Source organism: Nothobranchius furzeri, chromosome 1 (assembly GCF_043380555.1).
Source record: "Nothobranchius furzeri strain GRZ-AD chromosome 1, NfurGRZ-RIMD1, whole genome shotgun sequence".
NCBI lineage: Eukaryota > Metazoa > Chordata > Actinopteri > Cyprinodontiformes > Nothobranchiidae > Nothobranchius > Nothobranchius furzeri.
The window spans coordinates 55,035,677-55,324,034 of NC_091741.1; the positions used below are offsets into that span (position 1 = coordinate 55,035,677).

The following is a 288,358-nucleotide window of genomic DNA, read 5'->3' on the forward strand; positions in this document are numbered from 1 at the left end:
ATAAAAGTCCTGTCTGTGAGAAAAGAAATAAACCACTTATTGACAGCACCAGAGAGGTCAATGTGTTTAATCAGTTTAAAAGAATGTTGTGTTCCACTGTATCAAAGGCAGCCCTTAGACCCAGTAGAACCAGAACTGTCTCTCTGTGCATCAAAATTTATTCTTAAATATTTTAAAACCTATGGTCATGAGCTTTGGGTAGTGACCGAAAGAATGAGATCGCAGATACAAGTGGTCGAGATGAGTTTTTTCCGTAGGGTGTCTGAGCTCTCCCTTAGAGAGCTCGGTCATCCAGGAGGGACTTAGAGTAGATCTACTGCTCCTCCAAGTCAAGAAGAGCCAGTTGAGGTGACTCAGGCATCTGATAAGGATGCCTCCTGGATGCCTCTCTGGTGAGGTTTTCTGGGCACGTCCAACCGGGAGGATACCTAAAGGGAGACCTAGGACATGTTGAAGGGACTATGTCTCACCTGGCCAGAACTGGCCCAAGTGGCTGGGGAGAGGGAAGTCTGGACCTCTCGACTTAGACTGTTGCCCCTGCGACCTGACTCCGGATAAGCAGGAGAAAATGGATGGATGGATCATTTAAAATTCTTTAAAAGGACTGTCTTGGTGCTGTTGTTTACCCTAAAACCCAACTGAAATTTCTCAAGAACATTATGTGCATTATTAATTTCATTGAGCTGGATTAAAACAAGCTTTTATAAAATTTTACCCTAAAAATGGTAAGTTAGATATCGATCTGAAGTTATTAAAATCACTAAAATCTAAGTTTCTCTTCTTCAACGGGCCTCACCACTGCCATAGGAAAGACTCCGTCTAAAGGGAGAAGCTCATCATGGTTAAACTCTTATCTCTAAAATATCCATTAAATGGCTTAAAAAACGAAGTGGTAACTGGATCTAAAAGGCATGTGGTGGGCCTCACTGAGGAGAAAACTTTATCAAGAGTCTCAGCTTCCACAAGGACAAAACTGTCCAGGGATTTCTTTGGTACACACTCAGATTTCACTGAAACCATCTCACTGTGAGAGGATAAAGTGTTGCATCTGATTGTGTGTACCGTCCCTCTGAAGTGGTCAACAACTTGACTTGCAAAACAATGACTTGGTTCCAGCTCTGCAGTTTAGTTGTGACTGGGGTCCAGCCAGGTGCATACTCCCATGAAGAACACCTTTTCTCCAGGAGCATCCAGCATCTACAGTTGGATAAAACAAGCACAACAACTAATGAATATTTCTCACTGGGTCTATAAGTGGATAAAAGATAGATTGAGGTGGAAAATTTTTAAATTCTAGTTTTCTCAAAAATGAATCCATGAAAACAGATTCTTAAATTTTTTAAATATCGTTTTAGCTGGCGTACCCGCACTGACACCACATTAAGTCATTGTAACAGGCAGTCTGAATTATGAACACCATTTAAAAAATAAAAATAAAAACTTTACTGTACGCTTCTTTATAAAAACGAATCCCACATACGAGGAGCTTCAAGTGAGACGGCGTGTGGGTGAAGCCACAGTTACAAACACAGTGGACATAAATTGGCTGAACCCTTGAGCGAACTCGGCGGATACCTGAACAAATCGAACTTTGAAGTGTGGAAATCCAAAGTACAAATGAACGGTGTTAATCTGGTGGGCTGAGTGATGCACACTAGCGGAGAGAACGCACTGTGAAATCTTGTTTGCTACCCTCTGCTCCCTCTTCATCCAGCACTCCTTCCTCCGTCCACCCTCCTTTAATAACATTCTCCCCCTCCTTTCTCTTCCCTCAGCCTCTCAGTGTGCTGCTTTTCTTTTCCACTCCTCTCACATTTCTCCGACTCCTGCCTTCAGAGCTTAAAACGACTCAGGCAGCCTCTCAGCAGGCGACCTCCTGAAAGTTAGGGAAATCTCCTCGGCTTCCTCCTGAAGTCTCCTCCCCGCCTTCATCCAGAATTTACAGACAGAACAGAAATGGGGTTTTTATTTATGCAGCTCCAGATGAAACTTTAATAGGACCCCCCGTTTAGAACAGAGGAGATTAGAGAACACTTCCACATGACATGGTATTATGAAGTCAGCTCTTTCTAGTGTCAACTCATGTCAGCCTGTTTATTCTCCTGCCTTCATTTACAATTCTTTATCATGCATAATGTCTGCTTTACTGTAACAACCGTCTGCTCTCTCATTAACACTTCTAGTGTTTGTTAACTAGATACCAACCTTTGTGGGAGGTTAGTTCACCAAGGACACAAAGCATGCATGCTTCAACCCAAACCCTCATCTTTAAGAATTGTCAGAATTATTGTTAAAGGAGGATTAAATGATTTCCCCACAAATCAGCCCAGCATCAACCTTTGGTTGATGTGAGTCTTCATTAAAGAAAGATTGTTGGTAACAATAAAATTTAACAACATTTCAAGGTTCTTGACCCTTTGCCAAAATGTTATTTGAGCACCTTTCAAGCACTTTAAATGGGAGATTAGGATTTTCCAGCGTTTCACTCTGGTGATGACAAAACACACATCAACATTAACACACACAAAGAGAGAAGGTCAAAAGCACCAAAAAGAAGATCGACCACCACCATCTGTAACAGAGATGATTAAATGTATAGAAAGGATTTGTGGGAATTTTGTATTGTGACTTTTCACGGCTATTTTGCCCATCCTCCACTTATCCAGGGATGGGGCAGCAGCCTAAGCAAGGAGGCACAGACTTCCCTCTCCCTAGCTGCTTGGGCCAGCTCCTCAGGGGCAATCCCAAGGCGTTCCCTGGCCAGACACGAGATAGTTCCTCCAGCGTTTCCCGGGTCTTCCTTTAGGTCTCCACCCGGTTGGACTTTCCCAGAAATCATCACCAGAGAGGTGTCCAGGAGGCATCCAACCAGATGCCCAAACCACCTCAACTGGCTCCTTTTGATGTGGAGGAAAACCGGGTCTACTCTTAGCCCTTCACAGATGACCTAGCTTCTCAACCCATCTCTAAGGGAGAGCCCAGCCTTCCTGTGGAGACTTGTGTCTGCGATCTTATTTTTTCGGCCACTACCCAAAGCTCGTGACCATACTGTAGGTGAGGGTAGGAATGTAGATCGACCGGTACAACGCCTGCATCACTGCAGACGCCACATTGATCCACCTGTCGATCTCAGGCTCCAGCTTTCCCTCACTAATGAGATATCTAAACTCTTCCACTTGAGGCAGGACCTCATCCCTGACCCGAAGAAGACATTCTACCTGTCCAAGGATTAGAGCTGGTCCAGTGGTCCACATCCAGAAAATTGCACTGTTTAACCAGTTTTTTTATGTTTTCATTCCGATTAGCATTAGACAAATAGAAAGGCCTGTAGACAATTCTCAGTTGTACATCACAATGACATCAGTATGTATGCTGGTGGCAGAAAAACACCAAGAAGCAAGCGTCACTGAAGCAGCAGGAAGCCAAATGTGCAGCTGGCTGTCTGAACAGAAATGAGAGAAAAGTGGCCTTCACTTTTACTAATACTATTTGTTGGGAGGAGACTCGGGGCAGACTCGCTGATAAAAGGATTCGAGCCTGAGCTGAGCTCTTCTCTGTGTGGTAACCTCTGACCTCCAGCCCTAGTGACCCCCCTCTCCTGCACTCAGTTCTGTGGAAATGAGCAAGCTGACTGGGTTTATCGGAACCAAGAAGAAAACAACCTGGAAGAATGAGAAAAAATTATGATGCATGAAGGTGGGAGGGGTGGAATAAAAAGCGTTGTTGGTTCTGATCGGGTTGGGTGTTGCTGCTGGGTCTGAAAGTGTGTGTGTGTGTGTGTGTGTGTGTGTGTGTGTGTGTGTGTGTGTGTGTGTGTGTGTGTGTGTGTGTGTGTGTGTGTGTGTGTGTACACAGAGAGAGCTTGTTCTCCTCGGATCTGCTAGAATCTCAGTTTTTTGATAGGAACTTTTCCTATTTAGCTTAAGCTGTTCTTCCCTGCGTTGGATTACCATGTTTCCTTTTTGTCTGTGGAATAAACGTTTCCCTCCTTCCGGAAGGAATTAAAATTAATTCGCGGGGGCCTCCTTTCCTTCTCTGGCACAGCAAAAGGTGAGTTTGCTGGTTGCTTCATTCCATCCCAGGTTGTTACATCAGCGTTCACCTGATCAGAGGAGAAGCTGACGAGGGTCTGTTCTGAGCGTGATGAGCTCATACAGTGTGTTCTGATTAAGCAAGAGTCTTCCTACAGCAAAATAAAGGTGATTTTACCAGTAATTAAAGCCTAGGTGGCACAAAGTAAAATCTCTCTCCACAGAGTAAGGGTGTTCCATCAGGAGGGTCTGAGGTCAAGCCCACCGTATTGTACCGTGAGCCAAGGCCTTGAGATTTAACACCTAGTCTTAGCCCGGTGGCTTGGCTTAAGACACTATTGTCAATAAACATCAACAATACAGCATCAAACTTCAGGAAGAGATTCAACAATACACACAGCCAATTCCTGCAGCTCCATATTTTAAATCAGACAGATAGTTTACTGTGGCAATCCCATGAAGGGAAGAACATTGTTTTAATCGGTTTGTTTATTAATTTAATGAACAAAATCTAAAATGCTTTTAACAAAATCACAAACTCATACACATCCCCAAAGGATTCATTGTGGTAAATCTATAACATGGCTGATTGTAAGTTTATTCTCCTTTGGCAAGACACTTAGCCCACCTTGCCAGCTGGTGGTGGCCACATTGTGGCTCATCACCAGGGTGTGAATGTGTGCATTAGTAAATGACTTATGGTGTTGTAAAGCACCTTGGGGGGTTCTAGGACTCTAGAAAGGGCAATATCATTGCAGACAAAACACAAACTACAGACTTGATGGATTTGGAAAAACATCACTCTCTTGTGGAGACTTGTGGGAAAATTTCAAACAGAAAGCACAGAGCTCCATTGCAGATCTCTAAATTAAAAGCTGGATTTCTTTTATTTGTGAAATGATTTTGGTTCTGATAGAAAGTTTATTATCTGAGGAAGATTCTCTAAATGAATGAATCCTAGCCAGGATAATTATAGAGCTTCCCTCCATCTCAATAAATCTAATCAGATCCTCATTACTGTAGATGTCAGAGGATCTAATAAATAACTAAATGACTTGTTATTAGTAAAAGCTCCTTTTTTAGGGCTGCGCATCATTTCATTTTTAAATTAAAGTGTAAAAATCTATCTCACCACACTCAAGGTGTATTTGTTGTAAAGATCTAGCAGTTGAAAAAGCTTTAGTTTTAGTTTTGTATCTGCATACATTTGGTTTAATATATTTGGATGTTTTGCAGAAGCCCTCCTGCTTTTTTACTTTATTTGCTCCATTACCAAAAACCTTTGAGTCTGGTGATGTAAAGCTGATATTCCACTTGGAAACATCCAAAAATCCAGCAAAAGCAATAAGCAGCAGCAAGTTTTTCAATCAACATGTTCAGCTAAGAGCAACAAGCTGGTTTGTTTTCTGGGTTTTTTTTTCCTTTGGTAGCAGAAAGCAAAATCAACTTAACACATTTGAAAACAATTATATTAGAAAGTAACTTGATTCTGACTGATTACAGCAGGGATTCTATAAAGTGAAACCAAGTAAAATAAAGGCTGCTGTTCAGGTAGCAAAAAGGCTTTTAGATCTTTCTTTGACTTTTTCAATAAAGCAACAAGTGGCAAATCTTAGAACTTTTTCTGGTGTCAGAGAGTTTTGAATTTGCACTCATAAGACACACCATGGCGGCAGTAGTCTTCGAGAAAGGGCTACACATAAATCACTGCATCAACAGATTACTGAAAGAGTAAAATGAAAAACCTCACATGATGCCACCAGGGTCTGTCTTTTGCATTACCTTCACCAGTCAAGATCTCAGATGAAGAAGGCTTAAACTGTGACACGAATGGTAAAATAGGTAAGAATTTTAAAGTGAAATGATCACAAAACAGTCTAATGTCTCAATCAAGGAAGATTGTATTGAAAACAGATTTCTTTCTCAGTCGGCTGAGGGGTTGTCAGTTTTTCTCCTTTCAAAATTGCTAAAAATGGACATAGTCTTCGTTTACAATGTGTAAGCCCGCAGGGTTGCTGACTTTTGTAATTCGACACAAGCTGGCTAAACATAGCAGTGATTTGTAAAGATCATAAGTCAGAAAACAGGATCAACCCAGAAGTTATTTCTTGTACCCCCTAAGAAGCCACGGCATCCTTCTGTTTTACTTAATATTAGGTAGCGCAGGCTAGAGGCTAACATTGAGCTAATATTGAGCTAACAATGCTAATGGTGAATTAGAAGCAGTTAATCAGCTCTAAAAATATCTCAAGCTATGTTTTCATGTACCAACACCTCTTTATTACAAATATTACAGTTAAACATATTTACATACCTGTACACTTACTGTGTATGACTCGTCTTTGTCATCTAGATTCTTCTGGTGCTGATCCGTAACTGGCAACAGCCATGAAACTCATGGAACGAGGGTGAGAAAGTGTTTAGAGAAATGGGCTGCACTATCAAAACCTGACCACAGTGTGGTGCATTTCTTACATAATGAACCTTTAAATAAAAAATAATAATTTGTGGTTCTAAACATATTTTGGATGTTTTTTTTATCCATTTTCTCTACCTTGATGTTAGTTCTATCTCCTATAACATACCCATGAGGGCAAATACACAAATTAGATAATTAGGCCCGGATTTGGTGATTCCAATAACTTTTAGAACAACAAACAGCTATGCTCCTAACTAAGGAGTTAGCAACACTTTTTATTTCACTTCCAGATAAATGGAAAGCTTTCCTGTAGGTAGCCTCCTAGCTAAAGGAATGCATCCCTCGGGGAACGTGCACTTGGTTCAGAACAGAACCACGTCTGACCCTCCGTGGGTCAGGCACCCGAACCGGAGACGGCTCGCTTTGCTGGAATGAACGCTTCAGCAGAATAAAACACGGGTAAATAGTCCCGGTTGGGAATGTAGCTTTGTGGTAACATTAGATTATAGAGCTTTCTCTGTTTTCAAGTTACACAAGCATTAACACACGAACAAATAAAATATGAACATGAACACACATTCACTTCCTTTTGGAGTTAAATGAGGATGAAAGCAGACGCTTAGAGCTTACACCGACTTGTGTGTGTGTGTGTGTGTGTGTGTGTGTGTGTGTGTGTGTGTGTGTGTGTGTGTGTGTGTGTGTGTGTGTGTGTGTGTGTGTGTGTGTGTGTGTGTGTGTGTGTGTGTGTGTGTGTGTGTGTGTGTGTGGAGTCACTGATAAGGGAGAGGAACCGAGTTGCTATGACCCAACTCAGACAGGCAGAAAGTTCGTTTTAACTCTAGAACGAATTATAACGAAGTGTGGTGATTTTAAAAAGGACAGGTTTAGCTCACCATAATATGTAGCAATTAATACATATTAGTAACAACCAATAAGATGTGATTCTCCATATAAATATGAAATATCAATCTGATTGATCTTTGAATGTTTAATCAGAAGATTCTATGGTTCTTTGCTTCTTTAGGGACCATAACACACTTCATATTAATTCAGGCAGAGTCAAATATATAGTTTATAAAATAAATTTAAATATTTTCCCTAAACTAATAATTTATACATGACAAGATATGAATAATGAGATGTGGTGTGGTGGGTGTGAGGTGTTGTGAAGGAGGAGGAGGAGTTGTGAGAAATTGTGAAATCGGGGTGTAAAAGAATTTGTTGTTTGGTTCTAAGCCAGAGAGTTGTTTATTAAAAACAACATCCGACGCAATCTGTCGTGCCAAGTCTACACACCCTTGGTGTGGAGGTTCTCTTTTGATCGGGGGGTGTGTGTGTGTGGGGGGGGGGGGGGGGGGGGGTGTCACTGCCAGTGGAGTGAACCTCTGATATCAGGAACCCGTAGATAGTTCTGATAGGACCAGTCTGGTCTGAGATCCCTCGAGGCGAGGGCAGGAAGCTGGGATGCTTATTTGCGTCTAAGGCTGATGTTTGCTTGGCTCTTAGAGAAGTTGGTTGTCTGGTATCAGCCGCAGCAGCGTTGCAGAGGCTTTGACAGGAGGTCAAAGGAGAAGATGGTTTCAAAAATGCTTCTTTCCCGAATTGGCCAGTTCAAGGGCAGTGAGAAAATGAATTAATCGGGAAGTAATTTATGCTTTATTAAAATACTTTGTTATGATTTCTACCCAAGTTTGGCAAATCAGAATGTGACATGTTTGAGTATACCAACATCCTTCAGAAAGCCATGCCTTCTTCAGATACCAAGATGTTTTAACACTGTGAATGAGAATGTTCAAACTCTTACGTAATGTGTAACATCACGAAATGGACTGATTTTAAAGATCCCACAGATCATGCGCAACCAGAGCAAATAACCCTGGCTGCTACATGTTCTGCTGTATCTTCCCTTGTCAGGAGTCTGAGTCTGCACAACTCAGCATTTTAATCAGATGACTTCATCAGCTGAGCGCAGCTTCATCAGATGATAAAGATGAATAGTAGCATTCCTTTCCCCAAGGCCCTTCACAAGAGAACTGTTTTAGATAAATCTTTATTCCCAGAGAAAAGATTTCATAATTAAAGTAATCATTTTATAATTCAAAATAACCATTGAAGAAAGAAGATTTTATGATTAAAATCATTACATATTGTCATGTATAATTAAGCAATGAAATGTTCAGGAATCTGTATTCAGTGATGGTTTAGTATGTTTACAGGATGCATCCATCTGGTAATTCCCTCATTCCACCTCGGCACCATGGGTAGGAGGGCTTTCAGCTGCTCTGCTCCCCGTCTCTGGAACTCTCTCCCTCCTGACATTAGAAACACCGATGGCTTCAACCTCTTCAAAACCAAACTCAAAACCCATTTGTTCCGAACCGCTTACTGTTTGTGATTTAATCTATTTTATTCTGTTTACTTGTCCTTTAGTTGTTTTGTCTGTATTTTTATTATGTACTGTGTTCCTTCTCCTGTAACGTGACCTTGGGTGACCTGAAAGGCGCTTTTAAATAAAATGCATTTTTATTATTATTATTACTACTACTCTATTAATTATAGAATATCACCTTGCTTGGTCTTAGATGGGTGTTTGAAAACTATGTGTGAATATGAGATGATGAATCAGAATCTCCATAGTTTCAGACACCCATCTTTTAGTTCCATCCGCTCACAAGATAATAGTTTAAACCATTTGTCAAAGTCTTAATAGTTAGTAAAATAAATTCTTATTTGTTTGCAAACACTGTCTGGTTTTTGAATCATAAACGAAGTGTGAACGATCCCTTAATAATTAAAATAATCCTAGAACCTTCTAATTAATCATCCTAAAACCAAGCAAGGTGATATTCTATAATTAATAGAGTAATCGGTGTTTCTAATGTCAGGAGGGAGAGAGTTCCAGAGACGGGGAGCAGAGCAGCTGAAAGCCCTACTACCCATGGTGCTGAGGTGGAATGAGGGAATTACCAGATGGATGGAGGAGGAAGATCCGAGAGAACGGCAGGGTGTAGCAATGGTAATGAGGCTGGCAATACAGCTATTACAGCTATCGGTCACAAGTAATGAGAATAGAAATAAATAACTTAAAGCAATTTATGTAGCCCACATTACTCTAATATTTTACATTACAAATGTGTATGAGTGTAAACAATGATTAACTTGTTAAAACAGTGATTTGTGATATAAATGGATCATTGTAAGAACAATATTCATTTCAAATTCATTGATTTAAGCACAGGTTATTCAAACATTTGATTTAAACATCTTGTTCATTCATCACATATGATTATTTAACTTGTAACTGTAAAATCATGGAGTCTTTGACGTCTGGCGTTCACACAGTGAGTGCAAGAACATTGGATTAGAATATATGAATGTTTTGTCTTCATGGAATGTCAACACGTGCCGAGCAGAACCTTCTGGGTTTGGAAGGCCAAATAGAAAGTGGATTTACTTCTGTAGATGAAAGGATGTTGGTCAATGTAGATGGTGAAAATTGACCCTTTTGGGTGTTACACCTTAAAGATTCAGACTGTAATGCGAGAGCAGATTTTATTTGCTTCTTATCTGATGTTCTTTTGCTCCTTAACAAGCTGCTGCCCAAAACCCCAGCTGACACCAGTTACAGAAGCAAGATGCAACCTTAAAAGGAGGTGATTAAAAGTGTTGCACATATAGAAGCTTATGGAAAAAATATGAAAAACACATTAGTCCTCTTCAATTAGCCAGGCGTGACGGTATTCCAACACAAAGATTTTACACTTGAATGGTGAATCAATTTAGTCTATAAAACTCTCACTCCATTTGCTTCACAACACATTTACATCATTACTGAAACATTAAAGTACATTTGAATTAGTGATCCTTTGTCACAGCTAACTAAGCTATTTTCTAAAAAACAATGCATGCACCGTTAGCTTCCAGCTTTAACAGGTGCCTGATAATGTTCAGTGGGAGTCCTACATTTTAAACAGCACACACGTACTTGGGGGGGGTTCAGGCTCGCTATACTCACTGCTGATGGGCACCGATTTTACATTAGGCAGGAAATGAAGGAGAGGTTTGGTAAAAAGCAGCAGAGAGTCTGACAAAGAACAAGAGAGTGGGTCAGAAATAGCATAACAACTGGTGGGGGTTACTTTTACTTAAAAGCTAAATGTGAAAGAGGCATAATACTGAAATCGTCTTCATGTTGTTGGGCAGAAATTGTACCTTTTTGGTGACACAACAATACATTTTAAAACACGGTACGTTTGTAAAAGGGTAGGGGTGAATTATGAACCAGATTTTTTAAGATCTTTTCATGTTTTTTTTTGCAAAGTATCAAATGATCAAAGAAAGAACAGTTAGGTGCCAATCCCATAATCTGAGGGTTGTGGGATCGAGCCCCGGTTGTTGTGTCTTTGGGCAAAACACTTAACCAGCCTTGCCCGCTGGTGGTGGTCGGAGGAACCGGAGGCACCAGTGCTCAGCAGCCTGGCTTCCATCATTGCACTCCAGAGCAGCTGTGTCTACGATCTATCACCACCTGTGTGTAAATGACTTGGGAGTTGTACAAGGTGCTACACAAATACATTTAGGGCCAAGCTGTGACATGGGGTTTGGGGTGAAGCTGCCCCAGGCTTGCCTGTGTTGGGAGCAGCAACAGTGTGCTGGGTCTGGGGCACCTAGTTTGGCATTCCCCAGGGGATCCCCTCTGGTTTGAGGGTGGTGTCCCTTCATTCTCTGACTGGTTCTCCATTTCCCCTGTCCATCATTTCTGGGTGTGCGGGCTTCGGTCGGGCCTGGGCATGCATGAGCCCTGTGTTCTGGCATCGGAGGGCCTGGCCTGTATGGCAGGGTGGCCAATTCCTCTTGGCATGCACCATATACAAAAACCATATCTACTGACAAAGCCAAAATCAAAACATACAACATAAAAACATTAGCCAAGAGATTATTTGACTGAACCAAGGAATTATGTGCAGCTGAGGTTATGCCTAAACAAAACCCAAAGTTTTATTGAAATTCAAGTTCACGTTGCACCTGAGAAGATGGAAACCAACAAATTCCATGTCAACAATCGTTTGATAATATTACCAAAACAAAGTAACTTAAATTCAACTCATAGGAGTGCAAGACAAAGAGTCTCCATGCAAAGTGGGCAACTGTCACTAAGAATGAATCAAAAAGCCTTACATTAAGTGTCAGAAGAACAGATCAACAGGAAATGACTGAGTGCATCTGTTCAGCTACCACATCTGCAGCAAAACAATGGAGACGTACTGAGCCAACATTTGTTTTCACACCTCAGCCTCCCTCTAAAACCTAAATAAGTTTGGCTGTACTGTTAAATATATGCACCGTCTCCCTGTCTCTATAAACACCTCGGAAGGCAGATTCCTGTTTTCTTCCATGTTTAAATCAGGCAGCATCAATCCACTGGTGCAAATTTAAAAACTACACACAGCACACATTTTTATAAATATATTTCCTTTCTTGGTTGACTTGCTCAAGTAATATGTTTTTGAAATGAGAAATGTAATTTTGGCAGTTTCAATTCAAGTGATCCAGTGCTGCAGAGCATTCCTATTTACCCAAATGAATAAGCGAAGTGAAACAAATTAAATATATATCACTTGGACGATGTTCATGCTGAAGGCAATCGCAGGCTGGTTTCTTTGACTTTTTTGTCAAACCAGCATTCAGAACTATAAATTTTTATCTTCAGTTTTTATTTTATTTGTCAGTAAATAAAAAAGCCTGTGCAGTGATAGTGCTTAGTGTTAAAGTGACAATGTCTATTTTTCCTGGCGATAGCGGGCAGTACAAACCCAAGTCATTGCAAATATGCTGTATTTTTGTGTATTTTGAGTTGGACCTTACCAACGGATGGCCATTAGGGTCAAAAGTCCCTAGGAGTGCAACCTCCAGGAAAACAACAAGCAGAAAGACTCCCTTTCATCACTGGCAATTAATGAAGACGTAAATGTGTAAAACAACATTTACGCTCCTGAACAGACATTCCCCATCACGCGCTCCTCTGACCAAGGCCTGCTCGCTGTGCCTCGTTCTAGGTGTCGTACTCGTGGGGACCAGGCTTTCTCAGTCCTAGCCTCATCACTCTGGAACCAGCTGCCACCCTCAGTCAGGCTGTCCCCATCTCTGCCAGTCTTTAAGAGTCACCTAAAAACTCATCTCCTCCGCTTGGCGTTCCCTGAACGTGTTTGAGTTAGGTCTTCATTTGTGTTGATTTTAATTCCCTGCTTTCATTGGTCTCTTTATCCCTTGTTTTTACCCATTTGTTTTCTACTTTATTGTTTTACCTTTTTTTTGCACAATTTTAATTGCTTTTATCATCGATTTATTCATCGTGTTTCACATTTCTCATGTACCGTGTTCAGCTCCTTGGGCTTCCTGACAGGGTCACGTAAGGCGCTTTATAAATAAAGCTTTGATAGATGGATTTATGAACAACAAAAGTTTTGGAACCGTTTGTTACAAATCAGTAAATGAGTTTTATCCTCACGAGCTCCCATAGAATGAAACATGGCGATGAATATGTCGTCACCCAGAGACCCGCTCCCGTGTATCTTAGACCTTTTTATAGACATGTTACAAGCCTGGAGGAGTTTATGTGTGGAGGTGTTGCTGATGCTAATGGTTAGCATTTACAGGGTGTGCTCTGCTGTTTCCTGGATGCTAAGCTGAAAACAGCCTTCCCCGTTGCCAGTCAAGATGGGTGACCCCTTCTTTCCACAGGAGCCGTCAGCAGCACGTTACTGCAGCAGCACGTCTTGCTCGCGTAAGCTGCTGCTTGGCCCTTCCCACGAGACGCGAGGGGAGCAGCTGTCACCGACAAAGCACAAAGTCACACTAGAGACTTCGTCAGTAAACACAACAACAAGCAGGAGAAAACTACAACATGGCTCCAAAAGGTTTGTGTTTTATGTTTTATGTATGTGTTCTGTCCATTTTATAATCGCCAATACGGACCTGAAAAACAAAGGAGACCGCTAGCTAGGTGATAACTTCTCACGGGGCTGCACAGTTAGTAACGTTTTTTTAATAGTAAAGCAACCGGAAGGCAGTACGTTCTTTATTCGGAAAATCTCGGGAGCTTTTTTCCGTTTCCGCATCAGATTTCCTGTCTTTCCTTCCCCAAAAATGTCGAACTTGACCCGTTTCAGAGGCGTAGAAAATAGAACCGGCGCGTAAGGGCCGCGACATGCTGCTCCTGAGACGCGGCCGACTCGCGCTGCTGACGGCTCCGGTGGAAAAGGTTCTGTTGACCACAGTGGTTCCTATCAGCAGCTATGACGTGCTGCTGATGGCTCCGGTGGAAAGAAGGGGTGAGTCCATGAATGTTTAGCAACAGTGTGACGTAGATCTGTCAGGGTTTTCAAATCCTAGAGTTTCACTGTCTATTTTCTATCAGAAGCTAATGTAGGAGATAGGTGTAGGAGACAATTTTCATGTTCAGCCTGTATGAAAAACTCAAGAGTGACTGATTATAGTCAGAAAAAAATAATAATTATACAAATGACAGTAGTTTGATTTGTTTTCCAATGCACTCAAACATATTTCAGATTTTTCTAACTGGAGAAGCCTTAGAGAAAGTCTGTTAAGAGTCTTGATTCAAGTGTTTCTGATATGAATATATGAAGCTGTTCTCAGCTGTGTACAAGTACAGACTTAAAGATGTTCTGAGTTCCATTCAAACTAAGTTTAAATTCATCAAAACAAATGAAAGAATGTGACTATCAATAAAAATCTTCATAAATGAAAATACTTTAAAGCCATACTATGCAATAGGGCTGCAACAACGAATCGATAAATTCGATGAAAATCGATTACTAAAAGCGTTGGCAACGAATTGCGTCATCGATTCGTTGTGTTTCACAACTCTTCCAAAAGCGCCCCCCTTCCCGCCCGCCATTGCGCGCAGACAGATCAGCGCGAGGGAGAGCCGGCAGATCAGCGCGAGGGAGAGCCGGCAGTTGTTTGGAAGAGGAACATGGCAGAAGCAGCGAGAGTCAAAAAAGTAAAAGCTTTTTAAGTTTGGGAGCATTTTCAGTTAAATCAGGCGAAGACATGCGTTACCTGCAACGTTTAGGTCAGACTTAGCATGGCACGGGATGATGCAGCGTCTTAAACGCAAGCATGTCGGGATCATCAGCGAGGAAGGAGAGAACTCTGTGTCCGGGTAAATTAAAAACTTTTCAAAAGTGATTCATCCAAGTCCCGGATTATTACACAGGCTAGACATGCCCTAAGCTCGTAAAAAAAAAAAAGAGTCTAAAGTCGTGAGCGCGACGCTTATTAGATGAGCGGGGGGACTCGCGCTGCTTCGAACCGGTGCCGCCCAAGGCCGGATTAACTGGGCAATTGCCCAGGGCCCACGAACTCTAAAGGGCCCAGGGCACGAGCACAATACTGTATCTATAATTTCCCGCTTTATGAGGACTATGGTGACCGTACGTTCCGTTTTCCCCAGACGTGTCCACTTTTCACTCTCTGTCCGGCGCGTCCGGACTGCGGGTTCTTGTATTGATGAAAATGTCCGGCTTTTCATCCAGGAGCAGGGATCGAATTATGGGGGAGCTGTATATCCTACACATCCAGGGGAACCGGAAAAAAGTTTTCTATATTATATCATTTTTGGACTCTTTTGAGCAGAGAGCACAGGGAGCGGCACAGCGCTTTGTTGCGCAGCGATCCAGGCAGCTGCTTCCAGCGCACGGTCCATTCTCAAAGTGGCACAACCAAAAAACTATAATTAGCACTGTTGAGGGTCTGACCTCATGAGGAAATTACTATGCAGTGATTTTCTCCAAAATGACTGTGCTTAAATTGCTCTGAAAAGCAAATAATCACATCAGCGCCAAGAAACTTCATTTCCCATGATGCTTTGCACACGGAAGCATTGGGATGATGTCACCGCCTAATACCAGAAACACGTTCTGCGCATGTGCGGGAGGCGGGAGCTTGAAGCTTTCCCGCGACTTCAAAGACTATAAATCATGAATGAGACAAAGAAACCTCGTTCTTTTGCCCAGGATACCTGGCGGTAAGGACACGCTTGTCGAACGCTCCGACAACTTGAGCACGCGGAAGCTCTAAGTGCCCAAGTTGAGCCACGCAACCGCTGGAAACCACTCCACCATCATCGGGACCTGACTGGGAACGAGCGGAGCTCCATCCAGCTCTCAGAGACGCTGTAAGTTGTCAAACTCAGCACAAAAGAAACTTCGTTCTCTTTGTGTCCAGCCCGTGGAGAAACACTCGTGGAGCCAAACAACGGAGAAAGCATTAAACCGACGGATGACGCTGAAAACTGCGGAGAAACACGGAGAACCGTCAAATCAAAAGGGGGAGGGACGCCTCGCTCCTCTGGTGATCAAAAACTCATCTCTTTCTCTCATTCTTTCCTTCTCCCGTTTCCTCTATAGTCCAGAATAAGCAATAAACCGCGTCTATTGCTTAAAAGTAACTTCGTGTTTTCCTCTTTCGCTCCCAATTCGTCCTTCGGGTCATTTTGAAAGAATAAACTGCTTATTAATCATTGTTTGGTATCTTTAAATGTTTCGGCCATGGCCAGGCTGATAAACTAAGGATATTAACTTGTGATTAATCTTTTGTGTTGTTTCATGATCCTTTGAAATGTTTTGAGTGATTTAAGGTTAAGTTACTACTGATTCTAAGTGCTTTGGAAGTTAAAGTGCAAGTTGCCACTCACACTTTAGCCAGACAAAGGGGTCAGCCATCTTGCATACAGACTCCATTTTAGAAACACACACACACATACATACACACAAAACACCTTGAACATTATTTTGAATATACATCCTTTTATTATATCACATGGTTATTATTCATTTATGCCACTGTTTATTCATTTGACAAATTGTTAATTAAACGTTATAAAATTCAGATTTTCGTCTCCAGTAGCTTTGTTGTGTCGAAGAGAAGTCTCTGCTCCAAAGATTCTACGAACTTCAAGAAAGACTGATAAGAGTTTTGGATTCAATTTTTCCCCGGTTGAAGGGGAATGGTGCCCCGTATATCTAAGAATATCTTAATTAATTAATAAATCAGTAAATATTCCCATATTTACAGAATTTATTGAAGAATCCAAAAGTAAGTTGAAGCTTACTAATTTTTTGCTCCTAATAACCCCAACATTAATTGGTGCGGCCGTGTGAGGCTTGGATACACAGAGATTTCTATCCGGCACAAACAAACAAATAAATCCAAAGAGCTGAATTAAAAATAATCAGTTGTTCAGCCTTGAACCAGCAACAGAGTGGTGCTGATTTCGCTGAGCAGGAAGCTGCATCGAACTCTCACCAGTAACTCAGTGTTTCTTTAAAGGTGCAACGTGTAAATTAATTCTGGTTGACTTTTAGGTTAAAATTCAGTTTTTCCTTAAAGGTGCAACGTGTAATTAATTCTGGTTAACCTTTTAGGTTAAAATTCAGTTCTTCATTAAAGGTGCAGTGTGTAAGTAATTCTGACTAACCCTTTTAGGCTAAAATTAACTGCTAATTTAGCGACTTTAACTCACAGTGGCTATTGTAACTAACTGAAACCTTCACTCAAAGACTGATAACACCTTGTTTGCTAATATTCTGAAGGAATAACTAGCATATTTAACACTTCAAGTGTTGTAAGACGTTGCTACGGCAACGCACCAGCTTTTGCTAAAATACTGAAAGGAATAGTATTTTAGGCGTTAGTCACGGCATTCCGTGCAATCTTAAAACGCTAAAACCTGTGCGCACAAAGGTTAATTTAGTGTTTTTCTGCTACAAAGCTAGCAGTTGCTGCCCAAAAGGTGCAGCTTGAGCTATCTGCAGAAGCTCTACTAGGCTATTTTTGGTTCGGTTGTTAAAATGGAGGGACAGAGTAGTGAACTGACCAACTCCCAGCAACCAGGTGGCGCTGCGGCCCACGACTATGAACCTGGCCTACTTTCTGGACAAATATTGTCCAAACTGGTCGCGGTTGCTCGAGAACCCGACTACCCTTCTAGGGATTTCACTGAAGAACAGCGTAGCGACGAGCTAGAAGCTGTAATTGATCAAATAGAAAACCCGGATGGTACAAAACCAATCCAGGTTCACTTAGCTAAGTTAGCCTTGATCCTCTATCAGAGAGAACTCCAACATGATCGAGAGATCATGAACCTCCAGAGTATGCTAGCTGAAAAACAGCGAAATGGAAGGCTGATCGAGGAAGACGACACCCGCCCGATTCTGGGGAAGATGGGGAGGAGACCCCGCCCCCCTCTGCTGATGACAACAGACAGTGGGAAGGGGGGAAACACCATGACTCTCTGGACGGACGCACGCCGCAGGGGAGAGATGAAGCTTATCTGTCCCAACCTTCGGCCCCGTTCCCTACACACACTATAGGGCATTCAGGACCACCTAGGGGCCGAGGGCAATTCGCCCTCGAACCCCAGGTTGGACCACCACCCTCATCTTCACGGCCTTCTCAATCAGTGAGAAGTCGACCAGCTGAGCGGCACCTCTATTTAGACCGCTCCCCCAGTCCACGAAGGGTGCAAGGTGCCGGCTGGGGTTATGCACAAGCCCAACCTGCACCTCCACCATCCACCCATCCTAGCTACTCCGGTATTCGGCATGCCGATAACCAGCTGCAGGACAAAGCATCATACGCCAGTCCGTACCCGGACAAAGCGTATTACGCAGATGCCCCAGTTGAAAGACGCAGGCTGCACTACGCAGACGTGCCCCGGGAGGAGGATCTCCCAGGACACCCACGTGACGTGCCAGCAGCCCGCCACAACATGCCGGACCCCGATTTGGGCCCCAGGAGTCAACATTGGGAGCCCAGAGCACACCAGCGATATCCAGCGCCCTCTGAGACAGACCGTGGGTCAGAGTCAGAGGATGACGCGCCGTACCGTGAGTCAGGGCTCCGTGTACGTCAAATTGAATCGCTAGCTAAAGACATAGAACGCTTTGATCCTAACACCAATGAATCCAATGTTGACGATTATCTCAGGGAGATAGAACGTTGTCTGCTTGATCTTCCAGCACCCTCTTCAAGGGAAAAGCTCAAGCTAATTTGGAAAACTACATCTAGAACGGTGCATGGTTTCATGGAAACTCTACCATCTGACATTCGAGATCGGTACTCCTCGCTCTGCCGAGCGTTGAGGGATGAATACGCCACGTATGCAGACTCCGCGTCAGCTACAATGGGGGCCTTCTCCATCAAACACGGGAGGAACGAACCCCCCAGAGAGTATTATCGCAGACTCAAAAGTGCTTATTTCCAAGGTCGAAACGGCCCTGGGCTCGAGGAAGACCCTGCCTTCAGATCCCTTTTCATTCACAACCTGCACGAGTGTGTTCGCTCCGAAGTCTCAATGTATTGTCGGATGAAAAAACTGACAACTCAGGAGATTAGGAGATACGCTCAACAGGCTTGGGAAGCCGGCGGAAAGCCCCAAAAGCCTGACGCACATCACCGCGTCATGCACCTAGCTCCCGACGCCGAGCCGCGTTTGGAGCTTGAAGGCACAGAAGCTCCACCCACTAAGCCAAAATCTGCTAAACCTAGACCTGCTAAACCGCGAGAGCAGTCCCAATCTCCTCAACAGGGGAAGGGGGGTGCTGATTGGCCACCTAGGTCTGGACAATCAGACAGGAAGTGGCCCAACCAAAACCAACGGCAGGCAGGTCGGAACAATGGAAGGTTTAAGGAGCGCCGCCCACAGGTAGGTCCCGGACGCGAGTCCGCAGATGAGTTTCTGACCAAAGCCGACGTCCAGGAGATGTTTCAGCAGTTCCTAGCTAAACAGAAGGAACAGCTGAGATCTGCAGAAGAAACCCTTACACCAAAGTCGTCTTCTAAGAAGCCAGACCCAGAGCCAACGTCAGCATGACTAGGCGTGGCTCAACCCCCCAGCGTGGCCAGGACCTACCTGATCAGCTGGGGGAACACTACGGGTAGATCACAGGAGTCTCCTGAAATCTACCCCCCAGAGAAACCTGATACTAAATTTCTGAAGTTCCTTGGTGACTTAACAAACCATGATCATGCTCGCCGTTTGTACTGTAGCACCAACGTAGGTGGATGCATACAGGTTGATGCTCTGCTGGATACCGGCTCAGAAATCACCCTGATGTGCTCCACACTGTTCCATCGCGTGTCTGACACCATGCGGTCGCTCGGGAAACCAGTCCAGGTTGAACCTTGTGACCTGAAAATCACCAGCTACACCCAGACCCGGGAGTGTATCACTCACCGGGCGTGGCTGGACATCACCTTCCAAGACATGACTCTGGTTCACCCGTTTTATGTCTGCCAGCTAGACACTGAACCACTTCTCATTGGTCAGGACCTGCTTGAACGTCTAGCTCCCCTCATCGACTGCCAGAAGGGTCAACTGTGGGCTCAGGTGGACACACCTAAGCCCTGGAACCCAGATAGCAGCCGACCATCCTCCATTCTTGAAGTCAGCATAAGTGAGCAGCAAAACCCTTGTTCCAAGGTCATGCCCCTCCCTACGGCTCCCACAGACGATGACCGCCTGCAAAGGCATGAAACCGCTCCTGGAACTCCGCTCCGCACACATTCATCTTTTCTCTGCTCGCTGAAGAATGTCAGCCTGCAGCCATATGCACCACACATAGTTGGTGGTCTTACCATCAACTGCACCCACATCTCAGATGCTCGCCTTGCTCTTTGGTCGGAAAAGTCAGCCATCAGCCAGCAGACGTTTGAACACCTGCGTCAGAAGGACCCCCTTCTTTTCAGTGTGACATGTAGCCACCGGCTCTTGTCAGCTACTTGGCCGCAGAGGCTCCTGAAAGCGCCAGAGGTCTGCTCTCTGACTATCCAACTTGGAGTAAGACAGCTCACACATACATTCAGCATCATACCACAGCTTGATCCACCTGCACTCATCGGAGCAGATCTGCTGGTTCGACTCGGTGCCCAGCTGGACACTTGCAATCAAGTCCTTTGGGCCCGGGCCACACCATCCTCTGAGCCTTGCTCAGAAGGCCCTGAACACTTGCTGTCCGGTCAGACCATTCCACAGGCCTGCCGTGCAGTGGTTGAGGCCAGCACGGTTCTGCCCCCACTGGTCAAAGGAGTGCCTGTTCGTCTGACTCTGATGAAGCATCAGAAGCTGCCAGGCACACAGGCCTTCTTCCAGCCATCACCACACTTCTTGGAGCTCAACTTAGCCGTCTGTGGCACGCCACTCTTGGAGCTGAACAATCGTTCTGCGTACTTGTTGGTCGAAAATCCGACCCAGAGTCCTATCCACATGCCGGCAGGAAAGCCCTTGGGCATGCTGATAGATAGCTCATTCCATGACTTCGAACTTTCAGTCCCCGTGATCGGACAACTTCCGTTGTTCTTGAACGACAGACAGGTTGGTGCAGACACATTCAGTACTTTCCCCTCACAAATGATTACCATCAAGCGGCATGAAGCCCTTCCTGAGGAACCCATTTGCAGTGCAACCTTAGATACTGACGGCGGTCAGTGTCTAGCGGTTTTTGCGATAAATACTCAACCCTCTGAGTCACCGGTTGAAAGCCCGGAACACCAGAGACCCTCCTCCTCTGAACCTTATGACGGCTTCGAGGCCGAAGTCAGCCAGCAGCTTGACAAAGCGGATGCGCTGGAGTCAGAGGAGCAGAGAGCAGCGCTTAGAAGCCTGTTCTATGAGTTTCAGTCCGTCTTATCCAGGGACTCCCTGGACTGTGGACTCACAAACCTGCACACGGTTCGCATTCTGACGAACCCGAATGCCCCTCCTACTTATGTACGTCAGTACAAGATTCCCCTCGCTGCTTATGAGTCGATCCAGGAGATCCTCAATCAGCTGAAGGAGAAAAACATCATCAGAGAGTGTAACTCCACTTACAACTCTCCCATCTGGCCGGTTCTGAAACCGACTGGGAAATGGCGTCTCACCATAGACTATCGTGCACTGAACAAACAGGTACCTCTCTCCAGGTGGCCTATGATCCATTTAGATCAAGAGCTAGCCAGAGTCAGAGATGCTCGTTTCTTCTCTACGGTTGACGTAGCCAACGGCTTCTGGACCATGAAGGTTGAGCCGGCGGACCAGTATAAACTGGCTTTCTCCTTTGGAAATCGCCAATATACTTGGAACCGCTGCCCCTTTGGCTACTCTAACTCACCTGCAGAGTTCAACATCTTCCTCCACAAAGCCATGTCAGATGCTGCTTCCAGAGGGAACCTCATATATGTCGATGACATCTTGATGAGGAGTCGAACCTTCGAGGAGCACCTGGCCGAACTCCGTCACGTGCTGCAACAGCTCGCTGACGCCGGAGCTAAATTGGCGATTCTCAAGGGACAGTGGTGTCGAACCAAAGTGGAGTATGTTGGACTGCTGGTGGGCCCTAATGGAGTCGAGCCCCAAGCGGGACGCATTAGGGCCATTCAGGACATCAAAGCCCCAGCTAATCTGACTGAACTCAGGAGCTTCCTCGGAGTCTGCAACTACTCCAGACAGTTCATTGAGGAGTACGCTGAAACAGCGAGGCCCCTCACTGAGCTGCTTCGGAACGACACACCTTTCGTGTGGGACAGACCCCAAGAACTCTCCTTCCAGTTCCTAAAACAGAAGTTGGCGTCCGCACCCTGTCTGGCTTACCCAGACAAGGATAAAGAGTTCTACATAGAGGCTACTTTCTCCTCTCACTGCCTGAGCGCTGCTTTGAAGCAGAAACACGATCAGGACATGAGAGTTGTGGCATACGCCAGCAAGCCTCTGAGCAAGGTGGAACTCCAGTTCTCAGACTGCGAGAGAGCTCTCCTCTCTACAGTCTGGGCCGTCGAACACTTTCGTAGTTACATCGGTGGACAGAAAGTGATCATTGAAACGTGTCATCAGCCTGTCACCTTCCTAAACAGCCAGCGTCTGCGCGAAGGAAGAGTGTCAAACAGCCGCATTGCGACGTGGATGATGGTGCTCCAAGGATACAACATTGAGGTCAAGTATGGTCAGAACACCAAGCTAGCGCTAGGACAAGGGCTAGCAGGCTGCCAGCACTGTGACTCTGACTCCGTCATGGGCCCCCTGGACACACCTGCCGCAGTCTACCCAACCGCATCCAATCATCGCTACTTTGATGAGAATGTTTGCCAAGGGCTTCCGAAAGTTTACACTGATGGATGCGCCTACCTTCACGAAGGCCAGCTCCGTGCTGGGGTTGGAGTCGTTTGGGTGGACTGTGACACTAAGCAACCAAATCACTACCGGTTGGGCCAAAAGTCTAGTCAGTACGCCGAAATTGCTGAAGTGTTGATAACCCTCCAGCAGGCGGCAGCCTTGGACATCACTCAAGTCGTCCTTTGCTCTGATTCAAACTACGCTAGACACGGCTTCATTTCTCACTTCCCCATGTGGAAGGAGAACAACATGAAAAATGCCAGGAACAGAGACGTGAAACACTCAAAGTTATTCCTAGCGTGTGATCTGCTCACCACCGAGAAAGGCATAATGGTCTACTGGAAAAAGGTCAAAGGTCACTCCAGGACCCTAGGTCCGGAGAAAGATGGTAATGACGAAGCGGACCGCCTTGCTAAGCTCGGTGCTGACCAGGGAACCTGTTGGGAATTCAAAGACGAGTGGCTTCCACCCAAGGCCATTCACGAGGTCTGCGCGATTACTCGTCGCCATGCTAAACAGGCAGACGAACCTCGGACCGTTGGGGTACCCGTGTTTCTAGGCAGAAAACCACATGACGCGGACCTAGTCACCATGCAGGAACAAGATCCTGACCTGAAGCTCATCCGCGAGCTTCTCCAAAAGGGCCCGATGCCTGAACAACCGTCACCACCTACTGGCGCAAGCCGAGATTTGGTAACCCTGCATCGTCAACTCGCGCACCTGAAACTACAAAACGATTTGTTAGTTTACATGCGTGACGATCACAGTCCGCCGCACTGGGTTGTTCCACTCGACCACAGAGGAGTGATGCTTGCCTACGCCCACGACACTCTGGTTGGAGGTCACCGCGGAGCAAAAGCTACCCTCGCGTCACTGACAGAAGTAGCATATTGGCCATCGATGTCCAAGGACGTACACAGCTATGTCCAAGGCTGCCTTGTCTGTGCCCGGTTTCAACCCTCCCAGCCGCTTGCTAGAGCACCACTGCAACGCAGGGGAATAACCTTCCCTTGGTCCCACCTGCAGATCGACTGGGTTGGACCGGTTCCCAAATCAGCAAGAGGAAACAAATATATGCTAACTGTAACTTGCAGTTTCACAAAGTGGGTGGAATGCCTTCCAGCGCCAAACGATACAGCCGTCACAACCGCTGTACTGCTGATTAACCACGTTTTCAGTCGATGGGGACTTCCACTCTGCATTGACTCTGACCGAGGAACTCATTTCACATCCAGTGTAATGACGTCCCTGTTTGAACTTCTGGGAGTGGAAGTGAGATTCCACCTTCCCTATCACCCACAGTCATCCGGACAGGTCGAACGGATGAACCGCACGGTCGTCTCCATGCTCAAAAAGTACGTCTGCTCCACTGGGAAGGACTGGGACGTCAAGCTCCCTCTGGTCCTGATGGCCATACGGTCTACTCCCCAGCGATCCACGGGAGTTACGCCCTTTGAGATGATGACCGGCAGACTGATGACTCTACCACTGCACCTCCTGTATCACCCAGAGGATGTCAGTGTTGCCACTGCCTATACCGCTCATCAGTATGTGGCAGACTTGAAAACACACCTCAGAGCTACGTTCGCGCATGCTCAGAAGAAACTGGAGACAAACGTAGAAGGCGCTAAAGCCTACTACGACCAAAAGACAACCAGCCGCGAATACGAGGTGGGTGACAAAGTATTCTACTTTCGGTTCGCCCAACTGGCACGCAAAGCTAAGAAGTTCCTGCCCTGCTGGTCAGGACCATTTGAGATCGTGGCAAAACTCTCTCCAGTTGCATACAGGTTACGCATCACCAAAGCAAGACAGGAGCCTGTCTACAAATGGGTGCATGCGAACCAAATCAAACCCTACGTCAAACCATCCCCGCGGGTACAGAGACCAGACTCCCCGCAGGAGGTAGACGTAGCCTCTACATACAGGTGCTGGCCAGTAAATTAGAATATCATCAAAAGGTTGAAAATATTTCAGTAATTCCATTCAAAACGTGAAACTTGTACATTATATTCATGCAATGCACACAGACCAATGTATTTCCGATGTTTATTACATTTAAATTTGATATTTATAGGTGACAACCAATGAAAACATCAAATCTGGTATCTCAGAAAATTAGAATATTCTAAAGGCCAATGAAAAAATGTTTGTTTCTCTAATGTTGGCCAACTGAAAAGAATGAACATGAAAAGAATGTGCATGTATAGCACTCAATACTTAGTCGGGGCTCCTTTTGCCTCAATAACTGCAGTAATGCGGCGTGGCATGGACTCGATCAGTCTGTGGCACTGCTCAGGTGTTATGAGAGCCCAGGCTGCTCTGATAGTCGTCTTCAGCTCCTCTGCATTGTTGGGTCTAGCGTATTGCATCCTCCGCTTCACAATACCCCATAGATTTTCTATGGGGTTAAGGTCAGGCGAGTTTGCTGGCCAATCAAGGACAGGGATACCATGGTCCTTGAACCAGGTGCTGGTGGTTTTGGCACTGTGTGCAGGTGCCAAGTCCTGTTGAAAGGTGAAGTCTGCATCCCCATAAAGTTGGTCAGCAGCAGGAAGCATGAAGTGCTCTAAAACTTCCTGGTAGACGGCTGCATTGACCCTGGACCTCAGGAAACAGAGTGGGCCAACACCGGCAGATGACATGGCACCCCACACCATCACTGACGGTGGAAACTTTACACTGGACCTCATGCAACGTGGATTCTGTGCTTCTCCGCTCTTCCTCCAGACTCTGGGTCCTTGATTTCCAAAGGAAATGCAGAACTTGCTTTCATCAGAAAACATAACTTTGGACCACTCAGCATCAGTCCAGTCCTTTTTGTCCTTTGCCCAGGCGAGACGCTTCTTGCGCTGTTTCTTGTTCAAGAGTGGCTTGACACACGGAATGCGACACCTGAATCCCATGTCTTTCATGAGTCTCCTCGTGGTGGTTCTTGAAGCGCTGACTCCAGCTGCAGTCCACTCTTTGTGGATCTCCCCCACATTTTTGAATGGGTTTGCCGTCACAATTCTCTGCAGGGTGCGGTTATCCCTAGAGCTTGTACACTTTTTTTCTACCACATTTTTTCCGTCCCTTCGCCTGTCTGTTAATGTGCTTGGACACAGAGCTCTGCGAACAGCCAGCTTCTTTAGCAATCACCTTTTGTGTCTTGCCCTCCTTGTGCAAGGTGTCAATGATTGTCTTTTGGACAGCTGTTAAGTCAGAAGTCTTCCCCATGATTGTGGTGCCTTCAAAACAAGACTGAGGGACCTTTTAAAGGCCTTTGCAGGTGTTTTGAGTAAATCAGCTGATTAGAGTGGCAGCAGGTGTCTTCTATATTCAGCCTTTTCAGAATATTCTAATTTTTTGAGATACCAAATTTGGAGTTTTCATTAGTTGTCACTTATGAATATCAAATTTAAATGTAATGAACATTGGAAATACATTGGTCTGTGTGCATTGCATGAATATAATGTACATGTTTCACGTTTTGAATGGAATTACTGAAATATTTTCAACCTTTTGATGATATTCTAATTTACTGGCCAGCACCTGTAGTTCTATGTATGGAAATGGAAAAGGGGGGAAGTGCACGTTTAACCCACTAACATGTACTAACCGACAAAGAACCAGCCCCCCCCCCCCCCCCCCGCCGTCACTTTCACTAGCCAAGAGAAACTCCTCCTAGACCTCTAACAGGATGTACCTACTAAAACCTTACAGGGTACTCATGTTACTGTCAACCTACATTCTGCTCTGATTAATGAATCTCTACGTGCAATCAAGACTTTGTCTGACACCATACATCAGGATATTGTGTACACACGAGTGGTGAGAGATTTGATGCGGGACCTGCTCAGGGAAGTAAGTTCCACGCTAGACAGCTTGGTTGGAAGTCGTATTTCCCCGTACTTACCCCTCTACTGTGCACCTTTCACAAATCCACCTAGCGTACAGCCTAGGTAGTGCAATTCCCATTCACGTTGATGCAGAAAATTAGAACTCGGTTTCCTGTTACATGTTCCCATAATTGTGACACCTCACATCTATAGGTTTAAGTCGATGCTGAACTTTGGTATTTGAAAGGACGGTAGGCATTTCCACTTTGAACTAGAAACCTGGCACTCCATCACCTCAACCTCGAACAGCATGATTCGGAGATTGAGATCATGGACGCTTTCCAGGGTTATAACTTTGCCTTCGATTTAGAAATTGACCAACAATTACTGATTGAAGGAACCAAACTCGTTAAGTTCACACAAACCCCGCGTGAACTTACTTTGACGCTACATTGACACAGATTATACCACCTTAATCTGCACATTGGTCGCCCTGGGGATGGGATGGCTCATCACGGCCGTGATTGCTTATTCCGCCTACAGGCGTGTTAAGAAACTCCAAGATAAGATGCACTTGCTCACCTACGGTGTGCCTCGTAACCGCGTTCGGGGAGACTCCAAGCGTGAATGTACCACACCTGTCTAAAGGGGGTGAGCAACATTTTCTTTGTTATTCTGTAAACCTAAGAGTAGTTCTCATTTTAGTCTACCTCACATATTTATCTGAGTGTTGCAGTATGTCACATTCTTTATAAGCTACACACTGAATGTATGACCTAAGAATGCATTTTATGAGACCTCAAGGTTGCTATGAATTTTCTTAAATGTTATATGTTTTTTTTTTTTGGGTTTTCTGTATTTTTGTTTCGTACTTGGTCACATATTAACTAGTGGTTATGTGCCGGCCCAGCTCAGTCTGTCAATGACTCTGTCTGACGCACCAGCACATTGTAGTACCTCTTAGTTTTATGGTCCTTGTTTTAGCCCAAAGACTGTCCTGATCCACCCTTTGGACCAAAAAGGGGGGAATCTTGGGACCACATAGGTCAATGCGCGTTTGCGAACTATGGACCTCGTACATCACCGCGTGCTCCATAAACTGAACTGTATGGCTGGCGGTGAGATGCCTTTGTGTCCCCTCGTGGAGTTAACCGCCCACTGACCTTCCTCCTTCTACACTACTACCTCTCGCATGGACGACATCATCATTGCGTACCACCTGCGTGAGTGGCTTCTTCTCGTTATGCGCGTTGGGGACTATCCCATTTCCTATCCTCTTTTGTTTTGTGCCTGACCAGGATCCAAGACAAAGACCAAAGGCGCCAGGATCCAAGACAAAGACCAAAGGCGCCAGGATCCAAGACAAAGACCAAAGACAAAGGCGTCCAAGGAGACCAACGTCCTAAGGGACAAACCCACCTGTGCTTCCGACAATCAAGTCGACTTACGTTCATGAGGAACAAACCCATCTGTGCTTCCGACGATCGAGCTTTGGGCGCGATCCCCGAAACCAAAAGGGGGAATGTTGAGGGTCTGACCTCATGAGGAAATTACTATGCAGTGATTTTCTCCAAAATGACTGTGCTTAAATTGCTCTGAAAAGCAAATAATCACATCAGCGCCAAGAAACTTCATTTCCCATGATGCTTTGCACACGGAAGCATTGGGATGATGTCACCGCCTAATACCAGAAACACGTTCTGCGCATGTGCGGGAGGCGGGAGCTTGAAGCTTTCCCGCGACTTCAAAGACTATAAATCATGAATGAGACAAAGAAACCTCGTTCTTTTGCCCAGGATACCTGGCGGTAAGGACACGCTTGTCGAACGCTCCGACAACTTGAGCACGCGGAAGCTCTAAGTGCCCAAGTTGAGCCACGCAACCGCTGGAAACCACTCCACCATCATCGGGACCTGACTGGGAATGAGCGGAGCTCCATCCAGCTCTCAGAGACGCTGTAAGTTGTCAAACTCAGCACAAAAGAAACTTCGTTCTCTTTGTGTCCAGCCCGTGGAGAAACACTCGTGGAGCCAAACAACGGAGAAAGCATTAAACAGACGGATGACGCTGAAAACTGCGGAGAAACACGGAGAACCGTCAAATCAAAAGGGGGAGGGACGCCTCGCTCCTCTGGTGATCAAAAACTCATCTCTTTCTCTCATTCTTTCCTTCTCCCGTTTCCTCTATAGACCAGAATAAGCAATAAACCGCGTCTATTGCTTAAAAGTAACTTCGTGTTTTCCTCTTTCGCTCCCAATTCGTCCTTCGGGTCATTTTGAAAGAATAAACTGCTTATTAATCATTGTTTGGTATCTTTAAATGTTTCGGCCATGGCCAGGCTGATAAACTAAGGATATTAACTTGTGATTAATCTTTTGTGTTGTTTCATGATCCTTTGAAATGTTTTGAGTGATTTAAGGTTAAGTTACTACTGATTCTAAGTGCTTTGGAAGTTAAAGTGCAAGTTGCCACTCACACTTTAGCCAGACAAAGGGGTCAGCCATCTTGCATACAGACTCCATTTTAGAAACACACACACACATACATACACACAAAACACCTTGAACATTATTTTGAATATACATCCTTTTATTATATCACATGGTTATTATTCATTTATGCCACTGTTTATTCATTTGACAAATTGTTAATTAAACGTTATAAAATTCAGATTTTCGTCTCCAGTAGCTTTGTTGTGTCGAAGAGAAGTCTCTGCTCCAAGGATTCTACGAACTTCAAGAAAGACTGATAAGAGTTTTGGATTCAATTTTTCCCCGGTTGAAGGGGAATGGTGCCCCGTATATCTAAGAATATCTTAATTAATTAATAAATCAGTAAATATTCCCATATTTACAGAATTTATTGAAGAATCCAAAAGTAAGTTGAAGCTTACTAATTGTTTGCTCCTAATAACCCCAACAGCACAAAATCGTTCATGTCTGCACATGTTCTCTATTTTCTGTCTTATTTGTGCCTGCAGTGCTCTGCTACTGCGGAGCTCATCACCTGTGCTGCAGTGATTTCACCTCACGCAGCATCGAAAACGCGCTCTGCGCTTTGCGGTCAGGAGATCCCTTTGATCTGCTCAGAAGTAACTGATGAGGTGAAAAAGTAAGAATCCAGGCAGCAGTTTTTCTGGAGAATTAAGAGGAGTTGCAGGAAGATGAGAGACGGACAGGACAGGAAAATAGTTCAATAAAAACAACAAAACAAAACAAAGTGTTGAAAAGTAAAATATAGATAGATTTATCTCCACTACACGTTTTTACCTATAAAACAATAAGTTACACACCTGTGATATTTATAAATTTGATACTATTCAGGTCACCTTCACTCAGTCACACACCCAGGGCCGTTCCAAGACATTTTGGGGACCAATGCAAAATGCCACCCCCCCACCCCCACCCCCACCCCCGCCCCCCCATAACTGGGCTCCCCAGAAGCCTCTGTGTAATTCATACCCTCTCCAGTAGTGTTAGTTATACAGTGTTTATAAAAGCCCCTCAGGCATTACTGACATGTTCTAATATTATCAAATGAAAAACTAAATTATCAGACATGCTGTCTCATCTGCTTCTTTTCTAAACTTGCAGAAAGTAACAAAACCATTTGAAAGCCACTATTTGTGGATTCTCTGAAAGTTTCCATGGAGTGTGTGACAACTTATTTTTTCAGTCATTTTTGGAAATAGTGATCAATTTTGATTAATTCACAGCCTCTGTTTAATTACATTTAAAAATTAGTTGTTTGACATCCCCAGTTATAATAAATGTCTACAGATGAGATCAAACAACACAGATGAGAATTGCCCTTAAGCTGTTTAATTGGACCAAGCATTTTAGGTCACAGATAGATGTAGCTTAGGGTCTCTTGTCTATACACCTTATAAGACAATTTAGGTGATGGCATGTTGTTTTTCTGCTATTGAACTGTTTTCTAATAATGTTGTGTTAAATAAAGTGAAGGAAGGAGAGAAATAACGTTTCCCTAGCAGTTTTTAAAAATTTCCCCATGTAATCCGATTAATCGATTAATCGTGTCGAGACCCCATCCGATTCATCGAAACAAATAATCGTTTGTTGCAGCCCTACTATGCAACGTTTTCATATTTTTAAATCATCATCTTGAGCCAGTATGTGCTAAAATGACACTTAACAGGGTTAATGAAATTTCACTCAGACCCCACCACCCTCTGTGGCCAGAAGACTGCATTTGCAAATTGAGGGTGCTGGCCTTTTCCTCTTCCAGCACACTTCCTGCAAGTTTTAAATCACGCACACAGCTGATTTGTTTATTTTAGTGATGGATCACTCATGTAGACACTAATGAAGGCTGGGGAGACATTTCAGTTGTTAGATTAATGTCATCATCACACACTGGTGAAATGACATCTTCGCATTTGACCCGTCCCCTGTCACGTTGCGGGTGTGGATGAAGGCGGACCATGTGTGGAGGAGCTGACAGGAGGCAAAAATGCTGGCTTGGATAAAGTAAAAGTGGTTTTAATGGCAGAGCGGGAACAATAGAACAAAACAACGCTGACAACAAACAATGATCAGACAAAGACTCAAACAAGACGGGAGGTTTAAATACTCAGGGAAACAATCAGGAACACGTGGGCGGATTAACACGGGGCAGGGGAGAGACACAGTCAGGGAGGCAGGAGCAGATTGTGACAGTCTACTTTTAAGACTAGGCTTAAAACATTTTTATTTGATAGGGCCTATGGTTAAAATCTGATGTTAGCCTAGATCTGGACAAGTAGGGGAGTAGAGGGAGGTGGAGTGTACAGTCGGTAAAGACGGCTCTCCTTTGCCCTGCCTCCAACATGCCTCCATCTAAAAGACTAGGTTATCCAGAGTTATCTCTGTAGTTATGCTGCTATAGGCTTAGACTGCTGGAGGATACACTGACCACTTTTCACACTAATACTTTCTTCTACAATCTGCTCTTTAACTGTATTATTTCCTGCTATTTCAGCTGTTACCTATTTACTAAGACATCACAATGTGACCACAGACACATTGCTTGGTGTGTGTGTGTGTGTGTGTGTGTGTGTGTGTGTGTGTGTGTGTGTGTGTGTGTGTGTGTGTGTGTGTGTGTGTGTGTGTGTGTGCTCTGTCTTCTCGATCCCCAGTGAGTCGTGGAGGATGGCTACTTATACTGAGCGATACTGAGCCAGGATCCTCTGGAGGTTTCTTCCTGTTAAAAGGGAGTTTTCTTCTCCACTGTCGCTTTATGCTTGCTTAGTATGAGGATTGCTGTAAAGTCACTGACACTAGTCAGTGACTTGATGCAATTTGCTGGGTTCCTTATATAGGAAACATTTTTTCTGATTGGCTTAATGAACTGACCTGGATTGGAATGTTTATTATGTGAAGTGCCTTGAGACGAATCATGTTGTGATTTGGCGCTATATAAATAAAATTGAATTGAAAAAAAAAACTATATTTTTCAGCTGTTTTCATTGTGCTTTTGGAAGGATAACAACTCCAAGTAAATGTCCTACAAAACAAAATCATGACTGAAAACTTAAAGAGTGTTTCAACCGGGTAGAACGTTCTGGATGAAATTCTATGGAAACCCCTTAGAAATCTTAAGTCTGCCATCACAAACACGCCTGCTGCACGTGTAAACAAGCCCGAATGGAAGAGCGACAGAAAGGACCGCCAAACAGGTGCACAAATATTCAGATTATAACAAATGTGTAGTCACTGTTGCCAAGGCTGCTGGACCCGGATACTGCTGCGTGGAGTCCATGATTACGTATGTAGCTACATTTGTCTTCATGGTTATGGAAGTTGTGTCGTTTTCTTCTTTGGTTTCAAATTTTGGACATCTCATAAAAAACGCCTGATCAAATTAAAATGGTTATTAATGTAGATTTTTTCTTAAGCCATGCTTCCAAAGACATAATAGAGTTTTTAAAATTCCCCAGCAGGCCTGTGCGCTTCTCTACATTTTAAATGGATGATTACAGTTTGTACGGGTCCCATCATTGTACCGAGAGCAAGCTTCTTTCAGGGTCTGACTTGGACTTCCAGCTCTCTTTGGGCTGCGTTTTAATCTAAAGCTGTCCGTTTCAGAGGAAAAGGTGAGGAAATGTAGATGAAGGTGGTGTGCTAATTTGACAAAAGTGTTTCCTAAAGCGTTTCGCTGTTCTCTTATGGCCTCACTAGTCTGACAGGGAAGCAAACATATCCAGACTCCAACACAAACACACAGATACACTGGCAAACAGCATTTGCTGCATGTTGGCTTTCAACAGTTGTTGGGTTAGTCCTTCTTGTCGCTGTGCACACAATCCTGAAAAGCAGGAGCCATGCAAATCCTCGGTGATGCTATGCCCACGGAGGAAATAAGGCCCCTAAGCATGTAACAGTGTCTAAATCCAATGCACACAGCTCTGACCCGATGATGGTTTTGCGTTTTGTCCTGCAGCATCCACCCTGGCAGGAAGATGTGCATCAATCTGAACAATTTCATTAAGTAAGCGAGCTGAGATGGTCCCTTGGGGGTGGTCAGCGCTCTCCAACCCACACTCGCCAGATGCTGGATGGCCTACAACAATGGCAAGCAACACGTAAGTGTTTTTTCTTTTTGACATTAATCTCAGCAGAAGCATCAGGCTGTTTATTCCTCAATTCCTCTGACCGGCTGCCTCTTTTCTCTCTGAATTTTTTTACAAGCTGCATTAGGAGGCAATGATGTATTACCTCCAATGATTTGTACCAATCTGCAGAAAAATTATTGAGGATTTTAGAACAAGACTATGCTCAAAATCAGACCTTTGAGTCCACACACACACACACACACACACACACACACACACACACACACACACACACACACACACACACACACACACACACACACACACACACACACACACACACACACACACACACACACACACACACACACACACACACACACACACACACACACACACACACACACACACACACACACACACACACACACACACGTTGATTATATATCCTGCGAGTGTCATTGCTAGCTGCTCTGTTGTTATCTCTGCGGAGTCATTTCGGTCAGGAGGGTTAGTGTGGGCTGCCGTTTCCTCAAAGGTTAGTTGCCTAACTGGATCAGGAGCTGGAATATTTGATCCAGTAAATTTCTTGTTGGTTTTTATCAACATTCAACATTTGTAGTGATTTCTAACTAAAACAAGCGTTTAGGAACACATTAAACCCCCTTTAAAGGCCATTTAATCCTATGAGTGATTAATGAGCTTTAATAAAAGGTGTTTGTGTTTATTTAGCAAACATCCTCTCCATGCTGTGATTTTGTTTTTCACTGTGCTGATTGAAATCACCTGGTTTAGTTTCTGAATTGAAGAAAAACACGGCACGGAGATTTGTTGATGCCACAATATCCATCTCTGCACAAAACCAACATGTGCAGAGGATTTTGTGCAAGCTCGACAGAGGGAAGCCGCTGTCAGGATTCTGTGACCTTTTCACTGTGAAGCAACAGTTCTACCAACTGTGTCATCATGCATCAAACCAAACACAAGTACCACAAAGAACCAATAATGTATAACTGCTTAGAGGTGGGACCAGGTCATTGTAATGCAGGTCACCGATAAAGCCTAAAGATATGCAAGTCTCAGATCGAGTTCAAGTTCTAATCAGGGTGTTTAGTGGTCTAATCAGATTCTTTTTGTCATGCTAGCTCAGGTTGCTGAGTTAGTGTGTTATCAGTTATCCTGAGTGTTGCTTAGTCGTGCTGACCGCTTTTAAAGACCCAATCTTTGAGCAACTTGTTGTGAAACAAGGACCTCCTCAGGTTCCTGGCTGCTCTGCCCCCACATTCTTAAAATGTGTTCATTTGAGAGCAGAAGCAACAAATGCAACTAGGATGAATAGAACTGGAAATGGCCGGTTTTATTTGATCCAAATTCTCTATGGGTGCTTGAATGCCAGAAGTGGTTTGATCCAAAAATGTTTGGGATAGTCAAGAAAAGGTTAATCAGAAACAAAAATAAATGAACTTTATGTGAGAGAGGCGTGCTCAAAGTCTGGCCCTGGGGCCATTTGTGGTTTTTGGAGTGATTTTCTGTGGCTCCCAGAAGGCTGCTGATGTAAAACACCACTTTCTTTGATCATATCTTCACTAATATCCTTTTTCTAGGCATATTTCTGAGCCATTTTAATAAAATTCACCAAAGCTGTCTCCAGTCTGTCTTGAGAGTCAAAATTAAATTAGCATTCATGAATATTTTTAGTGATTTTAAAATGTTTAAAAATATTTTTAGAGTCTCAACATTAAACACATATTAAGTCAGGTTTTCACAATGCCTCAGTCATGTTGGAAGGAAGGTCACATTAAAACAGATATCGGCTGAGAGGGGCTTGTCAATTTTTCTGACAACATAGTCATGGTTTACATTCTGTGGTTGCAGATTCTGTGTGAGCTAGCGCTGCAGCGCCAGCATTTCTAATTCGGCACAGGCTGGTAGAAAGCTCCAGCGCAGTGGACAGTATGTTCACCAGTAGAAGGAGAAGCCCAGTTATTTCTTGTGCCCCTAAGATGCCACAAAATCTTTTGTTTTACTCTAATGTTGGGAAAAGAATGCCAGAGCCTAACGTTAAGATAACAATGCGAACGGCGAACTGGCCACAAATAGTCTGCTCTAAAAATATCTCAAGCTACTCTTTCAATTACCAACAACTCAACATTACAGTGAAACGTATTCCTACCTTACAATGTGAGACTTGTTTTCTCCTGGCAAATATCTTCTGGCGCTGATATTTTGGAGCTCCAGCTACATCAGTGGTGCCCACTCCTGGTCCTGGAGAGCCGGTATCCAGCATTAGTTTTAACTCTTCTTCAACACACCTGATTTCAATCAGCAAGTGATTAACAGGCTTCAGCAGAGCTTGAAGACCTGCTGCACAGAGGATTCAGCCACTGAATGAGGTGTGTTGGAGCAGACAAACAAGGAAAACATGCTGGATACCACTGAGCTATTTATATTTATATTTGTTTTTTTAACGCAGGGTTAGTTATTTCCCTGGTATAGATAAGACAAATGTGCAATCTAGTGGAAAACATAAAAAACTCAAAATTGAGTCTGCAACTGCCCTGGGAACCCAGACAGAATAATAAAAATTATATATATATATATATATATATATATATATATATATATACTAATATTTAGACTTACAAAAAAAAAGCTTAGATTTTAAAACTGCTAGAGAAGCAACACATTCTCACACCCAAAGCATTGAAAAATGACGAAGGGTGACCTAGCATTTGTTTCCGACGCGTTGGGCTCCCAAGCGACCCCCATCCTGACCTTAACCCAGTTTGTCATTCTAAATTTGCACTTAAGCATGTTTGAGAGGCACAATACAAGAAACAACATTTTTCATGCACATGTGGGTTAAGGTTAGGATGGGGGTAAGGGGAAAGTTAAACTGCAAGAGGGTAAAGGTCACAGTTTGCTTAAATCTCCATTTTACTGTGGGCGTCGGAAAGAGAAGCTGCGGCACAGCACGTCGCTTGGGAGCCCAACGCATCGAGGAGCCCAACACATCGGAAACAAATGAGTGAGATTGTTGGGTGTGAGAATGTGTTGACAGAGGAGGACTGCTGAATATGTAGTTAAAGTTGATTCCAGAGTTTTGGAGCTGCCACTGAAAATGCTTTGTCACCATGCATCTTCAGCCGTGACCTGGGGTCCCTGAGCAAGGAACAAAATGAGGCCTGGAGGACAGCAGAACCCCTGGACTGCTGCCTCCCAGACTGCTGAAGGCACAGCCTTTTTATTCCAGGTGTCGGTCGTCAGAGGGATTCGTCTCAGCTGTGTTCCTCAGCAGCCTGGAAGAGGGGAGGAGGAGGGGCGGTGTCGGGCTGATCACGGGGCTGGGTGATCCTGGCTCCTGCCCCTGAAGAGGCCAGGCTGGTGCCTATAACAATAATCAATCATGAAGCGAAGTGAACATGGAGTGGACAGTAGAGTGAGGGAAGGGTGCTGGGAGGGTGATAGTTTAGAAGATGCTGGGTTTTCAGGAGTTTTTTGAAAATCGACAAAGAAGCCCATGTTCTAGTAGTGCTTGGTAGGTCATTCCACCTCTGTGAAATGACCCATGAGGAGAGTCTGGATTGTCCTGAGTGTGGCACTGCTAGCTGACTATCCTTTGAATAAGAAGAAGAAAATATCATTTCTATAGCATCTCTCATGATAAAAATCACGAGGTGCTTAAGCTGCAGCTCTTTGTTGATCGTAGCGGCCGAGCGGTGACGTAAGCCTTTGCAAGAGGATTCAAGTAGATGGGAGCCATACCATCCAGGATTCTGTATGCTAGTGCTAGCAAACTGAATTTGATGCGTGCAGCTAGCGGTAGCCAATGGCCAATCAATAGGGCAACATAACCTAACAGGTGCAACAAGTTTATCAACATTTTTGTGCAGAGTGAGATCAAATAATTCCGGCTTGTGATTGGAAAACACATGCACGGAATGCTGTTGAATTTTGTAGACTGGAGCAGATTTAAGCAATTAAAACTGAAACGACTGAATAACTAAATTAGAAAAAATAAGGTAACAATTATTATTATTATTTTACTTTTTTTACTCTGAGATAAGCCTTCAGACTAGTGATGTGTCGGTCGCGAACGAACTGGCTTTAAGAGCCGGCTCTTTGAAGTGAACGACGGGAACCGGCTCGTCATTGGGAGTCGTCCCCTCCCCTCCTCCGTCCCCTCTTGCTTTGGTGAAAGCTGCAGGCGATTGGTCAACATGTGTGACTGTGTGTCCAGACGGTCCACACACAGAGCAGTAGGGGCGGGGAAGAGGGAGGATCATACTCAGACACACAGCAGAGCACATGTGGGAGGAGGGAGACGAGAGGGAATGAGGAGGAGGAAAAAGGAGAGCGAGAGGGAGGAGAGCGCGACGAAGACGGTGAGAAAATGAGCGCCAGCAGTCGGAAAGTGGAGATTTCTTAAAGTGTTCAGTTATTAAATCCATATAAATGATAAATATTTGATATATTGCATAATTTTTATATTAGTAAATTATTTTACATATAGTTTTGCATTATTTTGGTTATAAATGTACTCTATGCATCAGAAAATCTGAGGAGCCACTTGGGAGCCGAAAGAGCCGTCTCTTTCTGGTGAACTGAGCCAAAAGAACCGGCTCTCAAAAAAGAGCCGGAATTCCCATCACTACTTCAGACTGAGTCTAGCCTGGCAAGCCAGACTAAATAAATGTATTATTTCATTCTTTGCAAAGCAAGAATTTGGTCTAGTTCACTAGGCTAGACTGAGTCAGCATCTAAGAAATATTTCACCAAAATCAGACAAATATGGTTTTGGATTACCAAAGAACAAAATGCTTTACTCACAGAAAGCTAATGGAGTTTTCAAGTAATTCTCTCCCTTGTCTGTGTGCAGCTGTGGAGACTTTTATCACCTTTAAAACAAAACACAATCAAAAGTCTAGCTGCTGGAACAAGCCTGGAACCCTGAGCTATTTTAATAAAGACTGAAAAGCATGTTAAAGAGATTTCAGGGCAGAGAGGTTAGCTTTAAATAGATGAAGCAACAGCTGGTGTTGCACATTTATATCGTTTGTATGATAAAATAAGATTCTTCATTCTTAGAAAATCTGATGGCAGCAGCTCTGGAAACAACCTCCCTTCATCTTGGTACCTCTCACGCTTGCTGGTAGCTCATCATTGCTTATGAATGTAAATGCTATTTCTCCAAACACAAGCAGTTTACAATACTTGCAACAATGGGTGTGATGATTAAAACCTTTACACTAGAACAAATTGTCAAAAAGGCCAAAAATCCCTTTAATAATTCATATTTCCAGACTTTCCAGCACACCTAATTCTTCCTTGTAATGTTATTTTTACACAGAAGTGCTACAGAGTTATTATTATTGTTGTTGTTAAAGGATATATTATCAGACTAGTTGCTAAATGACAGGCAGAAACAGTCTAATTGAAGATCATGTAAATATGTTGAAGCAGAATGAACTCTATGGTTTTAATTATGTCTCATGTTTTATCTGAACTTCTGAAGTCCTTCATCTTGTTCCTCTTGTTGGTTAAAAACCAGAAGTGTCACATCCTTGCTGTAAATCCAACACACCAAGCTGTCTGTGCAGACTCTTATTCACGTTTATCCCCCTTTTATTTTTGTGTTTTTATTGAAACAAAAAAGAAACGTGAAATAAAACAATCTGTGTCTTTCAGTGAAATGTTTTTCTTTTTTCATTAACAAAAAAACCCAAAAGAGAAAAAGAATGAATGAACAAACAAATAAATAAATTGGGGGGGGCAGCTGCATCAGTCGACCGGTGTCTCGTCCAGCGATTTGCAATAGACTAAAAAAGGAAGTCCATTGAAAAATCGATTTTACTGATTGTTTGTTTTGTATAAAACTTACAAATCATGTGTTCAATTATTCACCACAAATTAGAGATTTAAAAACCAATCAATAAATAAAAACTTGCCGGGTCCTGGTGGACAGTTTCTCTTTCAGCTTATTTCCTTCCATATAAATGATAAATGACCCGCACTAGTATAGCGCCTCTCAGAGTAAGGACTCCAAAGCGCTTTACACTTCAGTGTATCATTCATCCATTCACACTCTGATGGTGATGAGCTACGATGTAGCCACAGCTGCTCTGGGGCGCACTGGCAGAGGCGAGGCTGCCGAGCACTGGTGCCACCGGTCCCTCCAACCACCACCAGCAGGCAAGTTGGGTTAAGTGTCTTGCCCAAGGACACAACAACAGAATTCTCTGTCCGGAGACGGGATCAAACCTGCAACCTTCCGATTACTGGACAACCCGCTCAACCTGTTGAGCTACTGCCGCCCCCATATAACTCTCGTCTATCCTCCAACTTTATCCTCTTTTAAAAATTTCTTCACTTTCTTTTGCAACTTTCTCCTCTGAACTGTTTAGTTTATTTTGGCTCATTTACCATTCTGAAATTATTTATTCATTTCCTTAAGCTGTTCAAACTGCTAGTAAATTACTTTTTGGACAAAATACTTCCGGTCTCACCAAACTCCAGTGTATCCGAATTTCCCTTGGCTGTAATCATTGATTCACGGGGTCATCACTACCGCTGCTGCTGACGGGGAAGCTGACCAGCAAATATATCGATGAAACCAAAACTACAGAAATGAACCTGCATACCCTCATTAGAAAAACAGCGTTGTGGGCCGGCGGTGATCCTTGTTGGACAAGGAGAGGGGAATGTCAATATTCAACAAATGTGGCAGATGGTGTTTAGTTTAATCACATTTAATGTGTGAAGCCTGTCAGAGTCCGTCACCGTCACTCAGCTCTGAGACGAATCTGCAGCCTGTTGAAGGAACATGATCGCTGCATGGCACTGAGCCGCTTACACCTATTTCCTATCAACTTTCCAAGCATTAAGATGTGATGCATCTACTTAATAAGTTTAGCACTTGCTGATTTAAAAGGGGGAGAAAAAAAAACATGATTCATTGGCATACACCTGCTCAGAAAACAGCTATATCAGCACCGTACCAGACCCATAATCCTTCCCAGTGGATTCTGCAGTTATTAAAGAGGATAAAACTGTCAAGACTGAGGTAAAAAGGTCTGAGTCAACCTTTTCCCAAACAAGAAAGTTTTGTGTGCACTGTGCCCGGTCTTGGTGATTATGGGTCCATTTCAACCTCATTCAGAGGAAGCGAATGCAACACCTGCAGTCAGGGCAAAGCCAGAAAAATCGGTGCTCTGAAAACAAAAAATATAACTATTTCCTCTGTTCCGGTTATAAAATAACCCAAATGAAATGAGTCAGAGGGCTGTGATTTTTCATGCAGAGATAATATTTGTCTTAACAGAGCCATATTCAGAGCGACGTACGTCTAAAGGCTTGTCGATTCGATCGCTGAGATGCCGTCAGCGTTGACGAGGAGACACATAGTAGACCTGATGGGAGCTCGACTTTAGCTTTGCGAGATGAGCAAGAAGTCAGGGAAAATAAAAATATATAAAAATTATACTGACAGAAAGACGCGCTAACCTGCTAAAGGTTAAACGGGTGCTGCATCAAAGTCGCTGCAGAACGCCTGAAAAAGTCTCCATTCCAGTCAGACAGATTTGCAAAACTGACTGAAGGAATTAAAAGGACAGAGCAGCCGCGTGTGGAAGGAGTTCAGGTAAAGTGGATTCTTTAAAGGCACTTTGATCTGAATCGGTAGGAACAAAAAGCTGTGAGAAGCTTTCACAGCTGTGTCAGCAGCTGATACATCCCAATTACCCCAGCTAACTAAAATAAGCCCGTGTACTTATTCCGCACACTGTAATGGCCAGCAGTGGGTGCGTTCGCTAAATGTCCGTTTACCGTGAATGTTCAGTCCTCATTAGTGCCCAGGCTGATGTATTGACTTCCACACAATCCCTTTGTGCCTTAAAGAGTAACCTTCAACTTCGACATCAACCTCACCACCAATCAGCAGCAGGTGTACAAAAACCACAGTACCTTCACGGTGACAGTGGTCATCGTTTCAGCTGAGATTAGCCCCTGCTGGGTTTCAGCACAGGAAATGTGGAGGTGATTTACCTTCTCAGCTCTTTGAAACATCTAAATAATCCAACTATGCTCAGGATAACGGCACCACCACAAGCAGATGTTCTTGAAGTTCTGTATCTTGTGCCAGGTTAGTTGAATGACTCAAAGCATTTCTGAGATGACAAAACTGTCATTAATACACCTGCAAAAGATCTGATCAATTTAATCAACAATTAGTATTAAAGTATTGTACCACTCTCACTAAACATTAATTGGTTGATGTTACATCTCTGAGTCACAAAGGGAGGTAGTCACAGGGCGTAGTTGGTGAGTAGGTGGTAACCATAATGACAACTTGATGCGACAGGATATGAATATTAGATTGTGGTGACCTTGGTACAATCTGAGAATAGAAAAACACCTGTGGGCAGCGTATCCATAGCAACAGGTTTGGGGCTAATTCAGGTTGGTATAACTGCTACTGTCTTATCTTCCAGAAGGTGTTTTTTAAAAGAACCAGTAGGTGAACTTCAACGGGTTTCCTCAGTACCACCCAATGAAAATTCAGACTAAAACTAAATATTCTCTTGCATCAGAGTCTTCTTGGCTCTACTGGCAAAGACCTGGACAGTTTACACTGGAAAAGGAAGAAGCCAACCAGCAGGGCTGCGGTCATCCTCGTAGACTCGTGTGAGTACACCGTTATATTTTGGGGCCCTCAAAGATTTTTACCATTTTAATATTTCTTGTTTGTTTTCATCAAGGCTGTATTTTTAGCTCCTACTAAAGAGGCAGTGCTTTCTGGTCTCAGTGGAGTCTCTTGAGGGCTGTGATTGGTTCAAATGAGTGAACACTAATCAACAGGGGAAAGTAAATGGTCTTCCAACAGCTGTGAAGTTAGAACTTCGCATAATGGCGGTTTGTGGTCTGTGACTTGGCCGCTAAGAAACGTTTTAGCTGTTGCCATCGTCTGCAGTGGTTGCATTGGTGCCAATAATTCCTCCTATTGTCTTTTTTGCTCCTCCAAATATTACTTTAAAATTTAAACCAAATACCCATGAATCACAGCTAGAATCACGCCATCTTTTGTTGTTCTCGTGAGTGTTGTGATGCTTAAGCAACGTGGCCTTTTAGAATGCTGCGCAATGCAAAAGTTAACAGATTTATCCTCATAACCAGCTCCACATAACCCAAGAAAAACATCCAAGACGTCTAATGGCACAGGACTTGGACAACCCAACTAGTCTGTGCAGACCTTGTACAGCAACAATTTGAAAAAAAAAAAAGCCTTATTTTTCGTTCGTTATTAAAGCTCGGGTCCTTCTTGTGCTGCTGTTCACTCTACTCCGGTTGAAACTTAACACGATCTAATGCTTTACCTCCATATCACAACATGTGAACCTTTCAAAACCAACATGAATATAAATGAAATAACTGGTTTAGATCAAACACAATGAAAACAAAACACAACCATCATTTATCTAATATTCCTATGGTGTTACGGGGGTTGCCAGTCTGGCCAGTGAAGAGCAGCAGCCAGGATCATCCAGCCCTGGTGAGCAGCCTGTCACTGCCCCTCCTCCTCCTCTCTCCCGAGCTGCTGAGGAGCACAGCTGAGCTGAATCTGGTTGATTACCAACACCTGTATAAAAAGGCTGTGCCTTCAGCAGTCTGGGAGGCAGCAGTGCAGGAGTTCTGCTGTCCTCCTGTCTTTGGGTTGCGTTCGTTGTTTTTACTTAAAAGTTTAAACTCTTGGATGATCCAGAGGGATCTTTTGTGTGCAGTTTGTTTTTGGGGTTAACTTGGTTTGGTGCAATTTAGCTGACTTCTGTTTAAAACACCTTTGTTGCGGTAAAGCTTTTAATATAAGTTTTTACCAGGTGTTTTAGTCAGCAGATTATTTTAGACTTATATCAACTTCGTTGTGCTTTAAGAACACCTTCGTACGGTTAAGCTTTTAACAAAGTTTTAACCAGGTGTTTTTATAGTTGATAATTTGTCGTTGTGATCATAACCTTTTAGAGAGTTCTGTTTGCTTGTTTTTTAGAACCTTTTTCAACAATAAAATCATTTTAATATCCACTGTCCAGTTCTTATGTTATCCCCATCCTTCACATTTTACCATCTCATGTCGGGGACGTAACATACTGTATGGTCTGTCACAACAAAGTCAGGAGGGAATACTTGTAAATTAAAGACTGTAACGGGCTAATCTACTGCTTAATCTGATTCATATTTCACTGAAACATCCTGGTATTATGACAGGCTGCATGTCAGGAGCATCAGCCTTTGATGTGTTATATATAGCTTAAGTAAAATGGATGGAGTCACATGTAGGTGTGATTGTACGTCTGTATGATAACAGCGGTCTTGTGGTTTCTGTCGTTCCAAGATCACTCGTTGGCATTTATGTATTTTAAATCAAATACTAAACCATTAAATATTGTAACATTTGTTTTCAAACACATTTTCTTTCTAAAAAAGAATTATGGCTCAGATTGGGAACATATATTACAAGGGATGACACACACCAGCGCCGTGCAGAGACCTTTGACGGGGCGGGTGCTCAAAGTAGAAAAGAAAGGACACTTATAGAGCAATCCAACAAGTTAGAACATTCAGATAAGGAGACCCTTGGGCTCAAACAACATAATAAAAATATATCAGTGGTATTAGTGGTAATGTTAGTTCATAAATAATAGTTTTAGTTTTTAAAGCTGACTTATATCTAGAGATGTTACAACCACATTTTTGCCCCTGATCCGAGTCCAAGTTGTTTGATTTTTGATTATCTTCCAACACTGAGTCCTGTTCTGATACCAGGTGGTGATGCAATGCAGTATAAAAGAAGAAAGAAGTTGTCCTTCAGTCTGTATTTGTCATTTTAGCCTGAAAAGGTCACTCATTCAGGAAGTACATTTAACAGGAATCAAGATTCAAGATAATTTATTGCTATTGCACAGGTGTACAACCAAAGATATTTTGCACCTACTAAAGACAGCTTTAGTAAGAGGTAGTAAAATAAATGTAAAATAAATGCAACCACAGAGACTTATCCAGTGTGATCTACTGCTATGTTAGCTGAGATCTTTTTCCTGTCAGTAGAAAATTCTTGATCCCGTTCCATGATCTCACTGAACTTAACACTAAACATGAGAGCTCTGCTACCAACCTAACAACAACACCCTTTACACAAAGGCACCATCATCACATACGTGGCAGGAGTCTCAGAGAAACTTAGAAGAATCTTCTCCAAACACAACATCCCGGTAAACTTTAACCCAACAGCACCCTCAGACAGAACCTGGTCCATCCAGAAGACAAAACACCCAAACAGAAGCTCAGTGGGGTCGTTTATGCAGTCCAGTGTAGTGAAGACTGTCCAGATGTTTACATTAGAGAAACTAAACACCAATTACACAAGAACATAACACAACACAGGAGAGCCATCTCTTCAGGTCAAAACTCTGCAGTCCACCTACACCTGAAGCACAAGGGACACATCTTTGAAGATGACAAAGTCCACATTCTGGACAGAGAAGATAGATGATTTGAGAGAGGAGTAAAAGAAGCTATCTATGTCAAAACGTGAAAACCCCACTTTAAATAGGGGCGGGGCTTAGATTTCACCTTTCCATTACAAATAATGCAGCTTTGGATCTCATTCAGTTTCAGTCTAGGTCACACCTTCCTGCATCTAATCAACACGATGACTCACCATCAATAGAGGCTAACCACTCATCAGGAGATGGAGAGGTGGGGTACTCTGAGTAGTTTCTGCTCTTTAACTAACAACAGACAGCTACAGCTTATAAACTTGGCTCTCCCATATTCCAGTTTGAACTGACAAAGCTCCTCAGAGGAGAAGTGAAATGTTTTAAAGAAACCAAAGAAGTACAGTTGCCTTCATTTGAACCCTTTGGAGTAATAATCAATAATAAAAAATACATAATAAAGTCATAAAACGTATATAAGTATGCTCACATTCACTTTTACCATCTCTTTGTGGGAGGCAGACGGTGCCTTATCACGGTTAACCGTTAACCCTCAACCCGCATGGTCCTAGTGCCTGATATGTATCACAGTATAACAGTTTTGTACGGTAAAATCTGACGAACGACCGGAAAAAGGGCACTTTGAGCATTTCGGACAAAAGGGGCAGATGCTCAAGCACCCCCCCCCCCCTCCCGCCAGACACACACACACACACACACTAGGGCTGCACGATATTAGGAAAACCTGTGATGCTTGATAACAGTGATTAATATTGTGATGACGATATGACTTGCAATAAATAAATACTTCACTCAAGAACAAACACAAAAAAATCGGAAACAAATTAATTAAAATAGGACTATATACATATAAAACATGGGAAAAACAATAATTGTGACCAAAAGATGTGAGGAAAGGAAAACATAAAATGAAAAGGATCCCAGGATAAGCAGAATTGCCAGAAAGAGTGGAATGAAGCTAACTCAGGTGTTTGCTAACCATCCAAATTAAGTTCTGTCCGCAAAGGGGCAGGTATCTAACCTATAAGAATCCACCTGATTGGCCAAATGGGTGAAGAGCTCTATTTGATTTGTCAAAAACGTCTTGCTTTTGTTTGACTGACAAAATGCATTATGCGTAGCAAAAATCTTAGCAGACCAGTCATTGTTTTTTTCTGTTCTTTGCAATAAGCATATTGTGTATGCTGACATCGCAATGACGATACATTTGCACTATATAGTGCAGTTTTAACACACACACACACAGAGAGAGAGAAAGCACCACTGGTGTGAGAGGTTGCCTGCGCAATCTGAGCAGGAATAGGAGAAACAGCTGGCTGCAACCACTTCAACTTCAGGATAAACCAGAATCCCAAAAAGAAAATCACCATTTGATGTCACGGACAACTAAAGACGTTTAGACTGGAAAAAAGACCGGTGTTTAGCGTCGTCTCGTTTCCCCTGGAAATATGGGTCTCCGGTTCCAGCAAAAGTGTTCTGTGACCACACTTGTGTTCAAGACCTAGCTTGTTCTGTAGATTTGCTATAATAGCTACAATCTTTGAATGAGACTGCACACATTTTGTTAAGGGCACACAAACAGAAAATATGTACTCATTTAAGCCTAAAATAACTAGAAAAATATCATCTTCCAATTTAATAAACCTCAAACATTCTATAAAGGCCATTAGCACAATAGTGTTTTGAACCTAAATCAAATTTATTATTTCAGGGTTAATAGAGGTTTACTTTGTAAGATAAACACATAAAAAGCGGGAGGGGTACGTGTCATTTCTAAACAAACTGTTTTTCCACATGAGCAGTCAGAAATCATTTCTGCACAAAAGCCTGGCACATTAGGTTCCCTCAGCAGAAACTTGAAAATAAAATTATTTATATCACTGCTGCATACTTAGTTTCCTGGAATCCACAATAACACATCCGTTGATTTGCTCTTCATCCTTTGTTGCATCCAAAACTGTTCTGGTGGAAAACTGAATCAGGACTTGAAAGGAACACAGTCTCACAATTCCATAAAAAACACATGGAAGTCATTGTTTAGGGCTCCGTCTTAGGGGTGGGCTAGCGTGTTGCAGATGAAAAAGGCTAGTAAAGGTTGCTTTTCAGGCTGCCACAATAACTTAGAAATACAAGGTTTAGATAAAAATTAAAAGACCAGAAAATAATGAAAAAAAAAGTAAAAATCCTTCAATTTTCTGCGCTTTCTTTAGCCTTACTCCCCTAAATGTATTTGTAAGTGAACAAATAGGCACCTTCCTGCGACCATTGTTGGTTTTAATGTATTTTTAATTTCCCATGAAGTGACTGGAGCCATTGGTGGAAGCCGCTCCACCATAATTGGCTGCTTGTCTGAACATCAGTCAGGCTAAGGAGAGCTGGAGGGAGCTTGGGCTGAGCTCACACACATCAACAGGTTTCACATTTCCAAGTGAGTCCAAACTTCCTCTCGGTTTTCCTCCCTCCCTGTCCTTATGAACCCAAAACAGATACACAGAGATGAACGAGGACAGAGACGATGGCATGAACAACTCCTCATCCTCAGGAAAGACCAGTTAGGACTCTTGTGTTTCTACACCATAACCCGTCGTCGCCTCGCACATGCACACAGAGAACTTCACACGATCCCTTCATTATTTCTGCGTTTTAATGGCCGTGCTGAACCACCAAGGCCTCACTGGGGCCGATCTCAGAGGCCCTGGAGCTCTGAAACTCAGACTCTTCATGGATCTGCAAGTGGACATGGAATATTTGGAGAAGCTGTGAATTTCCAAGCACAAAAACACAAAACCACATTCAAATTACTTTTTTTTCATATAGAGGATTTATTTACACTTTCTATTTACAGATATTTGTTTCTGTACACGGTTTATTTTTTTAAATTCAAGATCCACGACTCCTGTCACCCACACAATCTAGTATTATTAGACTGCTCTCTGAGGCAAAATACATCAAGGGGGAGGGTTTGTTTTTCCATGAATATGCTTTACCAAACAGAGAGAAAGACCCAGAAGTGTAATATTTGAAAACCTAAGACTGTGTGTGTGTGTGTGTGTGTGTGTGAGAGAGAGTGGGTTATAAACAGAGAAGCTCCAGACAGACGTCAGCTATCGCCATGGAGATGTGTGAGTGTGTGCATGCAGAGAGGCTAATTTGAGATCACAATCACATCAGTTTGTTTAATAAATGATCACCTTTTTGTACATAGGAGCCCGATGAAGGGAAATGACTGTTTATATAATTATTGCAAAAATAAAGATTTGTTAAATGATCAGATGAGGAGTTTGAGAGCCTCTTTACATAAGCATGCATGTGTGCGTGCGTACACGTACACACGCACGCACGCACACACGCACACGCACACGCACACGCACACACACACACACACACACACACACACACACACACACCACTCTGCTTTAAGGCAACATAACTGCCAGAAACAGGAAATATGTCCCCCGTTTCCCCCTCAGTTACTGTTTTTGTCAAGCTTTGTATTTATTGCACATGCTTACAATGATACAGACCTCAATAAATAGGTAAACCAAAACAGAAAAAGCATGATGATGGCATCAGCGTAGGCCCCGCCCACACTACTCAGGACCCATCAGTTCCCATCTCATGTCTGAGGAGCAAAAGAAACAAAAAAATGCAGGAAATGTTCTGATTAGAGTCGGGTTCCTGAGAAACAGGATCTAACGCATCAACAGCCGGAGGGAGTGAATCCTGTGGTGCTTCTTGTTTTGCGGCTATGATCGTACCAGAAGGTTAGAAGATCCTCCTTTGATCCTTCACAATAAAAGTCTCCAATATACAAATACATCTTAAGATTAGAAACCAGTTCAACTGTTTTATAGGCTTCAGATGCTTAGGTATGTGTGTCTGTTTTAGACTCTTATTGTGAAGGACTGTAGCAAATCATTTGAATCCGGCTGTAAACATTGCTGCAAGCTTAGCTAACAGGTGCATGGCACTGAATAAAATGCAGTTCAGAAGCACAACGGGTTCACTTCCTCCTGCTGACGATGACATAGCCTCAGCCTTTATTCTGGACATTTCAATCTTAATCTTGACATTTCTTCCTTGTTTTTTTCTTCTTCACATTGAACTAATATCCAGTCCACATTAGCTTAGATGGCTTCATGGACTAGCGACCAAAACGTTCAACCTGATGAGTAAAACATCCTGACTAATGGACCTGTCAGAGCGGATGAGGACTGTTTACACCGTTTAGCACTTCTACCTTCGTAAACGCTGAGCAATAAGTCACACCCCATTCACGGAGGCAGGCTCAGCATCAAAGCTCGACAGATCTGTTCGTGAGGGGAACACGGGGTAAGAGAGTAAGTTTTATTACGATGCAGCTGCTCAGAAAAATATTAATCTGCTTCAAAAAATAAAAAATAAAACACCTTTCAAATAGTCAAAAACAAAACCATGATGGCGTCTCTAGGGTCAGGCACAACTTGAAAACGTAAACAAATGCCGGCATAAAAAAATAAAATCTAAACGATTTATCTTTAAAATGCTGATTGACAGAATATCGATATTTCATACAACTAATGGAGAAGGAAAAAGGCTGTAGACTTTTAAATGAAGTGCAGTTTTTCTTGTCAGAGAGCAGGAGATGAGGGGTTTGTGAAACTGGTTCAGATTGTAAAAAAAAAAAAAAAAAAAAAATCCCAGCGTGTGATCAAAGACAGACAGCTCTCAGAGAGGGGGGAAAAAACTGCACCGAAACATCCAAAGAAGCACAACACCCCCACTCTGTCTCCCCCTTCACACACCTACGCACCCGTCTCCGCCGGCTCGGGTGACAGTAATGGTTCCTGGCAGAGGCGCTGCAGGACGCTACGGATGTTAACTGCTTTCAATTAAGTTGTGAACCTCTGATTATCTGACCACCATCGCGTTCTGCAGTGCTGATGTCATCGATGATCAGAGCTAGATGCCCGACTGAAGGAAAGAGGCTGCTGTTGTTAGAAAAACACTTCACTGATTTATCGGCTCCATCTCAGAGCGTAGGTAAAGGCAGGAAGGCTGGTCTGGATCTCAGAAGGTCCCAGTGTGAGTGGTGACAGGTCTGCTCATGTTTAGATTTTGGTTTTACTTTCATGCGACACATTAAACGCTAACCACAAAGGCATTTTTATGGGTAAAACGTCACAAATCCAAACAGAAAACCAGTTTTTAAAGAAAATTTTATGACGTATCTAATAAGATGTTCTGTGTAGATTTAGCTCAAACAGCCTCATATACCAAGACCAAAGGAAAAAAAAACAACTGAGCTACTAATATAAATCGCCTTTTGTCTTTAATGAGAAGAGCATAATTTGGATTTTTAGAATCAGTTTTTTTTTCTTTTTCACTTCATTTTGCTTTTTGGCGGCATGCAAATATGTTCCTGTGGGATCTGAGGTAGTCCTGTAGTTTGTGTATGACGAGTTATTAAGGCGCAGACCGTTCAGATGAAAGGTAACGTGTTTAATGTAGACTCTTCTGACCTTCAGCCTCCTGCCACTGGGGTGTAGCAGCACACGGAGGGAGGACGACATGAGAAGGAGATGGATTTGTTCAGCTTTCAGGAAGCAGGAGAACATTTTCTGATTTAAAATCTGAATCCCTCCCCTCATGAAGCAAAACCAGGAGAGGCAGCGTTCCATCAGAGCGTGTGGCCAAAAGGAGAATGTACAAGGAAAAATGCCCTTAAACTTTCTTTATCAGTACAAACGGAGAAAAAGGGTCACCTATATTGCTGTGGTAGTGTAAAATAAGCAGAAGCCCGACAGTCCTGCGTCGGGGCTCCAAAGCATCCGTCTCTGTGTCGGACTGCAGGAGTGTTCATTTCAGAGCTGATCAGAAAAAAAAAAAGGTTCCACATCATCGTCATCATTCTGTCACAACGCTACACCACTTGTCCTAAATCACTGCTTGATTTGAATCTCTTAGTAGCAGAAAGGCCCACAGAAGTCTGGGCGGAGAGGAGAGGAAGAGGAGGAGCAGAGAGCCACACTCATCATCTCTTGTAGTGGTTGGGCGCGTCAGCAAAGGCAAACTTCAACCTGTAGGCTTCAGCCAGCAACACGCTCACTTCCTCGTTGCCCCAGTGCATTGTGGGGAGGTTCTGTAGGAGGATCATCAGGCCCTGGTGTGTGAGAGGCAGAGAGCAAATAGTTATAAAATGAGACCGAACTAATAAAACATCTGCAGCTGATTGGTACTAATATGTTTAAACGGGGTAAAAAAGGACAGAATGAAAGAAATGGAACAACATCTGGACAGGGCCACATTTAGACTCGACTAGACGTTATAACACTAACACCTTTGGGATTTACCTTGTAGTCTGGATGTGAGTTACTGTGAGGAAGAAAACTGGATGTCAAAAATCCCTAATGTTAGAGATAGACTGACCTGTGGAGTATAAATAAATATAAACGCACTCCTGAATGACTGGTGATCTCATTTGTTTCGAGCCCTGGTTGATTGGAAGCTCATGGAGGAGCTTTTCCTCCTGTTTTAATTGAGAATCTGAAGTCATTTTAAATGCAACAGAAATATGAAGAAAACAGAACAAATAATTGTTGTCTGAAAAATAACCGAAAAGAATACGTCAACAGGCAGAGCTTTTTACACACAGTCAAACCCAAACACATCATCCGACCACGAGCAGTTTAAAGCTCTGTTACCATGGTGAGTTAAGTCTCCAACTCTTAGACTTTCAGCTCAGTAAGATGGGTTAAGCAGGGAATCTCTTCCTGTTACAGCCTCCAGGGTCATGTTAGCATGGCTGAACTGAGACCATAATGGGCCTGGAGGCTGAGCCAATGGGGCAAATGTCAAGAACCGCCATGTTTTATTCATTCTTTTACTTTTGTCTTGTTTTTATTCCACAGGTGAAGTTTCTGTACAGAAATGACCTGATTTATGATCAGTTTGTGCTTTGCTAAACTGGAATGGTTTAATTACAAACGTGAGTAAAACAAAACAAACAAATCTGGAGAGAAGGAATGAAATGTAAACTACAATTCAGAGGAGCCTTTCCTAAGATACATGTTTGCTAGGAGATAGAGACCACACACACACACACGCGCGCACGCACAAGTTCAATCTCGCCAACTAATGCTTCTCTCTCGAAGGGGAATGAGACTGGTTAGCAGTAAGACAGAGTGAACGTGTGTGTTGTGTATTGGTGTCCCAGAAGCTCCCATCATCAAGGCTGGAATCATCGCCATGACAACAGGGTTTACAACCAATCACAGTGTTGATAATCACACCAAAAGTCAAATCCCGCTGGGACTGAGGTGTCTGCCCTCTGCTGGTTTGAAGCTGTCTGAAACGACGCCGTCTTCTCACCAAACACTTTCCACCGGTTCAGATTATTCAAATTCAGACTCTTATTTTACAACCAAGTCAAAGAGCTTCTATATTTTCGTGCACTCTCCTTCAACAAACACCAAAAAAGGTCAAACCATCCAAATATTGAAACCGATATTTATATATTTTATTACAGCAAGGCGCTTTGCATTAGTTTACCCTCCTATCTATTAAACTAAAGGTGTTTGTCTCCTATTAATTTTTTTCTTCCACGCTCGGTTTTAATGAGCCGGTGAGATGACCCCGGTGACACTTCAACAAAAAGAATTTGTATTCCGCTTTGGGGTGGAAAAGTACACGTTATATTCGACTAATTAAACTCCAAACTGCTACGGAAGCCAGATTTCACACGTCAGACTTCACCTCGCTCCCGTCTTCCGAATAAATTATAAGCAAACCCAACTAAATCAGATCCTCTGACACAGACTTTATTCTAAGATTTGTTATTTTTCAGAGCTAAGCAAAGAGAGTGGTCGGTAAGTACCTTATTGACAGATTTTTTTGTGAGCTTTGGCGTTTAAAATGTGTAAAAACCCTGCTGGATTAGTTAAAAAATCCAGGTTGTGAGAGCACACTGATAAAAATGCTAACCAATTCAGCCTCCAGTGTCTTCGGACATAAAATGGGATTTTTCATTTTCACTATTAGAATATCCAATGCCTTAATAATTCTACAAGTGGAAAAAAATCTATACTGGTTGCTCTTTTGAGAAAAAGCCATGCACCTCGAGTTGGAGCGACGTACCACATGACGTCCCTCTTGAGTTCAGAAAGCCGAAGGCCTCTAAAGTGCTCTCCCTCTGGGGAGCGAGAGCGCAGCCTGATCAGAATTCAGCTCGGCCTTCTCTCATCTGTATTCAAGCGAGCAGCACCATCAGCTTTACCCTCTCATCACTCGCCCTCTCGCGTATGCATTTGTGTGAGCAAAGAGCGGCTTTGTGTGTATTTTATTGTTTTTGAGAGAGTGAAAACAGCCACGTGCCTTAAAGAAACTAATTAAACACCATTATAACATTCGAACAGTCGACGCTTGGCTGGATACGTTGGAGGCTTTTTAAACTGAGCAGAATTCATCAGTTAGTCGCTAATTTCACTGAATAATAAGGTTAAAGAGGAAATTGTTTTCAGAAGAAAGGAAAACCGGTCTTCGGAGAATTACTACAGTAACTAATTGAACAAAGTTGTGTGAACATGTGTAAAGCGAGTAGTCTGTGCATCTCTCTGTGTGGTCCTGTATGCCTGAGGCTAGACACTACGCTGCTCCCCTACCTTACTTGACTGCCCCAGGCTTTTCACGTAATACCTCCTATGGAACAGCGTTAGTGTTTCCTGGCTACATTAGGCTGAAATGTTTGGAGAATCCCAACCTGATCATTGAGCTAACTTTGTTCCATTCACAGGGTATATACAGCAATCCTTAAGTAAAATTTAATACTTTTTAATACTTTTTTTTACTACCTTCAGAATTTTTTTAAAACCATCACAACACTAAATTGCAAGTGTTAATCAGCGACCTATTTACACATATTTTAACATATATAACATACAAAAAGAATAGACTTAGAGACTCACTGATGTTGACAACGTATTGCACATATTTATTTTACTTAGAAGATAAGCCAGGCACTTCTGTTCAGCGGTTCAGACAGTTGACCACGAGGCCTGAAATGATGCACAACGACCACTGAATATGACGTCATCATTATGTGACCGGATATACTAAAGTAGGGCTGCTCGATTATGGCAAAAACAATAATCACGATTATTGTGACTGAAATTGAGATCTCGATTATTTAAGACGATTTTTCAATTTATGTAGATTTTTATTTTTTTATTTTTATTCAGTCATAAAACTGCTCAGGGCACAATCAGGGCAAAAATAAACAAGAAACAAGATGATCACTAAAATAACTCCTGATTCCCAGTATAAAAAGACCAATATACTTATAGCTCATAGTTTATGACCCAAGGGCTGTAGACCTTGGTTTAACTCATTTAAGTCTAACCAGTACAGACTCAAATACCAATATCTTGCAAATACTGACAGCAAGAATTATACAGTGGCATTTATAAATACATGCAAATTGCTGTTCACTAAATGTTGCATAACATTTATTTAGTCATGTCAAGGTGCTGTAGGAGAGTGCACTAGCACCGTGTCCTCAGAGAGATTAGTTATTATTTATCAGCGTGAGGAACTTATTTCTACCTTATTTATAAACTATTTATTTACAAGTCCATCAGTTAATGTAATAAATGTCCCAACCACAGCTGCACCCCCCACCCCCAACCCGGTCTCACAGCAATCAGGGGCAAGCTGCACGTGTGTTTAGCACGCCGCACGCGCACATTTAGCCGTTTTTATCGGCTCAGGAGTCCGCAGGTGCGGGTGTGTGTCACTCACTCTGGTTAATCCAACAGGGAGCTGGCTCCGAGAGCTGTTTCATTAGCGACCGACGCATCACTACATCATTCCCTTTCCTAATGTCCTGAAGAATGGTCCGGAGTGCAGGCGGAGTGTTTAGCTAACCTGCAGGAAATGTCGACGACAGCTATCCAGAAAGTAGCTAAGGGTTACCAGAGATGTTTCTGAGGTGTTCACTAGGTACTTTTAAGATTTAAAAAGTCAAGAAGGGGGTCTGAGAAGCTGCTAGAAATAGTGTCAAAGTCGCTAAGTTAACTTGGCAACACTGGGAGGAGCGCTTCATTTGCAACTCAAGGCAGCGCAAGTGGGAGGAGCAAATAATCGGCTTGCTTTGTTTTTATAATCGTTCAACACATTTCATTCGGAATATATTTCTATGACGATGTTCAGAATATGACATCTGATAGTCTGAAAAAATAATACCTAATTTGGAAAAAATAATACCTCTGAGACCAAATTTAACACTTTTAATGGCCTTAAATTTGACTATTTTTATTTATCACTTTTTAATACTTTTTAAAACCCCGCGGACACCCTGATTAAAAGTCAGTTTTATACACGAGTGAGACACAATGATGTCCTGTCCAATGACTGAAATATCCAGCAGAAGGTCAGGAATGGTAGCATGTAGCCCTAAAGCAACAGCTCTGTTTGCGTGTGAGTTTCCATGTAAACCACGCTTTCAGCGAACTCAGCTGGAGGATAATATTGGTTAAGACCAGATTGATGAGCTAACGGCTAGTGGCCAATACTAATAGGGGTTACAGCCATCTCAGATGTTCATAAACATTTACAGTACAGGTCAAAAGTTTATAGACATCTTCACATTTGTGTTTTCTTTATTTTAATGAACGTTTACTTTGGTAGATTCTCACTGAAGGCACCAAAACTATGAATGAACACGTGGAGTCACCAAAAAAGGTGAAATAACTGAAAACATCTTTTATGTTCTTATTTTCTTCAAAATAGCCACCCTTTGCACTGATTACTTCTGTGCACACTCACATTTTAGATGACTTTTTCTGAGACCTATATGCACCCGTTTAGAGTTGGGGAAATAAATGAAGCAAAGCCTGAAAGTATTTCAAAGCCTGGGAACCTGATTGGACTCTAAATGGGAATTTAAGGTAATGAACTTGAGTGGACGTCCTTGTAAATAACCAGGATTACGGAGAGGTTTTTAAGAGCTAAGGCGGAACGGTGTTTATTTTTCTATTTTTACATTCCGTGCTGTTCCATCTAATGACAGCCAACTTAAATGACGTAGGGTGGATCAGTAACTCTGCTCATAACTTTATGTGGAAAAAACTCTGATTTATCCAAAACGACTCAGATCAAAACGACATCTACAGCAGGTGAGATATTAAAGAAAGTTCCACAGAAGCTCACTTCAAGAAATTTAAACTACTGTTTGAATGTTGCAGGAGGGTCAGCTGGCATGTTTAATCCAAAAGACGTGTTTCATTACCACAGAGAACAGCCATTTCTGACAGCAAACAATGAGTCACCGTTTCACCATATCTTCCCAGCAGAAATAAACTAGAGAGTAAATCTGTCAAATACCCAGGAATTGTAGCTGTCACAAATGATGGATCGAAAAAAGCAAAAGCAAAACCTGTTATATGCTGTCAAAAAAGTATATATTTCCACGAATCAATCTCACCTGATGGTGAATTATAGACAATGACAGGAATGCAAAAGCAAAACTTTATTTAAAGCCTTGTGAAACTTAAAAATGTGTTTTGAGCCTTTTCATTTTACTCAGACGCCTGACTACCGCTGTGTGAAATGATATTGTTTGATGACGGAAGGAATTTCAATTGAAAGCCACTGAAGTCTGGATTAAATGAACACATGAATGGATAATATAAATATTTTTATATGTCAACATTAAAATCAAAACAAAACGATGACAGAGATATAGATGTGCTGAAATATTAATATGGAAATAAATATCTGAAAATTCCTTTGAATTTTATAATACAGTTATTTTGAATAAAGACTCTCTTTCCACCAAAAGAGCTGCTCTTGCATTTGAGGCCTTTTATTTAATGATGCTACTTTTTTTTATGAATTAGGAAGAAATTGTGGGCATGAACGCCAGTTCAAGAAAAAATAAAAACTAGGTAAGGTTGAAAATCTAAACCTTTTAAATAAACCTTGTACTGGAAGATTTACACACTAAGAAACAGCTTTGAATACAACTTACATTTTATAAAGACAATGTGGAAAGCTAATGATATTAAGAAACCACATAGACATGAACTAACGTTAGTAAAAATGTAATATATCCCAGATTATCTAGCTTGAAGGTGCCTGCAGCAGCAGAAAACAGTTCAATCATAGAAACTAAAAATAAACTTTGTGACATCGTTTTTAACATTTCCCTTTTGTATAAAGGAGTAGCAAGCCTAAATTTGTCCCTTATAAAAAAGATTTGAACCGCAGGTGGAGGAGTTTTAAATGGCCTGCAAACCAAACTGTTGACAGTACGTTCTCCACAGAAACGACTAAATGAGAATGAAACCTGCCATGTGTTTCTGGCTCTTTGTGAATCAACCAAAATGACTAATTACTGTGCTACATTAGGACCAACTCCTGTGCAATCAAGTGCTGCTTAGAGTGTTGCAGCCAAAAGAGCATACATGAGACAAACACCCCTGCATGAGAGCATGTGTGCATCCTTCAGATGAGTACACATCCATAGTGACTGAGGAGCTTCATTAGGAGGACATTTCTGCATCGTAACCATCTGCTGGCTCTGGCGACTGTTGGGCTAACAACTTTAATACGATTTAATCGCATACATTTCGCTGTCAGGGGGAATGCCTCAGCCTCTCTACTCCACACAGGTGGTAGTCATCTACACACAGAAGCTGAGGATGTTCCTGTGATTGGATGAGGGCAAAAAACAGGAAGGGAAATATGGGAAAGGTGAAGATCAAAGTTGGGGAAGTGAAAGGCTGTGCTATCAAACTTGCGTTTCAATTCAGATATCAGCACCAAAAGATCACAAAACAATGTTATGAACCAAAATATATTATTAAAATCACTGTCATATTCTGCTTGTTAGTATGCATTTGTTTAGTCATGCCTTCCTCTTTAGGAAACTTTTTGTTTCAGTCACCTGACCCTGTGCTGTGTTTGCACCTGAACTGACCTGCTCTGACCAGAACCCACACTGACTTATAAATAGTAGCTGCTTCTCCAATTAATGCTTCTTTATATTATTTTGTCATTGGTTTTATTTTTTAATTTCAAATTTTTGCTTATTTTTTTTTCTTGCACCAAGAACCTCAGCAATTTCCCAATGTTGTGACTCTCACACATATCAAATTAAAATCCTCATGGAGGGGGCCATCGTCTAGCACGCTGCTGCTAACCACTTAAACATTCTCTCTCTCTCCTGATAATAACTTTTTGCTTTCCTTGACGTTGGATGTGCTACAGCTAGTTTATCCGTTTAAATATAGATCCACTAGGATAAATACAATAAAGTTTATCTGTCGCCAAATAGAATATTTACTAAGAAATCACAATGTAACCATAAACACATTGCCTGGTGTGTGTGTGTAGAGTAAATCAGTGCTTTCATTCGCAATTAAATGTGAACTCTGAATATTTAAGGTTTAGTATAACCAGAACACTTCTGTGATTGTGCTTTCAAGACAAAACCTGTTGCCAATCAAAATACATATTTCTAAATTCAATTATTTAAACAAGTATTTAAATCTCAGGAATGGAACTTTTATTTTGACAAGGAGGAATAAATGTCTCCCATCTAAGGGAGTAATCATGTTAAATAATCTTTATTCCTCTCCATAGTCAAGCAGCTAACAGTGTTGTCTGTATGCAAACAACAATGAAAAAATAATTTAAAAAATGAAACATATTTGCATGTTTATTATAATAAAGACCAACTTTTAGTGAAGGAATTGGCGAATGAACTGATTTGGCTAATTGGATGAGCTGAGAAGACACAAAATGAATGGATTTGTGGTCGTTACTAGTGTGGCTCAGGTAATAATATCCATGCACCCGACAACGCCAAAAAAAAAAACCCAGTGATTCATCATCGCTGTATACGCCAGGCTACAAGGGAGAAAAAAAGAACAATTAGCTCTCTTTCTTACATGCTTGGCCAGTCTTAAAAGATGTTAATGGCTATTGATATGGAGGAGAAAGCAGATTGTCAATAGAGAGGGTGCTGGGGTTCTTTCTTTGAAATAAAATGGGATAACATAATGGCTGCATAGACAGCAAGGCTGCTGTCAAGTTAGATTTACTCAGAGTGTTAATGGTTATTGTTTTAACCTGGAACTGACAGGGGGCCAGCTGATTTAAAGCTGCAACGGCACGGAACAAGTAGAAAAATATGTGACAGCAAAATGATTGTTGAATAGTGTGATGATCATAAAAACTGTGAAAAACCAACGACTTAGGAATCTATGATTTACACAAGACAAAGAACAAATCACAGAATTGGACTGAAAATAATGGAATTTAAGGTGAAATGCAAAACTGAGGAATTTGTTCAGATACTGATTTTATCAAACAAATCAGTTTTTTTTAAATACAAGCATATTCCACATTTTACAATGATTACAAAAAAGGAGAGAATGTGTTTAAGCTGCTGCCCCTGCTGCCTGTGTGTGTGTGCGTGCGTGTGCGTGTGTGTGTGTGTGTGTGTGAGTGAGTGAGTGAGTGAGTGAGTGAGTGAGAGAGAGAGAGAGAGAGAGAGAGAGAGAGAGAGAGCGAGTGTGTAACAAAGAAGTAAAAGTAAGTATGTGTATGTATTTGAAGAAATGCCTGTGTTTAATAGTGAATTTGTGAATAAAATTAGTCCAATAAGGGAAATGTCACACTGCCAAGATTCAAATTTGCTGAAACCAGATAGCAGGAGCCTAAGATTAGCATTAGTCCTACTAGAGGCATCAAATTTACTCAGAAAGAAATATTTGTCAGATAGGATCAAAGGCCTGAATGGATTCAACAGGTGTAATAGGCAAAGATAAAATAAGCCCCTTTTAAAAATCCACAAAATTATTTATTTGCTGCTAGAATGAGACGTGGTTCACTTCAGTGCTTACAATGTTAGCCCAAAGTTGTGCGAGGTGCCCTGCTGTCTTTTCTGCTGTGTCAACTACAGCTCCCAGCTGAGAGCAGCAAAAGCCCCTGGAGAAATTAATGGCTGAGAGATGACAGGTGTAATGCCCATATCAACAGGACATGCATTTGTGGCTAAAAATGGCAATTGTCTGGAGTATCTGTTGAATTTATGTGACATGTCTCACTTCATGGCCAACTTCCTACAACTGACATCTACATGGACTCACACAAGAGGAAAGGATGCACACAAACTGGCACCCATACACTGCACAAACACTCCAGGCCGCTGTTGGTGGTGGTAATGGTGTTCCACAGCACCCTGGGGTGTAATGGGCCTAGACACTGCTCTGTCAGGACCATTAGCTTGCTGTAGTTTATATAATTACACAAAATGGGCACTCTGGCAAACAGTGGGGGCTAATGTAGGAGTGTAGCACATGGAGGTAAGAGCTGACATGCTATGGCACAGGCAAAGTTGTAGAAAGGTTGGTGAAGAGAAAGCTCTGATTAGCTGGAGTTCCTCCAACACTGTCTCAACAGATAAGGTTGTTTTGCTGAGAGGTGATGAAACTGAATATGGCAATGTTTTGTTTTGGCTCACGAGCAAATTTATGAAATATGTATCATTTTACCAATTCTTCTAAAATAACGCATGAGTAATATTAAGCTATTTCCACTGAACAAAAACATAAACGCAACACTTTTGTTTTTGCTCCCATTTTCCATGAACTGAACTCAAACATCTGAAACATTTTCTTCATGCATAAAACACCCTAGATGATCCATCCCACCTCACAGGTGTGGCATATCAAGGGACTGATTAGACAGCATGCATAATGTGGTGTGCCTTAGACTGCCCACAATAAAAGGCCACCCTGAAATGTGCAGTTTGATCAAACAGCACAATGCCACAGATGCCACAACCTTTGACGGAGCGTGTAATTGGCATGCTGACTGCAGGAATGTGTACCAGAGATGTTGCCCGTGACATTAATGTTCATTTCTCTACCATAAGCCATCTCAAAAGATGCATCACAGAATTTGGCGGTACCGGCCTCACAACCGCAGACCACGTGTGACCACACTAGTCCAGAACCTTCACATCCAGCATGTTCACCTCCAGGATCACCTGAGACCAGCCACCCTGACAGCTGTAGCAACAATCTGTTTGCACAGCCAGAGAATTTCTGCAAAACCTGTCAGAAACCGTCTCAGGGATGCTCATCTGCATGCATGTTGTCCTCATCGAGGTCTGGTCCTGACTGCAGTTTGTTGTCTTAACCGACTTGAGTGGGCAAACACTCACATTTGATGGCATTTGGCTCGCAGGAGAGCGTCCTGTTCACAGATGAGTCCCGGTTTTCACTGTTTAGGGCAGATGGCAGACTGCATGAGTGGCGTCGTGTGGGTGACTGGTTTGCTGATGTCAATGTTGTGGAACAAGTGGCCTATGGTGGTGGTGGGATACTGGCATGGGTAGGCATGTGTTATAGACAACAAACACAGGTGCATTTAATTGTTGAATGCACAGAGGTTCCGTGACGAGATCCTGAGGCCCATTGTTGTGCTATTCATCAACAACCATCACCTCATGTTGCAGCATGATAACGCACGGTCCCATAATGCAAGGATCTGTACACAATTCCTGGAAGCTGAAAACATCCCAGTTCTTGCATGGCCAGCATACTCACCAGACACGTCACCCATTGAGCATGTTTGGGGTGCTCTGGATCGGCGTATACGGCAGCGTGTTCCACTTCCTGCCAATATTCAGCAACTTCGCACAGCTATTGAAGAGGAGTGGACCAACATTCCACAGACCGCTATCAACAACCTGACCTACTTTATGCGACGGAAATGTGTTGCAATGAGTAAGGCAAATGGTGGCCACACCAGATACTGACTGGTTTTCTGCCCCACCACCCCAATGAAGCAAAACTGAGCCCATGTCAGGGTGGCCTTTTATTGTGGGCATTTCCCTAAACTATAAAAAAATACGCTTAAATTTGACCCAATTTGGTGGTTTTGTATGCAGAATCACATTTGTAAACTATTTAATATCCAAATAACTAAGGAATATTTACATCCGTCTACTTCAAGGTTAGCCACTCACTTCCCCGAGGGCTGATATCCAGCATGTTTTAGTGGTTTCCTCAAAGAGCAAGTAACTCCCTAGAAGAATCCAACTTCACTCCCATTTTCTATTTGAAAAATGCGCCACAAGGAGGCATTGCCTGGCAGACCGAGAGGGGGCACTGCTAACAAAACGACACACACACACACACACAGGGTCACAATGGCATTGTGCCATCATATGGTTCCAGCTAACATCATAGGGTACCTCTTAGCCAATAGCGATGGCAGATTTACATTCAAATGTAGTGCAGAGCTTTTTCCTGAAGAGGGCGCAACACTGACAGTTTTAAGCAGAAAATAAAAAATGTAATTAGGATGCACTAAAGTGCCAAATTATTGACTGCACATGTCTACAGCATGATTAGACACTCATTTAGATAGTTTATCAGCAAAAAAAAAGTTGATTTGGGGGTGACTTGCTCTTTAACAGGAAGCCTAAGTCACGCCCATCTATTTCCGTGCCATGCATCCCAGAAAGAACAAAAAAAACAAATGCAAGTCAATGAGGCTAAAAATGCTATTTTTTCATTCTGCTTGTTATGCGCCATGGATTTCACATATGTCCGCGAATTTTAAATATGCATTTTGATACCCAGAAAGCTCTTATTTTCAAACAGGGAGAAACACTATTTTTAAGTTTTGTGTGAAAATAAGTCCAGGACTACAAATGTGCTTCACGTAAGTGACGTCATTGAACCAGACACGGAGAAAAACAGAGGGAAAATGGCTGTACGTTCATCAAACTTGAAATCCTTCCTTCAGGAGGAAAGAACCATTATAAATCTGGCCATTTGGTAAGTAGCAGCTGTGCTAGGGAAGAGGAGATTCTGTGGGACGTCATAAATGCGACGTGCCAATGTCTGGACTGTAGTCATGCTAATTACAAACTTTTACAACCTGATAAACCTCAAGTACGTGACTGGCGTGGTCAAAACACCCATCATTAGTTTTCATTTAAATTGAAGTATAAATTTGAGATCCAGGGTCCAAGGCAAAGTGGGTTACAAAATAGCTCATTTAGGCCAGTTTACTTGCTTTTTTTTTTTTGTCCTTACGGGAACCCATGAGCCGACCCAAAGCAACACGTTAAAGGGGCAGCAGTAGCTTAGGAGGTAAAGCAGGTTGTTCAGTAAGTGGAAGGTTGCATGTTTGATCCTGGCTGTTGTGTCCTTGGGCAAGACACTTAACCCACTTTACCTGCTGGTGGTGGTCGGAGGCACCAGAGCACCTGTGATCGGCAGCCTTGCCTCTGTCAGTCCCCAGGGCCGCTGTGGCTGCATCGTAGCTCATCACCATCAGTGTGTGAATGATGCACTGTAGTGCAAAGAGCTTTAGGCCTAATCCACATGTAGCCGTGTTTTTAAAAAACGAATATCCGCCCCTCCAAAAACTTGCATCCACACCACCTCGTTTAAAAAATAAACTCTGTCCACACGTACCTGGATAAATACGTTGTTAAGGACATGCCAGACCTGTAGGCGGCAGTACTTCCCTTGTTCTTAACCTCGTCCTTCGTCTGTGGTCTTCCGCAAGGAGCACTAATTCCGCTTGCACAAACAAGCAAAAAGCGCTTGGACAATTGATAAAGCGAGCGCAGCTCTGAGGGCTTCCATGCTGTTGGCTAGTGTAAACACAGGTCGCACACGTGATGTCAGCATTTTTTGTCGCGGAAAGTGACGTTGCGGACCTTAAAACTCCGGTTTTGTCTGTCCACACGCAGACACCCAAAACGGAGAAAACGCAGATCTTCACTTTGGCCGGAGTTTTTAAAAAGATCCGTTTTCGTGTGAAAAAACTCCGTTTTCTTGTGGATGACAGGCCAAAATGTAGAAAAATATCTACGTTTTGGCAGATCCCCGGCTATGTGTGGACAGGTCCTTAGTGTTCTCTGACTCTAAAAGACGCTATACAAGCATGGGCCATTTATCATTCATTATTTGATTCACCTGTTAATCACCTGCTGATTAAAATCAGGTGTGTTGTGTTGAAGCAGGGAAACCAGTAAAGGATCCTGGATACCAGCCCTTGGGGAAGGGAGTTGGGGCTCCCTGGTCTACATAATCAACTATTTAATTCATAAAGATAGGCTAAAAAAGAAACAAAGACCAAACGTGGATAGAAGCCTTGGTGATATAAATGCTGTGGGAGTCTGAATAAAATAAAAGCACAAAGTTGTCAAAATTAGCTGGAAGCTTTTAACAAATGTGGGTGTATGTTGCAGGTTTACCATTCAGAATCCTCAGTTTTGGGAGAAAAGCATAGTCTTTGGAGGTTTTAACTGATTAGCAAACAGATTAAATGAATTATTTGGCAGATTTTGTGCTTTCTGCAGGTTGTGCAGCTATTCTGTATCAGCAATTCCCAAACTCCTGGTTCACAACCTTCAGGAAAGTAAGCTTTAGAAAGGCTGAAGTTGTTGGTGCTTTTTTGTACTGAAGCATTTACAGCATTTTTACACTCTACTTGACTAGTTTTACTTTATAATTTGGGCTAGATCCCAAACAGCCAATATCTGACCATCTGCCCCTACTGTCAACCACTATCAGCCTAAACTCAGGCTGGTGTTACTTCCCTCACACTCATTAAAGCATTCGAGAGTTTATAAACTCACTGCAGAACATCTTCACTGCATATCTGGTGCACTGAAGTCCTGGAAAGACAAAAGCACTCTAAACCTTAACCCTCTGAATTCTACAAAAGAACCATAAAGACATGGCAGTTTAACTTTATCCATCACTAAGTTCAAGAAAGCTTAATGCCCCCTTTAATCACCAGTTCAAGATTACGGAAATATCCCGAAGCACAAATGGCTCAGCTCTGGCTTTGACTGTTTGTATTTGGAATTCAAAATTCAATATTTATGTCTCGGCTCATGACCCTGCACGCATTCCTCAAAGCTACTTTCTTCTTTTATTCCTAAAAATCCATCTCTGCTTCTCCAGAAACTCCTGCAGTCTGTTTATTTCAAAAATACGAGTCGATATTGGTGTTTATTTGGCATTTTTGTGTCTTAACGCTGTAAAGAAAAAGGGGGGAGCCTATAGTTGACTTATGGACTGTCAGAGCAGCTTTTTTAGGTTACGTTTTATTTGAAAAACCAATAAAACATACTGTTGTTTTGTTCAATTTCTCTCCTCTTGTGAATAATTAAGAGTTGTAAACATTTTTTTTTACAAATAGCACTGGATCTCATCTCACCAAAGTTTGTTTTGTATGGACTGAAAAGCAGCGATCAAGTTTTAAAGCGAATATGCAACTTATTCTAAGTGCATGCTTAAGCATGAACATTCTCATTTTATCCCTACCCTACACTACAACATGATTGATCACTTCTGATTTTCCAAGCAGCTTTGGTCATCAAAACTGATGTTATAACTCAGTGAGCTAGCCCACGCACGTTAGCCTGAAAGTGAACTTTAGTTGTCAGTGATAGAGAGCATGTAGGCGGTGAAAAAAGAGCAATGAGAGAACGGTAAAAGACAATAAAAGAAACAATGGGTGGAGATAATGACTTCCACAATATTAAGTCTTCTGTTATCCTCTCATTTTTTACCCCTGTTGTTTAGTAACAAATAAATTCATACAACACACTGGGCGCAGTACTCAATCAACAGGGTGATTATTAAGAGCTGTATACTGAGGGTGGCCTTGTCATGCTTTCAACACTTCTGACTACAGTTTCATCCATCAGGGAGAGCTGAAAACCCCAGAGAGGGGCTTGATGCAATCGGTTTAGGGGAAAATGAAGAAGTCTACTGATAAATGGATGGTAAGAATGGAATTAATCTAAGATGAAAACAGCTTCTTTAGGCCTCTATGTAAGATGGTGATGACATTGGTGACTTGTTACTCAGGCTTATACATGCAAGTACAAAGGGAATAAAAGAAAGACATGCAAAAAGTAGTAAGAAATGCACCGATTCAGCGGAACAAGAACATATATGTATTTGGATAGATGAAAATAATATATATATATATATATATATATATATATATATATATATATATATATATATATATATATATATATATCAGCTACAAAAGAACAGGGATGAGGTCCTGCCTCAAGAGGAGGAGTTTAAACATCTCAGGGTCTTATTAACGAGTGAGGGAAAGATGGTTCGTGAGATCGACAGCTGGATTAGTGCTGCGTCTGCAGTGGTGCAGGCGTTGTGCCGGTCTGTCATGGTGAAGAGAGAGCTGTGCCGGAAGGCGAAGCTCTAGATTTACCAGTCGATCTACGTTCCTACCCTCACCTTTGGTCACAAGTTTTGGTTAGTGACCGAAAGAACGAGATCACGGATACAAGCTGCCAAAATGAGTTTTCTATGCAGGTAGGCTGGGCTCTCCCTTTGAGACAGGGTGAGATGTTCAGTCATCCGGGTGGGGCTGGGAGTAGACTAGTTGCTCCTCCATATTGAGAGGAGCCAATTGAGGTGGCTCTGGCATCTAGTTAGGATGCCTCCTGGACACCTCCCTGGTGAGGTTTTTCAGGCACGTCCAACTGGGAGGAGACCTAAAGTAAGAGCCAGGACACGCTGGAAGTACTGCGTTTCTCAGCTGGCCAGGGAACGCTCTGGGATTCCCCCGGAGGAGCTGGCCTAAGTGGCTGGGGAGAGGGCAGTCTGGGCCTTTTGCTTAGGCAGCTGTTCCTGCGATTCGACTCCGGATGAGCGGCTGAAAATAGATGGATGGAAGAATACAAGATAATAATACTAGTCTTTGAAAATGGTCAAGGCCACAACTGAGTTACTCTGAAGAGAGAATATATTTTACATAGTGGGGTTAATTAAATACAGAAAATAGATCTTTTTGAGGAGCGTTGGAACTAGAACCACATTGAACATGTTGAGATGAATATTTTGATGAATGTTCTAGATCGCCGGTGTACTTTGCCGTTGTTCTGCCATTTTTACTTGCATCGACTTAGAGAGAGATTATTTTAAAGCTCACATCGACAAACCAAAAGCACATTCGCAAAGCAGAATATGACGCAACTTTATTAGCAAGTTTGTTGTTGTTTGAAGCTGAAATTGGTTTACTGGACAGCTCTCTCCTGGTGTTAACTTGTTAAATCCATCAATGATGGATCACGCAACCCGAGTTACAGACTCACACAATCTAAAACACGAAGTCTGACCGAGAATCAATTTGTTGACTAAATGGGAAGTCAAGCGTGTTTGCAGCAGAGGGTCTTTGGGACAACAATGTTCACAATGCTCAGCAGCATGTGTGCTGGCAGAGCGAAATATCTGGAGTGACCAGATGTCCATATTAAATCGTGAGAGTTCCAATTTTATGAGAGTTTGTCCTGGCATCTCGACAGAGAAGCACTTTGTTCTGATAATTAGCTCAAATGAATTGTGAGTACTGTTCCCCCAGAAATAAACTTCTAAAGAGATCTTTGTGCATGCATCACCAACCCAAATAACGTCCAAGTGGATTAATACAAGTATGAGCCTGCAGACGAGTGACAGGAAAATGTTCTATTAACATGGTGAACCCATTTCCCATCAGCACCATGAGACGATGCAGCTACAGGCTTCAATAACAGAGCTATCTGCAGGTAAACGGGATCATCTTACTGCCCACAACGTTATCTAAAACAAAGTTGTATTTCTGATCACATAAATGAAGATGAGCTTAAATTGCCTGAACACTTTAGTTGCTTCTGAGCACCTTCTTTCCTCACTGCTGAAGCCTCCTAACCAAAGACATTCTGCACACACAACTGATCTGAGGACACCCGCTGACATTTACAAATGTCCACAGTATTTCACACACCATTAACTGAAGTGAGAACAAATCTTTTTCTCCCTCTTTCACTCCACTTCCGACTTTTCTTGTGTCACTACAGCTCCATGGTTCTGTAGTAGCTGTAGTCACTTACATAGGACTAATAGCCGTGTAGTCACGTAAGTGGTTGGCCTCACACTGAGGATAAAATAAGCACCTTTAAAAGCAGTTCCACGAACCCTGAAGCTGTATAATGGGCTGTAGTTACACAAGTCTAAACTGTGTTTTTATCCTCTCAAAAGTCTACAGGCTGATAGAAGTCCACTGCACTGTTGGTAATTTACTGTGTTTTGTTTTTACACTAGTCACGTGGACATGAGGCTGTTTTAAGATGTTTAGAGAAAAGTACATTCAGGCCATCTTCATTTATATTTTAAAACATTTGTTCAAGATGATTTTGAGTTTGGATAAAAACAATGAAACAATCTGTTTTAGCTAATGACTTGCTTGACCACTATGCTTAAAAAAAAAAATAAAAAATACAAATAAAATAAAAAATACATTTGTTAGCTTCTTTTCTGCTTACAACAATAAAGAGAAAAACACGAATGATATGTACAGCATGTTATCAATGCTTTCTCCTGGTAATGGCTAATGTAGGAGTCAAACTTTTAAGGTAGGAGACTCATTATCAGTTAGTGAGTCAGTAGTACTTAATAGGCGACCCCCGAACACCCCGGAATGGCGCTGGTGTGCATGCATTGTGCTATCTATACTGTAGACTGGAGTAATGAACCACCAGCCCCCCACCCCCGGACCAGACCTCCCTCTTCCAGGTCGCTTGTTGAGTGGCCCTCGGACCATTACATCTGAGTAACCCTGGTTTAGATGGTTTTGGATAGGCATGTCCGCCTTCATAACTGAAATCATCATTTGGAAAGTGCCTTTTGAAATTTACTCATGTTATCTTTGTCTGAAATACAAAATGTGTTTGCTAACATGAAGCATTAAGAATAACCAATAAGAGGGACAAATACTTTTGTTACAGCATTCTACAAAATGTATTAATATTTTTATATTAAGAAGCCAATTGTAAAATTATAAATTAAGTCACAGCATGTATGATTGAAATTATACTACTTAAGCCAGATAACATCATTCAAAAGTCAAGAGGAATCATTATTTACCTCAATTTCTGTTTGGTGATTGCTTTTAAATGTTCACGAACATGGTTCTTTCCTTCTTTCATTGTTATTTACATGAAGTTCCTTAATGGCGTGTTGAGTGTCTGCAGGCTGTGCAGACTAATTGGGTTGGTTCTGACTGTGCTGCTTTGTCTTAAAAGCCCAGGAACCGCAGAGCAAACCCATAATTGCATAATAACTCCTTGCAAGCCAGTTGCTGTGTGGGGATGAAAGCGTGTGTTGAGGACAGGCACAGTGTGTGAACGTGTACATCCATGTTTAAGGTGTAGTGTCTATACGAGTGTGGCTTTGAGTGACAGTGAAAATGCATGAAAATGTGTCTGCGTGTGTGCTCACTTATCCGTGCCGTGCAGTCCAGAAAGTTACCAATAGCGTGCTAGCTGAGGTGGAACGGAGAAATGCAGATTGCTCGGGGAGCGCTACACTCCTGCTTTTCATTTTGCAGCTTAACCAATCCAATCCCACAAACCAGGAGGGGAGATTCACAGCACCTCTCCTCACTGTGTTTGATAACAAAGCATGAATTATCCTTTTTAAATTACTTTCTGCATGCGTTTTTTAATTAAAACCTATTAAAATGAATCAATCATTCGTGTTCTCTCTCAGGACCCAAAGAATGTAACTCACCAGCAGTTTGTCACACACTGCTGCCTCTTGCATTCTGCACTTTTTATTAAAGCCAATTAACTCTTTTTTCCCTTGCTGTGAGTGACAACACGGCAGTGACTTGGCTGGTTCAAAATGCTCCGTTAACAAAAAAACAAATCTCTAAAGGACAACCTGTTTGGATCGCTCGCGTTTTAAGTTTGAAAACTTCTCAAATCTCACATTCTCACGGCTTATAAAAATACACTTAAAATCCAAGACGTATTATTAATGAGTGTCAGGGCAAGCAGTTATTGCTGACTCACCAAGGTTTGAATCAATCTATACAATTATTTTCATCACTGAAAATTAACAACGAGGTACTAACTAGAAACTACAAGCTCCACTCAAGGCTTTAGCAAGCTGGAGCTCGGTGTAATGAGCAGATTGGTGGAGAGGAAACATTTATTATATAGCCAGAAGCACGTGTTTGTATTCATGTATGTTCTTAAATCAGTCAAATAGGGAATTCACGATAAAAAGTATTAAAGTTTGAGGAAAAAAAGAAAGAAAAGATAACAAAAAAAAGTGATCTTAGCAGCAGACACAAAAAAGTACCAAAAACAAAACTGCTAACAGAACAGAGAAGACATGAGGGAATATGGAAATAAAACAAGAAGGCATACTTGAGAGGAGAGGGCTGCTGTGTGGGTTTATGGATACAGCGTGGAGAGATAAGGTCTGTTCAACAGGCCCTTAAGAAACCTGGCGGGCCCACGTTTAAACTTGGAGGCTCAGCGGATCAGAGGGAAAACTCCCAGAATCAAAGCACTAAAGCCGACAAAAGAAGGAATCTGTACTTTCCTCCTACAACACCGGCATTTATCTGAGTCAGAAAGGAACTTAGTAAATTAATTCCTGTTTGGAAAATTATTTTGTGATTGTAAACCCATTTATTTAAAAGATGGACATCTGACAAAGATGTTTCTGTACATACGTGTAAAGCTGGGATAAACAACTACCTTCCCCAAGGGCTGATGAGTTTTAGTTGTTTCCTTGCTCCAACACATTTGACTCAGTGGTTGATTCACTAGTTCAGCAGCTCTTCAAACTCTGCAAAAGTTTGTTAATCACCTACTGATTAAAATCGGGTGTGCTGCAGCATGGAAACAACTAAAACATGCTGGATAGCAACCCTCAGGGAAAGGACTCATCTAAAGTAAAAGTAAAGTAAGTAAAGTAAAACTTTATTTATATAGCACTTTTCACAGATAAAATCACAAAGTGCTTCACGACATACATAAAAAGGCATAACAGGACAGGAGCACAGGGTCAACTTACATAAAAGCTTGTCTAAATAAAAGTGTCTTCAGCTGCTTTTTAAAAGAATCAACAGAGTTGGCCACACGAAGAAACAAGGGCAGGGCGTTCCAAAGTCTGGGAGTTACAGCTTGAAAGGACAGGACATCTACCGCTGATGTAGAGACTGCAGACACCTGAGCTAGAGGACATGACTTAAAACTAATACTGCAAGATTTGGGGTTATTAGTGGTTATTTCTATATTTTCTTCTCCACTAGTAAATGGTTGCTTATTGGGAGCATGAAAGTATGAATGTATAATTAAAAGTACATGGCTGACTGCTTCTCTAAATGTTAATGTTGTACTTAGAATGTTCACACCGTAGAGCGATACATATCGTGGTAAAGTCCCCAAATATTCTATTAAAATGACGACGTGTATTTTCCCTGGCGATAGGGGGCAGTACATACCAAGCAAGCTGTATTTTTGTGTTCAATAAAGACCTTACTAACGGATGGCCATTAGGGTAAAAACATCGCTGGGAGTGCAATTTTTGAACAAGTATTTCGTCAGATTGTTCAACCTCCAGCAAATTCAATTCAATTCAAAAATACTTTATTAATCCCAGAGGGAAATTCTATTGTTTCAGTACACACAATTCCAAGATCAGACATACATACATACATAGTCACATGACAAGAATTGGTGACTGTGGTTATTCGCAACACGAGTCGTGCTACCGTCATAGATCAAGAGGTTTTATATAAGGATAGTCGGGGGAGGGGAAAAAAGGCACTTCAGAGTTACCCCTGATAGAAAGGGTAGCTTTGCTATGCAAAAAACACCTCAGACAGATATGCACACAGACTTCAGACGATACACAACATAAGTGTCCACTAGGTGGGGAGGTAGGGTCGGGACTCTCCTCACTTCAGAGCGTGCACGTCCTGTTATCGCGATGACGATAATTTTTCGATATATTGTGCAGCCCCAGATTTGATAAACTGGTCATTCAATGCGATCAATAAGATTTTTTCAACAATGGGAATGGAGCAGGGGGGCTCCAACACCCAGTGGGATATATGTTGGATTCCTGGAAGGAGTGGAAGATCATATGCCTCTGCCAGCGAGGACATTGAAGACGTGCGGATATTCGGCCTGATGATCACTGGATTTCTCCTGATTGGAGTGGGAGGATATCTGGTTTTCTGGAAATTTGGGAAGACGGGAGTGATTGGAGGGCGACTCGCACCCACGGAAAGCACCGTCCATGTGGAAACTTCTCAGAGTGGGACATTACTCGAGGTGAATCGTAAGCTGGACAATGTTCTAGCTGTGATACCGGTATTAGTGCGCAAAATGGATGTCATCTCGAAGAGAGTCACCAGACGGTATGGACAGGTTTAAAACCCCAAAATTGGCTTCACTGAAGGACTGGAAATGATCAGTTTAAAGACTGAAGGCTGAGAGGAAAATTATCTCAGCCTGACCCAAACAAATTCTTGTTATCTGAATCTGACGCCCTGGTAGCCTTGAGCTGCAAGCAACTAAAACCCCCACGAAGGCATGCAGACAGATGCTGTGAAAACCCAACCTAACCCCCCCCCCCCCCACACACACACACACCTTCGGATTGGTGGACTTCAGCCTGGCGAGGTCATCAACTGTAGGAGTCAATGTACTCTTTGCTGCTCCCAAGATCTCCCTCCCACCTGTGACTGTACAGTAAAAGAGCGTCAGATGGCTGCTCTCGCTGGGGGAAACAGGACCCCCCCCCCCCCCCCCCCCCCCCCCGCCTTCCTATTGGAGTCTCATGTTATGTTGTGTTGTCTGAAGTCTGTTGCATATCTGTTTGAGGTGTTTTTTTGCGGAGCAATGCTGCCCTCCCGGTGGAGGGTAACTCTGAAGTGCCTTTTTTTCCCTCCACCTGAACCAATCCTCATGTAACCCTCTTATCTCTATTAAGGTAGCGCGACTCGGGTTGCAAATGACCACAGTCACCAATTCTTGTCATGTGTCTTGCCCATGTATGTCTGATCTCTGAATTGTGTGTACTGAAACTCTAATTTCCCTCTGGGATTAATAAAGTATTGATTGATTGATTGATTGATTGAACTCTCTACTTGATCAAATCAACCTTCTGTGCCAGAGCCCGAATCTCAGCCAAAGTTCCAAGCTTACGACTCATCTCAACAATTATCTAAGTCTGTGAGTTTACAGCATGATGCATTCCATTCCTGAGCTCCGGGATTAAGCCAATATTCCTCGGAAGCTCATTAATTTTCCGGTATGCCAGGTAACCGCTCAGGCCAAACAGCAGGAATCCCGACACCAAAACAAAAAATATCCAAACATCTTCAGAATCCTCTACTGACATTTGAGACAGGCAGATCAAGTTCCACTGTTTCCAGGAGTCCATGCTGGCTCTGTCCCAGAGGGACATCCAGGAGCCCCTTCTCCCGTTCTCATCGTTGAAAAGATTTTGTCACTCGCGTTGAGAGACCGACTGCCCAGATCCATGTTGAATAATTTCCAGTTTCCAGAAAAAATGCAGAGATGTGCAGTGCACAGGCAGACAGAGAGCCTTGGGAGGAGCGGGGAGGGAGAGGAGAAGAAAGTGTCTGTACTCTCCAATGGGCCATTCCCATCTGTACCGGGTCGGCCCGGGCCGGGTAGCCCCAGTCGGCCCCAGCCTGGCCCGGTTGATTCCACACATCCTTGTCTTAAGCCCATGTGGGCTGATTCTACCCACCAATCAGAGGCTTGCTCTAATGGAAGGTGTGAATTTGCTGTCAGCAGTGGGTGTGTTGGCCCTGGTCGGCCTGAAGCAGACCCCCTCGAGAAGAGGACTGAGAAAGAGACTTGGTTGGCCCAGAAAAATACCAGGCCACCCAGATATGTAAACAACCGACTCTACCCGGCCCGGGCTGACCCGGTACAGATGGGAATGGCCCACAAGAGCCGGTAGAAGAAATGACAAACATATCAGACTCCCTTTCATCACAGCCAATGAGTGGAGGGGTAAATGTATAAAACAACAACGTTTAAGAATGGGAAAAGTTTTTTTAACCTTTGTTAGAAATCGATAAATGCATTTTGTCCTCACAGGCTCCTGTAAAAGGAATCATAGCATCTAATATGGCATCGTGCAAAGACCCACTCCTAATTTTTATGGTTTTATGTTACAAAGCCGACAATGTTTTTTAACAACTGGGCATCATTTAATTCATTTTCAACAACATTTTGATGGATATTTCCAGAGATTAACAGGAAATACTACACATGGTGAGTTTAAGTTGAGCTCCAATCCTTCAATTCTAATAGAAAGACATGAACCTGGAACTTGAACAGAACCAGAAAACACACACATACACAAACACATAGAACAAGTGTGGTCCATTAAGTACAGTCAACAGACTTCCCATGAAGACAGAAACAAACAGACAATGAAAGCTCATTTGCTGTTTACTCGGCAAGGGAAAATGCCAGGATGACATTTTGCTGTGTCTATTTCTGGGCGTGTGTGTGTGTGTGTGTGTGTGCGCCAAATAGAGTATTCAAATTGAGATGGAAAAACATCTTTTTGTTTAGGTCTGCAGATGTCTTATGTGACGGGTACGAGGACTCACTTACATTCATGTATGCTGATTTTAGATCAGCTGGAAGGAAGAAGTCAAAATTCCTCCATGCAGTCATCTCAACAACAACTAAAGGTGAATTGCATAAAAACTGGTCAAATTTTAAATAAAGAGTAGGCTGAGTGTATTGGCAAAATTACATTTTTCACTCTGCCAAATATTTGTCAGTGCCTTTTGAGTTTGGACTTGGTAGAAGGAGAGGCGAGGAAACAAAATTGAGTAGAGTAATGTCACATCTGAAACTCAGGTAGCCTCCAGTGTTTCAATCAGTGGGCAAATTGTGTTTAATCAACTAAAACATGGAGTCCATTTTTATCCCGCTTAGATGGATCGTATTTGTGTCCCTCCTGTCTTAAATGAAAGGAGTGTGCAGTAAATCTCAAGATTTGTTGGCCCTCAGCAGCAAGTCATTTATTAATCAGGCAAGAAATACAGGATTTCTGCTGTGACTTTAATAAATAAAAACCAGCAGGAAACAGTGTGATCCATTTTTCCTTCTAAAGTATTTATTTAAAGCCACTGTTTTCAGATTCTTCTTGACATGTTTTAACAAATTCCTCTTTTTTGTTCTAAACAGAGCTTTGAAGTAAAGCTGTAGACAGTAATTTATTCATTAAATCATTTACGTGACTTAAACCAGCTTTTAATCAAAGCAAATAAATGGAGCACACCTATATGAGGACATACTTCTAACACACGGTCTCTGAAGATTTTTATAGAAAGAAAAAAAAACTATTACATCATGGAGGCAGCTCCGTGCTGTTAGTTGTGTCCGTTCTGAAAGGTGTTTATTGCCTTCAAACCCAAGAGTGTGAAAACTGCAGTTGGCTTCAATTAGTCGTCTGAAGCATGATTCTGGATGTAATTGTGTCTTTAGAATAATGGCATCGGCAAATGCTAAAATAGCATGTTGCCAATACACCGATGCGCAGCACACATAAATGAACTACTTCTTTTTCATTCCACTGCTGTGAAGTTTAATCTGCTCTCACTTTCATTGCCAACCTGATCCTCTCCTTCCTGCACGCCTCATCTTTTCCGTCTCATTTTTATGAGGATGGATTGTTTGCCCCTGGCACACCACTTGGTATTCTGTAAGGCAAACCAGCCAATAAGCAGAACTATAGGGAGCAGAGAGAAAAAGTCATCCTAAATTTGTTTCTGCGTGGGTATTTGTGTGCTTGTAAAGCAGTGAAGTTGATAAAGACCCGGTAGGTACCGTAAATAAGAGAAATCAAAGAATAAATACATACCGACACAGAGAGAGAGAGGCATGGAGAGGCAAAGTGGAGGGAAAACAAGGGGCAATCGCGGAGTGAACAGTGTCTGAGGAACCTCAAAGGAGCATTTTTGTTGGAGGGAAAACAGCATTTATGCTTCAGTAAGAGAATGGAACTACTGAAATTTCATTTCTGCATAAACTTCCTACCTGTCTGCATTGTTTTGGTTATTGAAGCAGGGCGAGCGTCCTTTTCTTGTATTTTTCTTTTTGTTTTGTATTACTTCTGTCATTTGCAAGAGCACTCAACACAAAACAGGAAGGTAAGAAATAAAAATGTGGACCTAAACAGGAAGCAGAGTGGAACACTAAAATAAGAAATGAACAGTGAAGAATTAAAGTTTAAGAAAGGAAAGAGAACAGGGGGGATAATATTGGTTTTGTTAATATTAGATTATGTTGCTACAGTTAAGAAGACAGGTTCCCTTTAGCGAACCGGCAACCAAAGTCACCTTCTGGCAGCTGTCTACTGTCATCTGCTAATGCTCCTGGACTACACAGCTAATGACCAGGGAGCTGCTAGAGCGGGATGCTGGTTCATCAACATCTACAGTCTGCCGTGATGGTATTTTACATCACTGTATCCATTTTACACCTGGCTAATCTACTTAAACTACATATATTCACTATTGTTTTTCAAATCCACCAACAAGCTGCAAATGTTGCGTGAGAAAACTTACCTGAAAATCCCGCTCCTCTAGAATCTCTTTCCTCCACTTCACCAAGAAGGCAGCACAGACATAGAGGTGGAAATGGGAAAAGCCTTCGGGTTCAGCCTAATGAGAGAGAAAAGTTTAACTTATCACAAATGTCTTACAAATTCCGCTCTCGTAAGAAAATGTTATTTCATGACATAACAGATTTCTTTGTCTTGACGGATCATATCAGAAACAGACACAGGGATGTAAAACAAAGGTTGAACGAGCACCCCCTAGTGGCTAGCTGCAGGATACATTTTGCATCCAGCTCCATCCATGTAAAAAACTGAACTACAGACACAATACACACACACACACACACACGCACGCACGCACGCACACACGTCCATCAAGCGAGCCCCCTTTCTAAAGCTTATACCTTTAGTTTTAATCTTGCATTTGATATTTAAAAACACCATGACTGCATGCCGAAGAGTTTCAGTCCCACATCCGGAGTGATACAGAATTACAACATCATGCCAAACGAGACTTTGCCTTCAGTTTTGAACAATGCAAACAGAGACAGAGATTAGGACATTGGGCTAAAATTCTAACTCAAGCCATGTCAATAATAAACCTTTAACATTTCACTCTCTCTGCCTAAAGAGGGCACTTGTTGCTGCAATAGAAAGTAGAACATTTCAGTGTTTAGTCATCAATCAATCTCTTTGCAAACTTCTTGGAACTGTTCATGTATGTCGGTGGACTTGACTTGGACTTGTGGTTCGTGATTCAAAATGTATGAATCATTTTTTATCTTTTGTGATTAGAAGTGAAAACAAGAAGTTCTCAACTGTGGAGAAGCTGTGTGTGGCAACTACACTTCCTGGGGTCCTTTACCAAACTAATTCACACAAGACAAAAAAAGACAATACATTTATTTGGGCTGCATCATAAAATAAAATAAAAATCTTTTGTGGTTTATGTTTTGTGCTTCAGTTCTCTCTGAAAGTTTTATTTAATTTTTTTTTTCCCTAAAAAGGCTTCAGGTTCTGGATGCAAATCAAGACTCAAAGCCCACTGAAGTGATAACACATGGTCACTAGTACTAGTGTGAAGAATTAACCCAGTAATGCACCAATAAAATAGTGAGGAACCAAGTCAATAATTAGCAAACAATGAAACCAAACCCCTCTTCAAATATGGAAAAACTACACTAAGTGTAGCCAAAGATAAATGAGGTACTTGTCATGTTTCATTATCTGAGAGATTTAGAGGCCTTTTCCAGCCTTCCAGTTTAGCTCAAACACGAGTTTTCATCACATTTCAGGCATGCTAACACAATGTGTTTAGCAATAAATACATAAAAGGGAAAAAATAAAGAAAAATGGAACACGTTTTTTTTTCTCTGCAACCCAGAAATGTACATTTCCAGGGCAACAGACAAAAAGATGCAAATCCCCCTTTTTTCTTCACACAACCTTTTATTTCAGGCCCTTGTTACATTTTCCTCACTTTTTTATGACTCTGAAATGAGCAGGGGGAATTAAAGCAGAAGAAAGACAACAGATGAGATGTTCCCTTGTTCTTTTCATTTCACTCCAGAGCCTCAGCAAAATGAGAATAATTACAGCCCTGATGAATGCTAGTCATTTAGAAGTGAATGCCCATCTAAAGGCAGGATTAATCTCAGAATGGCAGTGGGTCTGAAGGCAACCTGACATGCTCAGAAGCATTTTAGTAACACAGACGTTTTCATTTGGGGTTAGAACGAGACATCCAGCTTTCTGGTTGGCTGGATTCAGCAGGTGAATCAGGTGTAAACAGGACCCTCATCCCCCCCAAAACACACAAGTTAATAAATGTAAAAAATAAGAAACATATAGAGACTGGAGGAGGTCACATATATGACAGGCATGGCGTTCTGTTTATGATTGAGACTATGCAACCTTATCTCTTCCGGACAGACAGTTTTAATAATCCTTCGTAGCAAAACCGACTACTTTCTTCTGCTCTCAAGACTGACAGCAATCTGTGAAATTCTTCTCTCCGTGTTTTAAAAATTGTCAGGATTTCTTTTCTTTTTAAACTGCAGCCTTTCAAACCCTTTCATGTAGATCCTGCCTTCCAACGCAAACAACCTGAGTGTTTCAGCCCGGGGAACAACATTTACGGAGGGCTACATCTCAAACCAAAGTAGCTAAATAATAAACAATAAGGACTTGAGAATGTAATTCGCTGGCCAAATTACACACAGAAAATAAGCAGGCAAGTTAAGATTAACTCATGAAATGATAACCAATTGACTAATTGCACCAATGGGTTGAACTCTGTGTGCAGATGTGTGAGTGGAGGATAGGTTAAAGGCAAATTGGCAGAAGGCATTTGGTTTTTTCCACTAAATTAGCTATTTTTAGTAGAATATATCATCACTTTATAGAATTTCAATATAATAGGGAATTTGTAATTACGTTTTCTACTTACTCAGCGTATAAAAATCGGTTAAGAGAGCAGCTCTTTGGGGAAAATAGCTGCTTCTGTATAGCACCGACGGAGTTCTAACTCTGGAAGCATTAACAGCATTTCTACTGAGATAATTCAATTTCCAAGCAGGAAGGAAGGAACAAACAGATTTATCTCAGATGCATGAATATGAGCCGAGACGTGTTGTTATAAAAACAAACACTCTGTTTTTATTAGGTTATTGTTCTTTTTTTCATTCCTTCCTACGCTTTTTGTGTACATCTCCTGTTATTTGAGCATCGCGTCCCACTAGGCTGGAAACCAATTTTTTAAATTAGCCAACTAAGAGAGTGGTTTGTGAGGTGGAGAGAATATAAATAAAAGAGGCTGTGAACAGCAGAGCATGACGTGATGTCGTTTGTGAGGTGGCAGGTCACTGGCCACTACTGAATCATACAAACACACGTGTAGGTGAGTTTAGGAGTGGAACAGGAAGATGGTGTTTATCAGCCCCAAAGATGTGCAAAGTTTTGTTATCCTTTCTTTTTGTGCTGTTCTTGAATAAATGCATGTTTGAGGGTACTTGCCTCTCCATTTCTACGTCTGCTCTTCTTCCGTCTCCATCCATCCTCTGTTCTCTCAAGTTTTATTCAACAAACGTCACCACCTCCTCATTCTTATCCACATGAATCATCCGTCTGTGATTGCTTACAAATGAACCATCCTTAATCAAAAAATTGTTGGTGACTAATCTTGGAAATTTGATTTGTGATATCATAATTTGCCTCCACTCAGTGCAGCAGACATGACTTAAGGATGACTCAGTCACTTGGATGACAGGCCATTCAAAATCCAGGTAAAACTGCATCTAAAGAAAACTTCACAACAATAAAATAAGTGTGACTGCTGAGGCTCTTGAGCTCAGGAAATAAACACATTAAAGCCAGTGTCTTTATGTGTGTAGAGATACTTTTGATTGGCAGCCAACTAATTGGTAGAACACGTATTTTGCTTACTTTTCCTTGAAACATGCATTGAACTTAACTTAAAGAGTAAGCCACCCCCCTACAAGAGTCTTACTTCACCCACATTTCCTGTTTGAAAAATGTGCCAAAAGAGGGGTCGCTATTACCAGTAAACATAATTCTATTAGACTAAAATGTGAACTTAGTTGTTTGGACACTTTGAGATCAGAATATTCCATTCTATTCCAATTTATTTCTAAAGTCTTGTTTAAAAGCATAGGCTGACCAAAAGGATGCACATGCCAATGATAATAAGAACAAGTAAAAGTAAAAATAAAAACTTTGTAAATGTAAAAATGTTTAACTAAGATTCAAAAGGAGACTCAAAAGCAGCGAATGAAGGAGCCTGCCTACCAAAAACATTAGAATATTAATATGACCCGAACATTGCTCTCCTATCCCACCATTCTCCTCCTTGTTGACACTTACGCTGCTGCTTCAGCTCCAGGCTTTCTCATCATTATGATTCACAAAATAAAGTTTGTCATGTGAGCCAAGGTGACTCTGTCAAACTTGTGTCTACCTCGCTGCCTCCTCCTCTTCCTCCTCCTCCATTGTTATGCTCGGTCCTCCTCCCGTCTCGCGTCAGGATGGCCGTATTGGCTGAGACATGCAAGACTAACTGACAACCGCCGCTGATCAAAGAGCGGAGAATGTGGAGGGGAGCAAGGGAGCAGAATGGGGGTACAGTGAGTGGAGTTGATAAGGAGAACTGAGTAGTGAGCAGATGGATGGGGGTGTGTGGGAGGCTAAGGGTGAGCGGAGGAGAAAAGGGAATGTGGAATGCGGAGTGAGGAGGAGTATTGCAATGTCACAGCATCTTTAAAGTGCTGCGTCGGCTGTCTGACTGGTCTGATCCTTCCGAAACAAAGCAGCCTCATGTGGGACCGACGCGATACTCTGACGAATCGACTGTAGACAAGGTGAAAAGGTGATTGCGCTATAGGGAGATGGAAGATGATAAATGAACAGATTCATAGTGATGTAACAATCACACTGAGAATATGATGAGCTGCTGGTTTTGGCCCGATCACTTCAAGCTCTGTTGTCAATACTTTTTGTACTTAAAAGCCACATGCTGTACATTTATCGTGAAGTTCAGGTTCACACCTTAAACCTGCACAGAGAGAGTGTTTATAATAGTAAAATTTGACATAAGGACTGACAAGAGTTGATTCATGGTGCAATGGGCTTTTAAAGAGCAAGAGGAGACTTGTAGGGTTGTAGTTTTTGAAAGAACACATTTGCTACAGGTTCTACCCCTGTGCATATGTGGTCTCTAGCTTTAGGCCATTTTTGAAACTACAAAGCCCCACGGTTAATCAGACGAGGAAAAGAGGCTAGATAGATTCACACTACTATAGATGGGCAGACCCTAGTAAACCTTTTAGGCTGGAATTAAATTCACAAGCCTCGTTAGTCTGTCCATTACAGAAACTTAGATATTGTAAAAAATGTGTTTGAGGAAATTATCTGAAAAAAAAAAAAAAAAAAATCTGAACAAATAATAGTTGTGTCAATGACGGCATAAGATAGGGACACCTGAGCTGATCCAGTCAATCAGCTTGGCTAGTTTTATTCTAGCCGAGCCAACTTTATTGGTATAGCGCCTTATAACAGAATAAAACTGACCAAAGTGCCTCAAAAAATTTAAATTGATTTAAAAAACACAACAATACACAACATAAAAATGCATACAACTAAAAGACTTGTATGCCATGTTAAAAGCTAAAGCATAAAAATAGGTTTTCAAGAGATATTGAAAACAGGACAGAGAAGATGCTAACCTAATCTGCAGAGACAGCAGATTACTGAAAAAGCCCCGTCACCTCTGAGCTCATGTCCTGTTCTAGGAGACTTCCAGGATCAGCTGACCTCAGAGACCATGAAGGGGTGTGGAGAATAGCTCAGAGAGGTAACTTGGAGCAAGACCATGCAGAGATTTAAACACCCATTAAGGTAACTTGTACTGGATTTTAAAATGAACATGCAAGCGGTGAAGTGAATTCAATTAAATTAAATTCAATTTTATTTATATAGCACCAAATCACGACAAGAGTCGTCTCAAGGCACTTCACATAGTAAACATTCCAATCCAGGTCAGTTCATTAAGCCAATCAGAAAAAAAGTGTCCTATATAAGGAACCCAGCAAATTGCATCAAGACTTTACAGCAATCCTCATACTAAGCAAGCATTTAGCGACAGTGGAGAGGAAAACTCGCTTTTAACAGGAAGAAACCTCCAGAGAATCCTGGCTCAGTATAAGCAGCCATCCACCACGATTCACTGGGGATCGAGAAGAGCCAGTGAGTGCAAAAAACATTTGGTCTGGTGCATCATTCTGTCAAATTTAAATGGTAATAATGGTAATGTGCAAATAAACTAAACATTTTGCATGCCTACTTATATAACTGCACTCTGTTACCTTCTGGAACTTCTGAAGCAAGCATCATAGCACAACACGTTAAATTCATTCAGCCTCTGCTTTTAATCTTAATCCAACAGAAACTTCTGGAGATATGTTGCAGCAAGTTAACCCATTATTCCACCAGCAATCCATACATTTAATCACATTTAACCCCCTGATTTCCAACATGCCCACTGACAACACTTTACAGCTTCCTGCTTGGTAAATCTGACTGTCCACATGAAAGGAAACCATGTTTGAGAACCCGAAAATGTCATGGTTTGCCTTTAACAGCCACACTAATGCTGTCACACTGAGCTACTTGCTAATTTCATGCTCCACGCAACAGGGATAATTTAGTCCCAGTCTGTCTGTCGCTCTGTCTTTCTGCTGAGGAGCGGCCCGTGTGTTTGTTTCGCTCTGTATCCTGCCGCCATGTGTCTTCTTCTCTGCTTTAAGAAAAAAAAAAATCAATAGACCAGTGGACAGCAGTGCATGCAAAAAAAGGAACAGTAAAAAAAGAAAGAGATAATGTGCAGTGTCTGCAGGTAGAAAGAGAGATAACTGAAAGGAGGACTGTCTGAAGGGCTGTCTTGTGTTGGATCGCGCTACTGAACAGATGGCCACACTAGAGAGAAATCCACAGTGGAGACATTACAGCACTCAGGTTAAAATTTCCCCTGAAACACACAATCACACACAAACACACAAGTTCAGCAGGAAAGGGTAAGGTTTTTCTATTTATCATTGGAGTTTTAGGCCCCAAAACAAAATTATTTGTGTGCTTGCAGCCAAAAGAACGTGGAGCTGTAAGACAAATCTAATCAAAGAGCACAAGGGCAGAGCTGAACACATCCGAACAGCTTTGTGCTTCGCTGCCAGCTCTGCTGAAAGAGTGGAAATGACCAAATTCCCCCAGCAGCTTCTGACTGCAGGTAAAGGTGGAGAGGAGTGTGAGGAAGTGTGTGTGTGTGTTGGAGCTGCAATGCAAACAAGGTTGTAAAACATCAAATATTTAACATATGGATTACAAGTACAAAGTGCACTCGCACTGTCGTCGAGTCACGACAAAGAAACCCTGTTCAATGATTCATTCCTGGTTTCTGTTTTCAGACGCGAGTCTGCCTCAGACTTGGATTTTCACAGAAACCATTAAAACAATGAACACAGTTACTTATAAAAGCTTTCATTTTTTCCATTTGAATTTCTTCATAAAAGTTATTTCCTCCTCTGACTAAAATCTAAGAGTTTCCATGTACTGGAGTGGTTGGTGAAAGACCGAAATCTCATTAGGATGAATTCAGATCCTAAATCATATCACTCGAAGCATGTGGATGTTTCTGAATCAAATACAAAGCAGCTAACCCTAGGACACGATCTTTCTAACTAGACAAAATATCTCCATAAAGTTCCCTTGTTTAAAACTGAAGCCCAAACATCCTGTTAACAGAAGCTTTCAACATCCAGTGGGAGAACTGCAGAGAATGAATGGATCAAAATTAGTGGAATACAAAAGCATTTACTTCGTCAATTTCACTAGGAGAAGGATATGTACCCACTAACTCTGAAAACTAAGACTAAGCTGTCTACAATGGTTTTAAATAAACATATTATGACTAGAAAATAATTAAATTGTGTGTTCCAACATAGTTTAAGTAAAAAATACAACTAAAACCTTAAGATCAAAAGCTTAAAACAAGACAGCAGGCACAATAAATAAAATCAAATGTTTGTTCAAAAATGGACAGATAACAGAAAGCTAGATAAGAAGACCTCCATACAATCCTTATTGATAAAAAGCCTGTCAGAAAAGATAAGGTTTGCTTTTTAAAAGGGACAGGTAGGAGGGGGCAAAGCCATGAATACACTTGAATGTATAGTGGGTACAGAAAGTAATCAGACCCACGTCCATTTTTCACTCTTTGTCATATTGCAGCAACTCTTTGACTGTTCTTGAACGGCCCAGCCAGAGCCATGACCTAAACCGCATTGAGCATCTCTGGAGAAACCTAAAAATGGCTGTCTACCAACCTACACCATCCAACCTAACAGAACTGGAGAGGACTTGCAAGGAGGAATGGTAGAGAATCTCCAAATCCAGGTGTAAGAAACTTGTTGAATCTTTACCAAGACTCACTGCTGTATTAGCTCAAAAGGCCGCTTCTACTAAATACTGAGCAAAGGTTCTGAATTAATTAAGCCTCTTTTATAAGACAGACCATCGCGTCATTACAGAGTGATAAATCCGAGTTTGTGGGTCTTGTAAATGCGGCAAGGAGCAAAGGGGAAAGGTGAAAAAACTCGATTCTGATGCGCTTAGCCTCGTAGTAATATTGCCGCATGAGCTCCTCGCCTCTGATGGCTAAACGCGTGTCAGCCCCGCTAATCCCTTTGGAGCGACTGTGGGAGGCCCCCCCCCCCGCAAAAGAGGGTGGTCGCGTTAGTGACGTACAGTATATTGCGCGCCGAGTGCTGGCCGGAAAGAATATAAACACAGATAAACATGGCCTCTCACTAGTATCTTTCAACCACCTACAACATGGCAAACTGGACGGACGCGGAGACCATGGAGCTTTTGGCCGTGCCAGCGGACGAACAGATTAGTCGCCTTTTTACGGGGACGGTGAGAGACAGCCAGCTGTTTGACAGAGTGGTGAAAACACTGGCTGAGCGGGGGGTCAAGCGGGACAAAAAGCAGGTAACATCAAAGCTAAAGGTCCTGAAAAAAATGTCATCAGTCTGACGTGTCTTCCGTCTGACGCTGAATGCGCGACCCTGTACATCACAATACCCGCACCACACTCTGTTCCCATTCTTGATGTGGATTGGGTCAGTGTGATTTTATTTCATATTTAGATGGAAGTTCTAAATTTCACACACAATCCTTTCTGAATCCACTTGTGGCCTCTTCTTTACATGAATACCTTGATGAATACTGTACCTGAGTAAAGGTTACGGTTATAGCAGGATAGATTTGCTCTCTACTTAGCTCAAAACCTGTCTAAAAAAATCCGATATGCCCCCATAAAACTCCAATTAGTCAACTCAGACTGCCGTGTGGCTTTTAACTGTCAGGCACCGTCTTTGTGCCAAGAGTTCAATCAGAGTTCATAAAGATTTAGACATGATTAGTTTGATGGTTGTAAACTTAGCACTTCAGCTATAAACTGCAACATCTTGACATTTAGGTTCTCTAGTTTTAATTGTCTTTTTGTATTTCTGTCCATGTTCGTGTCTATTTTTACTTACCATTGTCTCTCTTTTGTACCAGTACCATTCTTTTCAACAACACTGTTTCATCTATATTTCAATCATTTGTAATTAGCACTCATTTTCTTTGTGCTTTCTGTTTTAATCACACCCCGTGTCTTTTTGGAGTTAATAGGAAGCAGTTTTAGTAAACTTCACATTTTTTGCCACTACATTTCATATTTGACATTGTGACTTCAGAGCTATGCCTTAAAAATGTCAGACACAAGCAAAAACGAGTGTATGAAAACAAATGTCGTTATTCTAAAGATGAGAGGGATCCATTTGTGAAATGCGTAGCGGAAAAGTTTGAGGTTTCTAAAGATGCTGAGAATTGAGACTGTGGGGATGACAGCATGCAGAAAAGATCCACATATGAGGCACAGCTAGAAGGATCACAGGGGGAGACGTCCACTTCAAACTCAACACCAAGTTTCCCATTGAGGAATCTCACCTGATCGAACACTCAGATGTGGTCATATGACTTACATGCTGAACCACTGCATGAACTAGAAAATCCATCAATGTACTTAGTTCAAACCTCAGCACACACACACTGAATCAATAGCAAACACTAGGTGTTATTGACATTATCAACTGAGGTCAACACCATGGCTTAACCGTCTACACCACCTATTATGATCTGAGTAAATGTCAAAGGGCAGCAAAGTCAAAAGGCCCTGATGTGTTTGGATAATAGTCAGATGCCTCTCTCTCTCTCCATGATATCTTTACATCCAATATAAAAACCTACTATCACCATTATTCACCATTTAAGAGGATCATTACTCACATATTTAATACATTTTCAGTGGTCTCTAGTAGGAAATAATGCCTTGTAAGTCGGGTTATTTCCTGATATTCAGACATCTAATCTCCATTGGATAACAGCAACGCAACGCTACCACTGACTCTGTTTGCTCTGCAACGCAGATTTTTTTCCCCCATGAAAAACACAAGGCTGAAGGAATTCTGCTGTGTGTTGCTATGCTAATGGTTTGCATCTACTAGTCCAGACGTTCTCTGCTGTTTCCTGGATGCTAACCAACAACAACCTTCCCATCACTAGTCTAGATGGGTGAGACCATGCATGGTAAGTGACAGTGTGACGAAGCTCTGACAGACTTTTCAAATCCTAGCGTTTCACCGTTTTCTATCAGAAACTATGGAGGAAATAAATGTAGAACACAATTTCAAATTCTGCCTGCATGAAAAAGTTTGAGTAATGGATCACTTAAAAATAATTAAGTAATTGTTTCTCAGTGAAGCTTATTTTTCTATGGGATAAATGGTACAAACCAAATACAAATACCTCAAGAGTCCAGTCGATTTCATTTTCTAATCACAGAAGTTATTTTGATATTTTCCCTCATTTTAACACTAAAATCTCATTTCATTACAAGTCAGTAAAGGTTTTTTTATGTGACTTCTATATGGTGATCTCAGATATTTGCAAAGGATATTTTTGTGCAGAGTAGGGCTGCACGATATTAGGAAAACCTGCGATATGCGATAACAGTGATAATGTTTACGTTTATGTATTTAGCAGACGCTTTTGTCCAAAGCGACTTACAAGTGATAATCGGCATATTGCCCTTGAGGCTAACAACAACAATAACAACAACAACATTGACATCAGTCATGGAGAGGAGGGAACAAGGAGTGGACAGTAGAGAGGGTGGACGGGTGCAGGGAGGGTGCTAGTTAAGAAGATGCTCTCTGAAGAGCAGGGTCTTCAGGAGTTTCTTGAAAATTGAAAAGGGAGCCCCTGTTCTGGTAGTGCTTGGAAGGTCATTCCACATTTGTGGAACGACGCATGAGAAGAGTCTGGATTGTCCTGAGTGTGGTGTAGGCACTGCTAGCCGACGATCCTGTGATGACCTGAACGGCCGGGCCGAGACGTAAGCCTTTGCAAGAGGATTCAGGTAGATGGGAGCCGTACCATCTAGGACTTTGTATGCTAGTGTTAGCAATTTGAATTAGATGCGTGCTGCTAGCGGTAGCCAGTGGAGCTCAATGAACAGAGGGGTGACGTGTGCTCTTTTTGGCTGATTGAAGACCAGATGCGCCGCTGCATTCTGGACCATTTGAAGAGGTCTCACAGTACAGCCTGGAAGACCAGTTAGAAGGGCATTGCAGTAATCGAGGCGGGAGATGACAGTAGATTGCACCAGGAGCTGGGTGGCATGTTGTGTTAGGTGTGGTCTGATCTTTCGTATGTTATACAGCGCAAAGCGGCATGAACGAGCAACAGAGGCAACATGATCTTTAAAGGTCAGGTGTTCATCAATCACAACACCCAGATTTCGAACTGTCTTTGAAGGAGCCAGAGATAGGAAGTCATTTTGGATTGAGATATTGTGCTGTATGGATGGATGGATGATAATATTGTGATGATGATATTACGTGCGACAAACACAAACTTAACTCAGGAACATAATCAAAAACAAAGAAAGAAAGAAAATGACAAAAAAATCATACAAATGAGAAAAGCAAAAATGTCAGGAAATGGAAAAGGAAAATGAACAAGAAAAGGCAATCAGTGGATCCCAAGAAAAGCAGAATCAGCAGAAAGAGCAGACCAATGCTAACTCAGGTGTTTGCTAACCATCAAAATTAAGTGCCGTCCACCTCAGGGGCGGACATCTAACCTATGAGAACCCACCCAATTGGCCAAATGGGTGAAGAGCTCTATTTGATTTGTTAAAAGAATATCATGCTTCCGTTTGACTGACAGAATGCATTATCTGTAGCAAACATCTGAGCTGACCATTCATTACGATATTTATCTGTTCTTTGTGATATGCATGTTGTGCATGCTGATATCGCAATAACGATATATTTGCTATATATTATGCAGCCCTAGTGCAGAGGATTTAAAATCAGATTTGTCCAACATAGCCTCAGATACTTACATTTTCTGTAAGTATCTGACACATTTAACTGTTGAGTCTGATTAAGCACTGTAAACATAAAATATGCATATTTCTTGGAGAAAGTTGGCTTTTAAAAATCTAGGCTGTTTCACCTGACATCTATAAAATAACTGGAGACAATCTGCTAATCCTTAAACATTAAAGCCAGTTTTTTTAACATCAAATAGTGAATATAACCAACAGTTTTCCTTTTTGATAAACCATCCTAACTTCCTTTCATCACATTATAGACCAGGATACTTCCTCCAAAATCGAAACAATCACATTACACTATATTATCAACTACAATTGAAAGTTGGTGACTTATCAGATATTGACCCACATCTCACAAGAAACACTACATGGAGCCCACCATCACTGACTCCCAGCTGCTGACAAGTTTGCCCAACTTGGAAGCTTCCTTGTGTCATGCTGTGCACACTGATGATGAAATTAACATCCAGATCGTCAAGACCAGTACAGCCTTTGGACGTCTACATGACTCATGTAGGTGAGGAATTGCATCAAGCAGAAGATGAAGTTGAAGGTGTACAATCTTGTCACATTACCAATTCTGGTGTGAAACGTGACAAAATACCAGTGCCATGTAAAAATATTTAATCATCTCCAATTGAGATGCCTGAGAAAACTGCTGAGGGTCAAATAACAGGACAGAATTCCTGACAAGTTCTGACATGTCCAGAATCCCCACCTTTTGAGCAAAGATTCAGGGGGAGAAAGTCCCAGAGTCTGGGGGCCACAGCAGCAAATGACCCATCACCTTTGGTCTTTAGCCTGGTGCTGCACAACCAATAGGCTTTGATCACTGGACCTCAGGAACCTGCTGGGGGTGTAGGGACTGAGAAGATCACCAATGTAAGATGGTGCTTGTCCATGTAAGGCCCTATAGACCAGAACCAGGATCTTGTAATGAACCCTGAAGTTGACTGGCAGCCAATGAAGCTGGAGGAGAAGCGGGGTGATGTGGGTGTATTTGGAGGACTTGGTCAGAAGCCGAGCACAGGCATTCTGAACCACCTGTAGACGGTTCAGGGAGGTTTTGCTCAGACACGTGAAAATAGAGTTACAGTAGTCTAAGCGCAAGGAGATGAAGGTGTGGATAACTGTCTCAAGTTCAGAGCGAGACAGAATGGGACTCAGCTTAGCAATGTTACTGAGACGGAAGAAGGAAGAGCGAACAAGAGAACTGACATGAGAATCCAGGGTGAGAACTGGGTCAAAGGTCACACCAAGATTCCTGACAGAGGGTTTGACATGAGAAGAAAGCAAACCTAGAGAGTCTCTGACTTTGGGAACCAGCTTGTCCAAAGAACAGATGAGGATCTCAGTCTTATCTTCATTCAGCTGTAGAAAGTTCCCAGACATCCAGGTCTAGCAGATGTGTAACAGCTGCAGCTTAGAAATCTCATGGGGCTTAAAGAAGATGTACAGTTGGATGTTGCCTGCATAAAGATGGTAGAAGATTCATTTAAAAGAGCTAAAGATGTGCTGAAGAGGAAGCAGATAGAGAAGGAAAAGTAGAGGCCCCAGCACAGAACCTTGCGGGACACCATGGGTGAGGGACCGAAACTTGGAGACAGCCACAGAGAAAGAACGCTCAGACAGATAAGAGCACTGATATATTTTAGGGCTTTCTTTCATATATTTTGTCTTTTCCAAATTATCACTCACCAAATGCAAGTACATAGTTGTGGAAAATCAGTCCAGCAGCATCACACAGTGAGCAGCAATATCTGAGTCACGTCTTTTAAAACAATACCTGTCGTAAGTAGAATTAGACTGCTGAGTTAGCTAGGATTTACTGGGTGTAAAGACTAAAGCAGAATCACTCTGGAGGCAATCACAAATGTGATTATCAGGAATATTTGTTTGCCTGAAATTTCACAGTGAGAGTGAGAGAAAAGAAAATGCAATAAAAAGCTTAGTGGCAGTAACCTTGTGCATTTGTGTGATTGTACCTGATAGGTGTCCCACAGTCTGATGGTGCACCGTAGCGGCAGCTCCCTCATCAGGAGGTTGTTCATCCAGCGGAAGGCAAACTGCAGGTACTCTACTTCATAATGCTGCATGTGGCGATGCACAGACTCTGCAAAAATATTAGAAAAATGTAATATTTACACAAAACAAGGACAGAGACAGGCTTGATGCTTTTATTTTTTCTACTGTGTTGAATGAAAAGAAAATAGGAATATCGATGCCTACAAAAGGAAAACAAGCTTGTTATTGCAACAGTGACAGTAACAAGAGCACAGATGGATTTTTTCTGAACTCCTTTCTCTATTAGTAGCTGCTGTCATCAGTGTCACACACACACAGCCGTTGCTTTATAATTGAAATGTAATTACAGAGCTATCCAAATTGTCTAAGAAAAGCCTCATATCCAGCCGGGATGAGAAATGGAAGTGGAATTGTCCCAACACTCGAGAGAAATTGGCTGTCTCTCCGCTGAAGACTGGCGTGCATATAAAGTAGGTCAATGGCATCCAGAGGTGAGGACAGTCATGTTTATATGTAATGTTATGGAGAGAATGTTAATTACTTCTTTTACATCGGTGCCCTCGGTAGCAGCTGATAAAAATGATGTTGTTGTGACCTTTAACCTGTGAAACAACGCCAGCCTGTCAGGGAACCCATGATTTTGAGAAAAAAAAAATCCTGCATCATTTGTGCTTTTCATCAAGTGCTTATAATTTGAGCACTTTGTGACATTTGGGATGGTTTCACAAGCATACGGAGGCAACAAAAACCTCATAAAACAGGCCACTTATGGGTGGTGTCGAGCTGCCTTCACTTTTCAGCATCAAGATTGCAATGTAGGTGTACGTGATAGTCGCATCGCAGGTTCAGCTGCACTGCTGGAGCCAAATTAACTCTACCTGTTCGCGCACCTTACACGTCGTGATTCACCAATCACAATTGTCCGTAATTGGGATGCAGAAGCAGACCGTGAGGGGTTTGACGTATCAATCAACAATAAAGTGTGCTGAAATTGGTATCGGTGAATCAAAAGCTTACACATCAGGATTTGTGCTGTTAACTGTGTTGACTGTTATGATTGTATCACGTCGCAAAGGAGACGTTGCATTAACCCAGAAGGGCGTAATTTACAGCTTCAAGTACATAGAGTGCCACTTGGTTTCAACCAGATAATTGTGTAGCATTAGTTAAAGTGCTACTCAATTCAGCTTTTAAAGTTCATGTAATTTTTTTAATGTTGTAATATTTATCACAGGGTTAAGGGAAGAAATCACAATATTACCTTTGCATACGTTACGTACATGCTGGGTTCAAGTTTGAGAACCTAGACTGTTGCATTGCTGTCTCATTGTGTTTTTTTTTACATACTTAGTATTGTTGCAGACCACAAGGGTATGAAGGGGAGGTCCACTCTGACTTTAATGTGTGAGCAATTTTTATAAGAATAAGATATTGAAACTTTTGAGGGCTGTGTGTTTGTTGAAGACTTATTTTGTGAAGGCGTGGAGAAAGTTGTGCAAGTCCTGCTACTGTTTTGATACCGACAATGTTTATTTGTAGTTTCCCCAACATTAAAATGGCTAGAGTTGTGATGACTTAAACCTACAGAAAGTAATTGCTGGATGTACAACTGATAAGCCTGAATGAATAGATCATGTAGCACAAGAAGTTTAAATAAGCACCTAATTCAAAACAAAGAATACCGCCAGGCTCTCGATTTACCGGTCGATCTATGTCCCAATCCTCACCTATGGTCATGAGCTTTGGGTAATGACCGAAAGAGCAAGATCGCGGATACAAGCGGCCAAAATGAGTTTCCGAGTGGCCGAGCTCAGCCTTAGAGATAGGGTGAGGAGCTCGGACATTCGAGAGGGACTCGGAGTAGAACCGCTGCTCCTCCGGATCGAAAGGAGTCAGTTGAGGTGGTTTGGGCATTTGGTCAGGATGCCTCCTGGATGCCTCGCTGGGGAGGTGTTTCGGGCATTTCCTGCCGGCAGGAGTCCCCCGGGTCGACCCAGGACACGCTGGAGAGGTTACATCTCCAATCTGGTCCGGGAACACCTTGGGGTCCTGTCGGAGGAGCTGGTGGAGGTGGCTGGGGAGAGGACGATCTGGAGCTCCCTATTTGGGATGCTGCCCCCGCGACCCGGACCCGGATAAGTGGAGGAAGACGGCGACAATGAGAATACCGCTGGGTTAAACGCCCAGATGGCAGAAATAAAGCAATACGCTGTTTAACATGACACGCCCCCATTTCACCCACAACATAACCTTGGTTTTATGTCTTTGTGACTATTGTTGGGAAGTCTTGCTCTTCAACAAACCACACAGCGATGACCACATGTTGCATCACACAGTCTCAATGTGGTCTCAGTGTGGGGTTCAAACATCAGTGTCATGGCATGCTGGCAGAGTGCTTGACGGGAACACTGGATGAAAGACAAAATATGTCAGCTGAAAACCAGCGGCGTGCCAGGCTGTGACACTGAGAGGGGCTGCCATTGTTCCAGTCTGATCTTGATAAATGTTTGCTTTATCCTTCTTTACATAAAAGATTAAAAACACCACTCAGTATTCAGCGACTCCTCATTTCATTGTCATCCACGTCGTGACACTGGATCTCATTCTCACATGAACACACGCACACAAACACACACACTTAGAAATACACACATCTCATAATAGAGCTATAATTACTGAGGTGTCAGGGAATCTGAGAAAACTCAGTTAAGGAGGAGCTATCACATCATCCTCTTAATCAGGACACACACACACGCACACACACACACACGCACGCACACGCACACACACACACACGCACGCACACACACACACACACACACACACACACACACACACACACACACACACACACACACACACACACACACACACACACACACAGCTAAATACAGCTTTAATAACTCCTTTGTTGGTAAAACAGTAAGCAAGCTAATTCTAACATATACATTTTAAATTGAAGAGGAAATATCTGAGTGGCACCTATCTGCCTCTGTCTGTGTTCAACCATTACACGCACACTCCAGCAGCATTTAAGCAGGGTGCAAAGTAAACACAAAGCTATTATTTCACACTCTTCTCTGCAGTTTAATTATCACATGCTGCTGTAAAAGCATAAACAAGGAAAGCTCATTACCGGCGCATGCATCACGGTGACAGATCTCAGCTAGCTGCCAAACGGAGAGGGAAGGGAGCAGAACAACTTTAGACAATGTTAAATTACACTAATGAACTTCCTAATATCAGCAACTTCACTAAACCCACGGAGATAGAAAAGCAGATTTTGAAGGGTGTGGTTGTTTGTCTTGAGGCATTATCCCAGGAAAAGGGAAAAGAAATGGCAAATTATTACATTTAAAAAAGAGCTGAACAGAGGTTCTCAAAGTTGAACCTTATTAGTCATGAGTTGGTGTTTGCTAGGGCAGTTGCTGAGCATGCTGAATGGGGTTGTTATTAGGGCTGAGGATGACACATCTAATAGATGATGATTGACTGATGAGTGTTGTCCTCCTGCCCAGTGCTGGTTAAAGCTTCCAACAGAGGCTGGTGATGGTGGACAGGAGGTGGTTACGGAATTCCGGCAAGCAGCTTTCAGGATTGTGCTGACGAGGCCTATTCCACCTGACTGCACCGTCTTCCTGCTTTAACGAGTAATTACAGCTGGATATTTTCCCATTTTGTTTTTTTTTCTTTCCAGAACTTCAAATCTGTAGAAGATCTTCATTTACCACACTAACCTTTATCCGTTAAAGGCTCTTTTAACTCATTTTTTCTTTTAATCATGGTTTTGACACAGTCTATTGGTAATCAAAGTACTGTACTAACTGATCAGTCCTTTTAAGGAGCTATTACTCCATCAGGATAGTCACTGTACCTGTTTAGAGCAAGTCTGTTCGAATGAGACGAGGGACAAAATTGTTAAGTTGATATTCGTCGTGGGCCACAAAAATATAATTTTTAAAATTTCTTTCTAAGATGATTTCTTTTCCACACATACACTCCTCAAAATAGGTCCAAACAAGGCAAATTAGAAAATATCCAATTATGAAAATGTTAGAAAGTGTCAACATTCTGCTGGAGAGACAAAACTCATCACTCTAGAAATGCAATGGGGGGCACACAAAAATCACTCTGAGGGCCACTGTGTGAATTTGTTGGAGAAGACATTAATCAAGCAAAACTGTAATCAATATAAATCTATTTGGCAAGCTAATTCCATGATTTTCATTAAACAGAAGTGTTGCAGTTTCCGTTAGTCCACAAATTCCATGCGTGAGTTACTCTTTCTTAAGTACAGCCTTCTGATTTTATCTTTTTGAATGGCACAGATCTGTTTTTTAGTAAAAAAAGTCAATGATGTTTTGTGGTTCTAATAGAAAACCAGTTTGATCAATTATGGTCCTGTCAAAGCAGAGGGGGGAGGGGGGGTTGGGGCTAGCATTAGCCTCACCTTCACAGACCAACTCCACATGAAAACATGTCAGCAGAAGAGACACACAGGCTTATTAAACTGCTTGTCAGGAACAAGCTATGTTATAAAAATAGTACAGCGTTCGTGTGAATTCTTGCCACTAAATATGAAACCTGTTAACTCTGTGTTGCTGCTGAGAGCTACACAGTGGGACTTCCTGTTGAAAAAGGCTGTTGTCAACAACATAAGAGAGGCTGGAGCCCTCTAAATGTCATAATGACCAGTGAGTCAAACAACACATGAATATAATATAAAACAATAGTTAAGTGCTTTATTTTATGTAATTAAAGGATTAGTACAGAACAATTTAATAAAAAATTACATTTTGAAAAAGAATACCTCCATGGGGTGTTTAGAGGTGTGCAGATTTCCTTTAAAAGCTATATCTTTATTTAGAATTATTCAAATATTTCTTTTGACGGGCATGACACTGGGTTTATGTTTTCATCTACCAGCCAGTAGAGGGCACCACTGCGGGTTGTCAAACAGTCCACTCGGTACAGCAACTCTGGCCCTGTGGAAAATGGCAGACTCAAGTCAAGCAGCTGCTTCTGAGCCCAGAAGATGTTGTTATCCTCAGAAGAGGAGCGTCCACATGACATTATGTCTCTATGGTATTGTTACTGTAACGTACTAAAAGGGTCAATTTTCACCTATATATTGATCAACATAGTGACCTTTCATCTACAGCATAAATCCACTTTCTATTTGGCCTTCTAAATCCAGAAGGTTCTGCTCAGCGCGTGTTGACATTCCATGAAGACAAAACATTCAAACATTCTCACCCAAGGTTCTTGCACTCACTGTGTGAACGCCAGACGTCAACATTCTTCACTCTGAATAAGTGAAGACTCCACGATGTTATAGTTATAAGTTAAATAATCATATGTGGTGCATGAACAACATGTTTAAACCAAATGTTTGAATAATCTGTGCTTAAATCAATTAATTTGCAATGAATATTGTTCTTACAGTGATCCATTTATATCACAAATCACTGTGTGTTTGATTTAACAAGTTAATCATTGTTTACACTCATACACATTACAATAAGATACATTTTAAGGTTAAAAACGTTTTTGTATCTGAAGGAAGGCATGGCTTTCTGAGGGATGTTGGTAAATACTCAGAAACGTGTCAAATTCTGATTTGCCAAACTTGGTCAGAAATCATAACAAAGTAGTTTAATAAAACAAGAATTACTTCTCGAGTAATTCAGTTTCCAGCTGACCCCGATTTGGCCAAATCAGGAACGAAGCCTCTTTTGAAACAAACTCCTTTGACCTTAAGTCAAAACCTGCAAGTGATTACAGACACAACAGCTCTTTTCAGAGCTACTTCACACCTGAGACACCTAATCTGCAGACTCTGTGTTGCATCTCATGGCCGGGGAAGCTGAACTCAGAGGAAGCTACTAATGTCTGAGTATTGTGGTGTCGTCGTCCGGTGACCTCACCACTCTGACTGCACCCCCATAAGGCGCACCTAAAAGTCTTAAATTTTCTCCAAAATGTACGCCGCGCCCTATGGTGCGGTGCGCCTATTGTGTTGTTGTGAGACGCAAACGTAGTAGAAGACAAGGGGCGTGGCATGAACGTGCAGATGTGAGCGAACAGACCTGTGGATCTGCCACATCGTCATCAACATCCTCGCTATTTGCCTCAGACTCCGGCTGTGAGTCTCCGCCCACTTCCTCTGCTTCCCGTTCAAAAAACAGCCGTACTATCTTAACTGCCTGGTGGACATTTATCCTTATCATCCTTTATATAAGCCTAATAAAAGCCTACTAAACTGCAGCAACAATACATCTGTCCGGATCGCTCCAAAATATGAAGTTTACCGTCAATATCTGTCTAATTGTTTGTTGTTACTCCGTTCGTGCCACTCCTTTCCCCGCGAAGAGGCTCCTTTTTGCGCACATCTCGTTACTCGTGCAGCCTTCCTCTCTCTCAGCTGCATAATGATACTTTTTATCAATTGAACATGTGAGACTTCCACCAACAGCAAAAGGATCTCATGTTTTTGTGAGGTTATTTTACGTTCACAATTCCCTCTCATGGATTACTAAACTGCTGTTTTGAAAAGTTATCAGATTGTTTAAAAATAGGTCGTTTCTTAGTTTAGTATAACTCCGCTTTTACGTTGCCTATTAACACAATTTAAAAAATGGGGTGTAGTTTATAATCTCCTTTTTAAAGCTAAATTGAAACCGAAACTCAGGGAGGCGGAGTCTTGCTGCTACAGTGTCCCAAATCAGACCTGATCTAAAGACGCGGATACGCGTCCATGGACCCCAGAGGGTTAATAAAACAAAATTCAAATCACACTATTTTCTTAGGCCTATTAATAACACACGTATGATTTTGTTCATGTGGAAAGTTTATGTGGTTAAATCCAACAACTACCGGTAAACACAATCTGAACTTCAACACAGCGCGTCAGCGAGTCGAGCAGCTGAGACCCAAAAAGTACCAGAACCGCTCACGGCGCATGCGAAATCATGCATCAACACTGCTCGCCCGCTATTTCCCTAATAACACACGCTGTTCGTTTTTATTTCTACCCGTTTTTTTACTCACAAAGATTGTCAAGAAAGCGTGCTTGTCGTGTTCATGTCAAATTAAACGATCACAAAACACAGATTTACTTTCTTTATTTCGTTTTCCTCATCCAACCCCCATAAATCCCTGTGTGTCCTCCTGCAGCACTCCCGGTGTACGCCCGGCTTTAGTAGGAGGGAGACCCGTGATTATCGCTTTGTCGCACATGTCTCATTGAAAATGAATGGAGGAGAGGCGAAGTTGCCTCCCGTGCGTTGAGCCCATTAGAAGAGCACGAGCCGTCGGCGCACGCAATGAGGAAGTGCACGTGCGCTCTAAACCAGGTCTGAACCAGGACTAGACCAGTAAAGTGAAGCATGCTTTTAGCTGTTTATAATTTTCACAATGTCTGGTTTGCACTGATATGTTCCGAGTCCTGAGCCCGCACAGATATTTTACCGGTACGTTTTACCGTGCCCGCGCCCTATAACCCAGTGCGCCTTTTGTATGTGTTAATTACCAAAAAGACACCCGTAACTGAAGCTGCGCCCTATAACACGGTGCGCCCTATGGTCGTGAAAATACGGTATTATCAATCCTGATTAGAATTGTCTTTCCGTAATCTAGCAGCTCTACTAGATTTGGGAGTTAAGTTGGAAACAACTAGGCTTTTCTTTTTTCCTTGATAACGTTTCGCTTCTCATTCAGGAAGTTTCTTCAGTTGTGAACCTGATGCCTTCTACTCCCTACCGAAGTTTCAGAAGTGAAGAAGCTTCTTGGCTGAGAGGTGAAATGTCTTCATGGAAAAAAGGAAAAGCTTAGCCATCTCCAAATAAGCATTCACAATTGCCATGCCCTGGACAACTGAATCAACACAAACATCTACAGTACAAGCCCATGGAACAGCCCTGGGGCTGCTTCTGTTGATCAGAGTCAAGGTTTAGCCAAAAATGACTCTCTGACAACCTGATTACATTAATCTGACTCAAGCTCTCAGGATGCCAGAATCTCCTATTTAAAACTGATCTTTGTTTTTCAAAATCAGAAGGGCTTTATTGCCATTTGTGTGAGATATCACAACATTTGGAAATCGCTGTGGTACTTGGTGCAAAAAGAAAGATAAAAATAAGAGATGAGCAAATATAGGATGTAAGAATATAATTATCATAAAATAATAATATAAAGTGGCAATACTTAGAGAAACGGTTGGTGAAGTAACAGTTCAGGTGCAAACATAACACAGGGTCATGTGACTGAAACCTAGTGACTAGAGTGGGTAGTCCTAGTTCTAATCTTTCCAGCTTACCTTTCCGTTAATACCCAAAAGAAACCTGTGGCTGACACTGGTGTTACACAACTCTGGTTTTCAAAGAGGTTTGGATAAAAGATTGAAAAGACTGCAGCTTGGACTTCTGCAAATCTCTTGAAATACATAAGAGCACGCACAGCTCAGTGTGTTGGGCAAAGGGTGATCTCTGAAGGCTGTGGAGGACTGTGTGGGAAGACGGGGAAAAAAATGTGACCTCAGGTCAGGTTAAAGGCACCAGAGCAGACCTCAGTGTGAGGCTTGAAAATAAATTGCCTTATGTGTGAAAAAAAGATGATGAAAAAATCACATCGAAGTAACAAATAGAATATACTCAGAGTAAATGTCACGGACGTGAAGTCCAGGCCAATACAATCATCTGCTACTGAGAGGTTAATCATCTAAAGGCTTCCTCAAACGTATTATAACGCAATAATTACAAACATTTTGTTCTGATCCAGACTCAGGAAGCATGCTGCACCCTCTCATTAGCATAGATAAATTCACCTTGGAGCAATTTGCATGTTGATGATCTTGTACTAATGCACTTGCATGCAACAAATACAGAGACAGAGATAAAAGAGAGAGATAAAGAGATCAGAGAAACATTTCATGCCGACAAAGTGTCTGTTGTCTTTTGAGGGGGAACATTTCCAAGCGTCAAGCAAGGCTAATGGGTGTTAGTGTTATTAGTACAATTACAGAGGAGTGGGGGTGGGGGAGCGACAGGCGAGGAGACACAAAGAAGTTTTGCAGTAAAGGACTTCAAATGTGAAAAAAAATGGAAGAAAAGTGGAACAATGATTTGGGGCATAGCGTCAGTGTTTGATACTGAATTTAAAAAGCAAAGGCTTCGATTATGTTTGCTTTATTTTATTGTATTTATTTTTTGAAGTTAGAAATTTGAATGGATACCTTTAATCACACGCTTCAAGAGAAACAAGGTAAGAGATGAGGGAATGAGTTGGTTAAAATACTAGATGTTTTCAAATCAAAACGTTTTCGGAAATGTTCTGACAGCAAAAAACAAAACAAAAAAAAAAAACTCACCGAGAGGAAAAGTGGGTCTTGTTGAAAGTTTGAAACTCTTTCAAATATACAAATTTGATGAATTGATGCAATTATTGTTTGGATAAGCAGTAATTTCTTTATATTCCCATTTAGCTACAAGTAGTAGCATAAGCCCTGTGCAATATGCTCAGTGTGACTCGTATCAAGAGAACCGGGAGTGACGTAAACAGAATGCACTTTTTTTCCAAACAAAACAAAGCTTACAGCTCAAGTCCAAAGAAGCAAAGATCATTAGCAGAGAAAATTGGAATATAAGTCTTCTGGAGAGACTTGGAGCAGTGAGGAGGAGAAGAAGGGTTGCTCGTTGCTACCTAAAGAAACTATTACGTTTTTATGTTGTTTAGATGGAAGATGGTGGTACGTGGATTGGACCAGTCAATGGAATAACATTTTAAAACATTCAAACAAAGAATGATGTTTGTGACAAAAATGTAGCTTAGGGGGTAGAGAAAGTGTTTGGCTAAATGATGATGGGCTTTATTTTTCTTCATGTCTTGTTTTCCTTCATCGGCACTCGTTTGCAGCAACAGCGTCCCAGACAGGCAGCTACCAGAACTGAATGCCGTTGATCAGGCAAGTCTGGTCTAATTCCAAAAATTCTGTACTAAAGCAAACCAAAGTCAGCAAAGGTGTGAGAATGTTTCTGCATTACTCGTCCAACTTTGATTGCCTAATTCTACAGTTGTGTATTTTATGGTTTTAACTGCCTGTTTGGTTTCATTTTTAGTTCTTTTTAGCTGTACTGTCTGTGATTGTTTTGCTTTTTACTGCACTTAAAGTCAGCTTTAACGCTGCGTGATGAGTCTATTTTTAATACATTCAGAATGTCAAAACTTTTCTGTGTTTCTCCTGAAAAACCTTTTGTTTTTGACTAGAAATATAATGAAATAATGATTTAACATTTACATTTTTAACAAGTTTTATTTAAACACGTTGGAGACTACTGTTTATTGAAGGTTTTTATATATTTTTTTCTGCCTGCTTGAATTTTCATGTTGGTTTAAAAATCCGGGAATGTGACTCGAAATAACAAATGTATAAAGACAAATGTTCCTCCAATAAACAGTCAGTTTTTTTATTTATCTGCCCATAAACCATTATTTTTTAAGGAAGCTAATGGATAAGAAACATGTTAATAGTACAAATTTATTAAAAAACCTTGTTAGGCTATTTGTATGCACCTTCTCATAGGTCATGCAAATCTCGGCTGGTACGCTCTTTTTGGCACAACACCTGTTAAGTTGCACCCTACCCAAAAATAAATAAACACACCAGCCGTCACTGGTCACAAGATCTCAAAATCCCTCAAGACTTCAAAGGTCACACTTTGCTAATGCCACCCACCATTAAACCAAAAAATGAAGGAAATCACATTTGATATCACTGTTTGAAGTCATACATCACCGCTGCCAGGATTAAAGCCACGAAAAACACACCGCTGCATTTCTCTAAAAAATCTGTAGTAAATAAAGCCATGAGATAGAATAGAATAGACTTTACTGATACCACAGTGGGGAAAACTCACTTGTTACAGCAGTACCAGCACTTAAGTGTGTAGACGTAGTCTACATAGATATAAAATTTCATCGCTGCAATAGTTTTACATTGAAAATTGCCAGATGTTTTACACTGAAACAGTATATGAATTGACGTTTCCCAGGAGTGGCTCACAGCAAAAAAATAAAAAATAAATAAACAAATCCTATCTTTAGCGGCACGGCACAACAAGCTGTTTTTGGGACGCGCCAAAGATTTTACATGTCGCGGCCGGTTTGAATCAACCCACAGACTATATCCAACCTTCCATTGTCTGTACCTACTTGTCCATGCAGGGTCGTGGGGGGCTGGTGTCTATCTCCAGTAGTCTATGGGCATAAAGGTGGGGTTCACCCTGGACAGATTGCCAGTCCATCGCAGTCCATAGTCTATAATGGATTCAATTTGAAGCAGCAACGTTCCGCTGCCGTTCCACGCTGCTGATGCTTCCAGTGTGAAGTTGGGGTAATTCTCCAGAGTAGGAGCTGCTGTTTACAGCACAGATGCTGATGGAATTAACTTTAGCTTGTCTGATGTTTTTGGACCAATGAGGCCCTCCTTTGACGTTCGTGACTTCCTACCGAGCTACAAAAACTGCTTCTCTTAAACAGGAGCTACAAATGAGCTGATAGAAGCAGACATAAGAACTTTAAATGGCCACAGTACCTGCAACGTGAAAACAAAAGTGAATAGAAAATAGATTGTGGCTCATGAGCAACTCTTTCTTTTCTGTAGATTTATTTACACGTTTATATTATTTTGAGAAGGTCATTTTTATATTTAATGGGCCACAATTATTTGTCTTACAAGCAGTTAAGAGTGCTAAACAGATTCACAAATGAATGAGATAACCATTAAATATAAACTCTGTAAATGTAATTGACAGGATAACTCAAAAAAGTTATAAATATAAAAAGTAAATGCAAATAATTATATACCCTAATTTAAGAATCATACCAAAGAGCTACAGTCAAATATTGGCCCAGCAGCTATTAGAAGAGGCATCCTCAGTTTTTATCACAACACACAACGCTCTGGATAACCCCACATCTGATAAGTGCTGATGGGTAATTTTGGGAGATATGAGAGGCTATTGTTCTCAGAACAGATGCTGTGTCGACAGCAAAGCGAAAAACAATCCTGTAACACAAGATAAGAGGTATCTGTGATCTCATTAGAGCTGGTAATGTCAAGCTAGCGAGGTATAAAATGTCTGCCCCAGTCATGATGACAGGGCACTTATGGAAGAAGATACAGTAAAAACGTTGGATCATTTTTTATGTCGATGCGGGTGTGTCGTGGAGTGCAGATGAGGTGGACCAACTTGGAGTCTGTTGTTGCCTTTGCCTTGAAATCAGTGCTTTATGGATTTGAACTTGGTACCGGGTTTAATGGACTTGTTTTTGTGAATAAACTGAGCAAGATGTGAAAAGTATTTAGAAGAATGTGACATTGCCTTTTATCTTCTGGTGTTTTGAATCAAGTTTTCTGCAATTCTGTCCTTTTTGTTAGATCCTAAAGTACATTCAATTATTCACTTTTGAAATGTTGATGCTGACTCACTCTTTTGGGACAAAAATAAAAATTAGATAGAAAAGTGACAACAAAATCAATGAAGACCAAGCTTCAAATTTGGGCTGCATGATATTAGGAAAACCTGCAAAGTGCGATAACTGTGATTAATATTGTGATGACGATATGACTTATTATATTACAATACTTAACTCACTAACAAAAAATTTAAACAAAGACATTTTTTTTAATTATAAATGACTAAAACATATCATAAACAATGGGAAAAGCAAAAGTTGTGATCAAAAGATGCGAGGAAAGGAAAAAAGAAAATGAACAAGAAAAGGCAATCAGTGGATGCTGGGAAAAGCAGAATCGGAACTAAGCTAAAAAAAGGTCTTTGCTACCCTATGGGGGTGGCATCTAACTCATAAGAAACCACCCGGTTGGCCAAATGGGTGAAGAGTTTCATTTGATTTGTCGAAAACTTCATGCAAAGATTTGAGCTGAACATTCATTGCATTTTTTCTGTTCTTTGCAATATACGTGTTGTGCATGTTATCATTCCATCACAGACAATACCTGCTTTTTGAGAGACCTGGCAGTCTAAAGTCCACATGTGTCGTCTCCGACTGATTTGGACACACAGCCCCTGCGGGTATTGTCTAAAAAATGTCAGGGCAGCGGTGCATATGTGTCAGACAGGCTTGCATATAGTCACTAACTTTCATCGACATTTACTCTTGTGCACGCACAAACACACACTTACATCCCCTCCCGTCCATTTAAATGCAGCGGGTGAATCCTGCTCACCCTCTGGCTGACAGAGCAGGTGACAGGAGAGTGGGACGGCATCAAGGTTAGCCGAGAACACGACCGCTCAACAAAAGCCTGCTGTGATAAGAGCTTGTTTTGCACATTGCATCCTGTATGAACGCATATGGAGGCTCCTTAGAGCAGGATTAATAAAAACACAACACTGTGTCAATGAGACACTAGAGCAAAAGCACATTTGGGAATTAAAAACATTTAAGTGTGTTACTGAGTTGGAAAATAATCCAGTGTGACCTGTCACAATAGAGTTGATATTTTAAGTTGCTCATTCAAATGTTAAAACTGAAGTCAAGACTTGCAATGGCTGAGGATAGAAATAAAATCAGAGATACAGGATAATTTATTTAAAGTTGTTGTTTTTGTTGGTGTGTGTGTGTGTGTGTGTGTGTGTGTGTGTGTGTGTGTGTGTGTGTGTGTGTGTGTGTACATATATAAGCAAATTAAGGCTGACAAGAGTTGATTTAAAGTGCATTTTCAATCTTATGTTCTGTAATAAATGCAATAAAACTGTGAATACAAGATTGGCAGTCCTGGGGCATTGTGGGAAGTGGATTTAAGCTTTCATCTCCAGACAAAAGTGTCAGTTCAGTTCCTCTATGTGCCTATCATCATTCTCTGAAATAAACTCATATGCTGACAAATGTAAAAACAAGTGAAGTATTTTCTTTTATGTCCCAGATGCCACACATTCTGGATCAGGGACTTCCACATCACCCTCGTTTAGATCCAAAGCCTCTGGTCACTTTCTGTGGGGTACTTGATTGAAGCCAACTAAACCATTAAAAACTAAATATTTTGCTTGCCTTCTTGACCAGTGGGTTGTTTCAATTAGGCGGAGGGATGCTGCCTCAACTACCTCTGGGCACCCCTCTCAGTGTTTTGTTTTGGTTTGATTTTACTTGCTTGGATTTGTTTGTATAATTAATCCCTGTACAGATTGTGGAAAACATTCATTTTAGTATCTGCCAAGTAAATATTCATGGAGAATTGATTTAAAAAAAAGACAACCAAATTTTGAGACGAAAAAGGAACTACTGTAAATGGATGGACAGATGAATGGATGGCTTGGTGGGTGGGTGGGTGGATGGATGGACGATGACAGAAGCGATAACTCACCATCAATCCTGCTGACCAGCTCCTCCAGGGCCTTGACTTTCCTCTGAATGCCAGGCTGAGCAAATGTATAGTTGTCCTGAGGAGAGGAGAAAAATCCAAGTGAGTCAATGTGGACTAAAGCTCTATCTAAAACAGTGGAACAACTGTAAATACTGCGTTTCTTTAGGGACTTTTATTTTGTTTGTTTAAACCTTTCAAATAATTAATTAGGCACATTTTTTACTTAGCTGGAATATCATACTCAGTTTATGCCACATTCACCCGGTAAAATTGTAAGGCTTTAAAGGTTTATTTCACCCCTTAATTAAATGCAGTCATATTTCCCAGAGTTAGTGGTAAAGTGGTAAAGAGCATTTTGTAATCAGTGCAATCTTTCTCCTAATCTGGCAAATATTCTGTTACTTGTAGCTTAGCATAGACAATGTAAGTGAATGGTAACAGCTAGCAATTAAGTTGCAAATAGTCATGAAAACTACTCAATAATCATCCAAATTTTTCTTGGTGATCTCCATAATCAGTTCGATTGCAAATGAAAATAATAACGCAAAGGAACTCCAGGAGCTGATTTGGACTTGGAGCTACATTGTGCCAAAGAATCGCTGTAAGCCACTGCTGCAAAGCTCAAGGACATGATGCAGATAACTGCTTCGCCTTTCATGTACTACGCCAATTTTATTGCAACTTACTAAACTGTTACTTCAAAATCCAGCACTGGGTATAAGGCTAGTAGCCACATATTTGTGTTTACAAAAGTAGTTGTCTTTTTGAATTTTAATGATGCTAGCTGTTACCATGCAAAGCTAAATCTATCCGAATACTGCCAGATTAGGAGAAGGACTGGGTAGGTTACAAAACGCTCTTTCCCTTTTATGCAATTGTTGGGAATATGACAATGGATGCAATTTCACTTAAGGTTGGGATATACTTTTAAATGTGCACAACTAAAATATAACAATATAATAAATTCTATATGTGACTGATTCAAGTAAATCAAACAAATTTTATGCCAAAGATGCATAATTGACAGTGAGATGGGCCCAAACTCATCTAAATGTCCATAACCAGATTTGGTCTTTTGCATCATAAATTAAATAGTTAACTATGTACATGGATGAGTAACTCAGACTCTTTCTGTTGTAGAATAAACATGCTCTTACATAATATGGCCCTCAGACCCACCAACCAGCCATGGAGAGTGTTGTTAGTTTATAATTATGGGTAAATAACTTGTTCAACAAGCCGTGAAACTGGTCTTTTTTGATAAAGCTCATATTTGTTTCAGAGGGATGCTTTGCAGCCACTTGGCCCTGAGGGTCAGTGTTTCACAGTGCCCATTGTAAAGGTTGAAAATTTCCAATTTTCAGTTTGTGAATGAATTTTCATGAAGCTTCAGCTGCCACAACAGATGTCAGGTTGTTTACTGAGGGGCAATTTCACACCTTTTGTGAAGTCTGGTCCATCTTTAAAAGCCATAAATAAAGAAAAAGGCCACCTGACTGGAACTGGCATGAAAAAAACATGACTTTTTGACTTCAAATAACAAAAAGGTGATTAAAAAGCTACCAGTGGAAGAAAAAAGAAATTTTTGTCTAAAACATTGAGTGAATAAAAAAAGATAAAACTCAGACTGAAATTGCCCCGTTTAAATAAGTATAATTAGAATCAGAATAATTGTAATTGGCCCAAAAATGCCTGTAGTGCAGTTGTGGTGGTTGGTTATATCAGTGGCAGTTTATTAGTTATCAGAGAAGGGGAAATGTGGTGGTTGCATATTTATGAATATGGAACCATGATCACCAGCATTGACTATTTAATGAGAATGTGGTACAGGAATGGACACACTGAAGTCATGTCTAGGCTATGACCCATTACACCATATCATCTGCCAGCATGGCATGACCTTCAATGGCTTAAATGAACTGTGATATTCAAGGCAGGAACCTGGGCATTGTTAAAATTGCAGGTGGTTGGATCTTCTGAAGAATATACATGTGTTTGATTGATTGGAAAGTAGGGCTGTTGATATGGCTTCAAATCAGTATCATTATACTGTATAATGAGCATTTCACCTCGATAACAATAAATGGATAAGTACATGTACAGCTACAGGTAGAAGGAGTGGTGGCAGATTTTGTTGATGAGAAGCCTAAAATCCTTAAATAACCATTAGGAAAAATTCTGTATTTGGTGCTGCTGCAACCAAACCACCAGCCGCTACCCATTGCCCCGCCCACATCTTCTACATGCCACGTGACTCTACCCACTTCCATCCAGTTCATACCAAAACATGTTACAGGGATATGAATATCAGCAACGTACACACATCTTTTTATTTTTTCTTAAAATACCAACATCTTTTGGCATGGGCTAAATGACGTTGGTAATAGACATGCATTCTGTGAAAAGTACATTTTTGGAACATCGTCCACCTCTGCTAAAAACAGACGTAAAATGTACCCATTATGCGTTAATCTGGCTTCTATTAACCCAATACTCCTTTTGTACTTTCTTTTAACTTTAATTTACAAGATGGCCTACACGCTCCAAAAGCACTGATCCAATAGAGCATCTGAAATCTTCAACTCACTATTTCCAATTCAAAGAGGGTCCAAAGAGAACTTTTGCAACAACACTGGTTTCGGGCTAACGCCTCGGGCTAACGCCAAATTAAGACAAACATATTGTATATGCTTAAGCCATATTTATTTTCTGGAGAATATAGCGATAATAACAGAAGCTGATCAAAATCAAAGGAGCTAGCAGTATTCGTTGGTTGAGCTTGCAGAATACAATCTGTGCAAGATCAGCGTGTTGGCGTTTTGTGTGCACCCAAACACATGAACGCGTGTAGGATTATGTTTCCTTGTGGGGTCATTTTAGTGTGGACGGAGAACAGCTGATGTGGCAAACTACCCTGCAGATGATAGAATGAGGGAGGAAGATGGAGAAGATGAGGAGGAAAAAGGGATGTGGAGGAAATTGTTTAGCAAAGGAAAAATAAAAGGTTTGGTTGTTTTTCAGACTGAGCAGATCAGTACCACGTTGTGCCCTAGCATTATCTCTTAGTATCATATTTTTTTATTCCCATCATCCTTACAGCATCTGAATGAATAAACCCACTTCTACTATTGACATCTTCACTAAATCAAGCTAATTAAAGTTTTTCTCTACTGTGTTTGCAGGTTTATGTTGCTGATGAACATCTTGTCTGTGTACATAATCATCTCTTCATCTTAAAACACAGCTGTTGCTTCAACATAAGAAAGCAGAGTAGCCATGACAACTTCAGCTCTACTTTTCACAAGTAACCCAAAATTACTAATCCTAACCTTTCCTTCCATCATCCTGCAATAATCCTCCTCTAAGTGATTACACATTCCAGTCCTGTTTCTTTTTTCACTATCTAAAACACCTTGTGACTTCACTTTGGTTTTTGAACATTTAAATGCATCCCCTACCTCCGTTTTCCGCAATGAGCCTCTCTGGTTTGTCCAGTCCTTTTTTCTTTCCTTACCACTCCAGAGTTAATGCAGTTAGGAGCTAAGCAAGTGTGAGCACCACTGAAAGTAATTACATTTACATTATTGAAGTTGCTGCCTTTAATCAACTGCCCTTCGTTCCCTATTGCTAGCTTCCTCTTCCTGCAGGCAGTTTCACACATCACCTCTTAAGCAAAGACTGGGTTGCAGGTCTGTAGCCAGTTGCACAACAAAAAACTGCTTTCAAAATCACTTGATGGTGTCAATCTTGAAATCATAGCCTTCTTTTAAAAATTTCCCTTTTTGTTACTGTATATTCTCTTCTATACAGCACACATTTTTACTGGTAAAACCATCTGCATGACCTCTGGATTGGATTGAATGAGGAAGCCTATATAGCTGCAAACATATCAAATTTCCTGCATCAACACTACAGCATTGTGTGGTAGAACATGCAATGCTGAGTAAGGCAAATGAACTCAGATGTTTACGCCATGACAGGACAACCTGCATAAGTCACATTTTCCATGACTGAGACGTGTGTATGATAGAAGATAATGAACCAATGAAAATACAGAAAGAGGAAATGTTTAAAGATGATTTACACCTTTTAAAATGATGAAGATGGTTAAAAAAGATCACAAATATAGCTACAAGCACAAAATAAAGAAAAAAATCCTGTCTAGGTTTTTGTTGATTTGTTTAAAGCTTTTGGAGGAAATATCAGTCTGCGAGTTTTACCATTATCAACTCTTTGTCCCTTTGACACTTATATTCAAATTGACTAAACATCCTAATAAAACCCAGGGGTTTAAATCAAAATCAATGGAGCACCCATCAGTGGCTTTTTGAGTTTATGTTTCAAATCCCACCCCCTCCGTGTAAACAAACAGAGTCTTCAATAGAAATGCACCCTGTGGGTCAGCCGCATCTTGAGTGATTTTTATTTGACCCTCAATTGGAGAGATAGAGATAGAAAGAGAGATAGAGAGATAGCTAGAGAGAAAGAAAGAAAGAGAGAAAGAGAGAAAGAAAGAAAGAGAGAAAGAGAGAGAGAAAGAAAGAGAGAAAGAAAGAAAGAAAGAAAGAAAGAAAGAGAGAAAGAAAGAAAGAAAGAAAGAAAGAAAGAAAGAAAGAAAGAAAGAAAGAAAGAAAGAAAGAAAGAAAGAAAGAAAGAAAGAAAGAAAGAAAGAAAGAAAATGTAAGTTGGGATAGGTAGAAAAGAGCAGAACAAGGAGAGGGTGGTGAAAAAGCCAGACTGAACGGGTGAGTTTCAGCTGCTTTTTAAAGGAGACCACTGAATCCACTGATCTCAGGCTGAGGGGGAGAGAGTTCCAGAGTCTGGGAGCCACAGCAGCACACAACACCATGGCTGCATGCGGGTGAAGAGACTGTTTGCAGCCTAACTAGTGTGTTAATTTCCTTTTTGCTTTTTAATTTCTTTCTAACAGATTTTTGAGGAACCAGGGCAACATCACCACCTACTGGATTAAATACGTTGAACACAGACCCATGAGTTGATAGATGTGACACAATTTACCAAATTAATATGTAAGTGTGCATAACAGTTTTGTACATGGAGACATAGCAATGTGTTTAAAGTCCTAATCCACATGAAGTGGTACATTTTTTTTGTTATATTTACTTTACTTTAGTTCTCAATTTCCTTTTTATATCTCAGTTGTACAAAATTAGGCCATCATTGTTTTTATGTAATATTTCCTTTTTTCACCCATTTCATTACAGAAAACACTATTGTTCACCTTTATTCACTTCCTTTTCACAGTTAGTTCTTTATTTAGTCCAATTTTCCATGTTTTCTCATCGCCACTCTTCCTCTACTCAATCCCTCGCTCTGTCAAACCCAACATGTCTACTCTTTGATCAGCTGAAGAAACAGAATGAAATCAGCTCCAACTACTTTATTGTCCAAACATTCTCCTCTCCTCCTCCATTCTGTCCATCCACTGACTGAAGACATAAGTTAAAACTGCTTCGTAGACAAACATCACAGAACCACAACATTTGCATTTCCTTTTCTGAACAAGGTGTCAACAGCCTTCCGTTTCCTTTACTCTGTTCATCCTCTTCTTCCTCCTCTCCTCTCTCCCAGTCAGCTGAATCAATAGCTCCTCTTCACCTCTAAGTCCATTCTATTAGAGACAACAATGGCTCCATGTTGAACTGAGATTGGCTCCTTTTGTGGTACCGGATGTCTATCAGCAAGTTGGACAGAACCAACACAACAGAGCCCCAATGGGGAAGTGGTATGTGTGTGACAGAAGGAAACACGAGGGCAGAAGAGAAGGAAAAAAGAGAGATGACAGGTCAAGATAAAGACTAGACAATATAACGGACACGGTGATGTAGAGAAGGCAGAGGGACAAGGCGATTATCTGTGATTCCCTGCTACCGTAGGTGTTGAAGAAGACGGCCAACACAGAGCGATTGCCTTAGCAGACCAACAGTTTTCAAACATGTGGGGACAAAGATGTGCTTAAATAGACTTCTAGAAAGACATGATTAGGTCGCTTCCTTTGTTCTGTCTTGAGTTTCGTCATCACCTTTAACTTTCAATGAAGGCCACATTTTCAGACACACAAACGCAATAAATTACAGAAATATGCATCTAATCTTAAATGAGGACCATGAGTCATTTAAAAGAAATGATCTTTTCAAGAAAAAAGTCAGATTGTTTATGCTTCAAAGAGGCAGAGAATGATAAAGCTTGTTTAAAGCTTATTAATGTTTTTATTTATTTATTTTTTTTAAACTAAACCCATCCAGGATCTGAATGCCTACTTCAGGTCAGGGACGAGGTCCTGCCCTAAGTACCTCGGGATCTTGTTCACAGGTGAGGGAAAGATGGAGCATGAGATCAAGAGGCGGATTGGTGCTGCGTCTGAAGTGATGCAGGCGTTGTGCTGGTTTGTCGTGGTAAAGAAAGATCTAAGCCGGAATGCGACACTCTCCATTTACTTGTCAATCTACGTTCCTAACCTCACCTATGGTCACAAACTTTAGGTAGTAACCGAAAGAACAAGACCGCTGAAACGGTGTCTGGCTTTCCTTTAAAGATAGTGTGAGAAGCTCAGTGATCTGGGAGGGGTCCGGAGTAGATCCGATGCTCCTCCACATCGAGGAGCCAGTTGAGGTGGCTTAGGCTAGGTGGCCTAGTTAGGATGCCTCCTGGGCCTCTCTGCTTAAACCTGAGTCATGCTTCTCCGTCAGCTCCAAAAGGAAGAGACGCACGCACGGACGGAGATGTTTTGCCCTCATACTTCTCCATCCCATGGAGAGTGTTGCAAAGCAATTCCCCGCCAGGACAACAGACGGTGTAGCGCTGTTCTGTGGTATCCTGTCATGTATCCGGTCTAAGATGGTGTGTTCATATTGTGGTTTTGTTGTATATAAGAGACATTTTAACACGGACAAATTTGTCTCTCATTCTCCTCCACCTCTTCATGTGCTCGCCACCTCTAAACCCATGTTTCCCGTCATTTCCGTCCACAAATAAAACACTTGCTGCGCATCTTTTCACTCCTCCAGTCACGGGGGAATTAAACATTCATATTTTTAGAGTTTTTTTGCGAGGTATTCTTCAAGCTTCTCCGTGTCTGCTGCTAGTTATTCTCGGCTCTTTCTATGTTTTTGAAGGCGCAATGGTGGCGGTGTAGACGACAGCAGTGTCCTGACCAATCACAAGCTTGTGTTCTCCATCGACGGACGGATGTTTAGAAAGGAGAGCTCGACTCCGTCCGTCCTTGCGGGGGCTCTCCAGCAGGCCTGCAAGGACGGATAATAGAGGTGCGTGTCTCCGCACTGACGCAGAAGCATGGCTCAGGCATTAGGCTGCATCCCCCGTGACCCAATCCCGCATAAGCGCATAATAATGTATGGATGAGCCCAGAGTTAGATGAAAGAAAAGAAATAATGCCAATAAGATTCACAAGTAGAAGTAGAAGAAGAAGCAGGCACCAAGGGAGTAGCACTCCAATTTCATTGTACTCTGTACAATGACAATAAAGGCTATTCAATTCAATTCAAGTAAAGGAAATGTGAACATTTTAGTAAATGTAAATACATGTTTGGGGGGAGATACAAGTGGTCTTGTCCAAGCAAAGATTTAACTCAAAGTTTTAGTACGACCTTAAACAGAAGGGAAAAACTCCCATGTGGTTGAATTCAAACAATTCTGCCAAAGACAAGTGGGTCAAAACGTGTCCACAGAGACGCGAGAGACCCATTACCAGTTCTCACTTGACTGCAGTTGTTGCTGCCAAAAGTGTCTCCAACCATTTCTTTTGTTTAGGGGCCAATTACCTGTTCACAAACAGCCAGGTTGATTGGGATAGCTTTGAACCTTATTAAATGAAATCATCAATTGAAGCCTTTTTGTTATTCAGGTTATCTTTGTCTGATAGTGGCATTTGTTTGTTGTGTGGAAAAAAGAAAAAGCAGAAGAGCTCTGTACCTTTTCTGCTGCAAATGCACCTAACTGCATTTGTCTGCCTAAACTATTACCGCTACAGTTTATTAGGTTTAGGAAACCAGGTCATTGCTGAAAGCAGACAGTAACTTAAGTGAATCTAAATGCATGAACCGTCACCCAAGTCTACATCTCCTGCATAATTAAACCAAGGGAACAGTGAGCCAGACACTTTAAATAAAAGATGGAATCCGACACATCCTTCGCAACTTTAAACTGGCAAAAATAAAAAAATAAAAAGCCTTTACGCTACATCACATAACATTTTTCAATGGAATTAGGAATAAAGTGTAAATTAGTCACTGCTGTAAAAGCTGAAACCTGCCCTACATGATCCCTGATGTAATTAACTCAACATCCCTCGCTGTAAACAAGATTCTAATCCAGTTAACGTGTCTTACTGTTGTTCTTTCTTCATCCATCCTTCCTGGGCCTTCATCTCATCCCCCAAGCAACTGCAGCCACCACCATCTCCACTGACCTGTGTATTAGCCATCGAGGCAAACAACATGCTACCTAATCTGTTACACTGAGCCATGAGCAAGGATAAGTAAGGAAAGTTAAGAACTGTGATTTAAAAAAGCTCACGCTTAGAAAATAAAGCAACGTCTAAAAAAAGGCGTTACAAATAAACAATACAAACAATACCAGGTGGGCAAACACAGCAGATGGCTGATCATGTGTGTGTGTGTGTGTGCGTGCGTGTGTGTGTGTGTGTGTGTTTTTGAGTGACAGTCCAAGGTAATGTTGTGGGACCCTTGGGAATACATGAACAGGACATGGCGTCTGGTTTGGTCTGGGTACCGTCTGCTAGATGTTGTCCCTCAGACCCCTGTTCTCACTCCAGGGAAACCCCATAGCCACTGCAGTGGGAACAGATGGTTGCCTTGACAATGAGCAGGCATGTTCTGATTGGCTTGAGCTCCAAAGAAGAAAGGAGGTAGATCAGACATTGAGCAGTAGAAGATTAAGCTTCTGACCATTTTATTTTGGTTGATTTTTCACTTATTAAATCCACATCACTGAACGTCTGTGAAAACAGGAACAATGCATTTTTTTATTCTACTTTTAAGATAAATTCATAATGGTGACCAAAATAAAGGAAGTTGGATGCCCCCAAATTAAAATATGTACCAAAAAAATGTGTATTAGCAAAAGGTCTGGAAAATAATTCTCTACCCTTTTACCCATCAAGGTTCATTTAAAATAATGGTTGGCCGTCAGAATTTGTAGCAGGTGCAGCATAAACAGTGATGTGCCAAAAAACAAATCAAGTGAAAATGTGGGCAACAATCAGGACAAAGGAACCAGAGACTATCTAGTATGCATTTTCTTGGGTTTAATTGGCTGTAACACATCTTGGTTTGCAAAAACTTTAGAAAAACAAGAACAATACAAACTAATCAGTAATAGAAGAACAAAATTCCACATGTGTGAGATTTAAATGTGGATATAACAGATATTTTTACCCATAAAAACATTACCTAGGCTGTTAAAAAAATCCCCTAATAATCCCCTCATACTAATAACAGAGAACTAAGGACAGAGTAGATTTGAAGTTGAAGTAACAAATCTATATAATTACTCCATTATTGCCTGACAAATAAAATCAATGTCTCCTACCAGGTCTGCACCATCTAGAGGAGTAATATGTCAAAGTGCTGGACTTCAACCAAAAGACTAGCGTTGGAAAAAAAAAAGTTCAGATCCCAGGGCAAAAAATTACATTTCTCAAAGTTGGATCCGGGGCAGGAAAAATACATTCAACAGCTCCTGTTGTAAAAGACATATCAGCTAAATTAGCATAAAAGGCAGGTTTTCATCTGTTGGCTTTAAAAACTTAGAGCCCTCAGGGGTGAGCTGGCAGCATAATGGACTTTTTGAAAATTTTTGACTTCATTTCCCAGGCTGAGGATGGCAGGTTAAAAGGAAACTCGTGCTGGACGTGTGTGGAAGACACATAAACCTATACAGCAAAGTTTGGCAAACTGCAAATCCTTTTGTATTAATGACTTTTTTTGGAAGAATGATGATTTCTTGTATGAGATTAACAAAAAAAAATGACAAATGCTTGTTCAAGAGTGAGGGAAAACTGGAGCGTGAGATCAATAGGCGGATTGGTCCTGCATCTGTCGTGATGTGGGCATTGTGCCGGTCGGTCATGGTGAAGAGAGTGCTGACTTAGAAGGCGAAGCTCTCGATTTACCGGTCGATCTACGTTCCTACCCTCACCTATGGTCATGAGCTTTGGGTAGTGACCGAAAGAACGATTGCGGATACAAGCGGCCAAAATGAGTTTTCTCCGAAGAGTGGCTAGGCTCTCCCTTAGAGATAGGGTGAGAAGCTCAGTCATCCGGGAGGGACTTGGAGCAGATTTGCTGCTCCTCCACATCGCGAGGAGCCAGTTGAGGTGGCTCGGACATCTGGTCAGGATGCCTCTTGGATGCTTCCCTGGTGAGGTTTTCCAAGCACGTCCAACCGGGAGGAGGCTTAAAGGTAGACCCAGGACACGTTGGAGGGACTATGTCTCTCACCTGGCCAGGGAACGCCTTGGGATTTCCCTGGAGGAGCTGGCCCAAGGGGCTGGGGAGAGGGAAGTCTGGGCCTCTCGACTTAGGCTACTGCCCCCGCGACCCGAATCCAGATAAGCAGATGAAAATGGATGGATGGATGGATGAATGGATGGATGGATGGAGGGAGGGAGGGAGGGATGGATGGAAGTAATTTTTTGTTCTATGTTGCACAAAATTGTGTCACTGTAAGGTACTTAAACTTCAATATTTCTGGTGGGAAAGGTTCTATGTCCAAGAATGATGAACTAATACTAGCAACTCTCACAGATGAGGAGTTATCCAAAAGGCAGTGAACGATGTGAACAAAGGGGCCAACCAAACGTAGATACAAAATGCTTTTGACCAGAGGTAAGTGGAATTTTAAAAAGCATCAACACAAATAATTACCTGAAAGTAAAAATAAATGTATTTTGAGAAAATGTTACTTGAGTATTAAGTACCTGTTTGAACATAAATGTTTGAATTTTGTTTGTTCATTTGTTATCAACATACAAGCGCTCTGTGCGTGTTTCAATTGGCAAGTGCAATTTTTTTTTTGTCTAGGACCTGGCAGCACTTGCAAGGTGATGACAACCTTGAAGTACACTACTGATGTACTTGTAAAGGCTTGTATCTTATATAGTAACTTTTAAAATCGGATCTCTAGCCTGTTCAAAATGTGAGAACAGTATTGTCAAGCATAATACTTAATTTTTTGTTTAACAATTTACATTTATTTAGACCACAATATTTTCAATTTCCACAAAGTCAGTGTGTCTGAGGATACCTTGAAAATCTTTATTTTGGAATACATAAACCTCACATAAAAATATTCTTTGACCTTGCAGTGGCCACAAGAAAAAGCAATGAAAAACTTTTTTTTAAATTAAAGCAACAACATTTTTAAACGTTCAAGAAAATAATTTCAAAAGAAGAATTTTATTATTTAGCTAATGATAATGTACATTTTAATTTATGTATCTATACATTTTTTTCCTAGATTTTGTTTGTTGAGTTGCTTTTATGTGACTTTCAGTGCATGCATTTATCAGACACAGGAACTGAAATGTTCTCTAACAAAGGGTTAACTGGGAATCAACATATAAACTCTGTACAGAGTGTAAACTCCCACATCCACTAACAAGAAGGTCACATTTATTACAGAAAATACTGTCCAATTTGTCAACACAGAAAATAAAATTGCATGAAACTTTTAGTCCAGAAGGCCTTAGGTTGTTCCTCCTTTTTTTCTTAAGGGGATGGAAGCTGCCAATTAAAGCAGCAGCTCATTAAAGAGGCAGCTTAAGTGAACAGACAGCCAAAATGTTCCCTTTTAGGTAAAAAAATTTTTAAAAAAGAAGCTTAGCTGTGAAACACTAAAACCAGAGCTAATGAACAATTTCCTGTAATGAAGAAATAAGAAAATCTGAGAGCTAGAAGGAGTGTGCGTCCACAATCTACCAGGTGATTATGCGAACCAAGAAGAACGGCCCGCGAACCGTGGCTCATCTACAAAAGGGCAGGAAAAAGTGCATCACAGTTTGAGAAATTTCCAGACAACTGAGTGGCTTTCAAACATCCCGTTTACAGCTTTGTTCTTCATTTTTATGCAAATGAAATCATTTCTGTGTTACATCAGTTGATCCAAAACAAAAGGACACCATTATGACACCACTTAGATGGGCCATAATGGACATATGAGAAGCTCGAAGGTTAGCGATCACATGCTACTGGTCAGCCAGAGTCAGTTTAGTGTTACTGTGGATAGTGGATGTGGGAGTGTTGGAGACCAGGTCAGCTCAAAGGTCTGCAGCTAATTACAGAGCTGAAACACTCAGCTTCTGTTAAGATTGTTTAGGAAGTATTAGGAGGGGGACACACGGGTCTCTCTGGTGCATTGAACATAATTAGTTTGGAGCCAAGGTCATAAACAAACAACCATGGGGTGAACAACAGTGTGCGCGCGCACACACACACACTCACACTCACACTCACACTCACACTCACACTCACACTCACACACACACACACACACACACACACACACACACACACACACACACACTATTCCTCCTCTGTCTTACTTCCTCTGCTCTCAAGCACTCGCTTCCCTCTTCCTTCCTCTCTCAGGGGCAACAAGGTGCAGCCACTATTAATTTCCTGAATGAAATGCCTACCAACTGGTTAACAGTTATTTAAGGATGCTCACATTTTATGCACAGCACAAGCTCTGAAGTATTAATTACCTTTGGTGCACAGCTATATGGTATTCTTAGAGCACAGATATAATGCAACCATTAGAGCAACATAAACAGGACCCTCTAAGTCTGCCCTACCATAATTCAGGGTGCTTTTAACCTCTTATTTGTACTTAGGTAAATACAGAATTCCTAATTAATTAAAATCCTACCCCACCTGCTTATTATTTTAAGTACTACATGCAGGCCCTTTAATTGACACCTCAAAGGATACCACCACTTTTTGTAAATCTGATGTTTGATGACACATTTTATAAATAGAGGCAAAACTGAGGGAGCTTAGTAACAGTAGTGCTGCTGGATCTACCATCAGCGCAGGCAAGCATATTTGGAATTGACAGATGGCTCGACCATGACCGCTGAGAGCCAGGTCGATTAGCAGAGCTGGTGGCCAAAAGGCTTTGGGATGAAGCGATGAAACAAAAGGAAGTTTAGTGCTGCGCTCACTATGTATTTTTCTGCGCTGTAGACACGCAGGCTTGCTTTAGAGCATGTAAGATTATGAAATTCATGCCGAAGGCGGTGGAGTACACAAAAGATCCATCTGTTTTTTCCAAGTTACGACAGTTGATACTGCGCACTTGTTTCCTATCTTTAATTAGTACATTTGGTTATTTAATGTGATGCTGAATGAAATGGGCTGCTAAGGACATGATCAGCCTCAAATAGCAGATCCATGGAGAATCCCAAGGCCAAAACCTCTGAAGGCTAAAAATAAGAACAATAAAGCACAGAATTGATTACCCCCAAGATTTTCAGTGAAATATTCTGTGGATTGATGGAATAAAAGTAGAAAACTTTTGGGAAGGTGTCGCATTATAAACCTGGATCAACTGTCAAACATGGTGGAGGTAGTGGGATGGTCTGAAGCTGTTGTCCTGCTTTAGGATGTGGATGAATTACTATAATTGATGAAACCATAAATACTGCTCTCTGGTAGAAAATCCTGAAGAAAATCTGACCTTTGACCTCAAAGGGAAACAATGCAACGTGTTCATATTTTAAAATCATTTTCTTGAGCTAGTATGTGCTAAAGTGACCAACCACTGTCCTCTGTGGCCAGAATAACACACTTGTAACTTTAGAATGCCGGTCCGGTCCCTGCTGGACTTAATAAAAGTGGATCTGACATACCTGGTGCTAGAGACTGATTCCAGCACATTTCTTGCATGTTTTAGATCATGAACACAGCTGATTTGTTTGATTTAGTCATCAATCACACCTGTAGACACTAATGAAGGCTGAGGAGACATTTCTGCAGTTGGATTAGGGTATTAAAAAGACGAACGCACTGCGAGGAGATACGATTCAGTTTTAGAACGGAACACTGGTGGGCCCTAAAAGCAAGCCAAAACTGTCTGGTATCCCTTTAAACTGCTGGAAAGCCTTCCAATGGGGCTGAATTACAACAATGAAGAAAGAGTGGGCCAAATTTCCTACACAGTGATGTAAAAGACTCATTACCAGGTATCACATAATTATGATTGTAGTTGCTACCATAAAAGGATATTACAACCCTCATTATGTTTAAGGGGAATATGATGTTCACATAGAGCTAGGTTGGTTTGGATTTCATAACTGCATTTTCTATTGGTTCAGGTTTTCTTTCCCTAACATTGATTTATTTGCTGCTCTGAAACAAATTTGATGTGACAAAAGAGCAAAAACAGAGAAAACCGTAACCCTTTCACAGCTCTGTATTTTAGAATTTAAAGTTGTTGAATTAAACCTAATAGTTGATTTGACTTCATTCATCTTCCTAACATGCACTCAAGCTTACCTGGATGCCGTCCAACAACTTGCTCATGCACCAGAAGCTGTCAGCCTCGATGTTTCTGAGAGCCTCTTCCTCAAGGCTGGACACGTCAAAGTTCTCCACTTCCTCCTCTAGAGAACAGAGAACGAGAGCAATGAAAGGGTAAGAAATTTGCTTTGCAGAAAAGAAGAGATGGACAGGAAATGAGCCAGGGAGACGGGTGAAAGGAAAGTGGAGTGAAAGTTCAAGAAATGCTGTGTGAGAAAGTAAGAATAAAGAAGGATTGAGTGCAAATCAAGGCATCCGGCACAGCAAGAGCTCTGTCATAAGACCGCCATTCAGACGAGCGGGTTACAGGTGTTTGAAGAGGCCGAATTCAAGAGGGAGAGTGGGAGCAAGTGGGGAGGTAATGGGGTTTGATACAAAAGAGCTGGAGAGAAAGGAACAAAGATGCTGCACAGAACGGACATAAGGAGGGTGGTAAATAGGAGACTAATAGAGCAGCTGAATGATAATCATCTATTTAAAACAACGGCTCAACCTTACTTATGGCTGTTTTGAACATTTAGAAAATGTCAAGGCGTTTGAATGAAAAGAAAATTGAGCACCGTTTCTGTATCCAAGACTGAATGTATTTAACATTTTCCAGTGACAAAAAATAACTTTAAAGAAAAAAAACTAAGCTATGCTCGACATTTGATGCTAAATTACCAGCTGGAAACACAGCAAGCCGTTTACAAGAAGCTTCGTTTACAGTTTTGAACATAGCCCGGTTTTTCATTTAGCACCTTCCCACTGAATAAGTGGTCTAAAAGTTGGGCTTCCAGGGTGGAATATCGACTGTCTGCAAGTAAATAAAAGCAAAGCTGGGTTTAAACGTATCCCGAGGCACGCGGCGGACTGAACTAAAGAAATCATTTCAAAGCAGACAGAGTCCCCAGTCATCTCCAGTGGGTGACTTCAGCGATGGGTGTCATCAGATGTCATTAACGGCAGCAGTGTGTGACGGACTGCAGGGGCTCTGACGGGCTTCTGACAAGCCACTGACAGGCAGCGGAGAGAAGATGGGACGAGACTGATTAACAATGATCTGGAGAGAAGAGGGAAGGAAAAAAAGGAAGAGAGCAGGCGAAAGAGACAAGAGCAAAGCATGTGCCTTTGTGTGTGTGTGTGTGGTCGTGAAACAAACACTTTTCATGTATTTATGTGAGTTGCTGCATTTTTAATAGATATCTGACCACAAATTCAAAACTTGGCATCGCTGCTTGGTATCTTTGGCAACCCCTGTGGAATGCTGTCAAGGTTCTAATGAGCATGCTCAGTCAGATGGACAGGAAAAGACGGACAGGGAGCTGGCAGTGAGCCACGACTACAAAGCTTGTAGCAGCTAGACTGAATGCTTTTGTGTGTGTGTGTGTGTGTGTGTGTGTGTGTGTGCACTTTCATCATTATCTTGTCTGCTCCAAGTCAGGTAAAGATGGACAGAATCTTGAGCAAAGGCTACTGTTCCCTCATTTCAGTCCGACTGTTCATTCCGTCAGAAAGGCCAGATGCAAAGAGAAAAAAAATCTCATTTTGCCGACATATCTGCCCGATCTTTAATAAGGCATGCGGTGGTGGTCAGGGGGGGCCGTGCTGTGATTAGATGTCAGTGTAGTTATAAAACGCATTGCTTGTGCAAACATGCAGAGATTCAATCTTATAAATCGTATTTGAAATGAGATCTAAACATAAAAAGAGCACGGAGAAGGAGAGGTCATCCAAAAGACGAGAACAATGGCAGCCAGCTGATGAATGGGAATTTAGTTGAATTGTTGCCAAAGATAACATCAAAGACAATCAACGAGATCTAAACGCTGTGTTGAAAACAAAATGGCACAGAAGCAAAAGCAGCCACCATCTGATCAATTTAGGCTCAATTTTTGATTTTATATCTCCTCCAAAGCGATGTGGAAGACAATATTACATGAATACGAGTCCACCTCTACGGTACGCAGCAACCCTGAGTCGCTGACGCCATTAAATCTGCAGTTGAAAAGATTAATTGCAAACAGACTGACTGGCAATTCACGTGGTGTCATTGCTGATTAACAGGGCAGCGAGAGTGCCACCGCTCCAGCGTTTCGGGAGACCCTGAGGATCCCAAAGTCTCAAATCAGTCTTCGCCGTGCTCACGGCCTTGCTGTCGGGCAGAGTCCCAAACCCGGCCTTGACTCAGGAACAGATTAGAAGGGACGGCTTCCAAGTGTCCAGTGGTTGCAATGGAATTAGGCAGAGCTCATCACAATAACAAGGGCACACTAGAGAAAGGGCTGAGAGGAGGAGGAGAAGCTGCGGAAGAGGAGAGACAGCTCTGGCCAGTCTGGATGGATGGTGGGCTAACACTGCCCCCTGTGGTCATCAAGGGAAAAATCCAGCTTCATGTGGATCAGTGCTCCATACTTTTTATGGTCATGTTTTTTTAGCCAGGTACTTCTATGAATCTCTAACTACCTTTACAAGTAGAACATCTATTTTAAACACATTAGGACACGATCATTAAAACCTCTGACTCCAAAAAACTGTAAAAGCTGACCTCTGAACCCCTTAAAAGGAATAAAGTGAACTCCTTTTGAAGGAGAATTTCTTAGGTTATATTTAGAGCGAAGCTTGAACACCTTTTTTGGTGGGTGGGGGTGTTTCAGCTTGAATGTCAAATAATTCGCCAAAGATCCTCTGAGGGAGCAGATACGGACATCCGCCTCGGCAGGAGACGAGAACATGTTTGACATGGACGAACAAAGAGACCAAAATAGCATTTTGTGATCAAACTGACCAAAAAGCTTGAGCAAACAGACCGCAGCCTTGCAGACCAGAAGTGACAAACAGGAAAATGAGCCTCTTTGACAAGAAATTTGATTTGAGAATGTAATTGTTTGAAAGTAACCTAATCAGTCATTTCATACAATAATTCAAACTGATATCCAAAGTTTCTACACTGAGTCGCACGATCCCCCAACTTTTCCCTGGTGATCTTTTGATTTCTCCTGTGCATTCATTCTTTCCCCTTTTCTGTGCCTCCTCCCTTGCACTCGCCACATCTCTGCCCTCTCTTCTGTTGCTACCCTGCTTCTCCCAAGCTGTTATCCTGATTCGCTCCCCTCCCTGCTTCCTCGCCTCCCTTTCTATTGGCCTGAGAGTCGTTTCCTGCCAAGCCCCGGGGCGCATTTCCTGTTTGTCCTGGCGCAGGGGGCAACTTGTCCGAAGGGACCAACTGCTTGGTCGCTGCCAGCTGTGAGAGCTCAGCACAGCTTGGCATGTGGCGCTGTGTTACATCTCTGGGGACAGAGTGCGAGCGCCTACATACTCAGACACGTGCACGGATGTGGCTGTGCACGGAACACACACTCACTATTGCCACCATCTGCCCTCGTACAAATACGGGCCACAAGGTAATGTGATGTAAGATGATGAACGAGCTAGTTTAGCCTGATGTACAGTAATCATAAAGCGTGTGGCGACGCATAAAAAAAAAGAAAAGAAAAGAAAAGCCACGCCAGTCTGAAAAACGTCTGTTGCTTCTGATTAATCACAAACAAACCAGAGTTGTTGACCATTATGGAGCGACAGCTCTGGCTAGTTTTAACAAGATTTCATATGCTCTAATTTAGTCATTATTTAGAATTTATGGCAGCAGTTCTGCTGAAATCTAATGACTGTAATGACTTCAGCTTCAGGTGCTAAATCCTAACGACACAATATCCTTCTCACCCTCAGAATGACACAGGTGACACAGCTGAAGACGTGACACTTTGGAAAAAAAATTATGACAAGCATTACCACCTGGTGAAATTTTTTAATAATTCTAACCTTTCTAAGCTTCGGCTACAACAAGAAAAAAAAACGTGATTTCCTCTCAGTGGCACAATTAGCTTGATAACGCTGTTACCTTGTTAATGAGAAGAGAACGTTTTTCCAGAGAGGTGGTACTTATTCTGTTGGATAATTAAGAGGAGAGGCAACACGGCAAACCTGATGTCGCAGGTGCAGTGAGGAAACACACACACACACACACACGCGCACACACACACACACACACACACACACACACACACACACACACACACACACACACACACACACACACACACACACACACACACACACACACACACACACACACACACACTTCTATTCAAAATCACATGAGATGAGGGCCCAATGAGAACCAATTTATGATGGTGTGTGACATGAAGTGTGAAGGTATGAAAACAGACAGCTGGAGGTGAAAGAGGGCAGAAGGAAGAAGACTTAATTGTTTTCCTTTCCCCATGTTGATAACTTGATCAGGTAATATTTCTAATAGGCAAAAGCTCTTTGATTGAATGGATTTTGGGTGAATTGTCGAACTAAACCACATCAGTAGGTTTGGGACCAGATTAGTCAACTGGTCGTACAGTAGTGGACCTTTAAATGACTTTTATCGTTTTTTTTATGTATTGTTATTTTTAACTCATTCACTGCCAGCCGTTTCCTGATCATTAACAGCCTTCGCTGCCAGCGTTTCTCACCGTTTTTACTGTTTTTTTAAGAGTCACAGAACGTTGCGCGCTAGCATGATTTCGATGCCAAAACAACCAAAACAAAGAGGAGACTCACCTCTTACATCAGGAAGAAGTCGTGTGTTTCGAGCGTTATCCGTTCTTTCATAATCCGTTGTCGAATTGTGATCGGCAGACGCTTTTCCGGTTCGCACCTCACTTTTTTTACAGGAACGGCTCAAAACGATCTCCTAACACATGGATGTTCTGCTTCCTGATCATGTGACGTATGCGGATGAAGATCGGCTTCAGGGCTGAGATGTTTGTTCTCTCAGCGCGGGGGCTCGTTCCAATGCTCAAACAGTAAAAAAAATGCAAATGACGACTTTAGTCGTCATTGGCAGTGAACGGCTGGATCTAAAATGACGACTTTAGTCGTCAATGGCAGTGAATGAGTTAATCAGTGTCTCCTACGTGCAGTTTTTTTTTTTCATGACGGGATTGGAACTGTCACTGTTGCTACTTTTTTTCAACACCGGGTGTATACGGTATTACCGTAATATTGCCCATGCGTAGTGTCAACTGCTGCTATAGGCAGCTTTGACTGACTATACTGGGTAACTGGTTACAAAGACATTAGGGACAAGCATCCATTCACTCAGGCAGTCGGTGTTTAACTTTACTCAGCAGGGAAGACCTCTGTATTTGTCCATGTCAGTAAAATCCTTGTTTGGCAGTCAGTCAGAAACCTTTTCTCTCTAAAAGTCTAATTAACCGTAGACTCAGTGTGGTCATAATTCACAAGGTTTTTGACAAGTTTCATTAGATATTGATCGAATAAATATTAAAATTGTTTGAAGTATTTGTGCAGAAAACATATAAAAATAAAAATTAAATAAAAACATGGAAATGTAAGGTCTTTGCCTGAATATTGTTAGCTATAGCATGACAGTGAAGGAGAAGAGTAATACATAAACCAATAAAATAAAAGCAGCCAAAACTAAATGTATTGATACATTACAAAAATAAGCACAGAATCAAGACGGACTAAGCATCTCTGCCTTCTCATGTTGTTGATAAGTCACCGTACAAAAAAGTCCTACTAATTGACCGCTACTTTTCCAGCTTTTCCACAATGAACAGAGCTGAACCTCTGCACCTGAATCAGCAGCTCTCTCTTGCATGTGAGAGGTGGCTCTATTGGGATCTTCTGAAATGACCAACTTTAAGTGCAAAAATCCTAAAAACCAAACGCTGACAAAAAAGGATGGGTATTTTTTTCATGTTTGAGCGATTACAGAGGCAATAGAAACCAAAGTGGTAGCACAAAAGGATGCAAAATATGACTTTTGCATAATATGTCCCATTTTTAAAATTATATTTTTATACTAAAATTAAGGTTATCCTCACTGCACTGATCGTGCAGTGTGCCTGCAAACACTGGTCTCTGGCAATGTGGTGCTCTACAAAGATTTGGATCACACCAGAGGATGCTTTGGAAGACAGGAGAAACATTTAATGTGACACAGAGAGCTGGCTCTACAGTGGCTTTCTGGCTGTGGGGGAAATCAAAGCTCTTAAAATGTTGTAAAGCTAAACCAACTCTGAGCAGGATCAAAAAGGAGGTTTAAGAAACTCATCCAAGGGCTGCTGTCTAGAGAAATAAACTACACACGTGTGTTCATGTGATAGTACTCATAAGAGCACTGCTTCTTTTTAGTGCTTAAGGAAAATGCTACCCTTCTGCCTCATCAATGATAAGAAGCACTTCAGGCAGTGAAAAAATAAAAATCACTTACAATGATCCAAGGTATGAACTTTACAGTGTGTCCATACATTCAGCATCTCCAAAAGCAGCTGGCTAGATAATGCAACACCTTGACATCAAATGGAATACAGCTATAATACCGAATCAGCCCATGAGCAGACACTAAACAACCAACTTGCCTTGAGGTGAGATGACAAGGCTTAAAATGTTCAACTTTCAACCAAGTCGGCTGCATGTTATTAAGTCTTTCTGCACATAATAAACTATCCCGAGCCTGTGGCACTTACAGCACAGATGTGCGTGAAATCGAGTCAACATGTGCACAGCTGGTGACCTGATCTACGATTGTGTAACCATAGCAATGGAACTGAGAGAAGCAACCATAAGCGCCATTCTTTTTTCTTTCCTTATCTTTTTTTTTCACTTTTTGGTGTGCGTTTTTTCCCACAGCATCCTAATTCCGCAGCGCTAACAAAAAGGTGGAGGAAAGCAATCGATACGACAAATTGGAGCTGCTGTAACAGAATGGTTCCCGGTAGGTCTGGTAATTGATAACCAAGAAGAGGATCACACTTATGACAGCGAGTTTAAAGCTATTTGTCACCAAGAGAGACCAGTTAGCTGAAATGTTGTGTTGCTGTATTTAGGAAGCAGAGATAAAAGGAGAACATGTTTGTGATTAATTGAATGAACTTCTGACTGTATTTCCAATTTTAGATTACAAACAAGAACGAGGCTTTACAGCGAATACATTCATATCACTAAACCTTTTGATTTATGTTAAAAGTGTGATTCACTGAAAAACCATTTTTAATGATAATTTCCGATTATAATTGATCACTGAGCTTTTCATCCAGGCTGAACATGAAAATAGTCTCCTACACCCGTCTCCTGCATTAGCTTTTGATAGAAGATAGACGATGAAATGCTAGGATTTGAAAAGCCTGACAGATTTCCGTCATGCTGACACTAAACGTTCATGGACTCACCCCTCTTGGCTCACAACGGGGAAGGCTGTCATTAGTTTAGCGTCCAGGTATCAGCAGCTGACGTCTCAGCTAGTAGAAGCCAACTGTTAGCATTAGCAACTTCACCACACAGCAGAAGCTCCTCCAGGCTTGTATTATTTGTGGAGATGAAACATCCACGTTGCAAGTAATTAGTAGAGTTGTGTTCCTGTTATTCAATCTGGGGTGAGATGTTCAAATACCAAGAAATAATACTCCAAAACCTGCTGTCTGAAGCTCAGCTGTGTTGTTGGCAATTTTTTATTCCAAGAAATTGTGCACGAGTACCCCCACCCCCGGAGTGAACAATTCCTTTAAAGCTTCCCTGTTAAAAATTACATGACAATAACACAAAACCAAGATGTTTCTTGTGTCAGAATGTTTAGTTTTTTTAGGATAAAGTTATTGTTTCTGCTTAATGTACAAGACAAAATTGGAAACTGAGAACATTTCCTGAGATCTAAGAGGGGGATTGGCTTATTAAGTCAGTGTGTGTAATCTGCATCCTTAGCTAAGGTGATGAAACTTTCGGGGAACAGTTTTTGAGAAACATTATTAACAAAACCAGACACATTTAAACACAGGTGGTAGGAATGAAGAGGAAACATTACACCGTGGTAGCGTGTTTTCATATGTATGTCTGAGCTTGTGGTCGTGATGCAACAGAACACACCGACAGCTAAGCAGCACAGTAAAATGAGCACTTCAATTGCTTCCAATTGCATCAGGTCAAGCAGAATGCATCCTGCTGGTGACAGAATGATAAAACCATTTTTTTTCTCTCTCGATCAAGCAGCTAACACGAGAAACGGAGACCTGCGGAGATCAGATGCTTCTCGCAAAGGAGATGCTTCAATTTATGGCTTTTTATAGTCAAGTAATTAAGTTAATCTAAAAATATTCTATAACCTCTGCGATTATTCACAGAAGATAAATCACTTTTTGACAGAACAATTTCTCTGGATCATTTAGAAGCTCTATTCCTTTTTATCTTGTGAGATGAGAGAATCTCTGGTAACACTGAGATATTCAGATGCAGATGAAAGCACCACTATCGATTTTAGGCATTACATGTCCTACTGTTCACCAATAAAAACAGTCTGTCTTGTTACATTACATCATTACCACCCTGTCAAACTAAACATGTTACTGTTGCAAAATGTCATTTTAGACAAATGTGTGCTGTGTTTAATTATGGGAACAACACGACTCGATTGAAGGATTTTTTTTCCTTTTATACCATAAAACATTGTTGTATTGCTGCAAAAACCTTCTTGTAAGGCAGAAACCAATTTTCAGACCTCTGTCCACTTCCTGATTACTGAAAAGAACTTCACAAAAGACCATAAAGCATTTTGTTTAAAATAGAACTAAAATAAATAAATAAATGCTCTTGCTGCTGTAGCCTCAAGGCCAAATCATTATCCTAGTTCAGTGGTGTATTTTATATATAAGGAAAAGAAGGTCAAACCACCGTTAAACTGAATTACTGAGGCTGGATAAACAAAGAGAAAAAAGAAGTGAAACTTAAAGTGAGTGTGTATTTTGTCTGGCAACGGGGGTGGGTGGGTGGGGGGGTTTAGATACCTAAATCATTGCAAGCGAGCAGTATTTTTGTGTTGGAATATGACCTTACCAGTGGTTGCCCATTAGGGTCAAAAAGCCCTGGGGAGTGCAAACTTAAGCTGAATGACAAGCACATCATTTAAGAATGGCGCAAGTTTTGTAACGTTTTGCTACAAATCAGTAAATGCATTTCGTCCTCATGGGCTCCTATACAGGTGCTGGCCAGTAAATTAGAATATCATCAAAAGGTTGAAAATATTTCAGTAATTCCATTCAAAACGTGAAACTTGTACATTATATTCATGCAATGCACACAGACCAATGTATTTCCAATGTTCATTACATTTAAATTTGATATTCATAAGTGACAACTAATGAAAACTCCAAATTTGGTATCTCAAAAAATTAGAATATTCTGAAAAGGCTGAATATAGAAGACACCTGCTGCCACTCTAATCAGCTGATTTACTCAAAACACCTGCAAAGGCCTTTAAAAGGTCCCTCAGTCTTGTTTTGAAGGCACCACAATCATGGGGAAGACTTCTGACTTAACAGCTGTCCAAAAGACAATCATTGACACCTTGCACAAGGAGGGCAAGACACAAAAGGTGATTGCTAAAGAAGCTGGCTGTTCGCAGAGCTCTGTGTCCAAGCACATTAACAGACAGGCGAAGGGACGGAAAAAATGTGGTAGAAAAAAGTGTACAAGCTCTAGGGATAACCGCACCCTGCAGAGAATTGTGACGACAAACCCATTCAAAAATGTGGGGGAGATCCACAAAGAGTGGACTGCAGCTGGAGTCAGCGCTTCAAGAACCACCACGAGGAGACTCATGAAAGACATGGGATTCAGGTGTCGCATTCCGTGTGTCAAGCCACTCTTGAACAAGAAACAGCGCAAGAAGCGTCTCGCCTGGGCCAAGGACAAAAAGGACTGGACTGATGCTGAGTGGTCCAAAGTTATGTTTTCTGATGAAAGCAAGTTCTGCATTTCCTTTGGAAATCAAGGACCCAGAGTCTGGAGGAAGAGCGGAGAAGCACAGAATCCACGTTGCATGAGGTCCAGTGTAAAGTTTCCACCGTCAGTGATGGTGTGGGGTGCCATGTCATCTGCCGGTGTTGGCCCACTCTGTTTCCTGAGGTCCAGGGTCAATGCAGCCGTCTACCAGGAAGTTTTAGAGCACTTCATGCTTCCTGCTGCTGACCAACTTTATGGGGATGCAGACTTCACCTTTCAACAGGACTTGGCACCTGCACACAGTGCCAAAACCACCAGCACCTGGTTCAAGGACCATGGTATCCCTGTCCTTGATTGGCCAGCAAACTCGCCTGACCTTAACCCCATAGAAAATCTATGGGGTATTGTGAAGCGGAGGATGCAATACGCTAGACCCAACAATGCAGAGGAGCTGAAGACGACTATCAGAGCAACCTGGGCTCTCATAACACCTGAGCAGTGCCACAGACTGATCGAGTCCATGCCACGCCGCATTACTGCAGTTATTGAGGCAAAAGGAGCCCCGACTAAGTATTGAGTGCTATACATGCACATTCTTTTCATGTTCATTCTTTTCAGTTGGCCAACATTAGAGAAACAAACATTTTTTCATTGGCCTTTAGAATATTCTAATTTTCTGAGATACCAGATTTGATGTTTTCATTGGTTGTCACCTATAAATATCAAAATTAAACGTAATAAACATCGGAAATACATTGGTCTGTGTGCATTGCATGAATATAATGTACAAGTTTCACGTTTTGAATGGAATTACTGAAATATTTTCAACCTTTTGATGATATTCTAATTTACTGGCCAGCACCTGTAGAAGGAAACATGGCATCTAATATGTCATCGGCCAGAGACTCAGACCTGCTCCCATGTATTTTAGACCTGATTTTTATGGTTGTATAATACAAAGACACCAATATTTTTAAACAACTGGTCATCATTTCATTCATTTTCAACAACATTATGATGGATATTTCCAGAAATTAATGGTTAAAACTACACACTGTCTCTGTAATTTAATCCAGTGCAAAAATGAGGGAATTATATAGTTAACGTACCTTTAAAACAGCAACTCAACAGACTCTAGATAGAAGAAAATCATCCATTGATAACAAACCTAAAACTGCTTTATAACCATAAAACCCTATTTTTTCTGGGAAGTGAATTTTAAATGTCTCGTTGTTCAGATGGGTCAAAGCCTTGAAGCAAAACCATTCCTTTCAGTTTAGCGGGGAAATGTATCTTTATTCACTTCTCTGCTTGTGTTTTTGGAGCAAGTGACCATATTAAATTGGCAATGGTCTTGCATTACATGTGACAGGTCTGAGATTTTGAAGATACACAAGACTTCCATAGCAAGTTTTGGGTGGTTTTTCATGAATGCGGCCAATTTGTGTCCTGGGTGGCGTAACGTGGATGTATACCGTGCACTGTGTTGGTTTGAGTTTAAAACAGCACTACATTGGAATCATGTATAGGCTATTATTCCATCAAGCTAGCAGCATTGAAATAGTGTGGAGCAATCTTCTAGCATGAACCAGTATGAGGCTTGGGGTGTGCAGCGATCATAAATTACATCACTGTGTTGACAGAGTCACTACCTGAATGGTATTCTGAGGCTACTGCTAGGCATACTATGGCTGCCTAATGCCCACTATTTACAATTTCTTATTGGTGTACAGATCAGTGCTCCATGTTTCCTTAATTGATGTTGACATCTTTCTCATTTTTATTTTTGACATTTCACCTTTATTTCATTTTCAATTTTATTTGCTGTTTCTTCCATCAATCTCCTTGCTGTTGCCAATGGCAAAATTTCACCGATGTGGGACAATAAAGGATTTTTATGCTCTTCTAGTAGGTTGTGGGGGGAAAAAAATCAACAAAGAAACAGAAGCAGATACCCCCCAAAAAGATTGTATTTCACTCAATGTGATGTGTGATGAAGAGTACAAAGATCCTTAAGGTATACAAACAAAAACAAACATTAAAACCTTGTTTCAGACTCACTGGTTCCCGATGAGAGTTAGACTCCGCCGAGGATGCCCTTTGTCACGGATTCTGTTAAAGACACATTTTTATGAGCTGACTTTCAATTAGTAACAAATGAGATATTTTGTTTTGCGTCATTTTGGATTGTCTGTGATGACCAATTCTTGGGAACTGGCTTTTATCAAGAATTGTCCTGAACATTTTGTCTCACCTATTTAACTTTGTTTTTATATTTGAATCTGGTTGCTTTCTTTTTTTTGATTTTTATTTTTCTATTACGATCTGTTTTCTCATGTTGTGGAGCACTTTGGTCAGCAACAGCTGTTTTAAATGTACTATACAAATAAAATTGAGAGGAGTTTAAGTATCTCAAGGTCTTGTTCACGAGTGAGGGAAAGATGGAGCGTGAGATCAATGGGCGTCTGCAGTGATGTGGGCATTGTACCAATCTGCCGTGGTGAAGAGATAGCTAAAGATCTCGATTTGCTGTTTAATCTACGTTCGTAATCTCATTTGGTAACAAGCTTTGGGTAGTAACAAAAAGAATGAGATCACGGATCCAAGCGGCTGAAATTACTTTTCTCCGCAGGGTGTCTAATCTCTCTCCCTTGGAGATAGGGTGAGAAGATCGGTCGGAGTAGACCCGCTGCTCCTCCACATCGAGAGGAACCAGTTGAGGTGGCTCGGGCATCTGATTAGGATGCCTCCTGGACACCTCCGTGGTGAGGTTTCCCAGGCACATACAACTGGGAGGAGACCTAAAGGAAGACCTGGGATTCGCTGGAGGGACTATGTCTCTCGGCTGAGCAGGGAACGAACGAACGAACAGGCGGGCGGGCGGATGGATGTTTCAGATTGCCTTTGTGTTTCTGATATGATCGTAATGTGATACTGTGAGGTACTTCTTTAAGGTTACAGATGGAGATAGTACATTTAAAGAGGCAACCATCAAATGTCAAAGAACAAATTTCAGGGGAATGAAAGATTTATATGGAGAAAGTTGGAGATAGACAGAGTAAGAGGGTCGCAACCACAATGCTGATTTAATTTTCGCCAGTCCAATGCTATTACTTACTCCATAAGCATCGTGATTGAGTTCGAGCAGTGGATATGGGAGCATTTCTCAAGCCAATGGAGACAAAAGAGGCACAAGTCAAAGAAAATTGAAGAACAAAACTCACTGTCTGAGGGAAAATATTGCCCACCACACTAAGTCGATAATCTCACCCGATGATTGAAGCAGCAGGAATTAGAGAACGAAAAAGGAGATAAGGAACAAAGCGGAAAAGACAGTGTTCCTGCTGGACGTCGACTGCTGTGCTCGGGCAATCACTAAGCAGCTCATTAAAGCTAATAACAGACGTTAATCAGGGAAAGTCAGAACACAGAGCTCGACCAGTGGTGGCCGGACCATGGGTAGAAAAAGGGCTAATGCTTACTGGCTAAGATCTGTTAATCTATACACAAACACACAGATGGAAACCAATTAGAGAAGAGTGAAGAAATGAAGTGGTAAGGAAGTGGCAACTGAAGATGTAAGAAAGACAAGGTGATTCATCCTCAGTGACCAGAACTTCTAAAATTAAGCATACATTTCTCTGTTCACTTGTATCTACATGAAAATGTTGAGACAAAACTTTGCAAGCTGTATGTTGTGATTACTAAGGCAGATATGTAGAACAAATGCCAGCTATGCAATCTGTGTCAATAATTAACAAGGATAACAAATGCAAAAAAAAAAAAGTGACATAATTTACCAAAGCCTGAAATTATTCTGGCATGTTCCTTGTTTTGAATGACAAAATAACTGGTTTGAAACAAGAGTCTGCATGATGCCAACTAGAACACATCTGAAGACACAGCAGGAGAACCTCCAGTGAGTTCAGCGCTTCTAGCTGAGAGGAATTCAGAAGCAGAATTAAACTGTCAGTCATCTGTGATTGAGAGAAACCGAGGGGCTACAGAAACAATCAGGCAACTTCTAAAAGTATGTTACAAATATATATTTAAAAACACCAAAAGAGGTAAGTGAGGAATGTAGCCTCTTGTAAAATCTGGTTTCAATAAAGGTTTTAAGTGTAAGAGACTAGAATGATGATTAACAAAAAAAAAATTACAACCAAGACTATTAGGTGTGGCTTTCAAACCCACATTTTCAATGCCTGGGAAAAAATAATGTGCCAGCCCCTGTAAACATGTTCCCCATTTTCCGTTTTCTGACTTAATTTTTCTGATTTCTGTGTTTTTAAAATCTCCAAAAGTCTTTCAAATATTTAAAGTTTTGCAAAAGAAGAGCAAATAAAATATTTCAGTTCAACAGAATGTTCAATTCTTCAATCAATAGCTTTTTCACATTCAGGGAGGTTTCTTCTCATTGTACTTGTAACGTGAGGAAATATGGGTTTTCTGTGCCAAAGGTTGTATTTGCCCGGCTGGGTCAGCATCAACATTTGATAAACCATCCTACATACTTAACCATTTTAGATTGGCCTCACATAAATAAATAAATAATCTTGACACAAAACTTTTAAAAAGTGCCTTTCTGCTTGAAAAGCCTGTTCTGGTTGGCCAGTATTGTCTCAATCTTAAATGGGTGTCAAGGGCAACAGTTCCAGATTCCACTGTTCTATGGTCTATGGAAACAAGGATAACTAATAGAGCAGTGGTACTCAATAGGACTGAGTACGGAACCGGCCGCCTCTTTAGGTTTACAGTATGTTAATGTTTTTTTATTTGGCAGACGCTTTTATCCAAAGCGACTTACAATTTATAACCTATAGGGCATGTTGTGATCTGTGGGGGAAACCGGAGTACCCGGAGGAAACCCACGCATGCATGGGGAGAACACACAACTCCACGCAGAAAGGCCACGGCCGAGTTTTGAACCTGCAACCTTCGTGCTGCGAGGCAACAGTGCTAACAACTGCGCCACCATGCAGCCTCTTTAGGTGGTTTTCCAGGAAAACTACTCAGAGTAACTTGGACCGATGCAGCTCAATCTGACCACAGTTCAGTTTTTTCCCTCTACTTTCTCCCCAATTTTTAGTCCCTGCCCCATTAAGGTACCTGGCAAGGCTGAATTAGTGGCTTTTTGTGAATTTGGAGAGTACTCCAGGAGTATGGGGTGCCAAGCCTTCTGAAATGGGCTGTTAGGTCCCTGTATGACTGGTGTCAGAGCTTGGTCTGTATTGCCAGCAGTAAGTCGGGCTCATTCCCAGTGAGAGTCGGACTCCGCCAAGGCTGCCCTTTGTCATGGATTCTGCTCAAAATCTTTATGGACATGATTTCTAGGTGCAGCCAAGGTGTTTAGGGCATCTGTTTTGGTGGCCTGAGGATCAGCTCTCTGCTTCTTGCAGATGATGTGATCCTGTTGGCTTCATCAGAACGTGATCTTCAGCTTTTGCTGGAGCAGTTTAGAGCGGAGTGTGAAGCAGCTAGGATGAATCAGCTCTTCTAAATCTGACACCATAGTCTTGATTTGGAAAAGGGTAGAATGCCCACTCCTGGGTAGGGATGAAGTCCTGCCCCAAGTGGAGGAGTTTAAGTACCTGGGTCTTGTTCACAAGAGAGGGAAACTGGAACGCGAGATCGATAGGTCGATTGGTGCTGTATCTGCAGTGATGCGGGCGTTGTACCGGTCTGTCGTGGTGAAGAGAGGGCTGAGTCAGAAGGCGAAGCTCTCAATTTACCGGTCGATCTACGTTCCTACCCTCACCTATGGTCATGAGCTTTGGGTAGTGACCGAAAGAACGAGATGGCGGATACAAGCGGCCGAAATTAGTTTTCTCCGCAGAGTGGCTGGGCTCTCCCTTAGAGATAGGGTGAGAAGCTCGGTCATCCGGGAGGGGCTCGGAGTAGACCCGCTGCTCCTCCACATTGAGAGGAGCCAGTTGAGGTGGCTTGCGCATCTGGTCAGGATGTTTCACGTCTCCTGGACGCCTCCCTGGTGAGGTTTCTCGGGCACGTCCAACCGGGAGGAGGCCTTAAGGTAGACCCAGAACACGTTGCAGGGACTATATCTCTCACCTGGCCAGGGAACGCCTTCAGATTCCCCTGGAAGAGCTAGCCCAAGTGGCTGGGGAGAGGTTAGTCTGGGCCTCTCAACTCAGGCTATTGCCCCCGCGACCCGACTCCGGATAAGCGGATGAAAATGGATAGATGGATGGATACAAGTTACCCAACACTGTTAACTGATCACCTCGTGCAATTTTTTAGGAGCAAAAATCACAATACATGATAAAACAATCACTTTTATGGATTTCTAAAAAAAAAAATAAACAAAAAAAATTCACACATAATTCCTGGATAAGTCCGGATAGCAGCTTTAGTTCAATTCAATTCAATTTAATTTTATTTATATAGCGCCAAATCCCGACAAGAGTCGTTTCAAGGCACTTCAAATAATAAACATTCCAATTCAGGTCAGTCCATTAAGCCAATCAGAAATAATGTTTCCTATATAAGGAACCCAGCAAATTGCATCAAGTCACTGACTAGTGTCAGTGACTTTACAGCAATCCTCATACTAAGCAAGCATAAAGCGACAGTGGAGAGGAAAACTCCCTTTTAACAGGAAGAAACCTCCAGAGAATCTTGGCTCAGTATAAGCAGCCATCCTCCACGACTCACTGGGGATCGAGAAGACAGAGCACGCACGCACGCACGGACGCACGCACGCACGCACGCACGCACGCACACACACACACACACACACACACACACACACACACACACACACACGACAAAGTAATGTGTCTATAGTTATATTGTGATTTCTTAGTAAATATTCTATTTGGTGAAAGATAAACTTTATTGTATTTATCCTAGTGGATCTATAATTAAACAGATAAACTAGTAGTAGCACATCCAACGTCAAGGAAAGCAAAAAGTTATTATCAGGAGAGGGAGAATGTTTAAGTGGTTAGCAACAGTGTTCAAGCCGATGACCCCCTCCATGAGGCCACCACAGCTCAGCAGAACATCATTGTAGCTTCTTCTGGGGAGAAAAACACTTAGAGAGAAAATAAAGTTAACAGCTGAAATAGCACGAAATAATACAGTATAAGAGCAGATTGTTGAAGAAAGTAGTAGAGTATGAAAAGTGGTCAGTGTATCCTCCAGCAGTCTAAGCCTATAGCAGCATAACTACAGAGATAACTCTGGATAACCTAGCCTTTTTAGATGGAGGCATGTTGGAGGCAGGGCAAGGAGACACAGTTTTTGTTGAAGATCTTAACTCACTACCACCTTGTGACCTTAAAGTGACAGTGTGTAGTTTCCCTGGCGATACAGGGCAGTAGATACCTACATCATTGCAAGAAAACACTATTTTTGTGTTCAATCAATCAATCAATCAATCAAATTTATTTATAAAGCGATTCAAAGTGCTTTACAAAATGACCCCAGATTCCCAAGTAAGACTTTACCAACAGATGGCCATTAGGGTCAAAAATCCGTGGGAGTGCAATCTCCAGAAAAATAACAAGAACTTAAGATTCCCTTTCATCACTTGCAATGAGTGAAAAGTTAAATGTGTAAAAGAGCATGGTTAATGCTGAAAGTTATGTAACCATTTGTTACAAATCAGTAAATGTTTTCTGTCCTCACGGGCTTAGGTAGAAGGAAACATGGCATCCAATATGGCATCGCCCAGACTTAGACCTGTTCCCATGTATTTTAGACTCGAGTTTTATGGTTATATGTTATGAAACTGCCAGTGTTTTTCAACAACTGAAAATCTTTTAATTAATTTACAACAACATTTCAATGAATATTTCCAGAGATTAATGGTAAAAACTACACATCGTCACTTTAAACTCAGATTCAAGGTGTCGGGCTAAAGAACATTCAGCCAAAGCTTCCAGTGTAAGTGCTATTAATTTTCTTTCGACCTAATATATATGGAATGATCTTCTCTCCCCTTCTGTGTGGGTTTGTTTTCGTAGCAGCTTTCCTCATGAGTCCGTGCCTGTGTTTGTGTGTGGCATTACACCCCTGCAAGCATTTCATCACAGCTGACTGACAGTATGTTTCCATCTTCTTGGCTTTGTCCCTGGGTGCCCCACATAGCTGGTCTATTTGCCATGGTGCACATACAAAAACGCCTCACACGGTGACAGTACAAGGGCTCAAAGTGTACATGGTGATAGGCAATAAGCTACAAGTTACCATTTAAAAGAGATATCTAGAAGGGCTCTCTTTCTATTCTGAGCCATTGTTGGATGTGTGGCTCTCTACAATAATGCTCCTTCTAATCAGTACATTTAGGATTTTTGTGTAACTTTCACCTATTGGTCAAAGAAGACTACTTTTGTTAATCTGAAAGAGTTTGCCACTGCAAAAATATTCCATCTTTCAATTTTTAACTAACAGTTTAACAAAATGCTCTTCACATAATAAAATAGAGGTTTCCTGGCTGCACCGCTGAGACAAACTTAAAAACATTATAAAATGTCAAAGTAAATAAAGTGGCGTAAAGCTCTTGCCTGACTAAAAACCGGTTGCATAATTCAAAAAAAGTACTCCTGGCAGACAACTGTTGCATTGCTTAAGTACATGATAATGAGAAAACTGTAAGGATAAGTGGCACTTTAAAGCATCTTTTTGAAATACTAAGAAAAAAGGCTTGTGTCAAGGGATCTCAAGAGAGTCTAAAAGGTTGGTTAAAATAAAAATACGCACAGTGTCTCTTAACTTCAAATTAGGCAACCATCATGCACGCTGACTGCTCTTCTGAAAATATAAATCTATAATATTTTCAACAAACTCCAGGGACACACTGAAATGTTTCAATTTTCATCAAGGTCAAGGATAAGACACGTTTTGAACTTTTACCTTTATTTTACCTTTGTTGCATTTAGAAGATCTTTTCAGTCATTAGTCTTTTTAGCCATTAGTAATTTTCAGGTTAGCATAAAACCTTTGTTGCTATAAAATGCACTCAAAATAATTGTCTCAAAACAGATAATTTTTCTTCTCATTCATCAAGGACTTCCATTACATGACAAAGGGCTGTTCGGAATGGTCAGATGTGATTCTAAAAAGCTCCAACTCAAGCAATTAATCATGATGGATGGAAGAAGTGGACTATGAGGTTCTACAGCAGAGCCCTGGAGAGGGATTGGGATCCAACTGGTCCAGTTGAATTTTTAAAAAATGGTCCTGCAAGGCTCTATAATACAATTTAACCATACCAGCCATACCTATAGGGAGCCAGGTCATGCCCATCTACTTCTGGTTCATGGATCCTCTACTGCCAAAAAAATGAATGTGAGTCTTTGGGCTGACAAAAGATTTTTTCTGATCCTGTTTGATATGTTCCATGGATTTCACATATGATGCTCATGAATTTTAAAGACATTTTGATGTAAAATAAATGCTTATTTTCAATTGGTGGCAACAGTTGCTTTAGGTTTGTGTGGAAAGACGTACGGAACTGCTAATCTCACCAAATTTACGTCATCAAACCAGACAAGGAGAACAAGAAAAATATTTGAGTTTAGCAACAAAGGAAAGAGCAGTAAACATGGAGACAACCGTTACAAATCTGGCCATGTGGAAAATGGCAGCTACACTGGGCGAGAAGAGATTCTGCCGTGACATTATATTTGGGACTTCTGATTTGTAATCATTTTATTTATGATTTTTTTTTACAAGTAAATAAATCTCTGATTAAGTGAAAGACAAAATTGAAACATAAATACACAATGTATGTGTGATTCAGGGAGTAAGGCAAAGCTGATTAAAAAGTAACTTTAATTGTTCACTTTGGTTTTTTGGTTTAGTGGACTCATGAGCCGACCGGAAGGGAAGAAGACTTAAGCCTGGGGCCCACCGGAGGCGCCGTCATTTTAAATAGAAGCCATTATAGTTAATGAGAGTGGGCACACGGGGAGCGCCGCATCTCAGAAACGCCGCACCACATCAAGGCGCTGAAGATAGGCACCAGTTCTATCTCAAGCGCCGCGGCTGTTTACAACATTGTGAAGCACTTTATAACAGACATTACGACGTGAAACGGCTTCACGGCACAAACCCAGCTGCAGTTTTGATAACTTTAAAGTACTATTGAGCTTGAAACATTTAAAATAGTGTACTTACCCAATGTTACTAGAGTCTCACTAAACACGAAGACAAGTCTGATCACGTATAAACAATAGTCACTTCCAGCTTCCCGTTTCCAAGTCCTGCGTGATGTTGTGACTATCGTGCAACTTTCCAAAAAGCGCTCTGAGGCGCTGCGCATCCTGTGCGACCACTTGACTTCTCAAAACTGCAGGCACGACACTGCACGGCTCTTCTGTCTCCGGTGTGCCTCAGGCTTTAGACTTCCTTTACCAACAATTTCCCTGTAGGACTAAGTCAATTATTATACCCTGAATATTAGTTCTGATGTGACTTTTAGGTATTGTGGAGCTCATTTCTTCTGCTTTAAAAACCATGATGAGAAAATATTCTTTACTGTCACAGCAAGTTCAAGTGACACCACATAGTTTAAACAAACTGTCATTCATTAAGCCATTACTTAATCATAAAGCTTTTAGTTTAATGTATAATGTGCAAATAAATGGAAATTCCGTTATAAACCATGAAGTGCATTTGATGCAAAGCAAATTTCCGAATCCCTAAAAACTGTGAAGATGTTGTTGCATTCTCAGTGCAGAAATGTGTGACAGCTCACATGAGTCTGTCTCAAATGCTTCCTGACAGCATAGGGGCACAGCACTTTGTACATCCTACCGCTCTGAAAGTCATGGTTTTTAGCTCCGTCTTTTTCTGAAAGTTTCCATGCCCTTACTCCTTCTTCCTCTAAAGCCCACCAAAAAGCCTTCTGGCTGCTGCCATTATCTCCACTCTAGTTTCATATATCTTTCAATCATGATTGTCAAACCTTTACTTCACATCTTCCCTTTTATCTCTATGCTGCATCCTTGTTCTCACCATTCTCCAAAGTGAATCCATACTCAGAAACTGCCATGTAGATTACATTACTGATCCACCGGTCAATCAATACCCTTAGCACATTAAAGGAGGCCTGGGCTTGCTCTTCGCGCTGTCACAGCCCCTCTTGGCCTCAATTAAACATCTTTCCTTGTCGGCTAATGGTTCACACCAGATGAAACAACAGACCCTCTCCAGATCAATTCTGTCGTTGACAGGAGGGAAGCTGACCACATCGTTAAACAGACCTGGTGGGTTTAAAAGGAAGGCGCTACTTTTCCTCCTATCAAATTGCTAATCTACCAATTGGAACTTTTCAATTTGGATTAACAGGCAGGTGTTAATGAAATCTCGTGGCAGAGACAAAGAGAGGAGAGTGTGAAAACAGAGAGTCATTCAAGCAAAAGTGTCAGCCTGCTCTGCCTCTTCAAACTTATATTAGTCGAAAAACCAGGGTTGTGGGATAAAATGATAGCAATATATATTTCTAAATAACTTTTCCTCAACAGACATACGACAATGTGCCGATAGAACTTTGACACAGCAGGAGCTCAGGAGGTCGAGTGGGTTGTCCAGTAATCGAAAGGTTGCAGGTTCGATCCTGGCTCCAACCAGAGAATTATGATGTTGTGTCCTTGGGCAAGACACTTAAATTGGGCAAGACAATTAACTTCACTGCTGGTGGTGTTCAGAGGGACCATTGGCACCAGTGTTCAGCAGGTCTCGCCTCTGTTGGTGAGTCCTAGGGCAGCTGTAGCTACATCGTAGCTTATCATCACCAGCGTGTGAATGAGTGAATGGCTGATTGTGTAGTGAAGGGCCTTTGGGAATTGTATAATCCCAAGAAGTATGCAAATACAGGCCAAATACAGGCCAACTTTGCACTACATGGTTCAGTTGCAGCCAGATGGACGTGCTGCTAACAGCTACTGTTAGTGTAGCTTTAGACTGCTGTAGGTAACAGGTTACGAGGCTGGTAAAAAAAGAAGAAAAAATAAATAAACGAGTGCCCCGAATTGAATAAGAGATGGAGGACACGGCAAATGACATCGTTGAAAATAAAGGACCAAACAGTTCGGCCATGTGCATAAAGTTTGGCTACTAGCTCGTAGCTATGCCACCATTATGTTGAGGGCAGGTTCTGTCACGAACAACAAAAGACGTTCTCTCATTTCCTCTGGCAACACGAGTTTCACGGTTTTCGGTTCCAGCAGAAGCGTCTCAGGGAAGATACCCAAGGGGGGTGGGGGGTTCCATGACAGTGTTTGCGTTCAAAACCTAGCTTGTTCTGTGAATTCACTAACACGGCTTTAAAAAAGCTACATATAAAAGAAGACATTGTAAAACTGGCATCGAAATAGAAATTCTCAGAGTTTTGTTATGCTGGAAGATTTTAGTTTTGGTAGTTTTGGCGTTGACATCCACATAGAGCACAACGTTCCCTGACTGTCCAAAAAACTTTAAAAAAATAAAATAAAACTCAAAAAACTCTGGCAGTGAAAGTCTTTTCTGATCAGGAAACAGCTGGAAGTTAATGAGTTAAGGACCCAAGATGGTGAGAACTAAGATTCTGTGGTCTGATGAGACCAAGATGGAACTTGTTGGCCTTAATTCTAAGTGGTATGTGTGGAGAAAACTAGGCACTGCTCATCAATTGTCCTATACAGTGCCCACAGTGAAGCTTGGTGGTGGCAGTATCATGCTGTGGGGGTGTTTTTCAGCTGCAGGGACAGGACAACTGGTTGCAATCATGGGAACGAAGAATGTTGCCAAGTACAGGGATATCCTGGTCAAGAATCTTCATCAGAGTGCTCAGAACCTCATACTGGGCTCAAGGTTTACCTTCCAACATGACAATGACCCTAAGCACACAGCTAAAATAACCAAGGAGGGGCTTCACAACATTTGTGTGACTGTTCTTGAATGGCCCAACCAGAGCCCTGACAAAACAAATTGAGCATCTCTGGAGTAGGGTTGTCACGGTAACCGGTGTAGCGGTAAACCCCAGTAAAAAAGTTGACAATAATAATAACCGTCTTGTTTTTAAAAAAACTATATTATCTCGGTGGATTACCGTGGCTGCGGTGTAGGCGCGGTGACCCTTACCAGCCACCGTATCATCTGCTGAAGTTGCCGGCAGCACATGCGCACTTTGATGTTTACAACCAAAACTTCCTTGAAGCTAAAGCTGAAATAATGGCCAAAGGAGGAGACGGCAGCGCGCAGGGCATTTATTATCCCTCAAAGAAGACAAAGTGGGAAGTATTGGGCATTTTTTGGATATTTGAAGAATGCCGAGGGACAGCTGATAGAAGACGGCTATCCTGTTTGCAGCAAGTGCAGGAAAAAGTGTCTGTGAAAGGCAGCAACGCTTCAAATCTCATGACACATCTGTGTGACCATCACCCACAACTCTACAGTCAACGCAAGGCAAGTTAGCATTAGCGTTTTAGCTAAAATGCGTGATCTGAGGATTTAGGTTGAGGGAGAAAGCAATGAGTCTCTATATAAAGCAGCCGCAAAGCCGCTACCTGCATATAAACCGTGTCGTGGACACCCCCACATTGAAATGACGCTATGCATTACGGGACTCCCAGGGGCAGATAAGAGTTGGTCTCTCTCAGAGAATAATTATGAATTTAACAATGATTACTGCCTGATGACATTTTCCCAAATCTGCAAAGCTCACTGGAAGGACACAAACCGAGGATGATATTTTCCTGATATAGGGTTTATTACTCAAGTAAGAGTAAAAAAAAGTATCTGATTAGAAGGCTACTTGAGTACTGAGTATCATCTGATCTAATATTTTTAAAATGATGACATCAAACAGACAAAAACTAAGAAGTTATGGGCAAATATTGGTATTTTAAAGACTAAAGGGGAAACATGTAAACAAATAAACAACATAATTACAAAATAACAAATTGTAGGCAAAATTTAGACACAAACTGAGGACAATATTTTCCTGATATACAGGGTTTATTTAGTTTCATGAAAATTTAACATGTTTAAAAAAATACAGTGATAATACCGAAAACCGTGATCATTTTGGTCACAATAACCGTGAGGTTAAATTTTCACACCGTGACAACCCTACTCTGGAGTGAACTAAAAATGGCTGCCCACCAACATTCACTATTAAACTTGACAGAACTTGAGAGGATCTGCAAGGAAGAATGAAAGAGGATCCCCTAATGCAGGTGTAAGAGACTGTAGTGGCTGTAAAGGTCAAGTCATCTTCGTGCCAAGGACTTGGCCAGTTTTAACTGTTTAACTGTTGTGAAAGGGCGTGCACGAGGCATGCTCGTGACAGAACTGCATAAAAGCAACACCCCACTTCAAGTCTGGGGCTTTCACTGATAGCTGTCTGTACGTGTTAATGCTGATTGTCTGATTGTCTGTAATAAAGGCCCCAGAGCTGTTTTATGGGATATCTGGCTTCGACTCTGCCTTTTTTTTAAAACCATCCTATCCTTTACAAAACTTGCTGCATCTTTACCAAGAAGACTCATGCATTTCCATGGCTGCATTAGCTCAAAAGGGTGCTTTTATTAAATTCTGAGCAGAGGATCTGAATACTTATGACCATGTGATATTTTAGTTTTTCTTTTTTTTTATCTGCATACATTTCTAAAATTATGTGTTTTTCTGTCAATGTGGGGTGATATGTTTACAATGCTGAGGAAAAAATTTACTTAATTGATTTTAGCTCATGGCTGCAATAGACTGGAGTGAAAAATTGACGGGGGTGTGAATACTTTCTGCACACACTGTATGACCTTTAACAGAAAGACAACCTATGACTCTTACTGACCCAACCAAACAGTATTAACGTTTCTGATCATCTTTTACATGTTGCTGTTTTAGTTATGGTTGGCTATTCAGAGGTGTGACTCAAAAACAAAGATTTTTTTCCACAAAGAACCTATGATGACACGTGTTTGGGTGCAACCTTGTGCTCAGGCTACAAATACAGCCATGAAACACTAAGTACATCCCACACATGGTGAGTCTGAGATATACGCTCTCATGCTGTTATGCTCTCATTCTCAGGCTGGTTGTACATCTTCTCTCACCATCTTTTCTGCTTTATTTTCCCCTTTCATGTACATGTTTTTTTCACTTTCTTTCATTGTTCAATTCTGATCTTGAACCCAACTACTTTTTGCCCAAGTTTTTATATATATATATATAAAATATATATATATTATATAATATATATATATATATATATAAACATATATATACATATATATATATATATATATATATATATATATATATATATATATATACATATATATACATTATATATATATATTATATAATATATATATATATATATATATATATATATATATATATATATATATATATATATATATATATATATTCTTTCATTTCAGGCATCCAGCATCTGCCACCCAGGTATTTTTCCGGGCCAACCAAGGCTCATTCTCAGTCCTCTTCTCGAGGGGGTCTGCTTCAGGCCGACCAGGGCCAACACACCCACTGCTGACAGCAAATTCACACCTTCCATTAGAGCAAGCCTCTGATTGGTGGGTAGAATCAGCCCACATGGGCTTAAGACAAGGATGTGTGGAATCAACCGGGCCAGGCTGGGGCTGACTGGGGCTACCCGGACAGGGCCGACCCGGTACAGATGGGAATGGCCCATAAGCTACAATCTCAGCATCTAGAACTAGGTGAGTAAGTTACTTGTTAGGCTATTTGTAATAGATGGTGAAACTCTAGGATTTGAAAAGCCTGCAGCGTGAAATCACTGTCCTAACATTCATGGACTCTCCCATCTTGACTTGTGACAAGGAAGGTTGTTGTTCGTTTAGCATCCAGGAAACGGCAGAGAACATCTCAACTAGTAGAAGCTAACAGTTAGCATTAGTAACTTCACAACATGGCAGGCTGTTAGCCAATGAGAGGTGAGATGTGCAAATATCAGAATAGTACTCAAGATCCTGCTGTTTTCTGCCACTTTCTCCTCCCGCTGACTTATGTCCTCAAACAGGCGCACCGGAGCTTGCTTCCCCCAGAGTACAACTTACAAGGCATCTAGAGACCACTGCAAATGTATTAATTTACCATTAAAACATATCTAAAATATGTGTTTCCCAACATTTTATAAATGTGTCACATTTTTATAAAGAAAATGTACAAACCTACTAATAAATTGGACATGTAGAGGAGTCCCACCTTTAATAAAGAGGCTAATTGTTGTTGCAGGAGGCTGTAGAGTAGCTTTGAGAACTTTGAGGACAGCAAAACTTTAGCAAAGAAGTGAACAAAAAGTAGAAGAAACACTAAAACTCATTAGCTGAGTTTTTAATGTCAAAAAAGTAAAAACGGAAAAGTGCAGGAGTCACCAAGTCCAACCACTCATGTGCTTCCCCAACACTTAACTCGTATCTCTGTGACCACAGCAGGCCCGGAGTGCACGAGCTATTCCTGAGAGAGCATTGTGGTTTCCATTTAGCAGCTCTATTTTGGATGGCTTCAAAAAGAGCTTGATGGGCCAAAAGATAGCATAAGGAAATTAAACATAGATACAGTGAGCATAAAGAGGAAAAAACATTAAAAGAAGCGAGCAGAAAAGCAAACATCCAGCTATAAAAAAAGCCTGGGACTAAAACTTCCATGAGTGAGTATTATTTGTTGATTTTAAACCACAACAGTCAAAGGAAATCCTTTAAGTTTTAACAAATTTTTGGGGAAAGGTAAGGACAAACAGATAATTTAACGTTTTGGTTTGGATTGTGCAACAGAAATTGATTTACAATATTGCAAATTTGAATCTGAGAGCTGCAGCTAGTGTTCTATATAACAGCTTTCTGCTTCTAACGTGCATAAAAACCCACTAAATGCTTTAGAAAACTGATCATTTTCAGCCATTTAAACAACTACAGAGACAAAACTTGCATCCTCCGCTACAATGACCATGCTCGTGTCTCTTTTACCAGCTTACAGTCTGTGCTTTGAAATAGTGTGTTTGTGCTGTCAGAGGAATTAAGTGTGACAGTAAAATAAAACACTCATCTGTGTAAATGTGCCATAACATAAATGCGAACAGCAGGAGGGCTCTGGAGAGAAGCGCGGACACGCACGCCAACACATCTCACGCTGTCTCACACGCGTACGGGCTAATCACTAGTGTTAACCAGAAAAACGTCTCGATAAGGAATTTAATGCAAATAGAGACTGTGAGGAAAGAGTGTATCAGAGCTAAAGTAGAGAAGACAGATGAGAAGGAGGAGTCAGATGCTTGTGGGAGACGGACAGCCTCGAGAGTCCCAGGAGAGGTTTTCTGTACAGGTGAACCAGCAAGTAAACCTTCCTTTACAAAAAGGAGCCACTCGGTGAAGAGGGGCACTTTAAACTGAGGGATGGCAGAGAGGACTGACAGATCCTCACTTCAAAAACACGTAACACACAAGATAAGGGAGTTTTGAAGTAAAAGTGAAGAGGAGGACGACACTACTCACCGATGTACTCAAAGACGTAGACGACAAAGAAAGGCGTGACCAGGTCATTGATGCCCTGCACGTAGCCGCTGGCTGGGTGACGGATGGCCCAGATGAACAGAATCCGCTCAAATATCTTCAACAATCACACAGATACTGAATCAGAACACCTCACAGATTAATACTATATTAGATTAAATCACAAACAAAGCAAACATTTTATGTTACGGTGCAGTGTTTCCCTTACAACTATGTGGGCTCAGCAGGACTACAAGGACCCAAACAGAGCTGAAGCAAATCAAGGATCTCGTTCCGCCTGCTGCCTGAGCATCACTCAGGTCACAGAGTCATTTAATTACTCTGGAACGAGTCATTAAAGAACAAGGAGAAAGAGCAAAACTGTGAATGCAAATAAAAATTTCTGAGCTCCTACTGGGTCATGGAAGTGACGCCAACAGCGTTGATGTGCCTTCCAGGCACCTCGTCTGTTGATATTTTTGTTTATAGTGCATAACACCGGGCTGGAGCCCAAATTGTAGGGAAAACACTGATGTGTTTAGAATTGCATGTTCTGATTGGAAATGTGTCAGATAATTGAGTGAGACGTGGAAAAAACAGAAAAAGGTATTAGAATAGTTAGACAGACCAATAGAGAATGGTTTCACTCATGCATGCTTATATTAAGGGTCATCTGTTCTGTAGATGTTGACTTTAAATTTTTTGTTCAAATTGGCTGAAGACATTAAATATATTCTATTGTTTCTGTACTATTACTAATTAGCTCCAACGTATTTGCCAAACATCTTAGTTTTCTGCTTATTAAATGATTGTTTTCTGAACAAAAGTATAAAATAGGATAAAGAATCTAAGTGTGAGAAACACGAGTGAGTCTAAATTTGAGCAGACACTCCTCGGCTGACTTTTTTTCCTCTGAACTTTGTTCTCTGTTTAGGTTCTGCCATGCTCCCTCCTCTCCAGTCATTTTGTCTCCATCTCTTTTTTCCTGCTGTGAGTGATTCTGCATCTCCATCACCTTCTCTTTCTCCACTTTAACACTTTTCTCTCCTTTTTGCAAGGCAAACACTTCCATCTTCGTTATGAGTGACTGTTTAATGCTGTCAGCTCTGGTGAAGTGAAGGAGGTTTGATGCTCAGGCTGTTTTCCCTGCTCTGCAAATGGCTCCCCTGGCCCCTTCCAAAGAGAAGTATTTGATTTATCCACCTCATCAAGCTCTTTCGTTGTTCTGTTTAGTCTTTTTGAGAGAAATCATTCAAGGTTTTATGACTTTCTAAATAACCGGGTAGCTTTTTATTTTATTTTTTATTTTTTTGCTTTCATGGAAAACAACATGGCCATGGTAATATCAGGCAACAGGAGATGTCTACTGCTGTTGCAACTCCATCAGACTTTCTCCTCCTCCATCCTCTTTTCTTATCAAAGCCACATCCATCAAACAGGTAGAGGTGCTGCTGATAGCAGGGTGAGTGAGTAATGGGACTTTCTTTTCATGCAACCTCAAAAGCTGACATGCATATTTCACACACAACCACTCTGACTGAACCTAAGCACGCGTCTTTTTTGTGACTTCTTTCTTTTAAAGATAAAACAAGCCAACAAAATCAAAGATATCTTCTCCCCGGTTTAGTTCTACTAATCTCACACTGACCTAGGATTTCTCTGACAGTGGGACAAGAAATCAGCTTTATTTGTCTCCTGTGTCAAACTGTGTCATCCCACTTTAGATCTAAACCTCGAAGATAAAGCTAATCTAAAAAAGGCACAGAGGACAGAATAAATACAGAGGATAAAGCTCCTCATCAATGTCTCACGTGCCAACTAGGAAAGAACTTGGTGGTTGCACGAACCGTGTCTTCAAAAGCTCAAATAGATAATGAATTTGATAAAAACGGGGACTGGTATAAAAGTGACAAACATGAATAAACACAAAGAGGTGATATTCAGGTGACACTGCAGCAGAAACTGTGAAATTTCAGTTTGAAATCCGTTGCATGCCAACATATTTATGAAGCGAGCCGCGTGAATATTTCAGTAGGCGCTGGTGGTTTTTATTGTGTGAATAGAGCAGTGTCGCTGAAAGAGAGAGAAGTTAAAAAAAGGGCTTCTGCTAGAGATGGAGAAGGTGGAAAAATACAAATTATTTACAGTAGTGGTTTATACTGTAGAAAAGATGGCAGAGTTGTCTGATCACCACCACCTCTCTGATAACAGTGTAGGGTTTTAACCCGCACTAAATAGTGACAGTGGGGGGAGGGGGGAGGGGGCACTGCCTGGGGCAACAGGAGCGTGACTTAAAGTGCTAGTGCACGTAACTGAGCCCGCACACTGTTGATAATATCCCCAGATCTGTACACACAAAAATACGTCTGCATGTTTTCCAGGTGGGTGACCATGGAGCAGCCTCCTCATTAGCTGGCCTCTCATTTTGGGATTTCTGAAGGGTTTATTTTCCCTGTTCTGTGTCATATGATTTTTACTTGTTTTTGAATTTTGTTTCAGCAAATTATCTTTAAGAACAAACTAATGAAACTGGCCTGAACTAAAGAGATGGATCCATTCACTACATATTATTTGCTCAACCTTTGAGGCCATCAGCGATACAGCTACACTCCTGATCAGCAAACTGCTCGTCTCTGATTTGAACAGTTCCCTCTCCAGATGTTTTGACTCCTTCATCAGATGTTAGACAAGATTTAGATGAGAGCGCACAGACAGCTTCACAATATGTCTTTGCTTTGTTCTGAGCTGCTCATTAATGTTTGTAGCTTTGGGTCGTTTTTTATCATTAGACATGAACAGATACAGCAAAGCAGCCCAAGAACACAACTGAGCATCTTCCAGGTTTCACAGCAGGGATAAAGTTTGTGTCTTTAAAAGCATCTGTACACACAAAACTGATCTGACTAGTCAAACATCTAAATGTCCTGCATTACTTGGTTATTTTTTAACATAGCAAAAGAGTTGTTTTTACCTAGTTTTTGCTGATGTTTCAACTAACACTGTAGCCTTCCTCAGAGCTTCTTTACTGTTGATGGGATCACTTCCTTCTCCATTTATCAGCGAGCAGCAGAGGACAATGTCAACCTCTGCTTCCCGCACTCTCCTCGTCAGTGACATAGTCCCATGCGTGATCCAATATGTAGACCACATCACCTCTGTCCATGGTTGTGTGTCCACGTCTACTTATTTCTATGGCTTCCTTAATTGGCGAGGAGAGCGCGGGCAGCAGAGGGCAACATCGTCCTCTGCTGCCGGCTAATAAACAAAGAAGGAAGTGACGCCACCAACTAGGGTCGTCGTCGTCGTCTTCCTCCGCTTATCCGGGTCCGGGTCGCGGGGGCAGCATCCCAACTAGGGAGCTCCAGGCCGTCCTCTCCCCGGCCTTCTCCACCAGCTCCTCCGGAAGGACCCCAAGGCGTTCCCGGACCAGATTGGAGATGTAACCTGTCCAACGTGTCCTGGGTCGACCCGGGGACCTCCTGCCGGCAGGACATGCCCGAAACACCTCCGCGGGGAGGCGTCCAGGTGGCATCCTGACCAGAAGCCCAAACCACCTCAACTGGCTCCTTTCGATCCGGAGGAGCAGCGGTTCTACTCCGAGTCCCTCCCGAATGTCCGAGCTCGTCACCCTATCTCTAAGGCTGAGCCCGGCCACCCTACGGAGGAAACTCATTTCGGCCGCTTGTATCCGCAATCTCGTTCTTTCGGTCAGTACCCAAAGCTCATGACCGTAGGTGAGGATTGGGACATAGATCGACTGGTAAATCGAGAGCCTGGCTTTCTGGCTCAGCTCCCTCTTCACCACGACGGATCGGCTCAGCGTCCGCATCACTGCAAACGCCGAACCAATCCGCCTGTCGATCTCCCGATGCCTCCTACCCTCACTTGTGAACAAGACCCTGAGATATTTGAACTCCTCCACTTGAGGTAGGACCTCTCCCCCGACCCAAGGTTGGCAAGCCACCCTTTTCCGGTCGAGAACCATGGTCTCAGATTTGGAGGTGCTGATCCTCATCCCAGCCGCTTCACACTCGGCCGCGAACCTACCCAGCAAGAGCTGAAGTTCAGAGCTGGAAGAAGCTAGGAGGACCACATCATCCGCAAAAAGCAGAGACGACATTCTCCTGCCACCAAACTTGACACACTCCACACCACGGCTGCGCCTAGAAATTCTGTCCATAAAGGTAATGAACATAACCGGTGACAAAGGGCAGCCCTGGCGGAGTCCAACCCTCACCGGGAACAGGTCCGACTTACTACCGGCAATGCGGACCAAACTCACACTCCTCTGGTAAAGGGACTGAATGGCCCTTAACAGATAGCCACCCACCCCATACTCCTGGAGCGTCCCCCACAGGGTACCCCTGGGGACACGGTCATAAGCCTTCTCCAAATCCACAAAACACATGTGGATTGGTTGGGCAAACTCCCATGCCCCCTCCATCACCCTTGCAAGGGTATAGAGCTGGTCCACAGTTCCACGGCCAGAACGAAAACCACATTGCTCCTCCTCAATCTGAGATTCAACTATCGATCAGACCCTCGTCTCCAGTACCTTGGAGTAGACCTTTCCAGGGAGGCTGAGGAGTGTGATCCCCCTATAGTTGGAACACACTCTCAGGTCACCCTTCTTAAAGATGGGGACCACCACCCCGGTCTGCCACTCCACAGGAACTGCCCCAGATGACCACGCAATGTTGCAGAGACGTGTCAACCATGACCGCCCTACAACATCCATAGCCTTGAGATACCCAGGACGAACCTCATCCACCCCCGGGGCTCCGCTGCTGTGTAGTTGTTTGACTACCTCAGCAACTTCTGCCCCAGAGATTGGACAGTCCATCCCCAGGTCTCCCGGCTCTGGTTCCTCCTCGGAATGTGCGTAGGAGGGATTGAGGAGCTCCTTAAAGTATTCCTTCCACCGTCCGACTACAGCCCCAGTTGACATCAGCAGCTCCCCATCCCCACTGTAAACAGTGTGAGCGAGTTGCTGCCTTCCTCTCCTGAGGCGCCGTACAGTTTGCCAGAACCTCTTTGGAGCCGATCAATAGTCTTTCTCCATGGCCTCACCAAACTCCTCCCACGCCTGAGATTTTGCGTTGGCAACTGCCACTGCTGCTCCCCGCTTGGATATCCGGTACCTGTCTGCTGCGTCCGGAGACCCACAGACCAGCCACGCCCTGTAGGCCTCCTTCTTCAGCCTGACGGCTCCCTGAACATCTGTTGTCCACCAGCGGGTACGGGGGTTGCCACCACGACTGGCACCGGCCACCTTGCGACCACAGCTAGCAACAGCCGCCTCGACAATTGCAGAGTGGAACAAGGCCCACTCGGAGTCGATGTCCCCCACTGCCCTCGGGACGCGGTCAAAGCTCTGCCTGAGGTGGGAGTTGAAGACCGTCTTGACAGGTTCTTCTGCCAGGCGTTCCCAGCAGACCCTCACTATGCGTTTGGGTCTGCCAGGTCTACGCGGCATCTTCCCCTGCCATCTGATCCAACTCACCACCAGGTGGTGATCAGTTGACAGCCCCGCTCCTCTCTTCACTCGGGTGTCCAAAACATACGGCCGCAGGTCAGATGATACGACTACTAAGTCTATCATCGACCTGCGACCTAGGTTGCCCTGGTACCAAGTGTACCGATGGGCATCCTTATGTTCGAACATGGTGTTCATTATGGCCAAACTGCGGCTTGCACAGAAGTCCAATAACAAAATACCACTCGAGTTCAGATCAGGCGGGCTGTTCCTCTCAATCACACCCCTCCAGGTCAAGCTGTCATTGCCCACGTGAGCATTGAAGTCCCCCAGCAGGACAATGGAGTCCCCTGATGGAGCACTATCTAGCACTCGTCCCAGGGACTCCAAAAAGGGTGGGTACTCTGAATTGATGTTTGGCCCATAAGCACAAACAACAGTCAGGACCTGTTCCCCGACCCGAAGGCGCAGGGAAGCTACCCTCTCATCCAAAGGGGTAAACTCCAACACACAGGCAGAGAGTCTTGGGGCTAACAAAAAGCCAACCCCAGCCCTCCGCCTCTCACCCGGAGCAACTCCAGCAAAGGAGTGTCCAACCCCTCTCAAGGACTTGGGTTCCAGAGCCAATGCTATGTGTCAAGGTGAGTCCGACTATATCTAGCCGGTACCGCTCAACCTCTGCCACAAGCTCCTGCTCCTTCCCCGCCAGCGAGGTGACGTTCCATGTCCCAAAAACCAGTTTTCTTGTCCGGGGATCGGACCGCCAAGACTCTCGCCTTGGTCTGCCACCCGATCCACAATGCACCTGACCCTTCATGTTCCTCCTGCGGGTGGTGGGTCCACAGTTGGATGAGCCCCTGTATCCGGTTCGGGCTGGGCCCAGGCGGGCACCATGGGCGAAAGCCCGGCCACCAGGCGCTCACTCACGGGCCCCAACCCCAGGCCTGGCTCCAGGGTAGGACCCTGGTAACCCTCCGGGTCGGGTACTCCGACTCTTTGTTTTAACGTCCATGAAAGATCCTGTGAACCATTCTTTGTCTCACCCTTCACCTAAGACCAATTTGTCATGGGAGACCCTACCAGGGGCACAAAGTGCCCCAGACAACATAGCTCCTAGGATCATTAGGGCACTTAAACTCCTCCACTATGATAAGGTGACGGTTCAAGGAGGAGCCAACTAACTTGGGATGTAAGAAAATATTGATATTATATTGATATTTAAAAGCTGTGTATTTAATTTTTTGAGGAATTTACATGCAAATATTTGATATTTTCTTTTTTTTTTTCAAGCAATTCAAACGCTGACTGCCAGTTTGGCAGCAGTGTGCAGTGGGTTTTGTTTACACCACTGAAATGTAAATCCCTCTGTTAGAGTTCAGATACCTCATGTAAAATATGTTAAGTATCAGTTTGGACTGTTGAATGAATATTCCTACAATAAATTCTGTCTAAAATAAACGCTAATAACGTCTGACAGAATGTATCACAAATGTATCGTGATACATTGTATTGTCTCCCCTGGATCGTGATACGCATCGTATCATCAGAATTTCACAAATACACAACCCTACCACCAACAGTGGCAAAACTCTGTGGAAGTCTACAGTTAGTCGAAATGTCAGTAAAAACAAGGTAAAAACAACTTTTTTGCAGTGTTAAAAAAGAACAAACAAATGCAGTTGGATGAAACACATAATGAACATACAAAATAAATCTAGATGTCCTGTTCAAAAGACCTTTTTCCAGAAGCTCTGAGGCAAATTGCAGTCTGTTTTTTAATGATTCATGGCTATATACAGTCCTGTAGAGCTTCAACTTCAGTCTCTTATGTCCAGCTGTAGTCACGGGGCATATTGAGGTGCTGGGGGATGGTATTCTGGTGTTTATCTTGGTCATGCTGATCAAAATTCATCTCTCTGACCTCCTGAGAAAACTCCTGTCTAGAGCTCTCTGTGGTCCATGTTCAGTGTGGCACACACCCTGATACCTAACAGCCCTGTGACTACCTTTCACCCTTTAAACGGGCAGGCTGACATATGAGATTTAAGACATCTGTGGTGCTGATGATAAGAAACTTTAGTTTAACATGTCTCTTTGGTCAAAATGTTATGAATCTGTTCATGAATCCATTTTACAACCATCCTTTTAGTCCAGACCCACTCCACTAGTTTGTTGTAGAAAGTTTCAAAATCTATTTATTAAATCTATAATATTAAATATTATTTCAGTGATTGTTTCTTTTTTATTCCCTTAATGGAAAAGTAACAACATTTTTTTTGCTAATCTGTATAACTGATAACATTAATATCTGAGGTCCCATTCAACAAATACTGACAAATACTAACTATCAAAAACTTATTAAACATATGGTTGAAGAGTTTTAAGATTATTACTTCTTTCATCCCCAATAAAACACCCATCTGTGATGGCGAATGTTTTATTCAGAAGCACAAATAAAGCAGAACAATGATATACGATTGAAAACCATGCAGAGTGAAAGTTGAGCTACATGCGTGTAGGAATTAATTTATTGTTTTGTTTGTTTTTGCTGTTAATCTGTGCTTCTGTACTCACATTAGATCATGCCGTGTCTTAGCCAGGGTTTTTCCATTTGACCATCGATTTTGACTTACCACTGTATTTGTATTTTGTCGTTCAAATTTTAAACCTGTTAATTTGACTGTAGTTATCCCAGTGTATAGGTAGAAATGGAAAAACCCTGCTATTTGGGGTGGTTGGTGTGTGCTCCCGGAGTGGTCTCACCTCTTGGACAGAAGCTTGTTGAAAAAGAGGAATAAGAGGATTAGTTCTCGGTATGTCAATGTGAATCTGCAGGGAGAGAAAGAGAGAGAGAGAGAGAAAGAGACAAACAAGGAAGCAACGGGCAGGTTAGCACAGATCTGGCCATTACAGACGGTGACAGAAACTGAGCAAGAGCAACAGTTAGTGGATTGGTGTTCTTGATTGAAGTCAGGCTGGGGTTTCAGCGCTCTGAAATGGAAAGCAGCTGTGGTCTTCAGTGAGTGTGCGCATGAATGTGCTCTGCATAATGTGATGTCTGTGTGATGTGCTTGTGAGCATCATTCTGCTATCATGAGACCACATTTCCACCATTTCAGACTGTCTAACCCCGCAGATGAACAAAACAACAGGCGACAGATTCGTCAGAACGGAGCCAGACGGTTGCAGAGCGGGAGATGGAGCTGAGCCAGCTGGAGTGGTCTTGAAGCATGTGCACTTGTAACACAGGACCGCGGAGTGACCTGTAACCACAGTCCTGTTTGCTGGACACCTTACCTCTGTCACCTTTGGTTGCAGGACCAAAGATTCAGGACTCATCCTAGGAATGTCTATGTGGATCTGACAGCAACATGAAAAAGAAATGTGTTAAGACACTCACTCGTCTACACAAACATTAGCACTGGCAATGTAAAATCACCAACTTTGGCATGTAAGGTTGTTATTGTTCTGATATCTTGACCAAAATAATTTTGTCATGTCGAGAATGAAAAACAGGTTTAGATTGATGAACGTTTCACCACTTGACACCTGACACTTTTAAGGTCTTCACTAGTTTAAAGAACTCTAACATTACTAGTAGAGGCCGACCGATATATTCAATTCATTGGCCGAAGAAAAAAAAAATCAGGCACCTGTGTGGCCAACTGTCACCACTACTAGACTGAAGAAAGGACCCAAAGGACCCAAACACATCGTTTTCTTTGGTTGTTTTTTTATGTTTTGAGTTTGCTTTATATTTGAAGTTCAATAAATATTAAGAGATTTATTGACTTATTTAACTTATATTACAAAAAGTGAGTGTTCAGTTGCCTTTCACAATCAATGTGCTGCTAAAACATATCAGCCTAATAATCAGCTTTAGATATCAGCCATCGGCAACAAGAATCCTTACAAATCGGTATCGGCATCGGCCTTAAAAAAATTACATATTGGTCGGTCTCTAATTACTGGTCACAATATATGTTTAAACTTAAACAAAACTAGTTACACAAACGTCTTCCCAAAAGCTCACATGTTTTTCCTTCAACAAGTTTAGGTGCAGGTTAAAAATAAAAGACCAAAGCTAGATCTGATAGGGCCAGTGTGTCAGGGCTGCAGCTACTGACAAGTTGAAAACAGCAAATGCAAATTTTACTTTAGTAGCATACTGATATGAAAGTTTCACAACAAATTTTCCTTCAAATTTCATCACAAAGTGAGTAAATTTATTTCCAATGTCATTGAATTATGTTTCACTATAATGCTATGCATAAACAAACTGTGAAATATGGCAGCAGACGTGGTTCAGACCAGTGTCATTTTCAACAGGATGGCCTGCCAACCCAAATGGAGGAGCCTGTATCTTAAAGTAGAAGGGCATCTTCTGTTGCATGGATATGGTTTGGATATAGGAAGGCCGGCATGGACCAGAAAACAGTTGTTTATAAAGTTTGCCGGCTCCTGGTTACAACATCTAACTCCAAAACTACTAATTTATTTAACTACCTGTGCAAGAACCACGAAAAAGAATACAAAGGGAGTCAACAAGCAAAAGCCACAAAAGCAGAGTCGACTGATAGCTTAAATGATCATAACAAACTCCAGACACAAACTCTGCAACAGGCGTTTACCCGTGGTGGCACACCATATTACCACAGCTCCTGCAGATGGAAGGAGATCACTACTGCAGTTGCCAAGCACATCAGCAATGTACACAGTCGAAAAATGTGAGCTTTATGAGTTGGTACAAACAGTCGATCCAAGATACTAACTGTGAATTGAATTATAAGAAATAATGCTATATCGTTATGTAAATCGTTCTCCAGATATAAAATGAGCTATATCAGGATAAGAAACTTTGCCATTTCACCCAGCCCTATTTACCAGTATAAAAAACAAATGTGTAGACAGCACAAGAGCAGACATACTATAGAGACAGATAGACATTGAAATAAGATGTTGGACCAGCATGTAAACACATACATTTGCTCTACATAAACACAACATTTGTTTGAATTTATAAAATGCAGTTTAAAAACTTGAAAAAGAAAACTAAATCTAAACAGGTGTCAGAGAAAAAGGAAAACTGGATAATTTCTGGTAAATTGAGATCCAGTTGAGTCTGGAAGAAGAAAAGGCAACAAGACACGATCCAAACTATTATCAAAACAAAGTGTGCCAGCTTCCTGGCAATGTGCAGAGAAATCAATATGAAATTGGACAAAATAAGAAAAATGTGCATGATTTGCGATTGACAACCCACTTTCATGTTCCTTATCCGCCTGAAATGAACGAGAAATAGTCCAATGTTAAAATGAAAGAGTGGAGGAGAGAAAAAGACAAATAAAGAGAGTGATGGAGGGAGACGGAGAGTAGCCAAAGACAGATTCAAAGCCAAAGAAAAGTGCTCATTTAAGCAGCTCTTTGAAGCTGGTTGTCTCTACGCTGAGCAGAGCTCGACCACTTTCATCCCATGTCAACACAGACAGACAAGCCTACTACAAGAGGAGGAAAGACACAAAAAAAATACACAAAAAGAGCACAGAAAGCACTTTTGGAAAGATGACTGGATCCAACTTCCCCAACTGGGAGCCTAGCACTTAACACAAGTCTTTTGTCTATATAACAATTACCAAAGGAGACAATGTAAGCTGCAGATTGTCATCTGCCGGTGTCCAGCCAGTAAACAGCTCACTGTCATTCTCCTCTTGTTCTTTGAATCATCAGATGATTTTTCAAACTAAACAAGTATTTAGATCATCTTGTAAAGACAACTATGTTAAAGTCTCATAAGGGTTTGGTTTTAAAACTGCAGGTGGCCTCTGTTTGAAGAGGCTAGCACCACTATTACCGGGTACTTCAAGTAGAAAAAAACAACTACCGTATTTTCCGGACTATAAGTTGCACAGTTTTTCATAGTCTGGCTGGTCCTGCGACTTATGTACCAAAGTGACTTATATACCAAATAATGTATACCGCACTGCTGCGGGCCGGCTACGGACCAGGAATGAGCTCCCCTGCCCCGCCATCACCTGCTGGAGACCGTTGCGCGCTGCTGCGGGCCGGCTCCGGTCCAGGTTTCAGCTCCTCTGCCCCGCTGGGAAGGTTTCAAACACCGCCATCCCCTGCCGCAGCCTGTGGCGGGGTGCTGCGGGCGCTCTCCCCGCCCGCTGGGAGGGTTTGACACACCGCCATCCTCTGCTGGAGACCGTGGTGCGCTGCTGCGCCCTGATTGTTTATTCTGTTATTGTTACCGGTACTTGTCTTGCAATGTGAAATGCTTGGTCTCAAATTTTGTAAGAAGAATAATAAAATTTCCCCCCAAAATGTGACTTATAGTCCTGTGCGACTTATATATGTTTTTTTCTTCTTCATTATACATTTTATGGCTGGTGTGACTTATACTCCGGAAAATACAGTAATTTGCTGACTTAATGGTACAACCTTTAAAAACAAGACAAAAGGTCAAAAACAGGATTACAATATCGGTTCAGGGGAAACATAGTTGGTAATTCTAACACTGTCTTGCCTTGATTTATGCGGAGTGATTGTATTTGCTACAGGAGGTTATTCTGGTAGTTTCTCCATTTATCAGTCTGTCCAATAAGTCCTGACATGTTAAAAACCATATGTATGAATTAACACAACATCCTAATACTATTTAGCAAAGCATATAAACACAATGTGTCATAACAATATAACCACTGAAGGATGAATATAAAACACCTAATATAAGTTTTACGTTAGACGTGTGTGGATTTAATCTTAATTTTAATCAGGATTCCAGTGCGGGTCCAACCCTAACTTTACACCACAGACGTGAGTGGTGCCTTACTGCAGCACTGTGGTCTCTGCGGCTAATAGAAGTCGTTATTTCTAAACAAAAACAAATATCGCTTAACCATGTAAACATTATTTTTCGTCATTACCAAAAGGCTCATTTGCTTCCTGTATCTTCTGATAAGAGCACTGATGTGTTTATGGGCGACTAGGCTTTTATCCCAGCATTGGAGAATTTCAACACCGTCATCTCCGTCCATTATTACAGAGATATCAAACGTGATCTTGCTATTCTCCTACACAGAGTTTGGCGCACCTACTCTGCCTCTCACACACTCTTGGTGGGAACGGACATGCCGCAGAGGTTGTGATGACACCTGCCACATCATGCTGCTTAAACACCTGGGCCCTCATTCATCAGCTGTACTTACAAACAGATCTGTGCGTATTTCGTGCATGGGAACGATTTTATGCATTGTGTGCCAGTTACCAATTTGTACTTGTGCGTGAAAATGTTTCTACATATAAGAACAGCTCTGACCACACGTAGGAACAGCATCTAGTGGTAGAACGGGGGAACCGCAGTACTGAGGGTCTCAGTCATCCACCCGTGTTCCTCATCCACAAATTATATTTACCCAGTATGTAATTATGTTGGTGGAAAAACGGCTTTTTCGCATAAGTGGTGTTAAAACCAATAAAAGACACATGTGACCAATGAGAATCTGACATTGTATCATGGCAAGTCTGTGTTATTGGAGGATTTAACGGAGTATGCTCTCTGGAGGGAACGCATTCTCCGTGAGCGCACTGATCTCAAAGGAAATCCCTCTGCTATGCTGTGATTTGGGACCCTTTGTGGCGCGACAAACCACACAAATCCGATTCCAGTTCATATTATATTTTAAAACTGCGAGAACCCCCAGAACCTCCTCTGCTCCCCGATCATACATGCAACCAGACTGAATGACAGCTTAGAAGAGGCTGAGGCTGCACTCAGACATTTCCAAACGAAACTAACTCAGAACAGAATGACTACTTAAATGTGCATAAGAACCAGTTACTCTACGATTTAGGAACTTCTCCTCTGTCCCGACCGCGTTCATAACCTCTGCAACTTTTTTGGTTCTTTTGCACTTCGGCAGCCAGTGTCTCGACCTCGCTGTCAAAGTTTTTCTCATTTTCTCTGAGCAAAAAAAAAACAAACAGGGAATCCCCTCATGAGCTTAGGACATAGCATGACCAAATATGGTTAATTGAGGGCGTTTCTGTATGTAAATGATGGTGAATTGGCACAAGCACCTGGGTACGCACAGGTGGGATTCATCATCAGATGATTGCGGAGGAAAGTGTGTATGAAAGGCCACCCCACGCTTCATAAATCAGTCTTTTACACACATTCTACATTTAGATTCTATGAAGGAATACAGAACATCCACGAACATTTGACAAATGAGGGCCCTGGTGTAAATTGGGGGTAAGACACTCCAAGTTACCTTAATATTTCCCTGAATCCTTAAACATGTTTCCTGTAGCTTAACAGCAGGTTACTTAACCCTCCCACTGTCTTTATGGGTGACCCCGCAAGGAAAGTTGACCCGTGAGCAGGACTGATGGTTTATCCCTTGAGGTTCATGTGGCAGGGGTGAGGTGGTGCCCACTCCTCACCCTGCCACATGGACCCAAGGGATAAACCATCAACCCTGCTCAATGGTCAACTTTTCTCGTGGGGTCACACCCATTAGGACAGTGGGAGGGTTAACATTCAAAAGGTGGTAATAATGTAATTGCTTAACTAATTAACAGCAATTGGACTTTCTTACTTATGAAAGGAAGGAAATACTGTGATCATACATTCAATAATCTATGGCTGATCAGTGGATGTGCTCGAGCTTATACCTGTCTGTATGTGTCCTGGTGGTTTTCATCATTCCGAGAGTTGTAGTATTGCTGAATGAAGCCAAAATATTCTTGTCTCTTCCTCTGTAGAACACTTTCTCGCCTCTCAGCGTTGGCTGGCAGATAACCCTGATGGAGAAAAGTGAGAAAAAGACAGGGACACGAAAATGATTAAACAGAAAAAGGAAAAATAAACACTTTTTACCTATTGATTAGATTTAAACAGTTTGACCTGTTTCACATTTGTATATACTCGTGTCTTAAATCATGCTGCTAGTGCTGAACCCTAACTGAAGCTGTGGGAGCGTTGTTATGAAGAAAACTTGTGGTTAGAAAGGTAAAATGTGCCGGTAGTTGCCTGGCAACTCCTCTTTGGACAGAAAGAGAAAAGTACTTTCCAATTTTTATGCTAAGCTAATCAACTGTGAGTTGAAGCTTTTTCTTTACAGCTACTAAACGGATGACATAGTAACTAATTCAGTCATTTATCTCAGTAAGAGCCATTTCTATGATACCAGGAAAGGTTAACCTAAAATATATGAAACACATAAGCTTCTAGAACTACAGAACTAACGCTGAGTAGTACTGATGTTCCAGGACACCCAGACACCCTTCACTTCAGTGACATTCAGACTCCTCTTGAAGATCAAGACATTCCTAGGACAATATAAGTACCTTTCTGGAATTTCTGGGTCAGGACTAGGTTCTTGTTTTAGTGGGGCATGCCTGGACTTCCTCCAGAGGGGGACTAATAAAAAAGCCCAAATCACCTCAGCTGATGACCTAATGACTCCAAAGCCATCACCAACACTGTGGAACTCAACCCCAGCACCCTCCTCCTCACCTCCACCCAGGAGGTACTCACATCACACACCTCCACCACAACACTTCACATCCGTGAGACAGATGTGAAGAAGCACTTCAAGCCCCCGGAAAGCCCCAGGCCCTGATGATGCATCTCCTGCCGCTCTAAAGCACTGTGCTGAAGAGCTGGCCCCAGTGTTTACAGGAATTTTCAACTCCTCACTAGAAGCATCTCATGTGCCTGCCTGCTTCAAAATCTCCACCATAGTCCCAGTCCCCAAGAAGCCAAGGATCACTGGACTCAATAACTACGGACCTGCGGCTCTGACATCTGTGGTCATGAAGTCATTTGAGCATTTGCTCTCCCCCGCCTCAAGAACCTCACAGCCCCACTCATAAACCCCCTACAGTTTGCCTACAGAGCCATCAGGTCTGTAGATGATGCCATCAACATGGCTCTGCACTTCATTCTGCAGCTTCTGGACTTCCCGAGTACCCACGACAGAATTATGTTTGTGGAATTCTGCTTTGCCTTCAGCACAATCCTCACAGACGTCCTCCAAGACAAACTGTCCCAGATGAACATGCCTGACCCCATCTGCAAGTGGATCACTGACTTCCTGACAAACAGGAAGCAATAAGTCAGGCTGGGAAAGAATCTCTCGGACCTGCGGACCATCAGCACCAATTCCCCTCAGAGTTGTGTTCTCCCCACTCTGCTCTTCTCCCTGTACAAGAACAGCTGCACCTCAAACCACGAGTCTGTCAAACTTAACAAGTTTGCTGATGACATCACCATCATCGGACTCATCTCTGATGGGGATGAGTCTGCCTACAGAATGGAGGTCGAACGGGTGGCGTCCTGGTGCAGCCGCAACAACCTGGTGCTAAACACCCAGTAAACAGCAGAGGTTGTTGTGGACTTTAGGAAGTACACTGCCCCAATCCCCCCTTTAACCATGTCTGACACTCTCACCACGATGGTGGACTCATGTCAATTCCTGGGCACCACCATCACCTAAGACCTCAAGTGGGAGCCCACCATCACCTCAGTCATAAAATAGGTCCAGTAGACGTTGAACTTTCTGAGGCAGCTGAAGAAATTCAACCTGCCAGCACAGTCAAAGCACTGCAGTCATTGAGTCCACCCTCACCTCGTCAATTACCGTGTGGTAAGCTGGAGCTACCATTAGGGATAACAAGAAGCTGCAGTGTGTTGTACGCTCTGCTGAGAAGGTCACTGGCTGCTAACTCCACTCCATACAGGACCTGTACACCTCCAGGACGTTGAGGGTAGCAGGTCGGATAACAGCTGACCTGTGTCACCCTAGACAGTCTTTTTGACTCGCTCCCATTTGCCAGGAGGCTCAGACCCATTCGGACCGGATCCTCTCGCCAAAGGAACAGTTTCTTCCCCTCTGCTGTTGGGCTCATGAATAACAATCCTAGGACTACCCACTCCAGTTGCTTGGTTTCAGTTACATGACCCTGTGTTGTGTTTGTAGCTGAACTGATCTGCTCTGATCAGCACCTACACCGTCTTGTATATAGTAGCCGTTTCCCTAATTATTGCCACTTTATATTATTATTTTATCATAATTATATTCTTACCTCCTATATTCTCTTATATCTTATTTTTATATATATCTTAGCACCAAGTACTGCAGCAATTTCCTAATGTTGTGATTTCTCACATATATGACAATATAACCCTTCTGATTCTGATACACTAGTAGTCGCTATATTATTTAACAGTGTACCGAGTCAAAGCTAAAACAAATGGATCTTGTAAAAAGGCCATATTCAGACATTAATTTTAAATATAACCAGTGATTTTCAAATACCGGCTTTCCTTGAAATGACCGTTCTTAGAAAGCTTCTTATCAGTAAAGATAGACTTTTCATGGAAACTGCAGTGCTTAGTTTAATATTCGATTCACTTGAATAAACTGAGCCTTTGCTCTGAAACTGGCTTTAAACCCTTGTTTTTGGATTCTTGGTGAAATTCTGCTGCATCCCAAACTACAACACCTAGGATTAAAGGCAAAAAGAAAACTTTCAGCTTTTGCACCAAATGCATTTTGCTTCGGTGGGTTGCCTTTCTGTGGGTGTGTGTCTGGGAAAGAGTTTGTCAGGTGGATTATGTGAGCATGAATTTGTGAAAGAGTGTATCCTCTTCACGCAGTCAAACTCATGAGAGGAGGAGAACGTTTAAATTGAACAAATGTGATGTTTAGTAAAAACAGCAACTAGGACCTGGGGAGTCTAAAATAATCCAAGGAGGTAAACATTTCAAAACTGTTCTGAAACATAAATGTGGGCTTTCAAAATATGTCCGTGTGGAAAAAATTGTTATTTTCTGAAGCTTACCCCCAAATTCCACTACCTCCGCTCCGCTCCGCTGCGGTCCGCCCCCGCCTTCCGCAGCCGCTCGCTTCCGAACTCAATTTTTACTGGTACGCGCTCTACAACGGCTCCGCTCCGGTGCGGAGACCTGAGGTGGGCAAACAAGCATGCGCGGGATTTTCAAGATCTTGCGATACAGTCCAAGCAATAAACGCGGAAGTTAGATCCAAACACCCGTTGTGTGGGAGAAGCATCGGCATGAGCTGTTTAATCTGCCCATCATTTGTGTAGAGATCAGCAGTGTTTGGATCAACAAAGTGTGACTACTTTGATAGCGGAAACTGTATTTATGGCTTACTTTTGTGCATTTAAAGTTCAGCCGCCATTGATAGTTGTTAAAAGTTGTTAAACCTGTGCATATGAAACAAAAAACGCCTTTTGTTTATCGATTTATTGTGAAAAACGGAAGTTGTGCTAGCTCCTTTTCCTGTTGGGCGTTTGTGATTTCTGTCCATTTACTGCGGAGGTGCTCCGGCGTCCGGCAAAAATAGGATCGATTCTATTTTTGCCGGACGCCGGAACAGAGGGCGGCGCACAGCGCCGCACTGCCGGAGCACGGCCGCAGTAGTGGAATAGCTCTGATTGACTACAACGGGACCGATTTTGCTCCGGCGTTCGTGTCGGAGCGGAGCGGAGGTAGTGGAATTTGGGGGTTAGGGGGTCGCTTATGAGTGTTAGGTATTGACCTACATATTTCTCTGCATCATTCTGATAAAGTTTGCAGATCCATTTGAAACCTTTTCCTGAAACCCAGAAGTCTATTAATTGGCATTTAAGTATTGCAATATTTGCCCCCGAAACCTGTACCCAGGTCTAAATACAAAATTAAGGGTGATCGTGCCTTTGCAGTGTCGGCTCCAGGTTTGTAGAACAAGCTCCCTTTTAATATTAGATCAGTTTAAAGTTTAGGAGACTTAAAAAGCTGTTAAAAACTTACTTTTTCTCCATGGCTTTTAGCAAGAAGAGCCTGTATTTGCTCCTTGTATTGACATTGCTCTTTTAACTTTTAATCTTAGGATTTGTTATTATCTTCTTACTTTTTACCCTTGCTTTTATGATTATGTTTTATTGCTATTTTGTACTTCTGTTGTGATTGTTTTTTGCATTGGTTCTTTTTTGCTGTACAGCACTTTGGTGCAGCTTTGCTGTTTTTAAAGTGCTTTATAAATAAACTTGACATTGATATTTGACTTGGGCCAGCTCCACCGGGAGAATCCCAAGGCGTTACCCGGCCAGCCGTGAGGCATAGTCCCTCCAGCGTGTCCTGGGTCTTCCTTTAGGCCTCCTCTCGGTTGGACGTCCCCAGAAAACCTCACTAGGGAGGCAGACATCCAGGAGGCTTCCTGACCGGATGCCTGAACCACCTCAGCTGGCTCCTCTCAATGTGGAAGAGCAGCGGGTCTACTCCTAGCCCCTCCCAGATGACTGAACTTCTCACCCTATCTTTAAGGGAGAGCCCAGCCACCCTGCAGAGAAAACTTATTTTGGCCACTTGTATCCGCAATCTCATTCTTTCGGTCTCTACCTAAAGCTTGAGTCATGGCCATAGGAGAGGGATGGAGCGTAGATTGAACGGTAAATCGAGAGCTTCGCCTCTGGCTCAGATCTTTCTTGACCACGACAGACCAGTAAAACACAGGCATGACTGCAGATGCAGCCCCAATCCGCCTATTGTTTCAATTTTAAAATTAATGTGGTTAAAAGTGGCAATTTCACTGAGTTGTCACAGAGACTAGAAAAGCTACATTACTGTAGAAAATAGATTTTTGACTCAAGTTAGTTTACTTTTTCTCCATTTGTCGCATCACTAAACAAATGATCTCAAACCCATGTTGAAGGATGGCACTTGAGCCAACAGAATCTTCTGAAGGGGACCTTGTTATGATCATAAGCTTCCAAAATAAGTCAGTCAGTTTAGGCTTTTATCTTATGACTAAGCTCATCTTAAAGACCCAAGACAAGAAAGAACAGAGTGCTTTAGAAACATATGCTCTCGACATTAGTCCATCTGTTTTCTACAAGCAATGTTCATCGCTTTTAATCAAAAGAAGAGACATTTGGCTGCTGATCTGGGAGCAGCTCTGTTTGAAACTGTTTTTGTGGCACCACTTTCACATTAAACTAAGGTACCACCACCGCAATTGACACGTAACAGAACCACAACTGAAAACGCTAATAAGCATTGCTATTTTGGCTCTTTTGAAAATTAATTATTTTGTTTTTAGAAGAACGCTACCATTTTTAATCAGCCCAGAGAGAAGTTTGAGTTAAACTACAAAATGTTATTTTCCTTTTCTTTCATTTTCTTATTTTATTTTCTTGGGACCATGACAAGTCTAGGGTGTTTTTTGCTGCACACAACACACTTTGACTAGGGGCCGACCGATTTATCGGGCCGATATTTAGTATTTTTTCATCATCGGTGTCGGCCAATAAGCCTCTTTAGTAGAGCCAATTTAAAGTCAGGCACCTCTGCAGGCAGCCCACAGGGCTGGAAGGCGGTAATGGACCCCAATTCAAAACACTGGGAGTATTTTCCTCTGAGTAAAAGGTAAGGCTTCTCTTTGGTGTTTCAAAACCTTACAGTTGTACCTTTAGTGTGAATTAAAAGTAAAATATGAAACAATACTTAGCTGGGTAAAAGTAAAAACGAGCCGTAAAAACGAGCCGTAACAACTGCCGGTAACCGACAGAATGCTGCTAATACTTTGTTAGCTTGTTGTCAACTTTGATGACAGTCTTACACTCTCAGCTGCTTTTTTGCTTAACATGTTAGCTCCCGTTTTATAAATTAAATTATTTTCCTCTGTGGGAGTTGGTGCAAGAGAGGAGAGTCCTGCAGCAAATAAAAGGCTTCCAGAAACTCCATCCCAGGCACCATTTTTTTCCTGTTTGGCTTACATGTTTGTAATGACATATAAACACACAAGTAATATCTCATTTGTTCAGACCCCGTCAGCAAATCCATCACTGAAAATATTTTCCCATTTTCTCTTTCTTCTTGTTTTGTTCCAGTCAATCCCAAATCCTAAAAAAACAATGTAAATGGCGAGTTCACCAATCATCTCCACCCCATCTATCCTTTCTGTAAGAGCTGCCACACAACAATAACTGTGTTTGTGCCAGCACAAATCAGACATAACACTGCCGTCATCTCACTCAATGGTTTCTGCATCAAAATGTCCCAGCATTACACTTCGACTCAGCTCCATATGCAATTGTGCACAACTCCAACATATGTGCACAAACACATGCACTACAGGCCAGCTACAAAGCACTCTGCCAAATGAGGTGTTGCCGAGGGAAAGAGGTGTGTGTGTGTGTGTGTGTGTGTGTGTGTGTGTGTGTGTGTGTGTGTGTGTGTGTGTGTGTGTGTGTGTGTGTGTGTGTGTGTGTGTGTGTGTGTGTTGAAGGTTAATGGACAGTTTAGTGGAGGTCAGTCACTCTGGAACTTCATTACTGCTCAACAAGAAAACACAGAATCACAGACTTAAAGAACATGAAGGGGAGGGAATGCTCTTAAACCCTGTGGCTTTTTTAAGTACTACCACTATTAGCTGCTTACGAGCTGAAATGATGAGAATTATCCTCTTAGGAATGGGTAATACCAAAGAAAAATTCTTATGGTTATAATTTGAAGTGGCAAGTGTTATTTTTGTATTTCTAACAATGATTTTCCAGATGAGCATTTTTATTCTCACCATACTGTATATTGTCTGACTGGTAGCCTGGCCTGCCAGACTCGTGCTCTGTTTAATTCTACAGAGAACATTGCTTCCCATATGGAAGCATGGGGATGGCCGGTCAGGCTATCTGACAGGTGCACAACTTTTAATTGCAATGTTGTGGAGAATTTGCTCATTTGATATTATTGACTAGCTTTTATTTTAAGAGCAGCATTTGTATTTGTGATGGATAAAACCATAAACCAGCAAAATAAGGCTCAAGATCCAGAAGTGGCCATTGAGTCATCTCAAACTGAAATCCTCATTGAATAATGAAACAATTTCAATTATATTATTAAAAGCCAGCATAGTAATGGCTCATGGGGAAAGGTAAAGCAAGGTGTGTAGAGCCCTTTCTATCAGTATGGTAAAAGGCCTCTATCGTGCCTTCTTAGGCACTTCACAACACAATCAATCATCCACCCGTTCACAAACACATCCTCACACTGGTGACGATGAGCTACATTGTAGCCACAGCTACTCTGGGGCGTACTGACGGAAGCGAGACTGCTGAACACTGGAGCCACTGATTCCTCCTATCACCACCAGTATACAACAGAGAATGCTTAGAATCAAAAGTTGCCCTAACAAACAGATGACAAATATGTCTAAAAACACTGAAAAATGTATTTTTAATCAATAGTTGACGTATAAATTACCTGTTACAAGATGGTTAAAAGGCACAGTGGTGAGAATATATAGTGGGGCAAAAAGTATTTAGTCATCCCCCACTTAAAGACGAGAGAGGCCTGTAATTTCCATCATAGGTATACCTCACCTATGAGAGACAAAATGTGAGAAAAAAAATCCAGAAAATCACATTTTCTGATTTTTAAGAATTTGTTTGCACAAAAACAATGTTTCTGGTATTTTGGCCCATTCCTCCATGCAGATCTCCTATAGAGCAGTGATGTTTTGGGGTTCTCGATGGGCAACACAGACTCTCAACTACCTCCTAAGGTGTTTTATGGGGTTGAGATCTGGAGACCGGCTAGGACACTTCAGGACCTTGAAATGCTTCTTATGAAGCTGCTCTTTCATTACCCAGGTGGTGTGTTGGGATCATTGTCATGCTGAAAGACCCAGCCACGTTTCATCTTCAACACCCTTACTGATGGAAGGTTTGGCCCCATTAATTATTTCCTTTACATGAATCAGTTGTTCTGGTCCCTTTGCAGAAAAGCATGATGTTTCCACCCCCATGCATTATAGCAGGTATGGTGTTTTTTGGATGTAACTCAGCATTCTTTCTCTTCCAAATACGACGAATAGAGTTTTTATCAAATTGTTTATTTTGGTTTCATTTGACCATATGGCATTCTCCCAGTCCTCTTCTGGATCATCCAAATGCTCTATAGCAAACTTCAGACGGACCTGCACATGTACTGGCTTAAGCAGGGCGACACATCTGGCGCCAGTAGTGTGTTACTTGTGGTAGCCTTTGCAACATTGGTCCCAGCTCTCCGCAGGTCATTCACTAGGTCCCCTTGTGTAGTTCGGATATTTTTGCTCACCTTTCTTGTAATCATTTTGATCCCACTGGGTGAGATCGTGCATGGAGCCCCTGATATCTGTAGACCATTGCCTATAGTGGTCTTGTATGTCTTCCACTTTCGAATAATTGCTCTTACGGTTGATTTATTCACACCAAGCTGCTTACCTATTGCAGATTCACTCCCCCAAGACTGGTACACAATTATGTTTCTGGTATCCTTTGACAGCTCTTTGGTCTTGGCCATAGCAGTTTGGAGTATGACTGTTTGAGATTGAGGACAGGTGTCTTTTAAACTGATATTATACTGAAGAAGTTACAGGTCTGTGAGAGCCAGAAATATTGCTTGTTTGCAGGAAAAAAAAATACTTATTTTCCACTTCTTTAAAAATCAGACAATGTGATTTTCTGGATTTTTTTTTCTAATTTTGTTCCTCATAGTTGAGGTATACTTATGATGAAGACATGTCTCATCCTTATTAAGTGGATGAACTTGCACAATTGGTGGCTGATTAAATCCTTTTTTTTGACCCACTGTTTGACAAACTGGAAACCATGCTAAACTTGCCAGCTGCAAAAAAAAATAAAAAAAATAAATAAATATATATATATATATATATACCTAAAATACTCTTCCCAACCAACATGCATGCAACACATTTTTGCTTCATCTTTTCCATGATCCTTTCACTTTGCAAGTAGCATATGATGTGACATTAATTTACGAAAGACACTGGAAGTTCAGTTCAATCTGTCACCCTTCAATCACCAAAATGATATCCAAAATCCCTCTGGATTAAAATGCTTTTCACATGTGCTTTAGACTGTATGCAGTGATGGAGTTTATAGCCAAATCATGGGACTAAATTCTATTCAGATGGCCTTTTCTATTGAAATCTAAGTTATTTTCATGACTCATTATTTCTACTCGGAAATAAGACGCTTGGATTAGATCAAACCCCGCCTCCCACCATGTGAATTCCACAATTAGGAGCCCAAGTCACGCCCATCTATTCCTAGTCAATGGGTCCACTACTGCCCAAAGCAAATGAGTGGGAGTCTATGGGGCTGATAAATGTTATTTTCTAATCCTGTTTTTTATATGGGCCATGGATTTCGCAAACAACGTCAATGGATTTTAAAGGCATGTTTCGATGCGAGGAAAGTACTCATTTTTTAAAGGCCGCAAAAGTTATTTAAGGTTTTGTGTGAAAAGACGTGGAGAACTCCAACTGCTCATCTCACCAAATCAGCGGAACATACACATTTAAAACTTATCTTTTGTACTTTTTTTTTAATGCAACTCTTACCACAGGTTTTTGATCAGGATTTCCTTCAAACTGTTTGGTTCTCAATTAAATCCTTTCTTCATTTGGAACATTGACTCCAAAACTAGTAATGGATATTGAGTGGAAAGAAAAACTGTTCTGACCAAAGTTTACTACGAAAGATGGAGTTTCTTTATTATCTATAAGTGTTGTTCCCTCACGGAAAAACACATCTTTTCACTCAGGAAAGGAGCACCTTTTATTTCCTTGCCTTGAATATCTTCATAAAAGATAAAGTGCTCAGGTCTCAGTATTTATTATTAAAGTCTACAGGGCAATTGAGAGGACATATTTATTTGCTTCTAATATGGTCAAACTGAAAGAGTTTTGTAATCAATGCAACAAATGTATGAAAGCCCACAAAGCCAAGCCAAGCACACAACACAATGTTTGCATTAAAATTGAATCTCTATGTCTTGCTACATCAAGGATAGCTAGAAATTTTGATGTTGTGATCAATTACCAGCTGACTTTAAAGACCACATATCCTCTATCTGTTTTGCATTGTTTAACATAAGAAAGATTAGGCCATACATAACCCAATATGCCACCTGACTCCTGTTGCAGTCTATAGTCACATTCTGATTACTGCAATGCACTTCTAACTGGTCAACCAGTCTTGGCTGTAAAACACCTACAAATGGTCCAGATTATTTAAGACGATTTTTCAATGTATGTAGATTTTTTTATTTATTTTTATTCAGTCATAAAACTGCTCAGGGCACAATCAGGGCAAAAATAAACAAGAAACAAGATGATCACTAAAAGAACTCCTGATTCCCAGTATAAAAAGACCAATATACTTGTAGCTCATAGTTTATAACCCAAGGGCTGTAGACCTTGGTTTAACTCATTTAAGTCTAACCAGTACAGACCCAAATACCAATATCTTGCAAATACTGACAGCAAGAATTATACAGTGGCATTTATAACAAATAAATGCAAATAAATTGATGTTCACAAAATGTTGCATAGCATTTATTTAGTCATGTCAATGTGCTGTAGGAGCATGCACTAGCACCGTGTCCTCAGAGAGATTATTTATCAGCATGAGGAACTTATTTCTACCTTATTTATAAACTATTTATTTACAGGTCCATCAGTTAATGTAATAATTGTCCCAACCCGGTCTCACAGCAATCGGGGCAAGCTGTATGTGTGTTTAGCATGCCGCACGCGCACATTTAGCCATTTTTAGCGGCCCAGGAGCCCGCAGGTGCAGTGTGTGTCACTCACTCTGGTTACTCCATCAGGGAGCCGACTCTGAGAGCTGTTTCTTTAGCGACTGACACATCACTACATCATTCCCTTTCCTAATGTCCTGAAGAACGGTCCGGAACGCAGGCGGAGTGTTTAGCTAACCTGCAGCAGGAAATGTCGACGACAGTTATCCAGAAAGTAGCTAAGGGCTACCAGAGATGTTTCTGAGGTGTTCGCTAGGTACTTTTAAGATTTAAAAAGTCAAGAAGGGGGTCTGAAAAGCTGCTAGAAATAGTGTCAAAGTCGCTAAGTTGGCAACGGAGCGCTTCATTTGTAACTCAGGGCAGCTCAAGTGGGAGGAGCAAATAATCGGCTTGTTTTATTTTTATAATCGTTCAAAACATTTCATTCAGAATATATTTCTATGTCGATGTTCAGAATATGACACCTGATAGTCTGAAAAAAATAATACCTAACTTGGAAAAAATAATACCTCTGAGACCAAATTTAACACTTTTAATGGCCTTAAATTTGACTATTTTTATTTATCACTTTTTAATACTTTTTAAAACCCCGCGGACACCCTGAGAGAGGGTTGTCCAGTAATCAGAAGGTTGTAGGTTTGATCCCGACTCCCACCAGAGAATGCTGCTGTTGTGTCTGTGGGCAAGACACTTAACCCACCTTGCCTGCTGGTGTTTGGCAGTCACTATTCTGTCCGTGCAGTCCAGGGCAGCTGTTGCTACATTGTAGCTCATCACCACCAGCTTGTGATTGTGTGAAAGACTGATTGTGGTGTGAAGCGCCTTGGGGGGTTGTAGTGCCCTAAGAAGGTGCTATACAAATACAGGCCATTTACCAAAATAGACAGGTAAACACTCACACTAGAAAAACAGTGGGTTGCACATCACATTGTCAAATTGGACATCTTGGCTCACAATTGGTAAGGCTGTGTTAATTTAGCATACAGGAGATAGAGTGTTTAAACTAGAAGCTAACCGTTAGCATCAGCAGCTCCACAACACGGCTGAACTCCTCGAGGGTTGAGTTATTTGCGGAGATAAAACATCACAGATGTTCAGAACGAATGGAGTCCGTGTTTAAGTTCCACTGTGGTTAACTCATCAGAGGCAAAGTGTCAGAATATCAGGTAATTAGACTCCAAATCCAGCTACTGCTCACCTCTCACCTCTGGTTCCTGAAACAGAAGCTCAAGAGTTTTATTTCCCGCAGAAATCGACTCACAAGGGATTCATTTATACTCGAGACCACAGCAAATGTATTGAAAAAAATGAGTGAACTTGGTCTTTAAGACCCAGCTCGTCAGAAAGCATCTTTTATCCTAGAACTTACCCTGTACCTCCCTTCTCCTACTCAACTTCACTCTCTCAAATACTTACTCTATATCTACACTGTCTTGAAATCTGCTGTAGCTGCTGGGGCTCTCTGATAGATTCATATAGCCCTTTAGACTTATCAATATTTCCACAGCCAGTTAGTTTTTTTTTTCTTTCCTTTCCTCTCACACCACTTCACATTTAACAGCCACACTCCATTAGCAAATGTACATTTTGCCAAAGGCTGACATTCTTTTACAAAGCAGAAAGGCCATTTAATTTCTTCTCCCGTCCTTCAGGCTCGGACAGAGTGCTCTTTAAACAAATGAAATAAGATGGTATTATTTCTGGAATAATAGGAGCTTTAAGCTAGCATGTTTGTGAGGCTGCAGGCAAACCATCAAACTTCTTCTATTTTTATTTTTTTTAATAATCAAAGGATGTAAGGAGAGCTTAGCAAAGAGCTTTAACTGCATTCTTACTCAAGATTTCACATGCATGAGTTTTTATTTCCACGTCAGATAAAAACAGCTACATATGTAGGGTGGGATCTGGTAAGTTGGTGCAAAATAGAGAGAAAGAGAAGGGCATGAGGGATGCCACATCAGAGAACTGCCAAGTTGATAAATACAGTTACACAATTCTCACACTGCCTGTGCTGGTTGTGGGCCTAACAACCACCCACTCCTGTGGGGTCCCAGTTCCAATGCAGTGCTCCACCCTAGAAGTCAGTGAGTGTATTTACATGCAAATCAGCCCTAAAAAGACCCACATCATTTTGCATGTAAGTGTGTTAGTCTGGCTGAAGGAGAACAGATTCTAATCACGCTCAAGCACTCAGATAATACGGTAGCAATCTGATTGCATTCTGCATGTAAACGGGTTAGCCAAACTAAACCGGTTGGACGCTCATGTTCCGGAAGTGACGAGACCATGGAAGTGGTCTTCTGACAAGACCACCATCAATAAGGAACACACATAATGCCATAAAACAGGACAATATCTACCAAATAAGCTGTGCTGCAGCATTGTTGCTGTGCATTTCTTCAGCCATTGTGTAATTCCTATTTCAACTCCGTCTGCTTCACTCCCGCCAGCCTGTGTTTATTGCTTGTGTTAAGCTTAGCAGAAGAATGCCAACAAGAAAAGGGACACTTTGCCATCTACTGTACCAGAGTGGAACAAACTTTATTTGAGAGACCAATGTTTTAATGCGCATGTAAACTAGGATAGACTCCCCGCTTATTCCAATAAAATCCACCTGAATCGACTTAAATGTTGGTCAGTGCACATGTAACCGCACTGAGTAAAAACCTACTAACATTGCTCATGTTTGTTGCTTTGCTAATAGCTCACTGTGTGATCCAGGCTACTGTTTATTTGTAAATATGATATGCAAAGGGGTTCTAATAACAAAGATGCATAAGTGGAAGCTTAACGTACACAAGGCTGTTCACCTGTGATCAAACTGCCCAGGATGCTTATAAATGTTTTGTTTGGGAAAAGATTTGCTTCAAACACAAACGCAGTACGCTTCAAACTTAAAAACAGCCTCCAAGAAAACATCTACGCATGAAACAAGTAAAATCTGAGCTGGGCCCACTGCAAAGTGTGGTGCTCAGGCTTTAAAGCAGGACAACTAATTGTGTTTGCAAGCACACAGTCCAAACCATGGCACAGTAAAGAGGCACATCCTCAATTTAAGACTCGTCAGTTCACCTACATCTCGAAGACAAGGAAAACTCTCATGTCAACTATCTGGACAGCCATGACGGATGGTTTGAAGAAGTTGTAAAGGAATCAATCCACAGAAAGTTAAAGAACAAAAACATGAGCATCAAACAGAAGAGGAGAGTGTATAAATCTCCACAATAAAGCAAACAAATAGTCTAAGAACACAAAAATCTGATCATTTTAACACAATGTGTTGCATAAAAACCACATGCCCCAACCACTTCAGCTGGTTTCTTTCCCACCTATCTTGTGGAGTAGGGCTGCAACAACGAATCGATAAATTCGATGAAAATCGATTACTAAAAGCGTTGGCAACGAATTGCGTCATCGATTCGTTGTGTTGCACAACTCTTCCAAAAGCCCCCTCCCCTCCCGCCCGCCGTTGCGCGCAGACCGCAGAGCCGGCAGGTGTTTGGAAAGAGGAACATGGCAGAGGCAGCGAGACCCCCCAAAAGTAAAAACTTCTAAAGTTTGGGAGCATTTTCAGTTAAATCAGGCGAAGAAATTCGTTACCTGCAACGTTTAGGTCAGACTTAGCATGGCACGGGAGTGCTGCAGTGATGATGCAGCGTTTTAAACGCAAGCATGTCAGAATCATCAGCGAGGAAGGAGAGAGCTCGGTGTCCGGGTAAGTTAAAAACTTTTCAAAAGTGATTCACCCAAGCCCCAGATTATTACACAGGCAAGACATGCCCTAAACTCGTTAAAAAAAAGTCTATAAAATCGTAAGCGCGACGCTATTAGATGGGGGGGGGGGCTCGCGCCGCTGCGAACCGGTTTCGCCGTCACATTCCGGCAGAAAGTGGTTGATCACACCGGGGCCAGACTACTAGCATGTGGCTTTACAACCACAATGTCCTCAGAAGCGAAAACGCTTTTAAAAGGGAGGGAGGAGTCCTAACTGTTGCTGCAGGCGTGTTGTGTGAGAGTGTAGTTATTAGGGCTGGGGGTAAACGATTATTTTTAAAACGATTATTCTGACGATTATTTTATCGAATAGTCGACTATTCTAATGACTATTTAGAAAATTAATCTAATGATTATTTTTCTATTGCACAATTAACAAAGACCAGAAAATCTCAAATAAATTCCTCAAAAAAATTGATAAATTCTTACTGTAAGAGAATAAACACTACAGGCCTTCCATTTTGTATAACACTGCGTTTATTGTGTTGGTTTTCTGGTGACGTGTAGAACTTGGGAGTGCAGGCTGCTGCCTGAGAGGTGGTAGAAGATGGAGTGTCTCCATGCTGCTTTGTTTTGGTCACTTATGTGCGTGAGGCGAGTGGTGTTACATTTTTAACTAAACCGAAAACCCACAACACTCTAAATGTAATAAAAGGGAGATCTACACCACAAAAAAGATGAACTCTAAACCAAAACGTAACAGCTTATCCCAACGCAAGAAGCTGTTAGCGAAGATGCTAACAGTAGCTTTACCAACGTTAAGTTCAAGTTACCAAGTTTAAATAAACCAAAAACACCCAGCAGCAAACAGACCAGCACGGAGGAGAGACTGCTACCACCAAAACAGCTCTCCTCATGTCTGAAAGAAGCTCCTTAATGAAGGGAGAAGCGCTCCCGGTGATTTTCTACATCTGCGACAGAGACGGAGCAGCGCACATCTGACCCCGGAAGTTGTTGTCCGTTGCCGGGAGACGAAGGGGCAAAACTGGAAAATAATCTAGTAGTGGACGGACATTGTTCCGGGTCTTCGGTATTTGGCGGAGATGTTAGTGAAGGCGGAGAAGAGGGCGAACTAGAGGAAAAACAGGCAGATTCCTCCTCTATTTACAAACTCCTGGGGATGCAACAAGTGGGCGCGGTGCGTCGACTTCCGGATCTGACGTCGACAAATTTTTAGAATCGAGCCGTCGACTTCGTCGAGGCTTCGTTACAGCCCTAGTAGTTATATACTGGTTAATATATTTTTGGGTTCAGTTGCTTTCATGTGGCCTAATGTGAGTCTATTTGGGGTCATTGGAATGATCAGCAACATTTCTTGATGTGACTTTATGGCAGTTGCCCAGGGCATCATCGCAAGGAGGATGGCATTCATTTGCTTTTGTTTTATTTGGTATTTTTTCAGTCATTTTTGGAAATAGTGATTAATTTTGATTAATTCACAGCCTATGTTTAATTACATTTAAAAATTAGTTGTTTGACATCCCCAATTATAATAAATGTCTACAGATGAGATCAAACAAAACAGATGAGAATTGCCCTTAAAGAGCAAGTCACCCCCAAATTAACTTTTTTTTGCTGATAAACTAAATAAACGAGTGTCTAATCGTGCTGCAGACACGTGTCGTCAATAATTTGGCACTTCAGTGCATCTTAGTTAAAATTTAAATATTCTGCCTCAAACTGGCAGGTTGTGCCGTTGTCAGGTAAAAACTCTGCAAAGTATTTTAATTTAAATCTGCCACCGCTATTGGCTAAGAAGTATGCTATGATGTAAACTGGTACATTATGATGTCACAATGCTGTCGTGAGCCTGAGTGTGTGTTTGTTAGCGGCTCCGCCCTCTCGGTCTGCCAGGCAACAGCATGTGTTGCATTTTTCAAACATGAAGTGGGAGTGGAGTTAGACTCTGGTAGGGGTTGACTTGCTCTTGTTTAACTTGGACCAAGCATTTTAGGTGACAGATAGATGTAGCTTAGGGTCTCTGTCTATACACCTTATAAGACAATTTAGGTGATGGCATGTTGTTTTTCTGCTATTGAACTGTTTTCTAATAATGTTGTGTTTAATAAAGTGAAGGAAGGAGAAAAATAACTTTTCCCTAGCAGTTTTTAAAAATGTCCCTATGTAATCCGATTAATCGATTAATCGTGTCGAGACCCCATCCGATTCATCGATTATCCAAATAATCGTTTGTTGCAGCCCTATTGTGGAGGAATCCCATTTCAGTGACCTGTATTCCTAATCCTCTTGTTTCGGTCACTATATAGATCATGACTATGGATACACGCTGGAACATAGATCAACTGTTAAATTGAAAGCCTCGCCTTCCAGACGATTTATATTTACCACAACAGACCAGTTTAATAGCCACTTCACTATGGATGCTGCCCTTATCCACCAGTTAATCTCCAGCTCCATCCTTTCCTCACTAGTAAACAACACATAAAGATACTAAAACTCCTTCACCCAAAGCCAGGCCCCTCATCTGGACTGGGCAATCCACCCTTTTATGGTTGAGACCCATGGCCTCCGATCAGTGGCTGATCCTAAAACCCAGTCATTCATACTCCGTTTCAAACTTCCCTAGCATCACCTGAATGTCGCAGTTCCATAAAGCAAAGAGGACCACATCCTCAGGAGAAGTGAGACATTCCTCCACCCACCAAAACCAATACCTTCCACCCTACACAACTGTACCTAGAATTTATGTCCACAGAAAATCTGAACAGAAAGTGTGCCTGGTGGAGTACGACTCCCATTGCTAATGGGCTCGGTATTCTCACAGCTAAGCAGACTAGAGCTGCGTTCTTTGGTACACTGTGTGAATGGCCCTTAAACATGTGAGTTGGTTGGAAGAACTCCCATTTCCCTTCTATGACTCTAGCAAAGTTAAAGAGCAAATCCGTGGTTCCCTGGCCAACAAGCTGGCTTTGGATTATTGACTCAACACCTAAATAAATGATGTGATTCATTCTCACGGTAAAACTAAATTATAAAATTCCATGTTGTCGTTCTTTTTAAAACACAGAAACAGTTTTGTTACCTGTTTTGTTAATGTAATCTTTAAAAAACTTGATAATTGCACTTGATTTGCAATTCGCATTCTGTACAATCATGCCAGCACAAAGAATCAAATGCAAAACTAAAAACACTCACAAGCCTATAATGAGGTTTTATGTATGGTACATTAGCTCCCACCCAGAAACACACACACACTGATTCACATACAGAAACAAACGTGCACAACCAGTGTTCTGGTACTCTCCTGTGCCTGACATCCACTGCTTTGTGACTTCATATGGTGTTTTGGGCCTCAGCTTCAACAGAGCGCCAAACAAAAGCGATCGTTAATAGCTAAAGAGCCACTTGGTAACCTCCCACTACCAAATAGCACAAACTGGAATGCACGCACACACGCGCGCGAGTGCGCGCACACACACACACACACACACACACACACACACACACACCTCTATTGACATATTTTCTGCAGAACATTAGCTATTGTGCTGTAATTAATGGGAGAGTCATGGCGTTCAAAAAGCCAGACTTCTCTCTGCAGACTAAGAGCTGTACACCAAAACAATTGCTTAATGAGTAAACACACTGTGCGTTTCATGAATAAATTAATTGTGCCTCACAATTTATATTCCCTATTGAAATTTGGAAGAGGACAAAAATGTTCCTGGTCTTCATAAATCAAAAAGCAAAGGGGAGGGGGAAAGAACATGACAGCAACTTTGTGTTTAAGATCAATTGTAATGTGTTTATTATTTCTAGGTTGTTATCTGCTGTTATCTGTGTGTGCTGGGGTGAGTTCTTAATGAATCTGTTCTTGTCCTAAGATGTGTCCAAGCCCAAAGACTATAGTGAAGGTTTTATATGTGTAATAAACAGCTTGAAGGGGCTTTTCTCTTCACTAACTAAATACACAGCATATAGTGCATGGCTTCTGAAATATGTGTGAATACAGTCAGACAACTCACTGAGAGAAGCTTCCATGTGATGGGTCGAACCTGCCGTGGGATTCCAGACCAGCTGAGTTTCCGTAGCTCCTCTGTAGAATAGATAAAAACAACAAAGTGTAACTGTATTTTTAAGAACGTGTTATCAACCATCACAGACAGAAACCCCCCCAAGAGTAACGTAACAGTTCAATTAGCAACATAGATGATGGCGAAGGTGTTGCTAGGTTGGGTTGAGAAAAAGCAGCAGAGCTAGCCAGATTTAGCTTTCACTAGGAAACTAAACAGAGACGTTGATGTAAGATAAGGAGATGTTTGCTTTTTGTCTCCTGGGAGATTAAACAATTTAGAAAACAATCCATGTGCATTTTTTCACGCTGATTGCTACATTTTAAAAAGGCTTTCTCTTCAAACAGTTCATAGCAGAACAAACTGCAGAAAAAGTTGACTGAAACCTGGGACCCAACATTAAACCATAAATGTATTTAATACTAGGGACGCACCAGTATGAATTTTTTGGACCGATATCGATATCTGATATTATTATTATTACTGTTATGGCAAATAAACGATATTTGCCAATACAGATATATTGACATTTACGCTTCCGATATCAGCTAATTTGAATAGACAGAAAATTTTGCAAGCTGAATTTGTGACTGTTTAGCTTTATTTCTTCAAAGTGGAATTTGCAAAATATTATATACACACACGTATACAATTCTGAGATGATTACCAACACTGTCACAGGACTAAACAATTACTCATCATCACCCTCCTCACCCTCTGAAACACACAAACAAAAAAGACGGAAAAAATATCGGTGGTTAACTCATTCACTGCCATTGACGACAAAAGTCATCATTTTAAATCTAACCGTTTACTGTCGATGATGACTTAAGTCGTCATTTGCATTTTTTACTGTGTGGGCGGCGGAACAAGCCCCTGCACCGTGACAACAAACATCCCAGCTCTAAATTCGATCTTAATCCGCGTACATGACACATCACGTGATCATGAAGCAGAAAATCCATGTGTCAGGAGATTGTTTTGGGCCGCTGCTGTAAAAAAAAAGGTAAGGCGCAAACAGAAAAGCTTCGGCTGATCTCAGTACAACAACAGATTATGAAAGAATGGACAATGCTCGAAACGCGCAGATTCTTCCTGATGTAAGGGGTGAGTCTCTTTGTTTTGGTGGTTTTGGTGGTGACATCATCCTAGCGCGCAATGTTCTGTGACTCTTAAAAAAACAGTAAAAACAGTGAAAACCGCTGGCAGAGAAGGGCTTTTCTGATCGGGAAACGGTTGGCAGTGAATAAGTTATATCGACCCAGTTTTATTTATCGGACCAATACCGATATTGATGCCAATATAGTGTGCATCCCTATTTAATACCATGATAGACATTGTTTCTATTTATGAAAAGTAAGGGCTCTTAAAAATCCAACATTCATTTATCTATCCTGACTGCATGTTAGATTAGTCAACCAACCAACTGACCATATGCCCACTGTCTAAACTTCCATTCTTGTCAATCTTATCTTTTACCAAACATAAAATGGCTTAGAAGTGGACCATTAACTACTCCTCCCCCCAAGGCTGGTTGGGAGAGCCTGCATGCTAAATCCCTAAATGAAGCTGACTGAAAGGTGCAAATCAAACTTTTTAAATGGTGGAGAGTAATTCCTTTTGGGGCCAACAAAGATCCAGGAAATATGGCTTAATGCAATGAGTAGGCAGGCCAATATATATCCTGTCCAACACACACACTCTTTGGTAGTGGGAAACTCTGACTTGTGTTTTTAACATGCTGTGTTTCCAATTCCTACAGTTTTCAGTGAACACAACAAGAAAATGACACTACAAAGAAGATGTATGATCCAATTTCAAAGCACCAAAAGAGGTCATGTTACTGAAGCTTTCGTCTGTAGCAGCAGTGCTTCTGGAAATATTTTTGGTCCAGAGCTCAAAGTTGCTCTTTGTGAAACAAAGCCTTCACCTATTATACAGTGACAGAAAAGTAATAAAAGTTTGTAGATCCCCTGGAATTACCGGGATTTCTTACTTGTTTTGGTCTTATCTTCCTTTAAGTATGAAGCATTCTATTATTCTCAGTGAATTTAAAGTGAAATGGTCATATGAAAGTGAGCACTAGGTCTACAATACAGTGAACTGTGCTGGATTAGAGACGTTTGAGCAATCAACTGAAATGTAAATATAGGTCGATGGGGCTGAATTTAGTACACCGCATCTTTAACAGGCTCATAATCTAAAATCTAGTGTAATCTAATCTAGTTCAAAATCTAATCCATAATCTTTGTGAACTAAATATACTATACTCACCCCATGCCTAATACATAAATAATCTTCTTAATGACTACACACCAAAAGGACTGAAAAATATGGAAAAATGGGCAGGACTACCCATGTTCCCACGTGGTACAAGCAAAGCATGCCGGACACAAGTTTGTAATGAGCACAGGTGTTTTGTCATTGGGCAGAAATACTGTACTACTGGTATACGTATGTATAAATAAAGTACGAGAGTACAAGCAGACTTGAAAGATTGCATGTTTATTTATGTCCCACAACTGACCAGCTAACACAATAAGTGATGTGAACGTTTTTATATAGATTTACGACAAAAAACTGCTGTTTGTAAAGCTCTTTTAACCTTTGAAAGTTAACTTCTAGAAGACCGGTAATCCAATAGATCAGATCTCCTCGGAACAAAGAACAGATCAATGCACCTGGATTTAATTCCAAGTTGCATCTTTCTGCAACTGTTCTACCTATGCTTTTTGTTGTTTGCTTGCATTTATGTTTATGTTTATTTATTTGGCAGACGCTTTTATCCAAAGCGACTTGCAATTTATAACCTATAGGACATGTTGTTATCTGTGGGGGAAACCGGAGTACCCGGAGGAAACCCACGCATGCATGCAAATCAACGCAGAAAGGCCGCAGCCGAGTTTCGAACCTGCGACCTTCGTGCTGCGAGGCAACAGTGCTAACAACTGCACCACCATGCAGCCCATTTAACCACTCAACAACATTATTCTGAAAGCACCTTTATTTTAATAACTGAAACTTTCACACAGAAATCTATTTTTCACACACACACACCCCTAGAGGAAAAATAAAACCACTACAGATTAAAGAACTTAAAATACTTAAGATATCTGACTCAAGCAGTATTTCCTAAGAGCATGAGGTTCCTGGATGGGCTTGTGCTAACATTAGCTCATCTATTATTCACTGATAAGTCTCCCTCTGTCCCTGCCTTGCAAGTATAAAACACTCATTAACATTCAACAAGACTAGTTGCCACGGCAAAGCTGAGACGACCATATACACACAATGAAAATTTTCTCACTTGTTATTGGACTGCTTACTGTTTTACCCGCATTCTAAGAAAGGAAATTGATTTACTTGCAAATGAAATGGAACTGGCCTAATGCATCTTGTAGGTTAAAAAAGCTGGATAAAAAACTGAAATGTATTTAATGAACAAGCCGAGTTTCTTCCCAACCCGTATTCAAAGCACTGGCTGCAAATTGATGAGCCCTTCGTGCAGAGCAGGTACAGAGAGAACACTATTGATTAGTCCTGCCAAATGACTCTGCCTTGCCTGTTCTTCAAGGCAAATGCAACGTAGACCCAGTGACAGATAACAGAATAGGAAACAGCAACGGGCTAAGTTCACTGGCTAAATTGAGTGAAACGCATTAGAGCTTGTTCAACTGATGAGAATAGCTATTTATTCTCTATAGTTCCTGCGCATCTTCCACTTAAAATTTTCCTTTTTGCCTTGTCCCCTGTGACTTCAATTATATAGAAATTCAATGCAGTGATCTAGTACACAGTATGGCTCTGTTAAATCAGAGAAGTCAGTGTGCCACTGAGTAAGATGGTTTCAATTACCCCAAGGCTACCTTTAAAGTCCCGTTTAAAAACATAGACTCAAAAAAAATCCCCATAAACATATCTGAGAGTGCAAACAAACAAATGCTGGTTTGTTTGCTCCTTTTTCTGTTTTTCAGGTTTCTTATAATGGGAAGACATTTTATGCAGACAGAGAATATACTGGGAGAGTGAGAAACACAAATGCATAACATGTCTAAATAAATGATGCCTGAGGTTTTTTTTTGTTTGTTTGTTGTTTTAATGACTTTTGTGACCTACTACTTGCAACTAACATCTACAACTTCTTGTACAATTGTATTGTTGCTTTGCGTCATTAACAATGCTTACAGATATTTCAATAAACATTTGTTTTAACTTTTTTTTGGTGTAAATAAGACAATTTAACTCTGTTATACTGTAGTCTGACTTTAAACTATTTGCCCTTTGCGTTGAACAAATAAAGCCCAGTTTCTTTAGACTAAAAGTCTGCTATGTACTAGACGTACTAATCTGAACTCGGGTTTCAGATTATAGTCCTAGTCAAGAAAGCTGGTCTTAATTGAAGATAAAAAAAACATCAGGACTACAACATTAGATCAGTTCAACAACAGCAGCAAATTGAGGACATATGGGCAAAAATGCAACTAATAATGGGAAGCACAAAATGGAAAACAGGGTAACAGAAGTGTTGGGGAGTTGCTATGTGGAATAATTGGTGATGCATATTGTTCTCAACCTTCCTTCTTTATGTGGTTTAAACATTGGAGTGATGCAGGCCAAACAGTTTTATTCATTTAGTAAACCGTGTGAAGCAGACAAATAAGAAGGTGCTAAATGTTAGGTTAGTCTAATGAGCTTTGAAAGAAAAGTGTCTGGAGTTCTTTGAGTTGCTTGAAGACGTTTCACCTCTCAAGCAACTCAAAGAATGCACCCCGAGACACTTAAGTAACCTAACATTTGTCTGTGAAGGTTCTCAGTCATCCAGGTCATTGTAGTCTAATGAGCTTTGAAAGAAAAGCGTCTGGACTTCAGTACCACCTCTTGAGAACAACGTGTAGTTATCATCTTTGTCTTTCAATCAGTTGAGTAAGAAACAGCCCTATCACTTGTGCAGTAATAGCTCATGTATTCTGCTGGGTTGTGTTTGCATCCAGTGATCTGTGAAACTTTCATGCAGGAAATTTAGATTTGCTGTTAATTCATTTTTAGGGGAAAAACATTGTCAGGATAGACTAAAAAGAAATACCATGAGATGGATGCACCCTGTTGCCAACTCTACTTTAACATAGACCATCCATACTGCAGTAAATATATGGAGGAACTCTTTGGAGCAGATTTTAATTATAAAAAATATGATCCTGTGTACACCTTCCCATTTATTAGAGCTAGTCAAGGATCTCGCTCCTCTTGCCTCACACCCTTTGAACCTTCATTTGCTCTGTCAGGTAAAGAAATGAGTTCATGAATCTTGGTGGCTTGGGCCTAATTAAACTATGTTATATCTCACCTACCTGGCATTAATCTCACGAAGAGGAGTAAAGGGAGGAGGTAAGAAAAGGCATGAGGGATTAATTGGCCAGTTTCGCTTAGTGCTGTTGAGACTTTTAGAAAGCTGCATCGCATCGGTCACACAATTTAAAGGGTTTTTTTTTGTTCTCTTTTTTGGGGGGGGGGGGGGGGGGCTAAACTGTGTGTATTGCATGATTGTATGTAGAAATATTCCTTGCAGCAAAATTTATTCCAAACACTCACTAACAGGACCAGGTTTCAACAAAATCCAAACAACAGCTGACCCAAGAGACACACTGACTTACACGCACAGAGCATAAATTAAAATTATAGGCACAATTGGAATAAATCTTATCAGATTTGTCCAGTTTTATGCACTTCAATTAGTTCTGAGTGAAGAGATTTGTTTGAAAAAGAGTCAGCAAACAGAGGATGGATATGCAATCATGGGCAATAAGTAAACACGCCCTTGTTTAGTTCTTGGGATTTAAACATCAGCACATAATTTAAAAAATCATATTGACATTAAAATGAGGTAAATACAACTTCGGCTTATTACACTCTCATTGCTTATTTAGGAAGAACAATGCCAAAGCATGCATGGGAAAACAAGACCATTCTATAATTAAACAGAACCACATTTAGCAGCAGTAACTTCAGAAGTTTCTCTGAAAAGAATTGTTACAAATTTCTCATGACTTGATCAAAGAAACATACAAACCTGTGTCACCCCAGAAAATATCAAGTCAGGGATCTTAAAGGGACATGTTGCAAATTTTCTTACTGTTAAATAATCTTGAGCCAGTATAGGGCTGGGCGATATGGCAAAAATAGAATATCACGATTTTTCCAATATTTTTTCATGATTTCGATTTTATCACGATTTTTTATCCATGAATAGCATAACTTCAATTGCGTATTAAAGATGAGAAACATTGAATAAATAAACATTTATTCATATTAGGGATAATCAACACAGTGCTAACACACTTATATTTTAAACTCACACCAGAGATGATAAAAGCCCTGAGAGAAACTGTTACAAAAATCTGTTTTTCTCGTTTTTCAAGTAACTTAACATAAATTAAAATCGTAAACATATTTAAAGTGCAAACATGACAATTGCAAACGTATTGTGCAAACATTAACTCATTCACTGCCAGCGTTTCTCACCATTTTTACTGTTTTTTAAGAGTCACAGAACGATGCGTGCTAGCATGATGTCGACGCCAAAACAACCAAAACAAAGCGGAGACTCACCTCTTACATCAGGAAGAAGCCGCGTGTTTCGAGCGTTATCCGTTCTTTCATAATCCGTTGTCGAATTGTGATTGGCAGACGCTTTTCCGGTTTGCGCCTCACTTTTTTTACAGGAACGGCCCAAAACGATCTCCAAACACAAGGATGTTCTGCTTCCTGATCACGTGATCTGTGACGTATGCGGATGAAGATTGGCTTCAGGGCTGAGATGTTTGTTCTCTCAGCGCGGGGGCTCGTTCCGATGCTCAAACAGTAAAAAAAATGCAAATGACGACTTTAGAACGAGTTAACTTGTTCAAAATACTATGTAGCTCCCAGTTGCTCATGTAGTGGATAGTTAAGCTCAAACACGGCTCTGATGTGCGGCTGGACCAGAGATCGCTTGTGGTAGCAAGTAACTGCGCATTCTGAATATTTTCTGCAACTCTCACTTTGAATTCAGCGTACATGCGTGGAATGGCAGTGTTCGAAAAATACTTGTGGCTGGAAAACTCGTTGCACAGATCCAATGTTTTTATCATTTTCTTAAATCCCGCTCCTACTGTTCGCACGGGACACAAATCTTTAACCAAGTGGTACGTCACTGCATCTGTCACGCTGTTCCATCGTCTGCTGTCTCTGTCGTAGGGAGTGAGTTTTGTGAGTGTTTCTGTTAGAGTTTGCTGCCTGGAAGAAGCACTAGCCGCTGTAGCCGCAGGCTTTTTAGCTTTAGCTGCCAGCTGGCCCTCATTGTATTGTTTGGGATGGCTTCTTTTCAAGTGATTAAACAAGTTTGTGGTGTTGCCATCACTTGCCTTGACGCTCTCCTTGCAAATGACGTTTCGCTGCTCTTTGTCATCTGGTGAAAAACCAAACCAGTTCCATATAATGGATGAGGAGTTCCTCTTCGGAACGAAAGCCTCGCTGTCGCTCTCAGCCGCGACCGAAGCCATGTTTGTTCACACACAGGTGAAAACAAGCGGGGCACTAATATATTACCGTGACTCACTCTGATTGGTTAAGGGTCAAACAAAGGCGTGTCATTCGCCTGAGGTAAGTTCCCTTTTCATTCTGAGGCAGAAATTCAACAGCAGAGCTGTGAATCGTGATAAAAAGGTCTCTCAAAAATGACAGACCGTCAGATGTGTAGATCGTAAAACAGTCTAAAATCGTCATGTCGCCCAGCCCTAAGCCAGTATGTGCTAAAATGACCCTTTACAGGGTTAATAAAATGCCACCCAGCCCCTATCGCCCTCTGTGGCCAGAAGATTCCACTTGCCACTTCAGAGTTGCCTGGTCCGGTTGAGAAGGACCTGGCTGCAGCACGCAGAAAGGGGCGGTGTCAGGCCAGTTGTCAGATTCATACCATATTTGGAAGTGACACAATAGCATTCCATATCCGAAGGGGTGCAATAACTAATGTCACCTAAAACGCAAGATTGAGGAGGATGGAGTTGAGTGGTTCATTGATTGAAGTTTTTCTTAAGGTTCCATATAATTAAAAATCAACTTAATATCCATCTGATATTGTCATTTCCTCATAAGAAATACCCCCAAACCCTATTTTGGCTGCATTCAGACATGTTTTTTTTTTTGTCTCAACTGAAATTTGGTCGATGTAAAAACTTTTCGCAAATGGGAGAAAGTAGCACACTTATCAGGCATTTCTTCTTCCCCTGAAGCCAGTCTGGTCTCGGTTCTGAAACCTGGATATGCTGTGGATATTCTGACACCCGTGATGGTAAGGGATATGTGTGCTAGGCACAATGTTCACTGTATCAGATACATTGATGTAATGGTTGCAGTAACAGTCTGATGTGTAGTTTTGCGCAGGTTCATACCAGTCATGGCACTAACTTTTTTATCAACACTTGCCAGTATGGTAAACTGTTTAAAATACTAGGACTAATCTATTTGTTCTTTACTTTGTTTATTTAGCCAGTGTGAGTCCATGTGTGAGCAGAGTATCATCTAAAACGCTGCTCAGAAATGACCAAATTCAAAGATCTTTAGAGACATAAAATATTTTGTAGAAAATAACAAAAACTTCAATATAAATACATGAAATCTGTTTCCGCTGGCTAAATAATTTACTGCCGACACCACCTAAAGTTGAACCAGCATCAGCAAAGGGTTAAAATGAAACAGAAGTCAGATAAAAATGCCACTAGACTACAACAGACAATAGAAATTTAAATTTGGATCGGTCATAGGCAGAGACTCGCTGAAAGGAACCTTTTCGTTGTGGGGTATAAATTCAGGCCTTGTTATGTAGCAAAACATATTTCTCTTGCTTAATTTGAACATAGTATTAACAACTGTAAACTAGTAACAGCTGTGGTTTATAAGCAGGGTGTCCCTTACATAGGCGTAGCCGTGGCGGCCCGCCACGGCTGAAAACCCACCGCCACGCCTACAACATCCCAAGTTTTATTGATGGTTTTTTTTTTTTTTTTTGCGCCGTTTCCCGAAGAAGCAGCAGGAACTACTGTGTTGTTGCTTGTGATCACAGCCGGCAGGTAGCAAGGAGGAGGAGGCACGGCAGGGTGGTTACAGCTATGAGCGTACGGATAAAGCATTTTTGACGAATACGAGCATGAAACGAGTGTAAAACTCGGAAATATCTGTAATCGTGGTGAATGAAATTCTCATTGGGTAACTGACTGTTTTCAAGCTCTGTGATTGGCCAGTCAGATAGAGCGCCCGCCCCTCCCTACAAGCAAAAATGCAGCCGGGAGCTCCGTCAGCTAGGTCCAGGCATCAACGCACACACACAGACAGTAAAGCCGGGCGGACACTGCGACGCGACTTTTTCACTTTTATGAGCAGATTTTCCACTCGTGCGAGAATCCACAAGATTGGGGCGAGTTTTGCGCTGAGCGTCGTGTAGTGTACAGGGGGTTACGAGAGGCGATTAACACCACGTGACCAGCTACCGATCAGCAATTGTGAGCTCGCACGGAGTTCTGGAGTGTTTAATATTTATCTCGTTCCTCATGAGGGTTGAAGCGGCGCAGCGAGCGGCTGCGACCCAAAAAGTACCAGAACCGCTCACGGCGCATTCGCAATCATGCATCAACTCCGCTCACCCGCTATTTCCCTAATAACACACGTTGTTCGTTTTTGTTTCTACACGTTTTTTTACTCACAGTGATTGTCAAGAAAGCGTGTTTGTCGTGTTCATGTCAAATTAAACTGATCACAAAACACAGATTTACTTTCTTTATTTCGTTTCCTCATCCAACCCCCATAAATCCCTGTGTGTCCTGCAGCCCTCCCGAAGGACAACAGGCAAAACAAGACAAAAAAGTCTGACGTGTTGTGTAAAAACTGCTATTTTTAGCATATTTTAGGTCCGACGTGTTGCTACCAGACGTACAGTGAGCACATGACTCGTGAGATCTACCCTGCGCTGAAGTCGTACAGTTTGAGCTGAAGCTGTGTTACGAGTGAAAAAGTCGCACAGTGTCCGCCCACCTTATTATAATGTTCACTGTAATGCATCTTGATGTTCTTAACAGATAAATAAAATCAAAAATATTGGTCAATAATGCCAAATATGTAAATTTGTGTTTCAGTCATTTTTATACTGACTTAAAAATACTTCATTAAGTCTACTAAGCAGGGGTGTAGAACGTTTTTAACAGGGCCAGCCCAGTAATGATCTTGGACCAAAATAAAGGGGGCAGAGAGTCAAATAAAGGGGGCAAAAGAAGATGTTTTTCCAGACGCCAAGAAAAATTAAATGCCAAATCCACCCTACAAAGTGTGTCACTGAGAGTTTAAAACAGAAATTATTATTGTGCAAATATTGGTGTACTCACCTTTAATACTAGTTATTACAATGCAGCAGTCGCTGGATTGGTGCAGTTCAAAGTGGAGTGCATCAAATAAAACAATATTAACATAAAGGTGAGACGTGTCATCCCCCCCCCCCCCCCGCCAACACCAACACCACCACAGCTGGAAAAATTCCTAGGGGAAACACTGATAAGGGTCTGACAACTGGTCCAACGCCGTCCCTTTCTGCGTGCTGCAGCCAGATGGGCTCAGAAAAAATTGAGCAGAAATACCTGGCCATGCAATCTGGCTCCAGCATGTTTCCTGCATGTTTTAGATCATGAACACAGCTGATGAGTCACTCTTGTAGACACTAAGGAGGGCTGGGAGACGTTTCAGATGTTGGATTAAGGCGTTAAAAAGACAAATGCAGTGATAAGATAGGTTTTGGTTCTACAAACGGACACTAGGGGGTGCTAAAAGCAAGCCTAAACTGCTTTGTCGCCCTATAAGCAGCCAGATTCATTGTTTTGGACAAAACCTTCATGCATCTAATAATGAAACTAAATGAAATTGTAATTAATTCACTGCCATTGGAGACAAAAGCAGTCATTTTAAATCCAACTGTTCACTGCCAATGACGGCTAAAGCCATCATTTGCATTTTTTTTACTATGTGGGCGTCAGAACGAGCCCCTGCACCATGAGAACAAACATCCCAGCTCTAAAGCCGATCTTTATCCGCGTACGTTACACGTCACGTGATCAGGAAGCAGAAAATCCATGTGTTAGGAGATTGTTTTGGGCCGCTGCTGTAAAAAAAAGTGAAGCGCAAACCGGAAAAGCTTCTGCCGATCACTGTTTGAAAACGGATTATGAAAGAACGAATCACGCTCGAAACGCACCGATTCTTCCTGATGATTCTTTTGTTAGTTTTGGCGTTGACATCATCATAAAGCGCAAAATTCTGTGACTCTTAAAAAATTGTAAAAATGCTGAAAAACGCTGGCAGCGGAGGGCTTTATTGATTAGGAAATGGCTGGAAGTGAATGAGTTAAAAAGAAAAATTTAGCAAAGATACATTTTCTGAAAATTGTTTTGGCATCTCTGCAAGAATGTGAGATAAAGAGCTTTTGTTTGTTTGTTTTTTGCTAAATAGTGACAATATAGGATGTTGAGTTGTTCATTCATTTTTTTAAAAATGAAATTAAAACCTGGTGAAAACAAACATTCTGTTGTATCCTCACAACTCATAATATTTGAAATAAAGCGTGGTTGAGGAAATATGCTTAAAAGACACCCTCACCCCCTGTACAATTTCTAGGAAACCATTTGAGTAGGAACACTTCATTTCCCACAGTGGGCAAAGACGGAGAGGGCGACATGAGCATAGCTGACGTACAGGCTAAATTGCAGATGTCGTTTCATTAGTGTGAGACTTGCTCATCTCTCAGAAAACATATCTGACTCTCTGGGGCAATCTCTTGTGCATCAAAAATGAGACAGCCAAGGCCTAGCTCCACTGAAATAAATTAAAGACTTTTGTGGCATTTTGAAGATTAATCTGTTGTTTTTGCTCAGCAGGCATGTCACAATGTGAGCAAAAAAATGCTTCTTTTACTGTCCTCGAGGTGATGAGGGACTAGCTGTTCTGTCAGTTTTCAGCGATAGGAAGTTAACAATGCAAACAAGCAATTGTCAGCTGGCCGATTTGTCACTCCTTTTTATTCAAAATATGCTAAAAACTAACTTCCAATTGAAATGATGAAGCTGTTTCTTTTAACGAGTCTGTATGAAAACAACACCATCAGAATTCATTAAAGCTAAAACTCAATTTGCAATCAATTCACTCTACAGACCATTAAGCCAAAGCACACATAAATGCAAGCAGATGCAAAAAAAAAAATAAAAAAGGGAAATTTCCCCCAAGGGGACCTGTAAAGAATTATATATACTGTATTCTTTAGAAATTAGTCTGGTCATTATTGTGGGTGTTTATCATGCCGGCGGAAACAAACCTCAGGCGGATTGTTCCAGGGAAAGAAAAAGATAAAATAAGGCCTAGTCCACACGTAGCCGGTTTTTTTTTAAACGAATAACCGCCCCTCCAAAAACTTGCATCCACACCACCTCGTTTTAAAAACAAAACTCTGTCCACACGTACCCGGATAAATACGCTGTTAAGGACATGCCAGACCTGTAGGCGGCAGTACTTCCCCCGTTCTTAACCTCGTCCTTCGTCTGTGGTCTTCCGCAAGGAGCAGTAGTTCCACTTGCAAAAACAAATAAGCAAAAACCCTGTCCACACGTAGCCGGGGATCTGCCAAAACGTAGATATTTTTCCACGTTTTGGCCTGTCATCCACACGAAAACAGAGTTTTTTCACACGAAAACGGATCTTTTTAAAAACTCCGGCCAAAGTGAAGATCTGCGTTTTCTCCGTTTTGGGTGTCTGCGTGTGGACAGACAAAACCAGAGTTTTAAGGTCCGCAACATCACTTTCTGCGACAAAAAAATGCTGACATCACGTGTGCGACCTGTGTTTACACTAGCTGACAGCATGGATGCCCTCAGAGCTGTGCTCGCTTTATCAATTGTCCAAGCGCTTTTTGCTTGTTTGTTTTTGCAAGCAGAATTACTGCTCCTTGCGGAAGACCACAGACGAAGGACGAGGTTAAGAACGGGGGAAGTACTGCCGCCTACAGGTCTGGCATGTCCTTAACAACATATTTATCCGGGTACGTGTGGACAGTTTTTTTTTTTAAACGAGGTGGTGTGGATGCAAGTTTTTGGAGGGGCGGATATTAGTTTTTTAAAGAACCCGGCTACGTGTGGACTAGGCCTAAGACTCTACCCTGTATTCCTCATTGGCATGAAAAACACTTGTAACAACTTTAATGTGAAACTCAAGGGCAACTGCTCTGTACTTGGGGATTGTACTGCATTATTCATGAATTGAGAGGGGTGCACCGTGTTGGCTGGAGTTTAGTTGAGGACTACAGGGAGTGATTTGGATATTGTCTACCTTTTGTGCAAGTGGTGTGAACTTTCAGTGGAATAAACATTTAATGACACTGAAACATTCAAAGGGCAAAATACTTCCATTTTTATTTTTGCTTTAATAAATTAAGATAAACAAGCCAAGACGATCAAATGTTAGAATTTGCCCAGTGCCCTCAGTCCTGTGAATTTAGAAGCTGCGGCTTTAATGGTTAAGGCCTCAATAATGATTATATGAACTGTAGCTACAGTCACCCCACTGGCCTGGAATTTCTGAGCATATGTTGGGATTCAGCAGCCTGGCCTGCCAGGCTCGTCCTTTGTTTAGTTCTGCACAGAGAAAGAGTCTGGTAACTCACAGGCAGAGAGGCACTTGAGGGGCAGGACTAGCCAGCTCAAAAATAACCAATCAGAAAAAAGATGGAAACGCTGACTGTACCGCACAATGCTGTAGTTTTTTTAACTGAAGTAAAAAAAAGGCATCTGGCAATGGTGCAAACATCTTTGTTTTTAGAAGAAAGGCTTTTAGCACTTCTACTTGTTGTAGTTTTAAATACATTCAAGTCATTTAGAACAAAGGAAGGAGCTACAGTGAACTCCACTTCAGTCGCCATGTTAATGACAAACTCGACGTTATGGTGTGTGACGTACGCTACTCAGCGCTGATTGGCTCGGTTAGAATTCTCAGGGGGTTGGGGTATTTGAAAAGGAGAGTTCCCAGACCCTTTCTCTGTGCAGAATTAAACAGAGGAGGAGTCTGGCAGCGTCAGCCTGATGAAGTTTGCAGCTGCAAACGAAACGCTGCAGGTAAATAAAATCTTTCTGTGTTTTAAAAAGAACTAAAAGATGGAATTAGGCATCTTGCATGCCAGACTAGGGATTCAGAACACTTACAGGTGGGTTACAGGACCACTTCTTCGACTAAAAGAGAAATATTTTAAACAGCCTACTTCAAAACAGAGATATATTTGCAAAGAAAAACAGAGACTAGAACCTGTCTTGTTTTTATCCAAGACCGTTTGGTCAAAATTATATCAGTGATTTCAACCATCTAGTAGTACTGGTGATTCATTCATTGTACATTGACAAGGATAATATTATTATAAGCATTAATAAATATAACTCCTGTAACTATAACTCCTCTGCCATGGTGGCCAGAAGAGTTAAGTGCCGGCTGCAGAACCAGAAGGTTACAAGTTCACACGCCACTCAGTCTGTCACAGGCATCATGACACTTCACCAAACCTTGCCTGCTAGTGGAGGTACTTGAGCGAGAAGCAATGTTTCTTAGTGAATGAAAAACTAAGACCAGTTGGATTTCAATCCACTTGTGGGTTTTCAGACATCCAGAACATCACCAAATAAAAAGGTGTAAAAACGGTTTTATTTTGCCTGACCTGGTAAATCTGATATTATGGAGATAAGGTACCTCATAATGGTCTATAATGACAAAATTAAACAAAATAAATAAATAAATAAAATAAGGTCAGCTGAAAATTTCTCTACATTGCTATATCTAGGCTGGATAAACAAAAAAGATTGTTTGCTTGATTGTTTTTCCATTTACCTTTATCCACTAGAGGAGCATTTTGTAAGAGGTCAACAATGGGTTTGGTCAAATTCACATGAGCAAGAAGTTTGATGGGTAAACACGTTTTAGGGTCATTATAAACCATGGAACTAAACCTTCTGCTTCGACTTGCTGTGGTTGGGTTTTTTGTTTCTTTGTTAGTTTTGTTTAAATCATGTTTAAGAAATGTGGCTAAAGAAATGCTAGATGTGATGATTAAATGAAACTACCAAGAGTAACCAAATATCCATTAAGAGCCTAATTAAGATTTCGATCTTAATTATGCACAAAGTCAAGTATACAGGCAAGCACCACAGTCAGGCGTTTGAATCCTAAGCTTACTGAGACACATCAAATCTGAACAGACCAAGCAAAGCATCTTACCATCTAAATCCAATAAATATGAACACAATCATAAGAGTTACCAGTGGAAAAGGTTGTGTATTATTGTGACTGTAGGTGCATAGGCCAAGAGTGTGAATCTGCACCTTCTTCATGTCTGTCTGTCTACCTGGCTGTCAATCAATCTACTTACCTATCTGTGTGCACAGTTGTGTGAAAGCAAGTGAGAAGAACAGAAGACAGTGAGAAAGGGAGGAAGTGCTGTCAGTCCGTGCTGCCTGAGCAGGAAGCTGATGGGAGCACGAGAGAGGACGGTTGGCAGGCCAGAGCCATGCACTATTCAAGCATCATTCATATGGAGCGCAACTACTGGGGCAAAACAACACATGGCACGCTACAACACACACACATTTATGCATGAGGACACCACATACACACTTGCAAAAGTATTGTGCAACTGGTGCTTCCTGATCTAGCCCGAAGACAAGTGGCAGGTGGGTATTGACATAAGAAAAGTCACTGCCTGAACATCATATATGGAATGTAGAAATAAAGCATTGGCATACAAGAAAATAGCCAACACAGGAGTCTGGAATCAGAGATTTGCATACTTTTCATAATAATAGTAGTATGTGGTTTGATCCAGAGTACCAAACAAAGCAGAGAACAGATGCCTTTTTTCTCAGGGCACAAAGCTGAACCATTCTTCCAGTGAGATCAGAAAAGCAATACATTCAGGACAGACACCTTATCATGGAGTTTATTAAAAAGTTAAGCCCCCATCTAATAAACCTTGAAGGCTTTGTGAGTGTCCTGAATGGTCCGACTCATCTGAAGAACAAAGCAATAGCGCCTGGGAGCAGACAGCCCATAAACTAATGGGACTCCCTCCCCAGATTGTACCTGCTCAGGGGGGCTGATTGATGGCCCAGATGGCTGCAAGAAGATACCGAGCACAGATGAGACTGTACAGGTGTGACAATGCAGATCATTTGGTGTGTGTCAGAGACAGAAAGCATGCACAAGTGTGTTGGTTTTTATGTGAACTAACAATTAGAAATTAATTATCTGAAGTTCGCCTTTTGGACTGTTTTTAAAATACCCTAGACTTGTTGGACAGTAGATTTTACAAGGAAATCTGCAGACATGGATATTGATTAGTGTGATTATTTATGTTTGGGGCAAAAATTTAAAATTAAGAGTGTATTTCGTGTTTTTTAGTCAAAGTCATGGACAATGAAAGATAGACCAAGCAGGTCAGTCTTTTTCTGTTGTAAAGTCAAATATCCAATTTACAGTTGATGCCAGGTGAAATTTTTAGAACCAGGGACTTGGACTCTGTACTTTGGGTTGAAAGTCCTACTCATGTGTACATAACCATGGAGCATGAACCATCTGAAAAAAAAAAATATTACTACAGCAGCAGTAAGGTAAAAACCTGACAAAGCATCTATAGTCGGTTATTTTTATTTTGCCTTTGAGGTCTTTTTTGTCTAGAGTTTTTTGCTGAAGAACTTTGTTGTTGTTGTAAGTAAAAGTTAAAGTCCCCATAGAGCTCCGGACCCCACGTGACTCTCAGTTAGTGGACGCCATTTTGGCATGCAAAAAAGGTAAACAAACACGGATGTAACCATGAACATGAACGGGATCCGCTTGGATTTTACTTCGCCGGAGTTTACTTCACACTTTAAAACAGAAGAAATCGTTTTATATAGTCAGAAATTAAATAGACTAAACATCTCCGACCCTTACCGTGCCCCTGGGATACTTTTTAAAAACGCCAGAAGATGTCGGAGCGGACTTCTTACCGGCACAACACCGGATCTGGCCGGGGGAACCCCTTGGGATTCCCCCGGCCGGAGGAGCTGGGGAGAAGGTCTGGGACTCTCGACTCTACTGCCCGCTCCGACGCCAGAAGCTGTCGGAGCGGGCTTCTTACCGGCACAACACCGGACCTGACCGGGGAACCCCTTGGGATTTACCCGGAGGAGCTGGCTCCGGCAGCTGGGGAGAGGGAAGTCACGCTACTGCCCCCGCAATCCGACTCCGGATACGCGGATGAAAATGGATGGATGGACGGACAAATAACAGATTTACACGTAAGTAGTCTCGGTGTGTCATCTGACAATTGATCAACCATTGCTTAAAAATTAAATACAGCTTAGCCGGTTAATTGCTGTGATCATAAAACACGGAAACGGCAGCACGCAGAAATCACGAGGCAACGTTTTACGTGATGTTTACTTGTTGCTATGAGTAATAAGACAGAAAAAGCCACGCCAAAATAAGTTTAGGAAGCCCACTAAGAATCATAATAAAAGCATTTAAAATAAATACCATACACAGTTGAGGAAACGTTGGTTTAAGTACCTGATATGAAGCGGTCGCTGCATAAGCGAAAACCTTTACTCTCGGGATCCCACAGTTTCATTTTTGCCCGGTCACTAGCGCGTTTTATTACAATGATCCAACGTTTGCGGCGCTCCGGATCTTGGGGAATCCTGTAGATGGCTCATTCCTTATGTCGTCCGCGTCTGTTCTGCATCCTGGGGCACAACAGGAAACTACCATAGTTCCCGTTTGATTGAGTTTTCTGACAATAACAAATAGTCAGGCTGCCGGCTTCTGCATGCCAATATGGCGCCGTTTCGATTTGAACTGTTGCATGCCGGGAAAAGTGACGTCAACTCCCGGAGCTCTATTAGTTATCAAACACTGGTGAAATTACATCTCCACATTTGACACATCCCAATGGGGAGGGGACAGTTGCAGCATTGGCTGCACTCGGGAACTATGTGGTGGTTTAACACATTCTCACACCCAAAGCCTCAAAATATGAAGCGTGTGACTAAGCCTCAATATATGACGATTCGGGATGCCCTAGCGCGTCAGGAGAGGACGCACTGAGGACGCACTGTCCCAGTGCGTCGGAGTTCAACGCTCACGGTGAGACGGACATTAGACCGACTTGTGAACTACTTAACCTTCCCCTTACCCCCATTCTAACCTTGACTCAGCTGACTTACTGAGTTAATGTTAGGATTGGGGTGAGGGGAAGGTAAAATTGTGGAATAATGTCCGTGTGACCGCGGGCATCAAATACGGACGCCAGCGGTGCCACGTGTCCCTGCGTGTCCCTGATCTTCCTCTCCTGATGCGCTGGGGCACCCCGAATCGTCATATATTGAGGCTAGTTCACACGTGTCATTTTTTGATGCTTTGGGTGTGAGAATGTATTGGGTGGTTTAATGCAGTCAAGCTACCCTGGCCTGTCAGACTCCTCCTCTGTTTAATTCTGCACAGAGAAAGGGTCTGGGAACTCTCCAATTCAAATAACCCCACCCCGTGAGAATTCTAACCGAGCCAATCAGCGCTGAGCAATGTACGTCACACACCATAACGCCGAGTTTGTCATAAACATGGCAACTGAGGCGGAGTTCGCTGCGGCTCTTTCCTCTGTTCCAAATGACTTGGACATGCCTTTAAAACAACAACAGATAGAAGCTCTAAAAGCCTTTCTTCTAAAGAAAGATGTTTGTGCTGTCGCCAGACGCCATTTTTGACTACAGCTAAAAAACTACAGCGGCGCTCAGTTTCTCATAAACAGCGAAGACAGCGGCGGAGTTCGCTGCGGCTCTTTCCTCTGTTCTAAATGACTTGAATATCTTTAAAACCACAATAAGTAGAAGTGCTAAAAGCCTTTCTTCTAAAAAAAAATAATGATGTTTGCGCTGTTGCCAGACGCCTTTTTTTTTACTACAGCAAAAAAACTACAGCATTGTGCGGTACAGTCGGCATTTCAGTCTTTTTTCTGATTGGTTATTTTTGAGCAGGCTAGTCCTGCCCCTCAAGTGCCTCTCTGCCTGTGAGTAACCAGACTGTTTCTCTGTGCAGAATTAAACAAAGGACGAGTCTGGTAGGCCAGGCTAGAATTAGGCAGGGAGGAATTGGGTCCTTTGTATGGTCTGACCTTGGATTTTAACCCACTATCTCCCAGCCTCAGGGAAAACATTCATACCACTAGGCCACTGAGAAGGTAAAACGTGATGCGTGTGAATGACGGTTTGTGTTGTAAAGTGCCTTGAGGGGGTCTAGGACTCCACAAGGCACTCTGTCAAACACAGGCCATTTACCTACAATCTGCCATTAGCATGATCTTCATTATTAGCTCAACACCAGTGATGATTGATTCCACCCAACGCTACGAGCACACGCCAACACACAAACATTACCAATTACTGACTTTGTTACCATGCAAGCACCACACAGAGTGCAATTTAAAAGAAAAAAGGAAACATGCTGCTCACTGTTCTAGCATTTAAGGAGATGATTTTTTACACAAATCAAAAGCATATCTACTGAGTCTCTCTCCATCTCTCTGTAGAGCTGCCTTTGTTTCTGCTCTATTTGCTCATCTTTTCACTCTCCAAGCCTGTGACACACCGCTGAAATTGTCACACATGGACAATGCTTTAAGGCAAGCCATTAGGATAACATTAATTGAATTGCATTGCCACTTCACACTTTGATGGCGACTATTAACATAGGAAACAGCATCAACGCTGAGTGCATCATATGTAAAAAGAGAACGGCAGATAGTAGAGCAAAGTGTGAACTAAGCAAAGTAAAGCGGCCTTGTAACCAGGGCTGCACCAGTGAGGGTGATGGTAGTTAGAGAAAGCTCCATGTGCTGCTACAACACTAACAAAGAGCGGCAGCACCCCCAACAGAGAGCACCTACACACTGACAGGAAAATAACAGAAGTGGGAAAAAAGATTTCCTGTAGGAATGTGAGAAAGTTTTAGCTGCATTTTCTGTTCGGCTAACTGCTTCTTTGTGTTCTTTTATGTTTTTGGGGTTGCCAGTTGCTTTCATTTGTTCAAGATGCATTTGAGACTATGTGTAGGAACGCAAGTGTGAAGCAGACTCTTGTAATGGACACAAAGAGTGGAAAAAGACATAAGGAGAAAAGGGGGAAATGATTCAAATGAGAGGAACTGAAGAAAAGGGCAAAGTGAAAGAGTAAGAAAATACATCACCAGGAAAGAAAAGAGGAGAATGGACCATTGCCATAGCAACAGCAGTTTTCTGCCATCCAGCTATAACTGCTTGATATCAGACGCCAGCTCACGGCCTTTGAGTCTATGTTAAAGGAAAATAATGTATGTACAGTCTATAAAATCCAATTTAAAGCTCGTCATAGAGCAAGACACTCGGGGAAAAATGCATAATGGATGAAAAATGTGTACAAGTGCATACTAAACAACACACAGTACAACTAACAAGGCTTAACAACAAAAATCAGAATAACTTAGCAAAGCATCTAAGAAAATGTTCAGCGTAAAGAACGACGTGTCATGGAAAGTTTGTGATCCTTAATCATAGAAATATGTACATTTTTATATCACTCAGGGTTGCAATACCCAAAAAGCATCATCAGATGAAGGCAGAACCTCACATATTCGAGGATATCTGTTTATAACAGGGGTCACAAATGGCGCACACACACTAAAGGCATATTTTGAATCAATAATTAACCTGACATGGTTTTCTTCTGACTAAAGGTGGAAACCGAGATCCCTCACCTTACCTCACCTACCTCACCTCACCTCACCTGGGTGAGGTGAGGTGAGGTGAGGTGGGCAGGGGCGGACTGGGACATTAATTCAGGCCGGGAATTTTGAAACCATCCCAGGCCACCGCCCAATTCACACACTTCACACGTGCCCTGATTCTTTCCTCTAAAATATAAATATTTGTGTTCTGCTGATATAATCTGTGCTTATGTTGCATAAACTGAAATTCTATTTTATGTTTATTTTATTTTGTTAAACGTGCCTCCTGCACATTAGATGAAATAGGCCAGACACCATCATCCACCCTGACTACAGGTACCAGACTACATGTCTGGGTGAAGAGAAAAGTGTGTGTGTGTGTGTGTGTGTGTGTGTGTGTGTGTGTGTGTGTGTGTGTGTGTGTGTGTGTGTGTGTGTGTGTGTGTGTGTGTGTGTGTGTGCGTGTGCGTGTGCGTGCGTGCGTGCGTGTGTGTGTTGGGAGGGTCTCACCATTGCTAAATGACTAGATCATTAGTGTCATTTAGGTTTACAGCGTAGTAGGCACAGATTAAATGTACAGTCTCAACAATGGAAGAAGCCTTTTGCAGAAGCACACATCTCTGACATCCATATACACTGACAGACCAGTATATATGGATGTTTTTCTCATAATATTCAATAATAATACTAGGGGTGTAAAGGCTATGAACCAAAGACAAAATAAGCCAGAGGTGAAGGTTTATGCATTTAACAAGAAATGTCATAAATGATCATCAGGGCTGATGTGAAATCTAATCCAGATCAGTCCAGGTCAGAATTATCATCTCATCTGTCTCATGATCAGCAGCAGCCGGATGTTTATGGCCACAAAATTTCAAGTGAAGCACACTCCTTTTATGTCTTGTGTTTGCTAACGATCCATATTTCCGTTTAGAAACCGTCTCTCCTCCATGGATGTACCTGCCTGTCAGAGCGTTTAACCACTGGTTGGTCAGCTGATGCTGCTGTCAGTTATTGCGGGAATGTGTACGGTGTGGGGAAACAGTTTTAATTTCTCTCCTCTGCCTGAGCTGATGGTGACGCGCGGTGCACCTTGCGGCAGTGATGCGCCTTTTGCGCAAAATGCAGCCCTTGATGGAGCTCGTGCCAGACTGTGGATGACTGATGTTAGAAGACACACAGATATCTTTTCAAAAATCTCCGAGATTTCGACTAATGAATACCAGGGGTGGACATTAACTTCAAAACCAACCGGCCAGCGGGGCCGGTAACTCTGAATATTTACCGGCCCCGCCAAGAATCTACCGGCCCCGCTGGTCAGCTGCCAAAACGAGTCAAAATAACAACTGAACCGTTTTAAATGTAATAAACCTTTATTTTGTATACATTCACAAACATAATAATGTATTCAAGTTTGAATTTGTTTGTTCCCTCAACAAAACTCATTTTTGTCGTCACATACTTCCGGCACACAACGCAGTACATGACCAACTCCGCTTTGCTGTACTCGAGCCATTGGCTGTGTTCGAGATGAGCCAGTTCTGCGCAGATTAGACCAGCAGTGATCGGCGAGCGGTGCATGCCGGTTAGATTTGTGTCCGAATTGACGCCGACTTACTCTGACGTCATGCATACGTAGGCAACCTTATGAGATCAAGGCGGCTGCAGATTTTGGAGCAAGGCGCTGCAGTTGCTCTCCACCGGCTGCAAAACCTAGAGGATGACGGGAAACGCCTGGCTCTGACCTGATCTAAGATCTGATTGGTTCATATTTTGATCCAAACATCCGGTGGTAGAACATGAAATGTTAGTTGGTCACATGTATTCTGTAAGTCATGTTACGTTGATGATGACAACTATATAGGTCATAAAGAGAAATGTGTTTTGTTTTCTTTTGTCACGTTTCCTATGAGCACACTGAAGCTACAGCTGATAACCTTTACTTATTATTACAGTCATGTTTTCATATACAATATATGATATCCACAAGCACGTGAGGATGTGTTTCAGCTGCTAACAGGCACCAGAATTTAAATTGAAAATTGAACAAGTGTGAACGCTAACGCAATATCTTCAGCCATCATCACCCCCGAGCTACACATGCAGGGAAATCTGTCCGACTTAAACGCCGGCTTTCAGCCACTCCCCCTGCTGCTTCCGTCTGCTCTCATCTGTTTTCCAGGCGAGCCGCTGCTCAACTCGAACACGGCCATTCTCTGCGCCTCCCGTCGTCTTTAAACCGCCAAGAATCATTCCACCTACGCACACGCTTCTCTGCTTCATACCGTTTCGAACTGTCTCGCTTCTCCTCACCAGTTTTAAAGCGTTTTGCCGGAGATTTCATCAAGAAATCCCATCCCTGTGGTGGCGCCATCTTCCTGCATGCTTGTGTGTTTCTAGCGTGGTTTCACTTCTTTAATAGTGAACTTATAGTTCACGTGACTATAACTAGAATCATGCAGTACGTGCACGAATTGTACAAGTGCAGTACGTGCACGAATTGTACAAGTGCAGTACATGGCTAGAGGCGCGCAGGTTCACGCGCGCGAAACGAAAACAGCGGCTTCCTACAGGGCGTGGCCATGATGCAGGTGAAAGCCGGTGTGTAAATGACAAATAAGGCTTGGGCGCCACCCGGGCGGTAAGTCGTCAAGTATTTACCGCCCGACGAGAAAATTTAGCGCCATTGGTGCTCGGGCCCTTTAAATGTCCACCCCTGAATACCTGTAAAATTTACCAGTATGCACTGTACCGTAGAAAAAGTGCTGAAAGGTTATATTTAGAAGTGGCGGTGGTGCTGGTATCAGTCCAAAGCACTGCTCTCTGTCCCTAAAGGATGAGTCTGATGATCTGATCATCAGAACCTGATCATCATGATCCGTTCCTGACAGCCGCCGTTTCACCCTCCCTAACCCACCCCACGTGCCCAGCATTGCGCGCTGCGCGATAATTAAACTGGCCCAAAAACTCCACCTTAAACCGGTTCTCCCAACATGACCACATGCAGGCCAGCCTGGACATGCATCTGTGGCCAGAGCTTTCTTCTTTTTCAATCTCTCCTTTTCTGCTCCACCTTTCCTGGTCCGTCTAGGTCCATTTTGCCTCCGGGGCCAAAGGTGCGGTGGTGCTGTAGCCGCTCTGGGGTGGTGGGTGTCCGCAGCGCTTGGCCAGACCCTGACAAAGTGAGAGGAGGGGGGGTGTTTTTGCCAAGTTTGCTCCGATTGTGCGAGCATCAGGAGAGCAGATGCCCTGATGAGCTGCATGACGGATTTATCATTTAGATATTACGCACATCATGACCGGCAATCACTGAGCGGGCCAGTTTAACGGCCAGGACACCGGGAAATCTCCCGTTTCTCCCGATTACCGTCCGCCACTGAGGAGACGTTTGTTAACTTAGAAATGTGGGCACAATTTTAATTACTTGTCAACTTGAGGCGCGAACTGGAACAGCATCTGCTGCTCACAATTCGACAACGTATTATGAAAGCACGGATAACGCTCGATACGCGCGGATTCTTCCTGATGTAAAAGGTGAGACTCTTCTTTGTTTTGGTGGTTTTGGCGTTGACATCAGTCAATCAAAACAGTGACAGCGCTGAAAAACGTTGAAAAGGGTTTTTCTGATCAGGAAACAGCTGGCAATGAACGAGTTAACTGTTCTGCTTATTGACCGTAAAGTGTGTGAATTTTTAAGCTTCAATCAACTGACACTCACCTCAGGATATCAGGACTACTTAGAGCTCAATCTGACATCAATCATCCTGTTGTCTCACACACTCGGGTCATCTCTGTTTCAAACGAAATTGCATGCTAAACAGACACCTATCACAATCTGTGGCAAGGCCTAATATGCTTATTTCATAAAATAGTGACCTAATGTAGTGGGATTGTTAGCTCAATTGGCAGTTTATGTTTCCTCCACTGAAGGAGTTCTTCCATGGGATGGAGTTGCTAATGCTAACCGTTAACTTCTACTAGCTGAGACATTCTCTGCCTTCTCCTGGATGCTAAACCAACAACACCACCTCATTGTGAGCCAATATGGGTGAGTCCATGAATGCTAATTTACAGCGTGACGTAGATCTGACTGGCTTTTAATGACCGGGGCTTTCTCAGGTATTTTTATATTGGCAGCTAGTACAGGACATGGTTGTAGAAGACCATTTTCACGTTCAACCTGCATGTGAAACTCAGAGTAAACAATCTTATTTCGAGAATGACAAGCAAAAACGGTTTCTCGATGAACTTGCTCTTTAAAAAAAAAAGAAAAACTTTGACCTAAATTAACAATCAAAGAAATAATTAAAAGTTTTGTCCAATAAAAACACAAAAATACAAAATATTAGTCTATCTATCCTGCAGACTATAAAAAGTCTGTTCAGTTTGTTAAAGCACTTTTAAACATGTTCAGCTTGCTTTTAAAATACCATATCATCATCATAATTCACATTTTCAGACCATTTCATCCCTTGTTCCATGTTATTCAGAAAAGTTGTTGCAGACAGAGCAGGTATTTCTCAACCTCTCCAAACGTATGCAATCTACACTTGTAAAATGTTCAAATGGACAAACATGTCTAGAAATAAATGTTTCGTTCTGTCTGTAAGTGTTCTTGTACACAACGTTTAATCTGCTCTCAAGCGATTGTAATTTCATCTTCAGAACTTCTAGACCCTCCTCCGTGTCCCATTCTTTGGGTCCAATAATGACCCATTTTCTCTACAGGGATCATTAAAGTTTCATCTCATCTTATCTGTCCCATCCTTCTCCCCTCCCCTATCACCACTCTGCACCTCCCTCCTCCAATCTTTCACTTAATTATGTCCCGTGAATGAGGTTCATCTTTCATGCTGCCAGCAGCCGGCAGCATGGCTCGCCTGTTCTGGCCTATCTAATCATGGCGCAGAGACTAAACTAAATTTAGACAGTCAGCATGTGAAGTCTGGCAGGCCCTAATGGGGGCTGATGGCTCAAAGACACTCTGCTGATGGTCAAAGATACACTTTGCTCGAACCGGCCACAACTGCCATTGACTAAAGGAGATGAGCTGCTAACCACTTTGCGTCATTCATAAAGCTCTCAAGCAGAGTGAAGCAGTGTGCTGAAGAAGGCCATCAATGAAATACAACATTTGATTCTACATTTTAGGCTCTGCTATCATTCGGATTACAACTTAAAGTAACCCACAAAAGAAAATAAAGCAGTACCAACTTATGATTATAATGTTTTCTTGTCCTAAAAGTACACGACTTAAGTGTCTTATGCATGACACTTCAGTAAAAACGTTGAGAAATATTGAACTTTGTGGGATTTTATGAAGACAGGTTTTTTTTTTCTTCCACTGATTTAACTGGTATCATTTCCACATTTAAATAAACATGGCAGCAGACAGGATTGGAAACAGATTGGATATTGACAAAATCACTCATGTAGGCACCTGAATCCTGACCACAGTGGCGTGAGAGTAGGTAGGTGTGACACTCGGACTTGTGGGCACAACCTTACTAGATAATTATAAACATACTTGTGTCATAAAACTGTAGAGTAATCATTCATAATGAGCGATGCTGCCAGTCAAATCTATAATACAAAAGCAACCACCAGCAGTTAAGTGTGTGCAGTGGTTTCTTCTGTGGGTGTGCTCTTTACAACTTCTGGGCGCTAAGCTGTGACGTTACTTTTGAGTTTGTCCGTGACTAACTCATGTTAATTGTGTGAACAGACTCAGACCACGCAGTAAATGTTTCTATTTTATAAGAATCGGCCCTGTCCAAACCCTGTTGATCAACCTGAAAATGCAGATAAACAAAGTTGGAATTAAAACATCTTAAAACAGACACAGACGAGGAAGTCTTAATGCAGAAAGCAGAACAAAACAGATTCAAGTACTGAGAAGACTCTTGGTAAATTTTAAAAAGAAAGACCCAATGTGATTATTCTAGAAATGCCATGTAGTTCTGTATTATACAACCACGAAAATTATTTTAAACTACTATGTAATTCCATTTCTTTGGGCCAAGCATGCAACTTCTTTGCAGAATGCTACATACATATTTAAGAAGAAGCTCTTAAGTTTCTGTAAACTTTTCTTTGTTTGTATATAGTTACTACTGTACTTCATGGTCTAGTTTGTGGACATGCCTGGCTGAAACGTGGCGTTTCTTTGCCTCTGAAGACATTGCCTTTCCTTACGGCCAAAGAAAACCTCTAACAAGCACAACTGTAAAGTAACTGTACATAACTTTTCAGAGCCAAGGCTGCTGCTGTCACAAGCTGAAAATAAAGACTAGTTATGGCCTAAATCTCCAAAGTCAGCATCTGCACTGTGAGGACTAAAGTGATAAAGTGTGAAACAAAAAAGCAACAAGTCAGAGAATGGTAGCTCCCAAAAGTTAGTTTCAAAGTGAGTTGCGACGGGAAAACTCTAAGAGTTTCATGGCCACGAGGGTAGCAAAGTCCCTGGGGTTGGATAAACAATAAAGGCCTGTCCTTTGCTTAGAACAAAGGCCTGTCATTTGCTTTTGTTGTTGCGGGTGGCTTTTCCCCCACGTAATCTGCATGTCCAGATGGCTGGATGACTTTCTCCCTCACAGCATCGTTAACAGCAAAGCACAGCTGGCAGCCAGAGTGAGAAGCAGAAGAGTGCAAGGAAATAAAGAAGTGAAAGAGCTTTGAGAACAAAAAGAAATGGAGAAAAAAAAAGCTAAAGGAACATAAAGATAGAAAGAGCCTGTCAAAGCTACAGTGATGCCAGTCAGGCCAAATGTGTGTTACAAACTAACAGATAGCACGAGATTGCAGAATAGAAATACACACACACACACACACACTTACCCAGATCAGTGTTTGGCCCTGCCAGTAACTGTTTGAATTTATCCAGACGGGATGCTTCCCTCTCGGTCATGGCTGGGGTGCCAGATGTGTTCTGGTCCGCCATGCGGGCCACTAAGGGGATGACAGGCGGTCTGTGGGGTAGAGATCGCTGTCTGTGGAGGGCCGCTCGCTCACCTGCTACATCTGGAGGAAAGATGAAGATAGAGATAATGAGATGGGCTCTTTGAAAAGTGTGGGGAAAATCACAGACTTCAAGAAGACGTTAAATTCTGCATCTTCTGTTTTTATTCCACAATTCAATCTGTGCTTTCCTTATTGCAGAAATCACTTTGTCTAATTTATACTTCTCTGTCAACTCAAGTTCAGAGATTTGCCAACGCATTGACAGAGACGTTTTCCTTCTGGACTTCTCTGATGCCTGAGTGTTGCAGAGCAGTTACCCACCAGGTCAAAAGAGGGCATAGTGCTTTTCTGGGGGTATCCTGCCACCATTACAGGTCCACGTTAGTGTATTTTACTATCGTTTATTTATACATTTCAGAGACTTTAACACAAACAAATGTGTCCATCATTCTCATCTACCCATTAATGCAGCCACCACCTCCAAACCCACGTTTCTCGTGATTTCCTTTCACAGATATGCTGCGTATCTTTGTATTCCTTCATTCGAAGACATTTAACATTTATATCGTCTGACGTTTTTAACAAGATGTTCTTCAATCTGCTCCGTGCCTGCTGCCAGATATCTTTGGCACTCTTTATTTTTGTGGTGGTGGAATGGCGGTGTGGTTGACGAATTTACAGGAAGCAGTGTCCTCACCAATCACAGGCTTGCGGTCTTCGTCACTGCAGCAGTAGCGCAGGAGGTAGAGTGGGTTGAACAGTAATTGCTGTCGGATTAATCCTGGCTTCCGGCAGAGAATTCTGCTGTTGTGTCCTTGGGTAGGACGCTTAACCCGCCTTGCTTACCGGTGGTGGTCAGAGGGATTAGTAGTAGTAGTTCAGCAGCCTCGCCTCTGGCAGTGTGCCCCAGGGCAGCTGTGGCTACAATGTAGCTCGTCACCACCAGTGTGTGAGTGGGTAAATGACTGGGGGGATTCTAGGACTCTAGAAGGCATTTTATCAAATACAGGCCATTTTTACAGAGAGATAAAAAAAAAGTGGGCATGTCTCCATGACTCTCTGCGGGGTTGCCACAGAGCCCTTGCTATCGACGCACAACGGCGTTGCATGTCTCTGTACTGATCCAGACGGAGAAGTATCAATCAGGCTTTAGTTTTCAAAAGGAGCAGAAATCCACATCCTTCAGAAATCAAGACAAAATAAGATCATGCTTGCAAAAGGTGACAAAATGCGTTCATATTTTTATGATTACCTATATCTTTTGCCAATTACATAGTTAAGGTGGTTGTGTGGAAATTGAAATAGAAATTTGAAAGTCAATAAATTGCACAGCGAAACACCAAGCTGGTGATGTCAGGACCAGCGTTTTCCTTCTGTCATTTTGAACACTTACTATAAATTCACTACGGACCCCGTTAACAGTTTATATTGTTAGACCAAAATGACACAATGTCTTCCATTACATATTCTTCAGTGGTTAAAACTGGCAAGTTGCCATTTTATTATCCATTTGGTTTTTACAACACCAAATAAAAGACTAGCATGCTCAAGTGCTTTATTTGCACTTACAGAAATTAGAAAGATTAATAATAAAGCAGGCTGCAGCCGTTGCAGTGGAGCATTATGAGCCAGCCTAAGTCCGTTATAAAGTCTATTGCATACGTTTTGGTTTAATGAAAAAAAAACTTGTTAGAGGTAGTTAAAGATGTGCATCTGTTAATCACAATGCACCAAACTGAATATTAAAGTTCAGGGTAAAAATTATATTTCGGTCAAACAGCATCAAACATTCCCTGAATCGAATCAAAGGGACGAGAAGACAAGTATGATCTTGTTTCTCTACAAATGACATCAGTTTGCTTACAAGTTCCCGAGTTTGAGTTCTCTAAGGAGATAAGAGAACCTGCCTCCAGGCTGAGGCCTCCTTGTGCTGCTGGTATCTAAACACAGCAGCAGTCAAAACAGGAAAAGACCTGCCAACAGAATATTCAGTCACTGGGCTCACAAGGCAAAAACTAAATGTAATAAAAATTACAGACGGATCAATATCAGCTAATATTGCAACACTAAAAACTAATAAATATTATTCAGCCTTTTTAAAAAAGATCAACAGTTTTGTTTCATTTACAGATTCTGATGTTTATTTGATGTCTGGATCATTGTCTCTTGAACAGAGCAGACTGAAATAATAATGTAATCAGGATAAATAGTCTTAAAATCATTGAGGCCCCAGTAGCACTGCTGGTTAACTAAAGCTAAATTAACTCAATCATGGTTTAAAAAAATCATAATTACATATATTTTGGTCAATGTAGTAATTGCAATAAATTATTCAATTGGGTAATATGGTTTTTCAAAACACAGAGAATGTGGCCTTGTGATTAAAAAAAAATTTTTTTTAAGTCTAAAGTAAACCCACTCAACACTAAACTGTTTATTACGGCGTGTGTGTTAACCTCATTACAGACTTCCATCCTTCATTTTAACTTCAGTAATACATAAATTAACCGCTGATGGATCATGCTGTGAAAAATCGTTTTATAACGAAGATTTTCGATTTCGTTAACTCCACATTTTAAAGATGCTGCTGTTACTAGTTTACATCAGCAGGTGGCAGAGTTGTGTGGTTAAGTGGTGATAAAGAATTACGAATAATTATGAGAACATGGTAACAGATATTGTTCTATAATCGATGCAGGCCAACATTAAAGATGCCAAACTGTAGACCAGGCATGTCCGACATGCAGTCCGCTCTTTGATAGTTAAACCGATGTAGATAGACACTTTTTGGACTTTTATGTTTTATGTCTGTTTTTGAGCAGTAAAAATAAAACCATTCACAAAAAATAAAAACTTTTTTTACATTTTTTAACTTGGGGAAAAAAAATTAAATTTCTGCAGCCTGCAACGACTTAACTCTGATTCTGGCTCCTTGTCTTGAAAAGTTTGGATCCCCCTAATTTAGACGTTAGTTTAGAACCCATGTAAACACAAACTAACTAAACTAAACTGTTTTAAATGATGATTGGTCATATAAAAAACAGACAGCGAGCTATAAAAGTAGAGAAGAGCTGCTATGGGAGTCTGAATATCAAAACAGGAAGTTGGTGTGAAGAAAATGTATTGTTATACATGTGCAGTGGAGGGGGATCGCGCGCTCCTCCGTGAGAGCGGGAGGTCGTGCGTAGTGTAGCCTCCGTGAGAGCGGGGGTGGGGTGGTTGCACACGTTCCGCTGCCGTTTCTCACCAGTGTCAGCTGATAGAGGGCTCTAGTTTCTTTGCGCCGTTCGTGTCAGCGGACCCGGTAGGTCGGGGAGGGGGGCGGGGCATGACACTTAGCCTGGCGGGTGGGCAAGCAAAGCCTGGTGGGCCGCCAGGCTTATAAAGCGCTGGGGGAAACCCTGCTTGTGCAAGTTAAATTGCATAAAAATATCATTGGATGTTGCACCAGTATGTGTAAGGGGGTCTTCTATCAATATGGCAGGTGTACCTTTTGACTCGTGTTATTCAACACGGTTTTAAACAGAGAGAGAGGGGAAAAAAAACATCTGAATGATCTTGCACCAGGTAAAGTCTCACTCACCCCTGGGTGACCCTATTGGAGCTTCGCTCTGGGACTTCACAAGACGCCCATCACCAAAGGGGCTGCTCAGGGAAGCGAATGAGACGTCTGGACTAATTGCATCTCCTTCTTCCACTTGGGCATCTGCATCTTCATCCTCCTCATCCTCTTCCTCCTCCTCTGCCATCTCCTCCTGTGTATTCTCATCCTTCTGACCAATCTCAGTTGTGTCATCGTGTCTCTGCCTCTCCTGCTGCTTGCTGTGATTCTCTATCACCTGTCCAAATCACAGAAAAGCAAGAAGTGATGCAAAACAGCAACACTAGAGATACAAAATTAATACATTTTACAGGTAAAGAAGTGTTTTTAATAATTAACAAGAATCTAAACTTATTTAAAACATTTAAAAACATTTCACTAGAGCCAAATTACATAAAAACATTTGATAACTAGTGAGCATAATGGTGAGAAATACTTTGAGTGTTTGATGACAAATCAAACCTAACAGTTCACCTTATTTGCCGTCTCCATGACAACCTCAATATTAAGATTCTGGGCAGCCATGGCGAGCAGCTCATCGTCATCATCCCCGACATCCCAGGCATCACTAGTTATGCTCTCAAACTCCTGGAAAGTGGTGGCTTTCTTGGGCTTGCCCGGTGTGGCCGGAGGTGGCTTGTTACCTGCTTTCATCAGGCTGAACCACAGACAGAAGAGCGTCGTGAACACACAGAGGACACAAGAAAGGGTTTAGACGACACACATAGTAGAATGGGTGGAAATGAAAAAGAAATGTGACAAGACAATCAAATCATTCTCATAAAAATTACAGGTTTGGGGATATTTTCATGCTCTTATCTTCATCCAGTTTTACGTAGTTTTATAGAGCTGCACTTTATTCCTTACAGTAACCTATTGTGTATTTTAAATTCTGCTGTTGGGAAACCCACAGATTAAAACATATCTCCACATCTGCTGATGTTTGGTGGAATCACTTCTTCTTTTGTACAACAGGAAGTTGATCTCGTGAAGCTGTGACAAACGCTACTTAGCAGGCCCAAACCAGATGATTTCCACTAACATGCTGGAAAATTCAACAACTTCTTTTTGGTTTTCTTTAACACATTTTGGAGTAAATTTGCCCAAAAAGAAGCACCTGAACTCATTGCTTCAGTTTATTCACAAACTGAAAGAAAAAAAAAGTCAGAAAAACTGAACTGAATAAACCAGAAGAGTCCATCCCTTAACCCTCCAACTGTCTTCATGGGTGACCCCATGAGGAAAGCTGACCATTGAGCAGGATTGATGGTTTATCCCTTGAGGACCGTGTGACAGGGGTGAGGTGGTGCTCACTCCTCACCCCTGTCGCATGGACCCAAGGGATAAACCATCAACCCTGCTCAATGGTCAACTTTCCTCGCGGGGTCACAGCCACTAGGACAGTGGGAGGATTAAATAAATGAACATGAACCAGAGACAGAGGTGTACTTTAAATGAAGCAAAGTCTGAAGTTTATTGTAATTCTCACACAGAATTGTGACCAAATACAAATGAAGCCCTGCTTCTAATACAAAACACATGATTAATTTGTATGTTAAGCAAAATATTTCATCTAAGCCACGCAGAGCCCTGCCAGTTAGTAAAATTAAAGGGACTTTACGGAGTTTTGAATTTTTATGCTCGCGATTGCCCCCTCAGGCCAAAAGCGTAACGGCAGCTTCAATAGTAGGCTCGTGCACGAGGCGTGCATGCTGTACGTGCACACTCCTTAACAAAAATAACAGCTGAGACAGTCCCGTGTGTGTGTGTGGCCCGGAGGACAGAGGACAGGAGAACGTACAGCTAATTAATTAAATAATTTGGTTCTGTACCTTTCTCTTCAGCACAGCCGACAAAGGTTTATGATGGGTCAGACCTCCTGCATGCTCAGATCATTCCCTTCCCGCGCTTGAAAAATTGTTCCAAAATGAAAGTTGAACCCACATCTTTTTTATCTGTGAATTCAATGCCGTTCAGCGAGTCTCAAATAAAAATTTGGGCATCTTACTGTAAAAAAAATACACCATTAATGTAAAAAATAAACTCTAAATAAATTATGCTCACATCCAGAATCGAACCCGGGTCTTCCGCACGTGAGTCTGCTGATTAACTGGGTGAGCTAAAGCACCAGTGACGTCTTTTGTATCCGTAACATTTATATTCCTGATGACAGCTGAAACAACGTTCAAAGAACGGTTTGGAGCGAAAATGGCTATTTTGTTGCTAATTTGCTGGAAATATCTAGAAGAAAGTAGCTAAGGGTCCTCAGAAATGTAGCTAGGTTCGTCACTAGGCGTTAGGAACAGCGACAAAGTCGCTGAGTTGGCACTACCTCTCTCTCTGCCGCTAAAGCTACGGATAGCAAATGCTACGGGCTATGCCTGAGCGTGAACGCGCATGAAGCAGCCTGCACGACCCGAGCATCTCTCTTTTTCTGTGATTTTACAGAAAAACAGGCAATCACAGTAAAAATACCAGGGCTCATTCTACAGGACCAGGGCATTGCAGGAGAATGTATGAAGAAGAAATTTATTATTTCTATACATGTTTTGACTGTCAAACTTCCATAATGCCCCTTTAAGTGAAACTGGAAAAATTTGAATACTTTGCAAAATTATATTTAATTCAGTAATTTAACTACACTGAAAGACCCAGGAACCCTTTACATCTTTTTCTATTTTTGTTAAGTGCCTGTTTATCTCAATTATTCCGTTTTATAATAAACATTTGGACATGCATTATGTTCAAGTCTTTTAGTCATTTATATTTTAATATTGTAGTAATTTATTTAATTCTGGAACTCTCTCCCCCTGGACCTATGATCAGTGGACTCAGTGGTCTCCTTTAAAAAGCAGCAGAAAACTTTTGTGTGACGTTTATCACCACCCTCTCCTTATTCTGCTCTTTCTTCCTGATCCGCCTTTCCCGGGATCCACTGACTTCCCCATTTCCTATTCATTTTCTCTATCTCTCTTTCCTTACATTTTTTATATATTTTTTTGTGAAGTGCCTCGTGATTTTTATTTTGAGAGGCGCTATAGAAAAGCGTGTTTTCTTTCTTATAGTAAATTAAGTCAGTTTAATTAAGACACTAACTCATTTTTCTTGCATTCTTTTATGAAAAAAGTAACTAAATTGTCTTTAATTATTTTGGTAATTAGTTACTTGAATGATCTTGTAACTAAGTAACTGAGTTAGTAATTTGTAACTATAATTATGTTTTTAAAGTATTGTCCTCAGCACTGGTGATATGTAATCATATTTAACTGATCAACAGTGGAAAAACCAGCAATGTTTTAGTAAAAGATCAAACTGTTTGTTTCTTATAGAAAGGGATCTTTAAATCTTTCCAGATGTCAGACAAAAAGGCTTGTTTCCTTCAACAAAAGAAAATTATTTATTTCTATGGATTTGATGGGAGTTTTTTGTTTTTTAGTTTGTAGTTATTTACTTTGTAAGGTACCTTGAGGTGACTCTTGTGATTTGGTGCTGTATAAATAAACTGAATTGAATTGAAAAGTTTCAAATAATTCATAATCAGTAACAAGAACATGACATGGGTCACTTTTATTACCAGGTTTATGAATGGTGCTAAAAATCAGCTTGACAGTAAAAAAAAAAAAAAGGTCATTGTTTGTGGTCCCATTTACCATGAAATGAAAATAAAAGCGCAAACAATGAATACTTTACATAGGGATGTCCCATTCCGATATCGATGTTGGAAGTAATTCGATACCAGCCCAAAAATAGTGTTATATCAGACGGCATCAAAAATCTCCGATATAAGCAGTCTATTAACATTCACATTTTTGCAACCAATGGTTAAGAAAGAATTGTCTTTTTTTTTTCAAACTTAATGTTATTGGCTCTTGTTCTCCGATTGAGTAATATCACTTGACCAAGCCTTTAATACATTCCACACAATGAAATAGGTAAAAGCATGAATGGTTTGTTCTGATAGACTGATATCGGTATGGGTCAATACTTAAGGCTACAATATCAGCATCGTATCAGAAGTGAAAAGTTGTATCGGGACATTCCTACTCTGTATTGTTGTTGTGGTCTACTCTTAAAAATATATTGATGTGCATTTTGTTTTACATTTGTGAAAAAGCAGCCATTATCTCCAAAGCGAATGTCTCTCTGCATTTGAAGCCCACAGTTTGGTCACCCCAGGACCTGGATGTAAATGCTTTGAATCATTAAATCTGCTGAACAAAACCACCAGGTACATCACCCAATTCCATTTTAGTTTGAAAGGCTGCCCACCTTAATGTCCTTTATTTTGTTTTTCTGTGATGTGTGAAATGTTTGCTGTATGGTGTGCCGAATGAGCTGATAAGTGTCTTGAACAGGACACTTCTGAAATAAATTTTTTAATCTCAAATGTCTAAATACATTTTTGTCATGTGTTTTTACCACTACAAGTGTTTATTCAACCTTGAAACAAATATTCTGGTTGAGTCGGTTTTTCTAGTGTTGCAGAACAAGAAGGACCACATGGTGTTAACAAAACATAATGGGACTGCATTACAAGATGGTGACGTTTCACACTGTTAGCAGTTTCTCTTACATCCCAGCCCACTGTCAGTTTGTATGTCAGGTGTTAACACACCACCTACACCTGACTTTGACATCTTAAATCTACAAGTTATGAGGCTGAAACTCTAAAATCAAAATTAGAGCGGATACAACATTTCCTATGAGAGTTAAACGCCATCAAGAGACAAGAAATTAAGGTTTGATTTTACATCTGAGTTATTGCAATATAAGAACAAAAGCCACTCATCAGAGCAAGCTGACAAGTTAAACAACTGACCAAATAACTCCAGCAAGATTTTTAAACTTACTCTGAATGAAGAAGAGGGTCGAAAGGTGGATGCTGTGCTCCATAAACATGTTGAATGCTGGAAAAGTTAACAAGACACAATGTAAATGAATGAGCTACCTCCACTAGCTAGCAACGTTAGCCTATATTTATTCTAGCACGTACCTTAAATGCATGACTGCGATTTACGAAGACAACACGTGGGTTAAAGTATCTTACAGTTGAACATGTTAGTTTCAACTCTTTCTGTGACGTTGAGGGTAAAATTCTCTTCAGCTAGCAACTGTTAGCCGGGTAGCTCTTTCACAGCTTCCAGAAGCAAAGAGTAAACGGTCTTTCTGAATAACTTACCAGACAATGTCACGTTGCATAATTAAAACCCGTTTAATATGCGAAGGATGGTGATATCATTCACAAAAAGAAACGCTGCGTCTGATGCTTTACAGGACAGCGTCAACAGAGAGAAGCTAACTGTGCTAAGATAGCCAACAGGAGGTAACACGTCACTTACCTGCCAGGAACCTTCGCTGCATTTCGTTTCCAAAACTGTTTTTTGTTTCCGTCACTCGACATTTTCCCCCCGCAGTCCAATAAGCCCCAGGCTCAAACAGCCAGATTATGTCGTTGTCTCTAAAACGTTCAAACTGTATTTATTTACACCAGCTCCCTTCCTCCAAAACTCAGAGAGCTGCCATGTTGGTACCGACTGGTCGGAGAGTAAGCGCGCCTCTGATTGGCTGAAGCCACATTTTCTTACTGTGAGCCAATCACAAGTGAGCTGTGCGGCTCAGCAGTTTGAGGGTCTGCTGACGTGAGGTTGCGCGGTTCTCTGCTTTGTTGACAGAAGCTGGGTGTCAATCAAGAGAGACCACCAGCATCAGGACCAGAGGCCTGGCCATCGGTACAGTTTCTTTTTTTAAGCTCTGTAGGATATTGAGTGTGTAGAAAGTATTTTTGTGTTTGTTTTGTTTTGCTTTGTTTTTTTTTTTCAAATACTGTAAAATAAATCGTGTTTACAATTCCTCCTAACGAGTCAGACTTTTTTTACACCTTTTAAAACTTTTGTATTATCTTTGTCATTTATTGTATCTTTGGTGACACTGACAGGATGCTTCTGATAAAGTGACCTAAAACAGAATCAGCTAAGAGATCAGAATTGTGGTTATGATACACAGTTGTACATCTCCGTGTCTCCTGATGACGCACAGCCAATGGAAACACTTTTTAACTGCATCTAAGATATTAAATCATGGATGACTGAAAACTTTCTCCAGCTCAACCAAGGCAACACTGAAGTTTTAGTCATCGGTCCTGAGGCCCAGAGAGAGAAACTTTTACCTAAACTACAATCAATGTCTTTTTATCCATCACTACAAGTGAAGAATCTGGGTGTTATTTTCGACTCTGAGCTGACTTTTATTCCCCACATTAAAAACATCACAAAAATAGGTTTTTACCATCTTAAGAATATCGCCAGAGCCTGCCTTATTCTCTGTCGGGCCAATACGGAGACACTAATTCATGCTTTTATAACCAGTAGAATTGATTACTGCAATGTCCTGCTTTCTGGTCTTCCCAAAAAGAGCATCTCAGGTTTACAACTTTTACAAAACTCAGCAGCACGTGTCCTGATGAAGACCAGGAAGCGGGAGCATCACTCCGGTTTTAAAATCACTGCACTGGCTCCCCGTATGTTTCAGGGTCGATTTTAAGGTTCTTTTAATGGTTTTTAAGTGTCTTAATGGTCTTAGGCCTTCTTATCTTTCAGTAATGCTTTTACTATATAAACCCTCGCGGTCTCTGCGCTCCTCTGCAGCCGTCTCCTAGTTATCCCTAAAGTTAAGACTCACCCACGGCTTTGCGTCCTTCAAGTACTACGGCCCTCGCCTTTGGAACGGGCTGCTGGAGGACCTCAGGGCCAAGGAAACGTCCAGGCTTTTAAGAATAGGCTCAAGACCCACCTTTCTAGCTTAGCTTTTAACTGCTTACTATTCATCTAGTCTGTTTAACTGAATCGTCTGTCATATTTGTTTACGGTATATACGTACATACATATTTATCTCTTTTAATTAATTTTATCATTTTATTTACATCTTAGTGTTTTTACGTGATTATGTTTTCTTTTACTATCTTTATAATCACTTTTTATCAGTTACTTTTTATCCATATTAGCTTTTGTTATTTTACAGTTATATATTTTAATCCTCCAGTGTTTCCTCTGCGGAGCCCTCTGCCTTGGGGCCGGTGGTCGGCGGCGGCAGCCGGGGCGCTCCTCGGGTAGTGCCCGGGCAGTCGTGGGGGTTTCTGCCCTCCCCCACTGGGCGTCATGGGCCGGTGTCTTGGCTGCTGCCGTGGATCTGTTGCTGTCAGGGCAGATGGCACCGCTGATGATGTGTCGTTCATTACCTGACCCATCTGAACTCACCCTATTGTTTCCTCTGTTGTTCACGTGTGTGTGTGTGTGTGTGTGTGTGTGTGTGTGTGTGTGTGTGTGTGTGTGTGTGTGTGTGTGTGTGTGTGTGTGTGTGTGTGTGTGTGTGTGTGTGTGTGTGTGTGTGTGTGGACGAGTGTCTGGGTGATTGTATGTCCACTTTGGAAGTTGGGTGCGGGAGGGAACCGTAATTGTCAATTGTTTTACACTTGGGGAGGGGGGCTGGGATGGGAATATGGGATCTATGGGGCCATTTGAATCTGTGAAGCACTTTGAGTTGCATTTTTTTTGTTTGAAAAGTGCTATATAAATAAAGCTGATTTGATTTGATTTGATTTATGATGTGGTAGCACTTTGGCATTTTACGCCAATGTTCTTTTCAACAAGCTTGCAGAAATATTACTCAGAACAAAAAATATTAAAATACAAGAAGCACTAACATATGCACTGGCTGTAAATTAGACGTAAATAAAAATAATACATTAAACATTGTTCAAGAGAATAATGTTGGTTAATTCATTATAACATTTTAATGAGTTTTTGTGGCTGTCTCATATTTGTCTATCATCTCCATGTCTGTGTGAGGAAACAAGCTCTATCTCACTGTTACAGTTTGGGAATTAATTTGACAACATAGTTCCCCAAATCTAAGGTGTTTTCCGTGGGCTTGGTCAGGGTCTGGCAGATAGCAAAACATGTTTGATTTATTTATGTTTTTTAATGTCAATGTTTTAGCTAAAAACTTTATTTTCTAAGTTGTTTTTTAACTGTGTTTTATGTGGTCATCATTATGTACAAAATAAATTCTTACAGTCATCGTTTTTAGGAAGTTGAGAAGCGTCGGAGGAAAAGTTCGTTTCCCTGTTGAAGATAGAAAAATGAAGAGCACTTACTCCGCTTCGAGTTCCCACTGCAATGGATCGGGTGTATTCTGTGAAGGGAGAAAACTCCAAGTCATGTTATACCTCCGTTTAAGTTTTAAAGTCTCTTCAATACAATAAAACTACGTACAGACTGAGTTTCTTTTTTATGAAAATAATTATGTTTGATATTCGTTGACATGTCTAAAACTTGCATCGAAAGTGGGTCATTCTTTTATATCCCTTGCAGTTGAGTGGGTGATTACCTTTTCACAGGATCTTTGTTTAAAGCCTCTGTCCTGACAGCACGCGCCACCACCGCAAGGCAGACGCTGCTGAGTGCGTTCAGTAGTTACGCTGGTCGTGAGTAATGTCGGGACGGTGTAATTAACGAGAGTTCGGGACGAAAACATGGAGGAACAACCCTCGCTAATATCATCGAAGCTTTTCCTGAAGAACAGACAGGTAGAAGTTGCTCTGTCACGCGCTGTTCTTACATGGAAGGAAATTAAGGAAAGCAAGAATAGAATCCCTCTCATTCCTCAAGCAGGTAAGGAAAACAGAAGGCTTTTTATGTGGAGAAAGAACAATTACTAGTTTTATGTGTTTGTAGCTTTGTGTTAAAGCCTTTATCCTCTCAGCACCCGACTGACCTTCATTCAATGTAACCTTGTGTTACTTTTACAAAAATAACTATAAAGCAACTGGTTTTTCTTTTCACTGTCCTTATCAGGATCATGCACATGCTGTAGTTTAGTCTGTACTCCGTCAGAAACAGGTCACAGGTGGGCTTTCAGCCGTGTTCTAGCTCTGTTAGCTACAGCTGCCTTTTATTAAAGATTAAAAAACAGCTTGAATCTATTTAACATATATTTAAAAACGTGATTAAATTCAATAGAAAAATGCTATCTCATCCCGTTTGTCCACCTTCACTGACATCAAGTCTGACATCACATCCCAGCAGCCATGCAAAAATAAAGTTTTGCATATTTTGTAATGAATGCTTTGCCTCTGTGAAGAGATACACACCACTAGGCACAGGATGATTTACATCACATTCTTAAGTCCACAAGTGTTTGAAACAACATTTATTTATTTATGGCGACTTGAACGGATTTTGATGTTTTTAGTAGTTTTGCTTTCTGCTTATAGGTTGAAGGAAGGTAGTTGACCCCTAAACCTAACTGGCCGTGACATCTTGGCAACAACTGCATTCAGTACTTTTTGTTAACTGGTAGTCAGTCATATTGGAGGGTGTTCCTGCATCAACACTCAGTTAAAGGTCAAAAGTCAGACACTCTCCTTTAGGGTTTTCTGATGGTGAACATAATTCATGGTTCCATTAGTTTCAGTAAATCATTCGGGTCCTTAAAGGTGCAGTATGTATGAATTAAGTGAGTATGACATCCTGTAGTTAAAAGTTACTGCAGTCTATTTTTCTAAGCAAAAAATCCCTTTCTCACTGCCATTGACCATAGGTGTTGCCAGTCGTGGATCAACGCTAGCCTGGCCTGCCAGACTCGTCCTCTGTTAAATTCTGCACAGAGAAAGTCTGGTAACTCACAGGCAGAGAGGCACTTAAGGGGCGGGACTAGGCAGTTCAACAATAACCAATCAGAAAAAAGACGGAAATGCCAACTGTACCGCGCGACGCTGTGGTTTACTAGCTGTAGTAAAAAAAAAAAATAGTCTGCAACGGCGCAAACATCTTTTTTTTTTTTAGAAGAAGAAAGGCTTTTAGCGCTTCTACCTGTTTTGGTTTTAAATACATTCAAGTCATTTAGAACAGAGGAAAGAGCCGCAGCGAACTCCGCCGCTGTCTTCGTTGTTTATGGGAAACTGAACGTCGCTGTGTGGGACGTCCGCGACGCTGTAGTTTTTTTTTAGCTGTAGTCAAAAATGGAGTCTGGCGACAGCATAAACATCTTTCTTTAGAAGAAAGGCTTTTAGCGCTTCTACTTGTTGCTTTAAAGACGTGTTCAAGTCATTTAGAACAGAGGAAAGAGCCACAGCGAACTCCGCTTCAGTTGCCATGTTCGACAAACTCGGCGTTATGGTGTGTGACGTACGCTACTCAGTGCTGATTGGCTCGGTTAGAAATCTCACGGGGTGGGGTTATTTGAATTGGAGAATTCCCAGACCCTTTCTCTGTGCAGAATTAAACAGAGGAGTCTGGCAGGTCAGGCTTGATCAGCGCCAGAAGATTCTAGATGACAAACAAGGATGAGTTGTCTACTGTCTTTCCGTTAGCCTTCTGTTATAGTATATTAGTATAGTTAAAGTAATGCCATGGTCCACTCATTCACTTCACATACACACATTTCACTGCCATATCACGTGGTTGGTTATTGAAAAAGTAGCTTGAGATATTTTTAGAACATTGGTTTTTATTCACCATTAGCATTGTTAGCTTACTGTTAGCCTTTAGCCTTCTTTACCCAGATTTACTCTCGGATGAGAGGTGAAACGTCTTCAAGCAACTCAAAGAAGTCCAGACGCTTTTCTTTCAAAGCTCATTAGACTACAATGACCTGGATGACTGAGAACCTTCACAGACATATTCTTTACCCAGTATTAAAGTAAATCAAAAGGACATTGTGGCTTCTTAGGGGTACGTACACTAAATTACTCATGTGTCTCTCCTGTTTACTGGCTTTGGTTCTAGAAACAATCCTGGAGCTTTTTTGCCTGCTGGTGTCAAATTACAAATGTTGGCACTACAGCGTTAGCTCATGCGTACTCAGCGACCTCACATCTCACTGACTGTAAACAGTTACTACTTTTGCATGTTTTTTTGGAAGGAGAAACACTGAGAAGGCCCCAGTCAGCTGAGAATGAAATATGTTTCCATGTAACCTTGAGACATTAGACTGTTTATTGATTTTTTCACAGTAGAATTTGGACTTGTTGCTCCTTTAAGCAGCAAAGCTTTGGAGAATTTAAAAACTCACTTTTATTCCCTGGCTTTTAAGGATGCTCCTTTTGATTTTACTGATTTTATTTCCTGATTTTGTCTTTTGCACTTTATTATAAAATGTACTGTAACTTTTATCTCAAGTGTAACAAGACTTAAACCTTCCATAAAATTGTACTTGTGACTTATCAGGCCACAGGATATTTTTCCCAAATGCCCTGGGGTTCATTAAGATATTTGGAATTTTTACCAGTTTCATTGTTACAGCTAGCCAAACACAGATGGCATACAAAACTATTTGTTAGTGTGTTTTACAGCAGTCCAGTATTGGATAATTACTTTTTTGTGCATCATTGAAAAAATTAAGTTTCATAACTAAATAAAAGCTACACATTTAGTGAGTTTTACACCTAAAATAGATGATTGATCATGTTTGACTTCTGCTGCAACCGTTTGAGCTTTGTGACTTATGTAGAATGTTCAGTCTTTGACTTTTTTGGAACCAATGTTTTCTAAATACCAGTTGTTTTATCTCAGCCAGATGTTTAAGTAAGCTGAAATTCCAGCATGCACAACATTGTGAAACAACCTTCCAAAGACTTTATACCCTTTCCATCAGCCTATTCCCATTTAATCTAGACGTTCTTCTCTCCCCTTCCCTCACGCCGGTTGTTTGTCCACCCACATTAGACGGGCTCCTCGGTCTGCAATTACCGCAGCCTATTGAGTGGAGTGATTACAGCTGGCCGCACACACTTCAGTTCAAACCAAGCTATTGACCTTCCCCAAAGTGGTATCAAGTGCCCTATAATAACCTGCCATAAAGACTTCCCTTTATTGAGTCAATGTTCAACGTGGCTTCATCAAATCCCCATGGTGATCGCTGTGACAAGAGCAGGTCAGTTTACAGTGGAATAAGGAATCAGACTCTTAGCCAGTAAATAAAGCGTTTACATGATAATTGTGTCACATTGATTTCCAAGAACTCAGAATTAAATGGCTAACGAGACACATTCATGTTAATATGTAGTTTCAGAGCGTCAGAACAGTTACTGAGTAACTTTCCTGCGTAGAGCGGTGACTGGAATCTTCCTTTGTTGCTTTTATTACTTCCCAAACACGACATGCTTCATTTCTTAACCCCCACAGCAAGTGGAATATTGACCTTTATAAAGGTTTCCTTTTCTGCTGTGTGGAATTTTATCCAATCACCAGCCACTTTATTAGGTGCATGTGTTGAATTGCTTGTTTAGCAGAAATAGCTAATCCACACATCATAGATCATTTAAGCATCTGGACATAATGACGACGACTTGTTGATGTTTTAACTGAACACCAGAGTACTCATGCATGTTGGTGGCAGATGGGCTGGAACGGGTTCATCCTCCTTTGTATCAATGGCTCCGGGTGTTGCTGGTGGTGTAATGGTGTAGGAACCCCTCAGTATCACCTGACTCTGGTTTAAACTCCACAGCCTACCTGATTATTATTGCTGACCATGTCCATCCCTCTATGACCACATAGACCCATCACCTTGTTCCTGTTTCCAGCAGGATAATGCACCATGTCACAAAGCTCAGATCATCTCTAAGTGGTATCTAGAACATGACAATGAGCTCACAGGACTCCGGGTTCCACAGTCACCAGATCTCAGTCCAGTCCAGAAGCCGTAGGACGTGGTGAAACAGAAAATTCACTTCATGGATGTAACTGTAAGATTATGTCATACGAATACGGACCAGAACCTCCGTGGCTCATTTCCAACATCTTGTTGAATTCATTCCTTAAGGAGTTAGAGTGGTTTTGGAGACAACAAGGGGGTCAAACTTGGTACCAAACTGATGGTTTAGCTGATAATTTGCTCTCTGTTTTCCTCATCAGTTACCTGCACAGCATTTATGCTTCTTCATTTGAAAGTTAATCCCAGCACATGAAGCGTGACACCAACATGACAGGTCTTATATTTTCTAAAGTTTCTGGCAAATTTTCACTGAGGTGTGACAAACAAGTGTCAAAGATGCTGGAAGGATTTTGCATACATAAGTATGGCCTTGAGAGTTTGGCTAAGACAGAATTAATACATGTCACTGCTTGATGTTGAAGAGATTTGGACTAGGACATCATTCAGTCAGAAGCCCTGAGAGACAGGATCACGGTCTTCCAGCTTGGGAGGTTGTACTGCACACACTAGAGTACGCGAACAGGAGGAGAAACTCTGGTTGATCTTACATACACATCCCTGGTGTTTTGCTGCCCAAATATGCTCTACCTTCCTCATTATTTGTGTAAGTAGTTTTTATCTGTTTTACTTGCCTTTATAGATACAAAGCAGAGAAAGGTATGAAATTGTATAACTTAAGAGTCTTCGAAGGTGTGGCTGTAATACTTGTTTCAATTATGACTTGTTACAACAATGCTGTCAAGTCACTGAGCAGGAGGAACTGGATTTATACCCCTCCAGGCTGAGCTGACCTTGCAGATGAAGCAGCAACACTCATGTTCTGAATGATCTACTGTTACAGCATTAGGACAGGAGACACAGTAGACAACTCCTCCCACCTCCTAAAGCAGGGGTGTCAAACTCAAATTCACATTGGGCCGAAATGAAAATCTGGGACAAAGTCGCAGGCCAAACTTAATATTTTTTTGAAAAAGTGATGGCAAATTTGCACATTTTCTTTTTCAACATATATGCACTTTTGAACCTTTTAATTTGGAAACAAACTTATTTTTGCATTAAAACTGAATGTAGAGTAATCGGGCTGTACAGTGCCGCAGTGGTTAGAGCTGTTGCCTTGCAGCAGGAAGGTCCTGGGTTCCTTTCCCAGCCTGGGATCTTTCTGCATGGAGTTTGCATGTTCTCGCTGTGCATGTGTGGGTTCTCTCCGGGTACTCCGGCTTCCTCCCACAGTCCAAAAACATGACTGTTAGGTTAAATGGTCTGTCTAAATTGTCCTTGGGTGTGAGTGTGTGTGTGCATGATTGTTTGTCCTGTGTTGCCCTGCGATGGACTGGCTCTCCGTCCAGGGTGTACCCCGCCTGATTGCCCATTGACCGCTGGAGATAGGCACCAGCAACCCCGTGACCCTACATGGACAAAGCGGGTTCAGACGATGGATGGATGGATGGATGTGGAGTAATCCAATTACACACGAGCAAGTCAATTTTAAATAAAAGGCATCAGTGGTATTCATTACTTGTGGTATATTTAGCATTTTTAAAATCTATTCAGGATTTATGTTTATTGTTATTTGTTCATTTTTCTTATTTTTTATTCTCCTTTTTTCTTCCTGTAATACGTGTCATCGCTGCTGTGACGTCTAGCTTTCCCCACTGAGGAACAATGAAGGGATTTTCTATTCTATTCATCTATCTGCAGCTCTTCCGCTTCCTGTTATACTGTAGGTAAAATCTTTTCTCATGGGCCAACAACAAAATAAAAATTTAATTTTATCTTAATTTAAAATGCAACATCTCACCTGTTAACTTTCATGTTTTGGAGCAGAACAAGAGAATAAAACCAAAATATTTAAAGCTCAGTTTGCTCCACTGATTTACTGTGAAGCTCACCTGTTCCAGCCAGATACCTGCATCATGGGGTTGAGCTCTGAGCTGAGGAGACTCCTGTTGTTTTGTTCATCTTCATCATAATAATGACAACAGTAGATGACAACAGGTGCTCACATAGGTTTGTGCTGATGAACATGGAGAGCGTCTAAGCAGCTCGACCACGTTGTTATGTGTCGGGGAGGAAAAATAAAAACTACAGCAGCCACAGAGTCCTGCTGATTTGAGCGTGTCGCTGCTCGCTGGAGTTATATCAGCTCTGTCTGGAAGTTAGTTGAAAAACGTTCTCTTTCAGTCGTGAACACATTACTGAGCTGTTAAAATCTCAGTTTCTGGGCTTCAACATCGGCAAATAGCTGAGTAAACTGCGCTGAGTGAGAGGAGTGTTTAGTTTTTTTGTCCGAGACAGCGGAGCTGAAGGGACCGGCAGCAGACGCTGGAAAAAACACAAAGGAGTGGGCACTTCGGCTCTGCGCTAACGCCGCAAAGCATCATGGGAGTTGAAGTCTTTGGGGTAAAATCGGCCAGCTGGTCAGTTTTAATATATTTTTGATATTTATCTTGCGGGCCACTTACAAATGCTCTGCGGGCCAGGCCTTGTGTCTGACACATGTGTCCTAAAGGGTCTAGAAAAGATAGCAAGCTTTTAAAAGTCTTGTTTTTTCTCAATTTACCTAATTATGATGGTGCAATCTGCACTGACTACCTTTTCTTACTTCAAGGAACTCTGCTTCAACACCTGTGACTGGTCTGATCGACAGGCTTCAGTAGAGCTTGAGGAGATGCTGAATGGGTAATCATGTGTGTTGGAGCAGTGGAACAGCATGCATAAAGAGGCATATCGACCAATGTCGATATGTGAATTGGCAAATAAATGCCCAATATATCAACCAATCGATACATCAGTTCATTACTATTCCCAAATAAGTAGCTGAATTATTAAAACTTTAACCCAAACAAAAGGTCTTGTCCCAGGAGGTTAAACGTCCCCCGAGATACCAGTTCATGCAGGAGGTGTGAAGGTAAGTGTTGACAAAATAATGACTTGAACTGCGTGAACAATCTCTTACTTCAAATTTACAACAAAGGAAACCAGACTGTGTTCTGCTTTCCAAATTCATGACTTCCACCGACTAGAACTTTTGGCAAAGTGTGCGTGTGGTTTTGTTCCACCTCTGGTGTCTTTGTTTTCTTGCTTTACCTTCTACATTGGCTGTCCTTTCTTCTCCATCTGTTTGCCTAAGCCTTGGCTCCACAACACCATTGTGCCTGGGAGAAATCCACACGTCTTGTTTGACAGCTCACTGCCATGTGTACCCAGGCAGATCTGTGCTTTGTAATCTAAAGCTGGTGCTCAATGCACAGGCCTGTCTGTACATTGAGAGACGGCTGCAGAGGGAGAGAGAGAGAGATGCAGGCAAACAAACACTGCCAGTAGGCGACAGCTGGAGTTCGAGAAAACTTATGTTGGCACCTCCTACAATCCTTGCTTGCATGGATTGCAATTATTAATGAGGTTAACACTACACCTAAAGTTAATTAAACCAGCATGATTATGGGCTTCAGAGTTCTGCAATTTTAGCCCACTGCTTTTTGGAACGCCTTTTCTCAACAGCACAAGCAGCTTTTTCAGTTTTGCAGCCTGTGTTAACTCTCGTCACAGTTGTCGCGCTCGTGTTTACGTGTGGTTTGAAGTGCAATATGTAAAAGCAAAATAAGAGTGGCATAAAAAAAACAGCACAGAAACACTTCCTTAAGCTTGCAGCAGCGTGTCCTCTAACACACTGTCAGAACCAAACTGCAGCAACAATAAAGGGATTACAAACTGATCCGCTGCGTACAGGGAGAGGTGCAGAGAACAACAGCTGAATGTGAATATGGTGACAGCTTGTTGTTGTCAGACGACTGAAAGAAGGCGAGGCCGGGTGGCGCGTTGTCGGAAATATCATTATCATATGCCCAAAGATAAACACAAAATCTCATGTGCAAACACGCAGATCCGCAAGGTGTCGAGATCGAAGACAGTGTTGGTGATCTGAATCTTTCCACTATGTGCCATTGTTTTGCTTTTGGGTTGATGAGAGAGGATTGTGTTCGGCCACTTAAACTCTCGAGTATGCAACAAGGAACTCAGATCTGATATGAAAGATTTGATATGAATGCTGGATTGTCATCAGAAACCTGTCTGTGTCTTTGTGGTTTGTTGTAAGCAGAAGAAGCAGGTTGGGAACAAGCTTAACATTTTCAACACGTTACCTATAAAAACCACCATATTTGTTTAAAATGTAAAAGGAAGTCTTGTCTTGTAGTTTGTTTAATCAGTTTATCACTTCACGCTAATTTAAGTTCTTTTGATGCAGTGGTTTTGTAATTTTAATGAAAAATTTTATTTTGGTAATTTAAAGGGACCAACCAGAGGCAGCTGAGGTAGCAAAGTGATCACCTTTAAAAGATTCTGACACAAGTTGTCATCTAATTGCTTGTGTTGAGATTTTGTGGACAATTCACATATTGATTATCCTTATTATTTGATAAAACATTTGTTAAACATGATAGAAGAATTTAAAAATGTATGGCTTACTTTGTTATGAAGCAGTCCATACAAAGTATTGAAGGTTTTTTAGGGATGTTTGATTTTAGCTGTTTTACCAATTTTTGATGTGCACCGTCAGAAATAACTCTTAATTTCTGATACCAATATAAAACAATACCAAGCCCCCACTAATACTACTAACTCCATTTTCTCTGCAACATGGATGTTTCAGCTCCACAAATAACACAAGTCTGGAGGAGCTTCTGCTGTGTGGTTCAAATAACACCACCCCGTGAGAAATCTACCCGAGCCAATCAGCGCTGAGTTGCGTACGTTACACACCATAACGCCGAGTTTGTCATAAACATGGCGACTAAAGCGGAGTTCGCTGCGGCTCTTTCCTTTTTTCTAAATTACTTGGACATGTCTTTAAAACCACAACAAGTAGAAGCGTTAAAGCCCTTCTTACAGAATCGAGTCAGCTGGTGGCCCAAATGGTTTCTTTATATGAGGGCTTGGTAACCCTGGTCCTCAATGGCTGCTATCCAGCATGGTTTAGATGTTTCCCTGCTCCAGCACTCATTAAGCTCCGCAGAAGCCTGTTCATTACCTGCTGATTAAAATCAGGTGAGCTGAAGCAGGGAAACAACAAAAACATGGAGAATAGTAGGCCTCAAAGGACCAGGATTCCCCACCCCTGCTTTGAAATATAGACCCTGACATATTTTTTAGATCAGAACTGGTCGTTTTCATTTGAACATTTCATAAAGGAGCATTTATTCTAATATTACACTCACTGCAGCTTGCAGAGTCCAAGAGGTACATGTACACACCAGTTCTCAGGTGTAAGCCAAGTTCTGTTGTAACATAACATTACTGTCCTCCACATGCTGAGGAATACTCAGACACAGGAAAATGAAGCTCCGCTCCCCTCCGTTCCCTGAAAAGCTGACTTTTGGCAGATAGCAGACCTCTCGGGCTCATAGCACCACTTTGAGGCCTGCAGTTTGAATAGGCAACAAACACCACCTCACTGCCAGTGCTGATTCTTTTCAAGCACAAAGAAAAGTATGTCAGAGCAAAGCAGAGCGGATCTGCCTCGTACAGCCGAGGGCTTAGCATGTAGCTCAGGGACTGCACTCAGCTAGGAATGTGTGTGTGTGTGTGTTTGCTCGCATGTGTGTGTGTGCGCGCATGCGCGCGTGCAAATGCACAGTGGGGTTATTGGAGGAGTGAATGTTTCCAGTTTCATACTTTTATCAAATTATCTAGATACTAGCTCCTGTTTGCAGAATAATACACTTGAAACCTTCAGAAGACAGTTTTAGAGACAGATTAGAAATGAGAAACAGTTTTCACAAATCAGTGGAAAGGATGCTGTCATAGCAGGTTATCCCAGCCACCAGTATCACAAAGCACACAAACAGCTGATCCATGTTTTATTTTGTCAGTCACGTGTCGTCTCCATATGTACGCACAACGGGGAGAGTGCACACCACAGGTGGAGACGGGAATGCTAGCAGCTCAAATTAAAGGCTTTTATAAGACAAATATGGAACTTAAATAAGCTGGGTATGGGAGTAATTTCACCTTACAGACATTCAGCACAAACTGGATACAAGGATAATTTCACTCAAATGTCTCAATCACAAAGCCAGAGGAAGCACTGTTTAATATTACGGCCTCTTAATTTCCTCTGACTCCAAAAGAAAAAAGTCTGGGTCACACAGTGCATCAACACTCATGTTGGTGGTCATTTTTTACAGCACCTCTTTCATGAATGTGAGGACAGGAACCAGGAGATTGTCCATTTAAAAAAGCCAACATGACAGGAAAAAGGATAGGAATTCCCCTGTAACAACAGTTTCTGAAGAAAAGTCAAGATATCAAACCAATTCAATTCAATTCAGTTTTATTTATATAGCGCCAAATCACGACAAGAGTCGTCTCAAAGCACTTCACATAATAAACATTCCAATTCACAGTTCATTAAGCCAATCAGAAATAATGTGTCCTATATAAGGAACCCAGCAAATTGCATCAAGTCACTGACTAGTGTCAGTGACTTTACAGCAATCCTCATACTAAGCAAGCATACAGCGACAGTGGAGAGGAAAACTCCCTTTTAACAGGAAGAAACCTCCAGAGAATCCTGGCTCAGTATAAGCAGCCATCCTCCACGACTCACTGGGGATCGAGAAGACAGAGCAGACACACACACACACACACACACACACACACACACACACACACACACACACACACACACACACACACACGCACGCACGCACGCACGCACGCACGCACGCACACACACACACCAAGCGTGTTTCATCGCACACTAGGCTTCTGTTTAGAGCAAAGAAGGCCTCCAGTTGATCTGATGAGCAGTTAGATGAAGATAATGTTACTAAATCTAATAAAACAGTAAAAGAAGCTGAAGAATTAACAAGATTCAATTCAGTTTATTTATATAGCACCAAATCACGACAAGAGTCGTCTCAAGGCACTTCCAATACAGTTCAGTTCATTAAGCCAATCAGTAAAAGGTTTCTTTATATAAGGAACCCAGCAGATTGCATGGAGTCACTGACTAGTGTCAGTGACTATACAGCAATCCTCATACTAATCAAGCATGTAGCAACAGTAGAGAGAAAAACTCCCTTTTGACAGGAAGAAACCTCCAGAGGATCCTGGCTCAGTATAAGCAGCCATCCTCCACGACTCACTGGGGATCGAGCAGGCACGCACACGCCAACACCCACACACACACAGCATATATACCTAATGTAGTAGTAGTAGTAGGACACCATTGTAGCTTCTTCTGAGGAGGAAAAACACTTAGAGTTAACAGCTGAAATAGCAGGAAATAATGCAGTTTAAGAGCAAATTGTAGAAGAAAGTAGTCGAGTGTGAAAAGTGGTCAGTGTATCCTCCAGCAGTCTAAGCCTATAGCAGCATAACGACAGAGATAACTCTGGATAACCTAGCCTTTTAGATGGAGGCATGTTGGAGGTAGGGCAAGGGAGAGCCGTCTTTACCGACTGTACACTCCACCTCCCTGTACTCCCCCACTTGTCCAGATTGAGGCTAACATCAGATTTTAACCATAGGCCCTATCAAATAAAAATGTTTTAAGGCTAGTCTTAAAAGTAGACAAGGTGTCTGCCTCACGGACTAAGGCTGAGAGCTGGTTCCAAAAGAGAAGAGCGTGATAGCTAAAAGATCTGCCTCCCATCCTAATTTTTAGATATTCTAGGAACCACCAGTAAACCTGCAGTTTGAAAGCAAAGTGCTCGGTTAGGAACGTATGGAACAATCAGGTCATAATGGAGCTTGATTATTACGAGCTTTATATGTGAGAAGAAGGACCTTAAAATCTATTCTGAATTTAACAGGCAGCCAATGAAAGGAAGCTAAGACAGGAGATATATGATCTCTCTTTTTAATTCTTATCAGAACTCTAGCTGCAGCATTTTGGACAAGCTGGAGACTTTTAACTACAGTCTGTGGACTTCCTGATAGCAGTGAATTACAAGAATCCGGTCTAAAGGTAATAAATGCATGGACTAGTTTTTCAGCATCACTCCTGGAAAAGATGCTCTTAGCAAAATTCTGAAGGTGGAAGAAGGAAATCCTACAAACCTGTTTAACATGGGATTACATTTAACAATAAATAAGATATGAGCCCAGTGTTGGAAATAACCTAAAGCCAGTTGTTAGACGTTTTTTGCCGGGAAGCGTAAACAGTGGGTAACATAACAGAACCTTTTTAAATCTTAAATTGTGTGAATTAAAGCTACAAAAACATCACTCAGGCTGAGCTGTGAATGATCTGTTCAGGACTGAGTGATTTTGTCATTTCTATCAAATCTTTCTGATTTAATTTTATGCAGCTTGCTTTTTAGTTAGTCTAGATAGCTCATTATAACCCTCTCATGCTGTTATTAAAATCTAAACGAACACTGCACCGTTCGCCTCTTTTATGAGACATCAGTGGAGGGATGGATATAAGTGACGATCAGATACATAAAAGTAACTCTTGCCTTTTTACACGTTCTTAGCCAAAATAAACCACTTTAACCCCGTCATTGAGAAATTACTGAGGTTTAGTTCAGATTTTGTGATATCTTGTCCTTATTTAGATTTACAATCACATTGAAAGGATCATTTTAAATTGTCACTCAACATCAGCGATCAGTTGAGCAGAGCACGTGAGAACATTTTCCAAGTAGTTGGAATAAAGCACAGTTTTTTCTTTGGTTTTTTCTCTTCCTTTAAAAGAAAACCATTACCCACGAACCCATAAGTCTTATTCCCATTCGTCAAAATGTGAATGTCGATGGCCACAAAGTTATTCATACCAGCGTGGCATATCATCTTTATTTGAGAAAGAAATGAAATCTTATTCTCTCGCACTCCCAGGAGAAAAATTGCATGCCATGCCTCCCTCCCATCCATTTCACCAGATCGGCTGAATTCATTTTGCAGGAGAGGCTTCAGGGCCTGTGAGTGATGGGGTGAAGGGGTCAGTTAAGCTTATTGTGAGTTAATATTACTCACATAAAAGTCAAGTTTTAAATGTGTTCTTTTGGTCACTATTGTTGTTGAATTATTACAAGATTTACAGCAAATCTTGGAAACAAGGATTTACTGGCTGTCGTGGTTTTATCAGATTAATTCCTCTTATTGTCCTCTCTCAAATATGTTAATGGATTGCATCATATGAAAATACACCCTCAAAACTGTACAAAGACCACAAACAGTAAAAATGTAACCATTACCACTTAAAATAGGAGAAAACTCCAAAAATAAATGTAGATTCATTTAAACTGAAGCAGAAACTATGTAGCACAGATAAATATTAAAACCAAACATTAGACATAATTTCTCAGATCAAGTACATCGATCCTTCTCAGTGGTCCTATGGTAAGATTGTCTACCCTGGGACTGGGAGGTTGGGGTTCAAATCCACGGTTGGGTCATACTAAAGGTTTTAAAATGGGACCCAATGCCACCCTGCTTGACACTCAGCTGTAAGGGGTTGGACCGGGGACTTAAACCACCAAATAGTTCCCAAACACAGGCACAACTGCAGCTCGCCACTCGCTACAAGGATGGGTCAAATGCAGAGATGTAATATCACGAGTGAGTGATGATGACTAATGGGACTTTAAGTTAGGATCAGGTAAAGCTCGTGTGTGATGCTTTCATCATTTTCATCAGGAAGAAATGTTGCTAATTTTTGGATGTGACTGCATTTGGAGCCAGAGTTCATAGTGATGCAGCAGAAAAACTGTAGCACAGTCTGGCCTTAGAGTTTCATTAGCTTTTTTTTTCTCACCAGCATCTAAATTGTTTACTAAGAAGTTTAAACTTCATTTTCTGTATTTAACCATCTGCGAACCGCAGCTTGAATTGGCTCAGAGTTTGTTTTCTTTAAAAACACAGTCGCCGCCTCTCAGCTGTTTGCAGAGCCCTAGCGATGGGGCAGCTACAGGTAGTTACAGCAGCTGGGCTTGTGACAGTGCAAGTCCTTTATGGCCCTTGTAGGTGTAATGGTCAAAGTGTTGCAGGCTGCTTACAATACATAATAAAGGTGATCTTGTGGGGTTTCTTATGTACTACAGCTGTCAAAAGATATTATCATGACTATATTGTTGTTTGGTTGTATAACAATAAATAACAGTTTAGATTTTTAATTAATACATTTTAATGTGTTTCCTAGTTTATACTTTAGCCAAACTGAAAAATTTTTGATAGTGCATTTGACTAAGTGAATGTCTTTCAGATCTCAGCCATGCTGTTCCTGTAAGTGAAATTGTGGCTGTCCACAAGCCAGAAGACGAGGACCAACCACAGATGAGGAGGACTCAGAAAAAGAATAAGGAATCGTCTCAGTTTGTTCCCTACGCATTCACAGGTAGAAAAAGTTACTCTTGAATTCATAAAATGCATTAGCCTGTACTGCTATCTGCTCTTCACTCAAAAAGACCATGTCTAGAAAGTCCAAAGTTGATACCAAAGCCGTTTCAAAGGCATCTTCATCTCAGTTGTTCCACTCATTGCACCACCAAACTGATAAAGAACTGTGCAGGGTTTCCCCCAGAAAATGAGTTAAGCCTGGCGGATTCAGCCGTCAGAGGGGGTGGGGGTGGGGGTCACGCTCCATCCCGCAGCGCTCCTCCGTGAGAGCGGGGGTGGGGGTTGCACACGTTCTGCTGCTGTTTTTCACATTAGCCTGGTGGGTGGCCAAGCAAAGCCTGGTGGGCTGCCAGGTTTATAAAGCGCTGGGGGAAACCCTGCTGTGATTGGCCCATCAAATCGATAGAGCGCTGTGATTGGCCCATCAAATCGATAGAGCGCTGTGATTGGCATAACACAAGACTGTTTGGGTCTGCTTAGGAGTGTTGGTAGACCGACCTGCAGGGCAAAATCCATTTTGCTTCAGCTACGGTCGGTCCAGCTTTCTAGGCTAAGAAAAGGTCCTTTTTAGGAAAAGATGCAGCATCTTTACTTCCTGTTACACCTATGACCGCAGCCCAGTTCCACCAGTCAAAAATAATCCCCTAGCTCTAAAACAGCTGCAGACATCTCTCTGGGCTTTAACAGGACCAACCCTCCCCAGGTCCCCGATGGCTGAACACCTGCCTCTTTAGAGCCAGTTTTTATTTGAAGTCATTAGATTACATCCAAACAAGATAAGGACTTAAATTATTTATCACAGCCAGATCTAGAAAATTGAATTCTCTAATGTGGGCTTTTACAGGCGTTGACGTTGACACGACTGCTTGGCGACAGCGTGCGGCTTTAAAGACACGTCCCATCATTAACATCCTGATGATGTAACCCATTAGAGGGTGATTTTACACCCACCTCAAACCCCGCTCCGCCTGCCTTGCTCCAGCTTCTGTTAATGATTCAGACTGCAGCTCCTCCATGAAAATTCAGGTTTTTCAGCTGATGAGAAGAAATGCTTAGTGGGATCATTTGACTTTGAAATGCTTACTGAGTGAATCTGCTGTCAAAGTGCTTAGTGAGTGAATTTCTGCTTAATGTAAATATTTCAGTGATGTTATGCTAAAAACATTATGAATGTTCACTTTTTTTTCCTTTTTTTTTTGCTTCGCTTAACTGATTTCCTCCATCATGTCTTACTCAGTCATTTCCATGTGTGATTGACCCCGTTGGTGGGAAGTAAAACATGGGTTCATTTTCAGGGCAGTTGCTGTAAGTGAAAGAAAGTGATGGTTCACTTATGACCAAATAAGCTTTGGAGGCTTTTTATTTCCTCTGTTTACACACATGAGGTATTACCTTCTAATTTAATGCATCTTTTTATTTCCTTACAGTTTCCTACGTGCGGCGGATGAAGCAGCACCAGTGGCAGTGCAGCGATGTGACGTTCCTCTGCGACAGCCGGGGACTCTGTGAGCAGTGGATCCAAGTTACGAATGAGCAGCTGTCATTACTCAGTAGGTGCTCCCTGATGTCTTTTTTCATCAGATATGGTGCTGCACTTTGGACTCAAACTGTTTATTGACTATAAATCATTAATGGTGGACTCTAGCTGTGGCTTTTTGCCAAAAGTAGTTAACAAAATAAAAGCTGAAGCACACAAAGTTGTTAAACTTCACTTAGTGCAGATGAGGGCAAATACAAATAAATGAAGTTTATTAAGCTAGAGGTGAAAACCTCTTTTACGCATGCACACACTTTATCTAGCAAACACGATCATGTCTGTATCAAAAAGAGTCACTACAGTTACTCAACAAATACAAACTAACTGTGGGCTTTTTATTAGCTGCTCAGAGAAATCCAGCAGAAACTGAATAAAAATATAAAAACACAAGAAAATATAATTCTCCTGGCATCTGAAACTGATAGTGAATTACAATTTTATGGAACAATAAGAGTTTTAGATGGTGAGAAAAATGTGGAGACTAGATGTGACTGTTTTTGCACGCAGACAAGTGTAACCCTCAAAGCTGCCTGTTGAAAGGGTTAAACTTGTAATAAAATAGCATTTTTATTTGTTTTCCTCCAATCTGACACAACTGGAACACGACTGTGAGGCGTAATAATTACAAGCACTTTTTAAGCACAGACACGTTTTAACCCTTTGTCCATCAGGCCAATCACTTGGTAAAGCACGGTGAAGTTCTTCTAGCTTATTTTGAAAATACTCTTAATTTTATTAAATAAATAAAATATAAAACTAATCTGAAAAACAGGGACATGAAAGGGTTTATTATCCTAAAGAACATTTAAGTTAACCTGGCATATAGTCTGTCCATGACCCATAAACAGATGTCTACGTGGGGCGGGATCTAGGCTTGTCTTCCTAACGGTCCACTCTCTGCATGCAATGGAAACAACGGAAAATACTCACCACCATGGATGTCAGTCAACTGGGCAGTCCACTGTACAATGCCCAAGAAAACACAAATATATCTTTTTTCTAAATAAATGACTTAAGTACCTCTATCTGCTCTTGACTCAAAGAAAAGTCTAAGTTTAGTGAGTTTGATCTCAAAGTCATTTCAAATGAACTGCTGCTATCTTAGTTGTTCCACACTGTTGCGTCACCACCAAACCGCATTGGGATTGGCCCAACGATGGAGCACTGTGATTGGCATAACACAAAACTAATCAGGCCAAATAATAGACCTGCTGAGGCTTCTTTGGAGCTAGACCGACATGCACAGCAGTATAATTTTACTTAGATTTCTAAGCTAGTCTCATAGCTCTGGCTATAAAATTTAGCTTAACTGGTTCAGACTAGCCCTTAGCTCCTCAGTACCAGAGGTTGTAAATTCTATTTTAACAAACAAAAGCTGTTAAGGACAAAATACAAATGGAACTGCTTTGCCATCAACTTTGAACTATTTAGACTTGGTTTTTTCTTTGAGTGAAGAGTAGATAGAGGTACTTAAGTCCTTTATTTAGAAAAAGGATGTATTTGAGTCTTCTTTGACTGTGTATGGCAGACTGTCCCATGACTGAAATCTGTCAATGGGTCATGGCCAGACTATATATTTATGTATGTAGGATGGCATGTTGGGCTATTATAACACAACATTATCATGTATTATATATTAGTGGTTATTTACAGCAAATAGTACCTAATATTTCTACCAAAGTAGCAGAGTATGGAGAACAGGTTGTGGTTTACAAAATAACATTAACTGTTCTGCTGCTATATTGTGGTTTTGGAAGTCTATGATGGGACAGAATGCCAAAAATCTCAACTACTTAAACATTATACTGGAACCAGCCACTAGGGGGAGCGTGTTTTTTTTTCTGGCTTCAGCTTCTAGGTTTCATTTTCATGTCTAACAAATCTTAAAATATAAGTTCCATCTTTTAAGACATTTAATATTTTTATAATACACTTCAAAATTTTATTTGCATTTGAACTTGTTTATCAGTTTAATTATAAAACTATATTTGAACAGAGGCTATCCAAAAAGCTCTTTGTAAGGAGTCAGATAGTCATAACTTTTTGCACAGAAACACAAAGGCTGAAAGATCCCGTTAAGTTTGGTTTAATGCCTCTGAAACGGTCCCCTTCATCACGTTCTGCTTGACAAGATTAATCAACTCAAGGAAATTGACCTCATTCATTGTGAAGATGAAGTGTGTGTGTGTCTTTAATAGTGTAAGTCTCCTCCATAATGCACCTTTAAACTATTCATTGACAATCCATTTGTGTAATCTATTGGAACTTTTGTCTTATTGCCAAAAGATGTGGAGCCTTTTTGCTCGCTTTACATTTGATCTAATTTCATTCCGTTTTTAAAGCATCAGCTGCTGTATCTCGGTTGTTTTCTCCCAAATTCAGCCTCCTACAACAGCCCTAAACAAGCCATTTAGTATTACCTATCGCAGCACTTGTAGGTTTATCACAAAGTGATGCAGTGCTCCTACATCACTTCATTCTCCTTTCACACTTAGCAGACGTGTCATTTATTTTTTTGAGCGCTGTTTTTGAGCGTCAGACAGGTGGAATGTTCAATTTTAAAAAGGTCTCTGGTTAATGAAAACCTAATCAAGCTGGTGTCAGAAAAAAAAGAAATTAAATTCATTGACTATCCTTCACTTTGCAGCCAACCGACCAAAGAGCCTGCTGGTGTACATCAATCCTTGCGGAGGAAAGCAGCGTGGAAAGCGTATTTACGAGCAGAAGGTGGCACCTGTTTTTCGGCAAGCCGGCATCTTTACAGATGTGATTGGTGGGTCTCTATCAGTAACATTCCACAACATTTAAATAAAAAATGAGTCTCGAAGGCCACTGTATAGATCTGTGCTGCCACCGTGGGCCTCTCACGAGTACAGAGGAGCCACTCAAGGATATGCTTTTGCTTATAGCGGCATTAATCACACTATCACCTTAACGGAAGCCGTGATACTTGATAAGCTTGGGTATCCAAACACATCTATTATTTAATAAGTGCTGCTGCAGCACATAGTCTGGAGTATTGATGGTCCATCACAATGAGTACTGTTCACTCTGGGCTTCCTATAGCTGCTTTGAATTGCAATGATTATATTTGTGCTGGTATTATACGACTGGTAAACAGATTTACTGTTGAAATTATGTTTTTGTTTCGTCTGTCTCAGGGCTCATTTTGTTAATATACAGTACAATAGCTGAATGAGGCTGTTTGGACTACTGTGCCCCGGCTTTTTCAGAACATTAATCTGCTCAGTGGGTTTCAGCAAACAAGAGCAGTGCTTTTCCTAGTCATGTTTTCTTTTCGTTTTCTCCCCCAAAAGCTTGGAACAACACACTTTATGCTCCAATCAGGCCACGAAAAGTTCAGTGATTTTGTTTTTACCCTGCCTTTTTATTACAGTTGAATTAATGGTTGTTTAATTGGTTTTCACAGTTACGGAGCGTGCTAATCATGCCAGAGACCACTTGAGAACTGAGGCTAATCTAGACAAATATGATGGGTGAGTATTTCAAGGCAGTTGGTCCTTCATATTCAAATTTAAGACACATTCACTCACTGGCTACTTTATTAGATACTTGTTAACACAACATGGCAGCAACTCAGTGCATTTAGGACATCTAGACCTGGGGTAGAGGACAAGCTGAAGTTAAAACTGAGCATCATGTAAAATGGTTGCTGTGCCAACTGGGACTGGGATTTTCACCCACAACAATCTATGAGGCTTACATACAATGGCCTGAAAAAGATAAAATATTGAGTGAGCATCAGTTGAGTGGTTCAAAAGGCCTTGTTCATGTCAGAGGTGAACAAGCAGACTGGTTGGAGGTGATTGAAATGTTACAACAGCTGAACTAACCAATGGTTCCAACCAAGGTTTGCAAAAAAGCACATTTCTTCCACATCATGTATCTTGAAGCAATAGGACTCCAGCAGCAGAAGACCACATCAGGTGTCACTCCTGTCATCCAAGAACAGTAAACCGAGGCTATCACTAACACAGGGCCGGCAGAACCAGACCATAAGAAACTGGATAATGTTTCCAGTTCTGGATTTCAGCTGCAACATTCAGATGGTCGGGTCAGAATTTGGCATGGACAACTTGAGCCTACCACAGCCTACCTGAGTATTGCTCCTGAACATGTCCATCCCTTTATGACCACATGGACCCATCTTCTGAAGGCTGCTTCAAGCGGGACAAAGCACCATGTCACAAAACTCTGATCATCTCTAACCGGGTTCTAGAACATGACCATGCCTCCACAGTCACCAGATCTCAGTCCAGTCCAAAACATTTTGAGATGTGGTAGAATAGGAAATTCACATCATGGATGCAACTGTGGTAAGTTGTCATGTCAACATAGACCAGAATCTCTGAGGAACACCTTGCTGAATTTATGACATGAGGAATTTCTGAAAGCAATGGTTATTACTAAACCCTAAACTGGCCCACACCAAGCTGAAAAGTCTGAGTCGCTGATAGCTGTTTAATTAGTCAGAGTGATCCCATAACATTTAAAAACAGATTACCTCTCCTGGTTTTTTTTTTCTTACAACCACAACACAAATTAAAATGGAAAAATTGCTGACATACGTCAAGGTTGTGTTTTCAGCTCAACTCGTAAAGTATTTGAGCCAAGCAAGAAGCCAAGGGTAAAGAAAGTGAACAAAAGGGGTTCTTTTGTTCCCGCTGAGCACCTTGCCATTTCAGCTCCTATTCATCCTATATTTGTTACAACAGAAGCAGGGTTAGAGTCCATTATGGCTTTTCTTTCTGCAGTGCGTGTAATTTATAGATGCATTTCAGTTGGTTTTGAGTTAGATTTAGGAAGGTGTAATGTCTGGTGGCACTGCGTGATATTCCTATTTATTGTAGGGTTTCACAGCTGCCCTGTTTCATTATTGTCAATGTTTTCTTGCCATGTAGTTATTTTTCTTCTGACTTCTGTGCCTTAAATGTACATGAAGCTCTATTCATTATATAACAACCAGCAGGCATGCTAACATGGAAAAAAAACTGCTGTAAATAAAAAAAAAAGCAAAATAAGACAAACACTTGTAAGTTGTTATTTACTGTATCCCTCCAGGGTGGTGTGTGTGGGTGGAGATGGAATGTTCAGTGAGATCCTGCACGGGCTGGTTATCAGGACCCAACGTGACCACGATGTAGATCAAAACCGGCCAGATGCAGAGTTGGTGTCGTGCCTTTCACGCATCGGGATCATCCCTGCAGGTGGGTTATTACCCAAAAACACCTCAGAGTTGGTGATCATTGGGTCTGGGTATTTTTAAAGGCTTTAGGAGCCTTTCAGAGAGGAGGTGGTGGGTATGGCACACCTCACTGTTGAGCAGCACAACTATCACCATCGACCAGCCAGACCTTGTCCAATGCTATCACTCTCAAACTTTACGCAAAGACTCATGACACAAACCTTTGATGGTTTTGGTACACAAACATTGCTCATGTCATTCAACAAAGAAACTTGCTAACAATTACCGTATTTTCCGGACTATAAGTTGCTCCAGAGTATAAGTCGCACCAGCCATAAAATGTATAATGAAGAAGAAAAAAACATATATAAGTCACACTGGACTGTCGCATTTTGGGGGGAAATTTTATTATTTTCTTACAAAATCTAAGACCAAGCATTTCACATTACAAGACAAGTACCGGTAACAATAACAGAATAAACAATCAGGGCGCAACAGCGCACCACGGTCTCCAGCAAAGGATGGCGGTGTGTCAAACCCTCCCAGCGGGCGGGGAGAGCACCCGCAGCACCCCGCCACAGGCTGCGGCAGGGGATGGTGGTGTTTGATACCCTCCCAGCGGGGCAGAGGAGCCGAAACCTGGACCAGAGCCGGCCCGCAGCAGTGCGCAACGGTCTCTAGCAGGTGATGGCGGGGCAGGGGAGCTCATTTCCGGTCCGGAGCCGGCCCGCAGCAGCGCGGTATACATTATTTGGTAGTCGCTCTGGAGTATAAGTCGCAGGACCAGCCAGACTATGAAAAAAGTGTGACTTGTAGTCGGGAAAATACGGTACTTCACTTTTATGAGGAATTTTATACAAATTTGGAACAGTAAAGGATACATATGTTGGGGGGGGGGGGGGGTATTTTAGTTATTTTGATCCCTTAAATATTCCCGATAAGTCTTAATTTGGCTTGTTTGGTTTCTGCATCTGATTAGATAATAGCACGACGGAAGGAAGCTAGAAAACAGATGATTTTTCTTTTGTAAAAAAAGGAGATTCTTTTGTATAACATGGTCAGTTAAGGACTTGAAGACAAAGGAGTGCATCAAATTCGTGGTGAGATTTTAGTGAGCCACTTTTCCTTCTACACAAGTAATCAGCTCATTACCACCATCTTTACAGTGAAAAGGTAGACTGAGGCGAATGCTGTGGTACAACCAACTGATTATTAGCATGAACTTAAGAGTACACATTAACAGATAAGCAAACTTGTCACAAGAGAACACAGAGGATACATCATTTATAAGGTTTAATCATTTATTCTAATAGATGTTATATCCACAGACCAGGAATGAGAGTAGAAGATGTGGAGTAGAAAGTACATTAAATAAACAAAAACAAAATTGGTTGTAACACCTCATCATGTCTTTTCTAGAGCAAGTTTACTGAGAAACCATTTATTACTCATTATTTTGAAAATTATCAGTCATTCTGACTTTTTCATGCAGGCTGAACATGAAAATAATCTCCTACACCTATCTCCTGCATTAGCTTCTGATAGAAATAAAAGTAGGATTTGAAAAGTCTGACAGAACTACATCACACTGTCACTTAAAAATCATGGACTCACCCATCTTGGTGAGTTAGCATTAGCAACTCCACCACACGGCACACCTCCATCAGCCTATTGTTATGTGTGGAGATAAAACATGAACGTTGCAGTGCAGAGTCAGTGGTAGAGTTGCATTGCTGTTAGCCAATCAGAGGTGAGATGTCTGAATTTCAGGAAATAAGACTCTGAGGGTGTTTCTCAATGTCAAGGCGTCTGGCCTTGTGAGGCGATGTCTTGCAAGGCCAGGCGCCTTGTTTACGAGGACACTCCTTCCATGGTCAAAGAAAAAGCTTAAATGGAACAGACTTGCATCACTTGACCACGCCTTCCACGGCAAACACGTAATGCCACGTGACACGGGAGATAACGTTATACTTTACACATATTAGTTTCAATATAAATATGTGTATAAATATAAATATGTGTATATATATATATGTGAAATTAAATATGCAAGTGAGTTACTACCCGCTTGCCACCGAAGTTACACATACTAAGCAACTAGCCAACCATAGATAACTTCTTTGGATCTAAAAAAACATTTTAAATTAGTTGACTTACTTTTAAACTAGAAATTTGTCCCTGAAGTAGCTTCTGGCTTCTGATCCGCCATCCTTTTGAAAATACTGCGGTGTATTCTGGGAAATTTTTGACCAAGGCTAGGCTACAAGATACCTCCCATGTATCCTTGCTCAGCTAGCTAAACGGCTAACAAACGGAGAACACATGCCTCTGTAGAACATAAACATTGGAGCACGCCTTGGTGGTTCCTGATGACGCATCTCCTAGACAACCGGGGCGGGGCCAAGATATCAAGGTGAGGTTCCTTGGCATTGAGAAACACCCTGAATGTGTTCTGTTCCTCACTCCTCTAGCCAACTTCTACTTCCTGAAACAGGAGCACGAGAGCTTTTTCCCCCACAGAGATTCATTTAGTATGCAATCATACTAGAGACCAATGATGTAGATCTGTGTGGTTTTTCTCATCCAAGTGTTACCATGTCTATTTTCTATCAGTGGCTAGTAGAGGAAATAGGGGTAGAAGATTATTTTCACATTCAGCCTGTATGTGAAGCTCAGAATGACAGACCATATTTAAAAACTTAAGTAAAAAAACTGTTTCTCAGTGAACTTTGTCTTTAAAACACACCTAAAGTTGGCTAAGCTGAGTCCCATTCTGTCCTGCTCTGAACTTGAGACCGTTATCCACACCTTCATCTCCTGCCGCTTAAACTACTGCAACTCTCTTTTCACGTGTCTGAGCAGAACCTCCCTGAACCGTCTACTAGGGATGCACCGATCAGGTTTTTTGCTGCCGATCACCGATACCGATATCAAAGAATGCTGATCACCGATACCGATCACGTTCATTGGCCAGAAATTTTCTACAACATTATAATGAGTGCTACAAACTACATAATCTGGGAATAAAGGAAATGTAACCTAATCTAAAATGGTCTGTATGACCCCCAAATTCCACTACCTCCGCTCCGCTCCGGTCCGCCCCCGCCTTCCGCAGCCACTCGCTTCCGAACTCAATTTTTACTGGTACCCGCTCTACAACGGCTCCGCTCCGGTGCGGAGACCTGAGGGGGGCAAACAAGCATGCGCGGGATTTTCGAGATCTTGCGATACAGTCCGAGCAATAAACGCGGAAGTTAGATCCAAACACCCGTTGTGTGGGAGAAACATCGGCATGAGCTGTTTAATCTGCCCATCATTTGTGTTGAGAGATCAGCAGTGTTTGGATCAACAAAGTATGACTACTTTGATAGTAGAAACTGTATTTATGGCTTACTTTTGTGCATTTAAACTTCAGCCGCCATTGATAGTTGTTAAAAGTTGTTAAACCTGTGCATATGAAACAAAAAACGCCTTTTGTGTATCGATTTATTGTGAAAAACGGAAATTGTGCTCGCTCCTTTTCCTGTTGGGCCGTTGTGATTTCTGTCCATTTACTGCGGAGGTGCTCCGGCGTCCGGCGAAAATAGGATCGATTCTATTTTTGCCGGACGCCGGAACAGAGGGCGGCGCACGGCGCCGCACTGCCGGAGCACGGCCGCAGTAGTGGAATTGCTCTGATTGACTACAACGGACCGATTTTGCCCCGGCGTTCGTGTCAGAACGGAGCGCAGCGGAGCGGAGGTAGTGGAATTTGGGGGTTAGGGTTGTCACAGTGTGAAAATTTAACCTCACGGTTATTGTGACCAAAATTACCACGGTTTTCGGTATTATCGCGGTATTTTTTTTAAACATGCTACATTTTCACACAATTAAATGAACCTGTAAGTCAGGAAAATATTGTCCTCAGTTTGTGTCTAAATTTTGCCTAAAATGTGTTATTTTGTAATTAAGTTGTTTATTTGTTTACATTTTCCCCTTCAGTCTTTAAAATACCAATATTTGCCCATAACTTCTTATTTTATGTCTGTTTGATGTCATCATTTTAAAAATATTAGATCAGATGATACTCAGTACTCAAGTAGCCTTCTAATCAGATACTTTTTTACCCTTACTTGAGTAATCCGTATATCAGGAAAATATTGTCCTCGGTTTGTGTCCTTCCAGTGAGCTTTGCAGATGTGGGAAAATGTCATCAGGCAGTAATCGTTGTTAAATTCATAATTATTCTCGGAGAGAGACCAACTCTTATCTGCCCCTGGGAGCCCCGTAATGCATAGCGTCATTTCAACATGGGGGTGTCCGTGACACGGTTTATATGCAGGTAGCGGCGCTGCGGCTGCTTTATATAGCGGCTCGTTGCATTCTCCCTCAACCCAAATCCTCGGATCACGCATTTTAGCTAAAACGCTAACGTTTACTTGCCTTGCGTTGACTGTAGAGTTGTGGGTGATGGTCACGCAGATGTGTCATGAGATTTGAAGCGTTGCTGCCTTTCACAGACAATTTTTCTGCTCGTGCTGCAAACAGGATAGCCGTCCGTCTTCCATAAACTCCCTCGGCATTCTTCAAATATCTAAAAGATGCCTGTACTTCCGACTTTGTCTTCTTTGAGGGATAATAAATGTCCTCCTGAGCGCTGCCGTCTCCTCCTTTGACCATTATTTCAGCTTTAGCTTCAAGAAAGTTTTGTTGTAAGCAAAGCGTGCATGTGCCGCCGGCAACTTCAGCCGATGATACGGTGGCTGGTAAGGGTCACCGCGCCTACACCGCAGCCACGGTAAACCCACCAAGATAATATAGTTTTTTTAAAAACAAGACGGTTATTATTGTCAACTTTTTTTCTTTTTTCTTTTTTACCGGGGTTTAGCGCTACACTGGTTACCGTGACAACCCTACCTGATCGGTTTGCTCTGATCTATTTTGAAAATTCCGATCAAAACCGATAGGGGCGCTATCGGCCGATTACGATCAAATGCCGATCCATCGGTGCATCCCTACCGTCTACAGGTGGTTCAGAATGCCTGTGCTCGGCTTCTGACCAAGTCCTCCAAACACACCCACATCACCCCACTCACTTCTCCTCCAGCTTCATTGGTTGCTACTCAACTTCAGGGTTCATTTCAAGATCCTGGTTCTGGTCTATAGGGCCTTACATGGACAAGCACCATCTTACATTGGTGATCTTCTTAGTCTCTAGACCCCCAGCAGGTCCCTGAGGTCCAGTGACCAAAGCCTACTGGTTGTGCAGCGCACCAGGCTAAAGACCAAAGGTGACAGATCATTTGCTGCTGTGGCCTCCAGACTCTGGAACTCTCTCCCCCTGAGCCTGAGATCAGTGGACTCAGTGGTCTCCTTTAAAAAGCAGCTGAAAACTCACCTGTTCAGAATGGTTTTGTGTGACCTTCAAACCCTCTCTCTTTATTCTGCTCTCCCCACCTATTCCACCTTCCTCAGGATCCACTGATTTCCCTCTTTCCTATTTTTGTTTTTGTGAAGCGCTTCATGATTTTTATCTTCCAATCCAATCCAATTTTATTTATAAAGCGCATTCACAAGGCATTACAACCAAACAAGGCGCTGTACACTAAAAATGTTAGTTAATCAAACCGGCGTTATACAAACATGTCGAACACAGATAAAAGATAAAAAGGAAATACAACAAAATTCCCTAAATCTAACAGCTAAAAATCAATAAGACACAGGGAGAATAAAAATTAGAAAAACATTTTAAAAACGAACCTCAATAGTATGGAAGTTGATATTGTAAAGTCCATTTTTAAACAATGCAGATGTAAGTGATGGTGATAATTATGTTATATAAGCTAGGTTGAAGTAGTGAGTTTTCAAGCGTGATTTAAAAATGCTAGCTGTTGGTGCTAGCCTCACTAGCAGTGGTAATGCGTTCCACAGCTTCGGTGCACAGACAGAGAAAGCCCTTTCTCCACGGCTTTTTAAACGTGCATTTGGAACAGCTAGAAGGAGCTTATCTTCAGACCTGAGAGCACGCGGCGGGTTGTAGTAATGGACAAGTTCACACAGATATGGAGGAGCTTGATGGTTCAAGGATTTGTAAGTCAGAAGCATAATTTTGAAATTTATCCTAAACTGCACGGGCAACCAGTGGAGAGATTTCAGAATTGGAGAAATGTGTTGTCTTCTGTCAGCTCCAGTCAGCAACCTAGCTGCTGAATTCTGGACCAGCTGAAGTCTAGAAAGAGCTGCTTTACTGATGCCATATAAGCAGGAGTTGGAGCAATCCAGCCTTGAAGTGATGAAAGTGTGGACCACAGATTTCAGAAGATGGACACTCAGGATGTGCTTTAGGTTCGAGATGTGTCTTAGTTGGTAAAAACATGATTTAACTGTGTTATTGACCTGGGCATCCATCTTCAGAGCCTGGTCCATTTTTACTCCAAGGTTGGAGATTACAGAGGATACATTAGGTGAGAGATAGCTGAGGTCATGTTGATGAGTTGCCGTGGTACTGTTAGGACTGAAAACGATTAAGTCAGTTTTGGAGTCATTAAGATGGAGGAAGTTGTCAGCTAGCCATTGCTTGACCTCAAGGATACAATCAGACAGAACTTTCGTTGATTGAGTTGGCTTAAATGAAAAATAGATTTGACAGTCGTCAGCGTAAAGATGGTATGAGACAGCGTGCTTTCTGAAAATGGCTCCTAAGGGCAGTATATAGAGGTTGAACAGTAACGGGCCGAGAATTGAACCTTGTGGGACACCCCAACGTAGAGGCTGTGACTCGGATGAACAGCCATCCAACATGACCCTAGCAGACCTGTTACAAAAGTATGACCTAAACCAATCTAGGGCTGTGCCTGAAATGCCAGCCCAAGTGTGAAGTCTTGTGATCAAAATGTCATGATCGATCGTGTCCAATGCTGCGGATAGATCCAAAAGTACCAGAACCACATGGAAACCTGAATCTAAAGCCAGAAAAATGTCATTAAATACCCGAATGTGAGCAGTTTCAGTGCTGTGCTGTTTTCTAAAACCAGACTGACAGATGTCCATTATCTGAATTTCATTTAGATGTTTCACCAACTGTGCATAGACTATTTTCTCAAGAACCTTAGATAAAAATGGTAATTTGGAAATTGATCGGAGATTAGAGTAATCGGTGGGATCAAGGCCGGGTTTTTTCAGGATTGGTTGTAGAACAGCGTGTTTAAAGGCACGAGGAACTTCAGCCAATGTCAAGCTACTATTTATAATGCCTAGCACGCATCTTGAGAGGCACTATAGAAAATATCTTTTCTTCTTCTTCTAAAGATTTTGTTCCGGCCACAAACCATGTCTTAATCCAGATTTTTTTTAAATACCTATATTTACATACCAGTTATCACAATAAGTATGTTGGATTTATTGGATGAGATATAAAAATTAAATAAATCCCAAATGAAATAAAATAGCATGTATCCCAACTCAACAATGACCTCAGAATTTTCCTGCACATTCTTGCTGCACCAGTTATAGATCTTATAGTTGAAAAAGCTTGTCTCGACACATTTAAAATCAGTTCCATGATGGAAAAAACATTTTCTGGTTCTGTTATAAAAAATTAAGACATTTTGTCACTGGTGGAACCAAAAATTCCTTCATGTGCCGCAGATTCAAACAGCAAACATATTAATTTTTGGGGCAAAGATAAAAAGCACTGTGGGTTCATTTTGTTGAAGTGATAACAAGGGCCTCACTGGCATGACATTTTAGGGAAAACAGATAAAAATGGAGCTGCTTAGCTGAGGATTTGCCTTGTGACTTTTCTCGAACAGGCTACTGTGCTTGACAAACTTGAGAGGAATAAAACATTAAGCATCTGAGAGCTGAACATCATGTGCACCAGTTGTACTTTATCAAAGAGAGCTAGTTAGACGAAAAAAGCTCTGCTACAATTCTCTCTCTCTCTCTCTCTCTCTCTCTCTCTCTCTCTCTCTCTCTCTCTCTCTCTCTCTCTCTCTCTCTCTCTCTCTCTCTCTCTCTCTCTCTCTCTCTCTCTCTCTCTCTCTCTCTCTCTCTCTCTCTCTCTCTCTCTCTCTCTCTCTCTCTCTCTCTCTCTCTCTCTCTCTCTCTCTCTCTCTCTCTCTCTCTCTCTCTCTCTCTCTCTCTCTCTCTCTCTCTCTCTCTCTCTCTCTCTCTCTCTCTCTCTCTCTCTCTCTCTCTCTCTCTTAGTAAAGTGTTCAGATGTGATTATGAAGCTCAAAGGAGAGGAAGCAAAGGCCAGATAAGTGATATTCATAGAAAGCTCAAGAAGGCAAAGGAGCAAGCTCATCTTCTTACCTATCTGTGTGTCCGCCTCTGAATGACAGGCCTGATCTCTCCCTGTCACGCTTCTGTGAGCCAGCTCAAAACATTGCTAGTTAGATTTCCCCACTCTTCTCTTTACTCTCCACTCCATCTTTTATCAGTGGCAGTAGCTTCTATATTACCACTTGAAGATGATCAAAGTTGGGGAGATAGGTCTAAAATTACTCCACGAGGGCACAGAAGAGAGAGATAGAAGCTTATTACCGCTCAAGTTGAAAGATTTAATATCAAACTCAACATTCCTCACTAGGCGGGGAGTGTCTCTTATCCTTCATTTGTTGGCTGAAGAGCGCTGCTGATAGCCCAGGGCTGGAAGCTATCCGATTAGTTAACTTTATAACTGCTACGTTCCTTTGCTTCTGCCTAATAAATTCATTCAGCTACATTTGGCTTTCTTGGTTGCAGCTTTGAGAGACACGTCCTTCTCCTCATTGCCAGACCTTTCATCAGGGGGTTTATTTATTGGAGAGTTTTACAGTTGTAACTACCTCCTTTGTGCCATCTCCTTTGGAGGTGTGGCAAACAGGAGCACAGGAGAAACCTCTTGTTAACTAGAACATCAGTGATAATAACAATAAAGTCTAAATATAGGTGTCTTTCAAGACCTTCAAAGTCACCTTCCAATAGCAAAAGTAAACTAACAGGTTTAAGGGTTACATTAATAACAAGCTTGCAGACGGCATTGAAAACAGTGGCAGGGAATGATTTAGAAATACAAAGGAAACATAATAAAATGTGTGAGCTTTCTCTTGTAGATAATATAACATACCAACTTTTTTTTGCTAAGCTCTTTTAACACGGCATTACAACCGACCTGCACATGAATAAAAACAGCATAAATCATAACACATATTGCAAAAGGAGGAGGAGGAGGTAAAAAAAAGGCCAAACAAACAAGGTGGGACCACTTGATGCTAGTAAACAGATTCATAATTGAACATCTGAGATGGAAGGAAGGATGGTTAAATGTGACTTAAGCCTGAAGCCAGGTTTATGAATTAAAAGCAAGAGAGAAAAAGTGCCTTTTTAGGCATGATTTCGAAACAGCGATAGAATGCGCTTGCCTAACCTGGAGGAGGAAAATATGTTGTTTTCACTGCAAAACGTTCTAAATATTCTTATTATGATCCATATCAACATTTACCTTTATGCTATTTGTTGCTACACTTGCACTACAGTTCCTCCACATTTATTCTTGATGTTCTTTTAGAAAAGTGTGTTCTCTCTAGTCCTTTATGCACTAGAGACCCCCACAATCTTCACCTCATCCAGGAAGTTGTGTTGCATCCAAGTCAGAGATTTAGGAAGGCATGAAAAGCTAGTGTCTTGCCATTATTTCCACTAATTTGTCCAAAAATCCCTTAATTGGCAATGTCAACTAAAATGTTGTTAAATAAAAACAAAGGGGTGCCTTATGTAAAGATAAAATATAAATACTATTGAGATGGTTACTGGATGTCCCCTTGTGTGCATCTTGTCCATCAGGGTCAACCGACTGTATCTGCTTTGCCACTGTGGGAACAAATGATCCAGTTACTTCTGCGTTACACATCATCGTTGGTAAGTGGAGGCCACCAACTGTAATCTCTAGTTGGTTCTTTCTATTTTCCTCATTTCTCAGATGTTCCTTATCAGGTGTTTTCAGTGTTTTGCAGGCATCAACAGGATCATTGAACAATTGTTTTGACATCTGGTTTTAGTTGAATCTTTGTTGCAATTTCAAGTAATCAAATGGTTTCTCCCTTGGGTTTGACTTACAAGGTGATAACCAACCAATGGACGTATGCTCCGTTCACCACAAGGACAGCTTCCTCAGATACTCGGTCTCGTTGCTCGGTTACGGTTTCTATGGAGATTTACTGGCAGACAGCGAAAAGAAGAGATGGCTCGGTCCTGCCAGATATGACCTGTCAGGTATGTGAGCTATTGCCTTTACAATAACCCTACCTTTACCCTCTAACCCACAGGTGTTAAACTCCGGTCATCTAGGGTCGCTGTTCCACATGTTTTAGTGTTTTCCCTGTTTTAACACACCTGATTTCGATTAGCTGGTGATTAACCGGCTTGAGGAGAGCTTGATGAGCTGCTGAACAGGTGAGAAAGATGCAGGACACTGGCCCTCGAGGACTGGAGTTTGACACCCCTGCTCTAACCTGTTTGTGTATATGCTTGTCTTACTGGAGGTTACTGACCTTGCACTGCCGTGCGTTATTTTAAATCTTGCTGGTGCAGCTCTGGATGCAGAGTGGAGGATTAAACAGATAAATTCAGCACTCACCCTCAGGCCTTCACAACAAACCCTCTAAAAAAACCCCTACAGTCATAACAAAAATAATAATAAAAGCAAGATATTAAATCAAGTGAAATAAAATTGGGGCCTACTAAACAGAACATCAACTCAGTGCCAAAGGTTTGAAGCAAGCGGAAACATCAAAGTGTGTATTTAATAACTGCAACTGCATATCAAACAAGTTATTAAGTTGCTCTGAGACACTAAAGTTTACAGTACTTAGTTATAACATATGAAAGTTTATTGAATGAAATAAATATAACATAGTAGTAGGTGGTTAACTATGTCCGAAATGAATGTTCTTTAACAAAAAATGGAAAATTCTTGACAGATTATTGCCAACTATACATATAAATAACATATCTTGCAAAGTATATTAGCGCCATTGATAGATTAGCTTGTTAGCAAAGGGTTGAGTCATTCATGAGCAGTTCTGTCAGCTGAGCAGAAAGTGTTGCCAATTTAGCGACTTTGTCACTGTTTTGAACAATTTTCCGGTCCTCTGCGATTATTTGTAATAAGTCAACTAGCAACTCATCTGTCTTCTTTTTCCACTGTAGGAGATTTTTGGAGACTTTGATATGAAAGTAGTTTCACGAAGGGTGGAAATGAAAACTTATCTAAAAGTCTGATTTTGGCCTTTTGAATAGTAAAACTGAAGACCCGTGCAATATATGATGCTACACATAAAATATGATGTAATGCACTTTAGAGATTATTTGTTTTTAACAGTGATTCTCCCATTCTGTCACGAACTCCTCCAGCTGACTGCATTCCATTCATTCCTGCCACCAACGTGGCGACTGACGTCATCACGCCGGCACTACTTAAGGAAGTGCCGGCGTTTCATTCATTGCTCAGTCATCGTTTCTCACCAGACTTTGTATCGAGTCTCCAGGCTTACCAGCCCTCAAAGCACTCAAACTACACCTACAGGAGATAACCACGCCGGCTATCTCCGTCTCTCCGCGTCTGGGCAACAGAACTCTCAGTCACGCTTCAGATCTGCCAACGAACCTGACAGGATGACTGAGCCACAAGTTGACCCAGCGGAGTTCGCGCGTTTGCGTGCCGAAGTGGCTCAACAGCGCGCAATCTTGGATCAGCAGACGGCAGACATGAACCAGCTCCGTGCCATAGCTGATCGCCAAGCCACAAAGATTGAGTCACTCACCGAGCTAGTACTCCAGCTGACCACCGCTCTGCAACGTCAGACCGCAGCTGTTCCTGACAGGATGGAACCACGCCTCAGCCTTCCAGAGAAGTGGGACGGAACCAGGGGATCCCCGGAGGGCATGTTGGCGACCCTGGCCATGACTTTCGAGTGCCAGCCGGCACGCTACCCCACATCCTGCTCTCGTGTCGCTCTGCTGACCTCACTGCTGACAGGTCGAGCCGGTGAATGGGCGGCGGCTCTTTACAATCAAAAATCTCCTGCCTGCAATGACTATGAGACTTTTGTAAAGGAGATGAAAAAGACTTTTGTGCACCCCAGCAGCGAGGTCTCGGACGAGACGCGGCTGCTTCAGCTTCGCCAGGGCTCCCAGACGGCGGCTCAGTACACCTCTCGCTTCCGGACGACAGCGGCTCGGTTGAGGTGGGATGACGCCGCCCTAAAGGCCGTTTACCTGGAGGGACTGTCACCGAGAATCCGGGAGGGCATGATCGGGCACGAGGTCCCAACCTCCCTGGACCTGGCAGTGGATCTGGCTCTCCAACTGGACCGCTGCATCCTGAACCGGCCGAGCACCATGTCAGCCCCCGTACACACCAGGACGTCACCCCGCCGGCCGGCTCACCAACCGACGGAGGAGCCGATGCAGCTGGGACATCTTCCCCCTGAGGAACGGGCACGGCGCTACCAGGAGGGAAGATGCGCTTACTGTGGGGATTTGGGTCACCACCGTGGCACATGCCCAAAACGACCGGGAAAAGGTCCCTCCGGGTCGGAGTAGGAGCTGTCCCGCCCGGAGTCTCCACTTTTCCGGCTCCACACCGAACCACTCTCCCGGTCTCCCTCCACCTGGACCAAGGCCCGACCAGACTGGAGGCACTTTTAGACACTGGGGCTGCGGAGTGTTTTATCGACCACGGACTGGTTACTCGGCTCAAGATACCCCTCACCGCCCTCGACCGACCCATTCCCGTGACCTCTGTGGACGGCCGGCCCATCATGCCGTACCCTCTCACCCACCGAACTCAGGGTCTCCACATGACTATTGACCAACACCGGGAGACCCTCCACTTCCTGGTCATCCAGGCTCCGGCTACGCCTCTCATCCTAGGTCATTCCTGGTTCTGCCGCCATGAGCCTCACATCTCCTGGTCCACCAGTAAAGTCCTGGCCTGGGGCACGGGTTGCCATAACCACCGGGACTCCCCTGCACCTCGGGCAGCAGCAGCTCCTCCCAAAGACGTAGACCTGACGCTCGTCCCTCCTCAATACCACGACCTCGCTCAGGTCTTCGCTAAAGAACCCACTACCAGGTTACCTCCTCACCGACCCTACGACCTGGAGATCAGGCTCCAGCCCGGCACCACCCCCCCTCGGGGTCGCTTGTTCTCCCTCTCTCCGGCGGAAACCCGGGCTATGGACAATTACATAACTGATGCCCTGCAGAAGGGATTCATCCGTCCCTCAACGTCCCCCGGGGCCGCGGGGTTTTTCTTTGTTAAAAAGAAGGAGGGGGATCTCCGGCCCTGCATAGACTATCGAGGGTTAAATAAAATAACGATCCGGGACCGCCACCCTCTCATGGGCACCGCTCTGGACGCCATCACACAAGCCGCAGTGTTTACTAAACTGGATCTGCGCAGCGCCTATAACCTCATCCGTATTAAGGAAGGTGAGGAGTGGAAGACCGCTTTTATCACGCCCACTGGCCACTATGAATATTTGGTGATGCCTTTTGGACTCTGCAACAGCCCCGCCGTCTTCCAGCGGTTCATTACAGATGTGCTGAGAGACATGTTGGGCCGCTGGGTCTTTGTGTATCTAGATGACATCCTCATCTACTCCCGCACGGCCGAAGAGCACATCCGTCATGTTCGAGCTGTTCTGTCCCGCCTCCTGGACCATGGACTTTACTGCAAACTGGAGAAGTGTGCGTTTCACCAGGAGTCCACCTCCTTCCTGGGTTTTACCATCTCCTCCCAGGGCCTGAAGATGGACCCCCCAGAAGGTTCAGGCCGTAGCTCAGTGGCCTCTACCCACGACCCTGAAGCAGCTGCAAAGCTTCCTGGGTTTCTCGAACTTTTACCGGAGGTTTATACGCAACTTCAGTTCCCTCGCAGCACCTCTGACCTCACTCACCAAAACCACCAATCAGCCTCGCCCTTTTCGCCTTACTCCAGAGGCTGTCAGTGCTTTCCATGAGCTGGTCGGACGTTTCACTAAGGAACCCATCCTCCTCCACCCGGACCAGACCCGGCCCTTCGTCGTGGAGGTGGACGCCTCGGATGTGGGAGCGGGGGCCGTTCTCTCGCAACGGGGTCCAGACTCTAAGCTCCACCCATGTGCCTACTTCTCCCGGAAGTTTTCCCCCACACAGCAGAACTACGGGGTCGGCGACAGAGAGCTGCTGGCAATAAAGTGGGCGCTGGAGGAATGGAGGCAGTGGCTCCTGGGGACCACCGATCCCTTTCTGATCTGGACCGACCACCAGAATCTCATTCATCTACAGACTGCCCGCCAGCTCAACCCTCGTCAGGCTCGGTGGGCCCTCTTTTTCGAGCCGTACCACTTCCATATCGCCTACCGGCCCGGCTCCAAGAACCTCAAGGCGGACGCTCTCTCTCGGCGTTTCGCACCAGATGCCGGCCCCCCGGAGCCTCGGACCATTCTACCGGCTCAACGCTTCCTGGCCTCCCTCCAATGGCCGTTGGAGCAGTCCATACAGGCGGCACTTCCTGGCGATCCAGCGCCGCCGGAGACCCCACCGAACCGCCTCTACGTTCCCGCCTCCTGCCGGCAAGAGGCGCTCACGTGGGGGCACTGTTCACGGCTCGCGGGACATCAAGGGCAAGCCCGTACCCTCCAGTTCCTCCGTCGGGCTCTCTGGTGGCCGTCCATGAGGAGGGACGTCCGCGAGTTCACAGCTGCATGTGATGTGTGTGCTCGATCCAAGTCCTCCAACCGACCCGGCGCTGGAGAGTTGCAGCCTCTCCCTGTGCCCAAGCGGCCGTGGTCACACATCGGGCTGGACTTTGTCACGGGACTGCCGGCGGTCGACCACCTGGACACTATATTGACTATCACGGACCGTTTCTCCAAGGCCGTGCACTTAGTGGCCCTGGCCGGCCTCCCCACGGCCAAGAGAACGGCCGAACTGCTCCTGGAACAGGTGGTGCGGCTCCATGGTTTCCCTCAGGACGTGGTTTCCGACCGAGGACCCCAGTTCGTCTCACGCTTCTGGAAAGCGTTCTGTCGCCTGGTCGGTGCTTCCACCAGTCTGTCCTCTGGATACCATCCGCAGACAAACGGTCAAACAGAGAGAGCTAACCAGCAGCTTGGACGCTACCTGCGCTGCTTCGCTTCGTCCCAGCCGACCACCTGGCCCCGCTTTCTCCTGTGGGCGGAGCTGTCACACAACCTCCAGACCTCCTCAGCCACGAGTCTGTCTCCCTTCGAGACCTGTTACGGTTATCAGCCACCTCTGTTTGATCATCAGGTGCCCGAGGTGGAGGTCCCTGCTGCCCAGACGCTGGTCCGCCGCTGTCGGCTCGCCTGGATCCGGGCCCGTGCGGCCATCACCCGGGCCAACATGGAGTATGCCCGTCAGCATCGCCGCCGCCACCGGCCTGGCCCCGTCTTCCGGTCTGGCGACCAGGTGTGGCTCTCCTCCGCTAACCTGAGGATGCCGGCTGGCTCCCGGAAGCTCACTCCTCGCTTCCTGGGTCCGTTCCCCGTCCTTAAGGTCATCAATCCTGTCACCTGCCGTCTGCGCCTCCCGGCTACTCTCCGGATCCACCCGGTCTTTCACGTCTCCCAGCTTAAGCCGGTGATCTCCTCTCCTCTCCACCCTCCACCGGTCCGGGTGCCTCCGCCCCGCGGTGTTGAGGCGGATCGCACCTACACGGTCCGCAGGATTCTGGACGCTCGCCGCCGGGGACGAGGTTGGCAGTACCTCGTGGATTGGGAGGGGTACGGGCCTGAGGAACGCTCTTGGGAGCCCACGAGCTCGTTTGTCGACCCTACCCTGCTGACTGACTTCTGGGCCCGCCGTCCTGGGACTTCGGGAGCCGTCCCTCGAGGGGGGGGTCCTGTCACGAACTCCTCCAGCTGACTGCATTCCATTCATTCCTGCCACCAACGTGGCGACTGACGTCATCACGCCGGCACTACTTAAGGAAGTGCCGGCGTTTCATTCATTGCTCAGTCATCGTTTCTCACCAGACTTTGTATCGAGTCTCCAGGCTTACCAGCCCTCAAAACACTCAAACTACACCTACAGGAGATAACCACGCCGGCTATCTCTGTCTCTCCGCGTCTGGGCAACAGAACTCTCAGTCACGCTTCAGATCTGACAACGAACCTGACACATTCCATACCCTGGCTATTCATCCTATATATGTAAATATATAGCCTGGCCACCACCCGTAGATGGAGCTCAGCCGTAAGAGTGGCATCTCAATTGTACAGCCCAGAGCAACGAAGAGCATGTTGTATTCATCTCTCCATAAATCATTCAATGGGGCAGTCCACCATACAGCATCGAAGAAGAAGAATAATCCTTTTTTGAAATAAAGGGCTTAGGTACGTCTATTTGATCATGTCCAAAGAAAAGCACAAGTCTAAACCATCCAAAATTAATGCCAAAGGCGTTTAAAACGAGCACCACTTTTGAACCAATGCCTAAGCCCACCCAGCAGCTCTCTACAAACATGGAGCGCTGTGACTGGATGGACTTAAAACTGTTTAGGCCAATGGCAGACCTGCTAAGTTTACAAGAGTGCGTGGCTAGACCAACCTGCAGAGTAAAACCTTTTGCTTCTACCAGGGTTTGTCTAGATTTCTAGGCTACCCACACCACTGATTTGTGTGGAAATGCTATAATCACTGAATAAGCCCAACACGGTGTGGAGTCATTGGACATCCTTACTGGGATTTTTCATGTCCTATTTTAAAGACGGACTGCACACCATCAGCAGGGCCGGATTTAGGAGGATGTGGGCCCATGGGCTTCAGTCAATTTAGGTGGCCCCTTTTTTCAAAATTGTTGCATAGACGCACGCACGCACACACACACGCACGCACGCACGCACACACACACACACACACACACACACACACACACACACACTTATAATTTTACTATATTATTTTAAGGACTACAAATTGAAACTTTTTTTTAGATCACACATCTTTAATAAACCAATTCACACACACTACAATAATCCTTGAATGAATAGATTTGCATTTTATAGAAAGAAAACGTTATTTCAACTTTGGCTTCTAAAAGCTGTGTGAATCAATAACCTAACATTAGGTCGTCATTTAAACATTGAACATTTTAATACAATTCAAACTCTGCTTTTGCTGTCAAATAAATTACTTTAACAAAAATAAACAAAAGGCAAAAGCACACTTATCTGCCACTAAGATAGAAGACTGTGCTCAAAGCTGTATGGCTCTCTATGGGAAGAAATTTAAGAAAGCGTTCCTGGGAGTTCCCTTCAGGTGACACATATCTCAGAATAAATGTTAACTGATCAAGGTGGGAAACATCTGGTGTGGTGGAGTCAGCAGAGATCGAATAGTATTTGGCCATGTTTACTTCACCAACTATTTCAGACAGAACACGATCACCCATCAGTTGAACAAACTCTTCACATATTTTAGAAGAAAGATATGAAGGTGTCCCTGCACCTGCATTTCCATATTTCTCTATGTGAGACTTCAAAAAGGGATCAAACTCGCTGATTAACTCCAGAAGGCCCAGGTAATTACCATTATCAGTCCTGCCAAAAACATGACTAGATCCTCTAAGAGCAAGTCCTCTCTCTGCCAAAAACTTCACAACAGACACAACTCTTCTCAAAACTTCAGTCCAATATGCACTCTCAGATTCAAATTGTTTTTCCAGCTCTGAATCTATCCTTCCAGCAGCTGACCCAAATGTGATATATGTTAGCATAGCTTTTCTGTGATGTTCACTGTTTTCATGCTCTTTCATCCGGTTTGTGGCATGTTTCCAGCTGAAACCAATTTCAAAGTACGATTTGCTTTTAGCATCACTGAAAATGCAGCATGCAAAACAAAACATAGCTCCGGTAGATGGAGAGTAAAGCAGCCACTGTCTTTGGACATACTCACCATTGGCGAGTCTGCGTTTAAAGTGCGATCTGGAGAAGAACCGCTTCTGCTGTTTGTACACTCGTTCGGACGCTTTAAAATTTACGTGCATGTGTTGGCAGCTCTGCGGTCATCGCTCAGCCCAGTAGGCACGCACAGATGCATCACATTTTCCCCAGCAAGCTGGATCCGTACTGTAACAAGGTTCATCCAAAGTTTCAATCCGTGGCCCAGATGCACTTTCGGTCGCCAGTTTTCCACAATCACTCTCCGATGGGAAAAGATAATCCATGGAGGACGTGGTGGTCTCAGATGCCTCCAGGTCGAGCGTCTCTGCTGCCGGAACATCCGCCGCGGATTCAGCCGCCAATTTTCCACAATCACTCTCTGACAGGAAAAGATCATTCGTGTTGTTGGACGTGGTCTCAGCAGGTGCCGTCTGCGTCGCCGCATACGGGGGTATGTCAGGCTGCAAACGCCCGCCGTGATGTAAGAAGTGTGAGAAAACTTGGACCAGTTGTAAGCAGTCATGACAGATGTTTGCCAAAACAAATCCCAGTGCTTCTCAGCTAAATGGTAGCATCTTGTTAGAGAATTACTGTCATGACTCCCATCCTTCACCCTCCTCCACTTCCTCATTATACCTTCATTCAGCTCACCTGGTTCCTCTCACCAAGCTCCAGCCAAGCCCTGCTTTCCCCAGCAACCTCTGTCAGCTTCAATCAGCTCCATTCATTCCACCTGCTCCTGTAATCAGCCTCATCCCATTCACCTGCTTCCCCTGCTATAAAAGAACCAGCCATCCAGTCAACAGATGCCAGATTATTACAGCCTTGCCAGTAGTTCTCCAGCCATCCACCCTGCCTGATCTTTGCCTCTGGACCCTGTTTTTTGCCTGACCCCTGCCTTGCTCTCTGCCTGCCACTTTGACCTTAGCCTGCCTCTGAACCTGCCTCAGCCTTGCCCTCCAGGTACCTCTGCTTTAAATAAAGACTTTTTTATATATATTTTTACTGTGTTGGTGTCTTCACGGGTCTTCTGAACTCGGTTCCTGACAATTCCATACAAAAATAAAAATGCTTTGTGGACCAAGGGCGGGGCCTCCAGCACGCAGGGGCCCAGGGCTGTAGCCCAGATAAGCCCATGCGAAAGTCCGGGGGTGACCATCAGTGTCAGTGCGCCCCAGGGCAGCTGTGGCTACATTGCAGCTCATCACCATCAGTGTGTGTGTGTGTGTGTGTGTGTGTGTGAATGGATGAATGATACACTGTAGTGTAAAGCGCTTTGGAGTCCTTACTCTGAGAGGCGCTATACAAGTGCGGGTCATTTATCAAAACATGTAACTCCACCCCTAGCCAAGATTTGAAAAATGCTATGAAAGTGGGCGTTGCCAACCCAGCCCCACCCCAGCAGAATATCTATGCCCATCCCTGCATTTGCACAACTTCCAGAATATATAAGACATAGGACATCCAGGCAAGGTTGGGTCCTCCCCCTCCTGGACCTCCCCCTCCCCTGTGATGGAACATCAGAGGAGCCAAGGTCTACCCGAGGCCCCTGAACCTGGACTGCTGCATGTTCCTGCCATCTTCCCGGCAGCATACATGTCAGGACCCGACCCCAAGGCCCTGCCCAGATCCCCACAAGGGACCGGCCACCTCCACACCCGAGCTCCCGGGCCCCCACCCAGACCCGCCCAGGGGCATTGCAGCTGCCAGGCGGTAACCCATGGCCGCCACCAAGACCTCCAAGGGGCCCCACTCACAACCGCCAGCAGTCCACCCCCCGAGGCAACCCAAGCACCTCCAGAGGGGGGCAACGGCCCCCTAGTCCCAGACACCCCCAGTGAACGCACCTCCAGGGAACATCCGGATACTCCAAACTCAGACCCCCCCCCCCCATCATCCCGCAGGACAACATCAACGGTCCACCATCATCGCTATGTGATGAAACCGATCAAAGGAGCAACAGAGAGATTGATTTAAAGTGGAAGCAGAGGCTGTATCAAGTGTAATATGATCTAACAAAAGATTTCTATACTGGTTAATGCAGAGAGTTTCTCTATTTTTCCAATTTATGAGGATAGTTTTCCTAGCGATGCATATGGCAGTCAGAACCACATGAACCAAAGATGTTTCAATCAGGACATCGTCCAGGTTTCCCAGTAAACAAAGAGAGGGAGAAGTTGGGATATGACATTTCAGACGTTTTGGCAGATCCTCACGTACTCTACCCCAAAATTCCTGGACAGGTGGACAGGACCACAGTGCGTGTATGTAATTGTCAGGAATGTTTTTTGTGCAGTGTGTACACGTGTCAGATGATACAAACCCCATCTTGAACATCCGATGACCTGTATAGTGTACTCTGTGTAGAATTTTGTACTGAATTAGTTGTAAATTGGGGTGTCTGATCATTTTAAAAGTTTTTAAACAAGTTTGGGACCAGAAGTTCTGGTCAAAGCTGACTGAGATATCCACCTCCAATTTTTCAATAGGGATTGCTATTCTATCGTCTATTTTGGACAGTGTCTTATATACTTTAGACAGTAGTTTGGGGGGTTTGAGATTATAGAAGTTTAATATCCTTGGTGGTGTTTGTAATTCTATTTTATTGAGCTTAAATTTTTGTTTGACTACAGATTTAATTTGGTGGTATTCTAAAAAGCTATTCTTATCTATCCCAAATTGGGAGACTATTCGATTAAATGGGATGAAATCCAATCCTTCATATATGTGTTCCAGGTATAGGATTCCTTTATTTTTCCAGTCCGGAAGGTTCATCATTTTATTATTTTGCAAAATATCAGGATTATTCCAGATAGGTGTGCGTCTGCATGGTACTAGTGAAGACTCGGTCATTTTAAGATACTCCCACCATGCTGTCAGAGAGGTGCTGATACTAATACTTTTGAAGCTTTCATGCTTTCTTATTCTTGAGCTAATAAATGGTAAGTCTGAAAGCTCTATCATATTGCAAAGTGTTTGTTCTATATATAACCAGGACTCGTCTAGTGGGTTATCTTGCAACCATCTTGGTATATATTGCAGCCTGTTGGCTAAGAAATAATAATAACAGTCCTCCTCTGTCTTTGGTCTTCTGAAGCGTTTTTAAGCTAATTCGTGGAGGTTTATAATAATAATAATAATAATACATTTGATTTAAAAGCGCCTTTCAGAACACCCAAGGTCACTTTACACAAAACACGTAATAAAATACAATAAAACAATAATAAAACCCAAACAAGAAAAAAAAACAGAGAGAAACAGTTCAATAAAATCAGAGGTTGTAGGCAGATTTAAACATATATGTTTTGAGTTTTGTTTTGAAAAGGGTAAAACTGTCGATGTTTCTGATGTCTGGGGGAAGTGAGTTCCAGAGACGAGGAGCAGAGCGGCTGAAAGCTCTGCTCCCCATGGTAGCGAGACGGGCAGAAGGAACCGCAAGATGGATGGAAGAAGAAGATCTGAGTGAACGGGATGGGGTGTGAATACTTATAAGGTCTGAGATATATGGAGGAGAGAGGTTGTGGATTGCTTTGAAGGTATGGAGGAGAATTTTGAAGATGGACCTGAATTTAACTGGGAGCCAGTGAAGCTGCTGGAGAACCGAGGTGATGTGGTGAAAGGAAGGTGTTCTGGTGATAATACGGGCTGTTGAATTCTGGACCAGTTGCAGTTTATGAAGGAGTTTGTTGGGGAGACCATAAAGAAGTGAATTGCAATAGTCGATAAGGGAGGTGACAAGGCTGTGGACAAGAATGGCGGCAGTGTGAGGGGTCAGTGAGGGGCGGAGGCGGTTTATGGAACATAGATGGAAGTATGCTGACCAAATTATGTTATTAATGTGAGCTTGAAAAGAAAGTGAGCTGTCGAAAATGACACCCAGACTCTTGACGTGATGGGAGGGGGAGACTATGGCGCTGTCAATAGTTAAAGAAAAGCTGTCAGATTTTGAGATGGTGGATTTAGTGCCAACTAGAAGAAGTTCGGTTTTATTGCCGTTGAGTTTGAGGAAATTAGAGGTGAACCATGATTTGATTTCAGAGAGGCAGAGTGTAAGGGAGGATGGTGGGAGAGTTGAGTTGGGCTTACTGGAAATGTAAAGCTGGGTGTCATCCGCAAAGCAGTGAAACTGGATATTGAATTTGCGGAAGATTTTGCCGATAGGGAGGAGATATACTATGAAGAGGAGGGGCCCCAGGACAGAGCCCTGGGGCACACCTGACTTGACTGGGGAGGGTTCTGAGGTAAAGGATTTTAACTGGATGAACTGAGTGTTTATCCTGCCAAAGGAATTTGGTAATTGAGGAGTCCAGAGATTTAAACCAGTCAGCTGGTGGTTTGTTTGGGATCATCGAGAATAAGTAATTTATTCTGGGTAAGACCATCATTTTAATTGTAGCAACCCTCCCCATGAATGATATCGGTAAGGATTTCCATCTTGCAAGATCATCTTCCACTTTCTTTAAAAGTGGGATGTAGTTTAGTTTGGTTAGATCTGCCAGCTTGGGAGAGACATTAATTCCCAGGTATGTGATATTCCCTGACTCCAATTGTGTATTAAGCAAATTGACAAATGAGAAATGAATTGGTAGAACTGTGGATTTTAACCAGTGGATGGCTGCTTATACTGAGCCAGGATCCTCTGGAGGTTTCTTCCTGTTAAAAGGGAGTTTTACTCTCCAGTGTCGCTAAATGCTTGCTTAGTATGAGGATTGCTGTGAATTGCTGTATGATGCAATTTGCTGGGTTCCTTATATAGGAAACTTTTTTCTGATTGGCTTAATGAACTGACCTGTATTGGAATGTTTACTATGTGAAGTGCCTTGAGACGACTTGTCGTGATTTGGTGCTATATAAATAAACTTGAATTGAATTAAATTGAGGCTGTGCAGTGGCGCAGTGGTTAGAGCTGTTGGGTTGCAGCAAGAAGGTCCTGGCTTCCCAGCCTGGGATCTTTCTGCATGAAGTTTGCATGTTCACCCTGTGTATGTGTGGGTTCTCTCCTGGTACTCCGGCCTCCTCTCACAGTCCAAAAACATGACTGTTAGGTTACCTGGTCTGTCTAAATTGTTCTTAGGTGTGTGTGTGTGTGCGTGATTGTTTGTCCTGTGTGTCTCTGAGTTGTCCTGCGATGGACTGGCTCTCTGTCCAGGGTGTACCCCGCCTGACTGCCCATTGACCGCTGGAGATAGGCACCAGCCCCCCCCCCCCCACACACACACACACACCCCGCCACCCTACGTGGACAAAGCAGGTTCAGACAATGGATGGATGGATGGATGGATGGATGGATGGATGAATTAAATTGTTAGCCTGGCCTACCAGACTTGTCCTTTGTTTAATTCTGCACAGAGAAACAGTCTGGTTACTCACAGGCAGAGAGGCACTTGAGGGGCGGGACTAGGTAGCTCAAAAGTAACCAATCAGAAAAAAGACAGAAATGCCGACTGTATCGCATGACGCTGTAGTTTTTTAGCTGTAGTAAAAAAAAAAAAGGTGTCTGGCAACAGAGCAAGCATCTTGTATTTTTTTTAGAAGAAAGGCTTTTAGCGCTTCTACTTGTTGTGGTTTTAAAGATATTCAAGTCATTTAGAACAGAAGAAAGAGCCGCAGTGAACTCCGCCGCTGTCTTTGTTGTTTATGAGAAACTGAACGTCGCTGTGTGTGACGTCCGTGACGCTGTAGTTTTTTTAGCTGTAGTCACAAATGGCATCTGGCGACAGCGCAAACATCTTTCTTTAGAAGAAAGGCTTTTAGAGCTTCTATCTGTTGTTGTTTTAAAGACGTATCCAAGTCATTTAGAACAGAGGAAAGAGCCGCAGCGAACTCCGCCTCAGTCGCCATGTTTATGACAAACTCGGCGTTATGGTGTGTGACGTACGCTACTCAGCGCTGATTGGCTCGGTTAGAATTCTCATGGGGTGGGTTTATTTGAATAGAATAGTTCCCAGACCCTTTCTCTGTGCAGAATTAAACAGAGGAGGAGTCTGGCAGGCCAGGCTAAGAAATTGTACCAGTCCCAGTCAATCACAAATTTAAAATGCAGTAGCCACAGCTCAACCCACGGGGGCAGCACTAAGACGTTTTAGACCTAGATTCTAGATTTCATCAAGTTACACAAACATGTCAAAAACTGCACTGAAACAGAAAGATTGCAATTTATTCTTTAAATAAATTAAATTAGCTAAATCTTGTTAACTGGTGTTTAACCTCTTTTTCAGGGTTTAAAACATTTTTTTGCCACAATTTCTATGAAGGCACCGTCTGTTTCCTCCCTGCTGAGGACAGCGTGGGACACCCAAGGGACAAGCTCCAGTGTAAATCTGGGTAAATAAAGCTCCTGAGATGTTACTTTAGTGTATATAAGTATATTATTATGTCCTGAGTAATTTGATGATGTTAGGCTGTAGGAATGCTCTTGCCAGAGCTTAAATGGGATACTTTATATTGTCAGGAAGCTAAATTATTGAAGACTGAAAGCCCACTTACTCCCATCTAAAAAGCTCTTGACTAAGTGCCGTGCCTTTTGATATTCTCAGAGCAGGTATTATTTACATAAGGGATCTGAAAGCCATTATTCTATAATATGACAACTTATTTTACATAAAAAGTGATATGAATATGCTCTAAAAGACCTTTCTAGCTGTAAAAATATAAATAGCTCTAAAAAAATTCAGGGAGGTTTAAAACAGGCTGAATAAATTCGAGTCTAATGAATCATAAGGGTGTGTTACTGCAACAGCGATGATTTAATGATTGTAAAACAAGGTTACGCTGGTATTTCAGGTGCCGCATCTGTCAGCACAAGCTCGAATCAAAGGAAAAGCACAAGGAGATGCCAGAAGAGAAGGAAAAGGCTGGCAAAGGTACCAGTTTGGGTTCATTATTTGAAATGTGCCTTGTTAATCACAAGGAAAAACCTATTTCTCATTCCTTGTTAGGGGCATGTTTCTCTATGTTGACACCGCTAGCATTAAAAATGAGCTTTCTTGTCAGGCGTTAAGGAAAGCAAACAAAAAAAAAAAAGAAATGAAATGATCCCAGACTGGCTGTCTTCCTGCTTACAGCTGATTTTATGGGAACATTTGCATTTTTCCAGGGGGAAGATTAAGTACCTGAGCTGGATGGAGTGTAAATAACAAAGTCATTAACTCTATATCAGATTTTGTCTTTTTTATTTATTTTTTCTTTACTTTGTGTTTTTGTTCCTGCAGCACAGCTGAATTCTTAATGAGATTCTTGATGGGGTATTGATGAGAGAACTTTAGAGACACTGCACAACTTCTCATCCTGCCCTGCTGGAGCTTTTCTTTTATTCTAATGGTCCTCATATCTCCAGCATCCTTCCCTGTCTTGATAAGATCACATTCCCTGCCATCCAGTCAGCCTGGACTTGGATAACACCACCACTCGCTCTCTTCTTTCTCAGCCTGCAAACACAATTTATTACCCACAATGTTCTCAAACCCTTTATAAAACAACTCAAACCTCTGGTAGCAAATGAAACCTAAATGTAGGCTTGTGTGTGCAGCGGATCAGCATGTGTGGAGACTTTAATCTTCATTTCTAATTAGTGTCTTTATGGTAAATTGAGATTTTCTGTTTTGCAGGTTTCCAGAGGGAGAGAGAGAGAGAGAGAGCGATAGTGTGTGTGCGTGCGTGCGTGCGTGCGTGTGTGTGTGTTTATTGCCTGGATAAAATTGAAAGAGATCTGTTTGTGTGTGTGTGTGTCAGACTCGCAATAATCAGGACTTTTTTCCCCCTGCCAGCACTGTCAGGAGGTTTGCCGTTTGTTTTGTGTTTTGTTTTTGTTTTCTGCTGAGGGAAATCTCAGACAACTGCTAAATCAATGAGCCACAACACACTCCTTCTCTGCAAATGAGCCAGTCTCCTCAGCGAAAGCAAATACTCATTTCTCCTAATGCCGAGCCTACGGTCCACAGTCGGTAGTGTTATGTTTAGATTTTTTTAAGCAAAGCTTTAATCACTGCTTTCCAATTAGAATATTTGTTGTTTTGATGTACCCTCAGTGGGCTTGTTATCGTTCGTTTGCGTTATCACCTCTGTACGCTTATTTTGCAGAATGATGTGGGAGGGGTGGAGGTAATGAATCGTTTTGTTTTGGGGGTATTTTTTGTTTTCCTCTTTGAGACCACATAATTTTCCCTTTGAGGAGCCTGTGATGCAGTCGAAAGCTAATTTGGATATGTGTTGTCACTTTTTTGCAGCTTATTTCACCAACCATCACCCTGGTGACAGGCACTGGCAGTCCCGATGGGCTAGAGCTCTGTGTCTTTGAGGGGTGATTTGAGAGGAGTTGGGGCGAGGGGCAGTTTGTCAAGTGTAGCCAACAAGAATCAGTTTCTGGGACTTCTGTTAGAAATTGCGATCATCTCTTGGTAAGGCAGAAGCAATAAGCTTAATCGTTGCTCCATCAAATGCTGGTCTGAATCAGAAATGGATATTTAAATTGGGATTAAAGGCACAATATGTAGGCAATTTACAGTGAAATAAGTACAAAACATTTTGTCTCAATTGTGTTGGAAGGAAAGTTATATTGCAAAAGATTTCCTTCTTGATCGGCTGGTGGGTTGCCAGTTTTTCAAAATGGCCTAAAAGAGACAAAGTCATTGTTTACAATTTGTGAGCATGCGAGGTTGTCAAGTCTGCGTCAAGTTGGCGCTGCAGTGCCGGCATTTGTAATTAAACACTGGCCACAAACGTTCCTGTAAATTACCAAAGCCAGGTACGGCAGTGAGTCATATGTTATTTCTTGCAACCCTGACAAGCCACAGCATCTTTTTGTTTTGCTCTTATTTTGGTTGAAAATGGCTAAAAGCTAATAATGCTAACAGTGAATTAAAAAATCTTACTAATGCACCTTTAAGTCACAAAAGAAAACCTTGTAGGTGTAATATGTGTCGAGGTTTGGGGGAAAATTATCAATTTTTATCTCATAAGTGAAAGGAAGCTCTCTCTCCTCTCCTCCCCCTTCGCCATGACCGCCGCTGTGCTTTTATTATTTCAACTGAACAGGTGACGCCTCGGCCCTTCACGTGACCAGTCCATACACCATGTGCATGCCGAACCGTAGAGAGAGAACCGTGGGGGTCACGGATCAATGATGATCCGTTGCACTCCTGCTCTCTATGTCACATTGTTGCTCCCCTGTGCCTTGGGTTTTACCTTAAATGTGTCCACCTGCCTCTTGTTACCTGATTACCCATCCCAGTGTGTATATATAAGCCTTGTGAGTTGGTCGGTTCGTACTCGTTGCATGTCAGTTTAAGTTCACATCTGTCTACCCTGCCGTGTCTGCGCTCCTGACCATTAAAGAGGAACCAAATGTCTGTTGCTGTTTTGCCTGGGTTGATTTACCTGCCTGAAGGATCCGCTCTTCCTCCCTCACCTTCCCTCCACACCGTGACACTCTAATATTCTGTACACTTTTGTTTTGGTATCATAAACTGTAATAAGAGGGAAAACAATCATCAGTGCTTCCTTCCATTACTGAAAAGAAAATGTATATCTCTTTTACAGACATGGACATGTTTTACAACAAGTCCATGACTTCAACAATCCGAATCCAACTATTAGTCTGGCTTAAATCTCAGGCTGATGCTTTGGTGTACAACTCTTCTTCTGCTGCCATTCCTGCTTGTTGGTTACTTATTAGAAGCGCCTTCTGTTTAGGACAGGGGTCGGCAACCCACGGCTCTTTCATCCATCAGACGCGGCCTGTAAAATAGTGAATATTTAATTAAAGTCTTAGGTGTGTTCTTGCTGTGTCGTATCTCTAATTCCATGCTGTAGTTCTTTTTTAAAACACATAGCAGTTTTGTTTACCTGTTTTCCCGCTACGTTTCGTTTGCGGCTGCAAGCTTCCTCAGGCTGACGCTGATGGTGGCGTCACTTCCTTCTCCGTTTATCCGCGGGCAGCAGAGGACGTTGTCGTTGTATGTGTTTGTCCTCTTGTTTACGGTCTCTTTCTTCTGTTATCATGTTTGCTCGGTGATATAATGTTCTGATTACTTTAGGTCCATAAACAATAGGACAAACACATACAACATGCTTTAAAGACCTGCGGATACCTGACATGGGCAATAAACAAAGGAAAACAACAAACAACAACAGAAAGAAAAGAACAACCAAAGCAAAGAACCAGAAACCCAGAAAGACAACAACCAAAACCAGTGATAACCTTACCATACATTAAAGGCATAACAGAAAAAATAAAAGCAACAATGAAAAAACACAACATAAACACACCAACAAAACCATACACAACAGTTAGAAACAGACTAGTGCACCCAAAAGACAAGATACCAGCTGGACTTAAATGTGGAGTCATTTACGAAATCCCTTGTAAACTTTGCAATAAAACATACATAGGAGAAACCGGACGCCAACTCAACACACGAACAATAGAACATAGAAAGGAGTGCGAGAAAGAGGCAAGTAGAAAACACACAAGAGCAGCAAAAGAAGAAGCAGAAAGCACAATAAAGAAGTCAGCCGTAACAGATCACTGCATAAGAGATAACCATATAATGGACTGGGACAACACAAGGATCATAAACATCGAACAACAAAAATACAAAAGATTGATAAAAGAAGCTATCGAGATAAGGAGACGTGGATGTGGGACCATGAACAGGGACGATGGAGTTTACTCGTTGGATCGCGCATGGGATTGCATCGTTGGAGAGGGGAGAGCGGGCAGCAGAGGGCGACAATGTCCTCTAATGCCCACGGATAAACGGAGAAGGAAGTGACACCACCATCAGCCTGACGAAGTTTGCAGCCGCAAACGAAACGTAGTGGGAAAACAGGTAAATAAAACTGCTCTGTGTTTTAAAAAAGAACTGCAGCATCGATTTACTTAAAGTGTTTTATTTTACTGCATTCATTTTTTACCTGTATGCCAATTCTAAATGTAAAGATTGTCGTTTTTTTAAATCTAAACAAAAATGATAAAGACCTGAAATGACAGGTCACCTGCTTGTGCACAATCAAATTTCTCTAGGCACTCTAGGCGCTTTCTGAGCTCAAGAGGATAGGAGATTCTGGCCTCAGACAGACTCATGGATGTGTTGCAGCATCACCACATTGGAGACAGGAACAAGCGCAATTCAGCTAAATTTTGTAATCAGGGAACATTTTCTAAGTGACAAGTCTCTCTGAGAGACAGGGTTTGGAAAAGACTCGCTTCAGTGAGAGGAATCTTCTCGCCTGCGCCCTGGTTCTGCTGCTGCCTGTGACCAACGCACTCCAAGCCCCTCTCCACATCTTCACCTCGCTGTGCACCTTACGTGCGCGTTGACAGTGAGCTGCACTGAGCTCAGTGTCCAGCTCAAATGTTCTGATAGGAATCTTTTCTTGATTTATTTAGCTACATCCGCGATGGGCGGAGCAAATAAAATGTCACCACAACGGCACGCATCGATGTTCAAAACGACCAACAGCCTTGAAATTTCAAAATAAACTGTCAAATGCGGGAAATATCCAGTCAATGCGAATCCTGCCATTTAAGTGTTTAGCCTTTTTGTGAAGAGTGTTGCAATGAGAAACAATTAAACTTTATTAACACCAGAACCATGCGCTCCGCACCATTATTTCCATCGCTGTAAATGAGGGGGAAACAACAAATTGATTGGATCCTTTTCTTAACTTTTCAACATTGTTTAATGTAAAGTTTCGTTCTGTACAAAGTTAAATTACAATAGTCAAGAAAGACAGAGCCTGGATTTGTATTCTGAACAGTTTAAACATGTTCGACGCATTAAAAACATCGGCACCTGCTCAGGCCCGGTAGGCCCACCCACAACGCCGCGGCTGCTTTGGCTCCCAGATGGGCCATTCCCATCTGTACCGGGTCGGCCTGGGCCGGGTAGCATAGGTTGTTTACATATCTGGGTGGCCTGGTATTTTTCCGGGCCAACCAAGGCTCATTCTCAGCCCTCTTCTCGAGGGGGTCTGCTTCAGGCCGACCAGGGCCAACACACCCACTGCTGACAGCAAATTCACACCTTCCATTAGAGCAAGCCTCTGATTGGTGGGTAGAATCAGCCCACATGGGCTTAAGGCAAGGATGTGTGGAATCAACCGGGCCAGGCTGGGGCCGACTGGGGCTACCCGGCCCGGGCCGACCCGGTACAGATGGGAATGGCCCAAGAGTTTTCTTTACAGTATAAAACGGGTGATATGGTTCTTTGATGGGAAAAGGATGCCAACCGCTGGTTTAGTAGAACTGCAGCAGTGGAGGCAGAAAAGGTAACAATCACTATTAACTCTGACTTAAAAAGTAAAAAACCTTACAAATAACCATAGAACAACTAAACAGCACAAGGCCGACAAACTACAGAGAACATCAGCAGCTGAAGTTAAATCCATCGTTAGATTATGTTCCGTGTCAAATTCAAGCTGGAGTTAAATAAAGAATCAATAGGCACTTTCACTTTTTGAAAGCATATTAGCTGCTGCCAGAGAGTGAATGAGCTTTTATCGTGTGAGAAAAAACTAGCTCAGCACAACTTGATTTCTCCTGCCCACGTTCCATTTCACCGCACCAACAAACAGCTGTTTGCAGTCGACTTGAATGGGAACAAGTTCAGGTTTTTCTTTAAACTGTTGATATTAAAACTTCAGATGACATTTCACAGCCTGGACAGAGGAGACCTGAGAAGGGTACATCAGTGATTACATTTTTGCATTTCATTTTAGTTTTGTTAGTAAGATTGATCATTTTCCAAACTGCAAACCATTTCCAAAAGTGTACTTAGATGATGTTTAGGTGCTGGTAATGTTTAGACTTTTGACACCTGTAGTTTTGGTCATATCTGTGTTTCAGACAGCAACAAAGGATGGAATGTGGTCCGCGGTGAATTCATCTCTGTCAATTCAGCCTGCATGAGCTGCTCTTGTCCCCGATGTCCAAAAGGTCTGTCTCCTTCCGCTCACCTTGCTGATGGCACCACAGACCTGATCCTTATCAAGAAGTGTTCCCGCATGAACTTCTTCAGACATCTCTTTCGACACACCAACAAGCAGGACCAGGTAGGGTTGTGCAGATTTAGCTTCATTTTTTTAAAAGCTAAACTACAAGGGTGACAGTGGCACAGGAGTTAAGTGCTCGCCCCGTAATAGGAAGGTTGCAGGTTTGAGTCCTGCTCAGTCTGTCGCTGTCGTGTCCTTGGGCAAGACACTGCTTGCCTGGTGGTGATGGTCGGAGGGACCAGAGGAGCCTGTGTACGGCAGACCCACCTCTGGCACTGCGCCCCAGGGCAGATGTGACTACAATGTAGCTCATCATCACCAGGGTGTGAATGTGTGTGTGGATGGGGTGAATGACTGATTGTGTTGTAAAGCTCCTTGGGGGGCTCCAGGACTCTTGAAGGCGCTATATCAAATACAAGCCATTTACCATTTTACAGATTAATCCAGATTGAAAGGACTTTGATTCTGCAGGGATTTGATAAACTTCTTTTTTCATCTCTAAAGAAATATTGAAACCAGTAAAACTGCTGGAGAATGTGTTGTTTAACATCAGCCATTCTCAATCAGTGTCCACATGAATTGATATGGTGTAAAGCTGTAAACATGCAAGCAGAAGGCTAGGTTTCCCCACTTGCTGTGCTTGCAAGTACTCTTGCTGACTCTGCTCAATGCCCTAACCATGGCTCACTTTAGTTCAAACGCCTTACCCTTGGTGCCTTCCCACGTATCATAAATAACATCCAGCCTGATTCAGAAAGGCACTAGTAATCACCGCTGCTGGGATGTGCTGTTTGGGAAAACAGGCCTGTACCAGACTAATGCCCTGCCAGTACCACAACCAAGGAAAGTCCAGTTGTTAGTCATTATTAGCTCAAAACATCTGCAGCAGTGAAAGTGTCAACCCAGCGAGTTTCTGCTAAAATTGGTTTCATTTATCTCCGAGTTCAAAACATTTTCTGGTTACGTTTTGAATCAGTTAGGATCGCTTGCAACTGCAATTTAAATTTTTCTGGCAATAAAATGGAAAAAAGAACATTTCCCATAGCAACTTAGCCTCAGGGAAAACCAACCTGACCAAAAACAAACAAGACACCTCACCACGGTTAGGGAGGTAGGATGTGTCACGTTGTGGGGATGTTTGGGACCCAAACATGCCGATTTACCCAGGATGACTCGAGGCAGAAGTTGGTAAAGTAAAATCCCTTTATTTTGGAAGAACAAAAAATAAATCCAAGGCAGCGAGCCTAAAGTCCAAAAGTCCTGGAGCACAGGACACCCAAAGCTCTTAGAGCACCAAAAACCTGGAGACCAAAAAGGCTCAGACAGAGCACGAACAAACGCTGACAGAAATACAAACAATGGACCGACAAGACACTGAGACAAGACAGGGCTTAAATACACTGGGGCATGATGGGAGGATGATGAGCTGCAGGTGTGAGGGGAGAGAACCAGGTGAACGTGATAACTAATCAGGGAGGAGGAGCAGGAGAGGACACCAGACCTAACTGGAAAGGACACACACACACACACACACACACACACACACACACACACACACACACACACACACACACACACACACACACACACACACACACACACACACACACACACACACACACACACACACACACACACCTAGCTGGAGGAGGACATAAACACACACACACAAAACTGGAATAGTAGACCTATGGAAATTATGGTGGGGAGAGTGAAGGAACACAGGACCTGAGAGGGAATATCTGGAGGGCTGAAGACCAGGGGACACAAGAGGAACACAAATGGGCCATTCCCATCTGTACCGGGTCGGCCCGGGCCGGGTAGCATAGGTTGTTTACATATCTGGGTGGCCAGGTATTTTTCCGGGCCAACCAAGGCTCATTCTCTGCCCTCTTCTCGAGGGGGTCTGCTTCAGGCCGACCAGGGCCAAAACACCCACTGCTGACAGCAAATTCACACCTTCCATTAGAGCAAGCCTCTGATTGGTGGGTAGAATCAGCCCACATGGGCTTAAGACAAGGATGTGTGGAATCAACCGGGCCAGGCTGGGGCCGACTGGGGCTACCCGACCCGGGCCGACAAGGTACAGATGGGAATGGCCCAAAAGAGACACAGACCATGACAGGGTGAGGCCTGGGAGGGTAGCTCATCTGTAAGAACCTGGTGGTTGCACTTTTGCTCCTGGGGTTTGGCTGGGCCCGGCTTAAAAAACAGCCACTTCCATGTAGACCCATCACCTTCAGTCAAGGGCAGGGACCTAGACAAATGGATCCCTAGTGTCCTGTGCTGGCTCTAGGTACTGGGAATGTCACCTCAGTGGTGGTAGTCACATTGTTGAACTTCTCCCAGCTTGGATTCTGGAATCAAACTCTGCCGTTTGGCTGTTTTTGTTGCTCAAGTTGCATCTCAGAAAGGTAGACATGCAAGAATACCAGTTGGGTGAGCAGGACTTTGTATCAAAGCTGGATAAGTATCAGAACCTCAGTCCAACCAAGCAAAGAGAGGCGAGGAGTGAGGAGCCACTAAGCATATTCATGGCCTTGTCAGAAAGCTTTTTAGGCAGAGCGGGCGATGTGAATGCAAAGCAGCCGCAGCCATAAAGTGGCCTGATGTGAAATAAATGGCTGTCACTCCGCTTTGAGGATGAGAGAGGATGAGAAAAGAAGAGGAGGAAGAGAGAGAGAAAAGAACAGGCACACTCAGAGAGATGAAAGGGGATTTTGACAAAGTCATTTCTTTTCATCTCTCTTTCTTTTCCTCTCTTTAGTAAGGTTTACACAGTTTTATGCATCTCTTTTGCATCTGTTGCTGTCAGGAGGTGTTGCTGTGAGATGTGTGGACAGAAACAGGTGGACAAGACCATGCTGGCAGATTTGAGCATGAATGGAAAAGTTAAAGAAAAGGCATGAGGAAAATCCTTTCATTTGTTTCCTTTTAACAGTTTGACCATTCGTTTGTGGAGGTCCACCGGGTGAAAAAGTTCCATTTCCAACCTAAAGTCGATTCTCCTGAAGACCAGAGTTATCATCCAGAGAGGACAGCCTGTGGTCCCAAATTTTCTAACCCAAAAATCAGCAACTACAGCACAGCCGTCAGCAGCTGGACCTGCGATGGGGAAATCCTACATCACGCTGCCATTCAGGTCAGGTAGGTTGAAGCACATTTAAGCATGATACTAGTAACAGTTTAATAGTATTCAAGTTTGTTCAGAAGGGATGTTGGATTGGCTTTTTTCCCCATTTCCCACGTCGTCTAACAATAGCTCAGGCGCTGGCCACGTGGGTGCCATAATTTCCACTTTTTGACCCACCTCGTTAAGAATGACGTTCCAGGAACAACCCCACCCCCCCCCCCCCATTTGACATTGAAAATTTTAATTTTAAGTAACTAGAATCACATCTCCTGTCTTAAAGGACAAGTCACCCCCTACCAGTCTTACTCCACTCCCACTTCCTGTTTGAAAAATGCAACAAATTTTGTTGCCTGGCAGACCGAGAGGGCAGAGCCACTAACAAATACACACTCACAGGCTCACAACTACATTGTGACATCATAATGTACCAGCTAACATCATAGTGTACCTCTTAGCCAATAGTGATGGTAGATTTAAATTCAAATGCAATGCAGAGTTTTTACCTGAAGAGGGCGCAACAGTTTTAGGCAGAATATTTAAATTTGAACAAAGATGCACCAAAGTGCCAAATTACTGACTACGTGTGTCTACAGCACGATTAGACACTCATTATATAGTTTATCAGCAAAAAAATAGTTGATTTGGGGGTGAACTTGCTCTTTAAACTTTAAACCTTATCTGTGTAGAATATACAATGCTCAAGTCCGGATAGACAAACAAACAAAAACACCTTGTATTTTGGGTTAAAACAGAAGTAGCAGATGAGTTTGATATATAATATGAGCAAGCTATGTAAAAGGCGTGCCATTGAAAAAATAAAGATCAATAACAATAAATTACAATTTTACATGTTAATGCTGGTATTAGTCGATAATATTGGACATTGCTATTTTACTGGTGGGGATGAGACACACTGAGGAAGTCAATTACATGGAAACCATCGGTTAAACTGAATGTTAAAAGTTTAAAAACAACAAAAAATGATAGAAAATTGTTTTATTTACTTTTGCTGATGGATGGTTTTCTCATAAGAATGTCTTTTTAGATCCTTCAAGCTGAAGTTATCTAATTGGCAGCTAAAGGAGAGAACATTTCAATATTTGAACGCTGGGTGAAAAAAGGGACTTTACCCATAAAGACTGGCTAAATCACTCTCAGCACAGATAAGGACCTGCAAATGGCTTTGTATTAAAGCAGAAGCAGCATAATGGAAGAAGCAGGGAAATTCTCGTGGAGCTCATACAGCTCTTGCATCACCATAGTTAGATATTCACAGTGAAGCCGCTGTGTTTGGGGATATTAAGCTGTAAAGTTAGCTTGAATTGCTCCAGATGTTTTATGTTTAAAGCTTAAACAGAGACAGATTATGTTCTGTTCAACCGGCAGCTTTTTATTCACAGATCAGTGAAGGAAAACCCAGTTACAACTTTTAGTCACTAATTTTATATGCAGTAAAGAATTTATATAAGGGCTTAGAGGATTGCACTGAGATTCGGTGCACACACTGTAGTTTGGCAACATCTACGGTTTTATTGAACCGCTGTGAAATTCTGTTCAGACATTTACGTCCCTTAAAGATTTAATCCTGCAGGCTGTGATGATAACCTGGATTTTTATTTGTTTCATCACCAGCTGAAGAATTTCCTTAGAGCTGCTGAGAACGACATGTTGTTAAAACTTGAGTTATTTTTCCAAATGTAGCTCAGTGCTCACATGAACAGGCCAGAGGTTTTGATGTCATTCAATCCCAAATGCTTACGGAGGTTGTCCAACTAAAAATGCTACAATGGCTTCAAACCCTATATTTGCTTTCATCTAGTGAGTTAGAAGACAACAACATAGTCTCACTGAAGATTATTAGTAATCTTCATCTCTTAACTGATGTTGCTCTTCATACGACTGAAGCGTTGACTTATATATTAATGGATGAATTGTCTGCGCGCAATGACGCCACTACTTCCTGTTTACAGGAGCTGCCATGATCTGTTTTTGGAGCCAGAGTCAGTGCACTGACAGTGGGTGTGGGGCTAAAGCTTCCTCCCCGTTCTCCCAAACACAGTAATGGTGAAGCTAAAGTCACCCACTGACAAATTATTAAAACTTAATATAGGAGTAAAAATAAATACTTGAATGAGCAGCAACACAGAAGGGTTTTTGTCAGGGGTGTCCAGCCCTGGTCCTCAAGAGAGCTGCTACTTCTGCTGCAGCCGAACTAAACTCAGAGGCGCACATCTGGTTGTTTTATCGTTTTCGTGGTGCTGCTACGGTCGATACCATCAGCGTTTGGTGTTGCAGCTGTGTTTTTGTGAGGGAAAAAGAAACATCCAGGCGATCCAGAAAAATGTTCAGGCAGCCCATCTTGGTGAATTGGTGCAGGAAAATTCTAATAAATACACCTGAAAACTATTCTTACCTTTAATTTACATCCAAGCATTATTAGAGTAACATATTTTAGTGTTTTGATGGTACGATGTCATTTCCTGTCATGTTTACAATTAACACTGCACATTATACAGATTTGTATACTTCATTGATACTGAGAGCAGTGGTGTATTTGTGGGCGGGCCTAATCAAAAATGGGTGGGGCGGTCTGTTTCATTTCATTGTATGATGACCTGAAAGGACACCCCTCCAAAATAAAATACATTTACATATAATGTTTTTAAGAAAGGCATTTGAGTGGGTGGGCCCTGTTATAAAGAGCCACATCCTTGACTGAGAGACACAATTTCAAACTGTCAGTGTTCATTTAGGTATTTCCAGTAATTGTTGCTATAGAAACAATTATTAATATAGTTTTATTGATCCAAATAAGTGTGAAATGTGAATTTGTAATAATGCTTTACAGTTTCAAGTAGGTCTAGTTAACATTTCCTTTACAGAATTTTTAAATTATTGCATCAGAATATACACATATTTTAGTCGACTAAAATAAGACTTAAAGTAAAACAAATTGGACGACTAAACTGTGACAAAAAAAGAAAGAATTTTTGTCAGAAAACTGAAACTAAATTAAAATTTCTTGTCAAAATAACACTGACCTAAACGTTCGTTTTAAGGGTTTTCAGTTTGCTCACTATAGTTGCAGAGCCTTGGTCTTGTGTCACTAGAATGGTGAACTAATTCAACGACAAATGTTCTTTAAAACATTCACATCGTAGTCACACGTCTGGAACCCTCCTCAACTTAGTTTTCACAGGTCACAAGTCACAAGTGCAGGAAATTTGAGACACCTTTTGGAAATGTCAGTGACAAACTATTTAGAAACAATTCTTGCAATGTCCTAACCCTAACCCAATCTAAATGACCTACAGTAAGTGTCTGAGGTTTAGCAGCAGAATGTCATTACCCCTGCATGTGTCCCCTTTCTGCTCAGGACACCCTTTCACTGTGAACAGTCTTGGTAACTAGATGGAATTAGCCCTCTCATTATTCCACTCCTGTCCACTCTTTAACCCCCCCCCAACCCAACTATCAGATCTCTACACAGCTGGAGAAGCACACTGCTCAATGAATCATTTATTTCATGCTCCATTGTTCTTTGCCAATGATGCATGGTGCTGTAATGCTGCTAATTTAACGGCCCTCCCCATGTTAAAAGGCTACTCCCCTTTAATTAAAGCAGAAGTCTGTCCATTTATTGCCTCTGCCTTGCCACTAATCGTTCTCGGAGTGGCCCAAGTGGAGTGTAGTTCGCATAATTAATGGTAATAGCTCAGGCGAGCGGAAAAGTAAAAGGGGAACGAGGAAGAGCTTCACCTTTGGTAAGAAGTGAAACTCAAAGCATCAAGATGATGAACGGAAAATAGGAGAGCCATTGCATATAGCATATCATGCTACTGACAGCTTCATTTCTGTTTTTAAACGTCATTCACGTATTTAATAAAATGTCTGTTTAATGATCACCACGCTTCAGAAACACCAAAGCCTGTCATTTTGAAATCCGAGCATTACATCTGCACACTTTGGTGCTGTCCCACTGCTTTTACGTCCGCCACATGGACAGTAAAGTCTTGCTGAAATGAGCTTAGTCATTAAGTTGATGGTTTGTTATTCAGACTAAATGATGCATTATGTCTGTTTTTCTTCTTCTTTTTTTTGTCTCTGCAGCGTCCAGCACCAGCTGATCAGGCTGTTTGCTCGTGGAATCGAGGAACAGCAATGAGCAGCAGCTGCGTGTGTCTGAGGACCTTTAGTCCAGTAGATGTCCAGGAGCCAGGCAGGGACTGCTCAGTGGACAGAAACAACAGAAACTAAAAGCACTTTCTAGGAAAATATGAATGTTTGAATCAAGAAAGCTGAAATTGTTCATCTCTAACATGAGATTAGCAGGATATCGTGTTAACACAAGAGATCTTGGTAAAGAAAAAAAGACTAGGATTCATCAATGTAGCTAAGCTTTAAAAATAATTTTAATGTGAAAACCGTTACATTGTCTCAAATTACTGAGGACATCAAATGTCAGCGATGAGATCGTTGCAAAAATGTTTCTTCGGGCTTGAGTGTGCCTTTTTTCAGATTTCTGTTCTTTTAATTTTGTGTTTTATCTTTTGTAAAATGAAGATTTTTAGGTGTACAGGATCACAAAGAGACCGGGAGTTTTCATGGTCAAATGAAAGTGAGTTGGACTCTCAACAAACCTCAAAAGGTTTCAGACTTCTTTAAAGCTGGATTTCCGTGGTCCACAGTGGAACACACTGTAAAAGAGAAACTGTCTTTTGGGCAGGATAAATAAAATGTATAAGTACACTGATAACTCAAAAAGCAATCTAACCAATCAGATCAAAAGAAAAATATTTCACAAGCAGGTGAAAGCAGATATAAGCCACAGGCACTAATAAAAAGAAGTGAATACCCTGCTAATACAGTAACAGGGCCCTGGTGGCCCATGGGTGATAAGGCAAAGTGGTTGCTAAGTGCTTTGGTGAGCTGCACCTGTGGCTCTGAGCTCTGCTCCTCTCTGGCTAAAAGTCACAGTTTAATCACCAGGAATCAGTCAGAATTATACATTGTTGATGGGATTAAACTCAATATCTGCAGTTAGCCTCAGTTACCTCTTTCAGTTTGGAAGGTCGAGCTGGTCTTGATGTCAACAAAACAAATGAATATGAAAAGAACATAAGATTTAAATTCTGCTTTCTCTACATTAAAACATGCATTCATGATAAAAATACTTTAGAGTTTATGTGTTTGTGTACAAAGGTAAATGTGTTTTTTACCTTCCAACACTGTTGTGTTTGTCATGAGTCAGCTCTTTCACAACTAGCCTCGACGGCCGTTCTGCAGATGCTTTCTCATCAAAGCAAAGACATTTCCAGCTCACTAGAGATGGTATACACACATGTGCACACACAAACTTACTTCATTATTTATTGTCTGGCAATGGCTACTTTCTGTAGACTGCCGAGGCTCTTGCCTCCGTGTGCTTAGTGATCCACAAAGCACCAGATCCTTTACAGAACTGATTAATGCTGGTTCTGGCCGTGCCCCAGGCACAGAAACCTGGCCACCGGCCAATCAAACATACCCCAACCCTACTGGCTCCTGCAGAACCTCAGTAACCCTCCAGGTTTTAAGGGTATTTTGACTCATCTCATCCTTCAACAATTTGTCTGGCAACCAGGAATAATGTACAATATACAACCTTGTCTAGGATTGTTGCAGCACTCAAACTCCTACAATCTAACATTCACCTGAAAAGGGTGGTTTACCAAGCCTAGAAGGCCATCCTATATTCATTCGTACCGTCTCTTCATGCAGATGGACAGCAGTAGGACCGATCAGAGCAACAAACAATATGACACATTCATTACCACAGCTATCAGTCAACAGGGCAGTCTGTCCTACACCATCAAAGAAGAAGCAAATCCATACGTTTTCTAAATAAACGACTTAAGTACCTTTGTCTGCTCATGCCTCAAATAAAGGCTCAAGTCTAAGTCATCTAAAGTAGATAAAATTTCCATTAGTCATCACACTGGAGGAAATTACAACTCCGCATTTGACCCATCTCCATGGGGAGCTGCAGCAGTGGCTGTGCTCGGGAACTTTTTGGTGGTTTAACCCCCCAATCCAACCCATTAAAGCTGACTGTCAAGCAGGGAGGCGTTGGGACCCATTGTTAAAGTATTTTGTATGACTCAACCATGGATTTGAGCCCAGATCTCCCAATCTCAGGGCAGACACTCATACCACAGGCTACTGAGAAGGTAATGCCAAAGCCATTTCAAATGAGTTCTGTTCCTGAGCAGATGCCATCTTTGTAGTTTTTCTCCATCAAAGCTCTAGTGCTAAACCTGCCCAACAAGCGTAGAGAGCTGTGGAAAAGTAAAATTGTTCGGTCCAATAGACCTGCTGAGGCTACAATGGAGCACGGCTAGAGAAACCTGCAGAGCAAAATGTTTCTGTATGTTAGTAAGTAAATGTTATTTATACGTACAGCAATCCCCACCGACAGAGAATCACAAAGTGCTGTTTGCTACTGCTACGGTTGGTCTAGATTTCTAGACTACTATACAACAGTATCCTACTGGCTAAATGGACAGGTGATTTTTAGTCTCTTTGATTTGTTTTGTTGTTTTGCCAAAAGTTCAACTTAACAAGAAAATATTGCCAGAACTTGCATCAGTATTTGATTTAATCACACGCATTAACATTTTCTAATATTCACTGAAACAGTTTGAGCAACAAAATCTAAATACATCCATTTTCTTTCATTTGGGGGAAAAAAAGGTGATTTCCAATTCTTCAGAATTTTTTGCAAGCTTTCACTGGCTCACATACGCCTCTAACAGCAGCTATGATGAATAATTGATGTTTTCCTTCAGAGTGACTGTCCACAGCTTGTAGACGAAGTAAGTCGGCTTCTTGTTGAAGCATGCACCATATACTTACTCTGGAAAACAAGGCCTTCTGGCTAATGGAGTCATTTAGGGGAGAGCGGTGGGATGTGCACAGTTCTTCTGAGATACCACGCTGAGGAGTGCTGGAGAGGACTAGACGACAAGCAACATTATAGTATGTAATTACTTCAAGCACCATTAGGAACGCATTATCATCCCATGCTTAGCAAAGTCCAGCATGCTCGCTGTGTGCGATTGTGCAGTTTCCTTGCACAAACAGGTCCTATTCAAGTGATTAGCAAGTAATGAGTAGATTGCTCTGACAACAGATTCCCTGTTTGCTAACAATGCACCAGCTGAGGAAATGGCTTGGAACTACAAAGCAGTCTGCTGTATCCCTGCTGGCAGAGGCCAAGGCGGTGCTGTGGACTCAGCAGGAGGGACCCCGATTACATTTTTGACAGTAAAGTTGGACATTATGGTCAGCCTTTGGTGAAGTGACTTTCAAAAGTAATTGGAAGATTTCAGAGCAAGAAAATGTTGGATAAGTAAGGATCAGTCATTTGACCATTCTAACGTTTTAAAGGTGTTGTAAACATCTCATTTAATTTGTATTAAACATGCAGCTACTTTGGAGAAAGTTAGGGTTCAGTAGGGTAATGACCTGTGGTAGATGACATTTCCAATACCAGTTTGAACAAACAGATTAATTCTGATCAAACTGGACCTGTCCAAGCTGAACCAGGAGCTAAGTTTATTCAAAAGACTACAGACTTCTTTTTAACTAATCATCATTCACAAACAGAAAAGTCAAAATATTTTATTAAGTCCTTTTCTACAATTGGAAATTCTCGGTAAATTTACCGGCCCTTCACAGCATGCTCATGTCTTCATTTCACCAGGCCAGCCCAAAAGAACCATTTTCTGGGTCATTTTCTGGACCAACCAAGTACCTGTACTAAGGTATGTACTCGGAAATGGCCTGGTAACTCAGTAGGAAATGACATCAGCATATGTTGCCAAACAACCAGCATTTTTAAAGTGGAAGAATTGCTGGTAAAGCAGAATGGAAGGAAAAAGAAAACTATAATGCTGCTATAAAACGGTTGCCATTAAACTCCCAATGCCCACCACAATGCTTGATGGTTTCCTACAGAGCGCCATTAACAACGGTATTTCATCTGGCCATTAAACGCCACTTTTTATGTCACACAGTCGCTCTCTTGGTCCGCTGACTGGATTAAAATACAACATACTTTGACAGGATGAAGTTTTTGACACACTTAATGTTAATGGATGCCCTTTGGCGTTGATCACTGACATCAATCATTGCTGAAACTGTAGTGATAGGTTGACGTCTAAGCAAAGTCCTGAAAGGTTTGATTTGTATGGAGACACAAAGACTGAGAGGACGTCCATCTGTCCATTATCTTTTGCTTATCCGGAGTTGGGTCGCAGGGGCAACAGTCGGGAAGCGGGGCCAGTAGCCTAAGTCGAGAGGCCCACACTTCCCTCTCCCCAGCCACTTGGGCCAGCTCTGGGGGAACCCCAAGGTGTTTCCTGGCCAGGCAAGAGACAAAGTCCCTCCAACGTGTCCTGGGTCTCCCTTTAGGTCCCCTCCCGGTTGGACATGCCCGGAAAAGATCAAGGACGTCCCTCCCAGAAATGCCCCAGAACTGGTGAAAAAACAGCTAACGCCTCAATGTGATGGAAATGAAACAAGCTTTCTTACATAGGGAGGCTCGGTCTTAGAGAGTAGGAGAAGCTTAGACCTTTGGGTGAGGCAAAAGCAGCTGAAGTGGTTCAGATCTGATCAGGATGCCTCCCTGTTGCCTTCTTTAGGGAGGAAGAAACCATGGGGTGTATCCAGAACTCACTCCTTTCTGGCCTGGGAATTATTGTGTGATCCAAGTATTTAAAAGCTTCATCAGCTTTCATAGAAATGGGAGGAAAATACATCTTTAATCAACAGAATCAACTATAGTGAACAACACATTTTCACTTGTGCCCTTCCATTGAGGTGGGTCGTGGCGTGTCATGACTCAACATTCACTTTTCAGCAGTTAAACACAAGGCAGCAAAAATTCTACCTGGCCAATCATAGACTACCAGGTAAAGAAATGGGCCCATACAAAACGGTCAGTTCATCGATCTACTGTTAGCATTGACTTTTGCATTACAGCCCTGCGTGCACTGCAGTATCGCACTCATCAAACTTTAAAACCGACTTCTATCTGATTCTGAAATTCAAAAGAAGAACGGTTCATGTAGCAGAGTGTTGATTACTTCATCACAGCACTCGCCAACAGCAGCAACAATTTGTCACTCAGCGGTGACCTTCTAAATTGTTTTGCTGCTCTTTCATTTATACAGTTTTTCCTTTTAAGCAATCAAACTCTTACTAATTCATCTTAAATGAGTTCGACTTTATTTGCTTTAATTGCTGTTGTTAAAAAAAGAGGAAATACTGTAAGTCAATATGACATTTATGTGTTTTGGGGTAAAAATCTGAGTGAATTAAAAAATCTCATTAGTATCCTGCCAAGACAGTCTGTTATTTTTACAGCATGCCACTGTTGTAACAAAACAGAATGTTAGCAATGTGTTTTATTAAAGCTCTAAAGCCCCCAGTGTACCCCCCAGTGCACATTTGACTTAAATCTCCTGTGAAGTGAAAGCATTATGTGGTAAATTATATATCACAGCTTTGCTTTGAGAGGATTATTGCAGTTTGAAAGATTAGGAGGAGGTTGGGTGGGTAGCCTTGCTAATTGCTGTATTAATGCTGATTCAAGGGCCTCTCACTGAGTGTTGGCTTTGACTCAAAATTAACATAAGGGGGGAAACAATTTGCTTTAGAGTTTCTTCTTTTTATAATATGGGCTGGTCCTAATTGGTGATGAATGCCTAATTAATATCAAATTCAACCCAGAATTAGTGGTCTAGTGTTATTAGTCATCAGGGAATTCCAAGCTTCTGCTCACGGTGACATTTAAAATCAGCTTTTATTAATATGAAAGCTCTTTTTTCCTACTTTATATCAGCTAATAAACTACTAGAGACTAATATATGTCAATAAACTATGTCAATCGCAATTGCAGGAGTTAAATTATGGAACAGTCTAACAGAAGAGATAAAAGAAAGTAAAAACATAAACCAGTTTAAGTAAAATAAAAACCTAATTTTAAATAAGTATAAGAATGAAGAAAAGAGGGTTAACCCAGAATGGTAAATGTGGCCGGTTATGCTGTTGTGCTTCTTTTTCGGTGTGTTTTGGTTTGTTTGGTTTTTCTTTTTTTCTTCATAACTGGTGAATCTGCAGATTTACACATTTTCTGTTTTCCATATGTTGTTTTTTTTATATATTTTTTTTTCATATGTTGTTTGTTTAATTTTAGACTGAAAGAAAATTAATGAATGAATAAGAGGTTAAACTTGGGGGTAGGGAAAAATAAGTAAATACTTCTGCCTACTCCTTTTCAAACAAATTATGGAATTATATTTTGTAATGATACATGTGTGAAATGTTTGAAATAAAAATGAGCTGAACTGAACTGAACTGAATATGTATAAATAGTGGGAGAGGACAAGTCCAAGTCCAATCAAGTCTTATGGGGCAAGTGGTCTACAGCTAGTTTTCCAAGAACACTACTCCGTAACTCGGGCCGATGCAGTTCGGCCTGACCATTGTCTCCAACGGCACGGTTCTGTATTTTCCCTCTAAATTCTCCCCTATTTTTAATCCCTGTTGCATTGAGGTACCTGGCAAGGCAGATTTGGGCTGGCATCGTGACTCTGGCCACTGATTGCCTATAGGGACAGAGTCACTGGTTGCTCAGGAATTCTCTCACTGCCTGCAGCAATTTCCTGGTTCAGAGTTTGACAAAAAGCCAAAAAAAATAAAATAAAATACTGAGCTAAATGTCCAGCAACGCCACCATTTTTCAACTGAGTTGTGTTTCTGTGGAGCATACAACTTCTGGGCCACTCCTGTTCACTGGTTTCAGTTCTTTAGTGTTGATTTATTATTAATAATAATGATGAAGTCATTGTTTTTGGAACATAGGCGCAACCAAAGTCTCCAGGTCAAAATCAGATTTAGTATCTCACAAAACAAAAAGATGCATTGCAATGTGATACAAAATAGCTCTAACTACTTCAAAAACAATCAATAACAGCTGTGTTACTAAGGTTTGTGCTAGCAGTAGATAGATGAACTGACATTATTTTATAGGGAGCCTAAGTCACTTCTGCATCATGGGTTCCCAGAAGAACAAAAAAATGAATGCGTGTCAATGGGAATAAAAACGCTATTTTCTATTTCTGCTTCTTTCGTGCCATGGATTTTACATATGATGTCTGTGAATTTTAAAAACACGTTTTGAAATCAATAACACACTTATTTTTGAATAGGGGAACGATATTTTAAGTTTTGTGTGAAAATGAGTCCAGAACTACAAATGTGCTCCACGAAAGTGATGTCATCAAACCACACACGAAGAAAACTGAGGGAAAGGGGCTGTAAGTGCAGCAAACTATCCACAGGAGGAAAGAACCACCATAAATCTGGTCATTTGGTAAGTAGCGGCTGCTTTAGGGAGAAGAGATTACGTGGTGACGTCACATATGCGACGTACCAATTTCTGGTGTGTAGTCATGCTAATTACAAACTTTTACAAACTAAAAAGTACCTGACTGGCGTGGTCGAAACACCCATCAATACTTTTAATTGAAACTGCAGTACAACATACGTGCAATCCAGGGCGTAAGGCAAAGTGGATTATAAAATTGCTTTTTTAGCCCCTCTTGACTTGCATTCATTTCTTCGTTCTCCACCCATGGTGCAGAAGTGACTTAGGCTCCCTATAGGCCCATTTATTAATGAAATAGTCTATGATTGGCCTGTTTGAATTTTAGCTGATTTTGTTTGGAGACAACAGCTGAGAGGACTGAATCTTTTCCATGACCCCCCCCCCCCCCCTCCCTCTGGGGATGTGGTGAGAGAGACACCGATGAATAAAAGAAAAGCTCCACAAAGAGACTTTGTTGTGTTTTTAGACCGAGTCTCCCTGCAGGAGGCTTTGCCAAATTTCAAATTCAGTCCTGGATCAAATTTATTGTTTGTCGTTTAGCATTTATTATTAGTTAGTTTTTTGTTCTTAGGAAAGCACAGAGTTCCATCTTTCATGTCTGACCTTCAGCGTATGAGTGCACTGGAGTTGAAATGAGAGGAAAGCTGTGTGAGCGAGACACAGAGTGAGAATTAAGAGGTGGCTAGTGGCTTCTGACTGAGAAGATGGACCATTATAAGCTCATTGATCCAAATCGCTCAAAGGGAACCAAATTCAGATCAATAGAGAGTAGTGTGGTGCCACGGTGTTGTTGTAGCGCTGCCCCACCAGGATCTGCTCCCACAAACACCACCTTCCCACTGCTGACTCAAACAGCCCCAGTCTTTCTCACTTGTACACATTTCTGTTTTTGTTTGGCTCTTGTTAGACAACCTGCTGTGAGAAAAGTGTGACTTTACCAGATTTGGCAGCTTCCGTTATTGGTGTCTCATAACAGCGCCGGATGGAGTTGTCTGCCTTGGCTGCACCTATTTTCTAATCTCACCTCTCAAAGTTGAAAGAACAATATGTAACAGAGTACGGGGTGTTGCTGCTGTTGGTGTGCATGAGGAATGGGAGCGAGGTTGCAAAATAAACAAAACTATGTTGGTCTTGATTGGAAGAAGCGGTTGAGGAGGCCTCTGTTGATGGGAATAGTCCTAAAGTAGGTCATTGCATTGTCACAAGGGAAGAAACTAAATGAGCTCTTCTTTTACATTTTTCGTGACTTTGAAAACGTGTGAAAGAGAAAATGGACACATTGAGCAAGTGTGTGAAGGTGAAAGTCAGACAGAGTGTGAATGAGTGTCCAGGGGACACTGTCATCTCCTATTAGGGAGCCCTTTTTGTGGTAAATACACCAAATTGAGAATGACTGTTTGCAGCAGAGAATGTGTTTTTGTGTGTGTGCTGTTTTGACTCACCTTTTGTCTCAGGTGGGATGTGGGAATGAGACAGAAGCTCGCAGAGGTCCGCCGACAAGCAGATGGAGAATAAATCAGTAGTAAAGCACGGAAATGAGAAGTGGGAGACCGAAGGAGAGAAAACAATTTGGTTGCCTCTGTGGAAGACAGGCTGGAAAATCCCTCTCGTCTTTTACTAAAGTAAACCTTGTTGACAGTCAGTCTTATAGTCGCATGGCAAATCTCTTGATGCATCTTTTAAAGAGCAGGTTGGCAGAAGGGGTAGCGAGAGGCAATAGATAACGAACAACGATCACAAAGGCCATTAGTGGCTTTCATTTTCACTTAGACAAAAACTACTCTGAAACACAAACATTTGGCTTTTGGGTGCCTCTTAGCACGTCAGAGAAGGTTTGGATAAAATACACAATGAACCCAAGAATTTGCATTTAATTAAGCAGAAATATACAAGGTTTGAAAAACAGATTGGGTCAGATTAAGGGAAACTTGGTATATTTATGTGCAATAATCTCTTTTCTTTAAATCTCAGTTATTTGTGATTTTATCTCTCAACTGGTATATTTTATGAAACTGGTAATGCATCTTTTAATATCTGAGTCATCTAAGTCCTCTAACTGAATTAAGTTAGAAGTTTAAAGTTCCATATAGCTTTATTACCACCCAGTCCACCTCACAGTGCAGATAAAAAGATCTAGCCGGTGTGTAGAATGAAAATAGCCTGAAATACCACAGCATCTGTACAGAGACCTTTGATGTCTGATGTTCTTTAATGAAACATCTCGCTCACTTCAGAGCAGCCTATTAAATCCCACTCATCCAAGGAGGCAGAGAAAGACCGAAGAAGTGAGGCTGAGAAAACCAGAGCAGAGCAGCGCTGACCTTTGTAAGCAAGAGTGGGAGCGAGGAAGTGTGTGTGTGTGTGTGTGTGTGTGTGTGTGTGTGTGTGTGTGTGTGTGTGTGTGTGTGTGTGTGTGTGTGTGTGTGTGTGTGTAATAAATGGAGGGAATGAAACATTACTGGTGTCAAGCTAAATATGAAGATCAAGCTAATGGCAGAAAGACTAGCAAAGCCATCAAATAGAAATACCGCACTACATTTCTAGTATTCAATTAAGTATTGAA

The 288,358-nt window shown here is 42.1% G+C and overlaps 2 protein-coding genes across 4 annotated transcripts; one reads left to right on the top strand and one right to left on the bottom strand.

Annotated features, from left to right (window-relative positions):
* Positions 1-49,869: 49,869 nt before the first annotated feature.
* tbc1d22a (TBC1 domain family, member 22a) lies at positions 49,870-216,056 on the bottom strand. Of its 2 annotated transcripts, none has more exons than XM_015956713.3 (14): positions 215,860-216,056; positions 215,371-215,427; positions 210,995-211,178; positions 210,503-210,758; positions 206,797-206,979; positions 179,080-179,150; positions 160,381-160,509; positions 154,465-154,530; positions 146,229-146,343; positions 118,951-119,057; positions 104,393-104,468; positions 89,967-90,094; positions 75,970-76,065; positions 49,870-50,647 (listed from the first exon to the last, which is right to left on the bottom strand). In XM_015956713.3, the coding sequence occupies exons 1-14, from the start codon at positions 215,919-215,921 to the stop codon at positions 50,519-50,521; spliced, it is 1,659 nt and encodes a 552-aa protein (XP_015812199.1). In that variant the 5' UTR covers positions 215,922-216,056; the 3' UTR covers positions 49,870-50,518. The 2 variants fall into 2 exon arrangements, with proteins under 2 accessions (XP_015812199.1, XP_015812208.1); XM_015956722.3 differs by lacking the exon at positions 154,465-154,530 and adding an exon at positions 154,999-155,061.
* Positions 216,057-218,950: 2,894 nt separating this feature from the next.
* On the top strand, positions 218,951-278,694 carry cerk (ceramide kinase). Of its 2 annotated transcripts, XM_015956699.3 has the most exons (13): positions 218,951-219,189; positions 233,445-233,576; positions 235,006-235,128; positions 237,763-237,888; positions 238,546-238,612; positions 240,198-240,343; positions 250,129-250,203; positions 250,405-250,557; positions 264,454-264,559; positions 265,019-265,098; positions 271,083-271,288; positions 274,170-274,375; positions 278,472-278,694. In XM_015956699.3, exons 1-13 carry the CDS (start codon positions 219,051-219,053, stop codon positions 278,524-278,526), a joined length of 1,614 nt encoding a protein of 537 aa, XP_015812185.3. In that variant the 5' UTR covers positions 218,951-219,050; the 3' UTR covers positions 278,527-278,694. The 2 variants fall into 2 exon arrangements, with proteins under 2 accessions (XP_015812185.3, XP_070405148.1); XM_070549047.1 differs by lacking the exons at positions 264,454-264,559; positions 265,019-265,098.
* Positions 278,695-288,358: the final 9,664 nt, after the last annotated feature.

Coding starts and splice junctions, on each gene's coding strand:
- tbc1d22a (XM_015956713.3), bottom strand. CDS start 215,921: ATGTCGAGTGACGGAAACAAAAAACAGTTTTGGAAACGAAATGCAGCG. Junction 206,980..210,502: donor TCCAATAGGGTCACCCAGGG/GTGAGTGAGACT, acceptor TCTTTCCTCCAG/ATGTAGCAGGTGAGCGAGCG. Junction 90,095..104,392: donor GCTGGTCAGCAGGATTGATG/GTGAGTTATCGC, acceptor ATATTTTTGCAG/AGTCTGTGCATCGCCACATG.
- cerk (XM_015956699.3), top strand. CDS start 219,051: ATGGAGGAACAACCCTCGCTAATATCATCGAAGCTTTTCCTGAAGAAC. Junction 219,190..233,444: donor CCCTCTCATTCCTCAAGCAG/GTAAGGAAAACA, acceptor AATGTCTTTCAG/ATCTCAGCCATGCTGTTCCT. Junction 238,613..240,197: donor AATCTAGACAAATATGATGG/GTGAGTATTTCA, acceptor GTATCCCTCCAG/GGTGGTGTGTGTGGGTGGAG.